Here is a 251,153-nt window from a genome sequence, read left to right as displayed (position 1 = left end):
TTCACTGGGTACCTGTGCTAGGTGCTGGGAATTCTAAAAATGAGTAAGATACAGCCATTGCCCCCAGTAACTCACAGTGCCTAAGGGGAACCGGGCACACAAGTCAGTCACTGCAGTGTAACAGGTCCAGCCACAGATTGCACCTGCTGACCAGAGAAAGGATGGGGAGACTTACCTCTGGGGTGACAGGGGAGGCCCCCCTGGGGGAGGACAGGTGTGAGCAGAGGAATGGGAGCAGGAGGTGCTGTAGTGTTACGGGGGTAAGGAGGTCACTGGAGCATTGGGGAACAGGGGTCCTAGGGAGGCAGATCTTGTTTGGGGGGAATCTATAAGCCACATACGAGCTGGGTGTGATTATTACGCCGTGCAGAGGCACCTAGATGTGTCATTTACCAGTAGCACTCAAGAGGCTATGCAGAGGAGGTGAGACTTGGAACCGATGAGGCAGCATGTAGGTGACAGCCAGGATGTGAGCTTGCAGGTGGCAGCAACGGTGAGGTGTGAGCTCATTTCGAGGCAGACTCTGCTGCCCTGAGGCAGAGCCAGAGTCTCAGGAAGCTGCTCTTTCGATTCCTTGGTGGTCCTGCCGCATTTTTCAGAAGCCTGTGTAGACCTCTTGCTTCCAGAACTGTTCTCTCACTTTTGCACACTCCCCACTTGCCCCTTGCTATCTAACCAATTCGGAAGCCGTGAGGTCGGTGACAGGCCAACTATGTACCGTTCCCATTTCTACTATTCTATCACCTCAGTGCCTCAAGGTAAAGCCAAGGAATAGGTTAATTTAAAATCTTTAAGATTATTCCTTTATTTGCCAGATAGTTTGTGGTAAATATTCACCCCTTGGTTCTCTTTTTACCCATATCCAATATCCCTTGAGACCAGGGACTATTGTCTGTTGGGCGCTGTGCTGCATCTGTAACACCCAGTAAATGTCACACAAACATTTGATGAACAAAACACACTGAGGGACCTCCCATGTGAGTGGACTTGGTAATGCTGCTGTTTCAAGATACGGCCAAGGCAGGTGGATCCCCTGAGCTCAGGAGTTTGAGACCAGCCTGAGCAAGAGCTAGACCCCATCTCTACTAAAAATGAAAACCCTAGCATAGCGATGGGCACCTATAGTCTCAGCTACTCGGGATGCTGGGGAAAGAGGATTGCTTGAGCCCAGGACTTGGAGGTTACTGGGAGCTATGACACCATGGCACTCTACCCAGGGTGACAGAGTGAGACTCTTCTCCAAACAAAAAGAAAATATATTGGCCTTATCTGATAGTGGGAGTAGGTGTCACAGGAAACGAAAGCTGGGTGATAAAACACTTCATTCAAGAGCTATTGCAATAGGGAAAAGACCTCAGTGTGGGACTGGGCTCAACTCTGAGCACAGTGCAGACAAGTGGAGTTTGTAGTCCAGGAGCAGAGGGCAGAAAAGGAGCCACAGGAAGAATCAATAGATTCTGGCTAAGCAATTTGACAGGATTCTCGTTGAAGACAGGCCAGGGTGATCAGATAGCAAGCTTGGGGATTCTTACTAAATTGACTTAGCATTTTTTGCTAAAATTGAGTGATGCAAAGATGGACACAGGAGTCCATAGGTCAAGGCCTAGTCAAGAAGAAGTTTCAAGGAACCTGACTAAAGTTTGGTGAAGGACAGAGTCTTTGTCATGGGCTCTGTGATTTCTCTCTTTTTTTTTTTTTTTTAGAGACAGAGTCTCACTTTGTTAGACTCAGTAGAGTGCGATGGCATCACAGCTCACAGCAACCTCAAGGTCTTGGGCTTAGGTGATTCTCTTGCCTCAGCCTCCCAAGTAGCTGGGACTACAGGTGCCCACCACAACGCCCAGCTATTTTTTTTTTGTTGTTGGCAGTTTGGCCAAGGCAGGGTTCGAACCTGCTTCGAGGTATATGGGACCGGCACCCTACCCACTGAGCCACAGGCGCCTCCCGGGCACTGTGATTTCTAATTGACATTCATAAATGCTTGCCTTGGGCTTATTTTGTGTTTTATTAAGAGATTCAGTGAGTAGGGCGCCCGGCCCCATATGCCAAGGGTGGCGGGTTCAAACCCAGCCCCGGCCAAACTGCAACAAAAAAATAGCCGGGCGTTGTGGCGGGCGCCTGTAGTCCCAGCTGCTCGGGGGGCTGAGGCAAGAGACTCGCGTAAGCCCAAGAGTTAGAGGTTGCTGTGAGCCGTGTGACGCCACGGCACTCTACCGAGGGCGGTACAGTGAGACTCTGTCTCTACAAAAAAAAAGAGATTCAGAATTGGGGGGAGGAGCAAGATGGCAGCCAAGTAACAGCTTCCTTGCAACTGGGCACGGTGAGACTGAGCAGAGAAGACTCCAGGCATCTCTGGCTGGTGGCATCTGCCCAGAAACAACCCTTTGGAGACACAGGGAGTCAGCGAGAGACTTCTGGACCCCTTAAGGAGGACAAAAGCAGTGGAGAACTGGCAAGTGGTGGCACGTGTTTCATCTAATCCTGCTGGCAGCTGTAAGTACGGCAGCAGTGAGACTGCAAACTGGAAAGGCCTTAACTGTGAGCTGTTCTGTTTTGTTTTTTTTTTGGACTTGGCACTCAGTTGAACTACCTTGGGAGAACTTGGGCAAGAGTGCAGAGGACTTTAAGCATTATCTAGGGCCCCAGATTGAGCCACCCAGCCAGACGGACCTAATAGTGTTCAGTTGTGGGCTGCATGGAGCCGTTATGGGAGAACTGCCTTGACAAGCTCCACCCTTAGGGTTGCAGAACAAAGATCGGGCAGGAGACCTTGGGCAAGTAATCTAGTGACTAAAGCAGTCTAAAGGCAGGGACTGAGACACCTTACAGCCTTGGCCCTCAGGGGCATAGAGTGAGACCCATTTGGGCACACTGGGTAAGTAGACAGCTACTTCAGGAGTAATCCCAACGACAAGTGCTTTCCTGGGAAAGCTTTTGCTTAGCCAAGGTTCGTGCCCTTTAAGCGGGCTGAGGAGGATTTAGGCTCTCCATCCTGTGGGGTTTGAGAAATCAGCAAAGGCCTCCAGTCTCCACCTCATATAGCCGTATCAGCATTGTGATTAACATCTCATACCCCAGAAGATCACCTGTTGCCCAGACAATATTCAGCAAGATATATATACTGCTTTGTTTTGGTTTGGTTTGGTTGTTTGTTTGTTTGTTTGTTTGTAGAGACAGAGTTTCACTTTATCGCCCTCAGAGGAGTGTTGTGGTGTCACGCAGCTCACAGCAACCTCCAGTTCCTGGGCTTAGGTGATTCTCTTGCCTCAGCCTCCCAAGTAGCTGGAACTACAGGTGCCTGCCACAATGCCCAGCTATTTTTTTGTTGCAGTTCAGCCAGGGTGGGTTTGAACCCTCCACCCTTGGTATATGGGGCCAGCACCCTACTCACTAAGCCACAGGCACTGCCCTTTTTTCTTTTTTTTAATTTCAACATTTTTCGCTCCAGATTTCTCTTTTTTCTTTCTTTCTTTTCTTTCTTCATTTTTCTAGTTTAAATATAATTTTCCGTGCCAGAGGTGGTGGGTTCAAACCTAGCCCCGGCCAAAATAAAAAAATAATAATAATAAATAAATAAATATAATTTTCCATTTTGCCTTCTTTAACAATTAGAACTTCATTTTTGCTAGTGTTTCTACCCCTATTATGTGGTATTTCCCCCAATTTTATCTCGAAAGCTTTCTGTTTGCTTATTTTGTTTGTTTGTTTGTTTGTTTGTTTGTTTGTTTTGTAGCATTTTTGTCTTTCTCCTCTAGTTGGTGGAGGTGGGGTACTGTGTCCGAACAGGCTAGTAAAGAGCTGCTGACCTCCAGGGAACCACCCAACCCAGCACTCCTAGAGGTTGGGAGTTTTTAAGGTTGGGTCAAAGTACCCAACTATACACCTATATTGCTCCTGTTTCCCTCTTTTTGTGCCTCTCCTCTTTTTGTCAATATTCCCTTTTACTCACCCCACCACCACCACCATTCTTTTTTTTCTTTTCTTCTTCTTCTTTTTTCTCTTCTTGCTCTTCAATCATCTTCTCATCCTTCTGGTCCTATACCAAAAGGACTCATTGAAACCCTAGTCCAGGGGCATGGTAACTTAAAGAGCAAGAGGAAGTGAAAGGAAAATTAGGGCAAGGAAACAGATAAAAGAAAACACTCATGAGGAAAAAATCAGAAAAATCCTGGCAATCTGAAAAACCAGTCCAGAGCAAAGTCCCACCCCACCCCAAGGGACTGTGAGGTAGCTACTGCAGAGGATTCCACCTATAAAGAAATGTTAGAAATGACAGAAAGGGAATTAAGAAGACAGATAATGAAAACAATAAAGGAAATGATGGAAACAATGACGGAAACTGCTGATAAAGTGGAAAATAAGCAAAAGGAAATCCAAAAACAGAATCAAATAAGAGATAAACAATATGAAGAATATAGAAAGGATATAGCAGAGCTGAAGGAAGTGATGCAGTCATTAGGGAACTTAAAGATGCAATAGAAAGTATCAACAATAAATTAGACCATGCAGAAGAAAGAATCTCAGAGGTAGGGGACAAAGCTCTTGAGATAACTCAGATAGTTAAAGAGGCAGAAAAGAACAGAGAGCAGAACATTCACTGACAGAATTATGGGACTTTATGAAGCATTCAAACATACAAATCATAGGTATCCCAGAAGGGGAAGAAGAATGCCCCAGGGGAATGGAAGCCATACTAGAGAATATTATAAATGAAAATTTCTGAAATATCACCAAAGATTCTGACACACTGCTTTCAGAGGGATATCAGACCCCAGGTCACCTCAACTCTAACAGAGCTTCTCCAAGACACATTGTGATGAACCTGTCCAAAGTCAACACAAAAGAAAAGATTCTTCAAGTTGCCAGGAGTAAGGACCAGTTGACCTACAGGGCAAATCCATCAGAGTGACAGCAGACTTCTCCAATGAAACTTTTCAAGCAAGAAGACAATGGTCATCTACCTTTAATCTACTTAAACAGAACAATTTCCAGCCCAAAATTCTATCCTGCTAAGCTAAGCTTTAAAATTGACACAGAAATCAAATCATTTACTGATATACAAACATTGAGGAAATTCGCCACATGACCAGCTCTATAAGAAATACTTCAACCTGTTCTACACACTGACCATCACAATGGATCAACAACAAAGTAAGAACTCAGAAATTAAAGGACAGAACCTAACTTCCACAATGATGCAAAAAATAAAAGTAAGCAATGGGCTCTCACAAAATAAGATGACTAGAACACTACCACACTTATCAATTATCTCAATAAATGTTAATGGCTTGAATTCCCCACTGAAGAGGCATAGTCTGGCTGACTGGATTAAAAAACACAAGCCATCTATTTGCTGTCTGCAGGAAACACACCTAGCTTCAAAAGACAAATTAAAACTCAGAGTTAAGAGTTGGTTGGAAGACAATTTTTCAGGCAAATGGAATTCAGAAGGAAAGAGTTGCAATCTTATTTTCAGATACCTGTGGATTAAACGCAACTAAAGTCAAAAAAGACAAATATGGTCACTTTATATTGGTCAAGGGAAAAATACAAGAAGATGTTTCAATTCTAAATATTTATACGCCCAACTTAAATGCTCCCAGATTCTTGAAACAGACCTGACTCAGTCTGAGCAATATGATATCCTATAACACCATAATAACAGGGGACTTTAACACTCCTCTTACAGAGCTGGGCAGATCCTCTAAACAGAAATTAAACAGAGATGTAAGGGACGTAAATGAGACCGTAGGACAACTGCGTGATAGATGCAGAATGCTCCATCCCAGAGATAAAGAATATACATTCTTCTCATTGCCCATGGAACATTCTCCAAAATTGATCATATCCTAGAACACAAAACAAACCTTAACACAATCAAAAGAATTGAAATTTTACCTTGTACCTTCTCAGACCACAAGGCACTAAAGGTGGAATTCAACTCCAACAAAAACGTTCAACCCCACACAAAGGCATGGAAATTAAACCTTCTGTTGAATGACAGTTGAGTGCAGGAAGAAATAAAAGAGGAAATCATTAACTTCCTTGAGCACAACAACAATGAAGACACCAGGGTGGCGCCTGTGGCTCAAGGAGTAGGGCGCCGGTCCCATATGCCGGAGGTGGTGGGTTCAAACTAGCCCTGGCCAAAAACCACAAAAACAATGAAGATACCAGCTACCAAAACCTGTGGGATACTGCAAAAGTAGTTCTGAGAGGAAAATATATCACTTTAGATGACTACATTCAAACAACAGTAAGAGAGTGCATCAAGCCATCCTACGGAATTGGAAAAAGAAGAACAATCTAAGCTTAAACCCAGCAGAAGAAAAGAAATATCCAAAATTAAATCAGAGATCAATGAAACTGAAAACAAAAGAATCATTCAGAAAATGAATGAAACAAGGAATTGGTTTTATGGAAAAAAAAAAAAAAAAGATCAACCTTTGGCCAGACTAACTAGAAATAGAAAGGGTGGTACCTGTGGCTCAAAGGGGTAGGGTGCAGGTCCCATATGCCAGAGGTGGCAGATTCAAACCCAGCCCCGGCCAAATAAAAAAAAAAAATAGAAATAGAAAAATAAAATCTCGAGTAACTTCAATCAGAAACAATAAAGGGAAATAACAACTGATGCCACAGAGATACAAGAGATCATCTCTGAATACTACCAGAAACTCTGTGCCCAGAAATTCGACAATGTGAAGGAAATGGATCAATATTTGGAATCACACCCTTTCCCTAGACTTAGCCAGGAAGAAATAGAGCTCCTGAACAGACCAATTTCGAGCACTGGGATTAAAGAAACAATAAAAAAGCTTCCAACAAAAAAATGCTCTGGTCCGGATGGCTTCACACCAGAATTCTAAACCTTCAAGGAAGAGCTTATTCCCGTACTGCAGAAATTATTCCAAAAATTTGAGGAGGAAGGAATCTTCCCCAACACATTCTATGAAGCAAACATCACCCTGATACTAAAACCAGGAAAAGACCCAACCAAAGAGGAGAATTTGAGACCAATTTCACTAATACATATAGATGCAAAAATTCTCAACAAAATCCTAGCCAATAGATTACATCTTATCATCAAAAAGTCATACATCATGATCAAGTAGGTTTCATCCCAGGGATGCAAGGCTGGTTTAACATAGAAAAGTCCATAAACATTATCCACCGTACTAACAGAAACAAAAACAAAGTCCATATGATCATCTCCATAGATGCAGAAAAAAAATTCAATAAAATCCAGCATCCTTTTCTAATTAGAACACTGAAGAGTATAGACATAGGTGGCACATTTCTTAAACTGATTGAAGCTACCTGTTACAACCCACAGCTAATATTTTACTGAATGGAGTAAAACTGAAAGCTTTTCCTCTTAGAACTGGAACCAGACAAGGTTGTCCTCTGTCACCATTACTATTCAACATAGTGCTGGAAGTTCTAACCAATACAATCAGGCAAGACAAGGAAATAAAAGGCATCCAAATGAGATCAGAGGAGGTCAAACTCTCTGTCTTTGCTGATGTTATGATCTTATATTTAGAGAACCCCAAAGACTCAACCACAAGACTCCTAGAAGTCATCAAAAAATATAGTAATGTCTCAGGATATAAAATCAATGTCTACAAGTCAGTAACCTTTGTAAATGGCGATAACAGCCAAGATGAGAGGCTAATTAAGGACACAATTCCCTTCACCATAGCTTCAAAGAAAATGAAATACCTAGGAATATACCTAACAAAAGAGGTGAAGGACCTCTATAAAGAAAATTATGAAACCCTAAGACAGGAAATATCAGAGGATATTAACAAATAGAAGGACATATCATGCTCATGGCTGGGAAGAATCAACATTATTAAAATGTCTTTATTTCCCAAAGCAATCTACCAATTCAATGCCATCCCTATTAAAATACCAACATCGTACTTTCAAGACTTAGAAAAAAGGATTCTGCGTTTTGTATGGAGCCAGAAAAAAACCCATATAGCAAAGGCTGTTCTTAGTAATAAAAAAAAAGCAGGGGGCATCAGCATACCAGATTTTAGGCTATATTACAAAGCAATAGTGGCCAAGATAGCATGGTACTGGCACAAAAATAGAGACATAGACATTTGGAATCAAATTGAAAACCAGGAAATGAAACTAACATCTTACAACCACCTAATCTTTAATAACCAAATAAGAACATACACTGGGGGAAAGACTCCCTATTCAATAAATGGTGTTTATTTATTGTAAAAGACTGAAACTGGATCTACACCTTTCTCCACTAACAAAAATTGATTCAAGATTGGGCAGTGCCTGTGGCTCAAAGGGGTAGGGCATCAGCCCCATATGCCAGAGGTGGCGGGTTCAAACCCAGCCCCGGCCAAAAACTGCAAAAAAAAAAGAAAAAAAAATTGATTCAAGATGGATAAAGGACTTAAATTTAAGGTATGAAACAATAAAAATCCTCCAAGAAAGCATAGGAAAAACACTGGAAGATATTGGCCTGGGGAAAGACTTCATGAAGAAGACTGCCATGGCAATTGCAACAACAACAAAAATAAACAAATGGGACTTCATTAAACTGAAAAGCTTCTGTACAGCTAAGGAGACAATAACCAAAGCAAATGGACAACCTACACAATGGGAAAGGATATTTGTGTATTTTGAATCAGACAAAAGCTTGATAACTAGGATCTATAAAGAACTCAAATTAATCCACATAAAAAAAGCCAACAATCCCATATATCAATGGACAAGAGACATGAATAGAACCTTCTCTAAAGAAGACAGAATAATGGCTAACAAACATACGAAAAAATGTTCATCATCCCTATCTATTAGACAAATGCAAATCAAAACCACTCTGAGATACCATCTAACCCCAGCGAGAATGGCCCACATCACAAAATCTCAAAACTGCAGATGCTGGCGTGGATGTGGAGAGAAGGGAACACTTTTACACTGCTGGTGGGACTGCAAACTAGTACAACCTTTCTGGAAGGAAGTATGGAGAAACCTCAAAGCACTCAAGCTAGACTCCCATTTGATCCTGCAATCCCATTACTGGGCATCTACCCAAAGGGGAAAAAAAAATCCTTTTATCATAAGGACACTTTGAGTAGACTGTTTATTGCAGCTCACTTCACAATTGCCAAAATGTGGAAACAGCCTAAATGCCCAGGAATGTATTAACAATGATATGTACACCATGGAATACTATTCAGCCATTTTAAAAAATGGAGACTTTCCATCCTTCATATTAACCTGGATGGAAGTGGAAGACATTATTCTTTTTTTTTTTTTTTTTTGTAGAGACAGAGTCTCACTGTACCACCCTCGGGTAGAGTGCCATGGCGTCACACGGCTCACAGCAACCTCTAACTCTTGGGCTTACGCGATTCTCTTGCCTCAGCCTCCCGAGCAGCTGGGACCTCAGGCGCCCGCCACAACACCCGGCTATTTTTTGTTGCAGTTTGGCCGGGGCTGGGTTTGAACCCGCCACCCTCGGCATATGAGGCCAGCGCCCTACTCACTGAGCTACAGGCACTGCCCAGAAGACATTATTCTTAGTAAAGCATCACAAGAATGGAGAAGCATGAATCCTATGTACTCAATTTTGATTTGAGGACAATTAATGACATGGTGCGAGTGGCGGAAGGTGAGAGCAGAGAGTGAAAGAAGGAGGGAGGGGTGGGGGAAAGGAAGAGCAGAGACAGGGAAGGAGGGAGGAGGTGGGGTCTTGGTAATAAAGGAAAAAAGAAGAGATTCAGAATGAAAATGTCCATTAATTTTACTCATTGTGGGGAGTTGCAGAGGCAGGATGGAGTGGAGAAAGGAGGGAACAGTCCAGAGAGGTGATGGGACAATGGTCTTTCCTACTTCTGCTCACAGCTCCCCTCCGTCCCTTGGAGCTGCTGCTGGGTCAGCCTGGCTGTGTGCCACCACGGCATGTCTCAGTCCTCTTTCCCCTGGAGGGGGTGCTTCATGCCCCCATCATAGTTCCTCTTACAGAATGTCACAGAAGAAGCCACAAAGATTCCACAGCCGTTTGTCTCTCCGTCCAATTTGAAGAACAAGGCCCTTTATCTCACTGTACTAAGGCTCATGATGGTGTGGATCCTCCAGGCGGGCCTGTGTCTGTGGGTCAGAGTGACCACAGCAGCGCCTTCTCTGTCATCCCTTCCTGTGGCAGTGGTGGCCTGCCTGACTGGTAACACTGAGTACTGAGCAGGTGGAGCCCACTGCTGCTCTGAGCTGACCCCCTCAGGATGCATGTGGGGTGACCCTCCTGAGAGGGGGTGGTCTACAGCTATGATGAATTAAGTTGCCCTAAGGGCAGATTAGCAGATTAGCAGACCTACTTGGTAACAGATCCCCATGTTACCCAATCAGCTTTATCATAAAACTAACTCTTTAAAACTTCATCTCTCCAGCCAGGCCTGGTTCCTGTAATCCTAACACTTTAGGAGGTTGAGACGGGTGGATTGCTTGAATTCAGGAGTTTGAGACCACCCTGGGCAAGATCCAGTCTCTACTAAAAATAGAAAAACCATCCAGTGTTGTGATGGGTGCCTACAGTCCCAGCTACTTGGGAGGCTGAGGCAGGAGGATCACATGAGCCTAAGAGTTTGAAGTTGCTGTGAGCTGTGATGACGCCATGGCACTCTACACAGGGCACAGGTTGAGACTCTGCCTCTAAATAAATAAGTAAATCAATAACTCTCTCTCTCTCATCTATGGCTTAATTGGTCCCCAAAATTGGGAAGAGGAGAAAAAGGACCCTTATTGGAACCTTGAAATCCCAACAATTTATCTCATTTCTCCCACCTCAAGGAATCAAGTAAAAGAACATCATACTTTAGTCAAGGACACTAGAGTTCTTTGAGAGATTTATTTTTGGAAAATGCCCTGAAACCTCAGCCCATCAGTTGTAGATGCTCCCGTCCCCATCATACTGGAGATGGGGAGGGGAGCAGGGAAGAGGAGGCCCAGGACTCTCACAGTACAGCCTTGGCATTGGCTCGGCCTGGGTGCTTGTTAGAAATGCAGGTTCTTGCAAGACATGATTGCAAGAGGGACTTTACCTAACAATTGCAATCAGTGTAACCTGGCTCATTGTACCCTCAATGATTCCCCAACAATAAAAAAAAAAAAAAAGAAAGAAATGCAGGTTCTCAGGCCCACTGCAGAACTGCAGAACCAGATTCGTGTTTTAACAAGACCGTGTGGCGATTCATGTGCCTGTCAGAGTCTCTTAGGGAGAAGCGGCTTCAAGGGAGATGGGACGCAAACCTGACCTCCTGAATGAACTAGGAAGTCTGGAGGGCCCATGAGAATGTGGATATAAAATAACCTGGTAACCAATGACCAATAGAAAAGGCCATCAAGGTGCAGAGAGACTGGCAGCCAACTTCAAATGGAATGTTTCTACCCCTGTAGGCCTTCCCGACTCTCTAGGGAAATGCTCTAAACTTTCTCTTTGTTCTTCCTAAATAAAATCTCCCTTTGTTACCCTGAGACTTGTGTGGGTTACTTTCACTTTCTGTCCTTGCTGCCTGTGCCACCTCTCCTTTTCATTTTCAGTTTCCACCCTTTTGCTTTTGGTTGTCACTGGGCCTTGGTTGAACTTTCTAGCGCAGCCAAGTAATTGAACCAGTTCAATTGGGTTCAGGGAACCCGGACCCCCGACCCCCCAACACTTAGAACTTATGGGCTAGTAAGGAAGAAAAATGTTATTCAAATAATAAATGTTAAAGCATAGGTTAGCTGTGGAGAGCTTTTCCTGGGCAAGAAGTGGAGGAAGTCGTTCCTAAAGTATTTGCTGAAACCTGAAGGTTTTATAGTTTCGCAGGTGCGGGTGGGCAGAGGCTGGGAAAAATATTCCAGGCACAGGGAACGGTATGGATGAAACCTTTTGTCCAGGACTACCCCTGAATCTAACAGCTACCTTAAATTCCCTTTTATCAATTCCACTTGGCTCTTCTAAACCCTTCTATTTTTTTTTTAACTGTGGAATAAGGATGAGCTACTGAGCTCTTGCTGACTTTTAAAAATTACAATAATTACCGTTTACTAAACAAGCCTTATGTTTCAGTCCTGATCCTAAGAGTTTTACATACCCTATTTCATTTACTCCTTAGAATTCCCGTATAAGGCCATATGCAGTAAGCACTTTCGTTCATTTTTTTAAAACAAATGATGAAACTAAGACGTGGCCAGTTTCCTTCACCTTGTAAGTCAGAGGTTGGCAAAGTACAGCCCTCAGTCTGAAGCTTGTTTGTGTGAAGTTTCACTGAAACACAGCCACTGAAGGAGCTAAGGAAATTCCCCTCCGAAATATGATTACTTGGCAGTAGGAATATTTTGAATGAAAGGCCATTCACAGTCAGAAAGCATTGGAAGGGGTTTTCCCTCTATCTACATAAAACCATACTGACCTGATCGAGCAATCAAAATGGACAACTGACTTCCTTTCCTCCCCCTGAATGCCAGCAGACCTGGCCTAGATCATTTAAAAACAGCAATGCCTGTCTCTCAGGTTAATTTACAAGTCAATCTGTGTCCCCCATCTATTCATCCTCCCTAGCAAACACTTGTCGCGCCCACATTCCACCTTCTCCCCTCTTCCTCTTAAAAGGCATGGGATTTGGAAATAAACATTTCTTAATTTGCCTTAATTGTGAGTAGATCTTTCATTGAACTTTCAGGGGGAAAAGCGTGAGTTTCGCCATGATCCCTACACCTCCCTCGTTCCCGTATCAGGCTGCAAAGGCAGATTTGAGTAGTTCAGAAATCTGTGACAGATATCATATGACCCACAAAAATCCAGAATATTTATTATCTGGTCCTTTACAGAAAACATTTGCCAGCCCCTGTCCCTGGCTGTAGTTTTAGTCTCCACTATCCAACTCATGTCGAAGCAAAAATTGTGCTGTCACGTTATAAACTACAGTGGCCTGGAAACTGCAGGGCACACAGAACACACTTTCCAAATTCCTTTGTTAACTTTCTGTTTTTAGAATGAGTGATTTATTCATTCGTTAGTTGATATTGCAGACATGACCAGCTGTGCTGTGCCTGGGAGCCTGAGGTGAACACACTTGACCTGGGGCAGAGTCCTGACAGTTCAGAGACAGACAGCTGGGGGTTCGGGGGAGGACAGGTATCTGCTGCAGATGGTTGGGAGAAAGTGACATCTGGGTGAGCCAAACAAGGGAGAAATAGAAAAATGAGGCGCATGTTCAAGAAAAAAATGAATGGTGTGATTTGCTAGCACAGACAAGTGTGTCAGAGACAGGTTGAGAGGCAGGAAAGGGCTGAACTTGGAGAACTCCAGGGGTCTAGAGGATAGAACCCGGGGAGGCTGGCTGCAGCGTGCAACTGTGGTCATGAAAACACAGGCAGTGAGAATAAGATGGAGTCGGTCAGGCTGGGGCTGAGACAACACAGCTGGTCTGGTCAGTTTAGGTCCTACATGACCTTCACCCATTCTTGCTATTTTGTAAATTCAGCTTTGACCTAAAAGTGTATATCGTGAGTAGTTACGGGAAAATGACTTAGGTAATTAACTTTTGAATTGGAATGTTGTTTTGGTTCATGGGTTATATTAATCATTGTTTATTATGGGTCATGGGTTATACCAATTATTTTTTAAGAAAAAGGTTAACATGGTTTTTATTTTAAACTTTCATGTATAAAGCTGTGATACTGGCAATAAAAGAAGAGACCAGTCTTGCAGAGGCTACTCGCCCTGTTCCCCAGAACCCCGGCCTTCTGACTAAGTTTGGTGGACCCATCCCCATCTCTGCATATTGGCTGACAGTGACAGGCGGCCAGACCCTCTTGGTCCGGTAGCAGCAAAGTCATTTGATGTCTGTAGGGTTGTTTCTTTCCTCATCATAGAAGAAGGACCAGATAATCTTCAGGGTCCTTTTAGGGGACATTTGCGTCAGAGATTGTCATGAAGAGGGCTGCTTCTCAGGAAGATGGGTGTCTAGAAGGAAGAGAAGGCGTCAGTGGCCAGGTCCTTCAATCTATCCAGGGGACGGGCAGAGGGGAGGAGGAAGCCTCTATATAATGACGGCTGGGATATTGTGGAAGCACATCCCACCAGGACCCCAGACCATAAAACTGGGGCTGCCTATCTTCTATGAAGGGACTTCCCTGATGATTCTTGAAGAAAAGTGACCATTACAGAAACATTACTCAGAAAATTTCTTTGGAGATATTTTAGGGGATGTTGAAAGAATGAGAATTTACGCAGCTTTAAGGAGAAAAGTGTTAATCAGATGTCAAGAGGTTCAAATGTGGCTAGGCACAGTGGCTCACGCCTGTAATCCCAACATTCTAAGAGGCTGCGGCAAGAAGATGAGTTGAGGCCAGGAGTTTAAGACCAGCCTGAGCAACATGGCAAGACCCCATCTCTAGAAAAAAAATTTTAAAAACCAGCAAGTCATGAAGTGATGCACACCTGTAGTCCCAGCTATATGGGAGACTGAGGAAGGATCTGGGCTTGAACCCAGGAGTTTGAGGTTGCTGTGAGCTATGATGATGCCACTGCACTCTAGCTAGGGTGACAGAGCAAGACTCTGTCTAAAAAAACAGACAGACCAGCCCAGCACCTGTAGCTCAGTGAGTAGGGCGCTGGTCACATACACCAAAGCTGGCGGGTTTGAGCCTGGCCCAGGACTGGTAAAACAACAATGACGACTACAACAACAACAACAATAAAAATTTAAAAAAATAGCTGGGCATTGGGGGGGGGGTGCGCCTGTAGTCCCAGCTACTTGAGAGGCTGAAGCAAGAGAATCGCTTAAGCTCAAGAGTTTGAGGTTGCTGTGAGCTGTGATGCCATAGCACTCTACTGAGGGTGACATACTCTGTCTCAAAAAAACAAAAAAAGACAGACAAGAAAAAGAGACTGGAACTTAAATTCAGGAAGGGAAGGGCTCTTATTTTCCTACTGTGCTCTAGGAAGCTAAAAACCAGGAATAGGGGCCAGGGGCAGTGGCTCATGCCTGTAATCCCAGCACTCTGGGAGGCCAAGGTGGGAGGATTGCTTGAGCACAGGAGTTTGAGACTAGCTGGAACAAGAGTGAGAGCCATGCCTACTAAAAGTAGAAAAACTAAGCCAGGCATTATAGTGGGTGCCTATAGTCCCACCTACTAGGGAGGCTAAGGCAGGAGGATCACTTGAGCCCAAGAATCTGAGGTTGCTGTGAGCTAGGCTGATGCCGTTGCACTCTAGCCTGGGGCAACAGAGTGAGATTCTATCTCCAAAAAATAAAAAAAAATAAAAATTTTTAAAGCTGAGTGTCCTCTCAAATGCCTATAGTCCCAGCTACTTGAGAGACTGAGGCAGGAAGATTGCTTGAGCCCAGGAGTTCAAGGCTGCAGTGAGCTATAATTGCACCACTGCACTCCAGCCTGGGGGACAGACTGAGACCCTTTTACTTAAAAACAAAACAAAATAGGGCAGTGCCTGTGGCTCAAAGGAGTAGGTTCAAACCCGGTCCTGGCCAAAAACTGCAAAAAAATAAATAAATAAAATAAATAAAAAACTTCACTTAAAGATGTTTTATAGATAGCAACTTATACACATTTTTTGAAACAGTGTTATTTCAACGAATGGATGTCAGGGATGTAGTGAAGCCTTTGCAAAATCTTTTTAAAGCAACTTACACACATTTTTTGAAACAGTGTTATTTCAACGAATGGATGTCAGGGATGTAGTGAAGCCTTTGCAAAATCTTTTTAAAGAGTTTAACAGCTAACTATGTCAACTGATTATGTAAACATAAGTGTTTAAACCTTAGCCAGGCAGTGGCTTATGCCTGTAATCCCAGCACTCTGGGAGGCCAAGGCAGGAGGATCTCTTAAGCTCAGGTGTTTGAGACCAGCCTAAGCAAGAGCAAGACACCATCTCTGTAAAAATAGAAAAATTACCTGGGCATTGTGGCGGTGCCTGTAGTCCCAGCTACTCAGGAACCTGAGGCTACAGGATCCCTTGAACCCAGGAGTTGGAGGTGGCTGTGAGCTAGGCTGATGCCGCAGCATTCTAACTAGACCAACAGAGTGAGACTCTGTCTAAAAAAAAAAAACCCACAAAACCAAATACCTTTACCTGTTAGGACAGGCCTAGAAAACATAGCAAAGTAATGTTCTGTCCAATAAATTCTTACAAAATTTCAGTTATCAGTGTGCTATTTACCTTCCACTCAGCATTGAGATTTTGTTTTTCTTTACTGATTATCCCAAATATGGACTCTGGTTTCATTTGGCAACTATTTCCTTGATTTATAAACTGAGGGAAATTCTTACAGATGCTCTACAAAATGGTAAAACTTTTTGTCTTTAGAAAATGCACATTATTAACCTTCCTGCTATTAACTATCGCAACTGTTATGATGAGGATTAGCTGGATGTTGATCCAAGTAAATGACCAAAGCAAAAATCTCAATCTATGGGGTTTATTGAGTCAAGATTTTGAGAACATGTGTGAGAAAAACAGAAACCCACAAATAAGCTGCGTATGTTTTTCTGAAGGGGAGGTTGGAAGCTTCAGCATGCTAACAACAAACCATACAGAAAGAAGGGGAAAGGTGGGGGTAGGGAAGCTGATGAGGGAGTAGCTACATTCTTGTGAGACCCCCCAAAATCTACATTTTACATAAAATAAAGGAATGAAGGAAGTATCAAATACATAAGTGTCTCTGGGTAGGAGGAGGAATGTCTGGTTCTGTCTTATCTCTGGTTCTGTGGCCTGTAAAATAAACTTGTAATTCATTATTAGTGTGAGATGGGACAGGGTTTAGTTTTAGGTGCTAGACACAGGTACAATTTGCATGTCCTAAGGAATGATCTATGGGGCCAACTCTTCAGACGGGTTGAAATCTTTGATTTTCTTCTTAAACTGGACAAAGTCTTGGTAAGGGTGGAAATTGGGTAAGTAGGATGAGGGAATGTGTATAAAATCCCCAAGACACCCAAGAGCTTGCTGGGTCCCAGGAAGCCAGAGCAGTCTTCCCTGCAGGCAGACGGGGTGACTGGCAGGGAGTGGACAGTAGGTGGCAGCACTGAGGCCTGGAGGCAGCGGCAGTTCTCAGTCCTTGTTTCCGGCCAATGAGAAACCGTTGGCAAAGTTCCATCAGGAGAGTGACGTGATGAGAAGTTTGTTTGTAGATGAGGGTGTTGTCATTCTCAGAGGTGGGCAGTGGACCTGTGTGCCTCCTGGTGGGCTGCACTGAGGGGACCTCAGCACTGGGCTAACATGTTCCTGCCAGGACCGCAGAGTCCACATCTGCTAAGAGGAAACACCAGACAGGACCAGCTTGGAGCCAGCTCTGCATTTTAAATCTAACAAGGTTAAGGAGGTGAGGGATGGTCTCAGGAATGGTTCTGGAAAAGGAAAACTGGATCTGTATGGAAAGAGACAGTTTTTGCTCCATTGGGGCAAGTGGTAAAGGGAAGTGGATCTGAGAACTGGGTCGCCAGGTAGAAACTGAGTTGGTGTCCTGACTTGGGGGGGTGAGTTGTAGTTACCTGGGAGAGCGTCCCAGCTGTGGGTAAAGTACACAGAAGTATTTTCTGTGAAACCGCAAATCTGACATGGCAATAACCACTGGAATCTCAGAGAAAGGGTAAGGAGTACTTTGTAAGCAGTACAAAGTGCTGCTACTGCAAGTTGTCTGTAAGTATGGAATTAGTGAAAAGTAAATTACTTTTTAGAAGAACCATGTCAAGGCTGGGTGCAGTGCCTCATGCCCATAATCCCAGCACTCTGGGAGGCTGAGGCAGGAAGATTGCTTGAGTTTAGGAGTTCAGCCTGAGCAAGAGCAATACCCCGTTTCTACTAAAAATAGAAAAATTATGCTCAGCCCCCCTAGCACAGTAGTTAAGGCAACGGCCATGTACTCCGAGGCTGGCAGGTTCGAACACAGCACAGATCAGCTAAACAACAATGACAACCGCAACAACAACAAACAGAGCTGGGCATTGTGGTGGGCACCTGTAGTCCCAGTTATTTGGGTGGCTGAGGCAAGAGAATCATGTAAGCCCAAGAGTTTGAGGTTGCTGTGAGCTTTGCCACCACAGCACTCTACTGAGGGCAACATAGTGAGACTCTGTCTTAAATAAAAATAGAAAAACTAGGGTGGCGCCTCTAGCTCAGTGGGTAGGGCGCCAGCCCTATATACAGAGGGTGGAGGGTTCAAACCCAGCCCAGGCTGAACTGCAACAAAAAAATAGCTGGGTGTTGTGGCGTGCGCCTGTGGTCCAAGCTACTCAGGAGGCTGAGGCAAGAGAATTGCCTAAGCCCAGGAATTGGAGGTTGCTGTGAGCTGTGACACCAAGGCACTCTACCGAGAGCAACAAAAAAACAAAACAAAATGGAAAAATTAGCTGCGTGTTGTAGTGGGCACCTGTAGTTCTAGCTATTTGGGAGGCTGAGGCAGGAGGATCGCTGGAGCCCAGGAATTTGAGGCTGTTGTAAGCTATGATGAGCCACAACACTCTAACCTGGTAACAGAGTGAGACGCTGCCTCAAAAAAAGAAAAAAATCTTAATTAAAAATAAAATAAAACAACCATGTCAATACTATGTCAGTAAAGCAGAAGTGACTTCTAGAGGCTAAGCCTGACCCAACTCCAGGTCAGCCAAAGCTGTGCAGCCAATTGCCCTGGTCAACAGAATGTTCTGTTAGCATTGAGTAGTCAGTGAGTGGCTCGGCGCCCATAGCTCAGTGAGTAGGGCACCGGCCACATGCACCTGAGCTGGCAGGTTCAAATCCAGCCCAGGCCTGCTAAACGACAATAACAAAAAAATAGCCGGCATTGTGGCAGGTGCCTGTAGTCCCTGAGGCAAGAGAATCGCTTAAGCCCAAGAGCTGGAGGTTCTGTGAGCTGTGACGCCAGCACACTCTACCCAGGGCAACATAGTGAGATTCTGTCTCAAAAAAAAAAAAAAGAAGTCACTGTGTGAACATACTAGCAGTCACTATGTCTTGGGCATTAAGAAGAACCTTGGTGGTAGTGGAAACAGCGAGATTTTTTATTTCCAATATTCCCCATGACGCCTGAGCTCCTCTGAGGACTAACTGCCCCTTAGGAGTCGGGGCTTTGAACAAGGTTTTTAGTCACCACTAACACCCTCAAGTTGTCCCAAAGTGACACAGTGCTCCGTCAGATCTGCGCTGGGGCAAATCAATTTCTCGTCCTCCCAGGCTCGGGGTTGACGTCCACAAACAGAACTCTGGGAGCTACTCAGGGGTCAGAAAAGGCGGGCTGCACGCCCCCTGCTGGTCATCGAGGGCAGTGCTGGGCCCTCGGTTCACGGGTTAGCGGTGGCCGGGCGCCCCCTCCTGGCTAAGCGGCCGAATCAATTAACTTCAGCGTTCAGATTACTCAATGCCATAAATTTGAAAATTAGACCTAAAAAACAGCCCACTATCCATTTTGTTTTTTCCAAAAGTGTTAAAAAGAACATTTAATTGGCAACCATATGGAATGAAATGAATGTAGACACAAACCTTACAAGTTACACAAAAATTCACTCGAAATAGTCCTAAGACTTAAATTTAAAATGCAAAGCTATGCCAAAAGGTTGATCAGATATGTTCAATTGCATGGGAAGCAATGACAATTAAGAAGAGATATTTTTCCGGGCACTGTGGCTCATGCCTGTAATCCTAGCACTCTGAGAGGCTGAGGCATGAGGATCCCTTGAACTCAAGTATTTGAGACCAGTCTGAGCAAGAGGGAGACCTTATCTTTACTAAAAATAGAAAAATTAGCCAGGCGCGGTGGCGGGTGTCTGCAGTCCCAGCTACGGAGCCCAAGACTTTGAGGTTGCTGTGAGCTAAGATGACGCCACAGGGCGTCAGGGTGACAGAGTGAGGCTGTCTCAAAAAAAGAGAGAGAGAGAGACTTGACCTTCTCTAGGTTACATTTGAATAGGTAAAATGTTACTGTTTCAGAAATTGTATCAAGTTCCCGGAAATTTGTCAAGGTCCTCCCTCTCTGTGATATGTCCTGGTATGCTATTATCAGCCATAATTCCAGTTATTACTATTATTATTTTGCTAATACAGGATCAGTTATTATTTTTTGATGTTGTAGGTTACAGAAACAAACAAATTCTCTTGTTAATTTGGCCAATTTGCCCCTTCTGCCATTCACAAATAGTTTTTCATTCTGTTGTTTTCCTGAAAACTCCTACAGGCCAAAATAAAACCGCCTCTGAGTCCAAGGAAAGGACTATGACAGGTACTCTGGGGTACAGGCTTATGATGACATTGCTTAAATAACTTTACAATCATACCACCATCTAGTTGTGAAGCAGATGGACCCACAAAACCGCTAACCCAAGACTGAAATTAATTACATGGGATTGAATGCACTGGTAGAGAAAACAACTTTTATCTGAGGAATGAAAGTCCTTTAAGTTACTCAATGCCATAAGACCCAGAGAGATTAAAATGAGACCACAATTTTCTTCTATTCTCCCCCTTAAAACTGAGTTTATCTCTTGAAACTGCTGTTGCCACAGCAGCTGTAAATTCACCTAATGATGCACCACCAAACCCTAAAACCTGTACTGTATAGCCATCGTCTGGAGTATTCTGAAATTAAAAAGAAAAATGTATAGCCAATCTCTAAACAATGTTGCTTTGGTTTCTTACATTTTTTTTCCTTTTTTTTTTTCTGGTATAAATGAACTTAACGTTTTATTAGCTATGGGAAGGGGGGAACCTGATTTCTCAAAATGAATTCTTGTTAAGTCCCCTGTAAAACAGCAGACTTATAGAAAAATTCTTTCTCATGAACAGAAAATCTCTATACTTTTGATCCCAGATATGTTGGGTTTTTTCCTTCTTCAGATGACAGATAGATGTAACTGACTCTATGAAGGCGTATACTTGCCCCAAAAGTGCGACATAAATACGGAAGCGATGAACAGAAGACCCGTAACCAATACTGGAACAGGGCAAACTCTGAGCCCTAGGTGAATCTTCGGGCCCCAGTGCCTGCCACGGAAGTGTGGCCTGCGCTCCTTGTTTCACAGCTGGCATTCTTCCTTTGCTGGATAGTGGCTCCTGTCACCAGGGCGGCCACGGCTTTGCTGGGTGAGCGCCCCAAAGAACCCATGTTAGTGCCACTGGGGGTCGGGCCAAGCATGCTGGAGACTGGAGGGTTGCAGGGTGCTGACGTGGACCTCAGAAAAGCTGCGGAGCAGCAAAAAGTCCAGTAGCTAGAGAACTTTCCTTTTTTTTTTTTTTTTTTTTGAGACAGGGTCTCACTCTATTGCCCTAGGTAAAGCGCCATGGCGTCATCATAGTTCACAGCAACTTCAAACTCCTGGACTCAAGCCATCCTCTTGCCTCAGCCTCCAGAGCAAGAGTGAGACCCTGTCTCCACTAAAAATAGAAAAACTAAGCCCAGTGCGGTGGCTCAGGCCTGTAATCCTAGCACTGTGGGAAGCCAAGGCAGGTGGATAGCTTGAGCTCACAGGTTTGAGACCATGAACAAAAAGAGAGACTCCCGTCTCTACTAAAAATAGAAAAACCTGAGGCAGGAGGCTCCCTTGGACCCAGGAGATGCAAGTTGCTGTGAGCTATGACGCCATAGCACTCTATCTAGGGTGACAGCTGGAGACTCTTGTCTCAAAAAAGAAAAAAAAACTAGCCGGACATTGTGAAGGGCACCTGTAGTCCCAGCTACTGGGGAGGCTGAGATAAGAGGATCGCTTAAGCCCAAAGGAGTTTGAGGTTGCTGTGAACTATGATGCCATGGCTCTGTACCCAGAGTAAGAGTGAGACTCTGTCTCAAAATTAATTTATTTTTTTAAAAGTGGAAGAGAAAAGCAATATGGAGAAGCTTCAGACTAATGTAATGTGAGCACTTTTCCTGCCCTTGCTGGGTTTGAAAAAGGAGGAAAAGGGGCACACACCAAAGAATAAAGATGGCTGTGAAAGCAGAAAATGGCCAGGAGACAGATTCTCCCCTAGAGTCTCCAGAAGGGAACACAGCCTGTGTTCCTAAAACACCTTGATTTAGTCCAGTGAGTCCAGGTTTGACTTCTGACCTACAAAACTAATTTATGTTGCTTTAAGCCACTGAATTTGTGGTAAAAACTAAGCCAAGGGTGAAGATTGGGGCCAAGTACAGGAATAAATGTAAGTAAGAGGAAGAGTTAGGGCCAGAGTCAGCTTAAGGTCAGGCGAGGTTCAGGGTCAAGCTGAGATCAGAAAGCCTGAGTGTATGATTTACTGTCAGGCTCAGGTTCGTGGTCAAGCCCTCTTGGGTATGATCAGGGTTGGGGTGAGAGGGAAAGTGACGGTCAGGGCAAGGTGTGATTCAGAGTGAGAATCATCAGGCCTAAGGCGTGAGAGTAAGGACATATGGGGTGAGTCTTAGTAACGGGGCAGTGATAAGAGCCAGGGCACGTTCAGGCTGGGGCAGTGAGAATGTCAGGGTCAGATCAGGTAGAAGCTGAGACTCAGAGAAAGGCTGAGCCAAGGAGTCAGGGTGAGAATGTTGAGAGTCAAGGTCAGAGTCATGATCTTGTCATGGATTACCATCAGGCTGAAATCTGGTTCAGGCCAGGATTCTGGGAGAACCCCAGGACCTGAGTGAAAACCAGTGTCAGGGCTATTGAGTGTAAGCATCAGGTTAAGAGCAGAGTCAGATCTGTGTGAGAGACAGGGTCAGATTTAAATGACTTTCAGGTTCATGGTCACAGACAGACATGGTAGAAGTCTGGGTGAGGGTCAGTCACATGAGCATATATGTTAGCTGGGATGAGGCCAGGGCACCCAGGGTAGTGTTAGGATGAAGTTTTGAGTCAGGGTCAGGTCAGGTGTAGAGTGCAAAATCAGACTCAGGGCAAGAGCCACGGAGGGTCTCAGTGAGACTGAAGGTCAGGCTGTATGTGCCAAAGAATCATGGTTGGGGAGATGAGTCAAGGTCAGGTTAAAGGTCTGCATCAAGGTCAGGGTTCATGTGACTCAGGGCCATGAACCCTGGTCAAGGTCTGGGCCAGGATTAGGGTGCATGTACTTAGGCCAAGGCTTGGGGTCATGGCCAGGGCAAGGGTTGAGGTCAGGATCAGCAGTCCCTGCCTGCCTCCTAGCACCATGTGCTGGCCTTGTGGATATAACTTTCTGAAATGCTCTTCCCCCACTTAACCTGCGTCTACCTCCTTCACCTACACTGAGTCTCTAATGCTGCCTCACCCTCCCTACCCCTTCCACTAGGATATGAGCAGCCATATTGGAACATGTTGCTCATTAATGGGCCCTAAGCACTTACAGGAGTGCCAGCACAGACTAGGTACCCAATTAAAGTTTAATAAATAATGAGTATGTATTAATATTTCTGGAAAAAAAGGCACATTTGGAAATAAAATGCAACAAACTATTCACAGTAGTTATCTTTAGGGTAGAATTATTAAGAAATCTTCATAGTCAATTCAATATGTGTTCATATTGTTTTCTTTTTTTGTAGAGACAGTCTCACTTTATCACCCTCAGTAGAGTGCCGTGGCGTCACACAGCTCACAACAACCTCCAACTCCTGGGCTTAAGCGATTCTCTTGCCTCAGCCTCCTAAGTAGCTGGAACTACAGGCACCTGCCACAACGCCTGGCTACTTTTTTGTTGCAGTTTGGCTAGGGCGGGGTTTGAACCCGCCACCCTAGGTATATGGGGCTGATGCCCTACCCACTGAGCCACAGGAGCCGCCCCATATTGTTTTCTTTTTTTTTTTTTTTGAAATGAGGCCTCACTGTGTTGTTCAGGCTGGTCTTGAACTCGTGGGTTCAAGTGATCCTCCCACCTCAGCCTCCTAAGTAGCTCGGACTATAGGCATATCACTACATCTGACTTATTTTGTTGTTTTTTTGTTTTTGCTTTTTTTTTGAGACAGAGTCTCACTCTGAAGTTAGAATGCTGTGGCAGCAGCCTAGCTCAAAGCAACCTAAAACTCCTGGTCTCAAGTGATCCTCTTGCCTTCATTTTTCATTTTTAGTAGACAGGATCTTACTCTTGCTAAGGCTAGTCTCAAACTCACGAGCTCAAGCGATCTACCCACCTCGGCCTCCCAGAGTCACAAGATTTGTTTTTTGTTTTGTTTTTAGAGGCAGAGACTCACTCACTCACACTCAGTAGGTGGCGTGGCGTCACAGCTCACAGCAACCTGCAGCTCTTGGGCTTAGGTGATTCTCCTGCCTCAGCCTCCCAAGTAGCTGGGATTAGATGCCGGTTACAACACCCAGCTATTTTTTGCTGCAGTTTGGCTGGGGCCAGGTTCGAACCCGCCACCCTTGGTGTTTGGGGCGGGCGCCCTACTCACTGAACCACAGGTGCCACCCAGAGGGCTAAGATTATAGGTGTGAGTCACCATGCCTGGCCTATTTTTATTTTTTTTTTAAAAATGGAATGGTTAGGGCGGCCCCTGTGGCTCAAGGAGTAGGGCGCCGGTCCCATATGCCGGAGGTGGCCGGTTCAAACCCAGCCCTGGCCAAAAACCACAAAAAAAAAAAATGGAATGGTTAATGAATTTGCACATCATCCCTATACACGCTGATCTTTTCTATATTGCTCCAAGTCTGGTATATATACTGTCAAAGTGAGCACTTACTCATATTGTCGTTTTAAAAAATTCCTACCGACTAGGGCACCATGCCAAAGAAAGAGACAATCTGGGTTCACAGGTATCTGCTCTGTATTGGGGAAATTAAAAAACAACAAGCAAAAGTATAACCACAATCTCAACATTTTTCTTTTTAAATAGTTTGCTTAATTTCAAAAATAAAATAAATAAAAAATGCCTACCGATAGGCCAGGTGCAGTGGCTCACACCTGTAATCCTAGCACTCTGGGAGGCCGAGGCCCAGCACTCTGTTGCCTGAGCTCACAGGTTCGAGACCAGCCTGAGCAAGAGCAAGACCCATTCTCTACAAATAGCCAGGCATTGTGGCAGGCACCTGTAGTCCCAGCTACTTGGGAGACTGAGGCAGGAGGATCATTGAACCAAGGAGTTTGAGGTTGCCGTGAGCTATGACGCCACAGCACTCTATCAAGGGCAACAAAGTGAGACTCTGTCTCAAAAAAAAAGAAAAAAATTACTACTGATTATTTTATGATCACTAAAAATGGATCCTTCCATTTTCAGATAAAGCAAAGAACTTTAGGTAAAGTGCCTGATAGAGTGACTGGCATGAGGTATACACTGAACTTTAACATTAGCTAAACTTAGGACAACTGGCAACCTTCCTTTGAGCACTGGAACACCCACAGAGAAATTCTGCTCTAGATCCCTCACTTAAAGAGTAAAGATAGGGCTGTGCATGGTGGCTCACACCTGCAATCCTAGCACTTTGGGAGGCCTAGGCAGAAGGACTGCTTGACGCCAGGAGTTTGAGACCAGCCTGAGGACCATAGTGAGATACTCTATAAAAAAAATTAGCAAGATGTGGTGATGGGTGCCTATAATCCCAGCTATTCTGAAGGCTGCAGAAGGAGAATCACTTGAGTCCAGTAGTTCAAGGTTACAGTGAGCTATGATGATGCCACTGCATCTTAGCCTGGGCAACAGAGAGGGAGGAAGAAGGAAGGAAGGAAGGTTGACTCATGGCTCATGCCTATAGTCCCAGCACTCTGGGTGGCCAAACCTGGAGGATCCCTTGAGCCTAGGAGTTCAAAGCTATAGCGAGCTATGATGACACTACTACACCTAAGCCTAAGTGATAGAATAAGACCCTGTCTCTGAAATAAAAGAAAAGAAAAGAGTAAAGACAAACAGAGAGGCAGGACTATATGGAGGGTCTTTATTCAATAGCAGCTGAGAAATGAGGCTTCAGTCCTCTGAGTGGGTACGTTTCCCTTTTGTTCTACTTTACTCCTTTCTACATGTTTCTATTCTTTGCAGGCTACAGCTTGATGCAAACAGAAGAAATTGTCCTAGATGTACTTATATACAACCTTCGAGGGCACAGTTTGGAGGTGGAGTCGCACAGGACACTTGTAAAAGTAGGACAGCAGAGTTTCACTATAGCCCACAAGGAAATAGTACTTGTGTGCAGGCAGGTTTCTCAGGACCACAGCACAGATCTCCACCTGGTTAGCTCGGCGTTTTAGGACCAGCTGGTCTGCCAGGCAGCCTGGAAAGGTACCCAGCATGAACTTGCGAAAGAAAACATCCTCTACCGTTCGCTCTGCAGCATGGTCCTCCCCATCCAGGTTACCTAAGGAGGGAAAGGGATGACAGAAGAGTCAGCCCTATTGCCCCAGAGAACTGCCAAAACTCCCAGGTCAACATCCAAAAGCACTGGGAACTCAATTCCAACCTTCAGCCCCAGCCCTCTTCTCTTTTCTTCTTCCAATGGAAGTTCAAGGTACGTTATTTCATTAATTCCCAAACCAATCCTATAAAGTAGGTATTGTCATTATCCTTGTACAAAAAAGAAGATAGAGGCCTGAGCCAGAATACAATTCAAATGATGCCTCCGGATCTAGCCCCTTTCCCAGCCTTTCTTGGTTGCCTTATAAAAGTAGTGGTCATGCCATGGGTCAGAAGATGAGGTCACCAGCTACTTTTAAGATTAAGGACATAGGCCAGGCACAGTGGCTCACGCCTGTAATCCTCGCACTCTGGAAGGCTGAGTTCAAGAGTTAGAGACCGGCCCGAGCAAAGAGTGAGATCCGATCTCTACTAAAAATAGAAAACTTAGCCAGGTATTGTGGTCGGTGCCTGTAGTCACAGCTATTCAGAAGGCTGAGGCAAGAGGATCAGTTGAGCCCAGGAATTTGAGGTTGCTGTGAACTACAATGACACCAGGGCACTCTACCCAGGAGACAGAGTAAAACTCTGTCTCGGAAAAAAAAAAAAAAAAAAGGCAAAACCAAAAAACCCAGCTTCATATTTAGTTCTGTTCAAAGACACCTTTTTAATATATGTGGTTGACTCATTAACACTGAACTCAGGGCCAACACTTTAACTCATGCCTGAACAAAGCTTCTCTAACATGGTTAAGTTCTCCATAAGGCCTTCATAGCCTTCTTAAACTTAGGCACACTATACCAACTCAGCACTACATGGATATTTTATTTATTTTGTTTTATATTTTATTTTACCTTAATTTTTTTGAGACAAGAGTTTCTCTCTGTGGCCCTGCAATTGAGTGTCCTGGCGTCATCAAAGCTTGAAATAACCTCGAACCGTTGGGTTCAAGTGATCCTCTTGCCTTAGTCTCCAGAGTGGCTGACAGCACAGGCAGGTGCCCACCAGCCACCAGGCGGGCTCCCACTAAGGCTGGTCTGGAACTCTTGAACTTAAGGGATGTGCCCAACTGTCCCTCCCAGAGTGCTGGTTTTACAGGCCTGAGCCCAGCCGCCCCACCTACAGAGTCATTTTAAATAGCAAAATCAGCAATAAAAAGCAAAAAAATATATAGAAAACATGGCTTTAGACCAGTGTTTTTCAACCTTTGTTATCTCACAGCACGCTTGGACCTATAGTTAAAACTCCGCGGCCCACTTAAATTACATCCAACCAAAAAAAAAAAAAAGAGTAAAAGGGCGGTGCCTGTGGCTCAGTGGGTAGGGTGCCAGCCCCAAATACCAAGGGTGGCACTTCCAACCCGGCCCCGGCCAAACTGCAACAACAATAAAAAAATAGCCGGACGTTGTGCCGGGCACCTGTAGTCCCAGCTACTCCCGAGGCTGAGGCAGGAGAATCGCCTAAGCCCAGGAGCTGGAAGTTGCTGTGAGCTGTGACGTCATAGCACTCTACCGAGGGTGATAAAGTGAGACTCTGTCTCAAAGAAATAAATAAATAAGTAAAAAACATAACATTCTTACTGTGCTTTGTTTGAACTTATATAGAAAATAATTTAATTAATGATCTTTAAAATTTTTCGTGGCACACCTAAGACTCTTTCACAGCACATCGGTGTGCCGTGCACACCAGTTGAAAATCACTGATGTAGACCATGAAAAGGTCATTTTCATTCCTGTGTTTAGCAAACTTTGTCACAGGTTTTCATTTTCTTTGGATGTCAGGCTGCCTGAATGCTCCGAAGCCTGAAGTCTCCTCACCTGTGTGCAACGACAGCCAGCCCTTGCGGTGGGCGATGTAGTGCGGGGCATGCGCTTCCTCGTAGCTCACCGGCTTGTCCCCCTTGCCCACGCGGACACGGGCTGCCCGATTCTAGGAGTAAAAGGCCCGGTGAGTCCACTGCAACCCCGATCCGCACGCCACCACCCCGCAACCCCACGTATAATTTCCATCACTAACGCGGACTGCTCTCCCACCGCAGACTTCCAACCCCTCACCCCTAGGCGGGCCGCTGCCCGGCCCCCATCCCCGGGCCCCAAGCCACTCCCCTCAGCCCGCGCGGTGTTCCCGACCCGGGCCCTGAACCCTGCACCCTGCACCTGAGCAGCGCCCCCAACCGAGGAACCTCCGCCCGTGCCCCGACCCCGACCCGGCGCCCCGGCCGCGCTAACCTTGGCACAGACCGCGGAGGTGTGCAGGGCGCGCCAAGTACACGGCAGCTCTCGGCTCCAGGACAGCACCTGTAGGGGGAAGACGCATAAGCGGATACCAAGGACCTCACCCCCGACTCGCTGGCCCTGCTGCCTCGCCCACTTACCCGCGGCTCCAGCAACTTGCTGCACACAGGCGCCGCCATCTTGGACCGAGCGGCGCTCAGGCCGTACCACCGCGTGGCTCAGGGGAGGGGCAGCCGGGGCGAGACCAAATCGGAGAGAGGGGGCGGGGCCGTCGGGGCGATGGATGTGCCGCCCACTGACCCCCGCCCCGCCCAGCCTGGGTCCTTGAGGCTGGGAGGAGCGAAGCGTTTTTCCCAGGTCCTAGAAATTAGGCTGCCGAGAGTTCTGTCTCCAAATAATATTATTAAAAAAATATATAGGCCAGATGTGGTGGCTCAAGCCTGTAATCCTAGCAGCCTGGGAGGCCAAGGCAGGCGGATCGTTTGAGGTCGGGAGTTGGAGACCATCCTGAGCAAGAGACCCAGTCTCTATTAAAAATAGAAAAACTCGAGGGCGTGGTGGCGGGCGCCTGTTCTCCCAGCTGCTGGGGAGACTGAGGGAGGACGATTGCTTGAACCCAAGAGTTTGAGGTTTCTGTGAGATGAGCTGAGGCCAGAGATAACAGAGCAAGATTCTATCTCAAAAAAAAAAGTGTTTGTGTGTGTGTGTGTCCAGGCTTTTATCCACAAAGAAGAAATACCTTTTGGTTAAAACTTTACCCAGTTCTCTAAGGATGAGTTATGCAGAGGTAGGGTTTGCCACTTGTGACCATGCTCTGGTAGCTGGCCCCTGGGGAAGGAAAATTTTAAATAAGGGGAAAAGAGCCAGAGAGCAAAGAAATTAATGGGAATTTCGCAGTCTTTAATACTCAAACCAGAGCGTTGCCACTGTACATGGTATCTAGTAATTATTAATAAGAAAGGGAAAAATAGCAACGCTGGATATCTTATTTTAGAATACAGCAATGGAAAAAAAATGGGCTCTGGATTCTGGCCCACATATAACATTCTTTGTACAGTTAAGCCCCAGTTCCATTATCTATAAAGTGGGTTAATATTCCTACTTTATAGTACTACTAGGATCAATGCAGTATTTATTTATTTATTTTGTAGAGACAGTCTCACTTTATCGCCCTCGGTGGAATGCTGTGGTGTCACACTGTTCACAGCAACCTCCCAACTCCTGGGCTTAGGCGATTCTCTTGCCTCAGCCTCCCGAGTAGCTGGGACTACAGGCGCCTGCCACAATGCCCGGCTATTTTTTTGTTGCAGTTTGGCCAGGGCCGGGTTTGAACCCGCCACCGTCGGTATATGGGACGGGCGCCCTATCCACTGAGCCACAGGCGGCCTGAATGCAGTATTTAATAAATGATAGCTGTCACTGGTTGTTTGTTGACTCGTGAAATTGCCAGTATTTGACTGTTTTTGGACCTACGTGGTTTGCTTTCCTCTGGGGGCGAGGACTAGATCGTCATCTCTGGGAAAGCGTGCACACTGTCATACTGGGACAGAAAGGCACAAGTCTCCTGACTTCAGCTCAATGCATTTTCCATGACCAAGACTACTCTGACCACTGGAAGCAGAGTCCTCAAAAACCCTTAATAGGAGAGAGTCTTCCATGCCCACTTCACAAGGAACGTTTTGCTCTTAGCTTTTTAATTTTTATTATTATTTTTAGAGACAGAATCTCACTTTGTCGCCCTCAGTAGAGTGTCGTGGTGTCACAGCTCATGGCAACCTCCAGCTCTAGGGCTTAGGCGATTCTCTTGCCTCAGCCTCCCCAGTAGCTGGGACCACAGGCACCTGCCACAACACCCGGCTATTTTTGTTATAGTTTGGCTAAGGCCAGGTTCGAACCGACCACCCTTGGTATATGGGGCCAGCGCCCTACTCACTGAGCCACAGGCACCGCCCCATACTTAGTTTTTTTTTAACTTTGGCCTCCACCTGTTCTGCATATTGGATAAAGGGACAGAACAGAGATGAGATGTTCTCCAATCCAATAATACTTTGCAAATACAGGAACTTTCAACTTTTCCTAAAGAATTCTTTTAACTGGGTGGTGCCTGTGGCTCAACGTGTAGGGCGCCGGTCCCATATGCCGGAGGTGGCGGGTTCAAGCCCAGCCCCGGCCAAAAAAAAAAAAAAAGAATTCTTTTAACTAACAATATTTTTTCTTTTTAAAGTTTTCATAAAGTTCAATAATCTTAGAGGGGTTTTGTTTTGTTTTTTGAGATAGGGTCTCACTCTATACCCCAGGCTAGAGCACAGGGTGCTCATCATAGCTCACTGCAACCTCAAAATCCCCGGCTCAAGCAATCTGCCCACCTCAGCCTTCCAATGTGCTAGGATTATAGTATCACCACCTGTATAGTGGTGAGGATAGTCTTAGGTGAGGAACATTAGATCTGGCATCTGAATTACCTAAGTCCAACTCCTGAACCCACTGCTTCCTGGCTGTGTAGTTTGGTAAGTGACTGAACTTGAATCCCAGTTTCCCTCATCTGTAAAATAGGGACAATAATGGTGGTTGTGAAAATTATACCATAAAATGCCTGGTAGAGTGACCAGTTAAGTGTCAAAAAAGAAAACAAGAGTCCTTCATATCTAAAAGCTATTGAGGGTTCTATGAGAACTCACAGCAACACCCCCTGACCAGAGGAAAGGAGAAGGGAAAAGAACAGCAAAGGCAATTATGGCACCACACCTTTTGGGGCTGCAGGTATAGTGGCAGCAGGAGACAGTGCTGGGCAGGCCAGCAGGGGCTACATCAGGAAGGCTGTGGTTGGGAATCTGTGCTGGGACTCATTTTGTCCATGAGGCAATAGGCAACATGTGTTCAAGCCACTTTCCTGTAGGCCTGAAGTCTCTCAGGAATTCCAAATTGAGGTAGATTTTTCCAAGAGTCACAATTACCATTTGGGTGGCAAACATTTCCATGATTCAAGTAACTTGTTACTTACCCTTCCAGGGGTATCTAATCTTTTTTTCTGCTGCACTCTGGAAGAAGAATGAATTGTCTTGGGCCACAGTAAATAAACAAAGATGATAAGCAAAGAAATAAAGGTGCGTGCATACTTTTCATGGTATCTGACACCACAGGCCAATAACTTATACCATAATTGGGGAAGGGGGCCATGTGGGTGCCTTTGAATGGTTAAAATAACCTAAAGTAATATTTTTAATATATTAGTAGGAATTTTTACATTGTTTTAAATCACCAATGGAAAATTTATAATTGCAGTATCTTCTCCGTTGGGGGGGGGCAGTATTTTATTTTTCTGTAACTTCCCTGTTGGTGTTTTGATACACTTTGCTTTTCCTGTCAATCCCATAAAGAAGGCAGTATTTCCAGGTTTTACAGATCAGAAAATGGTAGCTCAGAACCTTACCTAAAGTTCTAGAACTAGTAAATGGTAGCAGGCCTTCTTGTTCTAGAAAATGGTGTTCTTTCTCCACAGCATCACTTGGTGGGAGTGGGGGTTCAGAACCACATTAGGCTGGGGGAATGGCCTAGGTTTCTGTGGCTTGGTGCAGACAGCCCCAACTCACCCTCAGGGACTACCTGGATTTGGAGAAGCTGTTTCCAGAAGCAAGGGACCCCACACAAAGGGCCCACATGAGCCCCTACCAGGGCCTAATGCAGAAACAGGTTGCATCACTGCTTTTCCTCAGACATGAGCTTTTGTTCTCCCACATGACAACCAGGAGAGGCCATTTACTCTGTCAAAGCAGTGGCTCTCAGTTGCATGACAGAGCCCACTGGGCCCCACATCATCTCTGTGGGTAGGGGCAGGCACCCACACGTTAAACATTTGCAGGTGGAGATGAGAACCAAAGTCCAGAGCTCACAGTTTATTTGCAAGATTCCTAAAACATGTATACACAGATTCCTCCTTTGGGGGAGGGGGCTGTTGGGTGCTCTTAGAAGACCAGGGAAGCTCCCTGAGGGGAATGGCCATACCATACTCAGGGAATGGCTATACCATACTCAGGGAATGGCCATACCATAGTCCAGGCCTGACACTCTTAGGCCATAAGGCAGAGGAGGGGTCTGCTAGCTGGTCTGGACTTCATGAAGATGGTCTGTACGGTTGGGTTCAGTGCAATGGCCATGGGCTTGACCAGGGAGAGCTCGAGGTATGCAGCACCAGGTGGGCTGTGGAAAGGCTGTGTAAGTGGAAGCCCTCCCAGCCCACCTGTACTTTTGAAGCGCGGGGCCAGCCTGAACACTGTGTATTTCCTGAAAGCCACCAGAACGTAGCTTCCGGGACAGGCTGCCATCGCCCTGCCTGTGGGCCAGGAGCTAAACTAACTCTACCATAATGGTTCTCCTTAACAGCTGTCTCAATCCCAGCTCCGAACTGCTGACACTTTCTACTTTGTAAACCTATGTTTTTGAAATTACTTCTGGTGATTCATTTTCTCCTAATAACAACTTATTCACTAAGAAGAATCCCAGAGACTCTCAGCTCTATTCCATGAAGTAGGTCAACAACCACTGAGTTAAAGCAGAGATGTGTCAAGCCACGGATGTCCTGCATGACTCAGCCATGGCCCGTGAGTGCTGGCTGCACCCTCCCCCCGCCCCCCGCATCCTCCCTCTGTTAAGGCACAGGGAGAAGGACTAAGTTCAGACATTAAGGGAGACTTCAGCTTTGGGTCCACTCTCCCGATACCAGAGCACAGGAATTACAAATTTTCAGGACCACACTGGGACCCTGGGCAAAAAGCCCGTATCTGGCAGGCCTAATCAGGGCTTGGGACAGATGAGATCTGCCTCAAGACAGAAGGGAGGGATGGGCCTCATGGGCACTAGCAACTGAGCCCTCTCCTCCAGGGCTCCCAGAAACTGCTAGGTGTGGACATAAGAACGGGCTCAGACGAGGAGACAATGGAGATGTGGTATGACATGGACCAAGAGGGGCACAGAAAGGCCCCTGAGCCCTCGGCTGGGCATGAAGACGGGCCCGGACCAGTCTGTCCTGATAAGAATGTACCTGCCAGAGTCAGCCAGGGCCAGAGATGGGCAGTGGGGCTTGCAGGCTGCCAGCAATATGGAGGAAGCCGCTGAATCCAGACAGCAGGGCCTACTAAGGGTTGAGGCCACAGGACATGAAACAATAGGAGTACCCGGACCATGGTCACCTCGGATCTCTTCTACAGTCCTGATTTAGCGGTGCTCACAAAGCCACCCTCTGGTTGAATTTTCTTGGAGTCTTAAGAACTCAAGAAACATTTTTATCACTGATCTTTTATTACTGATTTAGAAATAAAGGATTTTTCCTTCTTAGGTAATTCATTACATCTGAGTTGAGGCAGCAACTAGATCAGGTTTACATTGGTACAGACTGCTCAACACCAGTGTGATGTATTCCAATGAATCTAAACATCAATTAGATGTTTTCATTAAGAAAAACAAGATGAATCCTGATCTGACAAGTTAAAATGTTAGAGACTGATGCAGATCCAAAGCTAGGCGCTTGCTCATCTTGTGCAGACTGGCTCCTCCATAGGAGCTATGAAACCTCTGTCCATTCCTGCACAGGTGCTGCCAGCAGAGACCAAGGCCCTTTGGTCGTGGGCCACGTAATCACCAAGAAGCAAGGTGTTCAGAACCAGACCAGGCATGTGCTGAAGGGAACTACACCCCATCTCTCAGGAGAAGGAAGACACTCGTATTCCTTGTCTCAGGCACTAAGGCCTACTTCCTCCAAGATGGTACTTGCTCAGTTCACCCTTTCATCAAAGTATAACAGGACTTCATTGAGAGCACATGGCCATCCTCTTGTGAGGAGCCTGCTGCCTTGTCTACCCTTGAGCAAGTCTCACTACTACGCCTGGCTCCAAGCACATGACTGCCCAGTAGGCCCGTAGCAAGCTCTGAGGCCTGTCCGACCCACATAAGTCTTCAAGTCTAATGTACGAGGGGCCTCTGATTGTGGAGAACGTAACAGGTAAAGCACACTGATGCTTAGCACTGCATTTTGAGCTCCAGGGTCACCAGGCAAGACCTGGGTGTTGTGGAAATTACAATCCTAAGAGCAGCACTGGCAGAAGGCTAAAGGCAAGGTCTCTTTCCACTTGAAACGTCAACCCTTCAGGAAGGGCTGGAGGTGGCGGGCACATAAGAGACTCTTCCTAGAAAAATTAGTCAGCTCTGGGGCAACCTCCTATTCCTTCATCTGAGGGGGAGATAGTCTTTCAACACAACACAGTTCTAGAATTCGTCAGGTTGGGTTAGCCTGAGTTCTGAGGCCTCCATAGTAATCCTACCCAAGCTGCCCAAGGCAAGTACTCTTGCTCTAAGTCTACTAAATACAGTTTTTAGATTAGTCTGTTTTCAAAGTTTAAATATTTTAGTTAAATATGTGATTTATATTCATGGCATTTTTGGTCTGGGGGATGTATGGAATAATTTTCCCAATTAGTAAGCAATCGCTACAATCTATTATGAACCCTATACCCCTTTGAAAATTTGATGAAAAAAAGTACATACATCTAAGTTTCAAAAATTCAGCGATTGAACTTTGAACAATGGACAGATCCCATGTAAAGAATCCTAATTTGGAAGGCGCCATTAGGGCGGGATCCCATTTCAGAATGTAGGAATCATTCTTTAAGGGAACTGGGCTGACAGTCAACAATTCTACAAAAAAGGTTTCTGTTACCTGAACTTGGGGCTCAGGAATATCCTGGGTGAAATTCTTACAATGCAGGAGAAGCCATCTAGCCAGCTTTTGTGGCTTTAATGGAAAAGAAAAAAGGAAAAACTTTGTTATTTCCAATGGAACTAACATAATAATCCAGAGAGAAAAGTAAAGTTTTTAGAGCCTCAGGATCAGAGATTCTTTGAGTTTCAGAAGGAAAAAGTTTTCCTAGACTTAGTAGCAAAAGACCAGGTTTAGAGAGAAGCCGACTCCCAGAATGCAATAGGCAATGATTGTCAAGGGAGCGGCAGGCGGACCCTCCCAAGACTCCCAGGGGTCCTCAAACTCCACATGAGGTGGTGTGATTGTATTTGTTCCCGTTTTGTTTTTTTACTTCAAAATAAGACATGTGCAGTGTGCACAGGAATTTGTTCAGATATATTTTTTAAACTATAATCCGGCCCTCCAACCGTCTGAGGGACAGTGAACTGGCCCCCCGTTTAAAAAGTTTGAGGACCTCTGCTCCAGACAGCCAGGGCAGGCAGGCAGGCAGGCTCCCAAGGCCTGGGGAGTGCCCTGCAGCAAAGGCTACCTTGTTGAGTCTGGTGAAACCAGTACTAGAAATATGATGGGAGCTCCAGCCACCACTCTGAGAGGGCCTACTTTCTCTAAGGCCTAAGCAGTAATCAGTGATCCTCTTGCTCTTAGAGGATCAAGCAAAGATTCCTAGAGCTGGTGAAAGAGGTGGGGTGGGATTCCAAGGTTAAGCAAGATTGACTATGACCCTGGGAAGGGCCAGCACAGGCAAGGATTCCAGCTGGAGAACTGACAGAGCAGGAGCCGGAAGCTCTTGGCCAAGTGCCTGGCTCAAACAGTGGCCAAGTGGGCTGCGAATGTTTTCAGAGAGGTCGTCAGAGAAGGGGCTGGCACTGCATGGCTTAGCCAGGGTTGGGGGGCACTGAGCCTGGAAACTGTATGAGTTTGGAGGGGATGAGAAGTCGGGAAGAGGTACACGGTTGAGTGGTGAGAGCAGTGTCCTTCATCCGTTCCCCTGCTGCCCATCCAGGTGTGTGCTCTGTGGCAGGGGCTCGCCTGCTATAGGACTCCTGGTATCACCTGTGAAATGGGGCAATGATGGAAACATCTCGGTTACTGTGAAGGTATTTACTTCTGGTTCCCAGTAACAGCCTGAAGAGTATACTGCTTTTTGCTTAAAGAGAGGAAAGGGCTTGGCATTTTTCCATGGTGTGTCTGTCCACCACTCCCAACATCATGTCTACCATGCCCCCTCCTCGTATCGATGATAACCTCCAGGAGGAAACAGAAGAATCGAGGAACAGAGGCAGAACCCGCCGACCACTATCATTTGTGCATTCATTCAATAAAGATTTATTTAATGCCTGCAATGTGTCAGGCCCTGGGGACACAGCTGGATAATGTACAGTCCTGCCCTCAAGGAGCTCACAGTCTGGGGGGGCAGACATGTAAACAACACTAGTTACAACGTGCTGTGTGAAGTGTCGTGGCAGAGGTATAACGAAGTGCGGTGGGGTGCAACAGAGCTACCGGTGATCTCTTTCTGGGCAGGGGTCATGGAAGGCTTCACAGATCCATCAATAAATAATATGGTGCCAAAGTAGTACCTTGCATACAGCAGGCACTTACTACATGGGCCAGGATCATGTCACCAAAACATTTCTAATGTTGGGCCACTAGAAGGACCATGGGTTAGGCAGGGGCAAGGCCTACCTGCTACAACCTCCCCACTCTGTCCTGGGTATCCACTGCCTGCCTGGGCCTGCAGTGACAGAGGAAGCTGCTCCCTACTGCAGCGGCCAATGACAACAGAGCAGCTGTACAGAGGGCTGACCCCATGGTATCTATCCCTGATGCGCTGAGACAGAGAACAATTACTGCTATGTCTCCCCCAACCCAGGGCCTTTTATATTCCTGATGATATCTCTGAGCTGTCTGTGAGGTCACTTCCTTTTTTAACACCGTTTAAGAGACTCCAAACCCCCTGTCTTCTGCTCCTCTTCCTTCTCATGTGGATCAGACACTGGCACTGTCAGGTGCCAGAGTACAGCCCCCACGTGAACACCCCATCAGAATGGGCCGCTTAAAGCAGCCTCCTGCACCTGAACTTGCTTTCTCTCTCCACACTCACACCCGTCTCACCAGCTCGATGAGCTGCTGGATGTTTTTGTTTTGGTTGGACAGACCGTTCCTGATGTTTTCTAGCAGGCATCTCTTCAATTCGAATATGGCTTCACTGTAGGCCAAGCTCACCGCGGCCATGGGGGGCGATCCGTGCCACAGGCCCGGGATGTGCCATATGTGCTGCTTCTCAGGGTCACAGAAGGCCAGGCCCACCAGTGCCCGGAAACCGTCGCCCTGTTTCTCCTTCTGTGCTGCAGCTTTGCTCAAGTCACCGGGAGGATCCAAGAGCTGTCTCTTGTCTCTCGGCCTAGAGCCAGAGGCAGACACGTCATGAAGGTTCTGGTACACAAACTGGTAGTTGGGCATGTGCCCGGTTTTTTCCAACCTCAGAAATGCATGCAGAATAGCTGGGGGAATGTCCCTCGTTTCAGCTAAACTGACCACAGTGACATTGCTCAGCCCCATAAGCAGAGTGGCCAAGGAAGCCTCCAGCTCAAACCTGTCCCCAGCAGAGGTCAAGGCCCCACCTATCAACCCCCCAGAGTCTATCACCAGGATGTGGTCACAGCCTAAGTCCTGGCTGAAGCCCTCGGCCACTGTGATGAGCTGCATGAAGGCACCTCGAGGGCCGCAGCTCTTCCCCATGGCAAACCGCAACCCAAACATGGTGTTGAGGAGCGTGGACTTCCCTGTACCCGGCACCCCCAGGGCTGACAGGACCACCAGTCTTGACCTTCTCTCCAGCCGGACATGTAGCTCCTTCAAGAGGCCAGTGACCCAGCGGACGGGGGTGCTCAGGGTGCTCCCGTCAATCAGCTCCAGGGGCAGCCCTGTCAGCAGCAGCTCCGAGGCCAAGCCTGGGAAGTGGGCAAAACGCCGCTGGCCTGCCGGCAGCCTCCCTGCCTCCACAAGGCAGCTCTCAGCCTCATAAAACTGTCCCATCTCCCGCAGGAAATGCTCCACCCCAAGGGGCTCAGGCCAGAGCTGCTCACCCACGTCTGTGGCACCCCCGTGCTTTGGCCTCAGAGTGAGAAGAGTCTCCGCAGGTTGTCTCAGCCGAGGTTGGGCCACCCGCGCCAGCCCCCACTCCATCCACCTCAGGAAGTACTGCTTCTCTCCCAGTGAGGGGCTGCTGATCCCCGAGATAAACTCCTGCAGCCCCGAGGGGGGGTCATGGCTGTTTTGCTGCATTCGAAGCTCTAGCAACCGACGCCTCAGCTCAGCCCTGTGCTTCTCAGGGGGGTCCGTGGCCCACTGGAGCTGGCAGAACTCCTTCTCCACTTGGGCTGCCTTTCTCCAGGGGTCCCCCTGCAGCCTCAGCTCATCCTTCCTGTAGGCGTCTGAGTCTTTGATTTTCCTGGTGATTCTCTCCATCCGGTCTTTCGCCTTCTGACACTCCTCACAGTCCTCATCAACTTTTAGGCCCAGCTTCCGGGCTGTGTGCGCCATGTCCTCCACAGATACCCTCCTGCAGGGGGCCCGTGCCACGTTCCCGATGATGGCACGGATCCTCTTCACGAAGCTCTCACTGTCTGTGCTACTCACCTTCACTAGGACGTGCGAGTGGTCTATTTTCAGCACAGGAATTAATTTATTCAGGAATCTCAGGTTTGTGTTACGTTTCCCACGGTAGGGACTCAAGATGAAGTAATATTTTGCGGTTGACTCCTTCATAGAATAGAGTAGTTTGTACTCCTTCTTACTGATGTTGTCAGTCAATATAAACACAGCAGAGGAGATTTCTGCCAAGAGCTTAAACTGCAGCCAATGAGACCCGATGTCACCTCTCAGGTTCAGAAAGGCCACAGGCTCTGGGAAAATGTCCAACTCCTCCCTACCACTGGGAAAAAACCAGGAAATTTCTACCAGCCCATCTGCAATCTCCCGGGAATTGGTGCCCAAGTTGAGATCCCGATGCCAAAAGCAGTCCCACTGCCTGTGGCCCAGGCTGAGGATGGCGTTGAGAAGCTGGGACTTGGAGTTGCTGCTGACATCCATGCGGACGAAGGCAAAGGTGGGTGCTCTGCACAGGACCACGCTGTCTTCTCGGAAGCTCCCCACCCCCCGCGGGGGCTGGGCCCACCAAGTCCGCACAATACCCCGCAGAGCCCACAGGAGAAACGTGTGGTAGTGGTTTTCTGAGTCGGGCAGCACAAGAGGGAGTGCAAACTGGCAGAGGGACATTTTCAACACTATCTCCTGTTGCAGGAAACTGTCTGAGGAGAGCAGAAGGGCACAAAGGAGGTCTAAGGGGTTCACAGGTGTGTCGGGGGTTGGCAGCTCAGAAAAAGAATAAATGTCGGCAGCGATGTCGTCTCCTGGGTCCCAGTAGATTATCTCCTCTTCCATCTGGCTCTCCTTCTCCACAGGCCTGGCATCCGGCAACAAGTCCAGCACCATGGTGGTGTTCCTGGCTTCGGCATTGAGGGCCTGCAGCTTCCTGAGGAAATTCCAGGGCAAGTCTTTGGGAACCTGAGGGGCCCAATTCTTCATGCTGTCAAAACTGATCTGCAGAGAGTCCTGGAGGCTGAGTTTCTGAACCTGGTATGTCTCTAGGCCCAAAAGTGACAGCATTTCTTGAAGCCTGCTTCTCTCCACTGTGGAAAGAAATGAAGACATAAGTGCTTACCCTGCACTCCTGAGTCAGGGGCCAGGATAGAGCTGGTAAGAGAGAACCCAGCAGGAGAAGGACAGTGACAACTCCTTTCAGAGCACTGGATGCAGGCATGGGAGACTCAGGGTGTGCCTAAGGCTGACCTGAGAGCAAAAGAGGGCAGAACCCCAACATCAAGGTAAAATAATACCACTCTGATCATAGATGTGTGACATTTTTAAAAAGGAAGAAAAAACAAAAATAGGGAAGTCACATTTAACAACTAGGAGTTCATGCAAAATTTGGATTTCTGCTTTCTCTAGAAACCCATAGATCTAACACTGAGCTTAAAATTAATTGGCTACGGTGAACAGCACGTGACCCCTAAAACTGAATGCAGGCCTCACCTCCCAGACCACAACCTATACCCATGGGCTATTGCTGTGCTTCTGGCCCCCACTCTAGCCTGGCCACGGCCCCTTGTCCTTACTCAATACTCTATCCCTGCTGTCGGGCTTTTTCAGTGTCACCGGGAAGTTCTCACAGGGGTTACAACCACTGACTCAATCTCTGGCTTTATTGTTAATGTTCTTTTCTCTTTGAAAATAGCTTGGAGGGCTTGGCGCCAGTAGCTCACTGGTTAGGGCGCCAGCCACATACACTGGGGCTGGTGGGTTCGAACCGAGCCTGGGCCAGCTAAACAACAACAATAACAATAAAAAAAATAGCCAGGCGTTGGGTTGAACACCTATAGTCCCAGCTACTTTGGAGGCTGAGGCAAGAGAATCACTTAAGCCGAAGAGTTTGAGGTTGCTGTGAGCTGTGATGCCACAGCGCTCTACCAAGGGCAACATAGTGAGACTCTGTCACAACAACAACAAAAAATAGCTTGGAGAATATTTTAAAGGCAAGGAGACCACTAAGTATAGCATGTGAGCAAGCATAGCTAAAACATCCAGTTGGCAAACCTGAGACTAACAATGTAGTTTAAAATGTGCTATTCAGTGCAGACAGTTACTAAGCTAGTACACTATATGCCACTATATAAAATCTTATGAGCTAGGTAGTATTACTACATCCAAAGATTCCATCTACCATCCTAGGTCTTGGCCCAGCATTTTACTAATGTTCAGCAAAGTACACAATTAGCTCACTTTAAATGTTAATGCACAAAACAAACAAATACAAATTCCAAAAAGCTACAGGCTCTTCTCTAATTCCTTTCTTAAGAGAGAAAGCAACGGGCATGATGCCACCTTAAATGGTCAAATAAACCGTGAGAGGAAACACTGGCTGATCCAGCCCTTCTCTTCTCCTGTTTCCCAAGGTAGTCAACCGACAGATTCAGGACCACTCCCCAGGTGACCGCAAAGACTCAGGGCATGGGACACAGGACTCAAAGTTCTGCAGGCAGTGTGGCTACAGGACAGCCTCAGAGTGTGGGGGGAATCTGTGAACTTACTGTAAAACTAAAAGCACTACATGGGAAGTGTCACCTTTATTGGTGTTATTTAGGTTTCCTAGCTTTCCTCAATGAAACTAAGAACACTGTCTTTCTTGTCCAGATATACAACAACTGTTTTTATTTTTTAAATAGTATGGTAGTGTAAAAGGCAACGGGGAAAAGACTGAGCCAACAAAGCTATTTGTATAATGTACCCGTGCCTGGTGTGTGGCCCCTGGAAGGCTGCTGGGCTGCTCTGGGCCCAGGATCCTGATCTGCAAGTGAAGCTACTGGGCCAGACGGATGGTTTCCAAACCTGGCTGTTTGAAGTTATTATAATTACTTCAGGAACTTGTTAAAAAATAAAACATCCCAGGCTTTCATTCCAAACATACTAACTCATTACAGACAGTGGGTATGTTTAGTGGTGGGAGGAGGGTATAGGGGAAGGTAAGGGGCTGGTTATTCTATGTGGTTAGCAAGCTCCCCAGGAGTTTGGATTTTCTTTTTAGCAATATTATTAATGGTGCATAAAGGGTTAATGAACTAGGGCATCCTAAATCTAGGTGCCCTGATGCCTGAGGTGAATGATATCCCCTTTCCATTGAACAAGAAGCTAGAACAGAGAGAAAAGGCAGGGCAAGAACATGCTTACCTGTTGGAAAGTCATTGTCCTGAGCCTCATTTGTACCATCTATGAAAAAGCAAAGGAAAATGAAGCATCAATCAAATAATATGTCCTGAGTGACAGAAAGTAATTTAAGCTAAACTCAGAACCCTCATTTCATACCAAGATAGCAACTTCTCTTGATTGTTCAAAACACAAAATCCCAGTCATGTGTCACTTTAGCCACTCCCCATCTGTCCCCAATCCAATCTTGCCAAAACCTATAGTGGTTTCTACCTCCATAGCGGAACTCGCAGTCATCTCCTTCCATTTCTCTCCATTCCAAATCTAGAAGAAAAAAATAAAATAAAATACATATACTCAGTTTCATCAACAAGTTAGAACCTTTCTATTAAAAAGTTCAAATGATTAGCCGGGCGTTGTGGCGGGCGCCTGTAGTCCCAGCTACTTGGGAGGCTGAGGCAAGAGAATCGCTTAAACCCAGGAGTTGGAGGTTGCTGTGAGCTGTGTGAGGCCACGGCACTCTACCGAGGGCCATAAAGTGAGACTCTGTCTCTACAAAAAAAAAAAAAAAAAAAAAGTTCAAATGATAATATGGTAGCTTATTATGTTTAATGCTATTATTGGTTTGGGGTTTTCCAATGTAAATTTTATTTTTGTTACTTATTTATTGCGAGAGTCTTGCTCTGTTGCCTGGGCTAGAGTGCAGTGGCATTATCATAGCTCACAGCAACCTTGAAGTCCTGGGCTCAGGCAATCCTGCCTCAGCCTCCTGAGTAGCTGGGTCTACAGGCACCACGACAATGCCCATCTAATTTTTCTATTTTCAGTAGAGATGAGGTCTCGCTCTTGTTCAAGTTGGTCTCAAACTCCTAAGCTCAAGCAATCCTCCCACCTTGGCTTCCTAGAGTGCTAGCACTATAGGTGTGAACCATTGTACCCAGCCTTATTTATTTGTATATTTTTTCTCTCTGGCCTAAGTGAGAACTATGTACATTTTTTTTCCAACACAAAATATGTCACAAAGTAGTAGGAATAAACACCCACCCACAGAAGAGAAAAACACAAACTCAGGTGAGGGGCAGGGGTGAAAAGAAGGACTGGTGTGCTCTCACCTAACAGGTACAACATAAGGGTGTACAGCACACCTCCTGGGTGAGAGGCACAACTATAACTTGGACTGTGCCAAACAAATGCAAACAACGTAGCTTAATCATCCGTGCCCTCCTATTAAATTATAAATAAATAATCATGGGCAGCTTATTCACTAGAAAGATACACAGAACTTAAAGTTATGGGAAGGACCAGAATGTCCCTGGGTCTCATTTTCCTCAAATGAAACAAAGGATTGATAGTAACTATCTCAGAATATTAAACTAGGTAAGGCCACCAAGCTCACAATAAGCACTTTATGGTCATTCCCTTTCCTCACCCTAATCCCATGTTTTCTTTCCCATCTTTCCAGAGCAACACTCTCCAAGAGAACTTCCTCAGATAAAAAAAATATTCTCCATCTGCAATGTCCAAGATGCTGCCATTAGCTATGTGTGGATACCGAGCACTTGGCATATGGCTAGAATGACTTAAGGAGCTGAATTTTTAATTTTGTTTAACTTTAAACCATGTGCCTAGTGGCTACTGTACTGAACAGTACAATTCTAGATGTGGAGAAATGGAAGGGCTTTGGTATTGCTTGATCCCAACTCTGCCATGAGCCTTGACCAGCTAGCCACTAATACCCCTGGTACCTACTTTCCAGAATTTAAGTTCCAGGAAGGACTTTTGGCCATTTCATTTTAATATTGTTTGCTACATCCCAATGCCCACAGCAATGCTAGCACTTTATAAGTGCCAAATAAATACTTGTTTGAATGAATAAAATAAAATTTGATTATTTAAAATTTAGTTAAATATTTTTGTGGGTTTTGTTTTTACATAAAACTATTATATCCAATAGAACACATTCATTTTGAGAAGCACCTAGTTAATGAAAGATAGATCCAAAATGAATTACTAAGAGAAATTAAGATGCTTGCGGTATGGCTGCCATACACTAAAGCTGAAGTTACAAAGGGTTTGACGGTCCCACTCTCAAATCCTCAGAGATATGAGGATGTAGACCTATGAACCTATGCAGACCATGAACAGGAAGACCACAGGTCCCAGTCTGCAATGCAAAAATCCCAATTTATACCTATAGTCACACGCCGTTTTCCCTCTCAGAAGTGGCAAGTTTAGAAGATAAACTATACCACCTACAGGGGCAGTTATGACATGCTAAAGTTGGTGTGATGTTCCTGGTAAGTTGTGATGATCACCTGTTTAAACCTGAATCTTATTTTGAATGTATGAAGAACACTTAAAAGACCCTTAGATGGAATCTTCCTGTAAGAGGAAAAATAAAAGCCTTATGCTTGTTTTTGAGGTCTGCAATCCTTAGCTCTAAGGAAGGGCTGGAGCCCAATATCCCGACAGGACTGAAGCAGAACATTTGCTTCAGAGTCCAGCTTTACCTGCAATGGCCACCGCTGTTCGTCTCTCTGACCCTTTTATTTCTGGGGCCACTTCTCCCAAATCTGAATGTCTGAAACAATTTCAGAAGAAAAACACAATTACAATAATGAAAATCCACTTTCACCTATCAAATTGGCTGCATATGAAAATCTCTTGGGGAGCTTTTAAAAACTACAAACCCTGGGTCACACCCCAGATCCATGAAACCAGAATCTCAGGGAGCCAGTCCTGAGCATCGCTGCTTTTAAAAGTGCCCACAATGATTCTAATGTGCAGCCACAGTTGAGACACACTGGTCTAGAAAAACCAGCACTCTCAAAAACTGCTGACCAGAGCATAAATACAGCCATTCAGAAAGACATAAAAATATACATACCCTTTGACCAGTAATTCCACTTCTATCCTAAGGAAATAATTAAGATTTAGTTACAAATGTGTTGATGCCAGCTTTATATATTATAGCGAAAAACTGGATGCCTTTTAAAATCAAAGTGCAATAACAGGGAATTATGGTGTTATTGTGCAACCATTACAACATATTCTATGGATTTCCTTGTGGACAAAAAGATGCTGGGTGAAATCTTATGGAAAGATGTTAATATGTTATTAGGCAGAAAGAAAAGTCAGGTTATAGAACAGTATGTATATTAAAATTGAAACTTAGTAAAACTGCATTTATTTATTTATACATATATATAATGAGAACTCTAAAGGATGTTTATCAAAAACTAATAATGTGGGGAGAGAGGGGGTGAGCCTGAGTTCTTTTATGTATGATAACTATAGTTCAATCGATAATAAACTATTTTAAATGTATCACAAAATGAGCAAATGAGAGAATGTGTTAATTTTGTCAGGAGCCAGAGTTCCCAATGTTCAAGAAAGGGCATACAAATATGGAATAGGGAAGTTACAACAGGACTTGCAGAGGCCTTCTGGTATGAATGTGATTTCTGTAAGCATGTTCACATGCTTATATTTATGTGTGCAGATGTGTAGATGTGTGAATGCTATTTCTGAGTGTATATGCATACATACATGTATTCCTAGTTCTATCCATTGAAAACACCAAGAAGCAAAGACAATGTCATGGCAGTAAAGCATGCCTAGCACCGTTTGATGCCACTCCATGCTAAATTAAACAAGGGCTCCTTGGAAATTCTGAATGACGCCAGGGATGGGGCAGGGAAAGAATAAGGAGTCTGAGCATCTTATTTCTGAAAGCAGAAGTGCTCCAGAAAGTGATGGGCATGCCATGGGTCACAGGAGCTGCTTGAGGGGCTCCACTGGTTAAATCTGGGATGGTGTGAGCACAAACATAATTAAACACAGTAATTAAATTTAAAACATTGAAAAACAGGAATCAGTCCACAAAGATAAATGGGGAGAAAGACAGGGCTCTTGCTCACAGCAGAATGCTGAAGACGGAAGGAGTGCTGTAGTCAGAATAGTATCATTTTGCAAGCATCCTATCCAAGGTTGGTTCAAACAGGAACAAACTAACAAATGCTAACTCTTGGAGGAAAATGTTTTTGACAAAAAAAAAAAAAAAGTATTTGTCCAGTCTTAGAACATCTTCTTGTAGACTGCTTAAGGCTCCCGGGAGGAAAACACACAGCAGTTATATGAAGTACAATGAATAGCTCGGGCCACACTCCAGAATGATCAAAATGAACCTCGACAATGGGGACTGATCGCCATCTTGTGCCCCCGGCTGTGGTACCCTGACCAAGGACACATCACCCATGCAGTGTGTTCCCTGACCTAATCACCAACACAAACGCAAAAGGAGGAATTCATGTCAAGCTAGAGGAGTAGAAGTGTATTATCTCAAAGTGTGAACGTTATAAAAGACAAAGAAAGACGAGAAAACGCTCTAGATTAAAGGGTACTAAAGATACAGGAATACCGAATGCAATACCTGACCCAAGACTGGTCCTGACTAGAAGAAGCAATTATCATGTCAACTGACAAAACTGAGATCAGGCTGAAACTAACTTTAAATGTACTCATGTTAACTATACTGAAGCTACAGAAGAGAGTATCTTCAATCTTAGGATACAGACACTGAAAGATTTAAGGATGAAGTGTGATGATGTCTCTAATTTATTCTCTACTGGGAACCAAATATTTGTGTCATCTCCAAAATTCATGTGTAAAATCCTACCCCCCCAAAATGGCATTGGGAGGTGATTAGGTCTTGACAGTAGAGGATTAGTGCTCTTGTAAAAGAAGCCCAAGGGAGCTTACTTGCCCCTCCATCATGTGAGGACACAGTGAGAAGGGGCCCTCACCAGGTGGTGCCTTCATCTGGGACTCCCAGCCCCCAAGAACTGTGAGACATAAATCTCTGTTGTTTATAAGCTACCCAGTCTATGGTTTGTTACAGAAGCTTAAACAAAGACCATCCCTAATGGTCAGGATAACCTTATGCAAGTGTGTGCACATACACACATGCGTGGAGAGCAGGAGAGAGTGACGCTTGAGAATGACAAACGAGGTAAATTATTCAGAACAGGGGAATCCAGAAGGGGCCTTTTGATTTTTGTAACTTATCTCTAAATGGAAATTATTTCCAAATAAAAAGTTTTTTGCTTTTTTTTTAGAGACAGAGTCTCAACTTTGTTGCCCTCAGTAGAGCGCTGTGGCATCACAGCTCACAGCAACCTCCAGCTCTTGGGCTTAAGCAGTTCTCTTGCCTCAGCCTCCCAAGTAGCTGGGACTACAGGCGCCTGCCACAACACCCGGCTATTTTTTTGTTGTTGCAGTTTGGCCAGGGCCAGGTTTGAACCCACCACCCTTAGTATATGGGGCCGGTGCCCTACCCACAGAGCCACAGGCACCACCCACCAAATAAAAAGTTTTTTTTTTTTCCCCCAAATAAAAAGTTTTAATAGTTAATGGTGGTTAGTTTTGTCTATGGCATCAGTTTTTGTTTTATTTGAATTTTTTAATAGAAGCAGCATGCACTAATTTAATAAAACTCATAGAAGTATTAAATTGATGCTGTGAGTTGGGATCAGAACCAGAGGAACCAAGGAGAACCAGAGCTCCCCTAGGAGCTTTATAATCTGGTGCCCTTCAAACCAACATTCTTCCAAGAGTATATTCTAAACTTTGAGCTTGTCACACGTGAAGGCAGAGCAATCCAGCTCCTCCCTTAACCCCATTCCATTCCTTAGCAAAAGAAAAGTTGTGTCAGTCAAAGCCACCCTTTCAGAGCAAAATTTAGGCTCTTCAGTTGTTATTCCAGCATGTTCCCTGGGGTATCCTCCTCTGCCCACTCTTTGAGAAGAATTCCAGCAACTATGATACTTACTACATTCATGGCTGTGTTAGTCACTTCACAGAGCAGAGCAAGAAGTAATTTTCTGACTTAATCTGACCCTGATGCTGATAAAAATAGGAGTTTTAACTGTCTTCTCTTCACTTGTCTGCAAAGAACATCCATTGCTTTTGTAATGAGAAAAAGAAACAAAAGTAACCTTAAAAAAAGAAACATGACTGGTTAAAAATAGTTCCCCAGAGGGGAAGCTACAGGTCTAGCCCCATGGCACAAAGACTGGAGACTCCCCGGCAGGAAGAGAAGAGAAGACAGGTCCCCCCCGCCCCCCCAGCTGCACACAGGTGCGCTCTCAGGCCGGAGACCCACCCCCCGGGCACACCTTCCAGGCAGTGCCCTGGGCAGCAGTTTAACTTCAAGCCTTTCTATCCTGGAAGAGAGCAGTAAGCAAAAGTGAGATAACCTTCAGTTTGTGCTAATTTATAAAAATTACCTCGTTTGCATTTTCTGTATTTTATTCTTCTCAACAAGCTACCTGAAGAACTTCACAACTTTTTAAAAATAAAGAGGTGCACAAACCAAACCACTGGCTGTAAGTCCCCTACTACTCACAAAGGCCCTGGGTTTTAACTGGAGTCAAGGCCAATCCTTGAGAGAGAGAAAGCAACATCTATCTAATGCTTTTAAAATTTACATTACTATACACTTGATGCCTTTTTCTGTTGTTTTTAGACGGAGTTTTATTATGTCACCCTCCGTAGAGTGCTGTGACATCATAGCTCACAGCAACCTCCAATTCTTAGGCTTAAGCAGTTCTCTTGCCTCAGCCTCCCAAGTAGCTGGGACTACAGGCACCCGCCACAATGCCCAGCGTTTTTTTTTTTTTTTTTTGGTTGTAGTTCTCGTTGTTTGTCAGGCCTGGGTTGGATTCGAACCCACCAGCTCTGGTGTATGTGACAGGCACCCTTAGCTGCTGAGCTACAGGGGCCGAGCCACACGATACCTTTTAATATTTACTTGTAATGGACTGAACTGTATTCTCCTCAAATTCATGCAGAAGCACTAACCCCAATATGACTACCTTTGGAGATGGTAATTAAGGTTAAATGAGGTCATAAGATTAGGCCCTATTTGGTCATGACTGTGTCCTTGTAAGAAAGAGGAGGACTGGGCGGCGCCTGTGGCTCAAGGAGTAGGGCGCCGGTCCCATATGCCAGGGGTGGCGGGTTCAAACCCAGCCCCGGCCAAAAAAAAAAAAACAAAGAGAAGGACTTACTCTTCCTGCAGCCATGCAAAGAAAAGGTCATGTGACAACCCAACAGCCATCGATAAGCCAGAAAGTAGGTCCCTCACCAGAACCCAAATCTGTGGGTGCCTTAATATAGGACCCTCTGGTCTCCAGAACTGTTTGAGAAAATAAATTTCTGTTCAAAGTCCTGGTGTCATAGCTCACAGCAACCTCAAACTCCTGAGCTCAAGCAATTCTCTTGCCTCAGCCTCCCAAGTAACAGGGACTACAGGTGCCTGCCACAAAGCCCAGCTATTTTTTTTATTGTTGGGGATTCACTGAGGGTTAATAAGCCAGGTTACACTGATTCCATTTGTTAGGTAAAGTCCCTCTTGCAATCATGTCTTGTCCCCAGAAGGTGTGGCACACACCAAGTCCCCACTCCCTCCCTCCTTCCCTCTCTCTGCTTCCCCCCCCCACCTTAATTGTCATTAATTGTCCTCATATCAAAATTGAGTACATAGGATTCACGCTTCTCCATTCTTGTGATGCTTTACTAACAATAATGTCTTCCACTTCCATCTAGGTTAATACAAAGGATGTAAAGTCTCCATTTTTTTTTTAATAGCTGAATAGTATTCCATGGTTTTTTTTTTTTTTTTTAAGAGATGGGGTCTTATTCTTGCTCAGGCTGGTCTAGAACTCCTGAGCTCAAACAATCCGTCCACCTCAGCCTCCCAGGGTGCTAGGATTACAGGCATGAACCACCATGCCCAGCCTTAAAATTCCTAAAACAAATAAAAATGGAAACACACCAAAGTCTATGAGATACAGTAAAAGCAGCAGCAGTAAAGTATAGCAATAAACAACTATATTAGAAAAGTTTCAAATAAACAACCTAATGATGCACTATACATATACATATATATAGTCCCTACCTGAGGGACTATTAACACAAAAATAAGAACAAACAGCCCCAAATTAGTAGAAGGAAAGAAATAATAAAAATTTTGGGGCACGGTGGCTCACACCTGTAATCCTAGCACTCTGAGAAGCAGAGTTGGGAGAACTGCCTGAGCACAGGAGTTCACGACCAGACTGAGCAAGAGCAAGTTTTACTAAAAATAGAAAAACTAGCCAGGAGTGGTGGCAGGCACCTGTAGTCCCAGCTACTTGGGAGGCTGAGGCAGGAGGATGGCTTGAGCCCAAGAGTTCAACAGTTTGAGGTTGCCACAAGCTAGGATGATACCACAGCACTCTACCCAGGGTGATGGAGAGAGATTGTCTCAAGAAAAAAGAGAAGAACAAAGGAAAAGAAAAAAGGGCTGGGCGCGGTGGCTCACATCTGTAATCCTAACACTCTGGGAGGCCGAGGTGGTGGACTGCCTGAGCTAACAAGCTCAAGACCAACCTAAGCCAGAGCAAGACCCCATCTCTAAAAACATAGCCGGGTGCTGTGGCAGGTGCCTATAGTCCCTCTTTGTAGACTACATGATTTTACATACAGAAAAACCTAAAGATTCTGAAAAAAAGTCTTAGAATGAAAAACAAATTCAGTAAAGTTGCAGGATACAAAATCAACACACAAAACTCAGCAGCACTTCTATACACCAACAATGGTGCCTATAGCTCAGAGGCTAAGGCATCAGCCACATACACCAGAGCTGGTGGGTTCAAACTAAGCCCCGGCCTGCCAAACAATAATGACAACTACAAAAAAAAAAAAAAAAATAGCTGGGTATTGTAGCAGATGTCTGCAGTCCCAGCTACTTGGGAGGCTGAGGCAAGAGAACTGCTTAAGTCCAAGAGTGTGAGGTTGCTGTGAGCTGTGACGCCATGACACTCTATGGAGGGTGACATAGTGATACTTTGTCTCAAACATAAATAAATAAATAAATAAATAAATATAAACCAATAAAGCAATCCTGGTGGGGCATGATGGTTCATGCCTGTAATCCCAGCACTTTGGGAGGCTGAGGCAGGAGGATCACTTGAGGCTCAGAATTTGAGGCTATAGTAAACCATGATGGCACCACTGCACTCCAGCCTGGGTGACAGAGTGAGAGCCTATCTCTAAATAAATAAATACCAATCCCATTTACAATAGCTACCACAAAAATAAAATACCAGTTAGGCGTTATAGCACATGTCCATAGTCCCAGCAACCGGGAGGCCAAGGTAGAAGGACTGCTTGAGCCCAGGCATTAGATGAGCTATGATGGCACCACTGTACTCAAGCCTGGGTGACAGAGAGAAGCCTAGTCTCTTAAAAACACAAAGCAACAAACCAACCAAAACAACCCTAAGAACATATTTAAGAAAGGAGGTAAAAGATCTCTACAATGTAAACTATAAAACACTGCTGGAAGAAACTGAAGAGGACACAAATGGAGGAACACCCCATGCTCATGGATTAGAACAGTTAATATTGTTAAAATGACCACACCAACCCAAAGCAATCTACAGATTCAATGCAATCCCTATCAAAATTCCAATGAACATTCTTCATGGAAATAATAGGGGGAAAAAGTCTGGTATGGCACCACAAAGGACCCCAAATAGCCAAAGCAACCCTGAGCAAAAAAATTAAACCTGGAGATATACTACCTGATCTCAAACTATACTACAAAAGCTATAGTAATGCAAACAGTATGGTACTGGTATACAAACAAGAGAGTAGACCAATGGAACAGAATAGAGAACCCAGAAATAAATCCACGTTTACAGCCAACTGATTTTTGACAAAGACTCCAAGAACATACACATTGGGGAAGACATCCTCTTCAATAAATTGTCCTGGGAAAGGCTAGGTGCCTGTAGCACAGTGGTTACAGCACCAGCCACATACGCCAGGGCTGATGGGTTCAAACCAGGCCCAGGTGTGCTAAACAACAATGACAATTGTAACAAAAAATAACCAGGCATTGTAGTGGGCACCTGTAGTCCCAGCTACTCAGGAGGCTGAGGCAAGAGAATCACTTGAGCGCAAGAGTTTGAGGTTGCTGTGAGCTTTGACGCCCCTGCACTCTACTAAGGACAACATAGTCAGACTCTGTCTCAAAAAAAAAAAAAAAAATTGTGCTGGGAAAACTGGATATCTGTATGTAGAACAATGAAATTAGACCTTATCTATCACTATATGGAAACGGAAGACTTAAATGAACAGAAGACTTAAAAGTAAGCTCCCAAATTATGAAACTACTAGAATAAAATGTAGTGGAGATACTTCAGAACACTTGTCTAGGCAAAAATGTTATGGATAAGACTTCAAAAGCACAGGTAACAAAAACAAAAGACAAATGGGACTGTGTCAAACTAAAAACTTTTCACAGCAAAGGAAAGCAATCAACAAAGCGAAGAGGACTGGCGCCTGTAGCACAGTGGTTACAGCACTAGCCACATACACCCAGGGTGGCGGGTTTGAACCCAACCAGGGTCAGCTAAACAACAATGACAACTGCAACAACAACAACAACAAAAAATAGCCAGTCTTCATGGCTGGCGCCTGTAGTCCCAGCTATGTGGAAGGCTGAGGCAAGAGAATCGCTTGAGCCCAGGAGTTTGAGGTTGCTGTGAGTTTGAGGATGCCATGATACTCTACCCAGGGCAACATAGCGAGACTCTGTCTCAAAAAAAAAAAAAAAGTGAAGAGACAACCTATAGAAGGGAAGAAAACATTTACAAATTATTCATCTGATAAGGAACTAATATGCAGAATATACAAAGAACACAAATAATTCAACAGCAAAAAAAAATCAAATCAAATAATCTCAATAAAAAGTGAGCAAGAGATCATACAGACATTTCTCTAAAGAAGACAAACATATGGCCAACAAATATATTTTAAAAATGTTCAACATCACTAATCATTAAGGAAACATGAATCAAAACCACAGTATCATCTTACCCGGTCAGAATGACTATAATCAAAAAGAAAAAGAAAATAACAAATATTGGTGAGGATGCAGCAAAAAGGGAAGTCCTGGCTCACCACCTGTAGCTCAAGCAGTTAAGGCACCAGCTACATACACCAGAGCTGGCAGGTTGAAAGCCAGCCCTGGCCTGTCAAGCAACAATGACGACTATAACCAAAAAGCAGCCAGGTGTTGTGGCGGACGCCTGTAGTCCCAGCTACATAGGAGGCTGAGGCAAGAGAATCGCTTAAGCCCAGGAGTTGGAGGTTACTGTGAGCTGTGATGCCACAACACACTACCCAGGGCGACAACTTGAGGCTCTGTCTCAAAAAAAAAAAAAAAAAAAAAGGAAATTGTATACCTTGTGGGGATGTAAATTAGTACAGCCGTTATAGAAAACTGTGGTGGTTTCTCAAAAAACTAACAATAGAACTAGCATATGTTCTAGCAACCCCAATAGTAAGTATTCATTTACAGAAAAGAAAATTAGTAATATCAAAGGGTACCTGCAAGTTCATATTTACACTGCCACTACTCACAATAGTTAAGATACGTGGCTCACGCCTGTAATCCTAGCACTCTGGGAGGCCAAGGCAGGCAGATGGCTTGGGCTCAGGAGTTTGAGACCAACCTGAGCAAGAGTAAAACCCCTATCTCTAAAAAAAAAAATAGCCAGGCATTGTGGCAGATGCCTATAGTCCCAGCTACTCGGGAGGCTGAGGCAAGACGGTCACTGGAGCCCAAGACTTTGAGTTTGCTGTGAGGTAGGATGTCCCACGGCACTGTACCCAGGGCAAGAAAGTCAGACTTTGTCCCAAAAAAAAAAAAAAGGGAATTCCATCTAATGTCCATTAGCAGATGAATGGATTGAAACATGTGGTGCATATACCTAAGAATCCTATGAAATCCTGTCATTCACAGCAATATGGATAAGTTATGTTAAGGAAAATAAGTCCAGGCACAGAAAGTTAAATATCCCAAGTTTTCACTCACATATAGGAGCTAAAAAAATTTTTTGAGCACATGGAAGTAGAAATAATTATGGGTATTAGAGGCTGGAAGGGTAGGGGAGAGAGGGGAAGGCACGGGGACATTGGTTAATGGATGTCAAATTAGCTACACAGGAGGAGTGAGTTCTGGTGTTCTGCAGTACCGCAGAGCGAAAATGGTTAACTGTAATTTACAGTATACTGTAGTCTCAAAAAGCTAGAAGGGCGTGGCGCCTGTAGCTCAGTGGGTAGGGTGCCAACCACATACACCAAAGGCTGGCAGGTTCGAACTGGCCCAGGCCAGCTAAAACAACAACAACTGCAACAACAACAAAAAAAAATAGCCAGGCGTTGTGGCAGGTGCCTGTAGTCCCACCCACTTGGGAGGCTGAGGCAAGAGAATCGCTTGAGCCCAAGAGATTGAGGTTGCTATGAGCTGTGACACCACAGCAATCTAACTAGGGCGAGAGCTTGAGACTCTGTCTCAAAAAACAAACAAACAAACAAAAAAAAAACAGCCGGGCCTTTTGGCGGGCACCTGTAGTCCCAGATACTTGGGAGGCTGAGGCAAGAGAATTGCTTAAGTCCAAGAGTTTGAGGTTGCTGTGAGCTGTGACATCACAGCACTCTACTGAGGGCAACATAGTGAGACTCTGTCTCAAAAAAAAAAACAAACAAAAAAAAACCAGCCCTGGCCAGGTGCAGGGGCTCGTGCCAATAATCCCAGTACTTGGGCAGGGGGAATCTCTTCGGCCAGGAGACCAACCTGGGCAATAGTGAGACCCTATTTAAACAAACAAACAAAAAAAAGCTGAGCATGGTGCCATATACCTGGAGTCCTGGCTACTCAGGAGACTAAGGCAGGAAGAATACTTGAACCTGAGAGCTGGAGGCCAAATGAGCTATGACTGCACGCACCACTGCACTCCAGGCTGGGCAACAGAGTGAGAGCCTGTCTCACAAAAAATAAAACAAACCAACAAAAACTCACCACCAAACCAAAAAATACAGCTATAATTCTTTAAGAGCTTATACTGGAGTTAGACTGGAGAGACAGGGGAATGCTCACTTCAGAAACACTATTAACCTGGTTACAAAACACACATACTAATCTGTAAAATGAGGCTGACCATCCCTGCCCCACACACAACGATTCCAAAGAGATTTACGAACATTGAGCAAGTCAATGTTCTCTCAGATTTATCCATATATTTATTGCTACTAAGTTTGAGATACATCAGTGAGGTTCACAAACTCTCTGCTCTTGGGTTACATTCAACCAGGCAAGGAGAGACTGACAATTAACAATATATATATATATATATATATATTTTTTTTTTTTTTTTTAGACAGAGCCCCAAGCTGTTGCCCTGGGTAGAGTGCTGTGGTGTCACAGCTCACAGCAACCTCCAACTCCTGGGCTTAAGTGATTCTCTTGCCTCAGCCTTCCAAGTAGCTAGGACTACAGGTGCCCGCCACAATGCCCAGCTATTTTTTTTTTTTTTGGTTGTAGTTGTCATTGTTGTTTGGCAAGCCTGGGCTGGGTTTGAACCCGCCAGCTCTGGTGTATGTGGCTGGCACCTTAGCCACTTGAGCGACAGGCGCCAAGCCAATAATTTTTAACTTTTTTTTTTTTCTTGTAGAGACAGAGTCTCACTGTACCGCCCTCGGGTAGAGTGCCGTGGCGTCACACGGCTCACAGCAACCTCCAGCTCTTGGGCTTCTGCCATTCTCTTGCCTCAGCCTCGGGAGCAGCTGGGACTACAGGCGCCGGCCACAACGTCCGGCTATTTTTTTGTTGTAGTTTGGCCGGGGCTGGGTTTGAACCCGCCACCCTTGGTATATGGGGCCGGCGCCCTGCTCACTGAGCCACAGGCGCTGCCCGCCAATAATTTTTAATATAGGATATGCTAGAAGATGTTAAGTATTATGCAGAAAAGAAGGAGTGGGCCAACCTGAGGGGATAAGGTGTACCAAGAACAGGCAGGGAGGACAGCCTGCCTTTTTGAAGTCTATCTGGAGTGGGCCTACAAGCAGAGGGGCCCCATGAGGACAGGCTTGGGTGGAGGTGAGAGGAGGAAGCACGAAGGCCAAACAGTGCTCAGATCAGCAGGGGGTCCCGGGGACGTCAGCAGTAGAGTGACCAGTGAGTAGGAGGGCGGCAGCAGGAGAAGCCGCAGCTTTATAGGTCACAAGGAAGACTCTGGTTTTTAGTCAACAGGACTAGAGAGCCATGACAGGCTCTGAGTTCAGGGTGACAATCCTATTTATGTCATCAGCTGCTGGGCTGAGAAGAGACAAGAGATAACAAAGGCTTGGACCTGGGCAGCAGCACCAGCGACAAAGGCATGTACTTAGGTTCTCAAGGTATAAGGATTGACCAGATTGAGAGAAAGACAGGGGTCGGGGTCAGTTCAAGTTTGCAGGCTCAATCACTTGCTCCTTCTCAGGTGGGGAACACCGACTTAAGAGATCGTGAGTAAACTGGCACGAACATGCTCTACCAGGACACACACCAAACTATCATCCCTGGTAGTTGGGATGGGTCCGTGAGCTGGAAGGGGCATGGAGGGCTAGGAAAGTCAATTCTTCCCAGCAAACAGGAGAAACCACTACAAGCAATCTTCCTTAAGACACATGCTCTGCAATGCCCACCTGACACCAAGTTAGCCACAATAATTACAGAATCAACTTGTATTTTATCTGTAACACAAAAAAATTATGGTGCAAGAAAAACCCAAGAAAATCCCAAACAACGGCAAACAAGAGAATTCAGTAAGGTCGGAACATGCAAAATAAAAAATTGCCTCCTATATATAAACAGGTTAAAAACATGGAAGGAGGGCGGCACCTGTAGCTCAAAGTGGTAGGGCGCCAATCCCATATGCTGGAGGTGGTGGGTTCAAACCCAGCCCTGGCCAAAAGCCACACACACACACAAAATAAATAAATAAATAAATAAATAATCAATTATTAAAAAAAAAAACATGGAAGGAAAACCCCCATTTATAGTGCAACAACAACAAAAATATGTCACTACTTCACTTAACTAGTCTTAATAAAATAAGAATATATCTAATAAATACACAAAACCTACATGAAAACAATTTTTAAATACTGAATAAAAGACCAGAGCAAGTGAAAAGATATACCCTGTTTTGGGGGGGGGGAAAGTCTTAATATATTTTTATGTGGATTCTCCCTAAATTAACCTGTAAGTGAACTTAGGTTCAAAAATAGATAAGCTGATTCTATGAAAAAACATTTTTACAATAATAATCAGGAAAATTTTGAAACAGAACAGTAATGAAGGAGGCTGAAGTCTGCCAAGTGATAGATAGCACATGATGATAATAAAGTTAACAATAATTTAAGGTTGAATACATAGCCGCAGGTGTCCTCAAACTTTTTAAACAGGAGGCCAGTTCACTGTCCCTCAGACCATTGGAGGGCCAGACTATGTTTAAAAAAAAAAAAAAACTATGAACAAATTCCTATGCACACTGCACATATCTTATTTTGAAGTAAAAAAACAAAATGGGAGCAAATACAATCACACCGCCTCATGTGGGCCAGCAGGCCGCAGTTTGAGGACCCCCGAGGAATCAGTAAAAGGAGATCCCAGAAATAGGCTCAAATACAGCTGGAAATGTCATCACTGATCCAGGTGGCTTTAAGAATCTGAATATTAGTCAATCACAACAACCTAGGAAAAAAATAAAGGTAGATCCCTGATACTCCTTTCACCAAAATGAGTATCGACTGGATCTGAAAATAAATTTTTAAAAAATGCACTAAAAGAAAATATTAAAGACCTTTTTTAAAAAGGCAAAATGGCTAAGTATAAAATAACACAAACGACAAAAGATTTTTTTTGTGCTCGCTTCGGCAGCACAAATACTAAAAAAGATTCTTTTTCTTAAATTATGAAGTTCTAGAAATCCACAAGAAAAAATAACAACAAAAACAAAAATGATAAGCCTTTCCCTCTGTGTTGCATGTGCCCTCCAGCATGAGCTCTAAGGATGCTTCCCACTTGGGTGGGAGGTGGCTTCGTTTTCTTTTAGGTCCCTTTTATACTTATTTTAAAAAATAAAGCAACTAACAATTTTATAAAAAGTCACTATGCAGACTCGAAAGCATAACAACGACATCTGACCTACCACAAGAAAGACGCCCCCAGGAGCAGGGGCATCTCCCTCTGAGTGTGGAGAGTGTGGATGGAGTTGCTTCTGATTTATCCCATTTTCAGGCACCTCCTAAGCCCACAACTGAAGGTACTGTCTACTCTGTCACTACCGCTTCTTACTCCTGTGAACACTGTGAGACCATCCTTACTTCACTTTTATCTAATGCTGGGAGACACTGTGTATGCGCTGTGATCACAACAAAAACAGACTCCAACATTTGTCTTTGTGCCTCAGCAACCAAATTTAACTGGAACATTTTGCATCGAGTTTAATCTTAACCCCATTAACTTGGACCTAAGCATCTTTCTTTACCTGTGTGATGGGAATAACTACTTACTACACAGGGTTTCTGTGAAGATTAAATAACCTAATATGTGCAAAAGCCTAATAGGGCCTGACAAGAGTTGTTGGAAGTGGGCAGGATCTAAGTTTAAAAGAACATTCCCCAGCCCTAGATAGTCCCTGCCACTCATGGTTCTGGTTAAGAGGAGCCCCCCCCTCCCCGCACTGAAGTGGGCTCTTCTGTCTCCATGGAGAGGTCACCACGTGGCTGGTGTATCAGATGAAGGTCTGGTGCACTCTGCAACCCAGGAGCAGATTTGGAGAGCGGCCCTGTCGAGCCAGAGACACTTACATCTTACTCTACCCCTGCTAGTTCTCCCATCATACCTAGGAGTGTGGGGAACACATTGGGTGGCTGCTGGCTGGTTGGGCAATCCTAGATGCCTGAGGGGAGAGCTAATGCAGTCTCAGTCCTGCTGGGAAAGCTGTGTCCCTTCTGCACGAGCCACAGCAGCTACTGAGCAAGCTAAATGTTCCTGTTGGACTTCTCCCAAAAGCAAAGGCACATCTTGTTTGAATTCTTACTGCTTCCTCCTTGAAGCGTGGTGTACAGGCTGCTTTCCTGCCCTCCCCCTGGCCTGCCTAGATGATTTGTCTTCCACTGTGCAGAGTCTATTCCACCCAGGCCAGCCTTCCAGTGGGAGAGCTGAGCCCTTCCCTCCACACAAAATGAGGGTGCTGGGAGGGACTCTTCCAGGACAGAGAAAACAAAAGGTTAAAATAAATTTAGGCACTGTAAATATCCAATGGATGTTAATAGGAGTGCTTTTAGCTGCCTAGGTAGATGAGTCCCTGGAAATTCCAAGAAGAGGTGATGATCCTAAGGGAGTGGGCAGGGATGACCAGGAAAATACATAAGGTTATAAAGGACTAGTGAGACACACCTGTAATCCTAGCACTCTGGGAGGCTGAGGTGGGAGAATCAAATGAGCTCAGGAGTTCGAGACCAGCCAGAGTAAGAGAGATATCCTGTCTCTATCAAATTAGAAAAACTAGCTGGGCATTGTGGTGGGTGCCTATAGTCCCAGCTACTCAGGAGGCTGAGGCAGAAGAATCACTTGAATCCAGGAGTCTTAAGTTTTAGTGAGCTATGATGCCACTGCACTCTAGCCAGGGTGACAAAGCGAAATTCTGTCTCACTGAATAAATAAATGGGCAAGTGATCTAAGGAAAGGACCTGAGGAGGTCACAAACAGAGTAGAGGGGAGGGTGGCACCCACCCTCTTACCTCAGGTATAGACCCTGCATCCACACAGGAACAACAACAAAGCCTTGGGTTTTGCCACCCAGTACTGGCTTTTCCCCAAGCCCAATAGGTCACACACTCCTGAGATTCACTCACTCAGTTACTTTCTCCATTACCACGAGTCCTACTCAGCTCAGCATTCTCCCCAGCCCCACTCAAAAGCCAAACATCCTTCTTTCTACCCATCTTCAGCCTGAGCTCCTCCCTTCCACGGCAGGTCTCACTCCTATACTCTAGCCTAGGCTGGGAAGGACTTAAGTATAACAGTGACCATATTTTCTAACACGACAAGCTAAGAAGTATGAGTTCACCTGGAATGCAGTGGTTAGAACATGATGTTGATGGTTAGCAGATCAGAGAAATTCGGACTGAATACTTCTGAGGGAATACAAGGATGACGATGAGGATTCTATCTTTAAAGATTGGGTAGGAAAAAAACAACTGGGTAAATGAAGGTACCATTAACATCCTGCTTCTGAATAATTTTGGTCAATCAAAACTTTCTGAGTTTGGTAAGCACCCTGGCAGGCATTTTCCAAACTTTTCAGACACTCAAAACTTTTCAAATCCAATATCATCATGTGTTGGGAGGTGCAGAGAACTCTTAAAATTTGGTAGCATCAATTTAAAAATAGGCAGGCCATTTGACCAGAGTCTAATTCCTTTTGTGTGTGTGCGTGTCTGTGTGTGTGTGTATGTGAGGTAGTATCTCCCTCTGTTGCCTGGGCTAGTGCAGTGACATCAATATAGTTCACTGCAACCTCAAACTCCTGGGCTCAAGCAATCCTCCTGCTTTAGCTATGTGAGTAGCTGGAACTATAGGCACGTGTCACCATGCCTTGCTAATTTTCCTACTTGTGTAAAAACAAGGGGTTGAGGGGTGCGTAGGGAAAATGTGTCTCATTATGTTGCTGAGGTTAGCCTCAAACTCCCAGCCTCAAGTTCCTCCCACCTTGGCCTCCCAAAGTGCTGGGATTACCAGTGTGAGCCACTACACGTGGCCCAATTCTTTGTTTCTATTCTAGATGTCCAGAGGAAGAAACAGATGAGAAGCATTATCTTAAAGAAAACCAGAAACATTCTTAACTGAATAATATAACCATACCATGGAATATGATACAACTGTCAAATTTAGGTAGATCTGTTCCTTGTTCTGGCATGGAAAGAATTTCAAGGTGCACTGTTGGGCAAATAAAACAAGGTGCAGAACAGTATGATAGCATTTATGTAAAAACAGAGCAAAGAATAAACATATGTAAAAGCAAAGGAAAATGCCTGTCAGGGTGCTCACCAAACTCAGATGGGGTAGAGGAAGGGACTCTAGTTGTTTCTATAAGGCTGTCTCTTAGGTAACAGTAACTATTTAAAAGTATACCAAAATTTTGAGAGCGGTCCTCTATGTAAACCCAGATTACACTTGAGCTGTCTTTTGCCTTATACTTTGTGTATTTCAAACCACTCACTAAATGACAAAAATGAAAAAATACACATATATTACAAGACAACACAGGTTTGCTAACGAAATTGGAGGAGTTGTACCTAGTGCACAGTTTGAAATGAAAATCTGGAAATGCAGGATGAATTGTTGTAACATTGTTGAGGATTAGCAGCCCCTTTGAGAATTTAATGAAAGCTACAGGAAAATACAGGCAGCTCCTATGGCTCAGTGAGTAGGGCCCCAGCCCCATATACAGAGGGTGTCGGGTTCGAAGCCGGTCCCAGGTTTGAAGCCGGTCCCGGCCAAACTGCAACAAAAAATAGCCGGGTGTTGTGGCAGGCACCTGTAGTCCCAGCTACTTGGGAAGCTGAGGCAAGAGAATGGCCTAAGCTTCTCTCTCCAAGAGCTGGAGGTTGCAATGAGCTATGATGCCACAGCACTCTACTGAGGACAACACAACGAGACTCTGTCTCTAAAAAAAAGAAAGAAAATACACAAAACTCCCAATGTTCCATATAGTTTAAGGCAGTGGTTCTCAACCTTCCTAATGTCGCAGCCCTTTAATACAGTTCCTGTGGAGTTGAGAACCGCTGGTTTAAGGGAACACAGAGATGCCTCCAGAAGCCCATCCATGAATCAGGGATCCTAGGTTAAGAACCTCTGAGTTAGGCCAGGTGTGGTGGCTTCATACCTGTAATCTTAGCACTCTGAGAGGCTGAGCCAAGAGGATCACTTGAACTCAGGAGTTGGAGACCAGCCTGAGCAAGAATGAGATCCCATCTCCACTAAAATATAATTAAAAAATTCTACTAAAATATAATAAAAAAAATTAGCCAGGCCAAGTTTGAGCTTATAGTAAGCTAGGCTGACACCAGGGCACTCTACCCTGGTGACGGAGTAAGACTCTGTCTCAAAAAAAAAAAAAAAGGATGTGACCAAGCAGAGAACATGTGTTAAGATAAGCAGAGATGAACTGTAGAACCCAAGGAAACCCTAACAAGGAAAGAGTATGCAGAAGGAGCTGACAGTTGAGGAGGATCTGGGCAGCTGTCAAGCAGCCAGGCAAGGGGCAAAGACCAGAGATGGGCAGTAGAGTGAGGCTGGTTCAGTAGAGGGTAGATGGTTCAGGTGCGGGAGCTCCATGCCTTCTACACTCTTTGCCTCCCCTACACTGCTGTCACACAGATTCCGACAGCTCCCACGTGATAGTGTCATTTCCCCATTGGAAAACACCCCTTCAGCAAGTAGTGGGCCAGGTCCCACAGACAGCCCCGGCCTTGTCCTCTGGTCTTTCTCCACTTAGCTTCAAACACACTGGACTGTGGGGTGTTTCTCATACATCTGTTCCTTTGATGCCTTCACTCTTTCCATATCCTTTGGCACAATGCCTGTCACATTCGTAAGATCCTCAAAAATGGTCAGCATATTTCTTTCCTTCCCCACTATCTCACAGAGACTGTCACTCAGTAAAGAATGTCAGATTCTATGAACAGTCCAATCAGAATTAACACTCCCCTCCCACTCTGAATATATCTCTGGATTGGCTCCCCACAACACCTACTGGAGGCTTAATGTTTAAGTTGGCTGAATCAAACAGGGCAGAGGTCTCAAGAAACACCATCTCCTGACTAGATTTCAATCTATCAAGGAAGCGTGAAGAGTGGACCTACATTTTTACATATAGTAAGTACATAACGTACCAGCCATGTACCACTTAACAACAAGGATACATTCTGAGAAAATGTGTCATTAGATTGGATCCTGGTATTAGGGTACAGCCTACTACTACATAGCTAGGCTACAAACCTGTACAACATGTCACTGTACTGAATACCACAGGCAACGGTAACACAGTAGTATTAGTATATCTAAACATATCTAAACCTAGAAATGGTACAGTAAAAATACAGTACTATCATTTTATGAGGTCACTATTACATGTAGGGACTGCTGTTGATGGAAACATTATTTTACACATCACTTGCATACTAAAAGTTTTATGATCTGATCTTTGCACTGGATACCCTCAGGAAATTATTACAGACTGTAACGGGGTCACTCACAAATAGAACTGCAAATGTCACTAACTACAGAGACACAATTTGAGGCCTAATGGCTCACAGAATTACCAGCCCAGCATTAAATCTAGCACTGACCCACGTCTACAAGTAGTGTCCTTAGGTACTAAATGCCCCACGATTTTTTAAAATTCTTCATGGCAGATCCACACAGGCTCAGCCACTCTCTTGCTGCCTCCGAGAGGCTCTGCCCCACCCTTTACTGACAAGTGGGATAGGAATGCAGTGGAACCCTGAACCCCTGGGTCAATCAGCCTGGCCTTCCCAGGGATGGGCCCTTGCCTATACTATTTATGAGCTCAAAGTACTGGGTACTTAGCTAGCAACAAAAAAGGCCTGGTCCTAGAAATGACCACTGCCCCCCAAGCCTAGAAAGACAGTAAGTGGGTGGAAATTGCCCATAACCTGGCTGGAGTCGCAGATCCAGGTTCAAATTCAGGTTGCTTCATTTAGGCCCACATATGAAGCCAAATCACCCCATGGCCTGGCTCAGGCCTCACCTGTAGGAGGCAATATAATATCCACAACCCCCGACCCCCAAAAGCCTTTTGTGAACTGTAAAGATGCACACCTTGAACTGCTATTACAGCCACTAGATCAAGACCCTCTAAATGATGGACAACAGTTAAGTAAGAATTTTTGACAACTAAAAGTAATGACCTTGAGCCTAGTTTTCCTCCACTATAAAATGAAGGTGTTGGATTAATTGTGTCATTTCTATATTTCATCACCAAAAAAGTAATAATGAATCGCTGAGGTTTCGTTTGGCCAAGGAAGCATTTTTTTAAAAAAATTACAAACTATGAGTGTCACCATCATTTTCTAAAAGAAAAAACGTTTTAAACCAAAAAAAGTTGAAAGGAAGTACTATCAGAATAAGCGCAGCCACCTTAAGGAAGGCCCGTGGACAACAGCCCAACCAAGGAGATGCCAGAGCGGCTAGAGGGGCTCCCAGGAAGGGGTCTGCACCGGGTCCTCACATTCTGGGACATTCTGGGTACGTCTCAACGACGCTGAAAACAAGCATCAACTCTTAACATAACCAAGTTGAATGACCAAAAATACAGATGCCAGGGGCCGGGGAGAAGCCTCTCCAGGCCTCCGAGGACTGCCCCGGATCCGCACCGGTTTCCACGCCGCCTGCTGCACCCCCCACCCCGGTGAACGTGGGCCTCGCGCCGACCCTGAAGCCCCCACGGCCCTCGCTCCCCGCAGCCCGTGCGCCCCCGGCAGCCGCCGTCCTCGGCCTGCGCCCCCGCCCGCCCCTCACACCCGCCGGGCCGCGTCCGCCCAAGGTCGGCGATGGAGGGCCGCGGGCCTGGCGGGTGGGGACGCCCGCGACGGGTCGGGGCTGAGTCCGAGGCCGCAGCCGGGAGGCCGGAGCCGCTCGCGGCCCCGCTCCTGGCCCGGCCGGCAGCCGCGGGGGCGCGGGGCCTGCGAGGCGGCACTCACCCGGGCGACGCCATGAGCGCGGCGAGGTCTCCGCTCCCGCCTCCCCCGCTTCCTCCGCGCGGCCGCGGTTCGGCGCCGGGGAGGGGCCTGGGCCGCCGGCCGCTCGCGGATCCTGGCCGCGCTCCGGGCCGCGCTCCAGGGACTAAGGTGGGGGTAGGTGGGCCCCGGGTCCGCTGGGAGCGGCCTGGGGGCGGCCCAGGCGGGGTGGGGGCGGGGCGGCCCGGGTCCGCACGCAGCCGGGAGCCCGCCCACCGCCCACCTGCCCAGGTGCCCCGAGGCCGCAATTTGGCGGGCGGCGCCTGCGGGGCCAAACTTGAGCGATAATCAGCTCCAGGCCCCGATCTAGCCCTAGGGCCTCACTGAGGGCCACACATATGCCTTTGGAGTTCAATTTCCGTAGGAAACCCCTTTGCCATGGAGTGTAAGGTGTTATTATTAAGCAAAACAGTAACTTTCCTACTTCCTAACATCCGAAGCAGTGTTGGACGACTTGGTGGCCTCTTTGAGCCTGTTACTCCTTGTAAAATGTATGTAAAATCACTTTGTAAAGCCCCAGGTAACGTAAGGCACTTTTAGTATTCCTTATATTGTATTGTTAAGCAAAAAAAATGAATTTTGGATTCCTGCCGTGGGGGTTCACAGCTATGACAACTTGGGCAGGTAAATTTTTGAGCTTGCAAAATGAGTTTTCAGAAATAAATGATCTCTTGTCAGTGAAAACAATAAAGCAGCTCTGGGCTTCAATATAAACCATTGTTGATAACATCTTTTTTGGAGTTATAGTAAATATTAATTATTATTTTGTAATTTTTCCTATTAAGAAGAATAGGAGACAGCAAAGTGGTGATTTAACCCTGGCTCTGGAGTCTGAATACCTACTTGTGTTGGAATTGGCTCCACCGGTTACCAGCTCTAGGAGCCCAGGAAAGATAGAATTTTGCCAGTGCCACAGCACCTCATTTCAAAAATGGGGCTAAAAATAAGTCTGCTTTTCTCTGTGAGGATTAAATAAGTTGACAATTGTAAAGCAGTAGATACACTGCCTGGTCCATAATCTCTTTCCTTCTGGGGAGAATCCATGCAATGCCTGTGAGCCTTCTTGTCTTCTTCAGTAAAATGGAAGCCCACAATCACCACCTTGAGTTCAGAAGATAATTAATGCTCCGTAAATGGGAGCTGATAAGTAAAGCTATGGGGACTTGTGAGATCCCAAAATAAGTACAAATCAGAAAGACCATGGCTAGAAAGAATTTGGGGAGTGGGCACTCCTAAATGCCCTGATTCAAGACAGTAATGATTTATCACTAGAGTGAGGGAAGTTAGATGATTTTTTAAAAAAATAATCTTTCTTGGCCAGGCACGGTGGCTCACTCCTATAATCCTAGCACTCTGGAAGGCCGAGGCAGGTAGATTGTTTGAGCTCAGGAGTTCCAGACCAGCCTGAACAAGAGCAAGACCCCTATCTCTACTAAAAATAGCAAAACTATGGGGTGACACCTGCGGCTCAAAGCAGTAGGGCGCCAGCCCCATATGCCGGAGGTGGTGGGTTCAAACCCAGCCCCGGCCAAAAACTGCAAAAAAAACCCCCCAAAACAAAAAACAAAACTAGCCAGGCATAGTGGTCCATGCCTGTCATCCCAACTCCCAGGGAGGCTTATACAAGAGGGTAGCTTAAGCCCAGGAGTTTGAGGTTGCTGTGAGCTATGACAAAGCCAGAGCACTCTATGCAGGTGACAAGAGTGAGACTCTGTCTCCAAAAATAAATAAATAAATAAATAAAAAGCAAGCTTTCTCTGTTTTTTAAATAAGTAATGTAAGTTCACTCCCTTAACTTGAATATTAGTATTCCACTGTGTGGTGGACCAACACATTATTTAACCAACCCCTACTATTATATATAAATATTGTGGCCAGTATTTTTATAACTTACAATAAATTGGGTAAAGTGTACTTTTATTTTTAAAAAAGTAAAATTTCACCTGGATGGATCTAAAATACATTCTTCTTAGTAAAGTATCACAAGAATGGAAAAATAAACATCCAATGTACTCCATACTAATATGAAATCAATATATAAACAATTACATGTTCATAAGAATAAAACACTAATATAGTCCAGTTCAGGGGGAGAGAGAAGTGGGAGGGGGGAGGAGGGAGGAGGGAGGACGTTTGGCAGAAGGAGGGAGGGCCTGAGGCAAGACCTCACCTAATGTGCACATTGTGAAGGTGTATTAAACGCCCACTGTGTGAGAGGCTCATCTACAAATGGAATTTAAACACCCCCTGTGTGAGAGGCTCATCTACAAATGGAACTTTACCCTGGAAATGAGAACAATGTAACCCAAAAATTGTACCGTCAAATTAATTTGAATAAATTTAAAAAGAAAACAAAAAAAGTAAAAAATTGAAGCATTTATCTATTTGATTTCTTCAGAATTTTGAAACTATTTGTGAATATTCTGAATTTATGGCCAAATAGTTGCTGTATTTTCTTTAAATGCAATAAGAATCTGTGGTCTTTTCGAACAGGACATTAGTTATTTACAAAGGCTTTGAGTGGAATGGCATATTTTCAGATATGACCAGATGTCTTGTAGAATTAAGGTTGACTTTTTTTTTTTGAGACAGAATCTCACTCAGTTGCCTTTGGTAGAGTGTCATGGCATCAAAGCTTACAGCAACCTCAAATTCTTGGGCTAAACAATCCTCTTGCCTTAGCCTCCCAAGTAGCTGAGATGACAGTTGTACGCCACTACATCCGGCTAGCTTTTCTATTTTTAGTAAAGACAGGAGGAGTCTCGATTTTGCTCAGGTTGGTCTCAAACTCCTGGGCTCAAGCAATGCACCTGCCTTGGCCTCCCAGAGTACTAGGATTACAGGCATGAACCACAGCACTGGCAGAGGTTGACTTTATAGAGCTGATAAAAAGCCCCTTGGGAAGAATATCCTGGTACCTTGTCTAGTGGTTCTTTTATAAGGTTCCTGACCTATGATAAGTAAAGACTATCACTTTTTTTTTTAATCAACAGAATTATTTGTTCTTGTTTTTATTTTATTTGTTTTTTGAGACAGACTCTCAGTATGTCGCCCTGGGTAGAGTGCCCTTTCGTGTCTTCAAACTCTTGGGCTTAAGTGATACTCTTGCCTCAGCCTTCCAAGTAGCTGTGACTATTTTGTTTTTGTTGTTGTTTTAGCTGGCCCAGGCTGGGTTTGAACTTGCCAGCCTCGGTGTATGTGGTTGGCGCCCTACTCACTGAGCTACAGGTGCCAAGCCAAGACTAACACTTTATGACAGGCCCAGGAACCGCAAGTTATTTTGGGACTTTAAGAAAAAAGGAATTCACCAAGTCATACAAGTATCTATCTGCAGGCACAGATAAATCCTTGGCTTGGCTAGCCTTGAGGCTTTTGAAAGTGTAATCCGAGATTCCATATTTTAAAAACTCCAGTAACTATTTAGCCATTAAGAAAGATGGAGACTTGGGTGGCGCCTGTGGCTCAAGGAGTAGAGCGCTGGTCCCATATGCCGGAGGTGGCGGGTTCAAACCTAGCCCCGGCCAAAAACCACAAAAAAAAAAAAAAAAAGAAAGAAAGATGGAGACTTTACAACTTTTGTATTTACCTGGATGGATTTGGCGAACATCCTCCTAAGTATGTATATATCACAAGAATGGAAAAGCAAGCATCCAATGTACTCAATACCAATATGAAACTAGCAGATGAACAACTACACACCCACATGAGAGAAAAACACAATTAAATTCAAGGAGGGTGTTTAATAAGTTCTCACCTAAAGGGCACAATGGGGTATATATGGCATACCTCCTGAGTGAAGGGTTAAACTACAACTTGGACTTTACCTAAGAAATGCAAACAATGTAACCTAATTATATGTACCCTTATATTAATCTGAAAAAAAAAAAGGGAGGAGGAAAGGGGATTGGTATGGTCCTACCTAATGGGCACAATGTAAGGGAAACCACAACCGGGACCCCTGATATTAATCTGCTATAAAAATAAATGAATAAAAAATAAATTTAAGATTTCCAGCAATACCTCCTGGCACTCTGGGAAGCCAAGCAAAGACAACTGCTTGAGCTCAGGAGTTTGAGACCAGCCTGAGCAAGAGTGAGACCCATCTCTACTAAAAATAGAAAAATTAGCCAGTGTTGTGGCAGGCACCTGTAGTCCCAGATACTTAGGAGGCTGAGGAGTTTGAGGTTGCTGTGAGCTAGGCGGATGCCATGGCACTAGGCAACAGAGCAAGACCTGTCTCAGGAAAAAATAAAGTTCCAGCAAAGCCAATTTAAAGAGAGCTTATAAAGCAGGCAAGGTGGCTATAGCACCTAGGAGGCTGAGGCAAATGGATTGCTTGAGCTCAGATTTTGAGACCAGCCCGAGGTAAGCAAGAGAAAAAAATAAAAAATAAAAACTGACCTGGCTTGGTGGAAGATGCCTGTAGTACCAGCTACTCAGGAGGCTGAGGCAAGAGGAACATTTGAGCCCAAGGGCTTGAGCTTGCCATGAGCTATAATGATGCCAGGGCACTCTACCTAGACTCTGTCTCAAAAAGAAAAAAAAAAAAAAAAGGGGTTGGGTGCAATGGCTCACTACTGTAATCCCAGCACTGTGGGAGGCCAAAGCAGGTGGATCACTTGAGCTCACCAGTTTGAGACTAGCCTCAGCAAGAGCAAGACCCCATCTCTAAAAAATAGCCAGGTGTTGTGGTGGGCACCAGTAGTCCCAGCTATTTAGGAGGCAGAGGCAAGAGGCTTGCTTGAGCCCAAGAGTTTGAGGTTGCTATGAGCTATGACACCGCAGCACTCTTTCGGGGGCAAGAAAGTGAGATTCTGTCTCAAAAAAAAAAAAAAAAAGGGAAAGGAAAAGGAAAAAAGAGCTTATAGGGCCAATCACTATTCTTGCTGCACTTTATGCAAATAATCAAGCAGAGTAAAATAAGATTAAAATTCATTTTGCAAATGATTGGTCCTACTATGATTTATCCTTGGTAGAAATGGGAAACCAGGGAGAAAATATTTATATTTCAGAAGAAAACTATAATATACCCATTATCAGACTATATCCTTGTTCATTGTTTTTGAGTTTTTAGTATTTGCCTACAATTTGGATTGAATTCTGAATTATTTCCTGGCTACAAGTCTCTAAGCTAATGTTTCCAAAATTTTCTTCCATTTTTTTACTTAGACTCAACAAAATTGCTACTGTCTTTTTCCTGAGGCCCTGCTGCATACCTTATGACATACAAACTACAGGTGAGAAAAATCTATCAGATTGACACCGCTACTTCCAACTTCCACATTAAGTGAAGATGCTTCAAGTCTGATTACAGTCCAGACTCTAAGAAATCTGGTTTATAGATTGTTCCAAACATTAACCTTTGCTTTTCAATGCCATCTCCTGAAATGAGAGACAGCTATTCAATGGGACTGGCATATTCCCAGAAACGAGAGACTGGTTTAATTGGATCCTTTACTACTCAATTAGCAGCTCAATTTTTTGTTCTACAGCCACCAATTCAGCTTTTATTTATTTATTTTTATTTTTACTTTCTTTTTTTGAGACAGAGTCTCACTTTGTCACCCTTGGTAGAGTCCCGTGGCATCACAGCTCACAGCAACCTCAAATTCTTGGGTTCAAGTGATTCTCTTGCCTCAGCCTCCTGAGTAGCTGGGACTACAGGCACCTGTCACATGCCTATATTTTTAGAGATGGTGTCTCACTCTTGCTCAGGCTGGACTCTTAACTTCTGAGCTCAGGCACTCAACCCACCTCGGCCTCCCAGAGTGCTAAAATTCCAGGTGTAAGCCACAGCACTTAACCTCAACTCAGTTTTTTAGTGTGTGGAATTTCTAGGGATGTTTCAGAAAAAGAAATGTTGGACACCTCAGAAACCGATACCCCAAAAGATGGCACTTTGACAAACTGAATTGAACAAGACTCCAGGTCTCTCTAACCTTCCTCCCTATCCATCTCTCCCAAAGAAGCTGAAGTTCTTTTATCTGCCTATTATTCAGACCCACCAAGGAGAACAACTGCATTTTCTTCCTTTCTCTTTAAGACCAAGAATGTAACCACAGCTGGACAGACCCTCTGTAAGTTACTGTCTGTTCCCTGACCCATTTACTTTCATGGTAATTGTTTATTTCCCTTCAACACATTCCTCTTCTACTCCTTCCAAACTTTTTGCCAGGCAGTACATAAGTTTCCAAACCCTCTTATCACTCTGTAACTCTCCAATGTATACATGTTAAATAAATTTCTAAGCCTTTTTTAAAATTAATCAGCCTTTTATGAGTTGATTTTTCAGAGAAACTTTAGGGGCCCAAGGGGGCTTGGCCCCTGTAATTTCATCATTATAAGGAATGTATGCAATAAATACTGTAGCCGAATGCCCCGTAAGCATCCATGATCAATTTCTTAAGCCAAATTTCAGAGTTTCTAGATCAATAAGATATCAATATTTTAAGGCTTTTCTGATTTGTATACATGTATAAACTGTATATTCATACACAAACATACACACATATATGGTATCCATACATGTACATATATACATATATTTATACATATATCCATACTATCTGTTCAGATACACATTTACACTTGTAACAAACACACATAATATATACACAGATTGTCCTTCCAGCAAATCACCAACACTGAATGATATTCCAGTTATCCAAAACACTACACATTTTATAATTTTTTTTTTTTTTTTTTGTAGAGACAGAGTCTCACTGTACCGCCCTCGGGTAGAGTGCCGTGGCCTCACACAGCTCACAGCAACCTCCAACTCCTGGGCTTAAGCGATTCTCTTGCCTCAGCCTCCCGAGTAGCTGGGACTATAGGCGCCCGCCACAACGCCCGGCTATTTTTTGGTTTTGCAGTTTGGCCGGGGCGGGTTTGAACCCGCCACCCTCGGCATATGGGGCCGGCGCCCTACCGACTGAGCCACAGGCGCCGCCCACACATTTTATAATTTTTAAAAAATAATTGCTAATTTCTTTTGTGAGGTTAAAAACCAGTATTTTGGCAAACTGGCAGACTAGGAAGCTTTAAGCTCTCTTTCACACAGAAACATGAAGAAAAACACTAAAAGCTGTCTGAACCAAGTTTGTAGGCGCTATGGAAAAGTCAAAGGTCTATAGTAGCGGTTCTCAACCTGTGGGTCATGACCCCTTTGGGGGTCAAATGACCCTTTCACAGGGGTCGCCTAAATATATCCTGCATATCAGATATTTACATTACGATTCGTAACAGTAGCAAAATTACAGTTATGAAGTAGCAATGAAAATAATTTTATGGTTGGGGGTTACCACAACATGAGGAACTGTATTAAAGGGTCGCAGCATTAGGAAGGTTAAGAACCACTGGTCCACAGCAACCAAGCATTCAGGCAAGAAAAAGCTATCTTTAAAATGGCAGGAAAGTTTTGTAGGATTTTTACTTGCCTTTCCCTGCTCCTTTATGGGTGTGATGGCAGACTTGGTCCTAGGAGGGCAGAAGCTCATCTTCTAGTTCCCTATCCTTTGACCACTTGAATCAGAAGGGAGCAGACCTTATATGAACTCTACCTGCTCTACAAGAAATAGTAAAGAGAGGCCGGGCATGGCGGTTCACGCCTGTAATTCTAGCAATCTGGGAGGCTGCGGCTGGTGAATTGCCTGAGCTCATCACTTAAGAGACCAGCCTGAGCCAGAGCGAGACCTCGTCTCTAACAATAGCCAGGTGTTATGGTAGGCACCTGTAGTCCCAGCTACTTGGGAGGCTGAGGCAAGAGAATCACTTGAGCCCAAGAGTTTGAAGTTGCTGTGAGCTGTGATGCCACTGCACTCTACTGAGAGTGACAAAGTGAGACTCTGTCTCAAAAAAAAGAAAAAAAAAAGAAAGAAAGAAATGGTAAAAAGAGTCTTTCAGACTAAAATGAAAGAATGCTAGATGGTAAATTGCCACAGTGTGAGATGTAAAGATCTACAGTAAAGAGAAATACATAATCAAAATTAAAAGCCAGCGGTACTATAGTTTGGTTTGTATAAAAACTCCACATTTTATTTTCAACAAGACTTAAAAGACAAATGCATTAAAAATTATAATTTTTCTTTTTTTTTTTTGAGACAGCGTCTCACTCTGTCACCCTGGGTCAAGTGCCTTGTATCACAGCTCACAACAATCTCAAACTCTTGGGCTTGACCAATCCTCTTGCCTCAGCCTCCCAAGTAGCTGGGACTATATAGGAGCCCACCACAATGCCTGGCTACTTTTTGTATTTTTAGTAGAGATGGGGACTCACTCTTGCTCAGGATGGTCTCAAACTCCTGAGCTCAAGCAATCTACCCACCTCGGCCTTCTAGAGTGCTGGGATTATAGGCATGAGCCACTGCAAAAAAAATAAAAAATTTTAAATCTACATTATTGGGTACATAATGTATAGAGATGTAATTTGTGACATTAATAACATGAAGGAGGGATAAAACTTTACACGTATAAGTAGAGTTTCTATATTCAACTGAAGTTGGTATTAATTCAAATTAGATTGTTGTAGGTTTAGTATGTTATGTAAAAGCCTTATGGTAACCACAAAGAAACTACTTGCAAGGCCAGGCACAATGGCTCATGCCTATAATCCTAGCAAGGTGGGAGGATTGCTTAAACTTAGGAGTTCAAGACCAGCCTGAGCAAACCAAGACCCTGTCTCTACCAAAAACAGAAAAATTAGCCAGGCATGGTGGTATATGCCTGCAGTCCCAGCTACTCAGGAGCCTGATGGAGGAGAATTGCTTGAACCCATAAGTTTGAGGTTGCTGTGAGCTAGGCTTAGGCCATGGCACTCTAGTTGGGAAGACAGAGCAAGATTCTGTCTCAAAAAACGAAACAAACAAAACAAAAAAAAAACACAAAAGATAGCCATAATGGATGAAATGAGGGAGAAAAAAAAAATCTATTGGGAAATATAAAAAGTAGGCTTGGTGTCTGTAGCTCAGCAGCTAGGGTACTAACCACATACACCAGGGATGCCACATAACAATAACAACAACAACAACACCAAAAATAGCCAGGCATTGTGGCGGGCTCCTGTAGTCCTAGCTACTTGGGAGGCTGAGGCAAAAGAACTACTTATGCCTAAGAGTTTGAGGTTGCTGTGAGCTGTGATGCCACAGCACTCTACTGAGCAACATAGTGAGACTCTGTCTCAAAAAAAGAAATATGAAAAATAGGCCAGGCACCATGACTCATGCCTGTAGTCCCAGCTACTTGGGAGGCTGAAGCAAGAAGACCTCTTGAGCCCAAAAGTTTGAGTTTGCAGTGAGCTATGATGACTAACCACTATACTCTAGCCTGGGTGACAGAGGCTGACCTATCTAAAAAATAAAAGGAAAGGAAAGGGAAAGTAAAAGGAAGGGAATGGAAAGGGACAGAAAAGAGAAGGGGTAGGGAAGGGGAAGGGAAGGAAAAGCAAAGGGAAAGGAAAGAGAAAGGAAGATGAAACAAATAGCAAAATGATAATAAGTTTCCTTACTTACCTTAGAAATTATCTTAAATGTAAGTGGATTAAACTGTCCAAACAAAGGCAGAGACTGGCAGAATAGATTTAAAAAACACAATTAAAATAGTAGATATATTTATCATATATCATACGTCTACAGGAAACTCACTTTAGATCTAAAGATGCAAATAGGTGGAAAGTAAAAGTAATTCTGTAATTTCCCCTTTATAATAATATATTTTTTCTAATTTTAATATCAGGTGTATCCAGATTAAGTAGAATGATTTTGAAGTATTTCTTCTTTTTCTATTGTCTATAAGATTTGGCATGATCTATTTTTTGAAATTATCTTTTATCTTTATTTATAAATATTAGTTGTCTATTCTTTGATACTTTGGGAAAAAAATAATAAGAAGTAGTTAACTGATGACTCCATACTGAACCTAAGAGTCAAAGCATTCTATAACGGACATTTTCTTATTTGACAATGTGAATGTTACTTTCTTTGCATTACTATTATTATTATTGCTTAACACTTTGTTGCAGCAATTGTCTGATTTCTTTTCTGAATGTATTTGTTTTTGTTCATTTTTTTGTGAGGTTTTTGTTTCTGGTCCCCATCTTAAACATTGTTATTGTTGTTAAAGTTTAAGCCTTTTTAATTTTGTGAAGGCAAAAAGTGGAAGCCTAATGAACACATGTATATGTGAAAATTAAAAAAATGCAAATAATTCTCTGATTAAAAAAAAAGAAAGTAAAAGTACAGGAAAAATATTCCATACAAATAGTAACTAAAAGAGGTAAGGTGGCTATATTTTGTACTAATAGCAGACAAAGTCAAAAGTCTGTTAGAGTTTTGTTTAAGTCAAAAACTGTTAGAAGTACCAAACAAGGTAGTGCATACCTCTAGTCCTAGCTACTCAGGAGGCTGAGGCAGAAGGATCCCTTGACCCAAGGAGTTTGAGGCCAGCCTAGGCAACACAGCAATACCCTGCCTCTAAATAAAAAGAATTATTTTTTAAAAAAGAACAACAACAACAAAAAAAAACTGTTGTAAGAGATATATAAGGACATTATATATTGACTAAAGGGTCAATTCACCAAAAAGACATAACATATATACACTAAATGAAAGAGCCCCCCAAATATATGATGCAAACACTGAAAGAATTGAAGGGAAAAATAGATACTTCTACAATAATAATTAGAAACTTCAATATCCCACTTTCAATAATAGATGGGACGACTAGACAGAAGATCAACAAAGAAATGGAAGACTTGTGCATCTTACAAGGGAACATGTGAAATTTACTAGGTGTAGAATATAAATGTCTTAACACAATAACTAAGAAAATGCCGTGAAGGCTATGTTAACCAGTTTGATGAAAACATTTCAAATTGTATATAAAACCAGCACATTGTACCCCATGATTGCATTAATGTACACAGCTATGATTTAATTAAAAAAAAAAAAAGAAATGGAAGACCTGAACAACACTATAAATAAATTGGAACTAACAGACATATACACAACAGTCCACTGAATGACATATTCTTCCTTTTTTTTTTTGAGACAGTCTCACTTTGCTGCCCTTGGTAGAATGCCATGGTGTCATAGCTCACAGCAACCTCAAACTCCTGGGCTCAAGCGATTCTCTTGCCTCAGCCTCCCCAGTAGCTGGGACTACAGCTGTGCTCCACAATACAAGGCTATTTTTAGGTGTCTCACTCTTATTCAGGCTGGTCTTGAACTCATGAACTCAGACAATCCACCCACCTCAGCGTCCCAGAATGCTAGGATTACAGGCATGAGCCACCAGGCCTGGCAATATTCTTCTAAAGCACACATGGAACATTCTGCAAACTAGACCATAGATTAGGCCACAATAAACAAGCCTTGTTAAATCTTTAAAACACAAGCCAGGGCAGGGCAAAGGGGTTCACACCTGTAATACTCTGGGAGGCTGAGACAGGAGAATTGCTTAAAGTCAGAAGTTCAAGACCAGCAAAAGACCCCTGTCTCTACAACAAATAATAAAATTAGCCAGGCACGGTGGTGGTGCACACCTGCAGTCCCAGCTACTCAAGAGGCTGAGTCAAGAGAATCATTTAAGCACAGGAGTTTGAAGTTGCAGTGAGCTAATGATGATATTGCACTCTAGCCTGAGCAACAGGCAAGATTCTGTCTCAAATAAACCCCATAAACTGGGAACAGTGCTGTACATCCGTAATCCCAGCTACTTGGGAGGCTGAAGTGGGAGATCACTTGAGCCCAGGAGTTTCATTCTGGGCAGAGACAATCCAAACAGTAAGATCCTGTCTCTGAAAAAAAGAAAAATACAAAAGATACAAAACAAAAATATTTTAAATAATTTATCTGTTCTGATCACAGTGGAATGAAACTAGATACCAATAATAGAAGAAACACTGGAAAATCCACAAATATGTGAAAATTAAACAACAAATTCATAAACAACCAATGGAAAAAAATTATAAAGGGGATTGAAAATACCTCAACAAAAATATAATGCATCGGGCACTGCCTGTGGCTTAGTGGGTAGGGCACTGGCCTCATATACAGAGGGTGGCGGGTTCAAACCCGGCCCCGGCCAAACTGCAACAAAACACAGCAGGGTGTTGTGGCGGGCACCTGTAGTCCCAGCTACTCAGGAGGCTGAGGCAAGAGAATTGCCTAAGTCCAGGCATTGGAGGTTGTTGTGAGCTGTGTGACACCACAGCACTCTACCAAGAAAAATAAAGTGAGACTCTGTCTCTACAAAAAATAAAAATAAAAATAAAATGCATCGTACCAAAAGTTATGGAATGCAGCTGTCAGTTCTAAGACAGGCATTCTTAGAACTATAATGCCTCCAATAAAAAAACTCGAATAAATTACTTAACTCTTTCCCTTAATAAAAATAAAATTGTTGCAGAGGGAATAGCCCAAAAATAAAATGGCAGATATTTTCAGTCTCCCCAACATTTTTGGAACTCTTAACACTAAGTGGAACCTGCATCCCTGTGGCAAGCCAGTGGTTGGGAGGGGCAGGGGATGCTTCTGACTCTTTGTGCCACAGGAGATAGCTCAAGGGAATTGTCTGGGCAGAAATTATAAGATCTTCTTAGCTGAAGATGGGATGGGTGTAGGTCATGAGATCCTCTTCGCGACAGCGGTTCTCAACCTGTGGATCACAACCCACAGGAACTGTATTAAAGGCTCGCGGCATTAGGAAGGTTGAGAACCACTGTCTTAGCTGAAGATGGGATTAATCTGGATAAGGTCACATGACTGTTGCAGAGACCACGAGACTGTATTGGCCCAAAATGGGATTATGGGATCAAAACCTTAGAAGCTCCGTGCTTCTGTAAGGAATTTAGATTTTGAGGTGCCAGTTTCCTCCTTTGCTTAGCAAAGTAATAAGCATCTTTTTCCTTCTCAAACAGCTGTCTCTCTTTTTTTTTTTGATGACAGCTTCAGGGACAAGTGCTGAAGTTCTGCTAACAAAATGAAGTACAAACTAAACCCAAAGCTAGCAAAAGGAATGAAATAATAAAGATTAGAGAAAAATAAAAGAGAACAGAAAAACAATAGGGAAAACCAAAAAAAAAACAAAAATTGGGCTCAGCACCCATAGCTCAGTGGTTAGGGCGCTGGTCATATACACCAGGGCTGGTGGGTTCGAACCCAGCCCGGGCCTGCTAAACGACAACAACTACAACAAAAAAATAGCCAGGCATTGTGGTGGGCACCTATAGTCCCAGCTACTTGGGAGGCTGAGGCAAGAGAATCACTTAAGCCCAAGAGTTTGAGGGCAACATAGTAAGACTCCATCTCAAAAAAAAAAAAGAAAAATAAAAGTTGTTTCTTGGAAAAGATCAACAAACCTTTATTCGATAGACTGACAGAAAAAAGGAGAGCCAGTCCTGTGGTTTAGGCCTGTAATTCCAGCACTTGCAGGCTGAGGTGGGAGGATTGCTTGAGTCTAGGAGTTCAAGATCATCCTGGACAACAGTAAGACCCCAACTCTATGAAAAAAAACAAATTAGTCAGGTGTGGTGGTATGTGCTTCTATTTCCAGCTATCTGAGAAGCTGAGGCAGGGGGATTGTTTGAGCCCAGGAATTTGAAGTTGCAGTGAACTATGATGTTGCCATTGTACACTAGCCAGAGCAACAGAGCAAGACCCTGGTAGTTAGACCTGGTGGCATGCACTTGTCCCAGCTACTTGGGAAGTTGAGGTGGGAGGATTACTTGAGCCCAGGGGTTCAAGACTGCAGTGAGGTATGATCACCAATCCTGGGCAACAAAGCAAAACCTTATCTTTCAAAAAAGCAAAACAGAAAAAAGAGAGAATATACAAATTACTAAAACAAGAAATGTAAATGGGGACATTACTACCAATTTTATAGAAATAAAAATAAGCAACAAAAAACTTGATTAAAAATGTGCAGAGGACCCAAATAAACATTTCTCAAAAGAAGGCAAGTGGCCAACAGGTATATGAAAAATCACTAATAATCAGAAAAATGAAAATTAAAAACCACAATGATATTACCTCACACCTGCCAGAATGACTATTATCAAAAAGATAAACAATAAATGTTGACAAGGGTGTGGAAAAAAAGGAACCCCTGAACACTGTTGATGGGAATGTAAATTAGTATAGCCATTATGGAAGACAGCAGGAAAAGTTTCTCAAAAAATCAAAAATAGGCAGCTTCCGTAGCTCAGCCACATACACTGAGGCTGGTGGGTTTGAACCCGGTCCAGGCCAGCTAAAATACCAATGACAACTGCACATAGCCAGCTGGGTGCTATGTTGGGCACCTGTAATCCCAGCTACTTGGGAGGCTGAGGCAAGAGAATCGCTTGAGCCCAAGAGTTTGAGGTTGCTGTGGGCTGTGATGTCACAGCACTCTACCCAGGGTGACAGCTTGAGACTCTGTCTCAAAAAAAAAATCAAAAATAGAATTGCCAGATAACTCAGAAATCCCACTTCTGGATATATATCCAAAGAAAATGATATTAGTATATAAAAAGAAGGCAGTCCATGGGTTATGAATGAGATACGTTCTATAGGTTTATTCTTTTATTTTTATTTATTGAGCTCTTGGGCTTAAGTGAGTCTCTTGCCTCAGCCTCCCAAGTAGCTGGAACTACAGGCACCCGCCACAATGCCTGGGTATTTTTCGGTTGTAGTTGTCTTTGTTGTTTGGCAGGCCCGGGCTGGATTCAAACCCTCCAGCTCCAGTATATGTGACTGGCATCCTAGCCACTGAGCTACAGGCACTGAGCCTATTTTTTTTTTTTGAGACAGTCTTACTTTATTACCCTCAGTACAGTGCTGTGGCATCATAACTCATAGCAACCACAAACTGTTGGGCTCAAGTGATCCTCTTGCCTCAGCCTCTCAAGTAGCTGGGATTACAGGTGCCCAGCTATTTTTAGAGACAGGTTCTCAATCTTGCTCAGGTTGGTCTCAAACTCCTGAGCTCAAACAATCCACCTGCCTAGGCATCCCAGAGTGCTAGGATTGTGAGTGACCACACTTGGCCTTTTCTTTTTCTTTTTAAGCAGATAATATCCAGTGTTGTATAAATGAAACTTTAAATTGGCTATGTTTAGCAAACGTCATCGGAGAAGATGTTTATGAACTAAATTACTTTCTCGTCATTTTTTTTATTGTGGTAAAATACACACGATTTACCATTTTAAAGTGTGCAGTTCAAGGCCAGGTGCAGTGGCTTGCGCCTATAGTCCTAGCACTCTGGGAGGCTGAAGCTGGTAGTTCACTTGAGCTCAGAAATTTGAGATCAGCCCGAACAAGAGCGAGACCCTGTCTCTAAACATAGCCGGCGTTGTGACAAACACCTATAGTCTGAGCTACCTGGGAGGCTGAGGCAAGAGGATCACTTGAGCCCAAGAGTTTGAGGTAGCTGTGAGCTATGATGCCATGGCACTCTACCCAGGGCAACAAAGTGAGACTCTGTCTCAAAAATAAAAATAAAAATAAATAAAATGTACAGTTCAGTGGTATAAATTATCTCTTGCTCATGCTGGTCTCAAAATCTGACCTCAAGGGATCCTTCCACCTTGGCCTCCCAGGAGTGCCAGGATTACAGGTGTGACCACTGCTCCCAGCCCTTATTGTAGTTTTGATTTACATCTCCCTAATAATTACTGATGTTAATCATTTTTCATATCCTTATTGATCCTTTTAACCTTCTTTAGAGATATGTCTATTCAAATCCTTTGCCCGTTTTTAAATGGATTGTGTTTTTGTTGTTGAGTTTTAGCAGTTCTTTCTGTATACTGGATGTTAATCAATTATATAGATTTGCGAGTATTTCCTCCCAATCTGTGGATTGCCTTATTAGTGACAGTGGCTTTTGATGTACAGGCTTTTTACTTATCATGAAGTCTATTTACTTTTCCTTTTGTTGCTTGTACCTCTGGTGTCATATTCAAGAAATCATTTGTAAATCCAGTGTTGTGAAGCTTTTGTTTTTTTTTCTTCTGAGTAGGGCGCTAGCCCCATATACCCAGGGTGGCAGGTTCAAGCCCAGCCCCAGCCAAAACTGCAAAAAAAAAAAAAAAAAAACAACTTTTTTTTTTGAGACAGAGTCTCACTTGGTCATCTTCCGTAGAGTGCCATAGCATCATAGCTCACAGCAACCTCAAACTTTTGGGCTCAAGTGATCCTCTTGCCTCTGCCTCTTCAGGAGCTGGGACTACAGGTGCCCACCATGAAGCTCCGCTACTTTTTCTAGTTTTTAAGTAGAGATGGGGGAGGGGTGGAGATGGTGGGGAGGGTTGCTCTTGGTCAAGCTGGCTTCAAACTCCTGATTACAGGTGTAAGGCATTGCACCTGGCCTTTTTTCTAAGAGTTTTATAGTTTTAGGTCTTTTTTTTTTTTTTAAGACAGAGTCTCCCTGGGGCTGAAAATCCTGGCATCATAGCTCACAGCAACCTCAAACTGAGCTCAAGCAATTCTCTTGCCTCAGCCTCCCATGTAGCTGGAGCTACAGGTGCCTGCCACAAAGCCCTGCTATTTTTTTTTTCTTTTTTTTAAAGACAGGGGTTCTTGCTCAGGCTGATCTCAAACTCCTGAGTTCAGGCAATCCTGAACTGCCTCAGCCTCTCAGAGTGCGAGGATTATACGCATGAGCCACCATCCCACCCCCATCCTTTTTTCTTTCTCCTTTCTTAAGCCTATACCACAGGGTATTCCCAGGTGGTCTCCCATCCAAGTACTGACCAGGCCCAATCCTGCTGAGGGTTCAGGGTGGTATGGCTGTAGACATAGGTTTAGGTCTTAAGTTTACACCCATAAATCCATTTGGAGTTGCTATGGACTAAACTATGTTTCCCCCAAATTGGTATATTAAAGTTTTAACTCTGAATGTGACTGTATTTGAAGATAGATCAGCAGGAGGTAATTGAGGTTAAATGAGACAGTAAGTATAAGGTACAAATCTAAATGCATTGGTGTCCTTATAAGAGAGAACACATGTGCGCTGGTGGTGCACTGAGGGAAGGCCAAGTGAATACACAAGTGAGAAAGTGAAAGTCTACAAGCCAGGAGGAGAGCTCTTACCAGTCACCAACCCTGCTGGCACCTTGACCTTGGACTTCCCAGCCTCCAGAACTAAGAGAAAATAAATTTCTACTATTTAAGTCATTGATTCTGTGGTATTTTGTTATAGCTTCCCAACCCAAATTTATGAGTTAATTGTTGTAGAAGGTATTATATAAGAATTTAACTTCATTATTTTGCACGTGGATATCCAATTTTCACAGCACCATCTGTTGAAAGACTATCCTTTACAGATGGAAGGGTCTTGGCATCTCTGCTGAAAATCATTTGACCATACATGTGAAGGTTCATTTCTTAGTTTTATATTTTATTCCACTGGTTTCTATGTTGGTCTTTATGCTAGTACCACACTGTTTTGACTATAAGTTTTGAAATCGCGAATGTTTTCAAAACTGTTTTGGCTACTCAGATCCCTTGAGATTCCAAATGAATTTTAGGATGGGTTTTTCTATTTCAGCAAAAACTGTCACTAGGATTTTGATAGGGATTGCATTGTATCTCTAGATCACTTTGGGTAATATTGACATCTTAACTATCTTAAATCTCTCAACCCATGAACATAGTGTGTCTTTTATTTATTCTTTAGTATTTTTTAGCAGTATGTAGGACTCCCTTTAGCATTTCTTGCTGGGTCAGTCTAGGGGTAGCAAACTCCTTCAGCTTTTATCTGTAAATATCTTGATTTCCTTTTTTTTTTTTTTTTTTGAGACAGAGTCTTACTATGTTGCTGTTGGTAGATTGTCATGGTGTCATAGCTCACAGCAACTCCATCTTCTGGGCTCAAGTGATCCTCTCATCTCAGCCTCCTGAGTAGCTGGGATTACAGGCACCTGACACATGCCTAGCTAGTTTTCTTAGAGATGGGATCTCACTCTTGCTCATGCTGATCTCAAGCTCCTGACCTCCAGCAAACCATCTGTCTTGGCCTCCCAGATTATAGGTGCCACCTGTAATCCTAGCACCCTGGGAGCCACCACACCCAGACTAAATATCTTAATTTCTTCAGTTTTTAAGGAGTTTGCCAGATAAAGCTTTCTTGGTTGGCAGTGGATTTTTTTAAGCACTTGGAATATATCAGTCCACTGCCTCTGGCCTTAAAAAGTTCTGGTGAGAAATCTGCTCATGATTTTATTCAATAGCCCTTGAATGTGATGAATCACTTCTTAATGATTTTAAGATTTTCTGTCTTTGGCTTTTTCAAATTTAATTATGTGTCTTGGTGTGGGTCTCTTTAAGTTCATCTCATTTGAAGTTCATTGTGCTACTTGGATGTGTACATTCATGTCTTCCATCAGATTAGGAGAGTTTTCAGCCATTATTTCTTCAAACAATCTCTCTCACCCATTTCCTTTTTTCTCTCCTTCTGGGCCCCCCACATATGTTGTGAGAGTGCATATGGTGGTCTGCCTGATAATGTCCACCAGATCCCCTAGACTCTTATTTCTCTACAATCTTTTTTTTTTTTTTTTGTAGAGACAGAGTCTCACTTTATGACCCTGAGTAGAGTGCCGTGGCATCACACAGCTCACAGCAACCTCCAACTCCTGGGCTTAAGTGATTCTCTTGCCTCAGTCTCCCAAGTAGCTGGGAATACAGGCGCCGGCCACAACGCCTGGCTATTTTTTTTTTTGGTTGCAGTTCAGCCGGGGCCAGGTTTGAACCCACTGCCCTCGGTATATGGGGCTGGCACCTCACTGACTGAGCCACAGGCGCCACCCTACAATCTTCTTTCTTTCTGTTCCTCAAACTTAACAATAGCCATTGTCTTATCTTCAAGTTCACTTTTTCTTTTTCCTGTTCAAATCTGCCTTTGGATCCCTCTAGCAATTTTTTTTTACCTAGTTATACTTTTTAGCTCCAGAACTATTTTTTGGTTTCTTTTTAGCTTTTCTATCTCTTTACCAATATTGCCATTTGTTCATACATCATCTTCTTCACCTTCTCTACATCTTCTTTTTGTTCTCCTAGCATCTTTAAAATAATTATTTTTTAAGAGATAATTATTTTAAAGTCTTTGAAGAGTACATCTTTCATTAGGTCTTTTTCAGGGTTTTTTTGTTGACTTTTTTCCCCTTTTTGAATGAGCCATATTTTCCTTTTTTGTTGTATGCCTTGTTATTTTTTATTTAAAAATAGGCATGTGAGCTCAGTGCCTGTGGCTCAAGCAGCTAAGGCGCCAGCCACATACACCTGAGCTGGCGGGTTCAAATCCAGCCCAGGCCCATCAAACAACAATGATGGCTGCAACCAAAAAATAGCCAGGCGTTGTGGCAGGCGCCTGTAGTCCCAGCTACTTGGGAGGCAGAGGCAGGAGACTCACTTGAGCCCAGGAGTTGGAGGTTGCTGTGAGCTGTGACGCCACGGTACTCTACCCAGGGTGACAGCTTGAGGCTCTGTCAAAAAAAAAAAAAAAAGAAAAGAAAAGAAAAGAAAGAAAGAAAAAAAAAATAGGCATGTGAATCTAACAATCTGGTAACTCTGAAATTCAGAATCTCTTCCTTCTTCAGGGTATACTGGTTTTTGCTATTGTTTTGATTTTTATAATCTGCCTCTGTGTGCCAAGGATCAACCTGAAATATAAACTGAAAGTTGTCACTAGTGTTTTCTGAGTTTTTATATTTCCTGGGCATTTCCTTTTGGTCACTCACTAATTTTCCCCATATATGCAGTTGTTTTTTATAATACACTCATCTTTAATGTTTACCTCCCAAAAGGTGAAAAAGAAAAAAAATAAAGTAGGCAAAAAAGGGCATCTTACCTTTTAAATCCCCTAAAAAATCACTTTAGCCAGAGGGGAAGGGGCTTGCAATAAAAGAAGAGGGGTTACATCTTTAAGCCAAGAAAAGAGGCCTCAAAATAAGCCAAACCTGCTACTCTAATCAATCTTGGACTTCTAGCCTCTAGAACTATGAGAAAATAAGTTTCTGCTATTTAAGCTACCCAGTATATAGGGTTTTAAGAGATAGGTTCTTGCTCTATCACCCAGGTTGGGGTGCAGTGGCACAATCACAGTTCACTACAGCCTTAAACTCTTGGATTCAAGCAATCCTCCCACCTGAGCCTCCAACCTGTATAACTGGGATTACAGGTATATGTACCATTGCATCTGGCTTCCAGCATGTATTTTTTTTTTTTTTTTTTTTTTTTTTTTTTGTAGAGACAGAGTCTTACTTTGTGGCCCTCGTAGAGTGCCGTGGCCTCACGCAGCTCACAGCAACCTCCAACTCCTGGGCTTAAGCGATTCTCTTGCCTCAGCCTCCCAAGCAGCTGGGACTACAGGCGCCCGCCACAACGCCCGGCTATTTTTTGGTTGCAGTTTGGCCGGGGCTGGGTTTGAACCCGCCACCCTCGGCATATGGGGCCGGCGCCCTACCGACTGAGCCACAGGCGCCGCCCCCCAGCATGTATTTTTTTATGGTAGCCCTAGTAAATGGAATACAGGTTCTTTTAACTCAAGTTTTCTCATGAGGCTGCAGTCAAGCTGTCAGCCAGGATCACCTCACTGACTAGGGAGTAATCCACTTACATGGTAGGTTTCGATGTCTTGTGGGCTACTGGATTCAGGGCCTCAGTTTCTCACTGGCTATTGCTGAGAGGCCTCCCTTGGTTCCTTGCCACATGGGCCACTCCACAGGGCATCTCACGATATGGGCTGGCTTCCACCGCAGCCAAGTGAGCCAGTGAGCAAGAAAGTTAGACAATGAAAAAGTCTGCCCAGGCTGGAAGCTAGTCTTTTTCTAACCCTAATCTCAAAAGTGACACCCCATCCTCTCTTAGAAGTGTCACTAAGGCCAGTACACACTCAAGAAGAGAAAATTACAAAAGGATGTGACTATGAGGAGGGGAGATAATTTGAAGCCATTTTATAGGCTGCCTGTAACAAGCTCTCAGTAGCCAAATCTAAGACAATCTGAGCAAGAGAATAAATCATACTAAAATACAAACAAAATAATAAGCAAATAAATAAATAGGAGAAAAATGACAGCTCTTTAAGAAATAGCAAATGTAAAAAGAAAAACAAATAGAGAATTACTATTTGGCAAACACCACAGTAGTAACTGCTATAGGAAAGAATGGAAACTAAAATCAGTAGATGAAAATATTGTAAGGGGGCAGTGCCTGTGGCTCTGTCGGTAGGGCGCCGGCCCCATATGCCGAGGGTGGCAGGTTCAAACCTGGCCCCGGCCAAACTGCAACCAAAAAATGGCCGGGCATTGTGGCGGGTGCCTGTAGTCCCAGCTGCTTGGGAGGCTGAGGCAAGAGAATTGCTTAAAGCCCAGGAGTTGGAGGTTGCTGTGAGCTGTGTGAGGCCATGGCACTCTACAGAGGCCATAGAGTGAGACTCTGTCCCTACCAAAAAAAAAAATATTGTAAGAAACAGAATATTTGCATTATCTCAAAGTTTTTCCCCACAAGCTATTGATTTTTTATTTTACAAAGGAGAAATCTTGCAGATACCACCTCAACAAAGCAACCAGACGTCTGACAAGTAATGAGACATCAATATTGCATATTCTGATATGATGCCCAGAGAAGGGCACAGTATCACTGCTATAGTGTTTTTGCCAAATATGTATAACCTTAATTCCATCAATCAGAAAACATTTAAAAAACCAAAGGGAGAAAATTCTACAAAATAATTTTCCTATACCCATCTGAAGTGTCAAGGTCATGAAAGACAAAGATTCTTTCAAGATAGTAGGAAGCTAAGATGACGAGATAAATTCATTAAAGATTGTAAGAGGCTAAGGTGACAAGATAAATGCAACCTGGGATGCTAAACTAGATCCTGGACTAGAAAAAGGACATCAGGTGTGAGACAGTATAGGAGGTGAACTTTGGCTACCTGCCTAAACCTTGAGCCAAAGCCTAAGTCGGCTTACAATACTGAACAAAAACCTTAAAAATGATTAATACTCAGCTTCAGTACAAAGTATTTCTGCTTTCTTTAACAGGACATGGAGACCACGGGAGCAGGGGCCCACTGCCTTAGTCAAAGCCAGTACAAACTGGTTGCTGCCAAGATGAAGCCCAAAGTTTACCAGTGGTAGATCTTTTCCCTAACTTTAATGCTAAAAATTACACCCAAGGACAGAGGTATAATACACTAATGAGATATGTGATGTGTGAAGAAGCATGATCACTGAATGTGCAGCTGCCAAGAAAACGCAGCCTCTATGGGTTATGATTTCAATGCTGAACTTTCTCTACCCTTTAAAAGTCCCCCAGCTCTTTGTCAGAGAGCCAGTCTGATTGCTTTGTAACCGTACTGCCTCCCTTTTGTTTGCACAAAAGCCCCAAATAAAGTTTTGCCTGCCTAAATCTTCCCAGTGTTGTGCCAATTTCTATTGAATCATGGAACAAAAACCCAAAGTCCAGTATCAGTCTGACAATAAGCAAACATGAGGCTATACGTGGTGACACATTCACCTCTGTAATCCCACCACTTTTTAAGGCCAAGGCAGGAGGACTGCTTGAGGCCAGGAGTTCTGAAACTAGCGTGGAAAACACAGTGAAACCTCGTCTCTACAAAATATCTTTTTAAATTATCCAGAGGCTGGGCGCAGTGGCTCACGCCTATAAAAGGACAAACGAAATACTCTCACGCACTCTGGGAGGCCGAGGCAGGTGGATTGCCTGAGATCAAGACCAGCCTGAGAAAGAGTGAGACTCCGCCTCTAAAAATACCCAGGCATTGTGGTGGGTGCCCACAGTCCCAGCTACTTGGGAGGCCTAGGCAAAAAAAAATCACTTGAACCCAAGAACTTGAGGTTGCTATGACACCACAGCACTCAACCCAGGGTGACAAAGTGAGGCTCAAAATAAATAAATAAATAATTATCCAGGCATGGTGGCAATCACCGATAGTCCCAGCTACTCAGGAGGCTGAGGCAGGAGAGGAGGATTGTTTGAGCCTAGGAGTTCAGGGCTTTAGTGAGCTATGATCATGCCACTCTATTCCAGCTCAGGAGACAAAGTGAGATCCTGCCTCAAAAAATAATAAAAAATTCAAATAAAGTCTATAAATTAGTTAATAATATTGCATAGAAGTTAATTTTTGGATTAGATTATTACGTTACAGAAGATGCTAACATTAGGGGAAGCTGAGTGAAGGGTATATAAGAACTCTGGATATTATTACTATTATTAAAAACAGTTTTAGAGACATATAATTTGCCCATCAGCAATCATCCCCCATTCTTTCTATCCCTCAACCCGAGGTAACCATTAATCTACCTCCTATTTCTATAGTTTCTTATTTGGACAGTTCATAAACATGGCATCATATATTTGGCCTTTGGCAACTGGTTTCTTTCACTTAGTGTGATATAAGAAATACATATTTGGTCTTTGTCCCTGGCCCCTCAGATTTAAGATGCTTGGAATTTCCTGAATGGCAGACTTGATAGGAAGTGTCTTGATAATCATAACAAACCCCTTTTAACCATACTTCAGGTATGCTAATGGGTAACTCTTGGTAGGCTACTAGATGGAGACTGAGTTCAGTAACCAATGGCCAATGATTTAACCAATCATGTTAATGGGGTTCAGAAAACTGGGTTGGTGAACATATCCACCCACCAGGAGGGTGGTCTATCACAACTGTAAGAGACAGAAGTTCTCACTCAGGGTCCTTTCTGAACATAGCCCTGTGTACCACTTCCTTTGGCTGTTCATTTGTATCCTTTATAATAAAGGTTGGACAATTAAGGTCATGAAATTCATCCTGGAAAAACTGCTACATACTTCATTGCTAAGTATCACTATGGTCACCTTCAAAGTAATTTTGGAACTCTTTTTCTGGAATGGCCAGCAAAGCTGTCATAGTATTACATTTAATGTCCTGAATGTCATCAAAATGTCTTTCTTTCAGTATTTCCTTTATCTTAGGGTAAAGAAAAAAATCACTGGGGGCCAGATCAGGTTACTAGGGAGGGTGTTCCAATACAGTTATTTGATTACTGGCTAAAAACTCCCTCGCAGACAGTGCCATGTGAGCTGGTGCAGTGTCATGGTGCAAGAGCTATGAGTTGCTGGCCAAGATTTTCAGTTAATATTTTTCTGTTTCTCTATTGATGTTTACTTGATCTGCTATGCTTCTCACAGTCAGCCAATGATTCTTATGCACAATTTGACGAATTTTTGCAATGTTTTCTTCAGTTCTGCTCATTACTGGCCACCCTGACCTCTCAATCAATGATGCTTTCTCTTTCCTCAGAAAAACACACAATCCATTTGTATACTGCTGTTTTCTTCATGGCATTATCCCCATACACTTTGATTAAGGTGTGCCTGATTTCACTTCCACTCTTGCCAAGTTTAACAAGAAATTTATAAATATTTGTTCCTTGCTGTAATTCAAACTCCAACATTCTACCAATGGCACACAAAAACATGTAGTAATAATAATTAATGCCACTCAGCAAGACACCACCATGAACACAACTATGAGACACTGATATACCAAGAGGTTTTTTTTGTTTATCAGGTCCAGGCAAGGTTCGAACCCATCACCCCTGTGTGTACCCAGCACTCTAACCACTGAGCTGTGGGCGCCCAGCCTGATATACCAAGGTTATGAATCCTTACTGTCTGTACAGTGTTACTAACATAAGCACATGGTAACAAGTTCATAAACTTAATTGTCAGACCTCGTGTAATAGTGAAGTGTTTTTCCCAAGATTTTTAAGGGGTTCTAGCAAATTACTCAACACGAGGAGGGGGTTGTAAAAACTCTCAATTTATAGCCAGTTGGCAACCTGAAGCTTATGACTAGCAGTCTTCTGAAACTGAGTATTTAACCTGTGGGGTCTGCCTGCCCTAACTCCTTGTTACAGTCAGAATTAAATGAATTGTAAGATAGCAGTTGGTATGTGAAGAGTTAAAGAATTGATTGGTACCAGGGAGAAAACCTCCACATACTTGGTGTCAAAAACAAGACTTAGAATAAAGTTTTCCAGGTTTATCCATTCTTATGTGCTGAATTGCGTCCCCCCAAAATATGTTTAAGTACTAGCCTCCAGTAGCTATGAATGTGACTTCGTTTGGAAAGATGATCTAGTTAATTTGAGGTCATTAGTATGGGCCCTAATTCAATGATTGTGTCCTTATAAAAAGGGGAAATTTGGCCTGTAATTCCAGCACTTTGGAAAGCCAAGAAGGCTACTTGAGGCCAGGAGTTTAACACCAGTCCAGCGACACAGCAAAACCCCTTCTTTACAAAATATTTTAAAAACTAGCCAGATATGGTAGCACATGCCTGTAGTCTCAGCTACTTGGGAAACTGAGGTGGAAGGATTGTCTGAACCCAGACATTCAAAGTTGCGGTGAACTATGACAGCACTACTGCACTGTAGCCTGGGCAACAAAGCAAAATCCTGTCTCTTAAAAAAAAAAATAGTGTGTGTGGAGGGATTTGGACACAAAGACACAAATGCATACAAGGAAGACAATGTGAAGACACATCGAGACCACCTACTAATCAAAGAATCCCTGAGGCTACAAGGAGCTAGGAAAGAGGCACAGAAAACATCATGTCATAGCCATCAGAAGGAGCCAACACTGCCAATATATTGATTTCAGATTTTTAGCCTCCAAACCAATGAAGAACGGTGACAATACATTTCTATTGTTATCAATACTTCATTCCAAAAAGTATCCATTGAATGTGTGGGTTGTTTTGACCTTTGGCTAGTATGAACAATGCAATAAACACTTATGTCCATGTTTCTGTGCAGGCATTTCTTTTTTTTTGTTTGGAGACAGAATCTTTGTCATCCTTAGTAGAATGCAACGGTGTCACAGCTCACAGCAACCTCAAACTCTTGAGCTCAAGCAATTCTCTCACCTCAGCCTCCCAAGTAGCTGGGACGACAGGTGCCTGCCACAACGCCAACTATTTTTAGAGACAGGGCCTTGCTCTCACTTAGACTGGTTTCAAACTCTTGAGCTCAGGCAATCCACCTGCCTCAGCCTTCCAGCAAATATAAGGTATAAGCCACAGCTCTCAACCTTTATTTTAATTTCTCTTGGGTACACATCTAAGAATGCAATTACTACCTTGTTTTCCAGAAAATAAGACCTACTTACAGGAAAGATAAGACGTCCCCTGAAAATAAGACCTAGCGCATCTTTGGGAGCACACCTTAAAATAAGACACTGTCTTATTTTCGGGAAAACAGGGTAGGTCATATGGCAACTCCAATTTGACTTTCTGAGGAAAAACTGTTTTCCAAAAATGACTGCACCATTTTACATTTGCACCAGTGTGAGGGTTCCAACTTCACATGCTGGTCAGCACTTTCTGTCCTATTGATTACAGACATCCTAGGGAGTGTGAAGTGGTATTTCACTGTGGCTTTCATTTGTATTTCCCTAATGATTAATAATGTTTTTTTATAATGTGTTTATTACCTTGTATATCTTCTCTAAAGAAATGTCTGTTCAAATCTTTTGTCCATCTTTGAATAGGCAAGTTGTCTTTTTACTGAGTTCTTCATATATTTTTGGATCTTAGATCCATTTTTTTTGGGGGGGGGACAGAGTCTCTCCTGGGCTCAAGAGATCCTCCTGCCTCAGTCTCCTGAGTAGCTGGGACTACAGGCATCTGCTATGATGCCTGGCTAGTTTTTCTATTTTTAGTAGAGACAGGGGTCTCACTCTTGCTCAGGCTAATCTCAAACTCCTGAGCTCAAGCAGTCCACCTGCCTCAGCCTCCCAAAGTGCTGGAATTATAGGCATGAGCAACCATGCCCAAAGTTTTAAATTTTTATGAAGTAGAATTTATCAATTTTTAAACATCTTGTGTATTAGTTTCATAACATTTCTGTATACCTAAAATTATTTCAAAGTTAAAAAGTTAAACAGTACATATAAACATAGTAAAAAGCTTAGAAAACTGCACAAACTACCAAAAGGAATAAAAATCGATTTTTTCTTTTTTCTTTCTTTTTTGAGACAGTCTCATTATGTCACCCCCCTCAGTAGAGTGCCGTCGCATCACAGCTCACAGCAACTTCAAAACTCTTAGGCTTAAATGATTCTCGTGCCTCAGTGTCCCAAGTAGCTGGGAATACAGGCACCCGCCACAATGCCCGGCTATTTTTTTGTTGTTGTTGTTGTCACTGTTGTTTGGCAGGCCCAGGCTGGGTTCGAACCTGCCGGCTCTGGTGTATGTGGCTGGTGCCCTAGCTGCTGAGTTATAAGAACCGAGCCTGATTTTTTCTATCCTATAATTCCATTTTTTCCTAAATTACACAAATGATGGAAATTTTCTGCAGAAATTTTATAAATTAATATGATCAGTAAAACCTACCACCCAAAGATAACCATCATTATCACTGGGGTTTATATTCTTACACAAACATATAAACATTTACAAAAATCTAGGATCACCTTATGGGAAGGGATGGCCATATAAACAATGTGGGGAGATGGACTAACAGGAATTTGTGTTATAAAGATATGAAACCAAGGGATGGTGCCTGATTTGGGCTGTTTATGGAGTGATGCTTTAGCTGGCTTGGTATGTAACTGGATGCTCTGCTTTGGGTTGGAGTGGGGGATGCAGAGGGGAACTTTCCAATTGAAGGCAGCCAAGAGTAAAGGAATATAGATACATTGATGGAAACCCTGGATACTCAGCTGGGCTGGAGGTTAGGGAAAAAGAGGTAAGGATGGAGGATACTGGATTTTTAAAGGCCTTCCATGACACTGAACATAACCCTGTAGGCCACAGGCTTCCTTGAAGAGTTCTGAGCAAAGACCCCAACACAGCAAGATTTACATTTCAGAGAGTTCCCAAAGTTGTGTGGAGAACAGATTGGGGGAATGGGAGAATGGAAGCCAGGGACATGGCTGGAAAATCATCACACCCTCTGTAGTACATTTTATATCATGCCTGAATACACACATAGAGGTGACCTGGTGTCCTGGATGGCCAGAGACAATCTCAGATTAAATCTCTGGTCCCAGAGCAATATCAGCACCACCTTTCACGTGCGGAGAATAAATACCATCTACAAACACCAACAAAGCTTTTGCAATTCTTACCTATGTAAAATGACTGATTTTTTTTCTATTCTATTTCATTTTTTTTATGTTGGTTGCAACCCATTACACTAATTTCATGACGCACAAATTTGTTCATAACCCATTTTGAAAAACTGACCTAGACACCGACCAGATCGGGAGAGGAGACAGAATTAAGTCTGGGATACGTACAGTTTAAGGCCGTGGTTCTTAACCTTGGAAAGACGTCGAAATCACAGGAATTACTACTAAACATGCAGATCTCCACAATATCACTGGTTGTGTGTGTGTACATACATCTAAGTGGAAACAGCTGTAACACGTCCGACCATAACGCATAAAAGGATGTATACTTACAGAATTGAAAAACCACTACTCTCATAAGTTATGTGACAGCCTGGGAAGGTGCCCAGGAAGTGGGGACAGGGAGTATTGCGTGTGGCACCCTGCAGGTGCTCAGCGCGTCACTGTGAAACCAACCAGCCCTCCCTCTCCGGGGGCCTCTCGAGGCCCTAGTCAACAACAGGGCAAAGCCACAGAACCAGGTGCCGGCGGCCAGCGTAACTGACCCAAAGCAGGACAGCCGGAGGACCTTCTCGGTCGCTTCGTGACGCTATGCACGCGAAGACAACGGCCCCACAGTCCCCCGCGGCGCGCACGCGCAGGCGACGGTTCCCGGCGTGCAGCGCGGCGGCAGCGGACCGGGCACTGGGCCGCCTCAGGCAGCCCTGGCCGGGCTGTCCCGGGCCCCGGCAGCGGGGGTTGGATGGCGCTGAAGCGGATCCAGAAGGTAGGCACTCTCCCACCCTCCAATGCTTTGGAAGTTCGAAGTATCGAGGCGCGGGCGGCAGACATGAACGGTGGCTACAGCGCCACGGATACACCTGTTTGTAAGACAGGCGGAAGCGCCGCCGGCACAGCCTGAGGAGGAAACCGCGCGAGCGCTGGGCGGAGCCTAGGTCACGAGGGGCGCGTCACGCGGGCGGGGCCACGTTGGGCCACCTGCTGGCTTCTAGGTAGCGAGCAGGTTTTGCTGCGTTCTTGGAGGAAGCCTGGTCTGTTCTTGGCGGGGATGGAGCCGAGTCTTAAGGGATGAACAGAAATTCGGAGATGGAGAAAAGGGAAAAGGATTTGCCCGACAACGAGGAGACCGCGAGGCTCGGGTTGGTGGGCACTGGGCCGGGGTGTGGGGTGCGATACGCGGTACCGCTATGGCCCTTAGGGACAATTGGTCTTCATCTTCCGGGTAACAGGGAGTCTACGGAGGCTTAATGTATAACTAGAATTTGGAAAATGCGAAACAGCAGGAGAAAGAAAAAGTATTTTTAATTCTCACCTCATTGTTTGTTAACATTTAGGCATACCTACTACCAGTCTTTTTCCCATACTTAAAAAAAATTATACCGTGTATTATATCCTACATTTTCACATAGCCTTGAACGTATGCATTTTCTATGTTGCGAGTAGTATTTATAACTAACATTCCACAAGTACACGATTGATAACTTATTTAGTCATTATATTTCATGGGTAAAAGCATGGATTTGGTGTCAGAACTAGACTAGTCTAGAATGCGAGGGTGCTTACAGTGGCACTTCAGGCTGGCCACTCAATCATTCCTAGCCTCCCTGTCCTGTTTACAGAGCTGTTTGAAAATTAAATGAAGGGACTGCAAACTAATACAGCCTATTTGGAAAGAAGTATGGAAAATCCTCAAAGAACTCAAATTAGACCTCGCATTTGAACCTCCAATTCCATTACTAGGTAATCTACCCAGAAGAGAAAAATCATTTTATCATAAGGAAATTTGCTCTAGGTTGTTTATCACAGCTTAATTTACAGCTGCCAAGATGTGGAAACAACCTAAATGCCCATCAACTCAGGGATGGATTAACAAACTGTGGTATGTATATATCATGGAATACTATTCAGCCATTAAAAAGATGGAGACTTTACATCTTTTGTATTAACCTGGATGGAGTTGAAACACATTCTTCTTCTTCTTGGAAAAGCAAATATCCAATGTACTCAATGCTAATGGGAAATCAGAGGATGATCTACTACACACCCAAGTGAGAAAAACTCATTTCAAGTCAAAGTGGAGAAGGGGGAAAAGGGAGGGGGGAGAGGAGGCAGGCAAGGGGGATGGGTGTCCTGTCACTTAATGGGCATAATGAAAGGGTATATGGCACACCTCTTGTTACAGGACACAATTGAAAGAGGGACTTCTTAATAAATGTAAACATTGTAACCTAGTTGTTTGTACTCTCACATTAACCTGAAATTTAAAAAAAGAAAATTAAGTGAGGTGATACTGTTTACCACATGCCTGGCATATACCAAGCAGTGGATTTGAGTTAACTGCCATTATTATTGCAAATTCTTCATTAAGTATTTACTGTGATGAACATTATTGTGTGATGAGCCATTTTCCTTAATGCAGGTTATTAGTTTTGATTGCCAGAGGTGGAATTATAGTATCTCTCTTAGTATTACTCATTTTTTATAAGTAAGCATCCAAAAGAGGTAATTTTGAGAAATTATTCTCTAACCAGGGTAATCTCTTATCCTAGGACTTTGAAGCAGGTGAATTACATTCTGACATTTGTGTTATAAAAAGATCCTTCTGACCAGAGTGGGGAAGAGTGAGAGTAAAGGTATTGTGAAAGTCCAGCAAAGGCTTTGCCCAAGTTAATGACCATGAAATGGATGCTGGGCCAGAGCAGTGCTTGGGCCACATGGCAGAGGTGGAGTTGACAGGACTTAAGGAGAGGATGTGGTGAAAATTAGACAAGGAGGTTCACAAGATGGATCGCTGGGTAGGAGCAGAGTAGGGAAATAAGGGGTGTAGGTTTGAAGTGACGTGTGCAGGCTGATATAATTTATAAAAGGGAGGACTTGGAGAAACAAGTTTGGACCTTGAGGATGAAGTGGTACCTAGAAATCCAAGGTAATTGAAGTCATAAGGTCAGGAAGAACTTTCCTTGATAGAAATCAAGGACAGAAAGACCAGGGCTGGGCTTATGGGTGTGTCACATTCACTGTCATAGGGCCCCATGCTTAGAAGAGCCACACCCTTGGTTTTATGCTGACAGCATCATGAAATTCTTAATAATTCTTGAACTAGAGGCTCTGCGTTTTCATTTTTGCACAGTGCCCTGCATATTATGTACCTGAACACGAGTTTTTCGAACAGGAGGAAGTGGGATGGGTACTGAGTAGGTAGGCAGCAGTATGCAGTTTGAGCCAGGTGTGTGGCATCCGCTAGCCACCCCTTAGTTTCCAACCTACAGTCCTTGCCAGCCAACTTTATCTATTTTCTTAAAATTTTTTCAAAGGAATTGAATGATTTTATTTATTCATTTACTTATTTATTTATTTTTTTTGTAGAGACAGAGTCTCACTGTACCGCCCTCGGTAGAGTGCCGTGGCGTCACACGGCTCACAGCAACCTCTAACTCTTGGGCTTACGTGATTCTCTTGCCTCAGCCTCCGGAGCAGCTGGAACTACAGGCGCCCGCCACAACGCCCGGCTATTTTTCTGTTGCAGTTTGGCCGGGGCTGGGTCCGAACCTGCCACGCTCAGCATATGGGGCCGGCGCCCTACTCACTGAGCCACAGGCGCCGCCCTATTCATTTACTTATTTTTAAGACAGAATCTCACTTTGTCACCTTCAGTAGAGTGCTGTAATGTCATAGCTCACAGAAACCTCAAACTCTTGTGCACAGGCAATCCTCTTGCCTCAGCCTCCTCAGTAGCTGGGACTAGGGGCACCCTCCACAATGCCTTGCTATTTTTAGAGATGGTGTCTTGCTTTAACTCAGGCTAGTCTGGAACTCCGGAGCTCAAGCAATCCGTCCACCTTGGCCTCCCAGAGTGCTAGGATTACAGTCATGAGCCACCTCGCCCTGCAGAATTGAATGGTTTTATATGAACTTTTCACTTTGTTGATAAAATACTTCCTCAGTAAAGCTAGAATACATATTTTAAAAATCTAAACATGTATTAATGGAACATTTCTAAGTGTGATTAATACAGACGGTTTTATGTGGCAGCATTTCACTCGTTTTTATATTTGTTTTATTATTTGCTATTTAATACATACACACATGTCATAGCAGATTGGGAACATAGCAAAAAGGGCAGTTTTTTAAAAAGTCATTTATAGCCCTGTCATGTAATTGTGACATTCCACTTAGTGAGATTCCATTTCTAAAACAAATTAGCTGGGTATGGTGGCATGGGCCAGTTCTTGCAATTCAGAAGACTGAGATGGGAGGATCCCTTGAGCCCAGGAGTTTTTGGCTGCCAGGAGCTATTATCAGGCTACTATACTCCAGCGTGGACAACAGAGCACAACCCATCTCTTAATAAAATCTTCAAGACTGGGTGCAGTGGTACATGCCTGTAATTCTAGCACTCTGGGAGACCGAGGACAGAGAATGACTTGAGCTTAGGAGTGTGAGACCACCCTGAGCAAGAGCAAGACCCTGTCTCTACTTAAAATAGGGTGTTATGGCAGGTGCCTGTAGTCTTAGCTACTTGGGAGACTGAGGCAAGAGGATCACTTGAATGCAGGAGTTTGGGGTTGCTATGAACTAGGCTGATGCCATGGCACTCTAGCCTAGCAACAGAGTGAGACTCTGTCTCCAAAAAAAACATTAAAAAGATTCTGTGAGGGTGGTGCCTGTGGCTCAGTGAGTAAGGCGCCAGCCCCATATACCGAGGGTGGCGGGTTCCAACCCAGCCCCGGCTGAACTGCAACCAAAAAATAGCCGGGCGTTGTGGCGGGCGCCTGTAATCCCAGCTGCTTGGGAGGCTGAGGCAGGAGAATCGCGGAAGCCCAAGAGCTAGAGGTTGCTGTGAGTCCTGTGTACATCATGGCACTCTACTGAAGGCGGTAAGGTGAGACTCTGTCTCTACAAAAAAAAAAAAAAAAAAAAGATTCTGTGAGGGCAGCACCTGTGGCTCAAAGGAGTAGGGCGCTGGCCTCACATGCCGGAGGTGGCAGGTTCAAACCTAACCCCAAAACTGCAAAAAAAAAAAAAAAAGATTTTGTGATCCAGCACTGAAAAGAAAAGCTTTTGCGAACACATAGAAACGAAACAATAGGCTCGGCGCCTGTGGCTCAAGTGGCTAAGGTGCCAGCCACATACACCTGAACTGGCAGGTTCGAATCCAGCCCGGGTCCGCCAAACAACAATGATGGCTGCAACCAAAAAATAGCCGGGCGTTGTGGCGGGCGCCTGTAGTCCCAGCTACTTGGGAGGCTGAGACAGGTGACTAGTTTGAGCCCAGGAGTTTGAGGTTGCTGTGAGCTATGATGTCATGGCACTCTAACCAGGGCGACAGCTTGAGGCTCTGTCTCAAAAAAAAAAAAAAAAGAAACAGAACAATAGGGAGTAAATTTCATATTAGTGGAGCAAATACTTGTTTGTTGGAGGAAGGACTATAATTTCCCATTCCATGTCAAACAACCAAATGCTTCATAGACTTGAAAAAGGAAGGTACTACCTACCCTCAAGTTGGTGAGGCTAGGTCACTTTTTCTTGATGGATACGTGCAAAGAGATTATAACCAAGGCTTTGTAGAATGAGTATCATTGGCTTGGAAGAAAACTCCAGAAACAGTAGTGGAGGACTCTAAGAATTGCTTCATCACACTGCTTTGGAAGGCACAGATGATGCAGACATCAATGACTCAGTGTTGGACTCTGAATACCAAGTTTTAGGAATTCCTGAACAAATAAATTTATTTATTTCACTTGTTTTTCCTTTTTTTTTTTTTCTGTATGCATGAGTAATACTTGATTTAAAAAAATAAACCCACAGGGCTCAGCGCCTGTGGCTCAAGCGGCTAAGGCGCCAGCCACATACACCTAAGCTGATGGGTTCGAATCCAGCCCGGGCCCGCCAAACAACAATGATGGCTGCAGCCCAAAAAAGTAGCTAGGCATTGTAGTGGGTGCCTGTAGTCCCAGATACTTGGGAGGCGGAGGCATGAGAATCGCTTGAGCCCAGACGTTGGAGGTTGCTGTGAGCTGTGATGCCATGGCACTCTACCCAGGGTGACAGCTTGAGGCTCTGTCTCAAAAAAAATAAAATAAAAATAAACCCATAGACCAGGCAAGGTGGCTCATGCCTATAAATCCTAGCTCTCTGGGAGGCCAAGGCAGGTGGATCACTGGAGCTCAGGAATTTGAGACTGGCCTGAGCAAGAGTGAGACCCCGTCCTATTAAAAATAGAGAAATTAGCTGGGTGCAGACCTGTAGTCCCGGCTACTCAGGAGATTTACTTGAGGCTAGGAGTTCCAGCCTGGGTGACAGAGCAAGACCCTGTCTATTAAAAAAAAAAAAAATGGTTGGAGGCTGAGCAAGGTGGCTCAAACCTGGACTCCTAGCACTTTGGGAGGCTGAGGCAGGTGGAGTGCCTGAGCTTAGGAGTTCGAGACCAGCCTGAGTTAAGACCCTGTCTCTAAAAATAGTCAAATGTTGTGGCAGGCGCCTGTAGTCCCAGCTACTTTGGAGGTTGAGGCAAGAGAATTGCTTGAACCCAAGAGTTTGAGGTTGCTGTGAGCTTTGATTCCATAGCACTCTACGGAGGGTGACAAAGTGAAACTATTTCAAATAAATAAATAAACCCCCCTCCCCAAAAACCTATGTTTAAGTAAGCCCAAAAGAATTCTTTCAATAAGAATATTTAAATAAAATTAACGGTTAGATGTAAAGAAAGCATTTCGTGACTGGGTGCAGTGGCTAACGCCTGTAATCCTAGCACTCTGGGAAGCCAAGGCAGGAAGAAAACTTGAGTTCAATAGTTTGAGAACAGTCTGAGTAAGAGCAAGACCCTGTCTCTACTAGAAATAGAAAAATTAACTGGGCATTGTGGCACCAGCTACCCGGGAGGATGAGGCAGTAGGAGGATCACTCGAACTAAGGAGTTTGAGGTTGCTGTGAGCTGGGCTGATGCCATGGCACTCTAGCCTGGACAACTGAGAGGTTAAGGACCAAAAATAAGAGGTTATTCCAAGACATGAATGAAAGGAAGCAGAGTCCAGGTTCTGTGGGCACCATGGCAAAATGCACTCTGGTGCGGGCTGAGTTGGAAAAAGAAGTCAGCACATGGGTTAAGATGGGGTGGGAATGTAAGTATTGGGAGGGTGGGGATTGGTACGCTCATTTCTTCCTGGGCTGGATGGTTCTATTTGGGCAGGTCCCTACATTTGGCCCTATCAACAACAAAGTGAGACTGTCTCAAAAACTACAACAACAACAAAGGATAGTATCTTGGATTTAAGACACAATAAAAGAACTGATAGGTTTGCTTAACTCCTTTTTTCTATTAATACTTGAAACTTGAACCCCCTTTCCCTTTTTCAGGACTCTACCTATCATTGTTATTTGTAACAATAATTATTATACAACTTTAACCTGCATAGTCCTTTATAATTATAAAATATTTATGTATTTATTGATTAGGTAATAAATGTCCATGATTCAAAAAAAAATTTTTTTGAGACAGTCTCACTTTGTCACCCTCAGTAGAGTGCAGTGGCATCATAGCTTACAGCAAACTCAAACTCTTGGGCTCAAGCGATTCTCTTGCCTCAGCTTCCCAAGTAGCTGGGACTACAGGTGTCCACCACAGTGACCGGCTATATTTAGAAACGAGGTCGCGCACTGGCTCAGACTGGTCTCAAACCTGTGAACTCAGGCAGTCCACCCACCTTGGCCTCACAGAGTGCTAGGATTACAGGCATGAGCCACTGTGCCCGGCCATGGTTCAAAATTTAAAACATTCAAAGAATATACAGGAAAAAGTCTCCCACCCCAAAAGTCTCTCACCTGTCCCCAGCCCCATCTGATTCCCTTCCTTGGGACTAACCAGTGTTATTAGTTTCTTAAGTATTCCTCTAGAAATACCCACATTCATGCTACCCATCTCTCCTCCCCCTTTCAGTAATACTAATGGTAGCATCCTGTATATACTGTTGTCCTTGATATTTACTGGGTGCTCTTGCATACATTATGTACACTTAAAAAGTTTATATTAAAAAATTATGAAAAAAATCTATGGTGGGGTACAGTGGCTCACATCTATAATCCTAGCATTCTGAGAGGCTGAACTGGGAGGATCCCTTGAGCTCAGGAGTTTAAGACCAGCCCAAGCAAGAGCAAAACTCTATTTCTACTAGAAATAGAAAAATTAGCTAGGTGTTGTGGTGAGTGCCTGTAGTTCCAGCTACCAGGAGGTGGAGGTAGGAGGATCACTTGAATGCAGGAATGTGAGATTACTGTGAGCTAGGTTGAGGCCACAGCACTCTAGCCCAGGCAACAGAATGAGACTCTGTTTTGAAACAAACAAACAAAAAGAAGCAGAAGAAAAGAAAGAAAATGGCTACATGCTGGCAAGTTAGCAGGCAAGTGTAATTTTTAATTACAACTTAACCCGTAATTATAATGAGCTCCAAAGAGGTAAAAGTGATTTTCCTGTGATGGAGTTGGAGCTCAGAACTGAGTCTTCTAGTCCTATTAGGTGGGCACAGGAGTGCAGTGTTTGAGTGCTAATTTCTTTGAAATGTCAGCTAGCATTTCAGATTCCTGGGCTCTGGTTGGTGTCTATCAAGAAGGACACACTTGTGGCCATTTAGAAATCGTTAAGTCTTTTAAGGGATGTGTTCATCACATCCCTTAAGAGACATGAATTCTAGGTTCTGGTGACAGCTAGTGCAAAAGCATGGAGGTGTTGGAAAACCTTGCGAACTGGAGGGGAATTGGCCTCTACCGCCAGGTTTAGTACCATTTAAAGAACTCAATTCATTCATGCAGTATCACAGTGGAAATAAACAGTTACCCTGCAGAATGATAGTGGTATTGAGGGCCACAGAGTAAGCAAGAAGAAGCTATTCTTTAGAGGTTTCTGTAGCTCTGTTACGTTTCTGAGTATGTCCTCTGGCCCCCTTACACAACCTCAGTTGTTCCCCAACTCCACTTCTACTGTGACTATTTGTGATGCTGCTTACTGAGTGCTTACTACATATAATCCATTTTACTTGAGAGGAAACAAGTTCAAATATACTAGATGCTAATTGAGAACTGGCCTGTGGTATCCTAGTGGATATTTAAAAACAACTCTCAGGGAGAAAACATGCCCCTGATTTGTAGCATTTGCTGGCTTCTATGGTGTTTATACTCCATCATGGCTGATTAAATTTGGGATGAAGTGTGATAAGTACAGGATGGCCAGGAATGATCAGCATACCCTGAGACAGATGGTGAGATTAGGAGGACCCATGGATGGGACAGTAACAGGCTTAGTTTGGATGAAGAGGAATGCCATAAGCCAGGTGTGAACTTTGTACATATACACATGTGCAAATTGGTTTGCCATCTTCTGAAGAGTTTCCCTGCTACATGATGTACCAGGAATGTGAGGTTACTGTGAACTAGGCTGAGAGCACGGCACTCTAGCCTGGGGTCTCCTTCCTTCCTGTTAGAACCTCTGTGGAAACCCCAAATGCTTACTAAGACCTGGAACCTTGGGAGGAGAGGAAATACTGTATAGGAAACATTCTCACATATGCAAACTAAAGTCTTGAGAGTCACTGCTCAAAATCTTGGGTCTTGAGGCTTATGCTGGACTTGGATCACTTTTGAAGAATGTGGCTAGAGTTGGTGTCCCTTAAAGGGCATAATTCCTGCAGTGTTAGACTTCGCCTTGTGTGCCCTTAGTCTTCATGTACAGAGCCCTAGGACTTGCCATACACACCCAGTGGTGGGTAGTGGGATTGGGACGTGGGTAGAGGTGGTAGAGTAGAAATATTGAAATACCAGAGTTGTTTCCTTAATTGAGCATTTAATTGTGCTAATTGCTTCTATCCAGTAATTCATTAGCCCAGAGCTAAAACCTGGTGCTTGCCTTTTTCCCAGAACACTCTCTTGAAGCTCTTTTTCTCCCATATCCTGAGTACCTGGGAAGGAATGTCCTTCACCTGAGCAGGTGGAGGATGGGCTTCAGGGTAGAGCAGATCTACATGGCTCCAACTTGCTCCTGAGGCATATGAGTCCCCTCCCATCAGGATAATCCATCAGGCTGTCAGAGTGAGTGTGTAGAGGCAGCATCCCAGTTGTACACCAAGTCTAACCCCCCGTCTTATGTTCTAGGAATTAACGGCATCCCAGTTGTACACCAAGTCTAACCCCGTCTTATGTTCTAGGAATTAACGGACTTGCAAAGGGATCCTCCTGCCCAGTGTTCTGCGGGACCTGTGGGTAATGATTGTAAGTATTTGGGGGGGGGTCTTCAGATGTGCAGGAGTGTTGCAGTTAAGACCCCCAAATTTATCGGCCAAGCAGTATTTAAGAAAACCAGTTGTTGGTTGGGCTCAGTGGCTCATGCCTGTAATCCTAGCACTCTGGGAGGCTGAGGTGGGTGGATTGCTTGAGTTCAGGAGTTTGAGACCAGCCTAAGCAAAAGCAAAATCCTGTCTCTAAAAAATAGCTCGGCATTGTGGCGGGCACCTGTAGTCCTAACTACTTGGGAAGCTGAGGCAGGGTCACGTGAACTCAGGAGTTTGAGGTTGCTGCGAGCTAGGCCAATGCCATAGCACTCTAGCTGGAGCAACAAAGTGAGACTCTGTAAAAAAAAAAAAAAAAAAAGCCAGCTCAGCCTAGGGAGTCATATTATTAACTTCTGGAAAGTGCTTCTGACCACATTAAGATCAGGTGCTGGTGTGATGCAGAGCTAGGAGCAGAGTAGGAAGGCTGATGAGGGTCTGCCAAGAGGAGAGGCAGCATCTCTGCTCTTCCTTGGGGGAGACTGAAGATACAGCTCTGGTAGCTGCTCAGGAGAGGGAGGAGAAACACTGGTGCCAGCCCTCTGCCACCCTCACAGTCATTGGCCAGAGGCTGATCTGGCCAGCATGAGGGTTTCCACATCTGTACTCTGGACTTCTTAGGCTCTTGAAACAGGGGAGATACCATGTATTAAAAGAGGTGATGTTATAGGTATATAAACCAAGAAAACAGGATCTCAGAATGTGTTCACAGCACCATTATTCACAACTGTCAGAAGGTGGTAACAATCCAAGTGTCAAATAGATGGGTGGTGGATAAACAAAATGTGGTTCTGACACACACTACAACATGGATGGACCTCAAAAACATGCCAAGTGGTGGCGTCCGTAGCTTGGTGGGTAGGGCACCAGCCACATACACTGAGGCTGGCAGGTTCGAACCCAGCCTGATCTAGCTAAAACAATAATGACAACTTCAACAACAACAACAAAATAGCCAGGCATTGTGGTAGCTGCCTGAAGTCCCAGCTAGTTGGGAGGCTAAGGCAAGAGAATCACTTCAGCCCAAGAGTTTGAGGTTACTGTAAATTGTGACACCAAGGCACTCTACTGAGGGCAACAAAGTGAGACTCTGGGTCTCAAAAAAAAAAAAAAATGCTAAGTAAAATAAGTCAGCAAGAAAAGGACAATTATTATATGATTCCACTTACATGAAATATCTAGATGAGGCAAATTCATACAGACAGAAAGTAGAGGAGAGGTTACCAGAGGTCGAGGAGAGAGAGGGAGAAATAGTATTTCATAGGTGCAGAATTACATTTGGGAGGTGATGAAAGAGTTTTATTTTTTAGCTTTTTCCGCCATCTTTCCGTGCCGCCATAATGGTGCGCATGAACGTCCTGGCTGATGCTCTTAAGAGCATCAACAATGCCGAAAAGAGAGGCAAACGCCAGGTTCTTATAAGGCCGTGCTCCAAAGTCATCGTCCGGTTTCTAACTGTGATGATGAAGCATGGTTACATTGGCGAATTTGAAATCATCGATCACAGAGCTGGGAAAATTGTTGTGAATCTCACAGGCAGGTTAAACAAGTGTGGAGTGATCAGCCCAAGGTTTGATGTGCAACTCAAAGATCTAGAAAAATGGCAGAATAATCTGCTCCCATCACGCCAGTTTGGTTTCATTGTACTGACAACTTCAGCTGGCATCATGGACCATGAAGAAGCAAGAAGAAAACACACAGGAGGGAAAATCCTGGGATTCTTTTTCTAGGGATGTAATACATACTGAAAAATAAAATGCTTCAATGGACAAAAAAAAAAAAAAAGTTTTATTTTTTAATTTTTTTATTTTTTGATGAGTTTGAGAAATGGTTAGTGGTGATGGTTACACAAAGTTGTAGATTTAACACCACTGAATTATACACTTTAAAGTAGTTTAAACTGTACATTTTATGTGTATTTTTTTCTACAATTAAAGAAATTTCACAAAGCTGGAGAACAAGGGGATGGTGTCACATGTGTGCCTTCATGACCTGGGAGGGTCTGGGGTGCAGAGGAGCCAAGGTAGGCAAATAGAGCCCCTGGATGGAGGGCTTTGTAAGTTTCTGTGGGAGTTTAACTCTGGGCTGCAGAGCAGAGTAGAGTTCAGCTGCTTCTGGGGAGTGTAATGAACAAGTGCCACTGGGCTCCCTTGTTCCCCAGCACCTGGACCTTTTCCCCATTAATCACTGTTTTGCCTGTGTTGTCTTCACAAGCACCCCAGGTCTCTCTAGCATATTTCCCCTCTCATCTGTCACTAAGATGATACCAAGTTAAATGAGGGTCAGTGTTGGATTGAACTGCTGTAGTTCAGCCTTTGCCATTTAGAGGCACGTCTTCAGTGTGTGGCTCAGCTCACACCCACTCTTGCTTACCCATGTCACAGCCCTGCACTGGAGACAGCTGGCACTGTTGGAGAGGGCAGCATGGAGGCCATCCTCCATAATCTGCATCTCAGTAGACATGCTTTGGGCAGCTATGGAAGCTAGCTAACCTTTTGGGGCTATTTCATGCCTGCTCCATGGGCAAATAGCCCCTTTCCAGCTTCTCTCCTCCATTTCCTGTCTCATCCTCTTTTCTCCTCTTACTGTGCCCTCAAGCTCTGCTCAGCCCTTCAGCAGCCCTCGGGGTTAAAATGAACAAGACCAGAGGATCCTAACCTGTTCTGAGCTATATTAATTATCAAAAACCCCATTAGGGCCTGGCATGGTGGTTCACACCTGTAATCCCAATACTTTGGGAGGCTAAGGTGGGAGGATCACTTGAGGCCAGGAGTTCAAGACCAGCCTAGGGAACATAATGAGACCCTGTCTTGTTTTTTGTTTTTTTTTGAGACAGTCTCAAGCTGTCACCCTGGGTAAAGTTCCATTGTGTCATAGCTCACAGCAACCTCCAACTCTTAGGCTCAAGTAATCTTTTTGCCTCAGTTGTTCTATTTTTAGTAGAGACGGGGTTTTGCTTTTGCTCAGGCTGGTCTAGAACTCATGAGCTCAAGCAATCCACCCACCTTGGCCTCCAAGAGTGTTAGGGTTACAGGTGTGAGCCACTGCACCAGGCCCGAGAGCCTGTCTCTTATGAAAACAAAAATAAAAACTCCCATCACTTATTTAATAAGAATTCTGTTCTACATTGTTATTAGGCAAGAGTTTATCTACTTGCCTGCTGATTAGTATGAGTTGGATAAAAACAACAAAAGCAAAGAAATGATATTTTCATTAGCACAAGCACTCTTATTAGAGGTGTTCTCTTCAACAGCGTTTCTTTGAAATATTGAAAAAAACTCATGGGGTACCTTGACTGGCTTTGGGCACCTCTAGGGATTTGGGGAACTTCTGCTTTAGTCCCTACCACATGCATTGGTGCTTGTCTGGTCCTGCTGTCGGAGTTAGAGCCTAGAGATTGAGATTAGCCCTATAGGCACTCAGTAACACAGTCATACACTCAGGGTGGATCCTTAATGAAAACTTTGAACATGGTGCGGCACTCATAGCACAGTGGTTACGGCACCAGCCACATGCACCGAGGCTGGAGGATTCGAACCTGAGGATTCGAACCTGGCCTGGGCCAACTAAACAACAACGATGACAACTGCAACAAAAAATCGGGCTGTGCCTGTGGTTCAGTGGGTAGGGCACTGGCCCCATATACCAAACGTGGCAGGTTGGAACCAGGCCTCGGCCAAACTGCAACAAAAAAATAGCCAGGCGTTCTGGTGGGTGCCTGTAGTTCCAGCAACTCGGGAGGCTGAGGCAAGAGAATCGCTTAAGCCCAGGAGTTGGAGGTGCTGTGAGCTGAGATGCCATGGCACTCTACTGAGGGTGATAAAATGAGACTCTGTCAAATAGCTGGGTGTTGTGGCGGGCGCCTGTAGTTGCAGCTACTTTGGAGGCTGAGGCAAGAGAATCACTTGAGGCCAAGAGTTGGAGGTTGCCGTGAGCTGTGACACCACGGCACTCTACCCAGGGTGACAAAGTGAGACTCTGTCTCAAAAACAAAACTCTGAACACCAAGGCTCAGGAGCATATTCCTGGTTGACAGTCCTCTGCATGTGTTGTCAGCACGCTGATGCCAGAAGAGTAACACATCTTGATTCCTTGGGTAAAGCATAACAGAGGCTCTGCATTTGGACCCCTCTTGATGGTAGTCTGTGTTGTTTCCCTATAATAAACTGTTACCATGAGTACAGTAGCTTTCGGTAAGCTCCAGGAGTCCTAGCACGTTATTGAATCTTAGTGGTTTTGGGGACTCCAAGCTTGAAGTTGGCATCAGAAGTAAAGCTGTCTTATGTGGACAGCACCCTCTAAACTTACCAGTGCCTTTTCAGTAGAATAGACATTTTTACTGGGGAGTCTCTCATGTGCCCCTCTCTCTTTTGTCTTGTAGTGTTCCACTGGCAGGCCACCATCATGGGCCCGGTAGGTAGGAGCTGCTGAGTACACCGCTCGTTTTGCTTCTTGTTCTTTGTATTTAACATGTGCACTGATCTCTTTCTATGTATCATCCTTCCAGAATGACAGTCCTTACCAAGGAGGTGTTTTCTTCCTGACCATCCACTTTCCTACGGATTACCCTTTCAAGCCCCCAAAGGTGAGCCCCTCCCCCCCATAATTCCTCTTAAGTTAGGGTGAAGGACAGCATGTGATGAGGGGCCTTTCAAGTCACAGGTGAGGAGAGCTGTGCGTGGGGCTTCTCCAAGGGCCTGCCACTCCACCTTGTGATGACAAGCTCCCAAGACTTTGGTGATTAATCCTATAGTGAGTAAGGGTCAGTGTGGTGAGTTGGCCTTCTCACTGAGGCTACAGTTCTAATGAAGCTCCTTGTGGCTGTAGCTGTGTCCAGTCAGAGATCCAGGCTCTGGTTCCTTTCTTCAGAGTTCCTTACTTACGGTATAGGACTGGGGTTACAGTGGGATGATTTTGTCCCTGCACCAGGAACACTGAGGCAACATCCTGGGATATTTGAGGTTACAAAAAACTAGGGTATAGTGGTTACTTCCGGTTTCTAGTGGATGAAGGCCAGGGATGCTGTTCAGCACCCTACAACCTTTCTTCCCTCAATGGAGAATGATTAGCCGCCCCATGTGTCAGTGGTGCTGAGGTTATCATTTATCATTTATCTTATCACACCTTTAGTTTGCTTCATTAAGTTAAGAGTAGCAAGCCTTTCTTTGCCCTTCACAAACACGACATCCCATTAGTGGAACCTCAGAGAACCATGCTATCAAAGGGATGGAAAAGCTTGGGGAGCTGCCTTGACCATCCTGCCTTGGCACTGATACAGGCTGCTAGGATGTCCTGTCTGTAGGTTGTCCTGCTGCCTGGACCATCGTGCCCATGTCACACTCTGGGTTCCACATGCCAAGGCAGAGCCTGCCTTCCTGAGGCCCACGGACCTCTGGAGGAGGCAGGACAGTTAGTGTGTGAGCTGTCAGCACTGAGGAAGAGCCCAGCAGTGGTTACCAATAGGAGCCGAGGTCATCCTGGGGAGGGGGCACTGCAGTGTCTCAGCACAGGAGGGGCGGGGTCCACAGGGAACTGCACCATTTAACCCAGGCTATGTTGGGGTGGGGAGGAGGCAGAGGGGTATAGCCCTAGGAGTGGGGTCTGAATGGCCCTTATGTGGGAAAACGGGGGGCTAACAGACAAGTGACTCAATGGGCTACACATACCACAGGCTCACTCTGCTGCCTTGTGGTGAAGAAGCTGGGCAGGGGCCCCAGCCAGGCAAGGCAGTATGGTAACACATGGCTGGTGGCATAGAAGTAGGGAGAAAAGTGGATTCTGGGGTGGTTAGATGGTGGAACCAAAAGGCTAGGCTGTAGTCAGATATGGTCCACATAAGAGTATGTATGTGATTCACATCCTTTTAGCATCTTTTTCATTATGTTATGTTATTTTGTTTTATTTTTTTGAGACAGAGTCTTACTCTGTTGCCCAGGATTGAATGCCATAGCATTAGCCTAGCTCACATCAACTCTTAAGTCTTGGGTTCAAGCAGTCCTCCTGCCTCAGCCTCCCAAGTAGCTGGGATTACAGGTGTGTGCCATCACACCTAGCTACCTATTTTTATTTTTATTTTCCTTTTGTTTTTTTATTTATTGTTGGGGATTCATTGAGGGTACAAGAATACTATTCAGCCACTAAAAAAGATGGGGACTTTACATATTTTGTATTAACCTGGATGGAGGTGGAACATAGTCTTCCTCTTTTTTTATATATATATATATATTTTTTTTTTTTATATTTTAATCTTTTATTTCTTTTCGTTATATCTTTTACTTGTTTTTTAACTGCTACACCCACATGCAGATTCATCAACAAATGTTCTGATTAAAACTGTGTTGATTGAGAATGATTTAGTAAAATCTACCATACATCCTATACAAATTCAAGTTTATATAATGAAGACATTTTATACTACTCACATTAAAAGCTGACTTTTAATAATATAACTATTTTCAGTGCATAATTTTTTCACTGTTCTCTTCTTCAAATCTTTTTTTTTTTTTAATACGCAGAATCATTTTTTTCAAATCTTGAAAGTACAATGTTGGTATTTTGATAGGAATTGCATTGACTAGGTAGATTGCTTTGGGAAGTATAGATTTTTTTTTATATATATATATATATATATTTTGTTTTTTTTACTGTTGGGGATTCATTGAGGGTACAAGAAACCAGGTTACACTGATTGCATTTGTTAGGTAAAGTCCCTCTTACAATTGTGTCTTGCCCCCAAAAGGTATGGCTCACACCAAGACTCCACCCCCTCCCTCCTTCCCTCTCTCTGTTCTTCCTTTCTCCACCCCTCCCTCCTTCTTTCTGTCTCTGCTCTCCCCTTCCCCCACCCACACCATGACCTTAACTGTCATTAATTGTCCTTATATCAAAATTGAGTACATAGGATTCATGCTTCTCCATTCTTGTGATGCTTTACTAAGAATAACGTGTTCTACTTCCATCCAGGTTAATACAAAGGCTGTAAAGTCTCCATTTTTTTAAATGATTGAATAGTATTCCGTGGTGTACATACACCACAGTTTGTTAATCCATTCCTGGGTTGGTGGGCATTTAGGCTGTTTCCACATTTTGGTGATTGTAAGTCGAACTGCAATAAACAGTCTAGTGAAAGTGTCCTTATGATAAAAGGATTTTTTTCCTTCTGGGTAGATGCCCAGTAATGGGATTGCAGGATCAAATGGGAGGTCTAGCTTGAGTTCTTTTCTTTATTTATTTATTTATTTATTTATTTATTTATTTATTTATTGTTAAATCGTAGCTGTGTACATTTGTGCAATCAAGGGGTACAATGTGCTGGTTTCATATACAATCTGAAATACTCTCATCAAATTGTTCAATGTAGCCTTCATGGCATTTTCTTAGTTATTGTATGTAGACATTTGTATTCTGCATTTAGTAGGTTTCACCTGTACCCATTCTAAGATGCACCATAGGTGTGGCCCCATCCATTAACCTCCCTCCATCCTGACTTCTCCCCTCCCTTCCCCTCCTTTGGCCCTTTCCTCATATTCTTGTGCTATAGTTGTGTTATACCCTTCATATGAAAGCTATAAATTTAGCTTGAGTTCTTTGAGGGTTCTCCATACTTCCTTCCAAAAAGGTTGTATTAGTTTGCAGTCCCACCAACAGTGTAAAAGTGTTCCCTTCTCTCCACATCCATGCCAACATCTGCAGTTTTGAGATTTTGTGATGTGGGCCATTCTTGCTGGGGTTAGATGGTATCTCAGGGTAGTTTGATTTGCATTTCTCTAATAATTAGGGATGATGAGCATTTTTTCATGTTTGCTAGACATTCATCTGTCTTCTTTAGAGAAGGTTCTATTCATGTCTCTTGCCCATTGATATATGGGATGTTGGCTTTTTTCATAGGGATTAATTTGAGTTCCCTATAGATCCTAGTTATCAAGCTTTTGTCTGATTCAAAATATGCAAATATCCCTTCCCGTTGTGTGGGTTGTCTATTTGCTTTGGTTGTTGTCTCCTTAGCTGTACAGAAGCTTTTCAGTTTAATGAAGTCCCATTTGTTTATTTTTATTATTGTTGGAATTGCCATGGCAGTCTTCTTCATGAAGTCTTTCCTCAGGCCAATATCTTCCAGTGTTTTTCCTATGCTTTCTTTGAGGATTTTTATTGTTTCATACCTTAAATTTAAGTCCTTTATCCATCTTGAATCAATTTTTGTGAGTGGAGAAAGATGTGGGTCTAATTTCAGTCTTTTACATCTGGATAGCCAGTTCTCCTAGCACCATTTATTGAATAGGGAGTTTTTTGCCCCAAGGTATGTTCTTCTTTGTTTTATCAAAGATTAGGTGGTTGTAAGATGTTTGTTTCATTTCCTAGTTTTCTATTCGATTCCAAATGTCTATGTCTCTATTTTTGTGCCAGTACCATGCTGTCTTGACTACTATGGCTTTGTAGTATAGCCTAAAATCTGGTATGGTGATGCCCCCAGCTTTATTTTTATTACTAAGAACTGCCTTAGCTATGTGGGGTTTTTTCTGGTTCCATACAAAACACAGAATCATTTTTTCCAAATCTTGAAAGTACGATGTTGGTATCTTAATAGGGTTGGCATTGAATAGGTAGATTGCTTTGGGAAGTATAGACATTTTAACCATGTTGATTCTTCCCAGCCATAAGCATGGAGTGTTCTTCCATTTTTTAATATCCTCTGTTATTTCCTTTCTGAGGATTTCATAATTTTCTTTATATAGGTCCTTTACCTCCTTCGTTAGGTATATTCCTAGGTATTTGATTTTCTTTGAGACTATGGTGAAGGGAGTTGTGTCCTTAATTAGCCTCTCATCTTGACTGTTATTGGTGTATACAAAGGCCACTGACTTGTGGACATTGATTTTATATACTGAGACATTACTGTATTTTTTGATGACTTCCAGGAGTCTTGTGGTGGAGTCTTTGGGGTTCTCTAAGTATAAGATCATATCATCAGCCAAGAGGGAGAGTTTGGCCTCCTCGGGTCTCATTTGGATGCCCTTTATTTCCTTGTCTTACCTAATCGTATTAGCTAGAACTTCTAGCACTATGTTGAATAGTAATGATGACAGAGGACAAACTTGTCTGGTTCCAGTTCTGAGCTTTCAGTTTTACTCCATTCAGTAAAATATTAGCTGTGAGTTTGTCATAGATAGCTTCAATCAGTTTCAGAAATGTGCCACCTATGCCTGTACTCTTCAGTGTTCTAATTAGAAAAGGATGCTGGTGGGTGGTGCCTGTGGCTCAGTCAGTAAGGTGCCGGCCCCATATACCGAGGGTGGCGGGTTCAAACCCAGCCCCGGCTGAACTGCAACCAAAAAATAGCTGGGCGTTGTGGCAGGCGCCTGTAGTCCCAGCTACTCGGGAGGCTGAGGCAAGAGAATTGCTTAAGCCCAGAAGTTGGAGTTGCTGTGAGCTGTGTGATGCCATGGCACTCTACTGAGGGCCATAAAAGTGAGACTCTGTCTCTAAAAAAAAAAAAAAAAGGATGCTGGATTTTATCAAATGCTTTTTCTGCATCTATTGAGAGGATCATATGATCTTTATTTTTGCCTCTGTTAATATGGTGGATAATGTGTATGGACTTACATATGTTAAACCAGCCTTGCATCCCTGGGATGAAGCCTACTTGATCATGATGTGTGACGTGTGACTTTTTTGATGATAAGATGTAATCTATTGGGTAGGATTTTGTTGAGAATTTTTGCACCTATATTTATTAGTGAAATTGGTCTGAAATTCTCCTTTTTAGTTGTGTCTTTTTCTGGTTTTGGTATCAGGGTGATGTTTGCTTTGTAGAATATGTTGAGGAGGATTCCTTTCTCTTCAATTTTTTGGAATAATTTCTGCAGTACAGGAATAAGCTCTTCCTTGAAGGTTTGATAGAATTCTGGTGTGAAGACATCCGGACCAGGGCATTTTTTTGTTGGAAGCTTCTTTATTGTTTCTTTAAACTCAGTGCTTGAAATTAGTCTGTTCAGGAGCTCTATTTCTTCCTGGCTAAGTCTAGGGAGAGGGTGTGATTCCAAATATTGATCCATTTCCTTCACCTTGTCAAATTTCTGGGCATAGAGTTTCTGGTAGTATTCAGAGATGATCTCTTGTATCTCTGTGGCATCAGTTGTAATTTCCCCTTTATCATCTCTGATTGAGGTTACTAGAGATTTTACTTTTCTATTTCTAGTTAGTCTGGCCAAAGGTTTATCTATTTTATTTATTTATTTATTTATTTATTTTTTATTATTTTATTTTTTTGTAGAGACAGAGTCTCACTTTATGGCCCTCTGTAGAGTGCCGTGGCCTCACACAGCTCACAGCAACCTCCAACTCCTGGGCTTAAGCGATTCTCTTGCCTCAGCCTCCTGAGTAGCTGGGACTACAGGAGCCTGCCATAACGTCCAGCAGTTTGGCCGGGCCGGGTTTGAACCCACCACCCTCGGTATATGGGGCCGGCGCCCTACCGACTGAACCACAGGCACCGCCCTATTTTATTTTTTTTTTAAAAACTAACTCCTTATTTCATTGATTTTCTGAGTGAATGTTTTGTTTTCAATTTCATTGATCTCTGATTTTATTTTGTATATTTCTTTTCTTCTGCTGGGTTTAGGCTTAAATTGTTCTTTTTCCAATTCTATAAGATGGCTTATGAGTTTGTTGATGCGCTCTTTCTGTTTTTCAAATGTAGGCATCTAAAGTGATAAATTTTCCTCTCAAAACTGCTTTTGCAGTATCCCACAGGTTTTGGTAGCTTGTGTCTTCGTTGTTGTTGTGCTCCAGGAAGTTAATGATTTCCTCTTTTATTTCTTCCTGCATCCAACCGTCATTCAACAGAAGGTTGTTTAAGTTCCATGCCTTTGTGTGGGGTTGAACGTTTTTGTTGGAGTTGAGTTCCACCTTTAGTGCCTTAAGGTCTGAGAAGATACAAGGTAAAATTTCAATTCTTTTGATTCTGTTGAGGTTTGTTTTATGTCCTGGGATATGAACAATTTTGGAGAATGTTCCATGGGGCAATGAGAAGAATGTGTATTCCTTGTCTTTGGGATGGAGTGTTCTATATGCATGTATCAAGCACAGTTGTTCCAGGGTCTCATTTAAGTCCCTTATATCTTTGTTTAATTTCTGTTTAGAGGATCTGTCCAACTGTGTAAGAGGAGTGTTAAAGTTCCCTGTTGTTATGGTACTGTAGGTTATCATATTGCTCAGACTGACTAGGATCTGTTTCAAGAATCTGGGAGCACTTAAATTGGGTACATACATATTGAGAATTGAAACATCTTGCTGTATTTTTTCCTTGAACAATATAAAGTGACCATCTTTGTCTTTTTTGACTTTAGTTGCTTTAAATCCACATGTATCTGAAAATAAGATTGAAACTTCTCTTTTCTTCTGAATTCAGTTTGCCTGAATAATTGTCTTCCAACCCTTAACTCAGAGTTTTTTGTTTTTTTGTTTGTTTTTTTATATTTTTATAATAAAAGGAAAGAAGGCAACATAAAAGTACTGGGAAATTTAACATTGTATTTGAGAAACTAGTGCATCAATACCTGGTTTGATGGAAGTAGGTGCAATTCTCACTGAGTTCTCAAGGTGCTCATCAGATATTTTGGTTCTAATTGTACTCCTAATGTGCTTCATTTTTGAAAATAGTTGCTTGCAAATGCAGGAGCTGCCAAAAAGAGATGACATGAATAAGGCATGATTGTGAAATGAGGGGTATTTGTCCCTGGGAAGACAAGACCTACAGAAGTACAGTAAAGAAACATGATCAAATTTTTCTTAAGTTGAGTGTCAGATTGCCACTCTCTACATTCCATTTGAAAATCATCAGGAACTATATTTATGTCAAGTGAAAAGGAGTCCCAAATGCACCAAAATACTGTGTGTGTGGTCTTACAATTCCAACAATTAAGATACCTGTTTCATTACTGAATATTTGTGTCTGTTAGAAATTACTTTCCTACATGAACTGCAGTTATTAAACCACAGTTTCTAGTTACCATATATTTTATGTATGAATGTCTGGGTAAATGAAAAGACAAATATCTAAGGCATGCTGTGTGCCATGATAAGAATATTAAGATGACTGGTGGTTTCCATAGCCTTGAGGACGTCACGACCTCTGATCAGGTGAGAAAAGTCTGAAATAATAATAGTAATGATAGAATATACTAAACAGCTCTTAGGATACAAACATGGTTTCAGCGAATTCAGAGAATTAATAGTTTTCCAAGGAGTGTGGTAATGGCTAAGGTTTTATGGGTGATGTGGAAACAGAGAAAAAACAGAGTCTGTATGTAGACACATGTGTTTGTGCATATGTGTGTAAGTGCATATATGTGAAGGAGAACCTATGTAAGCAAAGTCTTAAAGGTTAGAATGATTAGAGCATGTGAAAGAACTGAGTGAGTGTTTCCTTGCTTGAAGACCAAAGTGCATAGGAAAAGCAGAATAAGAAGAGGTTAGAAATTGTTTCATCTCACAACATGAAAGTAAGGAGGTGCACCCCAGTGAGAATTAGAGATTCATCTCTGCAACTATTTTATAAAGATCTAAATAAAACAAAATGAATGTATGTATGTATGTATCTACTGGGTAACTCTGAAGCATTAGGGCAGGACTTTGAAGGTTACAGTTTTCATACAGATCTAAGAAATTTTGTAGGGAAATGACACTGGTCTTTGAACCTCATAGGGCCAGAGAAAATAACCTGCTGATTTATCAGTAACTTAAATTTTTGCATGCAAACATTCTAGACTTTTACACTTTTCCCCAGTAATTTGTAATTTTGTTGCCTTAATTTACATTTTTTTTTATTTTATTTTATTGAATCATAGCTGTGTACATTAATGTGATCATGGGGCACCATACACTAGTTTCATAGACCGTTTGACACATTTTCATCACACTGGTTAACATAGCCTTCCTGGCATTTTTCTTAGTTATTGTGCTAAGACATTGACATTCCACATTTACTAAGTTTCACATATACCCTTGTAAGATGCACCGCAGGTGTAATCCCACGAATCCCCCTCCCTCTGCCCACCTCCCAACTCAGAGTTTTAATTTGTGCTTTGAAGCTAGATGTGTTTCCTGCAGACAGCAAATAGATGGCTTGTGTTTTTTAATCCAGTCAGCCAATCTATGCCTCTTCAGTGAGGAATTCAAGCCATTAATTTATTGAGATAATTGGTAAGTATGGTTGTGTTCTATTCATTTTATTTTGTGAGAGTCTATTGCTTAGTTTTATCTTTTGCATCATTGTGGAAGTTAGATTTTGTCCTTTAATTTCTAAGTTCTTACTTTACTGTTGATCCATTGTGATGGTCAGTGTGTAGAACAGGTTGAAGTATTTCCTGTAGAGCTGGTGGTGGTGTGGTGAATTTCCTCAATGTTTGTATATCAGTAAATGATTTGATTTCTCTGTCAATTTTAAAGCTTAGCAGGATATAGAATTTGAGGCTGGAAATTGTTCTGTTTAAGTAGATTAAAGGTAGATGACCATTGTCTTCTTGCTTGAAAAGTTTCATTAGAGAAGTCTGCAGTCACCCTGATAGATTTGCCCCTTAGGTCAACTGGCGCTTAATCCTGGCAGCTTGCAGAATCTTTTCTTTTGTCTTGACTTTGGACAGGTTCATCACAATGTGTCTTGGAGAAGCTCGGTTAGAGTTGAGGTGACCTGGGGTCCGATAGCCCTCTGAAAGGAGTGTGTCAGAATCTTTTTGATATTTGGGAAATTTTCATTTGTAATATTCTCTAGTATGGCTTCCATTTCCCTGGGACATTCTTCTTCCCCTTCTGGGATACCTATAATTCATATGTTTGAATGCTTCATAAAGTCCCATAATTCTGTCAGTGAAGGTTCACTGTTTCCCCTCTGCTTTCCCTCTCTTCTTTTCTGCCTCTTTAACTATCTGAGTTATCTCAAGAGCTTTGTCCTTTACCTCTGAGATTCTTTTTTCTGCATGGTCTAATCTGTTGTTGATACTTCTATTGCATCTTTAAGTTCCCGAATTGACTGCTTCAGTTCCTTCAGCTCTGCTATATCCTTTCTATATTCTTCATATCGTTCATCTCTTACTTGATTCTGCTTTTGGATTTCCTTTTGATTATTTTCCACTTTATCAGAAGTTTCCTTCATTGTTTCCATCATTTCTTTCATTGTTTTCATCATCTGTATTCTAAATTCCCTTTTTGTCATTTCTAACATTTCTTTATAGGTAGAATCCTCTGCAGTAGCTACCTCATGGTCCCGGGGTGGGGGGTGCTCTGGACTGGTTTTTCATGTTGCCAGGATTTTTCTGCTGATTCTTCCTCATGAGTGATTTCTTTTATCTGTTTCTATGCCCTAATTTTCCTTTCACTTCCTCTTGCTCTTTAAGTTGCCGTGCCTGTGGACTAGGGTTTCGATGAGTCCTTTTGGTACAGGACCAGAAGGATGAGAAGATTGAAGAGCAAGAAGGGAAAAAAGAAAGAAGAAAAAAAAAAGGAAAAGAGAAAGGAGAGGGGGTGGGTAAAAGGGAATACTGACAAAAAGAAGAGAGGCACAGAAAGAGGGAGACAGGAGCAATATAGGTGTACAGTAGGGTACTTTGACCCAACCTTAAAAACCCCCAACCTCTGGGGGTGCCGGGTTGGGTGGTTCCCTTGAGGTCAGCAGCTCTTTGTTAGACTGTTCTTTGTACCCCACCTCCACCAAATAGAGAGGAAAGACAAAAGTGCTATAATTCAAACCAGAACAAGCAAAGAGAAAACTTTATGGGATAAAATTGGAGGGAAAAACCAAATAATAGGGGTAGAAACACTAGCAAAAATGACGTTCTAATTGTTGAAAAAGGCAACAATGAAAAATTATATTTAAACTAGAAAAATGAAGAAATAAAGAATAAAAAAGAAAAAATCTATAGGGAAAATGTTAAAATTAAAAACAAAAAAGAGGTGGCGCCTATAGCTAAAGCGGCTAAGGCACCAGGCACATACACTAGAGCTGGCGAGTTCGAATCCAGCCCGGGTCTGCCAAACAACAATGACAACTACAACCAAAAAATAGCCGGGCGTTGTGGTGGGCACCTGTATTCCCAGCTATTTGGGAGGCTGAGGCAAGCAAATCACTTTAGCCCAGGAGTTGAAGGTTGCTGTGAGCTCCAATGCCACGGCACTCTACCCAGGGTGATAGCTTGAGGCTCTGTCTCAAAAAAATAAAAACAAAAAAAAAAAACAAAGCAGTATATATATTTTGCTGATATTATCTGGGCAACAGGTGATCTTTTGGGGTATGAGATGTTAATCACAATGCTGAGACGACTGGAGGCCTCTGCTTGATTTCTCAAACCCCACAGAGTGGAGAGCCTAAATCTCTCTTCAGCTGGCTTAAAAGGCACTTTAAACTGCTAAACTTGGCTAAGCAGAAGCTTTCCCAGGAAAGCACTTGTCATTGGCATCACTCCTGAAGTGGCTATCCACTTACCCCAGTGTGCCAAAACCTGTCTGACTCTATGCCCCTGAGGGCTAAGGCTGTAAGGCGTCTAAGTCCCTCCCTTTAGGCTGCTCAGTCACTAGGTTATTCACTCCCACCCAATCCTTGATCTGCGACCTTGAGGGCGGAGCTTGCTGGGGCACTTCTCCCACAGTGGCTCCTGGTAGCCCACAGCCAAACACTATTAGCTCTGTCTGGCTTGGCAGCTCAGTCTGGGGCCCTAGACTAAACTTAAAGTCCTCTGCACTCTTCCACAAGTTCTCTGAAAGTAGTCCAACTGAGTGCCAAGTTCAAAAAAACGCAAGCAGTTCACAGGTAAGGCCTTTCCATTTTGCATTCTCACTGCTGCTGTACTTACAGCTGCTGGCAGGATTAGACCAAATGAACACTCGCAACCACTTGCCAGTTCTCCACTGCTTTTGTCCTCGTCATGGGGTCCACAAGTCTCTCACTGACTCCCTGTGTTCCCAAAGGGATGTTTCTGGGCAGATCCCACCAGCCAGAGATGCCTAGAGTCTTCTCTCCCCAGACTCACCTTGCCCAGTTGCAAGGAAGCTGTTACCCGGCCGCTATCTTGCTCCTACCCCCCCCCACCATGACTCTATTTTTATTTTCGTAGAGATGGGTTCTCACTGTGTTGCCCAGGCTGATCTTGAACTTCTGGCCTGAAGTGATCCTCTCACCTTGGCCTCTCAAAGTGCTGGGATTATAGGTGTCAACACACTGCACTTGGCCCTATCTTTCTTCTCATTTGAAAATAAAAATATCAACTTAACACAATAATTAAGTAAGTGAGGTGTAGGCTATGTTAACCAGTTTGATGTAAGCATTCCAAATTGTATATAAAATCATTACATTGTACCCCACAAATGTATTATTAATGTACACAGTTATGATTTAATAAAAAAATTGTTAAGAGAAAAAGAAAATAAAAATATCAATTCTGTTTTGTTAGGAAACTGAGGCATGGATAGGATGTGTCATTTCCTAAAAATGACATGCCTGTAATGGCAGGTGGGACTCAAATCTAAATGTGGCAGCCTTGTTTAAAAAACTTTTTTATTTTGGGCTCGGCGCCTGTGGCTCAAGCGGCTAAGGCGCCAGCCACATACACCTGACTGGCGGGTTCGAACCGAGCCCGGGCCCACTAAACAACAATGACAGCTGCAACCAAAAAAAAGGAGCCAGGCGTTGTGGCGGGTGCCTGTAGTCCTAGCTGCTTGGGAGGTGGAGGCAGGAGAATTGCTTGAGCCCAAGATTGCTGGAGGTTGCTATGAGCTGTGAAGCCATGGCACTCTACCCAGGGCGACAGCTTGAGGCTCTGTCTCAAAAAAAAAAAACAAAAAACTTTTTTATTTTGAACAAATTATAGACATAGTAAAAAGTTACAAAAACAGTATAAAGAGTTTTCTTATAGCTCATCCAGCTTTCCCTGATGTTACCATATAGTGATACCGGGTCTACTTTGAGGAAAACCAGGAAATAAATGTTGGTGAAAATACTACAAGGTAAACTCAACTTCTAAGTCCTTGTGTTCCAGGACCCCGCACTCATTTACTCATTTATTGTCATGTCTTGGTCATTATAGTCTGTAATGGTGCCTCTGTTTCCCCTGGTCTTTCGTGACCTTGATGCTTTTTTTTTTTTTTTTTTTGAGACAGAATCTCCCTTTGTTGCCCAGGCTAGAGTGCGATGGTGTCAGCCTAGCTCCACAGCATCTTCAAACTCCTGGGCTCAAGTGATCCTGCTGCCTCAGCCTCCCAAGTAGCTGGGACTACAGGTTCCCACCATGATGCCTTGCTAATTTTTTTATTTTTAGCTTTGATTAGACTGGTCTCAAACTTCCAAGCTCAAGGGGTCCTCTTGCCGTGGCCTCTCAGAGTACTAGGTTTATAGGCATGAACCAGTGGGCCCCACCAAACTTGATGCTTTTGAGTAGTATTGAACGATTATGTTTTCAGATGTCCCTCATTTTGTGTTTGTGTGATGTTTTCTCGGGATTGGACTAAGGTTGTGCATTTTAGCAAGAATTACTCTGAAGTCCTGAGTCTGTATCAGGGCTCAAGCCCACAGCTGAGGGGTTGTGATGTCATGGTGTCTTACCTCCCTGACTTGGCTTTGATGGCTCTGTTTGAGTCAGACTCTTGGCCACTACTTTGCATTGTTTGTCTGTATCAGTGTAAGAAGCCCCTTCTGGGATCACTAGCCGAGGCTGTGTTCAGGCATTGCTACCTGAGGGCCCTAGTGCCTGGGTATTGTATTCTAGGTTAAGTGTGTTCAGGGTTCTGGGGACCTTTCCGCTTTTGCCAGGAGAGTGTGGGGTGTGCTGAAGAGGGTGGAGGTAAATTACCTCCACAGATTGTAATACAACTTGTGTCCCATGGATTTGGTTGATAAAGTACTCCCTTCACACCCTCCCTTCTGTGGCAGTATCTTAGGACTGCGTAGGGCCAGCTTATCTCCTTCATTAGCGTTCCTGAAGCTGAGGAACTTTTTTTACAATAAACGGATACTGTAGTCCTGTATGTCTGTTGGGAATTTTCAGGATCCTGACTGCCCAAGGACAAAGCAAAAATAGTAGTGATTTTTTTTTTGGCTGGGGCTGGGTTTGAACCTGCCACCTCCGGCATATGGGACCAGTGCCCTACTCCTTGAGCCACAGGCGCCGCCCAATAGTAGTGATTTTTTAAAATTATTATTATTATTGTTATTTTATTTTTATTTTTTTGCAGTTTTTGGCCGAGGCTGGGTTTGAACCCGCCACCTCTGGTATATGGGGTCGCCACCCTACTCCTTTGAGCCACAGGCACCGCCCAATAGTAGTGATTTTTAAAAGACTAAGAGGTAAGCTCTGTGAGTTGGGATTATTTTAACAAGGAGAGATGTGAGTCGAAAAGTCTCTCTGCAAGAGAAGAAAGTGCCTCTGTCTTTTTTTTATTTTATTTTATTTTATTTTATTTTGCATTTTTTGGCCAGGGCTGGGTTTGAACCCACCATCTCCGGCATATGGGGCTGGCGCCCTACTCCTTTGAGCCACAGGCACTGCCCAGTGCCTCTGTCTTTTTAAAATCTCCTTCCACCAGAGAACAAGATTAATTGGATTTGTGTTTTGGCAAGATTGTTCTGACAATAGGAGGAATCTGTGAAGATTGCATGCTCTTTATAGGAGATATTGAGGTAGATACGTACTTCTGAGATCCTTTTGAAGTTTGACCCTTCCTGGGAAAAATCATATGGTAATAGATGTTCAAGCTTATACACACAGCCCTCTTCTCATATTCTAAAGGAAGTTCTTTTTTTAAAAAAAGATCTATTTTATTTTAAACTATATCAGGCATGCAAGAAATTGTACATAATAATATAAAGGATGACCGAACATCTACCATCCAGCCTAAGGATGGGTTCTCAGAGCAAAGGGAGGATGCAAGTCATTACTCTTGCCTTGTCCCAGCCCTGGCCCAGTGTGGGTATAGGTGTAACAGTGAAAGCTTCACCTTACACATCACAGGAGCTGACTCCATGACACCCACGATAGCCGTGGGAGAGGTACCATGCCCCTGATTACAGCAAGGGCTCCGATGCCCAAGGGAGGTCATTTGAAAAAGTAATGTGTGGCTATTAAAAGGTGGCGACTACACAATGAAAATAGGACCTTCCTCATACTCTGTCTCTGTAGCCCTTGCATCCTTTCACCTTGAGGCACTGAATCCTACTTTTTTCTTCTTTCTTTCCAGCCATAATCTACACCTGTACTAAGTACCTGTGCATGGTTGCTTACTTCTCCCATGAATAGAACAGACTTTTCCATGCAGCTACATCTTGCTTTTCTCATTAGCAATACATTTGGAAATTGTTTCATACAAGCACATTCATTCTCTTTAAATTCACCTCATTCTTTTTAAAAAGTTGTGTAATGTTCTTTTGCATACATATAACATTAATTTCACCAATAATCAATTGGATGTCATTTACATGGTTTCATATCTTTTGCTACAGTGAGTGTCCTTGCATATTTGAAATGTGCAAGTGTATTTGATAGCTGAGTTCTGAGAAGGGGAATCTAGAAATGGGAAGGTTTCTGGGGCCTGCCAGAGGGTCCATGGCCCGGGCTTTTCTGCTGATGTCTTATGTCAACAAAGTATCCATGATCGTGCACAACCAAGACCATTGATGACCAAAATATCAAGTCATGTCCAAGCCAGCTAGACCAAGATAAGTGATTAAGCAAGGAACAAAAAGTGAATTTTGTCAGGCCCTTTTCATGTAAAGACTTTGTTTCCTCATTTCCTCAGTAATTAGCGTCATTGTTTTTTGCATAGAACTTCTGAGCTTCGAGTCCTTTCCACCATTCTTGTTAATCTTCAGGGCCCACTACTTTGGGGGAGATGGTTCATATTTCTGAAGGATAGCATTAAAAAAACTCCCCCTGTGTTCAGAATGAGAATCCAGCAGGGAATGGGTTTGGGAACTTCTCCTGAGTGATCACCCTTTTGTATATCCTGTTAGGGTTTGGGGGTGGGCATCCAGCTCACCCATGTGCACAGCACACTCCAGGTAGAGCACAGCAGCAGCTCCTTCTGCTTTCCTTAGCTCATTTTCCAGGTTCCTTGTGATTTGTCTGACTTGAGATCTCTTGTCTCTGCAGGTTGCTTTCACGACCAAAATTTATCACCCCAATATCAACAGTAATGGCAGCATCTGCCTTGACATCCTACGGTCTCAGTGGTCTCCAGCGCTGACAGTGTCAAAAGGTAGAAATGCTGACTGCGTGGCCCATGTGCCCAGGGTAGAGTGCTGTAGTGTCAGCCTAGCTCACAGCAACCTCACGCTCCTGGGTTCAAGAGATCCTCCTGCCTCAGCTTCCTGAGTAGCTGGAACTGTAGGTGCCCATCACAATGCCTGGCTACTTTTTTTCTATTTTTTCTAGAGACATTCTCACTCTTGCTCAGGCTGGTCTCAAACTCCTTAGCTCAAGTGATCCTTCTGGCTTTGGCCTCTCAGAATGCTAGGATTACAGGTGTGAGCCACCGTACCCAGCTTGTTTTGTGTATTTTGACCTTAGTGCTAATGAGTAGAAATGGGGACTCAGAGCAGGCCATTTTCCTAGGTCACATAGACCTACCCACTGCTGTGCCCACACAGATGTCCCGCACTGAAAGAAGGCAGAGTCAGTGGAATCTGGTGCTCTGCACCCTGTTGGATCTCAGCAGTCAATTCTGTGGGGTAGTCAAGACTCATATAGCTGCAAGAAGAAATTACTAATTCTGATTATACTTTTTATCTAAAATAAGGAATGCAAATATTACATTACCTTCTCCCTCGTTAATTCACCCAGCAAGTACCAATGAGGACTGTGAGTCAGCTCTGAAGGAAGGAAGAGATATAGGTCCTGCTCCCAAGGGCTCCCTACCCAAAATAAGTGGTGTTGACCACAGGTTTCTGGGTGAGGCTAAAGAAACCAATCTAAACTGTGTTTTAGAAATGTAGATATTCCTTCTGAACTAAGATGGGTTAAGCATGGGCTGTGTGTGCATCAGAAGCCCAAATGTAGAAAGTACCATGTGCTGGGTGGAGTGTGAGCAGTGTGATGAAAAATTAACCTAAGGATGGGGCGGTGCCTGTGGCTCAGTGAGTAGGGTGCCGGCCCCATATACCGAGGGTAGTGGGTTAAAACCTGGCCTAGGCCAAAAACTGCAAAAAAAAAAATCAACCTAAGGCCAGGCGTGGTGGCTCACATCTGTAATCCCAGCACCCTGGGAGGCCAAGGCAGGTGGATTGCTTGAGCTCAGGAGTTGGGAGACTAGCCTGAGCAATAGTGAGACCCTGTATCTATTAAAAGTAGAAAACTGAGGCAAGAAGATCACTTGAGCCCAAGAGTTGGAGCTTGCTATGAGCTGTGATGACACCATGGCACTCTACCCAGGGTGACATCTTGATACTTTGTCTCAAAAAAAAAAAAAAAAAAAAAAAAAGAAAAGAAAAGAAAAATCAACCTAAGAGAAATAGAGTCCCCAAGCCCAAGAAATAGGCTGGAAGTGGAGAATGAGACAATCCAGGCAGCAGAGCCTTGGGCAGTTGGGAGAGGCCACAAGGCTCCAGCGAAGCTGGCAGGGGAAGGCTTTGGGAGGCTAGAGAGGCCTTGCAGAAGTGATGGTCGATCTAGTGGGACAGAGCCCCCAGCCCAGACACTGTGGTACGAATCTCTGTGGAGGCAGAGTAGGCACACCAGGCTCAAGCATCCAGTAAACAGTCCAACATCCTGCAGAATAGCACCCTTCTGCTTTGAACCTTGAGTGTGTAGCCCTGTCCCACTGCCTGAGGCCAGGGAGGAGTAAAAGGAGGAAGGCAGTCATCACAGTTGATCAGGTTCTGGGGTCTTGATACTGAGCCAGCAGAGCCAGGGCCAGTGTGGTCTTAGGTATAGGGTCAGGGAGAGAAGAGGAAGTAGAGTGGCAGGGAGTAGGCACTCAAGTTCTGAGGAGGGCGAGAGGGTAGGTCTGAGTGACCTGGAGGTGAGTCTGTAGCCCTTCGTTTGTCAGCTTCCAAACTCAGAAGAGTAGGAAGGTTGAGGGTCTTGAGAGAGACAACCTGCCTCTCCCATTTGTAGCTCTACTGTGGGGAACTGTGGTCAGGACTTGGATGAACTGGCCAGAGCCAGTTCATCTGGAGTCATGTGAATCAAGATCAAAGCCAGGGATGGCATTCACATTTCTGTCTGGGCACCATAGTTCCTTCTATGGAGTTCCTTCTCCTTGTCACAGTGATGGCCAGCAGGAGCAGGAGAATGCATTTGCCTTGCAGTCACACCCACCTGGTACACCATCTGGTTTTTACCCATTTACTGAGCATTCTTAGTCTGTGACTTTGGACAGGTTACCTGATTATTCTCAACTCCTGTTTCCTTATCAGGAAACAGGGCTTCTGGGACCAAACAGAGCAGGTGTGTTGTATGGGATGTAGATAGCAGCAGGGTGGCTAGCTGGAGGCTGAGACAGGGCACTTCAGTGGAGAAGGGAAGGAGATCCAGACTCACTGAGGAGGCAGGTGTCCTAGCACACCTGCTGGAGCTGCAGCCTGCCTGGGGCTACACTGTGAAGCTCACAGCTACTTTTCAGTTGACACATGGGGCAGAGCTAGTAGAGCATCAAGCACACAATTTAGATTGGCATGTTGAAGGGAAGACCCCTGCTTGGTCCATAGAGAATGTGAGTTCAGAGAGGCTCAGAGGGGCAACTCACAATCTCATGGCTATAGCTAACCCACCTTTTCTTTTCTTCCCAGTCCTCTTGTCCATCTGCTCCCTGCTCTGTGATCCCAACCCTGATGACCCTCTGGTACCAGAGATAGCCCACATCTACAAGGCTGACAGAGAGAAGTATGCATCTTCTTTGTAGTTACTTTGTGCTATGGCTGCATCAGGCAGCTCTAGGTGGTACCTTTGCTCTGAGCTTATGCTTCTTGGCTACACAAGTTCCCACAGACATCTTCCTGCTCCTGCTGAGCCGATGTGTGCAGTGGGTGTGCCCTGGGCTTGGACTCCTGGCTCTCTCACTGCCATGTTCTTTGACTGTAGCAAGGGAGGAAGAGATAAAAGCAATTTAACCTCCTGGATAACTTATCAGCTGCTGCTATTAGCCCTAAAATATTGCCAAGCCCTGCCCTTGAGGCCAGCAGAGTCAGTGATTAGCCAGGAATGGACTCAGAAGAATCTGGCAACAAGAAAATTCTGGATTGTAGTCTAAGGTTTATAGCACAAAACAAGGGATATCTGCTTGAATACACCTAGGGTATCCAAGACCAAGGCCAGTCAAGGTAAGAAATACTTTGCTGATTGAGGCTCAGACATACACAACGTGTTTGCTATTTCACTGACGGACTCTCACTGCCAAGTCTCTGCTTAAACACTAGTTACTAGGCCCAGAATTATAGAATTCTGACTCCTTTAACCAGGCACAGTCATGTGTGCTCTAACATGGAGCTATCTGCAGTCAGTGAAGCAAGCACAAGGAATCATCACTGTGTGTTAATAAAGGGTTAGTGTGGCAGCAGCCCAGTGAGTGGTGCCGGATCTCAGTGTATGGTGCTGGGGGAGGGTACTGCTGGCTCTTATAGAAGACATCGTCAGTGAGTCTTTTTAGTTTATTACTTCTGTCTGAAGAGATTCGAATGGAATATGGATTTTCCAGTTTACATTTTTCTTTTTCTTTTTTTGAGACAGAGTCTTACAGCTCATAGCAACCTCAAACCCTCGGGCTTAAGTGATTCTCTTGCCTCAGCCTCCCAGGCAGCTGGGACTACAGGTGCCCCCCACATTGCCTGGCTATTTTTTGTTGCACTTGTTATTGTTGTTTAGCTGGCCCAGGCCAGGTTCGAACCTGCTAGCCTCGGTGTATGTGGGTGGCGCTGTAACCACTGTGCTATGGGCACCGAGCCACCAATTTATATTTTTCTTAAGACTTTTTAGATCTCATTATTTTCTACCTTGGGGTTTCCTGAATAACAGTGATTTTTTTGTTTTTATCTTGAGACAAGATCTCGCTCTGTCCTCCATGCTGGAGTATGGTGGTACGATCATAGATCACTACAACCTTAAAATCCTGGGCTTAAGTGATCCACTTGCCTCAGCCTCTCAAGTTGCTAGAACTATTGGTACACACCATCACATCCAGCTAATTTTTAAAATTTTTTTGTAGAGATGGAGTCTTATAATCATTTCCCAGGCTGGTCTTAAACAGCTGGCCTCAAGCTATCCTCCCTTCTTTACCTCCCAAAGTGCTAAGATTATAGGTGTGAGCTATCACACCCATCCGAAATGATTTTTAATTGACTAGAGTTTAAATTGTAATTTATTAATTTTATTACTTATTATTAGATATATTAGACATACCAAAAGTGATTTTTTCCAGTGCATATTCTAACTACAAATCTCTCTAATTTACAGTCTCATGGCATCAGATTTTGTTACAATAATGAAGATAAACACGCACAGGCCTAAGTGGGTGCCACACCTGCCCCATGTACTTTACATACAGACTTGTCCAGTCTTCCCCACAACCACACAAGGCAGATGGTCTCCTTGTGGTAAACAGTCAAGGAGTCCAGGAGGGCACAAGAGAAGTGGCCAAGCCCATGTTCTGAAGTTTATGTGCTGGGCAGCCTACCCACAGTAACTACTCCAAACTGACCTTTGTATATCTTCTCTATCCTCCCTGGATCCATACTGTAGGACAGGAGAAATAAAGGGAGGGGGTTTGTTGTATTGTTAAATCTTCCACAGAAGATAGTTGTGGAGTATCAACAGGACCCAGGCTAGGTGTTAACAACCATAAATGACCTGCTCCTGCTCCGGGGAAAGTCTTTGTTTCACTCCTTTATCAGTCCTGGATGTTTGACAAGAAGCAGCAGCAACATTCTCCACTTCAGTCCGGTTCTCTGCTCCACATTGAAAGGAAGTGACCAATTAAAGTGAGGGTGTCAACCCCTCTGCTTTTTTCTTCCAGGTACAACAGAGTAGCAAGAGAGTGGACACAGAAATATGCTATGTAAATGCCTCAGGTGTTTTGCAGGAGACATTGTGCAAGAGAAGCTAGCCAGGCAGAGAGGTCTTCCCATGAACCTCTGAACTGTTGGCTGAGCCACTCACTGAGCGTCATCTGTTCTTCAAATAAACATTGGTTACCCATTTTCTGAGCTGCAGCATGTTGGTACCATTCTCAGCCATTGTAACTTTGACATCACATATTTAATGCCAAATCAGCAGCCATTGTTATGATCTGCAGCCTTCTTGGTTACACTGGAATGGGTCCCTCTGCCCCAATTCATCTGCTTGTCTCCTGGAGGGCTGGGCCCTGCACACTTCTTCTGCCCAGCCTCAAAAGGTGCCGCTGCTTACTGTGGAGCCACGGGAGGTAGGGGGGTAGGGGCTCAGCCTGGCCCCCCTCACCACGTGTCCTCTGCCTTTTAATACTCAGTGCCAACCTGTATGCTCAGGGCAGTGGGCTTCTGTCACACTCCATCTGCCACAGAACTGTATCCTGAGGCGTCTCAGCTCACTCAGCGGGAGACTCCTGGGAATTGCGAGCAGTGTCACCGGGAGTGGAGTCTTCCCTCAGTCTTCCTCTGCAGTGCTACATGCTGGTATTTCTTCTCTCACATCTAGAAGCAGCAAGTGGGAAATGTCAGCATCTAAAGCACATAACACTCTATGAGAGATGGCTGTGTTTTTAGAAGCAAAACCAAAATTATAAAACCTGAAGAGATTGGGGTTATTCTTTTCTATGTCATGAGGTTTTTCATCATCCCCTTCTCTTTTAAATGTAAATAAAAACACAATTCCCTAATAACTCTAAATGATAATTGACATGTAAGTCTCCTTATTCTAGGCACAGCGGAAGATAGGGATGCTCTTAACAGTTCTTTAGAACTTAAATTAGAATAGATTGTTGGATAACTGGCTTGCTTTCTTGGCTTTCTGATGCAACACATTTGCTCTTACAGTTGAGAGCTTTGAGATTAAGTTAGCTAGGCCAGGCATGGTGGCTCATTACTGTAATCCTAACATTTTGGGAGGCTGAGGTGGAAGGATTGCTTGAGGTCAGGAGTTAGAGACCAGCCTGGGCAACGTAATGAGACCCTATCTCTACAAAAAATAGAAAAAGTAGGCAGACATGGTATGCACTGGTCATCCTAGCTACTCAGGAGACTTGTAAGGCAGGAGTATCATTAGAGCCCAGGAGTTGGAGGCCACAGTGAGCTATGATCATGCCACTACCCTTATGTCTAGGGAACAAAATAAGACCTTGTCTCAAAGGGAGCGGGATGATTAGGTTAAAGAAAAGGAAGAGAAAGGAATTCCTCTAATAAAATCTCCAAAGAGGGAGAAAGATTGAGTCACTTCAAATTGCTCAAGCCAATTTGGCCTTATCTTTTCTAGATTGGTTATAAATCACTCCCAGGAAGTGATGCTCAGATGCGTAGGAGCAGTGGGTAGAGAAGTAGTACAATTCTGTGACCCAATTGGACGGGGAGCCTTTGCAGGCTGGTTGGAAAGAAGTCTACAGATCTAACACTAAGGGTCAACCAAATGTGACTGTGGAGGTTGATTTGCTCCAGAAACTCAAATCAACTTTATTGTCAGAAGCTTTCCCAGTGAGAATACTGAGGTTATTAATATCATCACTTCCTTAGCAAAGGATGAAGCACTTCATTTCCTTTGCGAGAGACTACTTTTGGGGGTCCCTTGGGCCTAGTTCCTTTTGAAAATTTTTGTCTCTTGGCCTTTGCTTATACACAATAAATCTTAATAGGTGGGGAGAATGCTGTTACCAAGGTGTCCTCTTAAAAGGCTGTCTGCATGGGACTCTGCCGGGGCAATGCCACGTGGTACCTGAGACGATGTGCTTCCGGCAGTTGTCACAGTGTTCCTGTACTCAGCATCACAGAGGCTCACACTGGGGAAGGTGAGACGGATTCAGATGTTAGACACAGGTCAGAGGAGAATATTCAGGCCCAAATTAACACTGAGGAGTAACAATACTCTGGTCTTCAAGTGTATTAGGTTATAGCTCCCAAGAAACTAATGAATTTCCCGAGTCCAGTTAAAATTTTCCCAAGCCTGCCCTCTCTGTTGGAAGTATATTAGAGAAAGTAAAATCAGCACCCTTTTGAGGTTCCCATTGTAAATTACCATTCACCTATTGCAAGCCTTCGGTGGGCTTTGTACCTGCAGACCCCTCAGACAAGCTTGTCTCTGCAAATCCCTGGGTTCTTTCCCACTGAGAATGTCACCAGCTTGTCATGCCCTCTAAAGACTCAGGTCAGGCTGGAGAACGGGCTTCTTAGGTCAAAAACCTGTTTTAAGATGGTACAAAAAGCTCCCATGTGCAGATAACCATGCTTCCAAGGTGAGACTCTGGTTGGAAACTGGACAGCAGACCTAAAAAGCCAACTGTGAAGTAATGTGTTTTTTTTTTTTTTTTTTTCTCTGTGAACTACAGAGATCGGGGAGATGTATGATCTTAAGCATCTGATCCTTTTTTTTGGGTGGGAGGGTGTGCCGGGGCTGGGTTTGAACCCACCACCTCTGGCATATGGGGCCCGGGCCCTACTCCTTTGAGCCACAGGCACCTCCCTAGCAGCTGATCCTTAATGAACAAATGACTATTAACTCTCCCTCAGAAGTTTCTGGGTTTGCTGAATAAGATTTTGATCCTCTGTCAGGCTCCAGGAAGACCCAGGAGTTCTTAAGAATGTAAAAAAGAGTCAATCTCTCATATCAAGGTATTAAAATGCCCAAATTCAAATGTCCAAGAGACCTGATGGCTCACAGCTAACACCATATATATGTCTGTGTGTGTGTGTGTGTGTACATATATATGTACTATATGTATAATATATATGTATATGATATATATATATATGTCAACACCATAGAATTCCACACTACTTCAAGGATGAGCAAATTTCTTTCTTTTTCTTTTTTTTTTTTTTTGAGACAGAGCCTCAAGCTGTCCCCCTGGGTAGAGTGCTGTGGCATCACAGTTCACAACAACCTCCAACTCCTGGGCTCAAGTGATTCTCCTGCCTCTGCCCCCCAAGTGCTGGGGCTACAGGCGCCCACCACAACGCCTGGCTATTTTTTGGTTGTAGTTGTCAGTGTTGTTTGGCTGGCCCGGCCTGGATTCAAACCCACCAGCTCAGGTGTATGTGGCTGGCACCTTAGCTGCTTAAACCACAGGCGCTGAGCCGTTGAGCAAATTTCTGTCTCTGAAAATCAGGAGCAAATCTCCTTAAGTACCAGAAAAGGTGCTTGTAGGACTGACTGGTCTGCAGAATTCCTATCCTGGGGTCTGTCCCTGATACCATAAAAGGCAGAGAAGGGACCTTAAGATCAGCATGGAGCCACCTGTCTTTCCTCCCCTCTCCACCACTTCTTACCATGTCTCCATTCTTTATGGCCATCTTACCTGACTGTGACACATTCTTCCTCCCTAGTAGTGCCAGGAAAGATCTGGACCTGTAGCTGTAAATGTTGGTCCTCTGAAAAAATGGAGGATGAAGCTGCCAGCACCCCCAACACAAACAACCTGATGCTATGCAGGTAGGAGCAGCAAACCCACTCTGAGCTGGATCCCTTCCAGAACCTGCCCCCTTGCCTGCTGTCCACTGGTGAGAGGAGAAAGAAATTGTTCTCCCTTGGCCAGTTTTCTGGCTTTCCTGTTGTACCCACCTTGGTCTTGTCCTTTTGATAGACTTCATAAAAAGCAAAAAGACATAGACAATCTGCAAAATCCCTCTCAGACCAGAGAGTGATTCCTTGATTATCCCTAAAACTATGTCTCCTTCCTTGCCTCCCCAACAACTTCTCCCAGGCCCCCAGACTTGTGGGCTCAATGGCATCCAGCTGCCTGCAATAGAGCTACCCTCAAGGATGGGGGATCAACTGAGCTCTGTTTTGGAGGACAATAGCAGGGCTGCCCTGTGGAGCCTGCTTCTCAACCCTGCTGCCCCCTAGCCTACCCACAGTGGCTTAAGGGGCTGGTCTTGCAACCCAGTCATTACATTCACTCTCTAGTTATGTAATTGGTGTTATCAAAGCATTGATTGAGCACTTTTAGTGTACCCCATACTCTCAAGGTATGGGGGTGGGGAGAGAACTATACAAAGCATTCACGGGAGCTAGTTGATGGGCATACATGGACACAAAGAGATGTAAAGGTCATAGGAAATTAAGAGGAGAAGGAAGAAGAGGGGAGGGGCGAAAACCTACCTATCAGGTATAATGAGCACTATGTACGTGATGGGTACACGAAAATACCCAATTTAAGGATTATAAAAGGTATCCATGTAATATAAACATTTGCACCCCCTTAATACTTTGAAATTTAAAAAATACAAAAAATATAAAACTCACTGGCAGACCAGATACACAAATGAGAAAAAGAATCAAATGTTACTGTTATCACACCAAAGAGTCTGTCTGCTTGTCACCCAAGCCAATCTACAGTGAAGTGGGTGAGAGATTAATAGTTTCACTTTATTTACAAAAAAGCCAGCAATTCTGGAGAGCAGCCAGGATATCTCCCCAAAGAACTCCTCTGTTCTCTCTTTCCTTTTGTTACTTTTATTCTCACATTAAAAGTAAACCTCAGCGGGTAGCACCTGTGGCTCAAAGGGGTAGGGTGCTGGCCCCATATGCCAGAGGTGGCAGGTTCAAACCCAGCCCCAGCTAAAAACAGCAAAAAAAATATCTGTAACTGGCTTCATACTATACTTAGAATAAAAACTATACTCATTAAAAAAAAAAAAGTAAACCTCAGCAGGTATGTTATCATACCTTAAACAGATTCCTCCTTGTATGTTACAAAGTTATATAATATCTTCCTATTCTTCAAGTGGTTATATTTTAAAAGCATTTTTATTCTAGACTAACTATAACTATAACTCTTCTTTATAGTTATTCTAGACTCCACTGGGTAGACAGAGTGCCTTGTGTCCTTGACCTTGGAGTCCAGTCCGCCAACTTACTTATGACAGTAGGCCTTGGAAGTGAATAAACAATCTCCAGATGTCCGCTCATCTGGCCTTGTTAGGGCCTGACCAGCAGTGCCCTGCATGAAATGACCATTCAGGTTATCAGTGGCTGATAATATTACCACCACAGAAAATGACCACACTGCAAAGATAATAAGAGAGGAACAAAAGATATGCAAAACAGAGACCAATTAACAAAATGACAAGAGTAAGTCCAGTCCTCACCTATCAATAACAACCTTGAATGTAAACAGTTTAAAATTCCCAGTTACTACCATGGAATTTAAAAAAAATGGAGACTTCACATCCTTTGTATTAACCTGGATGGAAGTGGAAGACATTATTCTTAGTAAAGCATCACAGGAATGGAGAAGCATGAATCCTATGTACTCAATTTTGATATGAGGACAATTAATGACAATTAAGGTCATGGGGGGGAGGAAAAGCAGAGAGAGGGAAAGAGGGAGAGGGGTGGGGCCTTGGTGTGTGTCACACCTTCTGGGGGCAATACATGATTGCAAGAGGGACTTTACCTAACAAATGCAATCAGTGTAACCTGGCTTATTGTATCCTCAATGAATCCCCAACAATAAAAAAACAAACAAAAAAAGACCACATTTCCTCATTTCCCCTCTCCCTGTGAGGGGCGTGGATGCATCTGTACCCACTGAGTTACTGGGCAATTTTTCTTCCCCTGTGCTCTGCACATCAAAATAAATCCTGGACGCCTTTCTCCCATTAAAAAAAAAAAATTCCCAGTTACATAGGCTGGTGGGGCATCTGGCTCATGCCTGTAATCCTAACCCTCTGGGAGTCCCAGGCAGGAGGATCACTTGAGATCAGGAGTTTGAGACCAGAATGAGCAGAAGTAAGACTCAGTCTCTACTAAAAATAGAAAAATTAGCCAAGTATCATGATGGGTGCTTATAGTTCCAGCTTCTCTGGAGGCTGAGGCAGGAGGATGGCTTGAACCCAGGAGTGTGAGGTTGCTGTGGGCTGATGCCGTGGCTCTCTAGCCAGGGCAACAGAGTAGGACACTGTCTTTAAAAAAAAAAGAAAGAAAGGAAATAAAAAAAAACTACCAAGATCAAACCAGGAAGAAAGGGAAAACCTGAACAGTCTAATAATGAGTAATGAGATTGTATCAGTAATAAAAAGTCTCCTAACAAGGAAAAGCCCAAAACCAGATGGTTTTAATGTTAGATTCTATCAAACCTTTAAAGAAGAACTAAGAATGCCAACTTTTCTCAAATTTCAAAAAAACTGAAGTGGAGGGAATTCTTTGTAACTTGTTCCGTGAGGCCAGCATTATCCTGATACAAAAACCAGATGAGGGCACAACAAAGAAAACTACAGGACAATATCCCTGCTGAATATACACTGAAAAATCCTCAAAGTTCTAGCAAACCAAATCTAACAGCACATGAAAAGATAATACACCATGATCTAGGGGCTTTATCCTGGGGATTCAAAGATGGTTCAACATACACAAATCTGCCAGGGTGCCTCCCTGGGAGCAGGGTCCATTAAGACCCGTGGATCTGGAGGTGCTCGACTGAAGAAATGAAAAGTTACAAACAATGACAGAGAAAGAGGACACACAGAATAGAATTTTCAAAGGTGGGAGCACAGGGGACCACAGTGGGTGGCCCTGAATGTTTGTTCCACTCAGCTTTTATTGAAGGTTGTTTGCTCATTAGCCCAGAGGTAAGCTGAGGAAGGGAACAAAGACATCAGCAGTTCCTCTGAGCAAGCATATCAACTCCTATTATTTCTATACCCATTAACTTTAAGGGTCTGAGCGTTATAGGTTGCTGTGATCTATAATGCCAGTCTTGAGAAATCCAGAACCTGAGCCTTCTGTAGGGGCAGCCTCCTGTCTGTGGTCACACACACAGATTTCTGGGAGGGGGTGTTTATCCCCGCTAGTTAACTGCAGAGTAAAATGCCACTGGTGTCAATCTCCTCTGAAGAATCGGTAGGAAAGAGCAATTTTCCTCTTATCACCACCACAGAGGAATCTTCCTCTGTGATAAGGGATATAAGCCTTCCTACCCTTATTTCAGGGCTCAAGCTATTCCCTTGATTTCTGCCCTGGCCAAATACAAATCTCCACAATGGGTATTTGCCTTGGCTGTTGACTGGACAGGAGACGGCCTAGTTAGTGTTTCTTGCTAGGCCTTGCACGCAGCACCACCGTGGCCATTATTCCTTCAGAGTCCTTACAGACCCAGCTGGGGTGACTGCAAGCTGTATCCCAGGCCAGGCTTCTAGGAAAAGCAGGAAACTTGCTTAAATAAGAAATTTAGCAGCAATGATTTAAAGATAAACTAGCTAACTTTCCTTTGTTCCAACTTGCTCAGCTTACTTTATTTTTCCCTTTTCTGGGGGTGTTTTCCCTTGCCAAGAATGGGGACCAAAGTGAATGAAGAACAAAAACTTCATATGATCATCTCAATAGATGCAGAAGTAGCAATTGATAAAACTCAACATCCATTCACAATATAAACTTTCAACAAATTAGGTATAGAAGGAACATACCACAACACAATAAAACTATATATGACAAACCCACAGCTAACATCTGTTGCTGTCCACCAACCCAATCAATGACACAAAGATATCACTGCAGATGGAATGATTAATTAACGGAAGACGGAGGCTTGCTCAGGCCTACAGCAATTGCACATCTTTATTCACTGTATTATATATCCAAACTCATCAGATAAGAATAAGCAAGAATAAAGAATAAAAGCATTAATTGAGACTGCTATGAAAAAGTTCTTTTCAGCATAAATGTTGCAAAGCACATACATGTCATTTCTAAGTCTGGAGCATATAACTTAGGGATAAACTACAAGGACACCAGGCTGTCTGTTTCTGTTTGCCCACCTCCCTAACAAGTTAAATGAAGCTTTTGTGTAATTTGAAGTTAGGGAATGAAGAGTAACAGTTTAACTCCAGACAGGTGCTAAGTCTCCAGCTACGACTTGGCAGGGACCTCAGGGAATCATATCTCAAGGCCTTTTCAGCTAGCAGAGAAGACTTAACCCCTGGGTCTCTGCTGTTTTAGCAAGCAGGGAGGAATTAACCCCCAAGTCTCGCTGATAGCCGAGAATGGAATTTTCCCATCTTAGGTTCTTGTACCACAAGGAGCACATATAAAACCAAGCCACCTTTCTGGGGTGCTGAGAACCGTGCCCCTTCAAACATCATACTAAATGGGGAAAAGCTGGAAGGCTTTCTTCTAAGAACTAGAGTAAGACAAAGTTGCCTGCTTCCACCATTCTTATTCAACATAGTACCAGAGGTCCTGGTCGTAACAATTAAGAGAAAGTAAAGGCCTCCAAATAGGAGAAAAAGAAGTCATTGTTCCTCTTTGCAGGCAACATGACCTTATATGTAGGAAAACCTAAAGACTCTACCATAAATGTTTTAGAACTGATAAACCAGTGAAGTTGCAGCATTATATGCAACATACAGAAATCAGTAGCATTTCTATACACAAAAACAAAGTAGAAAAGAAATCAAGAGCTGAGTGCAGTGGCTCATGCCTGTAATCTTAACAGTCTAGGAGGCTGAGGCAAGTGGATTGCCTGAGCTCATGGATTTGAGACCAGCCTGAGCAAGAACGAGACCCCCATCTCTAAAAAATTGTCGGGCATTGTGGTGGACGCCTGTAGTCCCAGGTACTTGGGAGGCTGAGGCAAGTGAATTGCTTGAGCCCAGGAGTTTGAGGTTGCTGTGAGCTGTAATGCCATGGCACTCTACCCAGGGTGACAAAGTGAAACTGTCTCAAAGAAAAAAAAAGAAAGAAAGAAAGCAATCCCATGCACAATAGCTATCCAAAAGATAAGACACCAACAACAAAAAGATAAGACATACCTAGGAGTAAATTCAAGCAAAGTAAAAGATCTCTATAATGAAAACATTAATGAAAGAAAGGACACAAATGGGAAGACTCCCATGCACACGGATCGGAATAATTAGAATTATATTGGTAAAATGACCAAACTACCCAAACAATCTACAGAGTCAATGCAATCGCTATCAAAATATCAATTACATTCTTCACAGAAATAGAAAAAAAATTATCCTGAAATTAACGTTGAACCACAAAAGACCCTGAATAGCCAAAGCCATCCTGGAGGCATCACATACCCTGACTTCAAAATACACTACAAAACTATAGTAATCGAAAGAGCATGGTGTTGGTATAAAAACATAGACCAAGAGATCAAAAGAGAGAACCTAGAGATGAATACACATATTTACAGCCACCCAATTTTTGACAAAGTAACCAAAAACATACATTAGGGAAAGACACTCCCTTATTAATAAATTATGCTGGGAAACTGGATATCCATATACAGAAGAATGAAACTAGAACCCTATTGCTTACTGTATACAAAATTAAACTCAAAATGGATTTAAGACTTAAACATAAGACCTGAAACCATGAAAGTACTAGAAGAAAAAACGTAGAGAAAATACTTTAGGACATAGATCTAGGCCAGGGGTCCTCAAACTGCGGCCCGCGGCCACATGAGGCGGTGTGATTGTATTTGTTCCCGTTTTGTTTTTTTACTTTAAAATAAGATATGTGCACTGTGCATAGGAATTTGTTCATAGGTTGTTTTTTTTTTAAACTATAGTCTGGCCCTCCAACGGTCTGAGGGACAGTGAACTAGCCCCCTGTTTAAAAAGTTTGAGGACGCCTGGTCTAGGCAAATATTTTATGGGTAAGACTTAAAAAGCACAGGCAACAAAAGCAAAAATAGACAAATGGAACTATATTGAACTAAAAAGCTGCCATACAGCAAAGGAAACAACCAACAGAGTAAAGAAACAACCCAGATGGCTCAGTGCCCGTAGCACAGTGGTTATGGAGCCAGCCACATACACCGAGGGTGGCAGGTTTGAACCCAGCCCAGACCAGCTAAGCAATTGCAACAAAAAAATAGCCGGGCGTTGTGGTGGGCACCTGAAGTCCCAGCTACTTGGGAGGCAAAGGCAATAGAATCGCTTAAGCCCAAGACTTTGAGGTTGCTGTGAACTATGACACTATGGCCCTCTACCAAGTTGCTGTGAGCTGTGACGCTACGACACTCTAAGACACGTGACGACACTCAAGACATAGTGAGACTCTGTCTCAGAAAAAAGAAAAAAAGAAAAAGAAAGAACCCAGAGAAGGAGAGGAAATATTTGCAAATTATTCATCTGACAAGGGGCTAATATCCAGAACATACAGGGAACTCAAACAACTCAACAGTAAAAAATTAAATAATATGATTTTAAAATGGGCGAAGATCTGAACAGACGTTTCTCAAAAGAAGACATACAAATGGCCACAGGTATATGAAAAAATGTTCAACATCCCTTATCACCAGGGAAATGCAAATCAAAACCACAATGAGATCATCTCACCCCAGTTAGAATGACTATTATCAAAAAGACAAAAATAACAAATGATAGCTAAAATGTAGAGGAAAGGAAATTTTGATACACCGTTAGTGGAAATGGAAGTAGTACAGCTATTATGGAAAACACTATGGTGATTTCTTAAAAAACTAAAAATAGAAGAACCATACAATTCAGCAATTCTGCTACTGGGTATTTATCCAAATTAAAAGAAATCAATATACTGAAAGGATTCCTGCACCCCAGAAGAGATGTTTTTGATTTTTAATCTCTCAAGATGTGCAATCCTTGTTTACTAGATTCAACTCAGTATGGAGGAATAAACCTGCTACTGTTTATTGAAGCTCTATTCACAATAGACAATACATGAATCAACCTAAATGTTCATCAGGAGTTGAACAAAAATGTGGTATATATACCTGGTGGAATACTATTCAGCAAGAAAAAAGAATGAAATTCTGTCATTGGTAGTAAACATAGATGAGGCAGGAGGACGTTATGTGAAGTGCAGTAAGTCAGACACAGAAGATAAATACCACATGTTCTCACTTACACATATGTAGAAGCTTTAAAAAAAGCTCGTGGAAGTAGAGAGTAGAATTCTGCTTATTAGAGGGGAGAATAGGGAGAATTTGGTTAACAGATACAAAGTTACAGCTAGATAGGAGGAGGGATAAGTGCCTATATGAGCCCTGTGGGAGTAATATGTTTAACAATAATTTAGTGTATATTTTTAAAAACTAGAAGATTAGATTTCTTTTTCCTTTCTGAGACAGAGTCTCACTATGTCGCCCTCAGGACAGTGCCGTGGCTGTCAGCTCACAGCAACCTCAAACTCTTTGGCTCAAGTGATTCTCTTGCCTCAGCCTCCCAAGTAGCTGGGACTATCTGCACCTGCCACAATGCCTAGCTATTTTATTTGTTGTAGTTGTCAATGTTTAGCAGGCCTGAACCGGGTTCAAACTGTCTAGCCTTGGTGTATGTGGCTGGCGCCCTAACCACTGAGTATGGGGGCCGAGCCTAGTTGTTTTTATTTTTGTTTTTTTTTTTTTTTGAGAAAGAGTCTTACTCCGTTGCCCAGGCTAGAGTGTGCAGTGGTGTTATAGCACACAGCAACCCCAAACTCCTGGGCTCAAGGGATTCTCCTGCCTCAGTTTTTGTTTCTTTTTTCTCCCTTCCCTTCGCTGTCCTTCCCTTCCCTTCTGTTTTTGAGACAGAGTCTTATTATGTTGCCCTCAGTAGAGTGCTATGGCATCATAGCTCATAGCAACCTCAAACTCTTGGTCTTAAGTGATCCTCTTGCCTCAGTCTCCTAAGTAGCTGGGACTATGGGTGCCCACAATAATGTCTGGCTATGTTTTAGAGACAGGGTTCCGCTCTCGCTCAGACTGGTCTTGAACTCTTGAGTTCAGGCAGTCCACCCACCTTGGCCTCCCAAAGTGCTAGGAATACAGGCATGAGCCACTGCACACGGCCTACTTTTTCTATTTTTAGTAAAGATGGCGGTCGCAATTTTGCTCAGGCTGGTCTCAAACTCCTGAACTCAAGCCATCCACCTTGCCTCAGCCTCCCAGAGTGCTAGGACTACAGGCATGAGCCACCTCACCCTACCTAGAAGATTTTTTTTTTTTTAATTGTTGGGGATTCATTGAGGGTACAGAAACAGGTTTTTTTTTCTTTCACATATATATATATTTTTTTTCTTGGCCAGGGCTGGGTTTGAACCCACCACCTCTGGCATATGGGGCTGGCACCCTACTCCTTTGAGCCACAGGCACCACCCAGAAGCAGATTTTTGGTTTGTTTTTGTTTTTGTTTTGAGACAGAGTGTCAAGCTGTTGCCCTGGTTAGAGTGCTGTGGCATCATAGCTCACGGTGTAGTGCTCAGGAGTTCCACAAAGACCACACTGCCAAACAAGCTAAATTTACAGCAGAGTCCTTTTATTGAAGAGCCAACCGGCGACTGCCTCAGTGTCCCAACATGGGGTTTCTGAGAGCAGCCTTGAGTGCTTAAGGAGTCAAGCTTCAAAGCTTGGTCTGCATCCTGGTTGACACGCAGGCTGTCCAGGTGCATTTGGGAGGTAGCAAGTAAGCATTGTGTAGAAGCAGAATTTTGTGGTTAGCCAATACGTCATACATCTTTGTTTTAATATTTTCCCATACATTTTAGTTCCAGTACTTTTCCTCCATACATCTTTGTCTCAGTATTCTCTCCACCTGGCATTATTTAAAGGTCAGTCTGGGGATAGTCAGTTCATTTCCCAGGCCCAGGAGTTAATCAAGCGAGAAGTTAGTGAGTACTTCCCCATCTGTCTTGGGAGTGAACCAGACTTACTTCATTTTGTTGAGGGCTTGCAGCCCAGGAATTTGTCAGGAGTTAACTGGTATTTTTCTACTTTAGCCTAGACCTAACAACAGCAACCTCAAACTCTTGGGTCTAAGTCATTCTCTTGCTTCAGCCTCCCACATAGCTGGGACTACAGGTGCCTGCCACAATGCCCAGTTTTTTGTTGTTATTGTTGCAATTGTCATTGTTTAGCAGGCCCACACCAGGTTCGAGCCCTCTTGCCTTGGTGTATGTGGCCGGTGCCTTAATCACTGAACTACAGGTGCCAAGCCACAAGATTTTTTTTTTTTTTTTGAGACAGAGTCTCACTATGTCACCCTCAGTACAGTGCCATGGCATCACAGCTCACAGCAACCTCAAACTCTTGGGCTTAAGCAATTCTCTTGCCTCAGCCTCCTACCTGGGACAACAGGCGCCTGCCACAAGGCCCAGCTATTTTTCTGTTGCAGTTGTCATTGTTGGTTAGCTGGCCTGGGCTGGGTTTGAAGCCGCCAGCCTTGGTGTATGTGGCCAGTGCCATAACCACCGTGCTACAGGCGCCAGGCCCACAAGATTTTTTTTTTTATTGTGTGAGATTAATTGAGGGTGCAAAGAATTAGGTTACACTGATTGCATTTGTTAGGTAAAGTCTCTCTTATAATTGTGTCCCACCCCCAAGAGGTGTCCATACACTGTGACACCCCCTCCCCCTCCACTTTCCCTTATTCCCCTACTTTCCACCTTGTATTAGATTACCTACTGCCTTCATATTAGAATTGAGTACATTGGATTTTTGCTTCTCCATTCTTGCGATTTTTTACTAAGAAGAAAGTGTTCCAACTCAATCACAACAACAAAGCTGTGGTATAAGTATAACATGGAATATTTTCCAGCCATTAAAAAGATGGAGACTTTACATGGATAATATTCCATGTTATACTAATACCATGAAAATATTCCATGTTATACTTATACCACAGCTTGTTAACCCTTTCCTGGGTTGCTGGGCATTTAGGTTGTTTCCACATTTTGGTGATTGTAAATTGAACTGCGATAAACAATCTAGTGCAAATGTCCTTATGATAAAATGAATTTTTTTTCTTCAGGGTAGATACCTAGTAATGGGATTATAGGATTGAAGACAAGATTTTAAATCTTCACAACACAAAGAAGTATGTGTTCAACATGATGGATATGCTAATTACCCATTATTACATTTTGTAAACATGTATCAAAGTATCACTGTGTATCCCTAAATACTTCCACTTATTGAAATTAAAAATAAAATGAAGATAGCCAGGTTTTGTGGTGAGCCCCTGTAGTCCCAGCTACTTGGGAGGCTGAGGCAAGAGACTCACTTGAGTCCAGGAGTTTGAGATTGCTATGAGCTGTGATGCCATGGCACTCTACTGAGGGCAACATAGAGAGACTCTGTCTCAAAAAAAAAAAAAAGGAAAAAGAAAAAAGAAAGCTTTGACATAGGTCCCTTCTGGGAGCCAAATGGGGAGACCTAAAGCAAGCTCCCAGGAAACCTCTGGTCAGTACTATTCAGGGAAGCCTGGGAAAAGCCGACGAAGGGGCCTTTGATGAACATGGTAAAGAAGTGATTTTCAACTGGTGTGCCATGGTACACTGGTGTGCCATGAGAGGATCTTAGTATGCCACAAAATTTTTTAAACAACATTAAATTATTTCAAAAGTTCAAAGCACAGTTAAGTATATTCTTTTTTCCACTCATTTCTTTTTGTCAACATAATTTAAGTTTGTTGTGGAAGTTTAGGTTCAAGTGTGTTGTGAACACTTGAAAGGTCGAAAAACGCTGTATTAAGGGAATGTGTAAGAGTGGAAAAGACCTCAGGAAGGAGGCAGATCTAGGCTGAGTCTAGACAAGCACTTCATTTGGCAAAGGCCACTTCACATGTGTTTTAGATAGAGGTCAAGACTGGAGCCTCATCTGCTACACACCCTCTCACCTCCCTACCATTCACCGCCTATTTTCTGTTCAAATCATGTGAAGGATTCAACTGGAAAGGCTATGGGATTTGGTTTTGTTTGTTTGTTTGTTTTAGAGATGGGGTCTCACTAGGTAGCTATTTGGGCATAATCATCAAACTACACTCTTGAACTCCTAGGCCAGAGCCATTCTCCCATCTCAGCCTTCCATGTGGCTGAGAATAAAGGCACATGGAATGATATCCAGCTAGTACAGCTGTTTTTTTGTTTGTTTGTTTTAATTTTTAAGGAATTTTTTTGGGGGGAGGCAATCCAAGATGGCAGCCAAGTAACAGCCTCCCTGCAATAGGGCACGGTGAGTCTGGGGAGATAAGACTCCAGGCATCTCTGGCTGGTGGGATCTGCCTATAATCATCCCTTTGAGGATACAGGGAGTCAGCAAGGGACTTCTGGACCAAGAGGAGGACAAAAACAGTGGAAAACTGGCAAGCAGTTGCGTGTGTCGGATCGACCTAATCCCGCCAGCAGCCGTAAGTACAAGAAGCAGTGAGACTGCAAACTGGAAAGGCCTTACCTGTGAACTGTTTCGGTGTTTTTGGACTTAGCACTCAGTTGAACTACCGTGGGGAGAGCTTAAGCAGGAGTGCGGGGAACACTGGGCACAATCCAGGGCCCCAGACTGAGCCGCTGAGCTGGATGGAGCTAATAGTGTTTGGCTGTGGGCCGCAGGGAGCCATTGTGAGAGAACTGCCCTGGCAAGCTCCGCCCTCAGGGTTGCAGAGCAAGGATCAGGCAGGAGCTAGTAACCTAGTGACTGAGCAGCCTAAAGGTGGGGACTGAGCTGCCTTATAGCCTTAACCCTCAGGGGCAGAGTAAGACCGATTTTGGCACACTGCAGCCTCAGGCTGTTTCCCTGGGTAGAGTGCCATGGTGTCACAGCTCATAGCAACCTCAAACTCCTGTGCTTGGCACCACCTGGACCTCCACAAGAGCTGCACCGCAATCCCGACCCGCACCCGCCGGGCCTCCACATGCCCTAACGAGGAACTGCGGGAGCCGCACAACCCTGTGTCCTCCTTCCTATACCCTCCCTGCCTCCACACCGGCCCACTCATCTGGCCAGGGACTCTGGTAGCCACGTGCCCTCCAGAGCCCTCCCTACCTGAGCACAGAGCCCTTCTCCTAGCCAGAGACTGCTGGAGCCTTGGACTCTCTGTGCCAAAGTCACTGGGTGCCAGGCACTACCAGAACCGTGCACACCACCTCCCACCCTGTTGCTGGATCTGGGTGTATCACACTCCGGAGCTGCTTCCACAACCAGAACTCCTCCCTGGCTGGAGCAGCCCCAGAAGAGCTACACAGGGTCACTCCCTACAAATATCCAGCAACAATAGAGTGATCCCGCTGGGATCTAATCTTGGAGACACACCTACCCAACTCTGAGGACAGCCAGAGGCAATGGTGAAAAACAATCATGAGGCGAAATCAACAGAAAAACTCTGGCAATATGAATAATCAGAGTAGATCAACTCCCCCAAGGATCAATGGGGCAGACACAGCACAAGATCCCATGCACAAACAAATAGCTGAGATGTCAGAAATCAAATTCAGAATCTGGATAGCAAATAAGACCAAATTAGAATTCCAAGCAGTAACCCAAAAGATGTCTCAAGAATTCAACGAATTCAAAGACCAAATGACCAAAGATTTTGACACAATTGAGACAAGAAGTTGGAGCCCTCAAAGATCTGAGAAACACAGTAGAATCCCTCAGTAACAGAATGGAGCAAGCAGAAGAAAGGATTTCTGACACTGAAGACAAAGCTTTCAAACGCTCCCAAACTCTCAAAGAGGAGGAGAAATGGAGGGCAAAAACAGATCACTCTCTCAGAGAGCTCTGGGATAATTCAAAGAAAACTAATATTCGTCTTATAGAGATCCCTGAAAGCGACGAAGTGGCTTCACAAGGCACAGAGTCTCTTCTCCATGAGATTATGAAGGAGAACTTTCCAGACATGCCAAGAGATTCTGAAATTCAGATAGCAGACAGTTTCAGAACTCCAGCATGACTCAACCCAAATAAGACATCCCCAGACACATCATAATCAACTTCACTAAAGTTAATATGAAGAAGAAAATTCTGAAAGCAGCCAGACGAAAGAAAACCATCACCTACAAGGGCAAAAATATTAGAATAACTACATATCTCTCTGCTGAAACCTTTCAAGCTAGAAGAGGTTGGTCATCGATTTTTAATCTCCTAAAAAAAAATAACTTTCAACCCAGGATCCTGTACCTAGCTAAACTGAGTTTCATTTATGACGCAGAAATTAAATACTTCAATGACACTCACATGTTGAAGAAATTTGTCATAACTAAACCAGATCTCCAGGATATTCTCAGACCTATCCTCCATAAAGACCAGCCTAATCCTCCACCACAAAAGTAAACCCACCCAGAAAATTTTGATCAAATTCCAACTTCCACAGTCGCAAAAGGATTAAAAATGCCCACCGGATTCTCAAAAGACTTATCAATATTCTCAATTAATGTGAATGGTTTAAATTGTCCTCTAAAGAGGCACAGGTTGGCTGACTGAATACAAAAACTCAAGCCAGATATCTGCTGCATACAAGAATTGCATCTTACATTATGGGCGGCGCCTGTGGCTCAGTCGGTAGGGCGCCGGCCCCATATACCGAGGGTGGCGGGTTCAAACCCGGCCCCGGCTGAACTGCAACCAAAAAATAGCTGGGCATTGTGGCGGGCACCTGTAGTCCCAGCTACTTGGGAGGCTGAGGCAAGAGAATCGCTTAAGCCCAGGAGTTGGAGGTTGCTGTGAGCTGTGTGATGCCATGGCACTCTACCGAGGGCCATAAAGTGAGACTATGTCTGTACAAAAAAAAAAAAAAAAAGACAAATTTACACTCAAGGTGAAGGGATGGTCATCGATACTCCAGGCAAATGGAAAGCAGAAAAAAGCAGGCATTGCAATCCTATTTGCAGACACAACAGGCTTTAAATCAACCGAAATAAGGAAGGATAAGGATGGACACTTCATATTTGTTAAAGGTAATACTCAATATGATGAGATTTCAATTATTATTATTTATGCACCCAACCAGAATGCAATCTCAATTTATAAGAGAAACTCTAACAGACATAAGCAACTTGATTTCCTCCAGTTCCATAGTAGTTGGAGATTTGAACACCCCTTTAACAGTGCTGGATAGATCCTCCAAAAAGAAGCTAAGCAACAAAATTTTAGATTTAAACTTAACCATTCAACATCTGGACGTAACAGACATCTACAAAACATTTTATCCCAACAAAACTGAATACACATTCTTCTCTTCAGCCCATGGAACATACTCCAAAATTGACCACATCCTAGGCCACAAATCTCACCTCAGCAAATTTAAAAAAAACAGAAATTATTCCTTGCATCTTCTCAGACCATCATGGAATAAAAGTTGAACTCAATAACAGGAACCTGCATACCCATACAAAAACATGGAAGCTGGCGGTGCCTGTGGCTCAGTGAGTAGGGTGCCAGCCCCATATGCCGAGGGTGGCGGGTTCAAACCCAGCCCCGGCCAAACTGCAACAAAAAAATAGCTGGGCGTTGTGGCGGGCGCCTGTAGTCCCAGCTGCTCAGGAGGCTGAGGCAAGAGAATCGCGTAAGCCCAAGTGTTAGAGGTTGCTGTGAGCCTTGTGACGCCACGGCACTCTACCTGAGGGCGGTACAGTGAGACTCTGTCTCTACAAAAAAAAAAAAAAACAACAAAAAAACATGGAAGCTAAACAAACTTATGCTGAAGGATAGATGGGTTATAGACGAGATTCAGAAGGAAATCACCAAATTTTTGGAACAAAACAACAATCAAGACATGTATTACCAGAACCTCTGGGATACTGCAAAAGCAGTCCTAAGAGGGAAATTTATAGCACTGCAAGCCTTCCTCAAGAAAACGGAAAGAGGGCAGCGCCTGTGGCTCAGTGAGTAGGGCGCCAGCCCCATATACTGAGGGTGGTGGGTTCAAACCCAGCCCCGGCCAAACTGCAACAAAAAATTAGCCGGGCATTGTGGCAGGTGCCTGTAGTCCCAGCTACTTGGGAGGCTGAGGCAAGAGAATCGCCTAAGCCCAGGAGCTGGAGGTTGCTGTGAGCTGTGACGCCATGGCACTCTACGGAGGGCAATAAAGTGAGACTCTATCTCTACAAATAAAAAAAAAAAAAGAAAGAAAGAAAACGGAAAGAGAGTAAGTTAATAACTTAATGGGACAGCTCAAGCAACTGGAGAAGGAAGAACACTCCAACCCCAAACCCCGCAGAAGAAAAGAAATAACCAAAATCAGAGCAGAATTAAATGAAATGGAAAACAAAAGTATTATACAACAGATCAATAAATCCAAAAGTTGTTTTTTTGAAAAGATCAATAAAATTGATAAACCTTTGGCCAACCGAACCAGGAAAAAAAGAGTAAAATCTCTAATTTCATCAATCAGAAATGGTAACGATGAAATGACAACAGACCCCTCAGAAATTCAAAAAACCCTTAACGAGTACTACAACAAACTCGACTCTAAGAAATATGAAAATCTGAAAGAATTCGACCAATACCTAGAAGTACACCACCTACCAAGACTTAGCCAGAATGAAGTGTAAATGTTGAACAGGCCTATATCAAGTTCTGAAATAGCATCAACTATACAAAATCTCCCTAAAAAGAAAAGCCCAGGACCAGATGGCTTTATATCAGAATTCTACCAAAAGAAGAACTAGTACCTATATTACTAAACCTCTTTCAAAATATAGAAAAAGAAGGAATATTACCCAACACATTCTAGGAAGCAAACATCACCTTGATCCCCAAACCAGGGAAAGACCCAACAAGAAAAGAAAATTATAGACCAATATCACCAATGAATATTGATGCAAAAATACTCAATAAGATCCTAACAAACAGACTCCAACAAGACATCAAAAAAATTATACATCACGACCAAGTGGGATTTATCCCAGGGTCTCAAGGCTGGTTCAATATACATAAATCTATAAATGTAATTCAGCACATAAACAAACTAAAAAATAAGGACCATATGATTCTTTCAATTGATGCAGAAAAAGCTTTTGATAATATCCAGCATCCCTTTATGATCAGAACACTTAAGAAAATTGGTATAGAAGGAATATTTCTTAAACTAATAGACGCCATCTACAGCAAACCCACGGCCAATATCATATTGAATGGAGTTAAATTGAAATCATTTCCACTTAGATCAGGAACCAGGCAAGGTTGCCCATTGTCTCCATTGCTCTTTAACATTGTAATGGAAGTTTTAGCCATTGCAATTAGGGAAGAAAAGGCAATCAAGGGTATCCACATAGGGTCAGAAGAGATCAAACTTTCACTCGTCGCAGATGATATGATCGTATATCTGGAAAACACTAGGGATTCTACTACAAAACTTTTAGAAGTGATCAAGGAATACAGCAATGTCTCAGGCTACAAAATCAACATCCATAAATCTGTAGTGTTTATATATACCAACAATAACCAAGCCGAAAAAACAGTCAAGGACTCTATTCCTTTCACAGTAGTGCCAAAGAAGATAAAATACTTGGGAGTATACCTAACAAAGGATGTTAAAGATCTCTACAAAGAGAACTATGAAACTTTAAGAAAAGAAATAGCTGAATATCTTAACAGATGGAAAAACATACCATGCTCATGGCTGGGAAGAATCAACATTGTTAAAATGTCCATACTACCCAAAGCAATATATAATTTTAATGCAATTCCTATTAAAGCTCCATTGTCATATTTTAAAGGTCTTGAAAAAATAATACTTTATTTTATATAGAATCAAAAAAAACCTCGAATAGCCAAAACATTACTCAGCAATAAAAACACAGCAGGAGGAATCACGCTACCAGACCTGAGACTGTACTATAAATCGATAGTGATCAAAACAGCATGGTACTGGCACAAAAACAGAGAAGTAGATATCTGGAACAGAATACAGAACCAAGAGATGAATCCAGCTACTTAACGTTATTTGATCTTTGACAAGCCAATTATAAACATTCAGTGGGGAAAAGATTCCCTATTTAACAAATGGTGCTGGGTGAACTGGCTGGCAACCTGTAGAAGATTGAAACTGCACCCACACCTTTCACCATTAACTAAGATAGACTCTCACTGGATAAAAGATTTAAACTTAAGACATGGAACTATAAAAATACTTGAAGAAAGTGCAGGGAAAACTCTTGAAAGAATTGGCCTGGGTGAATATTTTACGAGGAGGACTCCCCAGGCAATTGAAGCAGTATCAAAAATATACTACTGGGACCTGATCAAACTAAAAAGCTTGTGCATGGCCAAGAACATAGTAAATAGAGCAAGCAGACAGCCCTCAGAATGGGAGAAAATATTTGCAGGTTATACCTCTGATAAAGGTCTAATAACCAGAATCCACAGAGAACTCAAACGTATTAGAAAGAAAAGAACAAGTGATCCCATCTCAGGGTGGGCAAGGGACTTGAAGAGAAACTTCTCTAAAGAAGATAGACGCATGATCTACAAACACCTAAAAAAAGCTCATCATCCTTAATCACCAGAAAAATGCAAATCAAAACTACTTTAAGATATCACCTAACCCCAGTAAGAGTAGCCACATAACAAAATCCCAAAACCGGAGATGTTGGCGTGGATGTGGAGAAAAGGGCACACTTCTACACTGCTGGTGGGAATGCACACTAATATGTTCCTTCTGGAAGGATGTTTGGAGAATACTTAAGAGACCTAAAAATAGACCTGCCATTCGTTCCTATAATTCCTTTACTAGGTTTATACCCAGAAGACCAAAAATCACAATATAACAAAGACATCTGTACCAGAATGTTTATTACAGCCCAATTCATAATTGCTAAGTCATGGAAGAAGCCCAAGTGCCCATCGACCCACGAATGGACTAGCAAATTGTGGTACATGTATACCATGGAATATTATGCAGCCTTAAAGAAAGATGGAGACTTTATCTCTTTCATGTTTACATGGATGGTGCTAGAACATATTCTTCTTAGCAAAGTATCTCAGGAATGGAAGAAAAAGTATCCAATGTACTCAGCCCTACTATGAAGCTAAATTATAGCTTTCACATGAAGGCTATAACCCAACTTTAGCACAAGACTATGAGGAAAGGGCCAAGGCAGGGGAAGGGAGAGGGGAGGTTAGGGTGGAGGGAGGGTGATGGGTGGGGCCATCTTAGAATGCATCTTAGAATGGGTACAGGCAAAACTTACTAAAGGCAGAATACAAATGTCTACATACAATAACTAAGAAAATGCCACGAAGGTTACGTTGAACAGTTTGATGAGAATATTTCAGATTGTATATGAAACCAGCACATTGTACCCCTTGATTGCACTAATGTACACAGCTATGATTTAACAAAAAAATAAATAAATAAATAAAAATTAAAGTTTGTTTTTTTTAACTACAGAGTCTTAGAAGAGATGTTTTTGTTTTTTAATCTCTCAAGATGTGTAATGCCTGTTTACTGGATTCCACTTACCACGTAGGATAAACAAATTTTATTTTTAGGGCAGGAAAGGCAATGATTTCATTTCTCTAACTCTCTAGTTAATGTGGGCATGTATAGCTGGAATAGAAAGATGTAATTTGGTGGTAGTTAAGAAAATATGCTTATTGATATTTCTGTTGATGAAGACTTTGAATAAAGAGCAATCCTTTCTTACTGGTCTTGGTGTGCTTATCAGAACAGTTCTTTTTCTTAAGGCTCATCCTTCCAGATGGCGGGCTCCAGACGGAGTCTACCAGTGGGATCCTTCTTCAAGACATGGATTCATACACCTTTAGGACATGGTCAACTGTCCTTAGGGTGTGGAGGACACTGACCATTCAGGGTTCTGGTTTTGTGGCCTAGACCTGTCATCTACACCTGCTAAAAGTACCTCAAGAGGTAAAGCAGGTTCGGATTTCATCCACATACAAGTCTGAAGTGTATAAGAAGGTCATAGGAATTGGTTGAAAGAGGAGTCCTAGGAAGTCTTCTGGAGACATCCCACATTCTCAAACCAAGGAACAGACAACCAGTAAGAGAGACAGCCAACAAGACACTGAAACATAAGAAAAACAGAGTGTGAGAGATGGGGATAGAGATTGTCTACATAGAGCAGGTCACTTCCTCTCCTCTTTAAAATCCATCAAGGTTTCCATTATACCTAGAATAAAACTCAAAGCCCTTCCCAGTCCGTCTCCTCCCTCTGTCTAATTCCTTAGACCCATCAGGCTGGCTCACCTCAGAACTCTAACACATGCTCGAATACTTCCTCTCAGATCGTCTCATGACCTGAGGTGTCTCACCTCCCATTCAGTCTCTGCTCCAGGATTACCTCCTCAGAGAGGCCTCCTCTGGCTGGTCAGGTTGAGATGGGGTCCCACACAATACAGCAGGAAGCAAAATCCCAGCGCTCTCCGGCAATGTCCGACCACCAAAGACCCTTCTGCATGACCTCTCCATGGATCTGGGGGTTTTCTTGCTTTTCCTGGTCACCATACTGAGGTGATCAGATATCTGCTTCTTTGGCCTGAACAACCTGATTTCAGGTTAGGGTCAGTTCTTTTCAAGTTGATGGAATGTTGAAAAGTGTTCCCATACAGCAAGCTGGGAACTGGCAGCCAAATAGGTGAAGGAAATTGGCAACTGGAAGGTGTTTTAGTAGGAACATTCCCAGAGGAAGAAGAGAAAAATATGTCAGCTAAAGAGAAGACAGAAGAGCCATGAGACTGAGGGCTGAACTCCCCTTAGAATATGTGGATTGAAGGCAGAGAGGCTGTGATTGAGCCACAGGTCACCAGAGGGTATGGTCTGAGGAAAAAACAAAGGCAGCAGAGATAATACTGAAGGTTAAGGGGAAAAAAGATTGAAAATTGAGAGAGCTAGGCAGCCTCCATTTCTGTGAGTTCACTTTTCTGATGTATATACAGTAGTGGAGTCAAAGTAGAGAACTGGAGAGACCTGCAATGTGGAAGAGAAGATTCGGGATAGATTGGAAGGAAGAGTGAGGGCTGCACACTGGAGCTGCTGAAGGGAAGGCAAGTTCCACCAGAACCCAAGACCCCTCCAGGTCAGGATGAGGTAACTGCTCTCCCATCAGAGATTAAAGCTTCTGTGTATAAAACAAGTGCTATAGTTGGAATATGTCCCCCGAAATTCATGTTCTGGAGGCTTGATTCCCAATGTGACAATGTGGGGAGGTGGTACTTTTGAGAGGTGAATGGGAATGGGTTCCTTATTTTTATAAGGATGAATTCTGCCCCCGTTTGTTTCTCTCTCACTGTCTCTTTGCCCTTCCTCCATCTTGTGATGTAGCTAGAAGGCCCTCCCTATATGCTGCTTTTTTTTTTGGTAGAGACAGAGTCTCACTTTAGCACCCCCAGTAGAGTGCCATGACGTCACACGGCTCACAGCAATCTCCAGCTTTTGGGCTTACGCGATTCTCTTGTCTCATCCTCCCGAGCAGGTGGGACTACAGGCGCCCGCCACAACGCCTGGCTATTTTTTCCTTCTTTTTTTTTTTTTTTTGTTGCAGTTTGGCCGAGGCTGGGTTTGAACCCGCCACCCTCGGTATATGGGGCCGGCGCCCTACTCACTGAGCCACAGGAGCCACCCTATGCTGCTGTCTTGATCTAAGACTTCCCAGCCTCCAGAGTGATGAGAAAATAAATTTCTGTTCTCTGTAATTACCTAGTCTGTTATAGCAGCACAAAACATAGAAAACAAACAACAATGAGCCAGGCCCGGTGGCTCACACCTATAATCCTAGCACTCTGGGAGGCAGAGGCGGGTGGATTGCTTGAGCTCACAAGTTGGAGACCAGCCTGAGCAAAAGCAAGACTCCCCATCTCTACTAAAAAACAGAAAAACTGAGGCAAGAGGATCAATTAAATCTTAGTCGAAGGTTGCTGTGAGCTATGACACCATAGCACTCTACCCAGGGAACAGCTTGAGACTCTGTCTCAAAAACAACAACAATGATGTGAAGAGAAATAAAAATAGAGATAACAAACGAACTGTGTTTGTGCCCAAATTAGGTCCACAATCCCTACCTGAACAATAAGATTCCAAACACCTTAAGATTTTGGTAGCACATTTGGCATCAAAAATTGACCTTAACTGCAATGAGGCTACTTCAGAGTTTCTTTTTCCTTTTCCTCTTTCTCGCTCTCTCTTTCCTTCCGACCAACCTCCCTCCTTCCCTTCCTTCCTTTCTTTTTCTGAGACCAAGTCTTGCTCTGTCACAGGGGCTACAGTGCCATGGTATCAGCCTAGCTCGCAGAAAATGCAAATTCGGGATCAAGCAATCTTCCTGCCTTCGCCTCCCTGGTAGCTACAACTACATAATGCCCAGCTAATTTTTCTATTTTTAGTAGAGACGAGGACTCACTCTTGTTCGGGCTGGTCTGGAACTCCTGACTTTGGGGGATCCTCCTACTTCACCTCCCAGAGTGCTAGGAATACAGGCATGAGCCAACACACCCAGCCCAGAGTTTTCTTATATGGTACTTAGCTCATTATTTACATGTATCGCTGCAGAAGTATGAGCGTATCGAATAACCAGTTCCTACTCCATATCTGGTGATAGGACTTACATAAGAGTATACAGGATATGCGTGATATAACTTCTCTGAAATCTTGGACTGAACTCCAAAGCCCATATGGCCCTAACAGCCTGTGAAGCTGTATTTGAGGCAGTTACTCTGCTCAGCAGAAAAAGAAGCTGTGTGCTGCCTTGGGCCTTGGCACGTTTCCCTATCATTCAGATAGGTAACTAGCTCAGTCAGTGCAGGCACATTTGTGGATGGGAATAACTGGGGGTCCCAGAGGAAGGGAGCAGGCTGAGGTACTATGGGCCCTTTCCTTCCAGGGAAGGAAACCATCCCACATACAGAGATGGAGCACAATGGGTTCTCTTCATTCCTCCACAACCCTAGCCTCAAGCAAATTGCAGAACACAGGTTAGAACCAGAAAACGCAAAAGCACCTTCTGTTAGATTTGTAGTGCATTCGTTAATTTATGCTTGCTTCATTCCTAGATCAAATTTCTGTTAGGGGACCACACGCGGGCTCGGAAGATCCCGTCTGGAGGGAGACTGTGGTGAACCCAGGATCCCCCAAATAAGTGCATTAACTGTGACAAGAATTAGAAAAGAAGGTGTACGCACTCTGTGAGAGTAGCTACTAGGGAACTCGACCGGGTTCCCTCAGCCAGGCCGGCAAGGCGAGCCGACGACTGAGTGGGAGGGACCAGGCCTCAGGAGCCCGCCCTAAGGACCAACAGAAGGCCGGGCCATCCCCAGTTTCTCGCACCAGGACCCGCAACCCGCACTGCCGCAGCGCAGCTGGACCCCGCGCGCTCAGCGGGCTCCGCCACTTCCGCTTCCGGTAGGTGGGCGGGGCTTCCGGCCGCCGGAGGCGGGGCTTTCGGCTGTCAGCCGCTGCCAGGCCCGGAAGAGGCAGCGGCGGCGCGGAGACTGCGGGGTGGGCCATGGCGGCGAACCTGAGCCGGAACGGGCCGGCGCTGCAGGAGGCCTACGGGCGGGTGGTCACCGAGAAGTCCCCAATCAACTGGTGGGCGGCGAGGCGGGCGGGAGGGCGGGCCGGGGGTCGCCTCTGAGGGAGGGTCTGTCAGGGCGAGCTGGGGGCGGGAGAGCTGGGGAGCGCGAGCGCCAAGTGGCGCCGCCGCAGGCAGTCCAGGACTCACCAGCTTGCCCGCCCCACATCGCAGCAAGGATGCTGTCCCACTCTTGTCACTCCTTGCCCTGCGTGGACAGGTTAAATCCGTCTTGGGACCCAGTGAGTCCCCCAGCCCCTCCCCCTGCTTCTGGCCACCCGGTGTGGCTCTGCGGGTTTCCATGTTGTATTCTCGGCCTGGTTGTGCGTGCTTCCTCACCAGTTTCTTTCTAGCCCTGGGACTTACCTGGAATAAGGGGTCCTGCATAGCCCTCCCTGAGAAGGTAGAGGGCACGCCCAGTTTCTTCCAAACGCTGTATTCAGGGATGGGCCTTTGGGAGAGGTCTGGCAGCCTGGCTGGCTATGTGAGGCTTCAGACAAAGAGATCAGGGGTCTGGATCCCTCGTTGTCTGTGGATGCGAACTTAAGAACTTCCATTTCTCCAAGAAGAGTACTCCTTCCTCTGAGCCATTGGAAAATGTATGGAAGTAGGATGCTGGCTATCTGTTTGGAAAAAGATCTCATCTTTCCTCCACCACCCAAGATCTCCCCTACCAGACTATCAGTGGTAGAATCTCATCTTACAGTTGATGGGGCTTTACAGTACTGGAAACCTGGATCTGAAGTGTTTGGGATAACCCCGGGCAACTCCCACACAAGGTCAGCTCTCTGGTCTGCAACTATGCACAGCTATATATGATTTTAATAATTCCCTGTCACTTTCTCATTTACTTAAACTGTTTTTGCTGACCAGTTTTGAGCACTTCCAGTTCTGAGAAATATGCTGAGTATGATTGGCTAAGGTACTCAACCTTGGGGAATAGAAACTGACCTCAGAGGTTGAGTCATGGTGTGGACACCCTGTGGTCAACTCTGAGGCCCTCCTATCTAAGTCTGCCCCTTGTGTAGGGGGTCATCTCCACTTGTCTAATTTCTCATCTTGTCTGCATTTCTTTGGTGACCAGCATGGAGTGGCTTTCATACAGTGGCACTGTTGGGACACTGAGGACATAGATTTTCCTTTTCTTCAGTCACAGACCATTAAGGGAAGAGCTTCAGAACACCAGTTGCCTGGGTCTGCAGAATTTCTTCTGTCAGGTCTGGGACCAAATCACCATGAGTGCCTTAGATGGCACTTGTGCCAAACAGCATGTTCTCTGTTTGGGAGGCATATATCTCAGGAAGGATGTCTTATAACTTCCTTGGTAGGGTTCCTCTGTCTTCTTTCTTTATCATCCTTCAGGAAATGCACTCACACGTCAGTCACTGTTTTTTTTCTCAGGATGGTTTCCAGACGTCAGCTCTCTGTTCTGCCTCTCCTAGTTCTGATTGTGATTCCCAGAGGACCCTTAGGTCCCTCTTGTTATTTCAAATCCTGTCAAAAGTATCTCTCCATTGAGTGCCCCATTTTCACATCCATATGATGCCATCTAGCTTTGGAACCCAAAAGAATCTCCGCCCCTCTCCATCCCTGCCCCATTAGGGATTTTGCGCCTTTACATGTTCTTGATCATGAGATTTCCCTTACTGACTTACCTGGGAAACTCCTAATCCTCCTAATCAATCAATTCCCTTACTGACTTACCTGGGAAACTCCTAGTCCTCTTAATCAATCTCTGGCACAGACTTAGACTCTATTCTAAAAAAAAAAAAAAAAAACATCTGATGAGTAGCTACCTTAATGGCTGTGACAATGAAGGTGGAGGCCAATACACGCTGAATGGGCTTGTTTAAAGAGATACCTAGAGGAACTTCTCAGGAACTGTCACTGGTTTGGGGATGATGCCCCACAGCCCAGCCACTTGCGCATCCCTCTTCAGGCCTCCCATGTTTCTAGCCTTTCCTTGGGCTTCTTCTCAAAACTGCCTGTTACCACCCCTGGTCTGGCAGTTACACACCCCTCCTGCTCTCTCTCCCTCTAGGGTGCGCTGCAGGTTATACTTGCCATTCAGCGTGTATTGGCCTCCACCTTCATTGTCGCAGCCATTAAGGTAGCTACTCATCAGATGTTTTTGGGTTTTTTTTAGACTAGAGTCTAACTCTGTTACCCCAGGCTAGAGTGTCATGGCATCAGCCTAGCTCACAGCAATCTCAAGCCAGTCTCCTGCCTCAGCCTCCCAAGTAGCTGGGGACTATAGGTGCCTGCCACAACACCTGGCTAGTTTTTCTACTTTTAGTAGAGACTGGGTCTCGTTCTTGTTCAGGTTGGTCTAGAAATCCTGAGCTCAAGTGATCCTCCCACCTCAGCCTCTCCGAGTGCTAGAACTGCAGGTGTAAACCATCTCGTCTGGCCTGAAAAAATATATCTTGACCATGTCACTGCTGTACCTATAGGCAGTGGCTTCCTGTTGCACCTTGAAGAAAGCCTGGACTCATTGCTCCAAGTGACCCAGATTCTGCCCTTCCTCCCTCTTGTCACACTGGCCATACCTGTTTACTACCACTCCCTGGCTTTGTTTCTCTTCCTCAAACTTGCAGACTGGTTCCTGTTCAGAGCCCTTGCTCTTACTGCTTCCTCTCCTGAGAGTGCTCTTCTTCCGCGTCATCATAGGAAACTCCCAGATTTCACATTTCTGCTTCAGTGTTGCTTTCTCAGAGAGGCCTTCCTTGATTCCTGGCTCCCTGGCTATAGTCACGGTTTCCCGTCATCCTGATTGACTTCCCTCAGACATGTGCCAGAAACCCTCATGGGCTTGTTTCCTTGTCATCTTTATCTCTTCACTAGAAGGTATTGGATAGGCCCTGTCTTTGTCCTTACTGCTGAGTTCAGATGCTCAGATGAAAGATGGACTGTGGGCCAGACATGATGGCTTATGCCTATAATCCCAGCACTTGGAGGTTTTGGGAGATTTACTTGAGCCCAGGAGTCCCAGCCTGGGCGACAGAGTGAGACCTAGTCTGTATTTAAAAAAAAAAAAAGAAAAAGTTGGAAGCTGGGTGCAGTGGCTCCTACCTATAATTCTAACACTCCGGGAGGCTGAGGCATGCGGATTACCTGAGCTTAGGAGTTTGAGACCAGCCTGAGCTAGAAAAAGACACGGTCTCTAAAAATATCCAAGGCTATTTTTAGGTGTTGTTTTATTTAAGGCGTTGTGGTGGGCACGTGTAGTCCCAGCTACTTGGGAGGCTGAGGCAAGAGGATCTCTTAAGCCCGAGAGTTTGAGGTTGCTGTGAGCTGTGACGCCATGGCACTCTACTGAGGGCAACAAAGTCTCTGTCTCAAAAAAAAGAAAAAATAGTTGGACTGAGAACCATATAGAAAAGGTGGTAGAGAATATCAAGGGAAGAAGAGGTTTTCTCCAGTTTGGTGGGTCATAAAATGCTTCACACACTGAGCCAGGGCATTGGGGCAGGCCCTAAGGCCAGATAGGGTGAGGAGTAGGCCAGATAGGATAACACATCAGTTATCCATTTTGGATCTGTTTTCTGCCCCTTCTTCCCCGTATCTTTGTGTGGTTTGTTCTCACCTGGTTCACACGTCACCTGCATCTACTTCACTCCCTGACAGTACATTAGTATTGGGTGTGTGTCTTTCACCCACTAGAACAGCGGTTCTCAACCTATGGGTTGCGACCCCTTTGTAACAATGAAAATAGATCCTGCATATCAGATATTTATATTACGATTCATAACAGTAGCAAAATTACAGTTATGAAGTAGCAACGAAAATAATTTTATGGTTGGGGGTCACCACAACATGAGGAACTGTATTAAAGGGTCGCAGCATTAGGAAGGTTGAGAACCACTGCACTAGAAAGTAAGTTCCACAGGCAGGACAGTTTAGGGATTGTTCATAACTGCATTCCCATCATCTGTAAGCAGTAGGTTCTCAGTAGTTATTTTCAGAAGGAATGATTGAATTAGTAAGATACTTGACACGCTATCCTTTCTTGCTGTACACAGGCCAAAGGCACCATATTTTTTCATGTTGATTTGAAAGAAGAGTGGAACTCTAAGCAAATGTGGGAGTGAGCCCTTGAATTGAGAACATTCTTAAATTTAGCCTGGAGCCTGAAGGGAGGATAAATTTGGAGGGGTAGGGGCACATACCAAGCTCCGCTCTTACAGCTGCTGAATCTGTTTTTGCAAGTGCGGGTCCAAGTGCCGTCTTCTGTTCCGTGTTGCTTGTGCTAGTTCCCTGTCTTTTGGCAGCCAGGGCTTTGTGACCATCCAAAGGAATGGGCTTCTTTCCTGCAGAGAGCTCCACCAGCTCAGGCAGGGCACCTCCTCCCAAATCTTTCTCTTTGTTTCTCTGTCTCTTTTCTCTGAGTGTTTCTTCCTTGGTGTTTCTCACCTTCTGTCGTCTCTTCTGTTAGGCAGTGTGGCTTCTGGTGGCTGTCTCCTCCCCACCAGTCAGTTCTACCAGGCCTGGATCTCATTTCTTCTGTCTTCGTTAGGCATAGGCATCTCTGCCTAGTGGCACTGGCAGGGCTCTGGGGAATCCAAGTCAAAGCTGATTTAGTTCCCGTCTGACAATTCCTGGAGCTTCTTTTCCAGCCAGCCTTCATGGGCCTGTGGCCAGGAGCCTGGGAACAGAAGAGACACTGGACTGGGTCTTGCCTTTGGCTTGCAGATTGATGGGTCAGTGTCCTTACCACATGTCCAGTTAACCTGATACAGGGTTGGCGCCTACGGCTGGCTGAATGTGTACTACAGGGAAGCTCATACATTGCTTATCTTTTTTTTTTTTTTTTTTTGTAGAGACAGAGTCTCACTGTACCGCCCTCGGGTAGAGTGCCGTGGCGTCACATGGCTCACAGCAACCTCTAACTCCTGGGCTTCCGCGATTCTCTTGCCTCAACCTCCCTAGTAGCTGGGACTACAGGCGCCGCCACAACGCCCGGCTATTTTTTTTTGTTGTTGCAGTTTGACCGGGGCTGGGTTTGAACCCGCCACCCTTGGCATGTGGGGCCGGCGCCCTACTCGCTGAGCCACAGGCGCCGCCCACATTGCTTATCTTTATGAGGTCACCTGTTCCCCAGTGTTTTCCTTTAGTAACCTTTGTTCTGATCAAGGGACTGTCTATGGCCTAAATTTAATAAAATTTACTGTATTTCCTGGGGCAACTCTGGGGCAGAAGTTTAAAAGCCAGAATCTTCCAGAGTTCTTTCTTCTGGGATGAAGAAAGGCATGGTCTAGGTGTCAGCCAGATAAGGCTCCAATAGGTAGAAAATTTGCCCACAGACACATGAGGGCTTTGATGGGCTCCGGATTTTAGCTGTGTGACTTTATGTGGTATCTGCCTGTGTGGTTTCTGATGCTGAACATGACCTGTAATGTCCGCATTTGCCAGAGAGTCTCAAGCCCAAAAGGACCTGCTTCCCCTCTGGCCAGGCTTCACAGGAGCCGGGGCAGACGTGTGTAGGAGTAGTGGGTGGCCTTCCACGCAGCCGCATGTGTGCATTTCTCCTTGCTTCTCTTTTTGGGTGCTCTGGGTTCAGAAATACACAGGTATGTTTTGTCTTTTCAAATCCATTTACTTGGAAGCTGGGAGAGAATTTCACACATGAATGTGTAGAACATCATTGTACGAACTCCACACGTCATCACCTTGCAGTAAATGTATCCTCCTGTCTCCCCTCACATTAAGCCCCATGGTAAGGTGGGGTCCAGCTTACCCCATCGGTCCAGCTTCAGAGCTGAGAAGACTACACAGCAGCCTGCTGAGAACCTGCCTCGCAGGTCAGAACAGAGCAGGAGGGGGCCTGTGTTGGTCCACAATGTAACTGTCAGGCCAAGCTTTTTGGTGTGTGGTGGGAAGCCATGGGAGGCATGGTGAAGGCAGGTGGAAACTAAGGTGTTGGCTATACCAGCTGGTGCCTGTAGCTCAAACAGCTAAGGCGCCAGCCACATACACCAGAGCTGGTGGGTTCGAATCCAACCCAGGAATGCCAAGCAACAACGACAACTACAACCAAAAAATAGCCAGGCATTGTGGTGGGCACCTGTAGTCCCAGCTCCTTGGGAGCCTGAGGCAAGAGAATCACTTAAGCCCAGGAGTTGCAGGTTGCTGTGAGCAGTGATGCCACGGCACTCTACCCAGGGTGACAGCTTGAGGCTCTGTCTCAAAAAAACTAAGGTGTTGGCTATAGAGCCCACTTGTGTTTTGTTTCAGGGCTCTCTTTACCTATGAAGGCAACAGCAATGACATCCGAGTGGCTGGCACTGGGGGTGAGTATGATCCCAAATCAGTTGTCGGGCAACAAGAGTCAGAGGGTGAAGTGTACAAAGAAGAGAGGTTTCTGACTGTCAGCAGTCCATCTTGGGTAGCATGTCAGCATTGCAGTGGGAGGAAAAGAACTCTAGCATACAGATATCACGTGCATGTGACTTGACTATAGTGACACTTTCCCCCATTGTGGGTGACGAGTTGGGCCAAGCCTTCTTCTGCAGACCCACCCCAGTTCAACTCCACTGGGAGTTCCCTGACTCCCATGATTGAGACATGGACCAGCAGCAGCAAGACTGGTGTCCAGAGCCCTTGGCCACCTCGGTGCTCTAAACAGCATGAGGCCTCCGGCACTCACTGGCCACTTCTGGTGGACCTTGGGTTCCAGATGTTTCATTCCTCCTTGACTTTCTCCACTGGAGGTGGAGGGCGGCTCTTTATCTGTGTCTAGTTAGAGCTGAGAGGTAGAATAGGCTGGCCCTCTCCAGCTCATCGGCAAACTGTGCAGGGCAGCAGGAAGGATGCCAGTCCCAGGGCTGGTGCTGGCAGAGAAGGTCTGCAGACACGTCCTCCTCTGCCTTTGTGCTGCTCTGGCCATGGGCCAAGTATATGGAGAGGCCCATCCTCACTAAGGAGAAGCATTGCCAGCGCAGTCACAGGGAAGACATCTATGGAGATCTCTACAGTTAAGGACAGTTTATTGGGCAGAGGCTGTCAGAGTTGGCTGGGCCACAGACAGAGGGTGTGACCCATGGGCTCCCAGCTGATATCCCAACTGCTCTGTATCCTCAAGGCCAGTTCGCTCTTCTTTTGGAATTCACATGACCCCTTCCTCTGTCCTGAGCTAGACAAGGCTTCATTGTTCAGTGAGTGTTTGGAGTCACCTTGGTGACTATTGGTAGAAAGCCCCTTCCTCTCACAGCCTCTTCTCCCCAAGGCATCTTCTTTCTAGAAGGATTGCCATTGAACGATAGACTCGACATGGCTGCTGACTGGCAGTTGCAGGGATCAACCCAAATTTCCTATTGTCATCCCCAATGGCACAGAACAGGACTATGCTGCAAATGTAGCAGGTTGCTATCTCCAGAGTGGGGACTCTGGACTGTCCCAAGTTCTGTGGAACCCTATAGCTAAAAACCTGATCATTTCCTCCACCTGAGAAAGATCGGGGCTGTGTCTCAGTGTCGGGGAGAATGCTTTAAAGCAGCCCATTCTTGGGGCCCCATCAGCCCATCCTCTTAAAAGAGTCTGAGGTCTGAGCCAATTATGTAGCTGTATGATGTTCCATCTGGTCCAACCATCTGGGTGGCCCTGGAGTCTAAATGGGCACAGGCAAGGCAGGGTGACTCAACAGGCCTTACCATATTGTGGCCCTTTGTGGAGTCCAGGCAACAATAAAATTGATGTAGAAATCTACCATTTGGAAACCTGATGGCTAATTTGCAGTGGAAGTGAGGTTTTTAATTTCCAGAATTACCTGTGGGTTTAGAGGAATGGTTTTTAAACTAGCATGGGTAAAAATACCCTCTGAGTGCTTGCCAGACTGCAGACTCCTGGGTTTCACCCAGCTCTCATACGTCAGCTTAGTGGGAGTGGGGCCCAGGAATCTGATTTTAAACATATCCCCAGGAAGATTCTGATGCAAGTAGGGATCAGAAGCCTGGTTTAGGGTAGCCTGAGTTCACTTCCTGGTTGACTAGGGTCCAGGGCCAGCAGGAAGTCCTGGGGCTACCTCTGACCTTCCTCATGACCCTGTTGCAGAAGGTGGCCTGGAGGAGATGGTGGAGGAGCTCAACAGTGGGAAGGTGATGTACGGCTTCTGCAGAGTAAAGGACCCCAACTCCGGCCTGCCCAAGTTTGTCCTCATCAATTGGGTATGTGGAACTTGTTTCATCTAGATGTGACCCAGGAAACACCATTGTCTTCTTTGCTGCTCTGACTTAACATCAGGAATGGAGTGTTTTATGAGCACAACTTAGTAGATCAACAGAACAGCTCAGAGCTGTGAATGAGCAGAACGTCAGGTAGTTCATTGCAGCCCAAAGAATAACTGTCCTTGCTACGCAGAATTAACCTTCCAAACACAGAATTATTGCTGCACAATGGATTAAACGCAGTGATGAGAACTTGTCCCATCCCCTTCAGGGTAGTTGTTCAGATGGAATAGAGGGTCTGAGGGAGTATGCAGGAGCCTGGAGTGGAGGCACGGGGACTCTAACAGAACAGAACTCCTTAATAGGGACAAGGAAAATTCAGGAAAAATCCCTCACAGTGGAAGCCAGTAGCCGTCTTGCCCAGGAAATGTTCACAAGCCCCTTGGAAGTGTGAGAACTAACCTCTCCTGTGTGACACAGAAGAATGGATTCTGCTTTGGGGATTGCTATTTTTCTCTTTTCTGGAACATACGGAAGCCTCTGGGTCCCCAAGAGAGGGAAGTGGCTTTGTCATGCTGGATATGCTTGTGTTGCAGACAGGCGAAGGCGTGAACGACGTGCGGAAGGGAGCCTGCGCCAGCCACGTCAGTACAATGGCCAATTTCCTGAAGGTGAGGCTGGTAAAGACCTGCTCCACTCTGAACAGGTCCCCTAGGCTGGAGCTTCCCCAGGCTCCTGGGTGTGAGCAAGTGGGGAGCAGAGCTGGAGTCAGACATGTGCTCATAACTAAAGCTCTGTCTGGCTTTTAGGGCATAACCATAGGATGCTCTGTTATCAGCAAGTGCAAGGGAGGTCAGTGTGTGGCAGGGGCCACCTATAGGCTGGCCTCAGCTGGGTGGAATGAAAGACCATACTGCAACTGGTCCACTGGGAAGGCTGGGCCCTGAGTTCCATTTTTCTTTATGATCACTTTAAAAAGCTTACTTATCAGATGATCTTTTGCATTTATTTGGTTAGTGGCAAGGAGATTCAGGACTTCGATTTCTAGTTCTGCTAACATTTCTTTAGAAATACCTTTGTTTCTCCATCTAGAAGCTGAAAAAGATTTCAAGCTTAGTGGGTATACAGGTTGAGTAGCCTTTATCTCAAAAGCTTAGGACCAGCATGTTTTGGATTTGGATTTTTTTGAATATTTGCATTATATACTTAACAGTTCAGCATCCCTATCCAAAAATTCAAAACCAGAATACTCTACAAACTTTTTGAGTGCTGACATGGTGCTCAAAGAAAGTGCTCATTGGAGGATTTCAGATTTCGATTTTAGGGTTAAGGATACTCAACTTGAATAGTAACAGTGAATAAGGTCATGGATCTGGCTTCTCAGAAAGAAATCAATGGCTCTCCTTTGTAGAAAATGTGTTTTTTTTCCAGATGGCAATTTCCACCCAGCATTTAAAAAAATTGATATAAAATAGCTGTACATATTTTTTAGGTACATGTGGTATTTTGATACCCGTATACAGTGTATAATAATCAAAGCAGTGTAATTAGCATATCATCTCAACCATTTTTCATTTCTTTGTGCCCAGAACATTACAGTATTTCTCTATTAGTATTTTGAAATACACAAACCATTGCTAATTATAATTTCCCTGTTGTACTTTCAAATACTAGAACTTATTCTATGTAACTGTATTTTCGTATCCATTAATCAGCTTCTCTTCTTTCTTCCCAACCTCCTTCCGACCTCTGGTAACCACCACTCTATTCTCTATCTCCATGAGATCCACTTTTTAGCTTTCACATATAAGTGAGAACATATGATATTTGTCTTTCTCTCTCTCTCTTTTTTTTTTTTTTTTTTGATATTTGTCTTTCTTTGGCTATTTCACTTAACATAATGACCCCCAGTTCCATCCATGTTATTGCAAAGGACAAGGTTTCATTCATTAATATGGCCAAATAGTATTCTATTGTGTATATATACCACATTTTCTTTACCCATTCATCCATTGATGGATACCTTGGTTAATTTCATATCTTGGCTGTTGTGAATAATGTTCAGTAAACATGGGTGTGCAGACATCTCTTTGATATGCTGATTTCTTTTCTTTTGGATATATACCCAGTGTGATTGCTGGATCATATGGTAGTTCTATTTTTAGTTTTCTGAGGAACCTTCATACTGTTTTCCATAATGGCTATACTAATTTCCATTCCCATTAACAGCATGTAAAAGTTCCCCTAGCAGGGCATGGTGGCTCACACATGTAATCCTGGCACTCAGAAGGCTGAGGCATGAAAATTGCTTGAGGCCTGACTCGTGCCCGTAGTACAGTGGTTACAGCGCCAGCCACGTACACTGAGTGTGGCGGGTTTGAACCCGGCCCGGGCCAGCTAAACAACAGTGACAACTACAACAAAAAAATAACCAGGCATTGTGGTAGGCACCTATAGTCTCAGCTACTTGGGAGGCTGAGGCAAGAGAACCACTTAAGCCCAAGAGTTTGAGGTTGCTGTGAGCTGTGACTACACGGCACTCACATAGGGAGACTCCGTCTCAAAAAAAAAAAAAAAATTGCTTGAGGCCATGAGTCTGAGGTTGCAGTGAGCTATGATGATGCCAATGCTACCAGTGCACTCTAGCCTAGGCAAAAGAGTGAGACCCTGTCTCAAAAAAGAAAAAAGAAATTTCAATTTGAATTTTTTGGCTTTTAATAGCCTTTCTCACAGGTGTGAGATGATATCTCATAGTTTTAATTTGAATTTTCCTGATGTAGTGATGTTGAGCATTTTTTTCATATATTTCTTGGACATTTATATGTCTTCTTTTGAGAAATATTTATTCAGGTCTTCTGCCCATTTAAAAATCATATTATTTGATTTTGCTGTTGAGTTGTTTGAGTTCATTATATAGTTTGGTTATTAATACCCTGTCAGATGAACAGTTTGCTAAGATTTTCTCTCATTCTGTAGGTTGCCTGTCACTTCATTGATTGTTTCCTTTGCTGTACATAAACTTTTTAGCCCGATACCCATTTGTTTATTTTTGCTTTTGTTGCCTGTACTTTTGAGGTCTTAGCCAAAAAAAATCATGGCCCTGGCCAGATGCAGTGGCTCACACCTGTAATCCTAGCACTCTGGGAGGCCAAGTTGGAAGAATTGCTTGAGGTCAGGTGTTTGAGACCAGTCTCAGCAAAGTGAGATCCTGTCTCTACTATAAATAGAAAAATTAGCCAGGCGTGGTGGTACGCACCTATAGACCCAGCTACTTAGTAGGCTGAGGCAGGAGGATCACTTGAACCCAGGAGTTTGGGGTGGCTGTGAGCTAGGCTAAGGCCACAACACTCTACCCAGGGCAATAAAGTGAAACTTTGTCTCAAAAAACAAATTGTTGCCTAGAGCAGTGTCTCTGGTGTTTACCCAATGTTTTCTTTCACTAGTTTAATAGTTTCAGGTGTTAGTTAAGTCTTTAATTCATTTTGAGTTGATCTTTGTATGGTGAAAAACGGGAATCTAATTTCATTTTTCTGCAAATGGGTATTCAGTTTTCCCAGCACCATTTATTAAAGAGATTGTTCTTTTCCCAATGTAGGTTCTTGGTGCTTTTGTCAAAAATGAGTTGGTTGTAATGTATGGATTTATTACTAGATCTTCTCTCCCGTTCCATTGGTGTGTGTGTCTGTTTTTATGCCAGTACCATGCTGTTTTAGTTACTGGAGCCTTGCAGTATAATTTGCAATCAGGTAGTATGAAGCTTCCAGCATTGTTCTTTTTGCTCAGGATTGCTTTGGCTATTCAGGGTCTTTTGTGGCTTGAATTTTTTGGCTTTTAATAGCCTTTCTATTATCAGATGATCTTTTGCATTTATTTGGTTAGTGGCAAGGAGATTCAGGACTTCGATTTCTAGTTCTGCTAACATTTCTTTAGAAATACCTCTGTTTCTCCATCTAGAAGCTGAAAAAGATTTCAAGCTTAGCGGGTATACAGGTTGAGTATCCTTTATCTCAAAAGCTTAGGACCAGCGTGTTTGAAGTGGTTTTCAATGGTTAGAAGGAAGGCTTTTCACGCAGATCATTTCTGAGCCGTCTGCTGACCTGTAGCGGGGAGTGAACCTCACCTAAAGAACAAACCACTGGGCATCACATGGAGGCATGGCCTCACACGAGATGGGATGGGTATGAGAGGGTTTGCTCCAGATTGTTTGAGCCCTTAGGGGGAACTCATGCCTCAGTTCCCAGCAGCCAGACTGGTGCCTTCCAGTCTCCTGGCCCCTAGTCCTTTATGCATTGGTGGCTTGTGCTATGTGGACTGACAGGAGACTGGCCTATGTGCATGTTGTCTTGCAAAGCCTTTCTTTCAAATACTGCTCTTGCCACAGGGAGCCCATGTGACTATCAATGCACGGGCTGAGGAAGACGTGGAGCCTGAGTGCATCATGGAGAAGGTAGCCAAGGCCTCTGGTGCCAATTACAGCTTTCACAGGGAAAGTGGCCGCTTCCAGGACGTGGGGCCCCAAGCCCCAGTGGTGAGTGCTGCCTTCCCATCATCTACCCTCTTACTGCTGTGGGCTCAAGGGCAGGGGACCAGGAATGCGAGTTCTCAGCATCCGGGCCAGCTGGGCCCAGCCTTCCTCTGATGTTAACTCCCCACCCTCTGATGTTAATCCCCCACACTGAGTGCCCACTGACAAATGGGCAGAAGTGGTTGCTCTGAGATCCCACCTGGTAGTTGGATTATCTGTCCTGGAGCCTTTGTCTGGAGCCTGCTCTGTGTGGTCACAGTGGAGGCTCTACAGGATGTATAGCTGTGATTGTCCAACTGCCCTCGAGGCCACAGCACCAGCACGTCCTGGGAAGCCCCTGGAGATAGCTGCTGTGAAGGAACTTCAGGCAGCATCAGGGTAGAGGCCAAAGCCAAAGCAGGCCCCTCCAGGGCATGAGGAGACACCCGGTGCTAGGTGGAGCTGACAGCCGGGAACTGCATCCTCACACGTGTGTGCAGTTGGGATCAGTGGCGATTCCTGTAGATCAGCGGTTCTCAACCTGTGGGTTGCGACCCCTTTGTAACAATGAAAATACATCCTGCATATCAGATATTTACATTACAATTCATAACAGTAGCAAAATTACAGTTATGAAGTAGCAACGAAAATAATTTTATGGTTGGGGGTCACCACAACATGAGGAACTATATTAAAGGGTCGCGGCATTAGGAAGGTTGAGAGCCCCTGCTGTAGGTGCTGTTACACTACTTGGCTGTTGGGGAGTAGCCTCTGGCCAGAATTGCTCATTGTTCCTGAGTATGCAGATGGGATTGCAGGAGCCTTTCTTGCTATGGCTCCCATTTATGAGGGCCAGGTGCCACCAGATATGACTCCAGTGTTGTCTGGAGTCACTGGATAAGGCTCTGCTGCCTCTGCTCAGTTCAGTCCTAGCCACTGTCCCTTGCACTCTTGAGAACCTAGTGAATTCAACCTACCTTTGGTGTCTATGGCCCTGACCTCCCACCCCTGGGCCTGGGTCACTACTGAGTACTCTGTTCCCCACAGGGCTCTGTGTACCAGAAAACCAATGCTGTATCTGAGATCAAAAGAGTTGGCAAAGACAGCTTCTGGGCCAAAGCTGAGGTGAGTGCTGCTGGGGAGGACTAGGCATATGGAGGTGGGAGCACCGCTTGCCATCTCAGTTTTCTCAAAACAGCAAGCCTGTGTCGCATCTGGTTTCCTCAGCACCCGTTTACACATGGTCAGATTAGGGTATAGATGAGTTCTCCCACCCTTGACCACATGCCTGTGGGACCCAATCCAGGACAGGCAGTGAGAATGAGGGGCAGCATGGGGCTGAGGTGGAGCCTTTCTCTGCAGAAGGAAGAGGAAAACCGGCGGCTGGAGGAGAAGCGGCGGGCGGAGGAAGCACAGAGGCAGTTGGAACAGGAGCGCCGGGAGCGGGAGCTGCGTGAGGCTGCATGCCGGGAGCAGCGCTATCAGGAGAGGTGAGTTGGAGGTAGGGGCTTGTGAGGGAGGTAGGTTGCCCAGCCCCAGCATTCACTCATCCTGCAGAGGCAAGGATGACTGAGGGGCACATCACAAGGGGCTGTGGCCACACCTTAGCTGTGCCTTCCTCCCCCTCTTCCCAGAGGGACGTGTGAGCAGCAGCAAGACATAGTTTCAAGGAACAGAGAGGAGCAGGTGAGATGTGGTTGCCCTTCTCATTTGGGCCTGTCACAGTCATGGGGGGGAGTCTCTGGTCTCATGGGGGGGAGTCTCTGGTCTCAGGGTGAGGGCTCAGCAGAGGCTATCCTGCAGCCAGCTGGGGCAGATTGGAATCTGGGTGCAGGAGCTGCATGATGCCTCTCCCTGGTCTTGGGAGAGGCCTGTGTACCCCACATACACCTTTGAGGGGCTGCCGTCTGGGAGGGGCAGTGGAGTTTCTTGCCCACTGCCAGAGTCAACATGTGCTCCCCTCCAAAAGTCTGTCAGCCCACAAGCCACACATGCAAGGGAGATCTTCAAGCAGAAGGAGAGGGCCATGTCCACCACCTCCGTCTCCAGCCCTCAGCCAGGTGAGACCTCCCTCTGTGCCTGGCCATAAGGCAGGGCAGGCTGAGGGTAAACCTGGGACATATGTAGGGCACCCCTCAGGCAGGTGACAGATATATATCAGAGTGAGTAAGTGAGGAAGGAAGGACTCGGGCCCAGGTATCCTCCTTTGCTCTTGACCTTGTCATCAACTGCACTGGTCACCACTTTGGCCCCCAGAGGACACAGGGCTGCACTGTTCACCAGCTCACCACACAACACTGGGTCTCTGTGCCTGTGCAAGCTGGGACAAGCCCCAGGAGCTTGTGTGAGCACACCAGGGGTGTGTGTACACACCAGGTGATGTTTCTGAGGTGGTGTCGTGTGTGGCATTTGCCCGGTTTACAGGCAAGCTGCGGAGCCCCTTCCTGCAGAAGCAGCTCACCCAGCCAGAGACCCTGTTCAACAAAGAGCCGACTCCTGCTATCTCAAGGCCTAGGACAGGCAAGGCACTTGTTATCTCATGGGGACCCTGGAGGGGCATGATGATGGAGAAGAGGGATGTGTGGGAGTCAGAACTCTGCATTCCTGGTGCAGATCTCCATGAGGACCTGGCGCCTAGCACTCCTCCATGTCTGGTGCAAGCGGAAGAGGAGGCCGTGTATGAGGAACCCCCAGAGCAAGAGACCCTCTATGAGGAGCCCCCGCTGGTGGGTCCCTTGCAGTGGTGGTGGGATCATGGAGGGGCTGCACACTCAGGAATACTGATCAAAGGACCCCTCAGTTTCCTGGGGCATGTTGTGGGTTTTAAAGCACATGTGGATTATTTTGTTTAATTTTTGCAGCATCCCTTTGCCATAAGTCCCTGGACAGACACCACACTATGAGAGACTCTGGGTGGGGAGAGCACCTTGTAGCCCAAAGCTGCATATTTGCCACTGCCCTGTGACTTCTATACCCAGTGGTTGGGTAGGGACAACAGTAGCCCCTAAGCCCACAGACTGGTTTCCCTCTGTGCCCTCCCACCTTCACCTGAGCTTCATGGGACAAGAATTGGGTGTTGAGCTGAGTCTGGGGTAACATCTTCTTGTCCTTGGTCAGGTACAGCAGCATGGTGTTGGCTCTGGGCACATTGACCTTCACATGCAGGGCCAGGGGCTCAGTGGGCAAGGGCTTTGTGCCCGGGCCCTGTACGACTACCAAGCAGGTAAGGTGCTGTGGTCCGGCGGTCACAGCGTTAGCACACAGGAGGGTCTGGGGCTGTATGGGAGGATGGCACTGAGAAGTTAGGAAGGTGGGAAGTGCCTTTAGGGGGGAAGCACCTCTACCATGGATGACTGTGGCACTAGAGCATCTGTCCCACACAGCTCAGGCTTGCCCACGCACTCCAGGCATCTACTCACTGGCCACCAGTGGGAATCCCAGTTGCCATCCTTGTCGAACCCAGTGGTCTGACTAGGGAAGTTGGCCAAGCCTGGATGCTGGTTCCCCAGGCATACTTGGGTGGGGGTCTTGGGGAAGGGAACTGAGGCTCTCCAGGGAGCAGGCTGGTGGGTGTCTACTCCAGCCTTTAGCAGGGGACTCTTTGTAGGAAGGTGTGCCCTGGGGGTGTGGTCACAGGGTGCAGCTCCTCTTAGGCAGATGCTTAGCAGGATGTCTGAGGGATAGTTCCAAGGAGGAAGCAGAGCACAGTGAGGTGTGCTGGGAGCTGCCTGAGCAGGCAGGTCGGGCAAGCTGGAGAGTCGAGTTGTCAGAGAGGACCCTGATGTACCATCTGGGCTTGCCCTTCTCGCAGCCGATGACACGGAGATCTCCTTTGACCCTGAGAACCTCATCACGGGCATCGAGGTGATCGATGAAGGCTGGTGGCGTGGCTATGGGCCAGACGGCCACTTTGGCATGTTCCCTGCCAACTACGTGGAGCTCATTGAATGAGGCTGAGGCTCATTCTTCCCTTCCCTCTCAGTCATGGCTTCCTTATTGCTGGAAGAGCTGGCCTGAGAGTTAAGTTTGGCTCTTTCAGGATTGGAATCCCTAATGAGGACAAAGCCTTAGGGTTCTTGTGGCTTGGGTGGCTCAGCCTGTCACCTAGATGCAGCAATTACCTGGTGATTTCCAGACATGCTTCCTGCAGTCTTCCAGACCCTTTCAGGCAGCCTGGCCCTTGACCCCAACAGGAAATTGAGCCAACTTCTGCCTGTGGCCAGCCCCTTGGTGACCTCTGAGAGTCCACTGCCAAGTTGGGGGCAGGGATTCTGAGCAGAGGCATCTGGAGGCTCCAGGCTGCCTTCTACAGTTGGCTTCTTTCTTTTTCTCATGCTTCAAAGGGGTTGGTGGCTGTTTAGAATGACCTTAGAAAATTGCTTTTAGCGGAGTGTGTGAGCAAAGTCAGAGTGATCATGACAATTTTGAGTGGGGAAGCCGTCTTACTGGAGCCTCCCCTGTGCCCCTGCTCCATTTCTCTGTCCCTCTGCCTGCGCTATGGGAAGTAGGGACAAGGACGACCAAGCCTCCATCTCTGGGTACGTGAAAACAACAGACACAATGTGCTCTTCTGTGTGGCTCACTCACTGTCTGCGGCCCCAGTGTACACCTCAGCTGATTCTGGCTTCAGGAAAAGTAACACACAGTGGCCTTTACCTGTTGTCTGCCCCTATTTTCTGTCCCAGTCCATCTGTCTCTGAAGAACAAACCTGCGTTTGATCTAAGAATTGCCAGTTGGGTTCACAAAGGTTCCCAGCTCTGAGCTGCCCTGCTATAGCCTGAATGCCCCCATATGGAAACAACCCCCAGCCTATGTTTCCAGGCCTGCCCTGTGTCTAGGGTGGACACATATGTCTGCACATATCCTCAGACCTGTGTACCCGCTGATAGGAAAAGTGTCAACGTGACAATGTGACTGGAGATGGATCCCTCCTGTGTTCTGATTGCCCTGGGAAAGGCCAAGGGCCCAGGGGCGGCTGGGCCTGCTACCTGCCTCAGGGAGCCTCTGCCTACAAGGGACAGAGTGCATGTATGGAATGAGATATACACCAAGCATCTGAGGAGTTAGTCTCTTCTGCCCTGGGATGTGCCAGGCAGACACATTCAACTCCCAGCCCCACCTGCTGGCTACGTAGGATGAAGGCTGCATTGAGGAGCCTGCTGAGCCCAAGCCCTTCTCTATCCTTTCTGCCCCTTAGGCCTCTCTCTTTCCTTAACAAGCTTCCTGGTTTCTCTCCCATGAAGATGGCGGCCTCTCTACAGTCCCCCTCTCCAGCTGTGGAAGCTCCATAGTCTAGGTTGCTAGCTTTGAGGCCCCCTATAAGCTTGTCTGTCCCATCCAGGATGTAGGGCTCAAGGTGCCAATCCTGGGGGCTACAGGGACAGCAGAGGAGTACCTTTGAAGGAAGATGGCAGAGAAGTAGAGTCCTTGGTACATTCCTTGCTTCCCACAGGAAGAGCTGGGTCTCTTGGCCTCTTCTCCCTAAGCGGCCCCAAGCACACTGATTCTAGAACATTGTTATCAAATGGCCTTGATGCTTCAGGGTCACCAAAGGGGTTTGTCCAGAGTATAAATTTCTGGGGTGGACGCAACCCTGGCTCAGATGCCTGATGACTGGGCTCCTGCCCCTGGTGACATGGGCTTTGTGAGGATAGCTGTACCCTGGTCCCTGGGGTCCTCCACAGTTACAGGGTGGGGGGTGAACAGGGGCAGGTTAGGCCCCAGAGGCCAGGCCTGAGGAGCCAGCCTAAAGGGCCTAGCGTGCCTAGCCACACTGACCCCAGGCAGTGGAAGAGGCACCTTTATTGCCCAAGCCCACCCCTCACTTGACCTTGCCCTGGGCAGCCACAGCCTCCATTGCCTTCCGCACTGTCTCCTCGTCACCCAGGAACTGCATGGGTTTGGTGGGTTTCAGTGCCTGGTCCAGCTCGTACACGATGGGGATCCCTGTGGGCAGGTTCAGCTCCATGATGGCCTGGTCTGACATCCCTGGACAGGAGGTACAGGCATCCTTAGTGCCCCCTGCCATACAGCAGGTGCTGTGACCTTGATGGGCCACAGAGCCAGTCCCACCTGGCATCACCCTCCCAGTCCAGAGAGTAAAGTCACAGAAATGGACCTAACGATCAAGGCAAAACTGAGTTGACCAAGAGCCTAGTGGTAAATCACATGGGGACCTTGTTCTTGCCTGAATGGCTGTGGCCTTAGGTGGTGCCACCCCCAAACTCCTCAGCCCAGGGTGAAGCCTGGCCAGGTGGAATTTGACTGTCAGGAGAGACATTAGTTGTTTGGTTTTAGGGTGTTCTCAATCGTAGACATCCTGGGCAGAGGGGAAGGGGCCTGAAGGAGGAACAGGGAGACAAGCCTGCTGAGGAGGTACAAGGGAGGCGGCGCCAGGTTGAAACCTGACCATGCCTGCCTCCTGCAGCCCCAGTGCTGGGAATAGTAGCTCGACCTTTGGTGTTCACAGCACCCCACCCCCCTCTGTGCAGGAGGTCTTACGAGGATGTTCTCTGGGGAGTGAGGCACACCCTGACTCACATTGAAATCCTGCATTCACCCTGGGGCATCCCCTTCCTGCAGACCAGGCTATGAGAAGTATGTGGGGCAAGTGAAGCCCCCAGAAGGGAGGGGTGGCAGTGCCAGGTGTGAAGTGCTGTGGGTAGCACTGGCAGACTTGGGGCCAGGCTGAGTGCTCTGGCCAGCTGCCCATCAGCCCTCAGGAGCAAGAGGTGTGGGGCACACCCTGCTCCCTTCTTGCCTTTCCAGGATCCCAGCAAACTTGAAGGTCATTCAGATGCTAAATTTAGAATGCCCTGCTGTCTAGGGAGTGGAGGGGCCAAGTCCTTTGTGGGGAAGGTCTCTTGTGCTTTACCCCTAGACTTGTTTGTCAGCCCCTTTTGGCCCTCTTTTGACTGGTTTTGTCTTTGTCCAGAGAGGGTGTATGTAGGGAGACAAAGGGAGAATGAGGAGGGGTTCTGTGGGTCCAAGCTGGGCCCACATCAAGAGGCAGGAAGTACTAGCAGCCTTCGTAGCTCCTGCCACCCCAGCAGCTTTAGTGGCTTGTCCAGGGTCCCACTGTAAAACAGAATTTGGGGGCAGATGCTCTGAGTTGGAGTCATTCTGTTTCCCAGCTTGGGCAAGATTCCACTCTCTCTGCAGACAGTGCTGTTTGGTAGCCCTGCCTCCCAGGAATGGCCTGGGCTCCCATCAGTGCTGTGCAGACTCTTCACCCACAGCCTGCAGAAAGAAGCACTTTACATGGTGTCCTATGCAGAAATGAAGCAAAAGCTTTTATGTGGTGTCCTACACGGAAGCTAAAGCATCACAAAACTATTTTTTAAATGGTTACTCTGCCTTCCCTAATCAATCAACAGTTTGAAAGCCCCAAGTCTGGAAGCCTGCCTCCACCAGGCAGTGGGAACTTGTGCTAAAGTGAGAAGCTTGGGTTGTCAACCCACTTGCTGCCACCCTGCACACTCCCGAGGGTGGGCCTTACCTTCCAAGTGCTTGACAATGCCCCTCAAGCTGTTCCCATGGGCAGCGATGAGCACTCTCTTGCCAGCCTTGATCTGGGGAGCGATTTCCTCATTCCAGAAGGGCAGGGCCCTTGCGATGGTGTCCTTGAGGCTCTCACAGGTGGGCAGCTCCCCAGGCTTCAGGCCTGCATACCGACGTTCCTGGGGGACACAGAATGCTACTGTTCCCTCCCTAGACAGCTGGCTCCCTCCCAGGGCCCTAGCCCCGCGGCCTCCCAGAGGACTTCACTGCGCAGCCCACCTTGCTGATGAGGTTGTAGTAGGGGTGCTTCTCATCCATGGGGGGTGGTGGGGTGTCAAAGGAGCGCCTCCAGATCTTCACCTGCTCCTCACCGTGCTTGGCGGCCGTCTCTGCTTTGTTGAGGCCTGTGAGGCCCCCGTAGTGCCGCTCGTTGAGGCGCCAGGTGCGTACCACAGGCAGCCACATCTGGTCCGTGCCATCCAGGATGGCCCAGAGGGTGCGGATGGCCCGCTTTAACACTGAGGTGTAGCAGATGTCAAACTCCATCTTGGCGTCCTTGATGGCTTTGGCTCCCCGCTTGGCCTCCTCGGCCCCCTTCTCACTCAGCTCTGCATCAAACCAGCCACAGAAACGGTTCTCCTGGTTCCAGGTGCTCTCGCCATGCCGGACCATCACAAGACGGTGGGTGGCCATGGTGGCAGCAGGGACCACAGGCGCTCTGGACAGCTGCACTGCTGCACCTCCAGCTTATAACAGTCATCCCCAGCCCCCACTGTAGCCAACTGCCAATCAGCATTCTGGGCAGACAGGCTGCTGGTGGCCAGTAGAGCTGCCAGTGGAGAGGGAGCTGCTGGCCAAGGAGCTATGCCTAAAATAGCCCCCGCAGCCACCAGCACTGGCCTGGAGTCAGGTGGCCTGTCCATAACCAGCTCAGGGTCCAGGCTAGGTGGGGCTGCAGAGGGTGGTGAGGAATGGAGGGGCTCTACAGGGGCATACCCCCTCAGGTTGGGACTCTTGGTGGCCCCATCTGCCCCTCCCTGCTCAGACAGGCACAAAAAAACCCTAGTCCCTTTCTCTTGGTCACTCAACACAACTAGGGACAAGCCTGCTTCTCAGTAAGGAAATTTGTGTGTTGTTAAGGGAAGCCAAGCAGTGTGTGACACATATGCATGCATCTGTAGGTCTGTGTTGTCTGTCCACACGTACATGGATCTGTTGCATGTGTGCACGTGTATTTGTACGTGTGTAACAACACATCTGTGCAACGTGAACATGTATGCTTGTGTATGTACTGAGTATCATATGCATGGAAGTGCATCTGTGTTGTGTGTACACATATGTACGTACATACCTGTGTGTGCCAGGAGGGTCCCCAAGTGGCTTTGCTGTGCTCAACCTGGATTGAAGAGTTCTGCATGGGTGAAGGCCTTTACCAGACGCCCTGACCTGCTTGGCTCCCTTACAGGCTCCCTCTGCTCCAGCTCTGGCCACAGTCTGGCCCCTGGAGGAGCCTGTGACTGGCAGCCAGGCTAGAAGGGGTCTCTCAAGGGACAGAGGAGGAGAGCCAGGGGAGCCAGTGCCAGGCCCCAGCTTTGGGGAGAAAGATCTGGCCTTGCAGGAGAGGCTATCGGGCAGCAATATAGGTAAGGTGCTGGGGCCAGCTGGGTTTCTTGGACACCCAGGGAGAAAGGGTCCCTTTTCTCCTCTGTAGTCCCTTTGTCAAGGTCTTATCCACAGCTGCCACAGACTCTCACCCCACCCCTCTTTGCCTAAGTCATGCTCACTCCTCTCAGCTGAAACCACCTTGAAAAAGGAATCCAAGAGTCATGCCCCCCCCAAGGGTCCCTCCCACCTGGGGATGGGACAGAGTAGCCCCATAGGTACTTAACTACCAGGGACATGCTCAGCTGAGCAGGGGCACCTGCACATGGACTGAGGAGCGATGTGAGTGGTGGGACTGAGTAGCACCTAGGTACTGATTAACAGGGACATGCTCAGCTGAGCAGGGGCACCTGCACATGGACTGAGGGGCGATGTGAGTGGCTTGGAACCAAGTCTAGGTCCAGGATTTCTGCATTCAGGCTGAAGACAAGGGCCACTGGCACAGGTGGGAGGAGACCAGGAGGAGCAGGGTTACAGCTACAGCCCTCACGACGGGCCTTGGCCAGACTCCTGGGCACAGGCTCCATATGCAGCTTCCCACCTCCCTGTTCCAGTGACCTCACCCTCACTTGCCATGCTCAGGATAGGGCAGGTGGGAGGCCAGCAGAGAGGCTGGCCACCTCTCTGAGACCTGGTCCTAAACATACAAGATGCCCTCAACACGCCTCCCTCTATCCCTGCTAGTCCAGCTGGGGAGAGGCTCTGCACTCTAAGGCAAGAGTCTCCTGATCTTTTTGTTTTGGCCATACGTGTTGACTCTCAGGCTCAACTAAACATGACAGAGGACCAGGCCCTGGGGTCTACCAGGAGCCACACTTCAGGAAGCCCATATTCCAGTGGGAGAGGGGAGTCTCACCCCAGTGAAACAGGCCCACTGTGAAGCCCCAGGAAAGGATGCAGAGCGCTGGGGGAGATGGCAGTGGACAGAGCAACTACTTTGGGCAGGCAGAATATGAGGGCCTCCGGAACCGTCCTCCTGAAGGACATTTCAGTGAAAACAGCAGAAAGCAAAAGACTTAGCTGAGTCTATAAGGGGAATATATCAGGCAGAGAGGTCAGGAAAGACCAAAGCCCTGATAGTAAAGAGGCCCTTAGGGGTACATGGCAGAGAGGTGGCCTTTGTGTCCCAACAGTGATCACTGGAAAGCTTGAAACATGGTCATATTTTATTTTTTTGACACAGTCTCACACTGTTGCCCAGCTAGAGTGCCATGGCATCAGCTTAGCTCACAGCAACCTCAAACTCCTGGATTCAAATGATTCTCCTGTCTTGGCCACTCCCCTTCCCCCCAGTAGCTGGAACTACAGGCATGTGCCACCAGGCCCAGCTAATTTTTCTATTTTTTAAATTTTTATTTATTTTTTAGTAGAGACAGGGTGTTGCTCTTGCTCAGGCTGGTCTGGAACTCCTCAGTTCAATCAATCCAACACCTTGACCTCCCAGAGTGTTAAGATTACAGGTGTGAGCCACTATCTCTAGCCAGTGGTCATATTTTAAAGTCAACTTGCAGCAGTGTAAAGGCAGGAGCAGAAGCAAATGCCCTGGGGGAAGTGACAACTTTGGGACAGGTAAGAATAAGTCTGGTCAGCCCGGCCCACGTGCATAACAGGTGGCAAAGAGCCACGAGACTGGAGAGACACAAGCCTCACTTCTGACCAACTGGGAAGTGTCAAGGAGGCAGGGGGAACCCAGACAGTTTTTTTTGTTTGTTTGTTTTTTTGAGACAGAGTCTCACTATGTCACCCTCAGTGGAGTGCCGAGGCATCTGGTTCACAGCAACCTCAAATTCTTGGGCTTAAACGATTCTCTTGCTTCAGCCTCCCAAGTAGCTGGGACTACAGGCACCCACCACAACGCCCAACTATTCTTTTGTTGTAGTAGTTGTTTAGCAGGCTCAGGCTGGGTTTCAACCCACCAGCCCTGGTATATGTGGCTGGTGCCCTACTCACTGAGCTACAGATGCTGAGACAGGTGTTTGGAACTGGGGAAGTAAGACTGAGCCTTGGCTCTAGCTTGACTTTTTTTTCCTTTGGAGACAAAGTTTCACTTTGTTGCCCTCAATAGAGTGCTGTGGCACCATGGCTCATAGAAACCTCAAACTCTTGGGCTCAAGTGATCCTCTTGCCTGAGCTTCCTGAGTAGCTGGGACTACAGGCACCTGCCACAACACTGGGCTATTTTTAGAGACAGTGTCTCACACTTGCTCAGGCTGGTCTTGAATTCCTAAGCTGAAGCAATCTTGGCCTCCCAGAGTGCTAGGATTACAGGTGTGAGCCACTGTACCTGCCCTCTAGCTTGACTCTTTCTCTCAAAAAAAAAGAAAAAAGCCAGAATCTCACTATGTCTCCCTTGGTAGAGTTCCATGGTGTCACAGCTCACAGCAACCTCAAACTCTTGGTCTTAAATGATTCTCTTGCCTCAGCCTCCCAAGTAGCTGAGACTACAGGTGCCTGCCACAACCCCCTGCTATTTTTCTGTTGTTGTCGTTGTTTAGCAGGCCCAGGCTGGGTTTGAATCTGCCAGACCAAGTGTATGTGGCCGGCACCCTAACCACTGAGCTACGTTGCCAAGCCTAGCTTGATTTTTTTTTTTTTTTTTTTTTTTTGTCTGGGGCTGGTTTGAAACCGCCACCTCCGGTTTATGGGGCCCGTGCCCTTTGACTCTTTGATTCATCTGACAAGGGTTTGCTGGGCCTATCAGGTGTGGGAGGGCAGTGGCAAGCAGTGGGAAAAGTAAAGCCCTGCCCTTGGGTCCTCCATGCAGGAGGGTATGGCACTGTGGATAGTGTACAAGGTCCTGGGAAGGCAGTGGAAGCATCTTGCGTGTCTCCTCCACTGACCATGACCAGTCCTGGACAGATATAGGGGCAGCTCTCAGGGGATGGCAGCTGGATGAGAAAAGGAGACCAGATTCAAAGTTCTATGGAACAGTGAGGAGGTGACCACTTTTTCTTTCTGGTCACAAAGGCAGCTTGAAACCTGAAGTGCACATGGTGGGGAAGAAAGGGCTCCAGGAGAATCTGTCTAGGGAACAAGAAATGAAGTCCCTGCAGCTCAGAGAGTTGAGGGAATCTACACTCTTTCCTTTCTTCCCCATCCCAGCTCCTGGGCAATAACAGAGCTGCTACTGGCAATAACAGTAGCACAGTGACAGCAGCCTCAGCCAGGCAGGCACCAGAAACCTGAGAGGGAAGCCCTATCCTCTCACTGGAGAAGCCACAGCCCCAAGAACACGGGACAACCACCTGCTAGGACTCCACTCCCCCTCTGCACTGGGCCCTGGGTGCAGCAGGGTGCTAAGAGCAAGCCTCAGATTTCTGGCTGGAAGTCTTGGAAGAGATGCCCCAGGGACTGTCAAGGGTCAGGGAAAGTAGAGTAGGGGAGGGGTCGAGTGATTCAACAGAGTAACATGTGAACTTGTGGGCTTGCTGCTGAGTTATGCACATAGGGTCTGACCCTGGATGCACACCACAGGTCCCAGACTGACCGATATAGACATAGGACTAGTGTGACTAGTAGTGCAAACACTTAACCAACCAGCTTTCTGTTTAGGGTTTAAACAAGGTTCAGAATCTCAATATAATATTCAAAATATCAAGGATATAATCCAAAATAACCCAGAGTATGAAACAGGAAAATCTTAACATGGAAGAAAAAAGACAATCAACAGATGCCCACACTGACATTACTCACATATTGGAATTATCAGATACAGGCTTTAAAGCAGCATTTATAACCAGCCTTCCCAAAACACTGAACATTCTTAAAATGAATAGAAAGAAAAATTATCAGGTAAGAAATAGAAGATACAAAGGGGAACAAAATGGACATTTTAGAATTGAAAAACACAATAACAAAATTTAAAATCCACCTGTGTGCACAATAGAATGGAAATACCAAAGGACAGAGTTAGTAAATTTAATGAGTTTGGGAAAAGATATAAACGTACAAATCAAGAAGCTCAATCAGGGCGGAGCCTGTGGCTCAGTGTGTAGGGCACCAGCCCCATATATCGAGGGTGGCGGGTTCAAACTCGGCCCCAGCCAAATTGCAACAACAACAAAAAAAAAAGCCGGGCATTGTGGCAGGCACCTGTAGTCCCAGCTACTCGGGAGGCTGAGGCAAGAGAATTGCCTAAGCCCAGGAGTTGGAGGTTGCTGTGAGCTGTGTGACGCCATGGCACCCTACCAAAGGCGATAAAGTGAGACTCTGTCTCTACAAAAAAGAAAAAAGCAGCTCAGTGAATCACACAAACAGGATAAAACAACAACAACAAAAATCTAAGCCTGGAAACTTCTGAAAGTCAGGTGTGGTGGCTCACATCTATAATCCTAGCACTTTGGGAGGCTGAGTTGGAAGAATGGTTGAAGCCAGGAATTCAAGGCTCCATCACTACAAGAAAGAAAGGTAAGAAAGAGAGAGAAATAAAGAGAGAAAAGGAAAGAAAGAGAGAGGAAAGAAGAAAGAAAAGAAAGGGGAGGAAATAAAAAAGAAAGGGAAGGAAGGAAAGGAAGAAAGAGAAGGAAGAAAAGAAAAGGAAAGAAGGGAGGAGGGAGGGAAAGGAAGAAAAAGAAACAGAAGAAGGGAAGGAAAGGAAGAAGTTTCTGAGAACTAAAGACCTAGAAAAATTCTAAAATCAGCCAGAGAAAAATTATTCATTTCATGTAGGGAAACAAATGTTTGAAAGACTATGGATTTCTCACCAGAAAACATGGAGGCCAGAGTAAGCAGAATAACATTTTTAAAGTGTTGAAATAATTGTCACCCAAGAATTCTATACTCAGCAAAAATAACTCTTTAGGAATGAAAGTAAAATAAAGACATTTTCAAATGAAGGCAAACTAGGAGAATCATAAAGCATCTACTCTGCAGCTGGGTGCGGTGGCTCATACCTGTAATCCTAGCACGATGGGAGGCCGAGGCTGGTGGACTGCTAGAGCTTGATTCAAGACCAGCCTGAGCAAGAGCAAGACCCTGTCTCTAAAAATAGCTGGGAGTTGTGGCAGGGCCTGTAGTCCCAGCTACTCGGGAGGCTGAGGCAAGAGAATCACTTGAGCCCAGGAGTTTGAGGTTGCTGTGAACTGTGACGCCATGGCATTCTACCCAGGGTGACAAAGTGACTCTGTCTCAAAACAAAATAAAAACAAAACAAAACAAAAGGCATCTACTCAAAAAGAAATGTTAAAACAAGTTCTTCAAGCAGAAATAATATGAGAGGGAAACTCAAAACATTGGAAATGCAGAAAGAACAATATAAATAGTAAAATTCTATATGAACATGAGATTATTCTTTACTTTCTTAAGATATATACATATATAAATAATTATAATGGTTGAAATAAAAGGTATGACATTGTCTGATGGAAGCTGCTATGTATATAGATATAATATAGCCATAACATAAAGGGAAAGGGACCTGTCTGGTGAGGTTTTACCACATTAAAGTGGTAATATATTAATTCTAAATCCACCGTGAAAGAAAGGTGTGTGTGTATATATATATATATATATATATATAGAGAGAGAGAGAGAGAGAGAGAGAAATCCCTCTAACAAAAATGTGTTTATTTACAAATCTGTTTTTATGTACTTTTTTTTTTCTAAGACAGAGTCTCACTATGTCACTCTTGGTAGAGTTCAGTGGCATTACAGCTCACAACAACCTCTTGGGCTTAAGCGATTCTCTTGCCTCAGCCTCCCAAGAAGCTGCGATTACAGGTACCCAACACACTGCCTGGCTATTTTTTGGTTGTAGTTGTCAATGTTGTTTAGCAGGCCCGGGCTGGGTTCAAACCTGCCAGCTTGGGTGTATGTGGCTGTCACCCTAGTTCCTGAGCTACAGACGCAGAGCCCCCCTCCTTTTTTTTTCTTTTTTTTTAAAGAGACAGAGTCTCGCTCTGTTGCCCAGGCTGGAGTGCAGTAGCACAATCAAAGCTCATTGCAACCGTGAACTCCTAGGCTCAAGTGATCCTCTTCCTGCCTTGCCACCTCCTGCCTTGCCACAACCATGCATACCACCATGCCTAATTAATTTAAAAATTTGTTTTTTATAAAGACAGGGTCTCGCTATCTTGCCAAGATGGTCTCTTTCTCTTTTTTTTTTTAAGACGGTATCTTAGTCACCCTGGGTTAGGGTACTGTGGCGTCACAGCACCCTCAAATTCCTGGACTCAACCCATCCTCCTCTCAGCCTCCTGAGTAGCTGAAACTACAGGTGCCCTCCACCATCTCCACCATGCCCAGCTAGTTTTTCTTTTTCTTTTCTTTCCTTTTTTTTTTGAGACAGAGCCTCAAGCTGTCGCCCTGGGTAGAGTGCCATAGCATCACAGCAACCTCCAACTCCTGGGCTCAAGCGATTCTCCTGCCTCAGCCTGCCAAGTAGCTGGGACTATAGGTGCCTGCCACAATGCCCAGCTATTTTTTGGTTGCAGCCGTCATTGTTGTTTGGTGGGCCCGGGCTGGATTTGAATCCACCAGCTCAGGTGTATGTGTCTGGCGCCTTAGCCACTTGAGCCACAGGCGCCAAGCCCCCAGCTAGTTTTTCTATTTTTAGTAGAGACTGGGTCTCACTCTTACTTAGACTGGTCTTTAACTCTGGAACCCAGGAAATCCATCTGCCTTGGCCTCCCAGAGTGCTAAGATTAAAGGCATAAGCTACCACGCCCAGCCAAGATGGTCTCTAACTCTTGGCCTTAAGTGAACCTCTCACCTCAAAGTGCTGGGATTATAGGCATGAGCCACCGTGCCCAGCTTATGTGAGTGTTTGTGAATGTACATATATGTATAGAGTGAGAGGGAGAGAGAGAGATAGGATAAAAAAAAGAAAAAAGGGCAGGAAAGAAGAAAAAGAAATGAAAAACAGGAAGAAATAGAAAACAATACAGTGACTGATCTAAATCCAAGCATTTTATAGCTGTATTAAATGTAAATTGCCTCATAACACCAATTACAACACAGATTTTCAGTTTAGAGTTAAAAAAATAATTCCTATTCTCCAAGAAATTCACATTAAATATAATAGAATACAGACAGGTTAAAGTAGAAGATACAAGAATGATACTCATTCTTGATATCAAACCCAAAGCTATCACAAGAAAACTACAGACTAATAATTAAATAAAGTCCAGGGAAAAATAAACTATGGTTAACTGATTTTCAACAAGAGTACCAAAAGCATTCAATGGGGAAAAAATTGTATGCTTAACAAATTATACTAGGACAACTGGATTTCTACTTATAAAATGAAGTTAGATCCCTACCTCACATCCATATAAAAATTAACTCATTTTAAAAATTGGCCAAGTACAATGGCTCATACCTATAATTCTAGCACTCTGGGAGGCTGAGGCATTCAAGGAGTTCAAGACCAGCCTTAGCAAAAGCCAAGACCCCGTCTCTAAAACTAGCTGGGGGTTGTGGCGGGCACCTATAATCCCAGCTACTTGGGAGGCTGAGGCAAGAGAATCACTTGAGCCCAAGAGTTTGTGGTTGCTGTAGGCTGTGATGCCATGGCACTCTACCGAGGGTGACAAAGTGAGATCTTGTCTCAAAAAAAAAAAAAAAACTTACAAAACGTGTTCTGACACTGAAGGAATTAAACTAGAAATCATTATCAGAAATATTAACAGAAATACTTGGAAATTAGATACTCTTCTAAATAATCCATAGGTCAAAGAAGAAGTTTCAAGGGGAATTAGAAAATATCAGCTCACAGCAACCTCAGGCAACCTGAGGCAAGGCCTCAGCCTCCCGAGTAGGTAGGACTATAGGCACCTGCCACAATGCCTGGCTATTTTTTGGTTGCTGTTGTCATTGTTGTTTAGCAGGCCTGGGCCAGACTCGAACCCGCCAGCCTCAGTGTATGTGACTGGTGCCCTACTCACTGAGCTATGGGCGCTGAAGCCCAGAAATATTTTGAGCTGAACAAAAATTAGACTGGGGAGTAGAGTGCAGTAGCTGTAAGCCAGTGAGGCAAAGCTTTGCGGCAAAGCTTTTGATATTTCTGACATTTCATGCTGACACTGGACCCAGAGGAGTTAAAATGGGAGATTGACGAGGATGTGGTCTCCTCCATACAGAAGCTCCTCATTATCTTAAAAATAATGCCTCCTTTCATCTTAAAGAAATTGGACAGCATATCAAGATTTGACATTACCTGTGAATTTCTACTCTTATCTATAGATGGATGGGCCCAGAAAAGTATATGAGACTTTGACTGAATAGACATAAAAATTCTACTTAAGAATAAGTTTGATCCTGGGGGAAAAAAAAAAAAAAAAGAGTAAGTCTGAGTCTGGTAACTGACCTCTGTAGCCAAAACATAAAAGTATTTGGGAAGTATGAAAGATGTCTTGTGGTCATGCTGTGCCCTAATGCCTATGATATTTGCCCCTGTGAATGTTGGTGTAATTGTAAATAATGTCAAACTCCATTATCTACCAAGTATTAATTGTAAGGGAATTACATCAATATATCAAAATATACAATATATCAAAATAGTGAGAAACAGCTAAAGCAGTGCTCTGAAGGAAATTTAGAGCATTATTTGCTTATTTTAGAAGACAGGTTTCAAATCAGCAAGCTAAGCTTCCACTATAAGCAGAAGAATGGAAATATTAACAATTAATAGGAGAGATGAATGAAATTAACACCAGAGGGAAAATAAAATCAATGGAATAAAAAGGGGGTTCTTTGAACTCAGGACCTTCAGATTATGAAACTGACACGTTGCTGGCTATGTTAAGAGCACAACCCTGGGTTCTTTGGAAAGATCAATATAATTCTTAATCCTCTAGCCAGACTAGACAGAGACTGAGAGAAGAAACATTTACTGATATCAGGACTGAAGAAGGGATATTGTTTCAGATGAGACAGACATTTAAAAGTAATAAAGGAATACTATGAACAACTCTATACAAATTTACCAATTTAGATAAAATGGACCTAGTTCTTGAAAATTACAAACCAAACTCGCCTAAGAGAAACAGAAAATCTGAATAATGTATTTATTAAATAAATTAAATTCATAGTTTTAAACCTTTTAAAAAAGAACTCTCTAGGCCCTGATGGTTTCACTGGTGAATTTTACTAAATGTTTAAAGAAGAAACAATAATTCTACACTATCTCTTCCAGAAAATAAATGAGGGAACACTTCCCAAGAAAGTGTCTGAAGTCAGCAATAACTAAATACTAAAACCAGAGGCAGTATTAGAAAACTACACACCAATATCCTTCATAAACGCAGACATAAAAATCTTCAACAAAACACGAGCAAATCAATCCCAGCAACATACTGTATAAAAATAATGACATACTGGCACTGTGCCTGTAGCTCAGTGGTTAGGGCGCTGGCCACATACACTGGCGCTGGCAGGTTCGAACCCGGTTTGGGCCTGCTAAACAACAATGACAATGACAACTGCAACAAAAAATGGCTTGGCGCCTGTAGCACAGTGGTTACAGCACCAGCCACATACACCAAGGGTGGCGGGTTTGAACCCAGCCCGGGCCAGCTAAACAACTGCAACAACACCAAAAAATAGCCAGGTGTCGCAGGAGCCTGTAGTCCCAGCTACTTGGGAGGCTGAGGCAAGAGAATCGCTTAAGATCAAGAGTTTGATGTTGCTGTGAGCTGTGACACCATGGCACTCTATGAGGGAGACACAGTGAGACTCTGGCTTTTTTCTTTTTTTTTGAGACAAATAGTCAAGCTAGAGGCTTGACACTGGTACAGTGTCTCACACCTATAATCCTAGCACTCTGGGAGGCCAGGGTGGGCAGATTGCTTCAGCTTAGAAATTCAAGACCAGCCTGAGCAAGAGTGAGACACTGTCTCTAACAATAGCCCAGTGTTGTGGCAGGTGCCTATTAGATGCTATAGTTTTAAACCTTTTAAAAAAGAACTCTCTAGGCCCTGATGGTTTCACTGGTGAATTTTACTAAATGTTTAAAGAAACAATAATTCTACACTATCTCTTCCAGAAAAGAGATTTATTCCAGGAAGCTCAGGCAAGAGGATCACTTGAGCCCAAGAGTTTGAGGTTTCTGTGAGCCATGATGCCACAGCACTCTACTGAGGGCAACAAAGTGAAACTTTGTCTCCAAAGGAAAAAAAAAAAAAAAGTCAAGCTAGAGCCAAGGCTCAGTCTTACTTCCCCAGTTCCAAACTCCTGTCTCAGCACCTGTAGCTCAGTGGGTAGGGCACCAGCCACATATACCGGGGCTGGCAGGTTCAAACCCAGCATGGGCCTGCTAAACAACAACTACAACAAAAAAATAGCTGGGCGTTGTAGCGGGTGCCTGTAGTCCCAGCTACTTGGGAGGCTGAGGCAAGAGAATCGCTTAAGCCCAGGAGTTTGAGGTTGTTGTCAGATGTGACACCACGGCACTCTACTGAGGGTGACAGAGTCTCAAAAAATAAATAAAAAGTAAAATAAAATAAAAACAACATACCAAGACCAAATGTGATTTAGCCCAAGAATTCAAAACTGGCTCAATATTACAAAGTCAATGTTAACAGGCTAAAGAAAATTCAAATAATCTTATCATTTTATGCAGATATAGCATCTAATAAAATTCATTATAAAACTTTCAGAAAACTAGGAATAAAAGGGAACTTCCTTGACCTGATAACAGTCATCTACATCCTATATCTGACATCATACTTAATGGTGAAACTTTGAGTCTTTTCTACCTAAGATCAGGAACAAAGCAAAGATGTCCACTCTTACTATTCCTGTGCAACACTGTACTGGAAGTCCTTGTCAATGCAATAATGCAAGAAAAAGAGATAAAAGGCATCAAGATTGAAAGGGAGAAATATAATTGTTTTTAAACATGGACTCCACCATAAATCTTTAAGAACTTTTTGGTATATAAGATAAATAAGGATTACACCTGCGGCGCATCTTATAAGGGTACATGTAAAACTTAGTAAATGTAGAATATAACTGTCTTAACACAATAACTAAGAAAATTCCGGGAAGGCTATGTTAACCAGTGTGATGAAAATGTGTCAAACAGTCTATAAAACCAGTGTATGGTGCCCCACGATCGCATTAATGTACACAGCTATGATTTAATAAAAAAATAAGACAAATACATGAAAATTAATTATATTTCCATGTGCTAGTACTGAAAAACTGGAAAATGAAAGAAAAATATAATAGCGCCAAGAAAATAAAAAACATAGGTATAAATCTAACAAAATAGGTGCCAGGTCTATATGTTGAAAAACTACAAAACACTGATGAAAGGAAAGAAAATCAAAATAAATGGAGAGACGCACTGTGTTCATGAATTGCAAGATCTACTATAGTTAAGATGTTAGTTTCCCCAAATTGTTCTATAGATTTAGTGCTAATTCCAATCAAAATCCCAACACAGGCTGATACAAAAATTTATTTAGAAAGTTAAAGGAAATAAAATAGTCAAAACAATTTGAAAAGAACAAAGTTGTTGAAGTCATATACCTGATATTAAGTATTCTAAATAGAGTTAATACATGTATGATATTTCTGAAGGGACACACCCAGAATTAAATGGAACAGATTTGAGTCCATAAATCAAATCACATAAATATAGCCAACAGGTTTTTTACAAAAGTTCAAAGGCAATTCATTAAAGAAAGGACAGTGTTTGTGTCAGAACAATTGGACAGCCATATGCAAAACCCTAAACCTAATTGTCGCACCTTCAACAAAAATTAACTCAAAATAAACCATGAATCTAAGTGCAAACTATAAACCTATAAAATAACTAAGAGTAAATTATAAATGTCTTATCACAATAAATGAGGTGATGGTTATGTTAATCAGTTTAAGCATTCCACATTATATATCAAATCATCACATTGTACCCCATAAATGTATACAGTTATGATTTTAAAAAAAGAAAACAGGCTTGGTGCCTGTAGCTCAGCGGTTAGAGTGCCGGCCATATACACCAGGGCTGGTGGGTTTGAGCCTGGCCTGGGCCTGGTAAACAACAATGACAACTGCAACAAAAAAATAGCCAGGTGTTGTGGTAGGCACCTTTAGTTCCAGCTACTCAGGAGGCTGGGGCAAGAGAATCACTTAAGCCAAAGAATTTGAGGTTGCCATAAGCTATGATGATACAGCACTCTACCGAGGGCGACAGAGTGAGACTCTGTCTCAAAAAAATAAAAATAAAAAAAAAACAGAAAATCATTATAACTCGGGGTCATTTGGGGCCAGAGATATGACCCCAAAGCATGTGAAAAAACTGATAAATTTGGCTTGGTGCCCGTAGCACAGTGGTTACAGCGCCAGCCATATGTATCGAGGCTGGCGGGTTTAAACCCGACCCAGGCCAGCTACACAACAATGACAACAACAACAACAAAAATAGCTGGGCATTATGGTGGGCACCTGTAGTCCCAGCTGCTCGGGAGGCTGAGGCAACAGAATCGCTTAAGCCCAAGAGTTTGAGGTTGCTGTGAGCTGTGACACTACGGCACTCTACCAAGGGTGACAAAGTGAGACTCTTTCTCACAAAAAAAAACAAAACAAAAAAAACCCCAAAACCTGATAAATTTAATAAATTGATATACTGGACTTCATCAAAATTAAACACTTTTACTCTGAAAAATACAGTGTTAAATGAATAAAAAGAAGGCCAGGCACAGTGGCCCATGCCTGTAATCCTAACACTCTTGGAGGCTGAGGCAGTAGTATTGCTTTACATGACCAGCCTGAGCAAAGGGAGACCCCATCTCTACTAAAAATAGTAAAACTTGCCAAGCATGGTGGTGTACACCTGTAGTTCTAGCTATTCAGGAGGCTGAGGCAGTAGATTGGGGCCAGGAGTTTGAGGTTGCTGTGAGCTAAGCTGAGGCCATGGCAGCCTAGCCTGTACAACAGAGCAAGACTCTGTCTCAACAACAACAACAAAGAACAAACAGTCTACACACTGGGGAAAAATATTTACCAATTATATATTATATAAAGAACATTCAAAATTCAACAGTAAGAAAACCAATATTTCAATTTTTTTGTTTGTTTGTTTTGAGACAGAGTTTCACTTTATCGCCCACGGTAGAGTGCTGTGGAGTTACAGCTCACAGCAACCTCCAGCTCTTGGGCTTAGCCGATTCTCTTGCCTCAGCCTCCCGAGTAGCTGGGACTATAGGCGCCCACCACAACACCCGGCTATTTTGTTGTTGCAGTTTGGCCTGGACCGGGTTCAAACCCACCACCCTTGGTATATGTGGCCGGCACCCTACCCACTGAGCCACAGGTGCCACCCCAACACTTCAATTTTTTAAATAAGCAAAAACTTGAACAGACACTTCACCAGATAAGATATACAGATTGCAAATAAGCCCATGAAAAGATGCTTCATATTGTCAGATTTTAGGAAAGTGCAAATTAAAACCATAGTGAGCTACTACTACATACCTAAGAGAACAGTTAAATACTGAAAATGTCGACTGTTGGCAAGGATACAGAACCACCGGCTACTGCAAAATGTTTAACTTACAAGGGTGGCTCACATTGCCAGCGGACTACAAAATGAAAGTAGCAGTCTGGACAACAATTTGGCTATATCTTATAAACTTAAACATATGTCTGGGTGTGGTGGCTCACACCTGTCATCACACTCTGGTAGGCTGAGGTAGAGAAGATCACTTGAGCTCAAGAGTTTGAAACCAGCCTGATGAAGAGCAAGACCCCCATCTCTACTAAAAATAGGGGATCCCAGGCCAGCTGAGTTCCCTTGCTTAGCCTGCAGTGGATGCTGGGGGGAGACTGTAGAGCAGAGGGCAGGGAGAAGGGCGAGGCCCACTGAGGGCTCCCAGTCCCCAAGTCTTTGATAGACCTGCCTCTATAAATAGACTTTCTGGCTGGGTGGGGCTCCACCCAGAAACTGGGAGCAGCCCTTTAACCCTCAACCACAACAGCTAACCGGTCAGTGTTTGTGGAGCCTGAGGACCAGCTTGCCCAACCCAGCCCTGTCCAACGGCACTCTCCCACCTGCATGGGCTGCAGCAGAGATAAAGGACTCTTCTAGAAGCTCCGGGGCCCTGCCCACCATCTGGGGCATTTATGTGTAATGTGTTTCTCCTGAGCAACTGGAGCAAGTCCAGGACCCAGAAACGGTGCTGCAGCTGGTTCCTTCCCACAGGTGCCCCCCACTAACAGGGAGACTCACACAACCTAGCCACAAACTACCTTACTGCTCCCCACTACTTTGGTGGTGATGGAGATTAAGAAACCCCTTGGGAGCTATAGGGTCCCTCTTAAAGCTTGGGGCACTCAAGTTGTCGGCTGGGGACCAGAGTCTACCACAGACACAAAAAGAACATCTTGACAGTGGCTCACTCACACAAACACCAACAATATAGCCCCTCAAAGCTTCTTTCAAGCCAACAGGGAATGGCTAATTCACATTCACAAGTAACACCCATCATCACCAAGAGTAAGCTGGGGGCCCCAACTCACTACACTCTGTTGGGAAGAGAAGCCAGCAGGTCAGAGGTAACCCAAAAGGTCATTAAACCTGCTAGGGTACCCCAAAGACAACTCAGGCTCAGTACTCTTCTTCCTGACACAGTCTCCAGGGACTGATCTTTGGAGTCGCAGAGACAAGCCAATAAGACAGTCCCAACACCACTGGCTCTCAAGTGAGAGGCCAAATGAGAGGGAAGCAGCCTAGCTCACAGCAACTTCAAACTTCCAGGATCAAGAGATCCTTCTGCCTCCGCCTCCAGAGTAGCTGGGACTATAGGCATGCATCACCATGCCTGGCTAGTTTTTCTATTTTTAGTAGAGATGGTGTCTCCCCCTTGCTCAGGGTGATCTCAGACTCCTGAGTTCAAGCAATCTACCCAGTTTAGTCTCCCAGCACGCTAGGATTATAGGCGCGAGCCACTCCCCTTGGCTCCTAGTAATATACTCAGGAAAGGCGGTGAAATACCTTTGTAGGGAGAATTACGAAACACTGAGGAGAGAAATCACAGAGGATGTAAACATGATGGAAATCACAGACGGAAAAACATGATGCCCATGGGCTGGCAGAATCAATATTGTTAAAAGGGCTGCACTACACAAAGTGATTTACAGATACTACGCATCCCCATTAAAATACCAATGCCATTTTTTGCAGTGCTAGAAAAAAATAGTTGTATGCTTTGTACGGAACCAGAAAAGACCCCTGAATTGTCAATGCAACCTTTTGTAATACGAAAAAAACAAGAGGAATCATTTTACCAGACTTCAAGCTATACTACAAGGCTATAGTAAAATATATAGTGACCAAAACAGCATGGAACTGGATCAGAACAAAGAATCCAGAAAAAATCATCCTCATATTCCATCTGCTTTTTGACAAAACAGATAAAAACACACACTAGGGAAACAAAACAAATCTATGTTAAATAAATGGTGATTGGAAAACTAGACAGCCACATGTGAAAGACTAATACAGGATCTACACTTCTCGCCTCTCACAAAAATTCATAACAGATAACAGACTTAATCCTAAGGCAGGAAACTATAAGAATTCTAGAAGAGGCTGGAAAAAAATTATAAATATTGGCTTTCACAAAAAGACCCCAAAAGCAATCATAGCAATAGCAAAAACAGACAAATGGGACCTAATCAAATTTAAAAACTTGGCTATAGCCAAGGATGCAATCAAAAGTGGAAACAGACAACCCACAGAATAGGAGAAAATATTTGTGTATTATACTTCTGATAAAGGACTGATGACCAGAATCTACAAAGAACTCAAGCAAATTAGCAAGAAACAACCCCATTAAAAATTGGGCAAAAAGGCTCAGTGCCCATAGCAAAGTGGTTATGGTGCCAGCCATGTACACCAAGGCTGATGGGTTCAAAACCCAGCCCAGGCTAGCTAAACAACAATGACAACTGCAACAGAAAATGGCCGGGCATTGTGGTCGGCACCTGTAGTTCAGTTACTTGGGAGGCTGAGGCAGGAGAATCACTTGAGCCCAAGAGTTGGAGTTGGAGGTTGCTGTGAGGTGTGACACCACGGTATTCTACTGAGGGCAACATAGTGAGACTCTGTCTCCAAAAAAAAAAAAAAGAAAAGGCAGGCAAAAGCCTAGTGCAGCGGCTCATGCCTGTAATCCTAGCACTCTGGAGTTTGAGACCAGCTTGAGCAAGAGCAAGACCCCATCTCTACTAAAAATAGAAAAATTAGCTGGGCATTGTGATGGGTACCTATATAGTCCCACCTACTTGGGAGGCTGAGGCAAGAGGATTGCTTAGGCCCAAGAGTTTGAGGTTGCCGTGAGCTAAGATAATGCCATGGCACTCTCTACCAGGGCAACAGAGTGAGACTGTGTCTCCCCTCCCCCCAAAAAGACAAAAGACATAAACAGAACTTTTCAAAGGAAGATATACTAATGACCAACAGATTTGTGAAAAATGTTCAACGTCTCTAATCATTCGGGAAATACAAATCAAAACTACAATGAGACATCACCTAACTCCAATGAGAATGACTTGCATTAAAAAGTCCCAGAACAGATGCTAACTGGAGGTGGAACAAAAAGAACTCTTTCACACCACTGGCTGGGACTACAAACTAGTGCAACCTCTATGTAAAGGTGTATGGAAAAACTTCAAAGAACTTAAAGGACACCTCCCATTTGATGCAGCAATCCCACTGTTGGGTATATACCCAAAGGAAAAAGGTCATTTTATAAAACAGACACCTGCACCTAAATGTTTATAGCAGCACAATTCAAAATCACAAAGATGTGGAAATAATCCAAGTGCCCACCAATACATGAATGGATTAACAAAAACGTGGTATATGCATACTACGGAGTACTACTGAGCCATAAAGAAAACGGTGATCTAGTATCTTTTGTGACAACCTGGATGGAACTGGAAACCATCCTTCTAAATGAAACATTACAAGAATGGAGAAACAAATACACATAGTCAACCAAATCTGAACTAATCATTTAACACTGAAGTGCACATTTGGAAGTAAATCTCCATGAAAATCAAGCTGGGGATGTTAGGTAGGGAGCAAGAGGAGATAGGCAAATTCACACCTATTGGGTATAGTGCATGCTATCTGGTACGCTATAACTTCTGACATCTGTATGAAAACAAAATATGTAAATAAAATGTGTACACCTCAATATTCTGAAAAGCAGCAAAAATAAATAAATAAATAATAGAACGAATTAGGTGAGTGTGGTGGCACATGCCTGTAATCCCAGTTACTTGGGAGGCTGATGCAGAAGAATCGATTGCACCCAGGAGTTTAGGTTGCTGTAAACTATGATGACATCACTGCAGTCTAGCTGGGGCAACAGTGATACCCTGTCACAAAAAATTAACAAAAGGAACCAGCTATACGCACAACAGCCTGCAAGAATCTCAAAGGTATCCTGCTGAGGGACAGATGTCAGTCAAAAGGTTACACATAGTTTGGTTCCATTTATGACATCACAGAGAAAGGAAAACTGGATGAGTGGGCACAGGGTGGGGAGCCAGATGATCACAATGGGGTAGCATGAGGGAAGATTCTGGGGTTGGATCTGGTGTGCCTTGATGGTAACAGAAGTGGATGAGTCTACATGTGTGAAAATTGACCAAACTGCACCCACAAAGAGTCCATTTTACTACACGTTCATTTTAAAAATATATTTTAATGTGGTAAGTGGTCTGGGAAGTCCTCCGCTGACAAAGTGACTTTTGAGTGAAGGCCGGGAGGAGGAGGAGAAAGCACACTCCAGATGGACAGTGTGGCAAAAACAAAGCCCCTGAGGTCAAAGCGTGCTTCGGGGGATGAGAACTCAGAGGGGACAGGTGTGTCCAGCCCACCTCAGTGCTTCTGCTTCTGTGAAGAAGGACCGGGCCACTTGGGGCCTATGGCGCATCAAGGAAAGCAGTGAGACAGGCAGAAGCTGGGGCCAGCCAGGCTGGAGAGAGGCGAGGAAGAAATAACAGAGGCCTGGAAGCTATGGAGGAATCTGAGTTTGGAACCATGGGAGAGAGGGCTCTGAGGGAGCAGTGGCAGGATGTGACCTATTTTTAAAAGACTACGCTGAGACCAGGCCCTAAAGGCAGAAGCAGAAAGCGTGGGTGGGGGCTGCAGAGGTGAAGCCTGAGCACTGGAAGTTCTCTTCCTCACACTCTCTCCCCAGACTTCACCCTCCCTAGACGCCTACAGCACACCCCTTAGCATCCCATACCAAGAACTGTAACTGCCACCTCATGGCTCAAATGCAGGGCAGGGACACTCCAAGCCAGGTGCCCTATAGGAGTCACAGTAACGGCAACTAACTGATCCAAGGCTGTGTTCCAGGCAGAGATGTGGCATTCATGACCAGTCTGTGTCACGGGTCCACATGGCAGGCCTTGCTCAGACCCTGTCCAGGGCAGGAACCTGAGTCCTGGGGAGGCTGAGGGCTGACCCAGGGTGCCACAGTGATGAGAGGGGCATGAAGGCCCCTACCTCACGGATGCCCCACAGCTGATGGGGGCTGACAGGTCAGACAAAACTGACCTCTAGCAAAGCCAGGACCCCACAGGTGGGGTTCTTCTACCCAGGAGAGATGAAGGTGAAGAGGGAGGCAGTGGTGCACCTTCTGCCTGGAGATGTTCAGTGGCCAAGTCAGGGGCAGCTCCTCCCCTCCTTTCCTGAGTGGAAGTGGGGGCCACAGGCAGGCTCAGGCATTTCTCTGCTCTGGAGGAAGGTACTCGAGGCCCAGGTGTCTGAAGATGTCTTCCTCTGAAGCCACATGGAAAACTGTGTTCTGCAACAGGAGCAGAGGCTTCAGTGGTCTGGGAGCCATGGCCAGGGTCACTGCCACGGCAGGGTGCAGAAGCCCAGCCAGGGCTGCTCCCCTGGAGGAAGGCTGGGAGAGAGGCAGAGCCAGCCCCGAGTTGGGATATGCTCTTGAGGGCCAGGATGTAGGTGTGGAATCCCAGATTTGGGTCCTATGGATCCTAGCCTATAGCGATCTGGAGTCATTTCAAATTATGGGCCAGGCAGCAGTCTGTGGGGGCTGTTTCCTGCCATCAGTCCTCAGCAACATACCTGCTCTGGGTTAAACAGCCCATGGCTGTTCAAACACAGCCCTTTTTCCTTCCGGCTGAAGCGGCGCAGATCCCTCTGAAAGAGCTAGAGGGAAGGGACTCCCTTCAGCAGAGCTGGCCCAGCCCCTTTCGCCGCCCCGCCCTGGGCAGCCCAGCAGCCTTCTCCCTACCTTGGAGCCAGTCCAGCCAAGCAGAGCAAAAGGGAACTGGCTGATGGGTGCTATCACCAAGTCCACTCTCACAGCCTTCCATGCTGGACAGGAAGGGGCCCCCCTGGCAGAAGTTCCTGGGGGTTGTGGCAGGCGGAAAATGCAGAAACTCCTCTCAAAAGCATCCATGGTGTGGCTGTGATGGGAAGGAGCCCCATAGAGGCTGTGCTGGTACTGCTGGTACAGGACAAGGCCCTGTGGCAAGAGGCAGACATGGCCAGGACTGCCACGTGGTACAGGGACAGCAAGAGGCCAGGGTGGCTGGGCCACCAGCCAGCAGTCACCCCTAGGAAGGGGCACGGCGAGGCCCTCACCTGGTCCTGCAGACAGCGTATGACTCTGGGTAGCAGCCCTGCCTCCTGGCCCTCCTCGGGGTGGGTAATAAGGAAGTCCACATCATGGCCCTGCAACTTCCCCCTGAGGGGACCAGTTTGACTCTCTGGCCCCAACCCAAGGACAAGGCCTTCTCACATCAGCCTCAGGCTACATCCCTTCAGTGAGTGGGACCTGCTTCACTACCCCCAACTCAGGTCCCTTCACTGGGAAGGAGTCTGGAGCCCAGCCAGAAGGGTACTGCAAGCCCCCTTACCTTCGGAAGCCACCAGTCAGAGTGACAGTGGCCCCAGACAGGACCTGCGCTACAGCTGCCTCCACCAGCTGCTGCAGGGCCTCTACGTCGGGCCGCAGGACTGGGGTGCTCAAGTCTCGGTGATGCTGGACACCTGTGGGCAGCACCAGCTCTCCTGACTCACCCAGCCTGGCCTCCATACTGAGCCCTGTGCCTCGCCAGTCACCCTGGGGCCCTGTGGCTGGAGGACCAGGAGAGGCCTCTGAGGAGGTGAGCCTGGGGCACACAGCAAACTTCACCCCCCTTCCCTTTTAAATATTAAACTTTTATTGAGATAACTATAGATCCACACACAGTCAAAAGAAAAGAATACCATAGAGAGATCCCACTGCCTTTCACCCAGCTCCCTCCAAGAGGAGGAGCTCACCAAACGACAGCAAGACCAAATACACTAGAACCTCTGTAAGCTGATCCCCCAAGAGGCTGTAACAAACTGGTCAACATAAGGAAAAGGCCTACTGTGTGGATTCATACCTGAGGTGCATGTCCGGTCTGTGAAAATTAGATCAACTGAAGGAGGTGGTCAACTACAGAGGTCCTATTGTATGGATTCTGATGTTGACACAGTCACAACACAGACTATCCTTTTTAATGCTTTAGTTTTCCCATCCATAAAATGGGACTAAGAGTTGGTAAAAAGACATGAATAAATGGCTCTGCCAAGTAGGATCAGTTCACTCTGGCCTACTTTTGTCTCTTCACTTATCAAAGAGGTATCATTCTACCTTCCACACACAGTAAAGAAGAGAGCTGTTTTTGTTTTGAGACAGGGTCTATTCTATCACCCAAGTCAGAGTGCTGTGGCATAATCAGATCTCACAGCAACATCAAACTCCTAGGGCTCATGTGATTTTCCTGTCTCAGCCTCCTGAGTAGCTGGGACTACAGGCATGTGCCACCAGGCCCAGCTAATTTTTCTTATTTTTTGAAGAGATGGGGGTCTTGCTACATTGCCCAGGTGAATCTCAAACTCCTGGCCTCAAGCGAACCTCCCACTTTGGCCTCAGAAAGTCCTGGGATTATAGGCATGAACCATGGTGCCCAGCCAAATAGGTTAAAATGTGAGGAACAGCAGCATTTGGCACAGGTGAGCTCTCAGTGGACTCCACTGGCCATTCTTCTCTACCTTTATCATGGGGAGAAGAGATCAAATGCAACCAGCTCTGCAGGTATCACTTCCTGTCAACTGTACCAGGCAGCAGCCCCAGAGAGGGTGTATGAAGAGGCAGTGACCTGGCCGTGCCTGCTGCACTGTGGGGGCTCCTTCAGCATGGCTGGAGCGGCCAGGCAGGTGGTTGGGGGGAGAACAGAGTATCTGCTGAACACTTGCCAGCTCTCACAGAGGAGCTAACACATTTCACACTGACATTTCTTCCCATTTTCCAGAAAATGTAGCAGTCTCACAGAAGTTACATCTCAGGCTATCATCACCTACCTGGTAAATGGCAGACATGACTCCAACTTGGGCCTAACAACTCTAAACGTGTCGCTCTTTCCACTACATGGTGCCAGTCCCCCCACAGGCCTCCACACACCAAGTATCACAACGGGCATGTGTGCCTGGGGTCTAGACTGTCTCCAGCCTCAGGTCGAAGTCTAACCAGGAGGTGAATCCCGGGAACATCATGGCAGTTGCTGTGACCATATATCATCATTCACAGAGAAAGGGTTACCACAGATCCTGACTCCACTAGGTGGGAAGCCGAACCCCTTTGTACCACTCCACACCTTGCTCTCTAGGGAATGGGCATAGCCTGAGTGTCGGTGCTGAGGGCTTCAGGTGCAGACACTTCAGCTTTCAGGTTCAGGCGGCTTTGGGAAGCCCAGGGCCCAGCTTCTCTGGAAGGCTCACCTGCTTTCTGCTGCTGAGTCAGTCTCTGGGGCTGTTCTCGGAGGTCATCCAGGGTTCGCAACCCTTCCTGGTACCACCGGTCAGCAGTTCTCACACCAACCCCAAAGATCTGGGTGAAGAGCTGTAAGGAAGAAGTAGCACAGCTCTGGGGGCAGAGCTCTCACGGTGACACAGATGAGGACTGGCTCCAGGAGGGTGTGTCTCATATGCCCCACAGTGTAGCATGAAGGAATTACCAGCACCTGGCAGGCACCATCCCCACTTACAACCTGCCCAAGGATAAGGATTCAAACCTGGAGCCTGGCCAGCTCTGCCCACCCTCTTGGGAAGTGAACCCAAGGACACCCCAGCAGCAGCACAAGGGCAGCATGTCAGGGGCTGGACCTGGGGGCTCTGCTTGCCAGAAGACTTCAGCAAGCTGCTTCCTGCTCCTCTATAAAGGGTCTCTCCCCAGAACTTGCACAGGTCTATCTGGTGAAGCCATCCTAACCAAAGCAGTCATCCTAACGGATCAGCACAGGGGCTCTTAAGTCACTGCAAAAATCATGCTGCTCCCACTAATAGCAGCTAGAATTTATCTCTGTGGTTCTTCTTCTTAACAAACAGCAAAAAGCAATGAAGAGTTAACAAACAAGAGGGTGGTTTGCCAAAAGAGCTGGAGGCACTGGCTAGGCCCTCACACGTCTCCCTGGCACAGCCCTGCCACAAGCATGTCACTTGCCCTAGGTCAGCCACTCATTCCCTCCCCAGGAATTTGGGAACTGAGACTGAGGTCAGGCCTCCTAGTGGTGGAGGCCCACCAGGGGCTTCCTTCCACCAAGAGGCAGGGACCTGACCGTGCCTGCTTCTGCAACTGGTGGAGAAAGGGGCCCCTTCTGTGACTGGTGGAGGAAACTGGTGTGAGGCAAGAGAAGGTGAAGCCACCGTGCAGAGAAGAAAGAGTGGCCTGGCAACACTCAGATCTCTAAGCCCAGTTCTCCTGCAGACAGGCTGAAGTCCTGCCCTGCCTGGGCTTTGCTGGTCCAGCCTTTCCTCAATTCTCTGAGCTGAGAGTATGAGGTGGGTCACTACCACTTTTAACCAACAAAATCTTGACTAAAAAATGATAAGGTTAATTCAATTATGCTGTTAATAAAAACAAACACCTAATTACTAAAGTAATCTTCTGCCAGCCTGGATGTCTTGGAACTTTGGGGGTGAGAAGGAGGCAGGACGAGGGAAAGGTGGGAGATTGCCCTCACCTCTCTCAGGACTTCTCCTTCCTCTGCAGGAAACCCTCTCAAGGGTGGGAGCTGACCCCTCAATTTCAAGGCTGTTGTCATCCAGTCCCCACACTCCCTGGATGGTGGTCTTGCTCATCTGGGCCCTGTCCCCCCAGTGTCCCAATGTCCCTTTCCTGTGCTCTGCCCAAAAAAAAAAATTTTTTTTTTTTTTTTTTTTTTTTTGAGACAAGGTCTTACTCTGTCACCCAGGGTAGAGAACAGTGGTGCTCAGAGCTGCAGCTGCAAACTTCCAGGCTCAAGGGACCCTCTCGCTTTGGCCTCCCAAAGCACTGGAATTAAAGGCATGAGCCAGCCATTCTCTTGCCTATGTGAGCTCATCCATCCACGCATCAGTGAAGTCCCCGTCTCTGAAGTCCTGTCAATCCTGACAACATTCTCTGTGACCTCCCACAGCACCAACAGCCCCACCTTTCCAAGAAGCCACACATGACTGACATTTATCCAAATGGCTACCACTGTGACAATCTCCAGCTACCAAACCACGTGGCAGGATGGGTGTCAGAGCAAGAGTTTGGGACAGTGTTTACAAGATTAGGAGTGAGTGGGAACAGAGGAAAGGTGCACACCTCACATCCTCACAGGCAGACTGACACTGAGAAATGAACATGCAAGAGCCTGCAGCCCCACACGCTCACTGGCACCAAAGAAAAGGTTACAGCATGCTAAATGTGCTCTGTTTAAGATGCTACCCCATGTAATATACTTGAGAATATTCCATCAAAAATAGTCAAATAAAAAAAACAGATGAAGTCAAGTGGTCTAGAAAATTCCATGCTCAAAACAAGTTTCTCCCTTGCCTGTCTCCACTTGGCTGCCTTATGGATATCAGGTGTCAGCTTAACTGCCACTTCCTTGGCAAGACTTCTCTGACCCCTGGGCTGGGCCAGCTGCCCCCACAGGCCTCCCCTACATGGTGTGAACTGTGCTATCATGGCCCATACTGGGGTCCCAGCCCTGCCCTGCGCACCTTCATGGTCTGGTACCTCTCTGAGTGCCGGACTCTCTCCACCTCCTCACATACTCCGTGCTCCAGAAGCTCCTGGGGGAGGGGACAAAGCAGAACTCGTAAGCCTGAGGGCCTGGAGAGCAAGGGCAGCAGGGAGTCAGGCTCTGGACTGAGGGCCCAAGGACTAGGGCAATCCTCCCAACACTCTACACAGACAACTTTGTGGGGTCAGGATCTAGCAGGACTTGGAAATGGAAGACTGTGCCCAGGGAGGTGACTAAAGCTGCTGCCACAGCTGGGGGGCAGGAGATCCAGTCTCAAAGCCCCTCAGGGCCTGGAGTTCTGACAGTTAAGGTCCCAGGAAACGTGGACCACCTTGAAGACAAGTCCCAAGATGTATCAACATTTGCTTTTCAAAATCTGTGTGACGATGACTTTATCTTTTGTCACTAAGTGTTCTCTTGATGAAAGTGTACAAAAGGACAAATCAATGTGTTAAGTCCTCAAAAAGGGATGCTCATACTCAGGGTGCTCTCTTCCACTGTTATGGGCAGTTTGGGACTAATGACAATGACAACAATGCCAGTCCCAGCCCTGCCAGGAACTCCCTTTGTGGAGTTCTCCAGCCACCCTGAGGCAGGCAGGTGATTTGCATAGGAGTGTGACTGCAGAGGGTGGCCTGCGGTGGCCTTGGAGCAGCAGCTGTACCTATGGCTGTGTGCCCTCCCGCCCTGCGGTGCCCCTTGCTGTCTCCCCAGATCCCAAGGCCTTCACACCCCACCCACTCACCTTGCTCAGTATGGCTAGTGCCTACCTGCACAACCCTGAAAGAATGTTTTCCAACGTGAGGCAGCCCCCGCAGCTGGGTCACAGCTACAACAGGTCTGGGAAGGGCCCTGAGCACAGAGGCTGCCCTGAGAAAGGTAAGGCTGCGGCCCTCGCTGCCTTCAAAGCCTGCTGCCTCTGCCAACGTCTCCAGAGCCTCCTGCAGGGAGTGGCCCTTGGTAAGGCACAAGGTTGGCAGGATGCCTTGTTCCAACCCACCAGCTACCACCCATCTGTGCCCTTGTCCCCAACCCTCAGTTGTGGTCCTGGGCTCACCGACAGGCTGATGTTGTGGTGTGTGAGGGGTGTGGGGCGCTGGCAGGCATAGGCTGGCATCCATATTGAGCTTGGGGGCCCCTTCCTGGGTTCTGCCACCTGGGGATAGGTAATGTACAGGCCATGATGAAGTCACAGGGATAGCAAGAGAGCCAGGTCACACCCAAAGCCTTGTCTCTCCTGGAGCATTCAACTCAGGCCCTCTGGGCATGGAGCAGGAGGCACTGCCCTGCAGGACAGGCTGAGGACAGGGCTCCACAGGCCAGAGTAGCAGTAGCAGTGACATCTGCCAGCCCTAGTGAGGCACTTCTCCTGCCACTGCACATGCTGCATGTGCTCCATCTCCCCAAATCCTCCCAACTAAGCAGGCTGGAGACACTGAGGCCTCAGAGGCCAGGGAGCTTGCCCCACACCTCATGGTTCAGAAGCAGAGCCAGGATTCAAATGGAGGTAGCCTGGGTCCTGACCCACACCCTGTCATAGGCCATGAATCTCACTCATAGGTCATTCTACTTGGGGTCACAGTATCACCTACTTGGTGAGGAAGAAAGGCCTGAAGAAGCTTATAAATTTGGGGCCCCAGAAGAATTTGTGCCAGTGGTAAGAACAGAAGCTGAGATGTCCTCGCCCCTCAGACCCTCTGTGGTCCCTGCACTGGCTTCTCAGCCCACTGACGGTCTGGGCAGAGCCCTCACCGCCCACCTTCTGTGAAGGGCACTGAGGCACTACTTTCTCTGTGGCCCTCCTGGAATACTCCACCAGGCTCACCTCCAGGCGGTGCCGGCACTCCACGGGTACAGGCTGCCCAGCTGCCAGGCTCTCTGTGAACCAGCTTATGTCCAGCAGAGTTGCAGGAGTGCATTCTGAGGGGGCAGCTGCTTCCCTGCGCTCCTGCCAGCAGACAGCTTCCTCTGCTGAAGTCTGCTCCATCACAATGTGCGTCACCTCGGAGCTGGGCAGAGGGGTGGGGAGGAGAGTAAGACTCAGAACTCTTGCTGTTTGGCTCCATACATCCAAGCCTTTGCTCTTGCTGTTTCCTCTGCTTGGTGAGTGCTCATTCATCCGGCAAATGTCACCTCTTCCAAAGCCTTCTTAGCCTCCTTTCCTGGTAGACAAAACACTTCTACCACTCCAGTGCCCTAGACACTGTGATTATCTACTCTAGCTATACTCAGAACCCCAGCCCAATCTTATGTTGTCTGTCTCCCTCTCCACCTCAAAGGAGTCCTGCACAGAGGCGCCAGGTGTTCTTTATTTAAGTGTTGGGGGTTAAGCACAGGTGCTGGAGCCTGCTGCTTGGGTCTCAACCCCAGCTCTGCCACATGCCTACTTCACACTCTTGGGCAAGCACACCTCCATATTTGACTTCCCTCTCTGTAGAGCAGAGATAATAACCTATCTGCTTTGCAGCGTTGTTGTACAAGGTAGTGCTCTCCACACTCCACTCCTGAGGGGGCTTGGTGCACTAATGATTTCTGAGAATGTTCCCACCCCCTCCAAAAAAGAAAAAAAAAGCTGCAGAGGGACACTGGCTCCTAGTTCGTTTGCTCTCTCAACCTCAAAACTATGGGAACTCCCAGCTCTCCTACTTCGGGCTCATTTCCGTAGCTGTCATTTTTTGCACATCCTGGTCTCCTCCCTAACAGAATAGCCTCAGTCAGGTTATTTACTCAGGCCCAAGAATGAGGGAAATTGCAAACTTGGGGCCTCCTGAGAAGTCACTGTGGCCCTTAGGGTGAGGTGGCACTTACCCAAAGCAGAAGAGCCCTTAGCACATACTACTGACCCCACGCATGGCTCTGTACAACGCACCTGGCCCTCATTCCTAGCTCCCTTTACGTAAGAGGAAATCGAGGCTCAGGGTAAGGTCACACGACCGCGAAGTGCCAGAGCTAACTTAGAGTCAAAACCGCAGGTGCCCCTGTCCCCGTTGGCTGGATGCGAGTCATTTCCTACTTGCAGCCTCAACATCCTCAGCTGCCAAGCGGACTCACGATCCAGACGAGAATAAAGCAATAAAGCGGCTGGCCTCAAACCATTATCCCCGCGAAGCCATTTCCTGCGGCTCTGCGCTCTGAATACCGGCCTCCCAGGCCCGCAGTGGGACTGCCCGCGGAAGCCCACGGTCACGCCGCCCCGCACCTGCAGGCGTCGAGGACGCGGAAGCCTTTGGAGCACGCCAGGCGTGTGAGGAAGGCCCGGCGGCTGCGACCCATACGCCGCTCGACCAAGTAGATGGTGACACCGGGGAAGCGCGTCGAGGGCCGCTCGGAGGAGGCGGCATCGCCGCCAGGGGACCCGACCCGCGTTCGCCGCCGTTTGGGGAGCATCGGCACTACAGCCGGCGAAGGCGGGATGGAAGCAGACGGAAGCCGGAAGAAGACTGGAGGAAGCCTCAGGGAGTAGGAAGTGAAGGTGGCTCCGCGCTAGCCCCGCCCTATGCAAATAACCCTTTCCCCAGGATTCGCCCTTTGAGTCGGTGGGTACGCAGGGGAGGTACGGGGCTCCTACGGGATTGGGTGTCCTGGGCTCTCCGGAAGCCCCGCCTCTATGCAAATATTAGCGGGGAACACGCCTTCTTCGGCTTGGCGGACCTCGGGGAGGGAGGGACTCTGAGCGGGCCTGAGGTAGGGCTGGAAGGTGGAAGAGACTTTGGCTACGGGCGGGTTTGGGGGGGTGGACAGGGGGACCTGGGGGCAACTGAGCGTCCTCAGTCGGCGGGGTGGACTTCGACTTTGGCCAGGGTGGGGGCGGGTGGGCTTCGTCCTGGGCGTGGCGACTGGGCCTTGGGCTGAGCTGGGCGACTCGGGTAGGACGCGTTTATGGGCTCTCCCCTTCTCCGTCCGCGCTCGGTTCGGTTACACAGAAGCCCGCGGGTGCGGGTACCCCTGGTCCACGGAGCAGGACAGACACTCGAGTTTCCAATGAGCTGGTGGAGCGGTCGTTTCAACACACGGGAAAGGTTTTTCAGTCGAGTGGCATTGGGACAACTGGCTGGCCATTTGGAAAAATAGAGGTCGGCGCCCTCCCTCACTCCTTAACACCAAAATAAATTCCAGATGGATCAAACATTTAAATCTAAAGAAGAAAGCAAAAACGGTCTGGGAAAAAGTCAGTGACTGCTTAAGATCTAAGTATCACAATAAGCTTGGAAATACTAAAAAGAATGTTAAAACTGGACTACACACAAATTTAAAATGTGTTTAAAAATTAATGTAAAAAAACTGGGATAAAATGTGATGTATTTTGTAATTACAACTAATTCTCGTAATCATAAAGTTGTCCAGAGATAAATTTTATTTTATTTTATTTTTGAGACAGAGTCTCAAGCTGTCGCCCTGGGTAGAGTGCTGTGGCATCACAGGTCATAGCAACCTCCAACTCTGGCTCAAGTGATCTTGCCCCAGTTTTCTATTTTTAGTAGAGACAGGGTCTCACTTTTGCTCAGGCTGGTCTCCAATTTGTGAGCTCAAGCAATCCTCCTACCCCAGCCTCCCAGAGTGCTAGGATTACAGGCATGAGCCACCTGGCCTGGCCCAGAGATAAATTTTAAAAAGGCATTGATCTAATAGAAAAATTGGCAAACAAAGTCTAATTCTCAGAAGAATTCCTAATCACTACATTTATGCTCAACCTATCCAGTCATTAGAGAAGAGCAAATTTAAATGAAACTATCTTCGCTTGTCCAATTAAACTTTTAAAAAATTGATCATACATGTTGAAAGTGTTAAGGGAATTAGCAATCTGGAGGAAGGACTTTTGGAAGCCAATTTGGCAACTATACCCAACAAAATGAAAACAAAATCACACACGTTGATGCACCAAATTTTCCAAATGAGATACCACTGAATCTAGATCAAGTTGAGAAGAACTGACATCTTGACAATTTGGAGTGTTCTGTCCATCTGTCTCATTTGGATGCAAGCAGTCCTTGGGTGGTAATGAACAAGATAGGTTCTGTATTTATTTTTAAGTTGAGTTTGTATGTATGTTGAGTACATTTACTTGTAATAACCTCCATGTGTAAGGTCGGATGTTTGTAACTCAGGGACTGCCTGTACTACATTTGGGATGTCTGTCACAGCAGTATAGCCCTGCTCAGTCTAACTGATGGGATGGGTCAGATCAGATGTGACCCCCTTTCTCATATCTGTTATTACTGTTCCATGGTCTGTCCCTCCTCCGTCCGGAGTCCCATACTTCTTGAGTGCCTGTCTTTTTTCTTCTCCTCTGGTCCTTTCCTACCATCTTCAGTGGGTCCAGGGCTGAGGGAAGGGAAGTGAGCAGCCAGCCGGGCATCAGGACCCCACAAAGAAGTCAGGAGACCTGTGTGTGTCCCCTCTCCATCATCCCCCATGCCAACAAGAACAGCAGGGACAGCAGAGACAGGCTCCCAGGGCTACAACCTATATTCTGCATCTGCCAGCGTGTCACCTGAGCAGGTCTTTTTAGCTGTCTATCTCCTAAAGCCCTTTCCTTTCTTCTATCTTTGGCCAGGATGCCTAAGCTCCTCTTTCCCCTTGGAATTCTCATTCTCCCCTGGGAATGCAGAAGCAGCTTTTAATGACCCATCAGACATGAATACGTAAAACACTGGGCAACTATGCAAAAATATTTGTGGAAAGAATTTCATCAAGTGACATTGGAAGAAACTGCCTGGCTTAGAGATCTGAGTGGTTGCTGTGAAGTTTCTGCTAGGACCCCACGGGGCCAAAGGAGTCATCAGGAAGATAGCCAGAGGGGGTTGATGCAGATGTTGGGAGAGGTGACACGAGACTTGCTTCCTCCGCAGATGAAGGTGTGCTTTGGGGAGAGATAGCCTGCCAAGGTGGGCAGGGGATTTAAGAACACAGTTTTCTTGTGAGCATCTGTGAGTGTGATGTATGTCGTGTATTTGTGTGTGTGAAGAGGTACGAGTGTGTCCCTGGAGAATGAGCAGAATAAAAAGATGGGTCTGAAGGACGTGGGGGATGTCCCTACTGGAGGATGTGGAGGGGAGAGTGTTCCCACTGGGAACTAGGGTGTGGCACAAGGTGAGCCATGCTAGGGCTGAGAGTATTCTTGGAGCTGGAGGTGGCTTTTGCAGCAGGATAGGAATCAGAACACACAGCTGCTGGGGCAGGTGAGGACTTGGGTGTGCCCAGGAGGCTCCTGGAGAGAGTTACTGAATGGAGACTTCTAGGCTATCTCCTGCACATTTGGAAACAGTCTTTGGGTTTCCGTCTTCGCTATCCTGTGGGCTGCAATGATCACTGTGGAGGCAATGGGGGAGGAGGTCAGGGGAAGGAGAGAGCTGTCACAGAGGCAGTGCTGGCCACCACCCCAGGCCCAGACCATTAGAATTGGACAGCAGCAATGAGGAGCAATAGAGCAGGGTGTGCCCAAAAGCTCCAAATAATACTGATGCTTGGGACCCTCTCCACACCATCTAATTTAATTGGCCTGAGTATGGCCTAGACATTGGCATTTTTATTTATTTTTTCTTTCATTTTATTTATTTTTCCTTGTAGCTTCAGCTCAAAGGAGACATCAATTTTTTGTTTGTTTTTACAGAGACAGAGTCTCACTTTATCGCCCTCAGTAGAGGTGCCGTGGCGTCACAGCTCACAGCAGTCTCCAGCTCCTGGGCTTAGACAGTTCTCTTGCCTTAGCCTTCCGAGTAGCTGGGACTACAGGTACCCACCACAACGCCCAGCTATTTCTTATTGCAGTTTGGCCGGGACTGTGTTCAAACCCGCCACCCTCGGTATATGGGGCCGGCGCCCTACTCACCGAGCCACAGGCGCCACACGAGGCATCAACATTTTTAAAGCTCCCTGGTGACTCTAGTGTGTGGCCAAGGTTGAGCTTCATTCCTTTGGAAGGAGGAGCCCCTTCAGGGAGAAGGAGACCCTGACTGGTTTACATGTATAAAAATAACAGCTGGAAGCCACCAAAATATCCTACTGGATGACCAAGGGTAGTGGACTAAATATTGCTATGTCCATACTGTGGAATACTATGCAGCCATTAAAAATGATTCTGTGTTTTACTCATAACCGCCAAAAACTATAAATGTCTTTTATCTGGGACATGGCTTCACACACTGGTGCATCCATCCTGTGGAATCCTAACAGCCATTGAGATGAAGGGAACTGGCTACACAACAGTTTGTGTGAGTCTCCAAAGCCTTTTCTTGAAGGAGCCACATAAACTCTGACCCCATTTATATGACAGTTTACAAAAGGCAAAACTATAGGATGGAAAACAGAGCAGGGATTGGCAGGGGCTAGCAGTGGAAGCAGGGTTGACTGCACAAAGACTCGAGGGCATTTAGAGGTGATAAAATGTTCTCTTCTTAATAGTGGCTTACGTGACTGTCAAACTCATAAAATTATGCACTAAAAGGGGTGAATTTTGTAATAATGACAATTATATATCAATAAACCTGACTTTCAAAAACTGTTGCTATACAGCCATATTCACTAACAAGAACAGATGCCCTTAAGATATTACCTGATATTATCACCTGATGAAAGCAGAGGGCCGTGTGTGTGTGTGTATGTGTGTATGTGTTTTGGGACAGAATCCCACTCTGTTGCCCTAGGCTTGGGTGCTGTGGCATCATAGCTCACAGCAATCTCAAACTCTCAGGCTCAAGCAATGCTCCTGCCTCAGCATCCCAAGTAACTAGGACTGGTTTTTCTATTTTTGGTAGAAATGAGATCTCACCCTTGCTCAGGCTGGTCTTGAATTTGTGAGTTCAAGCAGTCCATCCACCTTGGCCTCCCAGAGTGCTAGGATTATAGGAGTGAACCACATTATCTGGCCAGGGACGTGTGTGTAGTGTAAAGTATTTTTGTAAAAACGTGTTTATGTATATATGACATACATGGAAAATATAGTAGCAATATGGCTAAGATGATGTTTGCCATGGTAAGTGGAATTATAAATGCTTTAACTTTTTTTTTTTTTCATTTTGTTTATACTTTCTAAAATTTCTACAAAGGGCATGGATTATTTGGACAGAAGGGAAGAGGGAGGGAAAATAAGTTTCCATTCTCATTTTATGGATGAGGAGCCTCTGTCTGAATGGCAGGGCCAAGACACACACCTGGCCTCCCAGCTTGGAGTCCAGAGATTTGCTTTGGACATGTCCCAGACACCTCCCCTGCCTACTCCAAATGGTCACCTAGGAACACAGGCCCCGGGGATGCTGTGAAAGGGGGCAAGAGTGAAGGCAAGCCTAGGTGGCAGAAGACAAGGCCCAGGCATCATGGGTAGACGGGGTGTTCCTCTCCTCCCCTCCCTGGCCTCCCAGGTTGCTGTAAGGAAACCTCACCCTCTATTTTGGGTGGGCTGTTCCATATACTTGGCTCAGAGGCTTCCAGAAGTTCAAATCCCCAGCCCCCTGCTCCCTCCTCTCAGATTGCCTCCCAAGAAGTCAGAGAGGCTGCACCAACAACCTCCTCCTGTCTGGGCCCTTTCTCCCACCCTCTTCCCTGTCCTGAACCAAGGTTCTTCCTTCTGCCCATTCCTTATGTTTTGGATTATTTTTGCCCAGACGTATGAGTTTGCATTTTTCCAAGATGAATGTCATCTAGCTTATTTCCTGTTTCTGCTTCCAGCTCCAAGAAGTCCCTGGGGGTGAGTCTTTAGCAAAACCTTCCCTGTGGTGCACCCACCTCCCTGGAAGTTCACTTTCGTGCTATTTCCACCTAGGCTTGGCCTGTCCAGAGGCCTGTGGCTCCAGGACTCCACCCTGGCTCTGGGTCCCTCCCCTCTAGTCTTGGTAACTTCCCTCCTATGGGTTGCTTGCCAGCAGCATTCAGGAGAGTAGACGGCCAAACTGCTGAAGCCTGCTAGCCCAGCAGTGCTGGCCCTGGGCCTCTCCTGTCTCATTGCTGTGGGTGAGGGGAGCCTGCTGTATTCCTATCGTGTGACGGCTGTACCAATTTATTACAAACTAGCCAGCTTGAAACAACAAAATTGTATTCTCAGTTCCAGAGGCTAGCAGTCCAAAATCCAGGTGTCAACAGGGCCACACTCCTTGAAGGGAGGATCCTTCCTGGCCTCTTCCAGCTTGTGACTCCTGGCCTCCTGTCTCCGTCTCTGCCCGCAGTGGCCACCTTCTCTCTGGTCTCCAGTGTCTGAACATCTTCCCCATTTCTTAAAAAGAGACTAGTCATTGGATTTAGGCCCACCCTATCCCAAGATGATATTATCTCAAGATTCTTAATTACATCTGCAAAGACCCTTATGCCAAATAAGGTCATATTTTGAGGTTCTAGGTAGACAAGAATTTGGGGGGGGCCATCATTTAGCCAACCACCTTGGGCCCAGGTTGGCTGTGAGTTCACATCTGGACTCTGTAACACAAAACAAGGGGCCGCTTTTCCTTATCTGTAATAGATCCATCAGAGCTGCAGGATTTGGATTTTTGACAGTAGATGTGCTAATGTTGGGGACGTGGCTTGCCCAGGGTCTGGCTGGTTATGCAACAAAAAGAGATACTTTATTTTTGAGACATGACTAGTGCTTTTTTTTTTTTTTTTTTGAGACAGTCTTACCCTGTCACTTGGGCTAGAGTGCTGTGGTGCCATCATAGCTGACAGCAACCTCAAACTCCTGGGTTCAAGTGATCCTCCTGCCTCAGCTCCTGGAGTAGCTGGGACTATAGGCCCCCTCCATCACCTGGCTAATTTTTTCTATTTTTAGTAAAGATGGGTTCTTACTCTTGCTCAGGCTAATCTTGACCTCCTAACCTCAAGGGATCCTCCCACCTTAGCCTCCTAGAGAGCTAGGATTACAGGCGTGAGCCACTGGGCCCAAGCCAATTATCACCTTTTATTTATTTATTTATTTTTTTTTGTGGTTTTTGGCCAGGGCTGGGTTTGAACCCGCCACCTCCGGCATATGGGACCAGCGCCCTACCCCTTTGAGCCACAGGCGCTAAGGGGTGTGTGCTGGCGGGCTGGGCTCCATGTAAAAGCAGAGTGGGGAAATTGGAGGCTCAGGACAGGACCTGGAATGGGATGACAGGGCCAGAGGGTCAGGGTAGAATCCCCAACTCCCTGCCACCCCTCAGATTTGGCCAGACATTTGTAGAGAAGTGAAATGTTCATAAAATGAATGCTCTTTGGGGTCTTTTTTCCAACCAGCCCAGGCTCAGTCAACCATTCAGGCACTGTCAGCAATGGTGGAAGGAATTCTGGGGCCAGTAAGGCTTATGAGAAGAAGGATGTGTGCCAACTTCAACTCTTTTGCAAGTTGACAAAATTGTCTGTTTCCACCACACTTTTAATTTTTTTTTTTTTTTTTTTGAGACAGAGTCTCACTCTGTCACCCTGGGTAGAGTCCTGTGGTGTCATAACTCACAGCAACCTCAAACTCTTGGGCTTAAGGGATTCTCTTGCCTCAGCTTCCCAAGTAGCTGTGACGAGAGGTGCCCACCATAACACCCGGCTATTTTTCTTTTCTTTTTTTTTTTTTTTCTTTGGTTGTAGTTGTCGTTGTTTGGCAGACCTGGGCTGGATTTGAACCCGCCAGCTCCAGTGTATGTGGCTGGTGCCCTGGCTGCTGAGCTACAGGCACTGAGCCCACACTTTTAATTTTTAATATATTTTTAGAGACAGGGTCTTGCTCTGTTGCTCAAGCTGGAGTACAGAGGCCTGATTATAGCTCACTGCAGGCTTAAACTCCTGGGCTCAAGTGATCCTCCCACCTCAGCCTCCTGAGCAGCTCGAACAGATGAACACACTACGCCCAGCTACTTAAAAATTTTTTGTAGCCAGGCGAGGTGGCTTATGCCTCTGTAATCCCAACACTGTGGGAGGCTGAGGCGGGAGAATTGCTTGAACTCAGGAGTTTGAGACTTGTCTGACAGAAAGTGAGACCCCGACTCATGAAAAAAGATGAAAAACCCAGCCAGGCGCCTCAGCAAGCACTTGTAATCCAAGCAGCTTCTGGAGGCTGATGCCCACAGCCAGAGACTGAGGTTGTGATTAGCTATGACAGGATTGTACTCTGTTCAGGGCATAGGGTGGGAGTCTCAACAACAAAAAAAATTTGTAGAGATGGAGTTTCATAATGTTACTCATCTTGAACTTAAGCAAGTCTTTTGCCTCAGCCTTCCACATTATTTTATTTATTTATTTGCAGAAAAAGTACTTAACAAAATCCTATATTTTTTAAAATCATAGCTGTGTACATTAGTGCAATCAAGGCGTACAATGTGCTGGTTTCACATACAATCTGAAATATTCTCATCAAACTGTTCAATGTAGCCTTCATGGCATTTTCTTAGTTATTGTATGTAGACATTTGTATTCTGCCTTTAGTAAGTTTCGCCTGTACCCATTCTAAGATGCACCTTAGGTGTGGTCTTTACCCTCCCTCCACCTTAACCTCCCCCCTCCCTTTCCCTTCCTTGGCCCTTTCCCCATAGTCTTGTGCTATAGTTGGGTTATAGTCTTCATGTGAAAGCTATAAATTAGCTTCATAGTAGGGCTGAGTACATTGGATACTTTTTCTTCCATTCCTGAGATACTTTGCTAAGAAGAATATGTTCCAGCTCCATCCATGTAAACATGAAAGAGGTAAAGTCTCCATCTTTCTTTAAGGTTGCATAATATTCCATGGTATACATGTACCACAATTGTCCATTCGTGGGTCGATGGGCACTTGGGCTTCTTCCATGACTTAGCAATTATGAACTGGGCTGCAATAAACATTCTGGTACAGATGTCTTTGTTATATTGTGATTTTTGATCTTCTGGGTATAAACCTAGTAAAGGAATTATAGGATCGAATGGCAGGTCTATTTTTAGGTCTCTAAGTATTCTCCAAACATCCTTCCAGAAGGAACGTATTAGTGTGCATTCCCACCAGCAGTGTAGAAATGTGCCCTTTTCTCCACATCCATGACAACATCTCTGGTTTTTGGATTTTGTTATGTGGCTACTCTTACTGGGGTTAGGTGATATCTCAAAGTAGTTTTGATTTGCATTTCTCTAATGATTAAGGATGATGAGCTTTTTTTCATGTGTGTGTAGATCATGTGTCTATCTTTTTTAGAGAAGTTTCTCTTAAAGTCCCTTGCCCACCCTGAGATGGGATCACGTGTTCTTTTCTTGCTAATACGTTTGAGTTCTCTGTGGATTCTGGTTATTAGACCTTTATGAGTATTACCTTTAACAAATATGAAGTGTCCATCCTTATCCTTCCTTATGTCGGAGGTATAACCTGCAAATATTTTCTCCCATCTGAGGGCTGTCTGCTTGCTTTACTTACTATGTTCTTGGCTGTGCAGAAGCTTTTTAGTTTGATCAGGTCCCAGTAGTGTATTTTTTTTTTTTTTTTTTTTGGCCGGGGCTGTGTTTGAACCCACCACCTCCGGCATATGGGACTGGCGCCCTACTCCTTGAGCCACAGGCGCCACCCCCCAGTAGTGTATTTTTGATACTGCTTCAATTGCCTGGGAAGTCCTCCTCATAAAATATTCACCCAGGCCAATTCCTTCAAGAGTTTTCCCTGCACTTTCTTCAAGTATTTTTATAGTTTCATGTCTTAAGTTTAAATCTTTTATCCAGTGAGAGTCTATCTTAGTTAATGGTGAAAGGTGTGGGTCCAGTTTCAATCTTCTACAGGTTGCCAGCCAGTTCACCCAGCACCATTTGTTAAATAGGGAATCTTTTCCCTACTGAATGTTTATAATTGGCTTGTCAAAGATCAAATAACGTTAAGTAGCTGGATTCATCTCTTGGTTCTGTATTCTGTTCCAGATATCTACTTCTCTGTTTTTGTGCCAGTACCATGCTGTTTTGATCACTATCGATTTATAGTACAGTCTCAGGTCTGGTAGCGTGATTCCTCCTGCTGTGTTTTTATTGCTGAGTAATGTTTTGGCTATTCGAGGTTTTTTTTGATTCTATATAAAATGAAGTATTATTTTTTCAAGACCTTTAAAATATGACAATGGAGCTTTAATAGGAATTGCGTTAAAATTATATATTGCTTTGGATAGTATGGACATTTTAACAATGTTGATTCTTCCCAGCCATGAGCATGGTATGTTTTTCCATCTGTTAAGCTTCAGCTAGTTCTTTTCTTAAAGTTTCATAGTTCTCTTTGTAGAGATCTTTAACATCCTTTGTTAGGTATACTCCCAAGTATTTTATCTTCTTTGGCACTACTGTGAAAGGAATAGAGTCCTTGACTGTTTTTTCGGCTTGGTTATTGTTGGTATATATAAACACTACAGATTTATGGATGTTGATTTTGTAGCCTGAGACATTGCTGTATTCCTTGATCACTTCTAAAAGTTTTGTAGTAGAATCCCTAGTGTTTTCCAGATATACGATCATATCATCTGCGACGAGTGAAAGTTTGATCTCTTCTGACCCTATGTGGATACCCTTGATCGCCTTTTCTTCCCTAATTGCAATGGCTAAAACTTCCATTACAATGTTAAAGAGCAATGGAGACAATGGGCAACCTTGCCTGGTTCCTGATCTAAGTGGAAATGATTTCAATTTAACTCCATTCAATACAATATTGGCTGTGGGTTTGCTGTAGATGGCCTCTATTAGTTTAAGAAATGTCCCTTCTATACCAATTTTCTTAAGTGCTTTGATCATGAAGGGATGCTGGATATTATCAAAAGCTTTTTCTGCATCAATTGAAAGAATCATATGGTCCTTATTTTTTAGTTTGTTTATGTGCTGAATTACATTTATAGATTTACATGTATATTGAACCAGCCTTGAGACCCTGGGATAAATCCCACTTGGTCGCGGTGTATAATTTTTTTGGTGTCTTGTTGGATTCTGTTTGTTAGGATCTTATTGAGTATTTTTGCATCAATATTCATTAGTGATATTGGTCTATAATTTTCTTTTCTTGTTGGGTCTTTCCCTGGTTTGGGATCAAGGTGATGTTTGCTTCCTAGAATGTGTTGGGTAATATTCCTTCTTTTTCTATATTTTGGAAGAAGTTTAGTAATATAGGTACTAGTTCTTCTTTAAATGTTTGGTAGAATTCTGACGTAAAGCCATCTGGTCCTGGGCTTTTCTTTTTAGGGAGACTTTGTATAGTTGATGCTATTTCAGAACTTGATATAGGCCTATTCAACATTTCCACTTCATTCTGGCTAAGTCTTGGTAGGTGGTGTACTTCCAGATATTGGTCGAATTCTTTCAGATTTTCATATTTCTGAGAGTAGATTTCCTTGTAGTATTCGTTAAGGATTTTTTGAATTTCTGAGGGGTCTGTTGTTATTTCATCGTTACCATTTCTGATTGATGAAATTAGAGATTTTACTCTTTTTTTCCTGGTTCAGTTGGCCAAAGGTTTATCAATTTTATTGATCTTTTCAAAAAACCAACTTTTGGATTTATTGATCTGTTGTATAATTCTTTTGTTTTCCATTTCATTTAATTCTGCTCTGATTTTGGTTATTTCTTTTCTTCTGCTGGGTTTGGGGTTGGGATGTTCTTCCTTCTCCAGTTGCTTGAGATGTCACATTAAGTTATTAACTTCCTCTCTTTCCGTTTTCTTGAGGAAGGCTTGCAGTGCTATAAATTTCCCTCTTAGGACTGCCTTTGCAGTATCCCATAGGTTCTGGTAATTTGTGTCTTGATTGTTGTTTTGTTCCAAAAATTTGGCAATTTCCTTCTTAATCTCGTCTATAACCCATCTATCCTTCAGCTAAACATAAGGTTGTTTAGCTTCCATGTTTTTGTATGGGTATGCAGGTTCCTGTTGTTACTGAGTTCAACTTTTATTCCATGATGGTCTGAGAAGATGCAAGGAATAATTTCTGTTTTTTTAAATTTGCTGAGGTGAGATTTGTGGCCTAGAATGTGGTCAATTTTGGAGTATGTTCCATGGGCTAATGAGAAGAATGTGTATTCAGTTTTGTTGGGATGAAATGTTCTGTAGATGTCTGTTAAGTCCAGATGTTGAATAGTTAAGTTTAAATCTAAAATTTCTTTGCTTAGCTTCCTTTTTTTTTCTTCAGTTTTTGGCTGGAGCTGGGTTTGAACCTGCCACTTCCAGCATATGGGGCTGGTGCCCTACTCCTTTGAGCCACAGGCACCACCCTGCTTAGCTTCTTTTTGGAGAATCTATCCAGCACTGCTAGAGGGGTGTTAAAATCTCCAACTACTATGGAACTGGAGGAAATCAAGTTGCTCATGTCTGTTAGAGTTTCTCTTATCAATTGAGGTGTGTTCTGGTTGGGTGCATAAATATTAATAATTGAACTCTCATCATATTGAGTATTACCTTTAACAAATATGAAGTGTCCATCCTTATCCTTCCTTTTTTCATGGTTTAAAACCTGTTGCATCAGGGTGGTGCCTGTGGCTCAAAGGAGTAGGGCACTAGCCCCATATGCCAGAGGTGGCGGGTTCAAACCCGGCCCCGGCCAAAAACTGCAAAAAAAAAAAAAAAAACCTGTTGCATCTGTGAATAGGATTGCAACGCCTGCTTTTTTCTGCTTTCCATTTGCCTGGAATATAGATAACCATCCCTTCACCTTGAGTCTATATTTGTCTTTTAATGTAAGTTGAGATTCTTGTATGCAGCAGATATCTGGCTTGAGTTTTTGTATCCAGTCAGCCAACCTATGCCTCTTTAGAGAACAATGTAAACCATTCACATTAATTGAGAATATTAATAAGCCTTTCGAGAGTCTGGTGGACATTTTTAATCCTTTTGTGACTGTGGAAGTTGGAATTTGATCAAAATTTTCTGAGTGGGTTTACTTTTGTGGTGGAGGATTACACTGGTCTTTATGGAGGATAGGTCTGAGAATATCCTGGAGAGCTGGTTTAGTTATGGCAAATTTCTTCAACATGTGAATGTCATTGAAGTATTTAATTTCTCTGTCATAAATGAAACTCAGTTTGGCTGGGTACAGGATCCTGAGTTGAAAGTTATTTTATTTAAGGAGATTAAAAGTTGATGACCATCCTCTTCTAGCTTGAAAGGTTTCAGCAGAGAGATATGTAGTTATTCTAATATTCTTGCCCTTGTAGGTGATGGTTTTTTTCATTTGGCTGCTTTCATCTGGCTGCTTTCTCCTTCATATTAACTTTAGTGAACTTGATTATGATGTGTCTGGGGGATGTCTTATTTGGGTTGAGTTGTGCTGGAGTTCTGAAACTGTCTGCTATCTGAATTTCAGAATCTCTTGGCATGTCTGGAACGTTCTCTTTCATAATCTCATGGAGAAGAGACTCTGTTCCTTGTGAAGCCACTTCATCACTTTCAGGGATCCCTATAAGACGAATATTGGTTTTCTTCGAATTATCCCAGAGGTCTCTGAGAGAGTGATCTGTTTTTGCCCTCCATTTCTCTTTTTTTTTTTTTTTTGCTGGGGCTAGGTTTGAACCCGCCACCTCTGGCATATGGGACCGGCGCCCTACTCCTTGAGCCACAGGTGCCGCCCGCCCTCCATTTCTCTTCCTCTTTGAGAGTTTGAGAGCATTGGAAAGCTTTGTCTTCAATGTCAGAAATCCTTTCTTCTGCTTGTTCCATTCTGCTACTGAGGGATTCTACTGTGTTTCTCTGATCTTTGAGGGCTGCAACTTCTTGTCTCAATGTGTCAAAATCTTTGGTCATTTGGTCTTTGAATTCATTGAATTCTTGAGACATCTTTTGGGTTACTGCTTGGAATTCTAATTTGATCTTATTTGCTATCCAGATTCTGAATTCGATTTCTGACATCTCAGCTATTTGTTTGTGCATGGGATCTTGTGCTGTGTCTGCCCCATTGATCCTTGGAAGAGTTGATCTACTCTGATTATTCATATTGCCAGAGTTTTTCTGTTGATTTCGTCTCATGATTGCTTTTCACCGTTGCCTCTGGCTGTCCTCAGAGTTGGGGAGGTGTCTCTCCAAGATTAGACCCCAGCGGGATCACTCTATTGTTGCTGGATCTTTGTAGGGAGTGACCCTGTGTAGTTCCTCTGGGGCTGCCCCAGCCAGGGAGTTCTGGTTGTGGAAGCAGCTCTGGAGTGCGACACACCCAGATCCAGCAACAGGGTGGGAGGTGGTGCACACAGTTCTGGGAGTGCCTGGCGCCCAGTGACTTCGGCACAGGGAGCCCAAGGCTCCAGCACTCTCTGGCTAGGAGAAGGGCTCTGCGCAGAGGCAGGGAGGGCTCCGGAGGGCACACAGCTACTAGACGAGTGGGCTGGTGTGGAGGCAGGGAGGGTACAGGAGGGAGGATGCAGGGTTGCGCAGCTCCTGTAGTTCCTGGTCAGGGCATGCGGAGGCCCGGCGGGCAAGGGTCACAGTCGGGGGTTGCGGTGCAGCTCTTTGGAGGTCCAGGTGGCACCAAGCCCAGGAGTTTGAGATTGCTATGAGCTGTGACGCCACAGCACTCTACCCAGGGCAACAGCCCGAGGCTCCAGTGTACTAAAACTGGTCTCACTCTGCCCCTGAGGGTCAAGGCTTTAAGGCAGCTCAGTCCCTGCCTTTAGGCTGCTCAGTCACTAGGTTACTAGCTACTGCCCGATCCTTGCTCTGCGACCCTGAGGGCAGAGCTTGCCAGGGCAGTTCTCTCACAATGGCTCCCTGCGGCCCACAGCCAAACACTATTAGCTCCGTCCAGCTCAGCCGCTCAGTCTGGGGCCCTAGACAGTGCCCAGTGTTCCTTGCACTCCTGCTTAAGCTCTCCCCATGGCAGTTCAACTGAGCGCCAAGTCCAAAAACACCGAAACAGTTCACAGGTAAGGCCTTTCCGGTTTGTAGTCTCACTGCTGCTTGTACTTAGGGCTGCTGGCGGGATTAGGTTGTTCAAACACACACAACCACTTGCCAGTTTTCCACTGTTTTTGTCCTCCTCTTGGGGTCCAGAAGTCCCTTGCTGACTCCCTGTATCCTCGAAGGGATGATTATAGGCAGATCCCACCAGCCAGAGATGCCTGGAGTCTTATCTCCCCAGACTCACCGTGCCCAGTTGCAGGGAAGCTGTTACTCGGCTGCCATCTTTCTCCCAGTATCTAATTTACTCTTTAAAAGATATAATTGTTGGGCAGCACCTGTGGCTCAAAGGAATAGGGCGCTGGCCCCATATGCTGGAGGCGACAGTTTCAAACCCATCCCCAACCCCAGCCAAAAACCAGACCTGAGCAGGATCACAGATGGAGACATTGAGATTATTTTATTTCTATTTGAACACAATATATTGTCATTACATTCTTGAATAAACATATGCAATGTTGTTTAGTTAGGTATTTTCCCATGCCCTCCTTTTATCATGGAAATAAAATATAGACACAAACATGAGTTACAGTTCACTGGCCCCAAGAAGAAGTCCTGGGCTGGAAAGTTTTGCTAGATGCCCCAAGGTTGTCATGGATGCTTGTCCATGTGGTGGAGTCCTGAGAGGCTGGATGGGGAGGCCACGGCTGCCCTTGTACATGCAGCAGGTCAAGGTCAAGAAGGAAGGAGGGGCCGCAACCAAGAGGATGTCCTCAGAGGGAGTCCCCGATGTCCTAGTCAAAGGTGGACCCCAAATGGAAGTCAGAGCTGAATGCAGACAGGGATGGGAGGTAACAACTGCTGAAATTTATAGAGGCCAAAGTCTATGCTGATTCTTCATATATTCATTCCCTGCTGATTGTACGGAGTTGGCATTACTGTCATTTCCCCCATTTTACAGGTAGGGAAACTGAAGTTTAGAGCTAAAATTATGTTTCCAAATTTACCGTGTTCATAAGAGGCAGAACTGTGATTTCAATACTGGCTCTTAGGCATCAGAGGAGGACTACATCACTGCTGATTTGATCTATTTATTTTTAAGAGACAGGGTCTTGGGCGGCACCTGTGGCTCAAAGGAATAGGGCGCTGGCCCCATATGCCGGAGGTGGCGGGTTCAAGCCCAGCCCCGGCCAAAAACTGCAAAAAAAAAAAAAAAAAAGAGACAGGGTCTTTTTTCACCATCCAGTCCAGAGCACAGTGGCCAGATCATCATAGCTCATTGTAACCTTGAACTCCTGGGCCTATGTGATCCTCCTGCCTCAGCCTCTCCAGTAGCTGGGACTACAGGAGGGCACCACCATGCCTGGCTAATTTTTAAATGATTTTTTGTAGAGGCAGGGTCTTGCTATGTTGCCCAGGCTGGTCTTGAACTCCTGGCCTCAAGCAATCCTCTTGCCTTGGCCCCAAAGTGCTGAAATTATAGGCATGAGCCACCAAGCCTGGCCCACATCACTGCTGTTTTAAGCCACTCCATGGGGGGCGAGGGGTGAAGTCCCAATGCCATCGGTAGAACCATAGTTGGGCAAGGGAAGAGGGAGTACCCAGGTATTACCAAGATAACATTTAAGCAGTGGCATCATGGAGACAGGGAGGAGTGTTCTCAGCAGGGGAACTGTGAACTCAGGCTGTGCCTAGCAGGATCAATAAAGAACAAGCATGAACAAGGCAATGGGAAGAAAATGAGATCAGGTGACACAGGGCCCTGTGGGCCATTAGAAAAACTGTGGCTTTTACTAGAGTGAGAGGGGAGGTTCTGAGTAGAGGGAGGTGTAATCCCACGAGGGGCCAGTGTGGGAGCAGGGAGACCCCTCTAAGAGGCTACTTCATTAACAAAGATTAGCAGGGATGCTGAATGCTAGCTTCTGACTGTGAGAGGGAGAGAAACGCAAGCTCCAACAGAGGAAAGGCTGGAGTTGCCATGTTCTGAGATGTGGCAGCCTTTGGGGAAGCTAGGAGTGTGCCTTTGAATGGGTGACCTGGATACCTTCACAGAACTCAAGTGAAGATGTTGAGATCCAACTTCATCAATGAGGTCAGCACCCTAGGACCAGTGTGGACTGCAGCTACAAATGAGGGGCATTGTCAGGGTCAAGGAGCTCACCAAAATAGGGGTGCAGATGCAGAAGATGTGTAAGGATCGAGCCCAGGGGCCCAGGGGCTTCTCCAAATTTAGAGGATGGAGACTGAGAAGGGGCATAGGTAAAAGCGGGCCAGGAGGATGTCCTAGGAACCAAGTGGACAGGCTCCCAAAGAGGAAGGCGCAAGCAATCATTTCCCGATTTCTGATGAGCCACTTAAGATGAGGTCTGCGAAGTGACCAGTCCCTGGAGACTTGACTAGAATAGTTCTGCTGGAGGGTGGGGGCTGGGGGAGCCTCCTTCCCTGGATCCGCCCTCAGGAGCATGGTCCTTCATCTCCTGTCCTATTGAAGTTGCTCCTTGACTTGTGTCCCCAGTTATTCAAGTCACTTAGCCAACAAAACCCCACTTTCCTCATTTATAAACAAAAATAATGAGGCTACTCCAAAGAGCTGATACGGAAACTCAACACAAACTGACAGATGCCAAATCACACCCTCTCTGCCACCTGGACGTCTCTTGGTTACTTGTGGTGGCTCTGCAGTCAGACCTAGGTGGCTGGGCAGGTGTGCAAGTATGCAGGTGACCTCAAAGACTGATGTTACAGCCCCAACCACCCCTCCTGGTTCCCTGGGAAGCCTGAGAAAAGGAAGAAGGACTCCACATGATTGCAGCAGAATGGGGTGCTCAAAATGGAAATGAAACCACTCAAGCAAAAATTAAATTGCATTTCTGGCATTCTGAGTTTTTGGACTGAATTCACATCCACAATAAATATAATAGTTTCACCTACGTTTAAAATGTTTAGCACAGAATTCAATTAGCAAAATCCAGATCTCAGAATACTCAGAAGGACAAACAACCTAGTGTCAACAAATAAATTGCAAGAACAAAAGAGAGAGAAAAAGGCTCAAACAGATGTCAGAGATTTAAGACCAACCGCAGCACATAAGCCTCACATGGATCCTGATTCAAAGAAATAAACCATAAAAGACAAAACGTATGAAGCAATTGGGGAAGTGGATATTGGATGTTAAGGGATTGTGGTTGAGATTTTCAAGAATGATAATAGGTTATGAAAGAGAGAGGGAGAGAGAGTCCTTCTTTTTAGAAATGCACACTAAACTATTTCCTGGAGAAATCATATGATATCTGGGATTTGCTTCAAAAATATCTTGGGGTGGAGGCAAGGGTGGAACATACATGAAAGGAGATGGCCTGTGAGTTGAACTGTAGAGGCAGTGACAGGGCAGGCAGTTCAGTGTATCATCTCTGCCTTTGCATGTTTGAAATCTTACTAAAGTGTTCCTTAAGAATGTGCCCATGTGCATGGGGGTGGGGGGGTGTCAAGCCTTGCCCTGTGCTCTCTGCCAGACTGTTCTAAGCACTTTGCACGTGTCAACTCTTTGAGGCCCTGGACTCTCCTCTCAGGGGAGTGACATTGATGTACACACATTGTTGGGGAGGAGATGGAGACACAGAGAGGGTAAGCAACTTGGTGAGCAGCTGTGTCGGGGTGTTGGACCCAGGCCACCTGGCTCCAGCATGCTTCTCTAGGTCTATGTGTTTCCAAAACTGTCTGAAGATTATGTAACGATCTGTTATTGTTGTCTTTGGGAGATGGAATGGTCTGAAGTTTAATAAAATTTATCATAATAGTTTTGTTATTTTGGCTGTTGTTTTTCCAATTTTTCTATACCGGGCACATGGTACAGAATTTTTAAGAAGGAAGAATATTCAACAAGGGGCTTCTGCCAGGTGGGTCCCAGGCTTATCCTGGGACCACAGGAAGGAGGGACCTGGGTGAGTGGGGGTCTCATGACCATGTGGAGGGCGAGATTTCCTCCTTGGGAACACAAGCCCTCCAGGGTGGCTGTGGGAGGTGAACTGGGAGTGTGAGCAGGAGGCCTGGAACAAGATCCCCTGGTCAGGCCACGGTGAGCAGGGAGGAGTTCAGCCATACCACCATGCCTGTGGAAGGCCAGAGGCCCAGGGAGGCCGCAGATCTCGGAAGTGCTGGTCTAGGCCCCACGGATGCTCATGGAGAGAGGGCAGCTAGACCTGGGTGGGAAGTCAGAGGGAGGTTCGGGTAGGAATAGAGACGCAGGGGTTGCTGGCAGGTGAGGTACATCAGATTCCTGGGGAGCTGAGGCAGAGTGAGGAGAGAGAGGTGACAGCCCTGGAACCCCACCACAGAAGTGGGGCAGGAGGAAGTAGAGGCAGGTGGGAGGTCTGAGCGACCCTAACTCTGAACAGGAGAGGAACTAAGAAAGGTTGCTGTGCACCTGGCAGGGACCGTTGGCCCTAGGGGATCCGTGGAGGCCTGGTCAGAGTGCCAAGTGTAGGGACAGCTGCATGAGGTTGAGGAAGTAGAAAAGTTGGGTGTGATCAACTCCTCCAAGAAACCTTAGAGTTAAAGGGAAGGTGAGATAGAGACCTGGCAGTTACAAGTTTTAGCACTGAAAACTCTGAGCACCACAGTGGCCTGGGGGCACTTTGGCACCCTCTCTAATGGCAAGATCTGGGTCACTGAGGATGGGCGCCTGCCGGGGGGTCCTCTTCCTCACATGAGGCTGGTTGTCAGCTTCTTATTTTCCTTGGCTGGGTTTCTGGCCAGGTCTACAGACAAAAAAGGCAAGACTATGAATACCTCCACACACGAACTGGCTACAAAATTACTAATACCACCCTTGGTTTCTTATATTTCCACCATTTCAGCTTTTATACCTTCCTCTACCAGATAATTTTTTTTACACCTTCCTAAGATTTTAGTAACTCACCAGACACAAAAGCAAAATGAGTATCATGTATAGCAAAGACTGTTAATTATTCTGCAGTATATATTATCTTATTCTTCAGTAACAGAACTAAAACTTAGCAGGCATGGGCCAGCTGAAAAAGACTACTTCCCACCTTCCTTCGTAGCTGGGTATGGCTTGTGAGCGAGTTTTAGCCAAGGCTAATGCAATCAACATGGATATTTGTGTGAGCTTCTAGGAAGTATTCTTAAAGGAAGAGATCATGCCCTACTCTGTGCATTCCCTTACCTCCTTTCTGCTGTCTGGGATGATGCAGTGATGGCTGGATCTCAAGCAGCTATATTGTACCACAAGGTAGAAGCCATATGTTGAGGCTGGGGAAGCCACAAAATGGAAAGCCAGATCTCTGGTGATTGTTAGGCTCCCATACCAGCTCTGGACTACTTATCTCTGCATTTTGTTAATGTGAACAAGAAATACATTTTTATCTTATTTTTGTCATTGTTGTATTGGGTTTTCCATCACTCACAACAAGAAGGCTTGTTGGGGCGCAGCTGCTTTAGTGGGCTTCTGTTCTTTCCAGCAATGTGACCCTGAATGAGATTACCTCCTGTGTGGGGCAAATTTCCCTGATGCCAGTAGCGCACAGACAGCAATCTCCCAGTAATGCCTATGCTGGGAGGTCTGTAATGTTTGATATAGAAAATGTAGTACTCAGTATATTTCATTTGCAAAAAGGTCAAACTTTATTTTTATTTTTTTTGAGATGGAGTCTCACTCTGTCACACTGGGTAGAGTGCCATGGTGTCATAGCTCGCAACAACCTCAAACTCTTGGCTCAAGTGATCTTCTTGCCTTAGTCTCTCAAGAAGCTGGGACTACTCCACAACCTGGAGTTGGACTACTCCACAGCCTGCCGCAACTCTCAGCTGGTTTTTTTCGTTTTTAGTAGAGACAGGGTCTCACTCTTGCTCAAGCTGGTCTGGAACTTCTGAGCTAAAGCAATCCACCTGCCTCAGGATCCCAGAGTCCTAGGATTACAGGCGAGAGCCATCATGTCCAGCAGAGGTTGAACATTTTTGCGTATGTTTACTGGCCCCTTATGTTTCTTTTTGGGAATTGCCTACTTACTTCTTTTAGCTCACTTTTGAAATTATTAATATTACTTTTAGAGATAGGGTCTTGCTACTTTGCCTGGCCTAGAGTGCAGTGGCATCATCATAGCTCACTGCAACTTCAAACTCCTGGGCTCAAGGGAGTCTCCTGCCTCAGCCCCATAAGTACAGGCATGTACCATCACACTCAGCTAATATATATTTTTATATTTTGTAGAAATAGGTCTCACTATGTTGCTCAAGCTGGTCTCAAACTCCTAGCTCAAGTGATCCTCTCACCTTGACCTCCCAAAGTGCTGGGATTTAAGTGAGCCACCAAGCCCAGCCCCTTAGCTCAGTTTTAAAAGTGGAAATAAAGTCAAATTAGCTTTACAAATGTAAAGAACTTTATTTATCAACTTTCCTGTAGCAAAGACAAGTTTTCAGGTGCAACTCTTCAGATTTATCTCAATGAATCCTTGCACCATTTTTAGGAAGCATGGTTGTACCATTATTACTGTATTGTGTAGAAGCTCAGAGAGAGGAGGGTGTAGTGAATCCAGGCTGTAGATTACAGCATGTTAGTCTGAGGCCACAGCTGGTTCCTAACACTACAAGAGGCCTAGAATGTTCACTCTCTGACCGAGGGCTTGTAGATCCTTTCTCAGTACTCTGTTTGCTTTTAAATTTCATTTTCATCCTGGTGTGATTCTGTCCTGTGTGGCTGTTCCTTGGAGCAATAGTCACTTATCTCCGTCTGCCTTCTCCCCCACCTAAGTGCGTGCCACCACCTCATGGAAGATTCGATGGACATGAGCCCCTTCAGGTCTCAGAACTATCTTTTTGTTTATGAACTCAAGGCCAACAAAGATTATCACTTTAAGGTGGATAATGATGAAAATGAGCACCAGTTATCTTTAAGAATGGTCATTTTAGGGGCTGACTCGCAAAGGATGAATTGCACATTGTTTTTTTTTTGGCCGGGACTGGGTTTGAACCCGCCACCTCCAGCATATGAGGCTGGCGCCCTACTCCTTTGAGCCACAGGCGCCACCCAGAATTGCACATTGTTGAAGCAGAAGCAATGAATTATGAAAGCAGTCCCATTAAAGTAACACTGGCAACTCGGCACCTGTGGCTCAAGCAGCTAAGGCGCCAGCCACATACACCTGAGCTGGCGGGTTCAAATCCAGCCCGGGCTGCCAAAGAACAATGATGGCTGCAACCAAAAAATAGCTGGGCATTGTGGCAGGCGCCTGTAATCCCAGCTACTTGGGAGGTGGAGGCAGGAGAATCGCTTGAGCCCAGGAGTTGGAGGTTGCTATGAGCTGTGATGCCACAGCACTCTACCCAGGGCAACAGCTTGAGGCTCTGTCTCAAAAATAAAAAAATAAAGTAACACTGGCAACTTTGAAAATGTCTGTACAGCCAACAGTTTCTCTTGGGGGCTTTGAAATAACACCACCTGCGGTCTTACGTTTGAAGTGTGGTTCAGAGCCTGTGCACATCAGTGGGCAGCACTTAGTAGCTGTGGAAGAAGATGGAGAGTCAGAAGATGAAAGAGGAGGATGTGAAACTCTGAAGTATGTCTGGAAAGTGATCTCTCCCTGGAGGTGGTAGCCAGGGAGAGAAAAATAAAACTTGCTGCTGCTGAAGATGATGATGATGAAGATGATGATTTTGATGATAAGGAAACTGAAGAAAAAGCTCCAGTGAAGAAATCTGCATGAGACACTCCAGCCAAAAATGCACAAAAATCAAGCCAGAATGAAAAGGATTCAAAACAATTGATACCAAGATCAAAAGGTCAAGAATCCTTAAAAAACAAAAAGGAAAGAACTCCTAAAACACCAAAAGGACCTAGTTCTGTAGAAGACATTAAGGCAAAAATGCAAGCAAGTATAGAAAAAAGTGGTTCTTTTCCCAAAGTGAAGCCAACTTCGTCAATTATGCGAAGTGTTGCTTCCAGATGACTGACCAGGAGGCTATTCAAGATCAGCAGTGGAGGAAGTCTCTTTGCGAAAATAGTTTAAACAGTTTGTTAAAATTTTTTGTCTTATTTCATTTCTGTAACAGTTGCTATCTGGCTGTCCTTTTTATAATGCAGAGTGAGAATTTTCCCTACTGTGTTTGATAAATGTTATCCAGGTTCCATTGCCAAGAATGTGTTGTCCAAAAGGCCTGCTTAGTTTTTAAAGGTGGAACTCTACCCTTCACTTGGTTTTAAGTATGTATGGAATGTTATGATAGAACATTTTAGTAGTTCTCAGACATGGAAATGGTGGGGAGACAAAAACGTACATGTGAAATGAACTCAATATTTTAAAAAAATTCATTTTCAGTATATTCTGATAGAAGTCAAAAGCTTCTATGCAAAGCTCTCTATCCCTCCTTAGAAGACTTTCCTCACCAAGAATACAAAAACTCCTATATTTTCTTTTTTTTTTTTTTGTAGAGACAGAGTCTCACTGTACTGCCCTCGGGTAGAGTGCCGTGGCGTCACACGGCTCACAGCAACCTCTTAACCCTTGGGCTTACGCGATTCTCTTGCCTCAGCCTCCGGAGCAGCTGGGACTACAGGCGCCCGCCACAACGCCCGGCTATTTTTTGGTTGCAGTTTGGCCGGGGCTGGGTTTGAACCCGCCACCCTCGGCATATGGGGCTGGCGCCCTACTCACTGAGCCACAGGCGCCGCCCTATATTTTCTTTTAATACTTCCATTGTTTCTCTTCTAACATCTGTATCTTTTTTTTTTTTTAATTTCCATTTATTTATTTTTGCAGTTTTGACCAGGGTCGGGTTTGAACCTGCCACCCTGGGTATATGGGACCAGCGCCCTACTCCCTGAGCCACAGGCGCCACCCCTAACATCTGTATCTTTTTTAATCTGTCTGGAGTTAATTTTGATGAAGGCATAAGGTAGGGTCAAACATGATTTATTCCACCAGCCCCCATTTTGAATGACCCCTGCTTCTCTCTGATTCAACACTGGGCTGATTGTTGCCCTCAGTTGTCACGTGTCCTCTTCCCATGTCCTTGGGCTGCAGAATTACTCATCGGCCTTGGACCCCTGCCTACCATCCCCACCTTGCTGTGGTGACCCCCACCCCAGCCGAGTCTCCCCACAGCTGGGCCTGATGTCTGCCCTGCGGTGAGTGGAAGGAATTCAGCATTAACTCTGCTCACTCAGCAGCCAGGCTCCAAGAGCACACAACTGTGGAAAATCACATGTGGTTTTCCAGTAGTTGAAAACCAAGGAAATTGTTCTGCCAGTTGTGAGGGTGACTAGACACTGTCTGGGAGACCTCAGTCCTCATGGCTCTGGGAACCACCCCTCCTGTGGGCCTAATCAGGCTGACCCCACTGGTGACATCCAGAGAAGTGGGTGTTTCTAGGGGCCTTTCCCAAGAAAGAGGAACAAGAGGGAAGGAGCCAGGCCTGGTCCTTATTCTTTGGTTCCTACAGGCAGATCCAGGACTCCAGGAGAGACAGAGAGGGGCTGCACATGTGATCCTGGTGGGCTGGTGCCAGGGCCCAGGCTTCCCGTGTCTCTACTTCCCCACACCAAACACACAAGCTAGTATAGAAGTAGCACCCACAGAAAGGGTATGCTGGACCATCTCTTGGTACACACAGCCTCACTTCTTCCAGTGGCCTGACCTTGTGTGTCTGAGCTGCTGCCACAGTGGCCACTAGGGTGGGTGTGGAGGATCAGGGCCCTGCCTCCTGGGCCCTGCTGCTGCTGCCTGCCCCCAGGCCCTGATGGCTACCCTGGTTAGAACTCACACTGGTGAGTGGCACGTGAGTTTTAATCTCTGGCCAGGCTGGGGCACCCATGGTAGTCACATGATACTCAGGAGCTGCAGCTTGGGCCTCAGAGAGAGGAGGCCGTTGACGGAAGGCCAGAATCTGTGGAGCCCATGTGGAAAGAGCTTTTGGTTTAGCCCCAGAGGTTCTAGATTGGGCCTTCTCCATCACTTACATGCTTGTGACCCGAGCAAGTCATTTCTCCCTGGGTCTCAGTTTCCTCTCTTAAAAATGGTAGCATACACTTACTTAGCAATCATCCATTCAATGCCCAGTCTGTGCCAGGACCTGGGTGCCCTGAGGAGCCTTTTCCCTCTAGTTGCTGACTTCCTGTCCCGCACTTCGTCCCCTCCAGTTTCAGCTTTTTCAGAGAAGATTACGCATTGCGTAATCTGAAAAAGCTGAAGATTAAGATTGTGATTGCTGCCTCTCTGGGTCATGCTCAGGCTCATGTGCTGCTGGGAGCTCCATAGATACCTTCTGAATGAACCAAAGAAGCACAGACAAAGACACTCAGAGGTGGCGGGTACCAATTGCCTTGGCACCTAGAGGTGACAAGGAAGCTCAGGCTGGAAAGGGGTGGTTGAAGGATGGATGATGTTTTGTTCTGTCAATTGAGAGGCCTGTGGCATAGACCAGAAGAGGTCACAACCTTCTGGTCACAGTGACATGGGGTGAAGGACATTTAATTCTGTCTCCCACTGATACAGTGCTGCAGACCCTGGGCCATCTTATCACAACTTCTGGAAGCTGAGGCATGTCTTCCTGGGTGCAGCAAGCACTGGGTGGGTTTCTGCTGAAACCTTTAGTCTTGACTAACTCCTCACAGGCCCTGCGGCTGCTTCTCTGCTCAAGGCAGGGCATGGGCCCAGGGCTAAAGGACTTCCTGGGTGCAGGTCTTCAAGTTGAGTGGGGGTCCCAGCCCCTCACCAAGGGGAGGAACATCAGCTTAGCATGGAGAGCAGATGCCCACCCACTCTGTCCACCTGCCCAGACCCTTAAGGATAGAGAGCCCCTGACCCTTTGGCACTCCCTGGGCCCCAGCTCCCTCCAATAGCTTTTGCTCATGTTTTTGTTGGTGACTCACTGTGGCTAAGGAAAGGCTCTTTCTATTCCTTTTTCATTTTCTTATGGCTTCTGTTTTCCCTGGCAGAGAATGTGGGGCCCAAATCCAACCCATGTGTAAGCCATTCCCAGGGAAGTGACGTTTCACAGCCCCTCACCCAGCCTCAGGCCTCTTGGCTTGATACACTGAACTGGGGGCAACAGAGCAAATTCCCAGAAAACATTTTGAGAATGATGATTCAGAGGTTTGCAGAGGACAGCGAAGGGTAAGAGCTTGCTTCATCCTGGCTGCTGCCAGGGCTGGCCTGGGGACACATGGCAGGCAGAGGCTGGCTCAGGGGCGTTACGGAGGGCTGGCTGCTGGGGGCTGCTCTGAGAGTCCCAGTGGGTAGAGTTCAGGTTGGTCTCTGAGGGGAAATGACCAGAACTAAGAACCCTGGGCTGTGAATGCTGAAAATGTGGGCTAGGAACAGCATGTGCATGCTCCTGGTTAGTCCACACCCATAAGGGGATAGGGAAACAGGTAGACAGTGCTGAGCCAGGAGGGGCAGGCCCAGGACTTGACACAGTTGCCCTGCACATTTAAGGAAAGCCACTGAGCAAGCAAAGGAAGGGCTGTGGAAGGACAGAGGTGTGAGAGGGCATGAGACCGCCCTGTGATCCTTCTCCCAGCAAGCAGTGTGGGTCCTGAGCCCAGCAGTCCTCATAGTGGCCTCTCTGGCTGCTGCCTGCTCAGCCTGCCTCAGGGCCAGTCTGGGACCAGGTGCTTCCTAACCCTCTGTTCTTCTTTCCTTTTGACCCAAGGTCCAAATTCTGCCCTGTTGATCATCCCAGGGGCTCCCAGTACTTTCCTACATGACTGCTCCTCTTGGGCCAGACCCTCACAGACAACCTGGGCTTAGGGCTGGCTGCTGCTGAACTTGGCCCATGTGTTTTCTCTTGCTTCCTCATTCCTTCCAGCAGAAACAGTCTAGGACTCTGGCCTTAGCTGTGATGACCATTTGGACCCAGCCAACACTTGCTCCTCAAGAAGCCTTATGACAAACATCAAACACCATGAAAAGCATCCTTGATGAATCCTGGGATCCTTTGAGGATCTGTGTGCCCCCTGTGCCCATGTGGTAGCTGGAGCTATTGTAAATACTTTTTTAAAAAGTGGGTTCTAGTAAGGAGAAGAAATGGCTAATTTGTCCACGTTGGGATGTGGGGGGAGGGTGCCCAGGGACAATATGCCTTTATGTGGGACTCCTACCCTCAGCAGAGCAGTTGGCTGCCTCCCAATAGAAAGTGCATTCCCACAGCACTGTCCCTCCCTGGAGCTAAACAGAGGGCCTGGCCCCACACATACCTGGAGAGGTTGGCTGGATGAATGAATGAAGTTAACACTGGGGTTCAGCAGGGGCCACCTGCAGAGACTTCAGAGCTAGGAAGGATGGAGTGGCCCTTCTGCAGACCCCTAAGTTGCCAAGGGTCTCCGAGGCCTGAGGTCCGTCACCCCTGGCGGAGCCAGAGGCCCCAGTGGGCTCAGGGTTCCAGCTTAATGGAGGTGGCGTCTAGAGCAAAGCAGAGGAGGGGGACACGTGCCCCCTCAGACCGGCAGCCCTAGACCCTCCACCCTTTCTTCCCTCTCTCCAAGCCCTCTGTTCCCCAGTCGCCTCTGTCCCCAGACTCCGTGTCCGGGCCTGGGTCTTAGACTGGGACGCTGCCCTGATGCCCTTAGTTCGCCCTTCCGACAGCACCAAGAGCGAGGCGCCCGGACTGCTAGGCACCCCTCTCACTCCCGCAGCCCCTCGGTCCACTCCTGGCTCCTCCCCCTCCTTCTCCTCCTCCCCCAGTGGGGTGGGGAGCCGGCTCCGGAAGCCCCGGAGCCCCCGCCCCGGCCCCTGCTAGCGCTTTGGAGAGGGCAATCCGCGCGGGAGCGCACCACGCGGGGCTGGAGAGCCTGGTCGCCGCCAGTGCCTTGGAGACCCCACCAGCCCTGAGCCCCGCCGACCCCGGAGACCCCCAGAGCCTCTCCTCGGATCCCCTGGCCCGACCCATCCCCTCTCTCGCCCCTTCCCGGAACTTCTCGCCCGACCCATCCCCTCTCTCGCCCCTTCCCGGATCCCCTCGCCCGACCCATCCCCTCTCTCGCCCCTTCCCGGATCCCCTCGCCCGACCCATCCCCTCTCTCGCCCCTGCCTCCCCCACCCTCCAGGGAGCCCCCAGCGCGTGCCGTGGCCATGGCGGCAGTGTGCGGGGCGCCCTTGCTCGGCTGCGTCCTGGCGTTGCTGGTCCTGTGCCCCGGCGGGCGCCCGCAGACGGTGCTGACGGACGACGAGATCGAGGAGTTCCTCGAGGGCTTCCTGTCGGAGCTGGAGCCCGAACCCCGGGAGGACGACTTGGAGGCCCCGCCGCCGCCCGAGCCCACACTGCGCGTCCGAAAAGCCCAGGCTGGGGACAAGTCAGGGACACAGGCGGGGGAGACCGCAGAAGGTAAGAGCCTGGCGGAGGCGGGGCGTCCGTGGAGTGGGTGGGGGTGCTGGGCAGCTGCGTGGGGGCTGGCACCTCAGGTAAGAACAGAGGGACAGAGTCTGGACACTCCCCAGTCTGCCCAGGGGGCGAATGGCTCACTGATCCGTGCGCCAGCCCACATGCCTGGTGGGACACTGTGCCAAGCCGAGGTCAGTGCTGGCCTGAGGCCCATGGGCCTGGAGGCACATCCAGCACTGGGCAGCAGGGCCGCTTTTAGGGGCCAGTGGCTCAGATCGTCCTAGTCCCTCATCCTTAGTCCTCTGGGCCTCAAGAGGGACTAGACTTGAGCCACTGGGGACTATGCTGTGTCCCCACCCTGGGCTGTGCTGTGTCACTACCCTACCATCCTAATGGGGCCCCCCACTGTCTGATGGCCGCACAGCTCAGGCCTCCCTCCCTCCCTCCCTCCCGCTGCCCTTGCCTCCTACTCCAGGAGCACACAGACAGGTGAGGGGTTTGCAGAAGACCCACTCCCCCGGCAGGGCTCTAAGGTGCCAGTGGTGGTGGGTTGTCTGGAGTTACTATGGAAATTAGATGAGGTGATGCATCACCAAAGCATTTAACACAGGGTCTCTTACATAATCAGTTGTGAATAAATCTTAACTGTTTATTGTGGACGGGTGGCAGAGGGTCTTGTGATCCCTCTCTCCCAGGAGACTCCAAGGCACCACTCATCATTCCTGATGTCAGTAGCCTCCCCCCCACCCCCCCATCCCCAGTTCTGGATCTTTGCTGCTGTCCCCCTGTCCCCCCCCCCCACTGGCCTGCCTGTGGCCCCTCCTGTCTCTAGCTCCTGCTTCAGGCTTGCCGTCTGTCTGTCTGTCTGTCGATGGGATGCTGTTGTAGCAGCACTGCTTTTCCTGGCTGTCTATGTTTTGTAACTTTTCCTGTATTTCTGCGAAATTCCCCTCTTGTTCCCCCACCTCCCATTAAGTTCTCAACAGCATTTGCAGCTGTGGCTTAGGGTCTAGGGAAGATTCCCGCAGAGCAGACACACATCCAGTCCCTGCTCCCCCTCCCAGACTTTCTGAAATGAGCAAGTAGCCACAAGCTCCCTTCTTGTCCCTTATGTCCCCTGTGTAGTCCCCAGATTCCCCAGGACCCCCCCTCATCCTTCCAACCCACTCCAAACCCTTTACTTCTTGAAATGGGATCATGTCCTTCACTTGGTACGGCCATTGGCAGGGATAAGCAAGTGCTCCTCTAGGCTTGGATGGCTCAGCTACCTCTCTGCCCCTCTATGCCCAGCATAGAATAGTGGACATTTGGTGAATGAATGGCTTGTGAGGGGCTCCTGTTGACATTTTGGCAGGTGGAAAGAGAAGGGCCTCTCCCTGGGAGCTGAGCACCCCCTGCTCGGTCTTTAGAGAGGCAGAGACAACCCCAAACTTGCAGAAAGAAAGCCCGGGTCTAAATCCCAGCTGTGCCACCTGCTAAGTGACTTAACCTCTCAGTTTCCTGGTTCACACTGGGAACTGACAAGAGCCCCTAAGACCAGGCTGTGGACGTCTGAGTGAGGGGTCACATGGGGGCACAGAGTGGGCTCTGTTAATTTGACCTGAGTGTGCATCTTGGCCAGCACCTCCAGGAAAGGCCAAAGACAAAGGGAAGAAGGGCAAGAAAGACAAAGGCCCCAAGGCGACCAAGCAATCCCAGGAGGGGTCCCCCAGGCCACCCAAGAAGGGGAAGGAGAAGCCACCCAAAGCCACCAAGAAGCCCAAGGAGAAGCCACCAAAGGCCACCAAGAAGCCCAAGGAGAAGCCACCCAAAGCCACCAAGAAGCCCAAAGAGAAGCCACCTAAGGCCACCAAGAGGCCCCCGACAGGGAAGAAGCCCCCCACCCTGGCCCCCTCAGAAACTCTGGAGTGGCCACTGCCCCCACCCCCCAGTCTTGGCTCTGAGGAGCCACCCCAGGAGGGAGGTTTGTGCCATGTTCTTCAGGGTTATGGGCTGTGACCTGCTGGAGTGGAGGCGGGAGTGGTGGGGGTTCAAGGTGGTGTCCTAGAACCCTGCTTCTTATAGACCCTCAGGTCCCCCCTGGACAGTGCAACAGCCTTTCCTTGGTAGGGAAAAGACCTAGCAGCCTAGGTCTTAGGCTAGCAGCCTGTGGGTGAAGATGTCTATTCCTTGGGCCCCTGCCCATGTGTCCCTAAGCTCTGAAACTACAGGATGCCCTCCTGTGTTTCCCTGCTGAGGGTGGCTTTGTGGCAGAGCCTCCCAGCCACCAGGATGGGCTCCCCAGAAGGGAGGCAGCCTAGTTGTCAGGCCCTATACGATGGCAGCAGAGTGTCAAGGGCCACAGAAGGCCTTCTTGGAGAGAGCTTACCTTTAGGAGGGTGTTCGGGTCTGTGATAGCCTCAGCTTGCAAGGTGGTCATATCAGGCCTCCTGCCCACCTGTTTCTGGACCTCCTGTGTTGCAGGGGAGCCCTTCCCAAATAATTGGCAGGGCCCAGACGAGGAGACCCATGTGGAGGCTAGGGAGCCGCAACCTGGTGAGTGGCCTTCATCTGCCCGGCCCCAGGGTTTTCAGAACTGAGGGGTTTCCCAGAGTGGGCCTGGGTGGGGTTGTCACACAGCTACCAGCACTTTTCCTTCAGAGCCGGAGGAAGAGACTGAGTTGCCCACACTGGACTATAATGACCAGATAGAGAGGGAGGACTACGAGGACTGTGAGTAGGACCCTGCCACCCCTGCCCGGGTCAGACTCTGGCCTGGGGGCCCACTGAGGGTCCTAGCTGAGGCCTTGTCCCAGCCTCGGGCCCCACTCAGAGCCTGCCTCCCCCTCAGTTGAGTACATTCGGCGCCAGAAGCAGCCCAGGCCACCCCCGAGCAGGAGGAGGCCCGAGCGGCTCTGGCCACAGCGCCCCGAGGAGAAGGTCGAGCCCCCGGAGGAGAGAACTGGTAGGAGGCGGCAGCAGAGGAGGATGGGGGGGGGGGCTCAGGCCTTCCATCCCACTCCTCACCTCCACACCTCCACAGAGCCGCCTCTGAAGCCTCTGCTGCCCCCGCTGCCCCCGCTGCCCCCCGACTATGGGGATGGCTACGTGATCCCTACCTATGATGATAGTGAGTACCCAAAGCCTCAAGGTCAAGGGACACACTTGGGGTTGGCCTTGGGGCCAGGGGTTGGTTTAGGAGCTAGCTGTGGTGAGTGACCTACAGCTACCTTGCTGTCCCTCACCTGGGTGCCTGGGTGCCATCCTCATCCTGACTGTGCTGCCTTGTGCCCTCTTTCTGGTTCCCGACGTCACTCTGGTCCCCGCTTGGGTGTCCCTAGGCTCACCCTAAGCCTTGTCACCTCTATCGGTCCCAGCCCTTCCCTGTCCTGTGCCCTGGTCAGCTTCCTGCCAGCATGTTGTCCCCATACCCCAGCCTTCATGGAGCCCAAGGGGCTCTTGCCACCCTCTCACTCGTCCCCACCAGTCCCTCTAAGTTCTGGCTCAGTCCACAAGACACCCCTTCTCCATTCCTCCTGGCCACAGGAGCCAGCTGTCACCCAAGGCCTGCCCTGGGTACTACTCCCTTCCTGGCCCTAACTCCTCCCTTCCGCAGGCCAAACCCTGCCTGGGGGTTCAGCAAGGTTTTGCTCTGCTTCCCCCTGAGCTCAGGCTGCTTCCTGATTCCTACAGGACCTCTCTCCCCGCTTGGCCATCTCTCACCTCGGGTCCTCCTCCCCTTGGCCCAGTCCTGCCCTGCAGGGCCTCTGTGCCCTGGAAGCTGAGGCCCCATAACAGGTCAGGGCTCAGCCTGGCTCTCCTCCACCCCCACAGTGGACTATTACTTTCGGCCTCCTCCACCCCAGAAACCTGACACTGAGCGCCAGACAGATGAAGAGAAGGAGGAGCTGAGTAAGTGGGACCAAGGGGTGCCCACAGCAGGCATACTCCTAGGGCCGTCTCCTGCCTGCCTGACCCACCCACATGCCCCTAGCTCAGCCTGACTCCAGCCAGCGTGCCCTCAACCCCACCCACAGCCCAGGGCCAGGCTGACAGGCCCCTCCTACCTTACACCCTCCAGAGAAACCTAAAAAGGAGGGCAGCCCCAAGGAGGATGAGACTGACAAGTGGGCTGTCGAGAAGGGCAAGGACCACAAAGGTGTGTGGCTGGGGCCAGGGGCCAGGGTCTCTGCGGGGCAGCATCTGGCCTCCTGCTAGCCTCCCAGGCTCTCAGCACGACCCTCTCCCATTATTGTCCCTAGGACCCCATAAGGGTGAGGAGTCGGAGGAAGAATGGACTCCTAAGGAGAAAGTCAGTGAGTGGGGTCTAGTGGGCGGGTGTTGGGGGCCACAGGATAGGGATAGAGGGACAAATGATCTGCTCAAGCCTATAAATGGAACCTGAACCTGGATGTGCTAATGGAGCTCCAGGTCCCCAGAACTCTTTCCTGTCTTAGATTTGCAGGCCTAAAATGGGTCCTTGGGAGCCAAAGAACTGTGCTTGGCTGTTCTGCTCTGGGCGCTTGGCTGTTCTGCTCTGGGCCCAAGGCTGGCCTGTGTCAGGAGAGCAGTGGCTCTCTAGGCCCACTAGCAGCAGTAGGGGAAGACCTGGACCCTGCATGGAGAGCAAGGCCACCAGTTGCCTTTGCAGGTGTCCCTTTAGGGAAAATGTGCAGATGATCCTAATCTGGATGATGTCTGACAGGGGCTCTACATGTAATTTTGTGTGAGCTCCTTGTCCCCTGAGAACTGGGCCTGGTCAGCCCATTCTTTAGAAGGGGAAGCACAGGCTGGAAGTGGAAGCAGCTCCTGGCCTGAGCTTGAATCACTTTGGGGTGGGCTAGTGTGGGCACCAGGGAGATTGGCCAACCAGAGCTGCCCTCTGACTGGTACCCTCTGATATTTGGGGAGTAGGCTCTAAGCTCCTTGGTTTTGGGTTTGGTGGAAGGAAGGATAGAGCTAGTGAGTCACCAGCCTGGGGTTTGTGTCCCCAGAGTGTCCTCCCATTGGGATGGAGTCACATCGTATTGAGGACAACCAGATCCGAGCTTCCTCCATCCTACGCCATGGCCTGGGGGCACAGCGCGGCCGGCTCAACATACAGGTAGGCATCGCAATAGGTCTGTCTCCCAGCCAGGCAAGGGGCTCCACCACCTCTAGTCAGCTTCCTGCTGCCCCTGGACAGGCTGGTGCCGACGAGGACGACTACTATGATGGAGCCTGGTGCGCTGAGGATGATGCAAGGACTCAGTGGATCGAGGTGGACACCAGGAGGACCACCCTGTTTACAGGCGTCATCACCCAGGGTCGAGACTCCAACATCCAGTATGGTCATAGGCTTTTGGCAGGGGCCAGTGGTTCCAACCACAGATTGTGTCCCATTTGAGACATTCTAGTGGGCTCTTGAGCTAGCCCAGAGAGGCCAGGAAAGCCAGTGAGGGGCTGACCCTGCCCATAGCCACTCAATGGGCATAGCACCGTAGCTCCTGACCTGGGCCTTGCATCACATCCCTGCTAGTTCTTCAGTTCTTAGGCCTAGAGGACGAGGGCTCAGGTCACCTGAGGGCCTGGGACAGGAAAGCAGAGCAGTCTTGCCCTGACTGCCATCTGCTCCGCAGTGACGACTTTGTGACCACCTTCTTCGTGGGCTTCAGCAACGACAGCCAAACATGGGTGATGTACACCAATGGCTATGAGGAAATGGTTAGTGCCCAGGCCCTCAGCTCTACTCACACTGTCTGGGCTGGGCTGGACTCTTGGAGGGGGTGGGGGTGACACTCTGAGGCTTGCCTCCCCCAGACCTTCCATGGGAATGTGGACAAGGACACGCCTGTGCTGAGTGAGCTCCCGGAGCCCATGGTGGCCCGTTTCATCCGTATCTACCCACTCACCTGGAATGGCAGCCTGTGCATGCGCCTGGAGGTGCTGGGGTGCCCCGTGTCCCGTGAGTGCAGAGGGGCTGGCAGGGGCTCAGAGGGGAGGCTGGGGTGACCTGGGGGTGGGCTGGCAGGCAGCTGGCTCAGGGCCCTGCCTGCCCACCCTCCATAGCCATCCACAGCTACTACGCACAGAATGAGGTGGTGGCCACTGATGACCTGGACTTCCGGCACCACAGCTACAAGGACATGCGCCAGGTTGGGAGCACTAGTCCTGGGGCCAGGGGTGGGACCTGTTGGTGGACTGATGCAGGAACATATGCCTGGTGTTTCCAGCACCTGGTCCAGTCCCTGCAGGTTCCTAGGGACCTCACTGAGAGGCCATCTCTCACCTCAGGAAGGAGGCTAGTAGCTGGGGGCTGCCTGAGAGGGGCTGGAGTTCCCTGCAAGGGCCATAACTGTCCCTCCCCATAGACTAGACCAAGGAGTGGGAGAGGGCTGGTCAGTACAAGTAAGTTGTGTGATTTGGGGTCCTCTCCCCCCACCCCCAGCTGATGAAGGTTGTGAATGAAGAGTGCCCTACCATCACCCGCACATACAGCTTGGGCAAGAGCTCTCGAGGGCTCAAGATCTATGCCATGGAGATCTCGGATAACCCTGGGGAACATGAGCTGGGTGAGAGTCTGTGGGGCATTATCTGCCTTGTGCCCTGGAAGCATAGCTCAGGACAGGGCTCATCTTCCTCTCCTCTGAAGGCTTGAGGCAGGGCCCTGGCACTGCATCTGGGCCTGTACTGCTGAAGTGCAGACACTACCATCTCCTGCCTGTTCCTGGAGTCCCTCTGGGGGTTCAAGCCCTTTTTTCTGGGCCCTACATGCCTTAGCTCCCCAACTTCCCAGCTCCCCAGCTCCTCGGGTATGAGGTGGGTCTGGGTCCTTCCTCAGACACCCTGGGCCTCTGGAGAGTGAGTGAGTGCTGAGTCTCCTGCTCTTGCAGGGGAGCCTGAGTTCCGCTACACAGCTGGGATCCATGGCAATGAGGTACTGGGCCGAGAGCTGCTGCTGCTGCTCATGCAGTACCTGTGTCGTGAGTACCGGGATGGGAACCCCCGCGTGCGCAGCCTGGTGCAAGACACGCGCATCCACCTGGTGCCTTCTCTGAATCCTGACGGCTACGAAGTGGCAGCACAAATGGTTTGTGTGGAGGGTGGTGGGGTTGGCCAGGGGCCTGGGAGGCAGGACTGGGGGGAGAGGTATGGTTGGCCAATGCCCACCCTGCTGGATCCCTGCAGGGCTCAGAGTTTGGAAACTGGGCACTGGGACTGTGGACCGAGGAGGGATTTGACATCTTTCAAGACTTTCCGGATCTCAACTCTGTGCTCTGGGGAGCAGAGGAGAGGAAATGGGTCCCCTACCGGGTCCCCAACAATAACCTTCCCATCCCTGAACGCTACCTTTCCCCAGATGCCACGGTGAGGCTACAATCTGGCTGATATGTCAGGGGTGGGGGGACCAGCTTGGACTCTGGGATCCTCTGGGCTTGGAGGCAGGGCTGGCAGTAACTGGGTTCTAGGTGCTGAGGCTCTGGGGACTGCAGAGGGGAATGTGACAATTGGTGTGGGGCTTTGTAGAGGATGATGTGGAGGGACATGGGCACCTGAGTCTGCAGCCCTGACCTCACAGGCACTGGCCACCCCAGGTGTCCACAGAGGTCCGGGCCATCATTGCCTGGATGGAGAAGCACCCCTTCGTGCTGGGAGCAAATCTGAATGGTGGCGAGCGGCTTGTGTCCTACCCCTATGACATGGCCCGCACGCCAAACCAGGAGCAGCTGCTAGCAGCAGCCATGGCAGCTGCCCGGGGGGAGGATGAGGACGAGCTATCTGAGGTCCAGGAGACCCCAGACCATGCCATCTTCCGCTGGCTCGCCATCTCCTTCGCGTCCACCCACCTCACCATGACTGAGCCCTACCGGGGAGGCTGCCAAGCCCAGGACTACACTGGTGGCATGGGCATCGTCAATGGGGCCAAATGGAACCCTCGGTCTGGGAGTGAGTCTGCCTAGGAGGGGCTGTGGGTGGGTGCCTGGCTTGAGGAGGGTGTGACTGCAGGTTTGTGTCTGTCCCCGGCCAGCTATCAATGACTTCAGTTACCTGCATACCAACTGCCTGGAGCTCTCCATCTACCTGGGCTGTGACAAGTTCCCTCATGAGAGTGAGCTGCCCCAAGAGTGGGAGAACAACAAAGAAGCGCTGCTCACCTTCATGGAGCAGGTGGGGTGGCAGGGGCAGCACGGGGACAGCGGATGGGAGGGAGGGAGTAGAGGCCACGGGGTGGGGTGGGGGTCTCTCTCGAGTATCACCAGCCCTGCCTGCTTCCCCAGGTGCACCGAGGCATTAAGGGGGTGGTGACTGATGAGCAAAGCATCCCCATTGCCAACGCCACCATTTCCGTGAGTGGCATTAAGCATGGTGTGAAGACAGGTACCTTGTTTGCGCATCTTTACTCATCTTCCCAGGAAGACCCCGCCAGAGAGGGGGAATGGGGGGGGGCCTGGGAATGTCTGGGGAATCTGGAGACGGGACTCAGGGTGGGTGGGCGGGGCCTGGAGACAGGACCCAGGGTGGGTGGGTGGGGCCTGGAGACAGGACTCAGGATGGGTGGGTGGGGCCTGGAGCTCGGGCTCCGGGTGGGTGGGGCCTAGAGGCAGGACTCAGGGAGGGCGTGTCCTGGGGCGAGACTCAAGGAGGGTGGGCGGGGCCTAGACGTAGTACTCAGGGAGGGCAGGGTCTGGGGAATTTGAGGTCAGGACTCAGGGAGAGTCCGGGCTATAGCAGGACTCAGAGGGCAGGGACCCAGAGTCTGGGGAGCCTGGGAGCAGGACTCAGAGAGGGAGGGCTGGGTAAGGGGGTGAAGGAGTACGCTTTGGGGTAGCCAGCACCCCTTCCCTCTGCAGCAAGTGGTGGTGATTACTGGCGCATCTTGAATCCGGGTGAGTACCGAGTGACAGCCCATGCAGAAGGATATACCCCGAGCTCCAAGACCTGCAATGTGGACTATGACATCGGAGCCACCCAGTGCAATTTCATCCTGGCTCGCTCCAACTGGAAGCGCATCCGGGAGATCATAGCCATGAACGGGAACCGGCCTATCCCACACATTGACCCATCGCGCCCCATGACGCCCCAGCAGCGGCGCCTGCAACAAAGGCGCCTACAGCACCGGCTGCGGTTGCGAGCACAGATGCGGCTGCGGCGCCTCAATGCCACCACCACTGCAAGCCCCCACACTGTGCCCCCCACGCTGCCCTCTGCGCCCCCCACCATCCTGAGCACTACCCCGGAGCCCTTGAGCCTTCTACCCCCAACCACTACTGGCTGGGAAGAGTTCGAGACCGAGACCTACACGGAGGTAGTCCTGGAGTATGGGACTGAGGTGGAGCCTGAGCTGGAGCCAACCTGGACCGAGGTAGAGGAGGAGGAGGCAGAGGAGGAGGAGGAGGAGATGGCCACTGGCCAGGCATTCCCCGTCACAACAGTTGAGACCTACACAGTGAACTTTGGGGACTTTTGAGATCAGAGTCCCACCAAAGTCCCAGCCCAGCTACAGCAGCACTTCCCGAGCCTGCCACCCAAAGTCACCTCACATGTCAACACATGGAATGCCCCCTGGTGTGGACCCTACAGGAAGGGTCAGTCCTGTCCCTGCACAATGTGTCCGGGACCTAAGAGCCAGAGTCTGTCTGTGTAAGGCTCTGGCTCTGCCAGCTGAAGGACAGGGCTGCTGCAGTGTTGGGGGTTGGGGGTGGGGGGCAGGTCAAGGGAGCCAAGGTCACTTGAATAAAACAAGCTCATGGCACTGTCCTCTCACATTCTGACAAGCTCAGGGAGAGGGAAGGAGGAGTCTGGCTAATGGGCACAGGGCCTTCCGGTCACTGTGGGTCCCTGCAAGAGGTTGAGTACCAAGTGCCCAGGAGCTCACAGCCAACATCAAGTGCTCCAGCTTTATTTACAGAGCTAACACTGCAGGGAGTGAACAGCCTCCATCCGGCCTCTCTGGCAAAGGCTGCCCGAGAGTCAGAGGTCCAGCCCCAGGCCTCCCAGGTTGTCATCATCTGCCCCAAAGCCTGAGAAGCTGATGGGCTGACAGGCCAAGCTGCGTAGGTTCACGAGGCAGGCAGTCTGTGTGGCACTGAAGTCGGGGACAGTCACCAACAGCACTCTCTGGTCCTCAGGGCCTGCAAAAAAGCCGCATGGGACCCACCTTAGGTTCTGGGTAAGGCCTACCTCAAAGAGAAGCTGTTGGAAGTCAACAGTTCTCACTGGCACACAGTGGAACAGTGGCCATAGGATACCAGAGATGAGTCCTGACAGAAGCCTACCAGTTGGCCACTTAGCTTGGTTCCCTGCCATAACATGACGGCCACTCAGCAGCCCCTGGATTATCCATCCCATAGGGGCCCAGGGAACTCCACAATATAGATTTTCTTCTCTGGGAGCCTCATCCCCAGGTAAGAGCAAATCCCTCATGACAGTGCAGGCCCAGGGCCCCTGGAAGACAAAAATTACCTTGGATGATTTTGGAGCCAAAGCTGGGGGTGTTGCCACAAAAGTAGACATGAGGGCACTCCAAAAAGATGAACGGGTCAGTTTTGTAGAAGGGGTAGCAACCTGGAGGAGAAGGGCCTATTGCTGAGCAGGGTTCCTCAGCCTCAGCACCAGGACATGGGCTGGGCAGTCCCACCAGGGCCTTACACACCATGTGGACCAGCATCCTTTCCTTTCCCACTGTGTGCCAGTAGCAGCACCCCCAGCTGTGACAACAAAAGCACCTCCAGACATTGCCACATGACTCCAGGAACAGGTCAGCTCACTCCTGCTGCCTGTGCCCTTCAGGGTGGGCCTTGGGTGAGGGTGCTGTGCTCTGGTCAGCCAGGCTTCCAATACACTCCCATGGCCTTCAGCCCTGAGCATGCCTTGGCCATAGACAGAATTAAGATTCCAGAGTAGCTTCCAGAACAGACATCCAGCTTCTCAGCTTCTTAGGTCTCAGCAAAGCTGGCAAGTGCAAACCCGTGGTGGGGACCTTGTGCACATTAGGGCCCAGCCTTTTGCTCCCACTCCATGTGACTGAGTCTCTTACCTAGGGTGTCAGGGGCTGTGGGGCTGATGTGACCAACCCGCAGGGTCCACTCAAGGATATCCAAGTGATCCTCCATGCTGCTATATCGAAAAATGTCACTAACATTCTGTCCAGATGTCCCTAGGAATCTGTAAAGCAAGGCTCGGCTGACCCCTGGGCATGGTAGGGTTGGAGACAGAGGGAGGGGGGCTCCTTAGGCAAAAGGCTAGGTCAGATGAAGCATGGCTGCACTGGTTACCTGACTCCATCGATGGTGGCCTGGTAAGGGTTGGTGACCAACTGAAGCGTGGAGTAGGCAGTAGCCAGTGGGAACATGCAGGGGTGGAGGGGCTGCTGGGGGAGTGTGTAGTTGGTAGGATCAAATTCACCTGGCATCACATCCACAGGCACTGAGGCCTGGAAGGCACAGGACAGGGAGAGTTCAAAGACCCCGAGGGAGCCCACGCCCCTACACCCTCTGCTCTGGCCACTCCTGCCCTGCTTGCCCCTTTGCCCAATGGCAGCTTCAAGATTGGAATCTCCATTCGCCTCCCCCTCTGCCAGCCCTCCAGCCTGCTCACGCTCAGCTGCAGAAGGATCTCATCCAGCATCTTCACAGCCTCCACGCTGGCTGCCTGGGTTTTCTTGGTGAGGTACTTGGCCTGGAGTAGAGGGCCAGGAGGCTATGAGGCCCTGAACACTCAGAGCCCTCCTGGGTCTCAGGCTTAGAGGAGAGCAGAGTCCCCTCAGCAAGGAAGACCCTCACTCCCCTTAGCACCCACTACCCCCAGGGAGAGCCTGGCAGGAGAATGAGTCCCCAATGCAGAAGGTCTCGCAGTCACTGCAGGATACTCCCCACCGACCTGCAAGACCCTGCCGGTGTGCGACTCTCTGTGGGGAAGATGGGGCTGAATGCAGCCGGCAGGCTCCATACCTTATTGATAGAATCTCTGCTCTGGGTGTTGTGGCTGAGGAGGTTGCCAGCAAGGATGACCCGAGACACGTGGGCAGCGCTGCACTGCTCCCCTTCATCCCCAAGCTGCCCTGTCACCACGTCTACCAGCAGCTGGGTGCCCAGTAGGCTCTCGCCTCCACCTCCACCCAGGCCCAGACCTGATACCAGCAGCACAAACCTATGGGAGAAGGTGGGCCCCCCAGGGTGCTGAGAAAGGAGGCAGCCCCTCCCAGGTGGGCCAGGCCCCAGCCCCCGGGTGTAGCTCCTCACTGGTCTGTGTCGCGGGTGGGCATGGGCTTCTGTGGAGCAAGGTCAGCAAAGCAGTGGTCCTCCACAAGAAACTTCCCATCTTCTCTTACGGAGCCAAGTACAGCCAGGACTGTTCCTGGGGAGCAGCAGTGTCAGGTCTGAGTGGGGAGCCCCAGGTGCCACCACCTTCTTCCTGTCACTCAAATGGGCAAAACCAGCCAATTTCCTTCAGCCACACTGGTGAGTTCTCACTGAGGACTCAAAGATCGATTTCTACTTCTGGGGTCACTGGCTTTTGGAGATGGGTCTCCCCACCAGGTCTCATCCACTCTGACGGCTTCCTACTACTTGAGCCCTCCCTCTGCCCTCAGTGTACAGTTGTGCAGGCCCCTCAAGGCACAGGCCACTCTGCCACCCCACCCTCCAGACGCTCTACCTGTGACCAACTTTGACACATCAATGGTGCCTTTCAGTTTGATACGCTGCAATTCATCTTCTAAGACTAGCTCATCATCTGGGTGGATATACTTGCTTCGCGGAGGCTGGGGGAGCAGGTTGTGCTGGAACAGAGAGAGGGGAGGCAGTCTTCACCAGAGCCAACCAACCTGCTGTGTTAGTGAAATGACACTGGCGTCTCCACTCCTCCGGAGCTTGGTATCTCTGGACCTGCTCCCCTGCCTCCCATGGGCAGGGACTCATCCCCAACCCGCTAGCTTTACAACAGGCAACACATCAGGGAAGTGTTTTAGGGGGAGCCCGCATCTGCCCAGGGGCTGTCTCACCTCCTCACTGATCTCTCGCAGGATGGATGGCTGGAGCTGCATGGCCTTGAACAGAGTCCCCACCACACAGCACTTTTCCCCAGGCTGCAGCTCACACAGCTTCTTTACTTCGACTCCACTGCCTGGGGCATGAGGGGCAAGACTCAGACACCAAGCAGCCCCCACCCTGACAAAGCCCAGGCCTCCAGCACAGGGCACTTATTGCCCTCACTGGAGCGCTATAGCCAGGAGAGAGAGAATCAGGTACAAGTACAGGGCGGGTCAGTCATAGGAGATGAGGGACTCAGGGTACAGCTGGGCCCTGGATGCCAAGTCCTCAGAAGAGGCAGAGAGTGCAGTGATGTGACCACACGTCCAGGGATGCCAGGGCAGCTACCCAAATCTGGCAGAGGCCAGGAAGGAACCAACCCCACTGACACCTGGATTTCAACTTCCAGCCTCTAGAACTGTGAGAGAATAAACGTTTGTTGTTTTAAGTCAACCAGTTTATGGTATTTTATTACTGTGGCAGCAGGAACCTCACAGAGAGTAACTTCACTTGCATTCTAACACTGACTCTTAGAAGGACACATGCCAAGTGTCAGCAGAGACCCACCCTAAAAAGTCTTTGAGTTTTCTTTAAGTGTTTGGATTCTTCTACCTTGCCCTCCACCTTCATCCCTTGAAAACAGATACCCAAAATGTGGACTCTACACCCTCCACCTGCTCTGCTCCCTATGCAGTGGCCCTGTTACCCAGAGCACCCGGTGCCATCCCCTCAACCCCTTCTCAGGATCCTGGGAGCAAACAACACATGGGAAGGATTTGGCACACTCAGGAGGAAGGTGTGAAGAGTCATGCCCCAGTCTTGCCCCTCATGCCCCAAACAGTACAGACCCACCTGGGCTGTGGGGTGAAGGCCAGACCAGACCCTCAGCCCAGCTCAGTCCAACACAGCATAAACTCCTGCTGCTTGGAATAACCAAGAACATTCCTCAGATCTACACCATGGGGAGTAACTCAAAACAAGATAAGGAGGGCGCCAGCACGGACAGGAATGCCAGACACCAAGAGAAACAGCAGACCCCAAATCCCCACCCACCTCTCTCTCTCTGCCCTAGGTGGCCCTCCCTGAGTGCTGTACATGTAACTCATCCAGCCCTGAAAATATACCAAAAGCAGATATTATCACTTCCACTGAGGCACAGAGGTTAAGTAATGCGTCCAAGGTCACAAAGTTAGGATCTAATCTTGTGCCCCTGAGCACCAGGTAGAATAACACAGCCCTGTAACCGAGGGCGAAACGACAACCTTCTACTCAGGTGACGGGTTGGCATCAATCTCAAAACTGGACACAAAGGCCAAGTACCCACTGAGCCTACTGTCTAGGAGGGAGAGAGACAACAGATGAGGAGTAGCCACCAGGACAAGTGCTACGAAAAAATGGGAAGCTGAGGGAGGAAAACAAAGTCTGCCCTGGTTGGTCAAGGTGACGAAGGGCATGACACTTTGCTTCAGCTGACATTGTTAAGGAACCCTGGGAAGACTAGGGAAAGAGTGAGTCAGGCAAAGGGAAAAGGCCACAGCAGAAGGGGCTTGGCACATTTGAGGAACAGGTGAGTAGGAGGCAGGTTGAGCCTTGGTGAGGAAGCCCAGGCCACACAGAGAAGCCATGTGAAGGCATTCAACCACCAGGCCTGTGAGCAAGCTATGCTATTGCTCTGCTGCCAGTCACCCCATTCATCATGGCAGCTGTCTGATTTCCTGACCACAGTCTGTCAGCAGAGTGAAATGGCTGTAGTCCATCATTGGGCAGGATGTTAGCAGCTACAGCTACTGGAAAAGGAGGGTGCTGCCACAAAGAATCTAAAGAATTAGGCCTGACCAGTGAGTGAGCCTTGATAGGACCCAAGGAAGGTGTCCCCAAGGCTTAAAGGAAAGTGAGAAAAATTTTGGGGAGCCAGAGGAAGGAGCCCTTGTTACACTGTAGAGGAGAGGGAAACAGTACTTTTGCCTCAGGTAAAGAAAATAGAAAACACCCCTAATGAATTTGATGATCTAGTAAAGAGGTTTCTGGGCCTAGTGTTCTCCCAGGTGTCTGTAATAACATTAGAGTCCATCCAGTGGCTGGTGTGGGAAGGATGGGCTTCCCAAAGCTCCCTGGGTGGTTCAGTGTGCAACCTGAGCTGAGATCTGGTGTTGGGGACAATAAAAATGAGTAAGATATCACAGTCTCACCTACAAAGACCTCAATTAAAAAACTTAATGGGACATGAATTTGAAAATACATGGAAGCTTGGTGCCTGTAGCTCAGTGAGTAGGGTGCCAGCCACATACACCGGCTGATGGGTTCGAGCCCAGCCCGGGCCTGCTAAACAATAATGACAACTGCAACCAAAAAATAGCCATGCGTTGTGGCAGGTGCCTGTAGTCCCTGCTACTTGGGAGGCTGAGGCAAGAGATTGCTTAAGCCCAAGCGTTTGAGGTTGCTGTGAGCTGTGACGCCACTGCACTCTACCGAGGGTGACATTGTGAGACTCTGTCTCGAAAACAAAAACAAAAACAGAAAACTACATCGAAGGCCACTCTCATGCAAATGATAAGAATGGGGTAATGCATCATCACTCAATAGTCAAAGGTGGGAGATGGAGGGCTCTGCTTCACCATGAGAACAATCTAACTGTACGAGAGATCAGAGGGGAAGACATGGGAAAAGAACTGAATTCCATAAGCTACTTTATTAAGAAAGACAAAGAGCCCAGCGGACAGGGGAATTTCATGGCCAACACATAGGAAAAGCTCAGAGGAGAGGCAGACAGACCTCAGTTAACAGACAGGGCCCCCAAGATCAGGGGGTGCATCACCACCAACCTTGGCTCTTGACATCAGTCTGCCAGAATGAGTTAATTTGTGGGCAAATGGTTGAGTAAAGATAGGAAAAACATGTTCTTCTGCCAATAAAATAATCACTGTCACTGCCAGGACAAAGCCCTTACCTCAGACCAGCCTCTAAACTAAACCTAACTTTAAACCCATAAATTACTTAATTCAATCCTTGAAACTGAGAGAAAAAAAGTTAGTTTTCCCAAGGTAATGGGAGTGGGCTAAATCAGAGAAAAGTTCCAGTTCTCTTGCAGAACATTTCTAGGATCTGGGCTGGTGGGGTGGATACACCTCTCCAAACTCTCACTTACCCCAGTACTGCTTGGCCTGGTTCACCAGGAAAGGTCTCATTTGGATGAGGCGGGTGGCATAAATGTGGGCGTACTGCCGGCTAAAATTGCGTTCCCCCAGCCGGAAGGGTTGCGAGGAGTTGGTGTAGGTTGCCACAGGCACCCGGGCAAAGGTGGCATTGTTGGATGATGGTGGGGACAGCAGAGTGTGGGCTCTCTGGGCAGCCTGCTCGGAAAACATGGTCTATGCTCCTGGCTTGTTCTATCCAGACAGCTTCACCAAGGCCAAGGGTCACTGTGAGAATAGAAAGGCATTTTTGACCCCTAACCATTCCTAAAGCAGCAGCTCTCCTGGTGTCTCAGCCAAGCTGACCACACTGCGCCCCAAGGGCACTGGGAAAGCTATAGTCAACACCAGACATCACATCCACCTGGAAATTTATTGTGGCTGGACAACCATATCTTACCCTGTAACCTTCATCCAAAAAGGGAGAAAAGTAAGACGAGGAGCATTTGCCCCACCTAGAGTCTTTCTGAACACCATACTCAGGTGTTTACTGCCTGCTCCACCTGGATAACTACCAGGGTCTCAAGTTGACCACGCCCCAAATGGAATTCCTGATCTGTCTCCATCTAGCTCTCCAGCACCTGCCCATCTCCCAGGCATGAGACCTGCCTTATTAAGTAAGCCTACCATAAAATAATATGTCTATTACTAAATAATAAAAATAAAACTAACAAAACCACAAATCAGTCACTGCTCTGCTCAAAACTCTCCAAAATTTCACTTCACTGAATAAGGCCCCAAGTTCTTAGACTCTCTTATGAGATCTGTTCTTTCCCGCCTGTCCCTCCTCACAGCAGGGGGCTTCTTCACTCCAGTTGGCTCCTCTGCCATGTGCCTATAGGGCTAACTTGTGAAACTCCTTGAAGTCCTTAATAATTTACTCATCTTCTCACCTGACAATCTGATTTACAACTGCAGCCCTTCCTGGTACTTCTGCTTCTCCAAATGCATTGCTGTTTATGGTATTTCCCTTCTAATAAACTATATATTTAAATTTTTGTTGTCTGCCTCCACAGACTAGGCCCTATGTTCCAGGAGGGCAGAAATGTTTTTGTCTTATTCCTGGAAGTACTGCCAGTACTTGGAACTGTACCGTCTTCTATGTAGCTACTCAATACCGGAGATGTGGAGAGTGCAACTGCATTTCGCATAGTAGTACAAAGTAATACTACCGATATATTTATTCGGTTACCAAATTGATTTCTGCTGGGGTTTTTTAGTACACCTATTAGCAAGTTTAAAATTCTGTAATTTTCTTTTATTCTATCTCCACTGGCTAGCACTGGCCTAGGGCATACATTCTGCAACGTGCTGAAAGAGTAAATGTGAATGAGCTTTCAGCCCAAACCTGCTTGATGGCGGCAGCAGCCAGGCCGCCTTAGCCCGGACGAGACCGTGGGCGGCCCTCCAGCTCAGATCCACGCGGCAGGAACGCCCACCAAACCACTAGCGCACGGCCCCATGAGGCCGGCTCTACGGCCTGGATCTGTTGTCCTGCACGCACCCCACTCCCGGAGACCCCACTCACCCTGTGGCGTGCCGCATCCCGCCAATCCTCGCGCGCCTGTCCCGCCCCTCGCCACATCCCACCAATCCGCTGCGCCCGCCCCGCCCTTCACCTCATCCTACCAATCGCCGCCCTCCCTGCCCATCCATCACCACGCGCCTCATCCCGCCGACCACCGTGTGCCCCGCCCCCTGATGCAGTCTGCACTCTCAAGGGCTACGCCCCCGGTTTCCCAGGCAACGCGGGGTGGGGCCTGCGCCGCGGTTCCAGTGTTGGTCATTGTGCTTGCGGTGGGTCGGTTGCTAGCGTGCTGACTGCGTCACCCCTCCTGATGCCCAGGTTTCCTAGCAGAGCTGCTTTCCTGAAGTGATGGCGACGTGCAATCAGGATCCAACAGAAGGAAGAAGGTCCAGCGGCCACACTCTGGCCGGGGAAATCGGTGCTTTCTGAGCGCTTTCGGCCTGTCAGCGTCTGCGCCCGGGAAGCGGATGGGCTGTTTCAGAGTCTGCCCCAACCTGCCTACAGCTGCGCACCAGCCACCATCCCGATATTAATTTCTGGTGTTCTCGTTTTCCCCTTAATGTTCTTTCGTACGCATCACGTCTTCCTTGGTGTCGCCCCTTCACTTTGAGAATAATGCTCATATTTTGCATCTCCACTAATTCCTAGAATTCCTCACCGAACCCAAGGTTGCTTTCCATGAGAAGATTTTTTTGGCCACTAACATCCCCCTACCGTGCTCTGATTAGGGTTAGGGTTGTTCCTGGAAGTACTGTCCCTCAGCGCATATTGTTCTGCTCTTTCTTTTATTTTTTTCTTTCTTTGAGACAGAGTTTCACTATGTCGCCCTCGGCAGAGTGTCATGGCGTCACAGCTCACAGCAACCTCAAACTCTTGGGCTTGAGCGATTCTCTTGCCTCAGTCCCAGAGTAGCTGGGACTACAGGCACTTGCCACAAGGTCTGGCTATTTTTTTGTTGCAGTTGTCATTGTTGTTTAGCAGGCACGGGTGGGTTTGAACCACCAGCCTTGGTGCATGTGGCAGGACCCTTAACCACTGTGTTATGGGCACTCAGCCAAAAATTTAATATATTAAATATGAAAAACGCAATGGACTTGGTACTGTTCTGAAGTATTAACATGTTAATTCATCTCCACACGTAACTTTTTGAAGCATGAACAATTATTCTCCCATTTTTCAGGTAAGAAAACTGAGGCAGAGAGGTCATCTAGCTAGCGAGTAATAGCTGGGATTAATGCAAAAGTGGCTGAACTTTTACAGTAACATTATACTTTTTCCCTGGGCTACTTCATCCATAAAATTGTACATGTATTGGGCAAACAGATAATTTTACTTCTTCCTTTACAATCTAGATGCCTTTTATTTCTTTTTCTTGCCTAATTAATTTGGCAAGAACTTCCAAAACTTTTGAATTGAAGTGATAACAGTAGGCTTCTTTGTCATGCTTCTGGTATCAAAGGAAAATCTTTTAGTCTTTTAACCATTGAGTATAATGTTAGCTGTAAATTTTGAGTTTTTCGTATATGGACTTTATTATTTGAGATGGTTTCCTTCCATTCCTAGTTTTTTGTGTCTTTTTGTTGTTGTCGTTGTTATTTTTCTTATTCATGAAAGAGTGTTGAATTTTGTCAAATACTTTTTGGGCATCAACTGAGATGATCATGTTGTTTTTCCTTTCCCTTCTATTCATGTGGTTGATTACATTTATTGATTTTTGTTATGTTGAATTATTGTAGCCTTTCAGAAAAAAATCACACTTGGATTTACAAACCACTTGGTGGAGTTACAAACCAAAGCTACAGCAATACTAGCTTTTATGATTGCCCTTGTATTTTCTTTTGCCAGATAATTTTTTGGGTTTCTTTGAGACATCTCACTCTGTGGCCATGGGTAGAGTGACCTTGGGCTCAAGAGATCTCCTTGCCTCAGCCTCCCAAGTTGCTGGGACTACAGGCATCTGCCACAATGCCCAGCTAGTTTTCCCATTTTTAGTAGAGATACAGGGT

General features: G+C 46.1%; 8 protein-coding genes and 2 pseudogenes across 24 annotated transcripts; 4 read left to right on the top strand and 6 right to left on the bottom strand.

Annotated features, from left to right (window-relative positions):
• Nucleotides 1-20,886: 20,886 nt before the first annotated feature.
• LOC128560429 (protein transport protein Sec61 subunit beta-like) lies at nucleotides 20,887-21,161 on the bottom strand (annotated as a pseudogene).
• Nucleotides 21,162-25,801: 4,640 nt separating this feature from the next.
• Nucleotides 25,802-28,768, bottom strand: MRPS24 (mitochondrial ribosomal protein S24). The gene is made up of 4 exons (XM_053608438.1): nucleotides 28,639-28,768; nucleotides 28,493-28,561; nucleotides 28,082-28,193; nucleotides 25,802-26,229 (listed from the first exon to the last, which is right to left on the bottom strand). Exons 1-4 carry the CDS (start codon nucleotides 28,675-28,677, stop codon nucleotides 25,946-25,948), a joined length of 504 nt encoding a protein of 167 aa, XP_053464413.1. The 5' UTR covers nucleotides 28,678-28,768; the 3' UTR covers nucleotides 25,802-25,945.
• A 7,791-nt stretch (nucleotides 28,769-36,559) lies between these two features.
• URGCP (upregulator of cell proliferation) lies at nucleotides 36,560-64,843 on the bottom strand. 3 transcript variants are annotated; one of them, XM_053608423.1, is made up of 6 exons: nucleotides 64,686-64,843; nucleotides 44,902-44,928; nucleotides 44,525-44,595; nucleotides 42,288-42,338; nucleotides 42,039-42,077; nucleotides 36,560-39,943 (listed from the first exon to the last, which is right to left on the bottom strand). In XM_053608423.1, the coding sequence occupies exons 1-6, from the start codon at nucleotides 64,697-64,699 to the stop codon at nucleotides 37,350-37,352; spliced, it is 2,796 nt and encodes a 931-aa protein (XP_053464398.1). In that variant the 5' UTR covers nucleotides 64,700-64,843; the 3' UTR covers nucleotides 36,560-37,349. The 3 variants fall into 3 exon arrangements, with proteins under 3 accessions (XP_053464398.1, XP_053464399.1, XP_053464400.1); XM_053608424.1 differs by having other exon boundaries at nucleotides 44,902-44,923; nucleotides 64,686-64,814; XM_053608425.1 differs by lacking the exons at nucleotides 44,525-44,595; nucleotides 44,902-44,928; nucleotides 64,686-64,843 and having other exon boundaries at nucleotides 42,174-42,296.
• A 28,550-nt stretch (nucleotides 64,844-93,393) lies between these two features.
• Nucleotides 93,394-142,242, top strand: UBE2D4 (ubiquitin conjugating enzyme E2 D4 (putative)). Of its 11 annotated transcripts, none has more exons than XR_008383590.1 (9): nucleotides 93,394-93,608; nucleotides 103,036-103,099; nucleotides 107,537-107,568; nucleotides 107,663-107,740; nucleotides 123,285-123,390; nucleotides 125,921-126,014; nucleotides 129,946-130,098; nucleotides 131,636-131,738; nucleotides 142,025-142,242. XR_008383590.1 is itself a non-coding variant. In XM_053608434.1 (8 exons), the coding sequence occupies exons 1-8, from the start codon at nucleotides 93,585-93,587 to the stop codon at nucleotides 131,658-131,660; spliced, it is 576 nt and encodes a 191-aa protein (XP_053464409.1). In that variant the 5' UTR covers nucleotides 93,394-93,584; the 3' UTR covers nucleotides 131,661-134,209. The 11 variants fall into 11 exon arrangements, 7 of the variants coding, with proteins under 7 accessions (XP_053464409.1, XP_053464408.1, XP_053464406.1 ...); XR_008383588.1 differs by having other exon boundaries at nucleotides 131,633-131,738; XR_008383589.1 differs by lacking the exon at nucleotides 142,025-142,242 and adding an exon at nucleotides 133,095-133,782.
• Nucleotides 142,243-154,366: 12,124 nt separating this feature from the next.
• DBNL (drebrin like) lies at nucleotides 154,367-171,835 on the top strand. The gene is made up of 13 exons (XM_053608429.1): nucleotides 154,367-154,531; nucleotides 160,749-160,804; nucleotides 162,564-162,676; nucleotides 163,273-163,347; nucleotides 167,058-167,204; nucleotides 168,228-168,305; nucleotides 168,543-168,670; nucleotides 168,815-168,866; nucleotides 169,150-169,240; nucleotides 169,605-169,700; nucleotides 169,794-169,906; nucleotides 170,298-170,403; nucleotides 170,992-171,835. Exons 1-13 carry the CDS (start codon nucleotides 154,449-154,451, stop codon nucleotides 171,129-171,131), a joined length of 1,278 nt encoding a protein of 425 aa, XP_053464404.1. The 5' UTR covers nucleotides 154,367-154,448; the 3' UTR covers nucleotides 171,132-171,835.
• Nucleotides 171,836-172,965: 1,130 nt separating this feature from the next.
• PGAM2 (phosphoglycerate mutase 2) lies at nucleotides 172,966-175,427 on the bottom strand. The gene is made up of 3 exons (XM_053608430.1): nucleotides 174,961-175,427; nucleotides 174,680-174,860; nucleotides 172,966-173,169 (listed from the first exon to the last, which is right to left on the bottom strand). Exons 1-3 carry the CDS (start codon nucleotides 175,372-175,374, stop codon nucleotides 173,003-173,005), a joined length of 762 nt encoding a protein of 253 aa, XP_053464405.1. The 5' UTR covers nucleotides 175,375-175,427; the 3' UTR covers nucleotides 172,966-173,002.
• An 11,260-nt stretch (nucleotides 175,428-186,687) lies between these two features.
• On the bottom strand, nucleotides 186,688-203,839 carry POLM (DNA polymerase mu). Of its 3 annotated transcripts, XR_008383586.1 has the most exons (12): nucleotides 203,555-203,834; nucleotides 202,181-202,364; nucleotides 201,413-201,511; nucleotides 201,126-201,296; nucleotides 200,333-200,404; nucleotides 198,083-198,203; nucleotides 196,192-196,324; nucleotides 195,917-196,019; nucleotides 195,564-195,797; nucleotides 195,395-195,478; nucleotides 189,122-195,110; nucleotides 186,689-188,733 (listed from the first exon to the last, which is right to left on the bottom strand). XR_008383586.1 is itself a non-coding variant. In XM_053608426.1 (11 exons), exons 1-11 carry the CDS (start codon nucleotides 203,740-203,742, stop codon nucleotides 195,024-195,026), a joined length of 1,476 nt encoding a protein of 491 aa, XP_053464401.1. In that variant the 5' UTR covers nucleotides 203,743-203,834; the 3' UTR covers nucleotides 186,689-195,023. The 3 variants fall into 3 exon arrangements, 2 of the variants coding, with proteins under 2 accessions (XP_053464403.1, XP_053464401.1); XM_053608426.1 differs by having other exon boundaries at nucleotides 186,689-195,110; XM_053608428.1 differs by lacking the exon at nucleotides 195,917-196,019 and having other exon boundaries at nucleotides 186,688-195,110; nucleotides 196,192-196,316; nucleotides 203,555-203,839.
• Nucleotides 203,840-223,788: 19,949 nt separating this feature from the next.
• LOC128598151 (nucleophosmin-like) lies at nucleotides 223,789-226,123 on the top strand (annotated as a pseudogene).
• A 4,145-nt stretch (nucleotides 226,124-230,268) lies between these two features.
• AEBP1 (AE binding protein 1) lies at nucleotides 230,269-241,151 on the top strand. The gene is made up of 21 exons (XM_053608420.1): nucleotides 230,269-231,442; nucleotides 233,061-233,402; nucleotides 233,903-233,974; nucleotides 234,080-234,151; nucleotides 234,270-234,383; nucleotides 234,462-234,548; nucleotides 235,253-235,330; nucleotides 235,500-235,577; nucleotides 235,681-235,734; nucleotides 236,413-236,522; nucleotides 236,604-236,743; nucleotides 237,037-237,121; nucleotides 237,218-237,362; nucleotides 237,467-237,552; nucleotides 237,846-237,969; nucleotides 238,291-238,487; nucleotides 238,586-238,765; nucleotides 238,993-239,344; nucleotides 239,427-239,566; nucleotides 239,677-239,776; nucleotides 240,250-241,151. Exons 1-21 carry the CDS (start codon nucleotides 231,190-231,192, stop codon nucleotides 240,864-240,866), a joined length of 3,426 nt encoding a protein of 1,141 aa, XP_053464395.1. The 5' UTR covers nucleotides 230,269-231,189; the 3' UTR covers nucleotides 240,867-241,151.
• Nucleotides 241,152-241,277: 126 nt separating this feature from the next.
• On the bottom strand, nucleotides 241,278-249,278 carry POLD2 (DNA polymerase delta 2, accessory subunit). 3 transcript variants are annotated; one of them, XM_053608422.1, is made up of 11 exons: nucleotides 249,148-249,278; nucleotides 247,574-247,847; nucleotides 244,401-244,522; nucleotides 244,055-244,178; nucleotides 243,640-243,754; nucleotides 243,349-243,547; nucleotides 242,996-243,076; nucleotides 242,674-242,831; nucleotides 242,436-242,563; nucleotides 241,862-241,963; nucleotides 241,278-241,530 (listed from the first exon to the last, which is right to left on the bottom strand). In XM_053608422.1, exons 2-11 carry the CDS (start codon nucleotides 247,791-247,793, stop codon nucleotides 241,370-241,372), a joined length of 1,410 nt encoding a protein of 469 aa, XP_053464397.1. In that variant the 5' UTR covers nucleotides 247,794-247,847; nucleotides 249,148-249,278; the 3' UTR covers nucleotides 241,278-241,369. The 3 variants fall into 3 exon arrangements, 2 of the variants coding, with proteins under 2 accessions (XP_053464397.1, XP_053464396.1); XM_053608421.1 differs by lacking the exon at nucleotides 249,148-249,278 and adding an exon at nucleotides 248,968-249,118; XR_008383585.1 differs by lacking the exon at nucleotides 249,148-249,278 and adding an exon at nucleotides 248,968-249,119 and having other exon boundaries at nucleotides 241,484-241,530; nucleotides 241,862-242,350.
• Between the last annotated feature and the right edge of the window lie 1,875 nt (nucleotides 249,279-251,153).

The sequence above is a fragment of the Nycticebus coucang genome, chromosome 11, assembly GCF_027406575.1.
Source record: "Nycticebus coucang isolate mNycCou1 chromosome 11, mNycCou1.pri, whole genome shotgun sequence".
Lineage (NCBI taxonomy): Eukaryota > Metazoa > Chordata > Mammalia > Primates > Lorisidae > Nycticebus > Nycticebus coucang.
Note: the sequence above shows the minus strand (reverse complement) of the source record. Positions and strands in the feature narration are given on the sequence as shown.

Bases quoted from the DNA above. Each gene is read 5' to 3' on its own strand.
- MRPS24 (XM_053608438.1), bottom strand. From the start codon at position 28,677: ATGGCGGCGCCTGTGTGCAGCAAGTTGCTGGAGCCGCGG. The intron at 28,562-28,638 runs GTAAGTGGGCGA...TTCCCCCTACAG, and splicing joins GCAAGTTGCTGGAGCCGCGG to GTGCTGTCCTGGAGCCGAGA. The intron at 28,194-28,492 runs GTTAGCGCGGCC...TTTTACTCCTAG, and splicing joins CCTCCGCGGTCTGTGCCAAG to AATCGGGCAGCCCGTGTCCG.
- AEBP1 (XM_053608420.1), top strand. From the start codon at position 231,190: ATGGCGGCAGTGTGCGGGGCGCCCTTGCTCGGCTGCGTCCTGGCGTTG. The intron at 234,152-234,269 runs GTGAGTAGGACC...CCTCCCCCTCAG, and splicing joins GAGGGAGGACTACGAGGACT to TTGAGTACATTCGGCGCCAG. The intron at 238,766-238,992 runs GTGAGGCTACAA...TGGCCACCCCAG, and splicing joins ACCTTTCCCCAGATGCCACG to GTGTCCACAGAGGTCCGGGC.
- POLD2 (XM_053608422.1), bottom strand. From the start codon at position 247,793: ATGTTTTCCGAGCAGGCTGCCCAGAGAGCCCACACTCTGCTGTCCCCA. The intron at 243,548-243,639 runs GTGAGGAGCTAC...CTTCTCCCATAG, and splicing joins CCCACCCGCGACACAGACCA to GTTTGTGCTGCTGGTATCAG. The intron at 241,964-242,435 runs GTAAGAGACTCA...CTTCTCCTCCAG, and splicing joins CACAGCCCCTGACACCCTAG to GTTGCTACCCCTTCTACAAA.
- POLM (XM_053608426.1), bottom strand. From the start codon at position 203,742: ATGCTCCCCAAACGGCGGCGAACGCGGGTCGGGTCCCCTGGCGGCGAT. The intron at 202,365-203,554 runs GTGCGGGGCGGC...CCCTCTGCCCAG, and splicing joins CGCGTCCTCGACGCCTGCAG to CTCCGAGGTGACGCACATTG. The intron at 201,512-202,180 runs GTGAGCCTGGTG...ACCTATCCCCAG, and splicing joins AGTGCCGGCACCGCCTGGAG to GTGGCAGAACCCAGGAAGGG.
- URGCP (XM_053608423.1), bottom strand. The intron at 44,596-44,901 runs GTATGTATATTT...AAATTGTTTCAG, and splicing joins GTGGAATTACTGGTCAAAGG to ACATTCAGATTTGGGAGAAG. The intron at 39,944-42,038 runs GTAAGCATGTTC...TTCTTTCCACAG, and splicing joins GGACAATGACTTTCCAACAG to TGGAGAGAAGCAGGCTTCAA.
- UBE2D4 (XM_053608431.1), top strand. From the start codon at position 93,585: ATGGCGCTGAAGCGGATCCAGAAG. The intron at 93,609-103,035 runs GTAGGCACTCTC...CTTATGTTCTAG, and splicing joins CGCTGAAGCGGATCCAGAAG to GAATTAACGGACTTGCAAAG. The intron at 130,099-133,094 runs GTGAGACGGATT...TCTTCTTTATAG, and splicing joins AGAGGCTCACACTGGGGAAG to TTATTCTAGACTCCACTGGG.
- PGAM2 (XM_053608430.1), bottom strand. From the start codon at position 175,374: ATGGCCACCCACCGTCTTGTGATGGTCCGGCATGGCGAGAGCACCTGG. The intron at 174,861-174,960 runs GTGGGCTGCGCA...TGTGTCCCCCAG, and splicing joins ACTACAACCTCATCAGCAAG to GAACGTCGGTATGCAGGCCT. The intron at 173,170-174,679 runs GTAAGGCCCACC...CCTCCTGTCCAG, and splicing joins CATTGTCAAGCACTTGGAAG to GGATGTCAGACCAGGCCATC.
- DBNL (XM_053608429.1), top strand. From the start codon at position 154,449: ATGGCGGCGAACCTGAGCCGGAACGGGCCGGCGCTGCAGGAGGCCTAC. The intron at 168,306-168,542 runs GTGAGTGCTGCT...CTTTCTCTGCAG, and splicing joins GCTTCTGGGCCAAAGCTGAG to AAGGAAGAGGAAAACCGGCG. The intron at 168,867-169,149 runs GTGAGATGTGGT...CCCCTCCAAAAG, and splicing joins CAAGGAACAGAGAGGAGCAG to TCTGTCAGCCCACAAGCCAC.